A 219,873-nucleotide genomic window follows, 5' to 3' on the forward strand; every position below is an offset into this window, starting at 1 on the left:
TCCCTTATCCCTTGGGTTTTATATCAGCTTTCTTTTTCTTCTTTTTCTTTTCTCCTACCTGCAAGGTTGAGATTAACTAATTTTTTTTTTTCCTTCACTACTTTTACCAAAGAAGAATGGACCAAATAAATTGAATTGACAGATAAAGAAAGGAGTGCATGAATAAATTAGGAAGTGCTCCCTCTTGTCACCATTCCCTCTTGAAGTGACACATTTACTACTGATCTCAAATATGTCAAGTGAACTCTTTGAAACATCAGTGAAATAAAAACAAATGTGAAAGTCCTTGTGCACTGAAAACAGAAAGCAATGTTACATTTTCCAACAACATATTTTGAGCCCTGCCTTATGGGGGAACAATCAGATACCTTAGTTTTAGTGGTCTTTCTCCCCTCCTCTTCCCATCCCAAATTGCTAAAAATAAATTAAAATAATTTAGATTTTTTTATTGTTATAAGCTGTTCTAGGAAGTTCTTATAATGTATAAGTTCTCATAATTCAGAAAAAAAAAATTGGTCAAAGGAAATCCTTGTGATTAAGGCTTTGCCTATGCCATCCAGGTTATCAGAATAACTGTCCTATCCAATTATTCCAGACAATTGGCATTCAGGAAAAATTGACATCTCTAGCAAGAATGCTTGCTTAAGTGCTTTTTAGGGTTTCTTACTCACCTTTGCTCTCCACCTGTCACAACTCTCATTCATGGCTCCAAGAAACTGTAGCATGTCTACCAACCATAGACATGTCAACAGACTGACTAAACCATGTTGAGGGTAACTGACAGGCTTTAAACCCATTGGTAAGTTAGGAGGATGTCTGCTCCTAGCATGTGAAGGTTTCAATGAGCAGAATGGGAAGATGAGAACAGTTCTCACTTGTGGCTCCCAGTAGCTGCTAGCATATGGCAGCGGCCACACCCCAGGCAACAGCTTCAACAGGCCGGCTAAACCTTGTGAGGGTAGCCATTGGGTCGCCGACCCCTGGTGAACCAGGGCTTTGCTCACCCAGCATGTGAAGACTGCTTCGGCAGAACAGATGGAAGAAACCAACAAGAAGGTTCAGCGGCTGAGAGGGCGACGCAGCAAGGCACTGTGGAGTGCTTAGGGCGTGTTGGAGCACAAAAGACAACACGGCCATCCAATGCAGCTGAGGAAGTCTCCAGGTGTGGAGTGGCACCTTTCATGCCACTGGACCCAGGCTTCCAATGCCGAGAGAGTGGGACTGTCTCTGTGCATCGACTTTTCCACTTAAATCTCTTTCACGCACAAGTGTCTTTGTGCACACTCATCTATCTTGAACTTCAAAGTCACATGAGGGTACACCATAGATGAAAATGCACAAAGACAATCGTCATTCTCGGTTACCGAGAGACTACTACTAACTATCAAATATGTTAAGAATTATTGATGAAAGAGTTACAACGTTTCCCTGAATGATGACAGAAGATCCCTCCATACTAAAGAACTATATAGTGCTTTTTAGGAGAATAAGAGAGAAATTTAACCCTTATTGAGTTTTTTATTTTGTTTGTATTATTTTCCTTCTTTAGAATTGGGTTAAGTAGGGGAGATAGATGAACATAAACAAGAGGATGATTATTGAGATTAACATGACATGACTCTCAGAAGTAGTTCTACAACTAACAGATATTAGCCAAGCCCAAAACAAAAAAAAGTAAAAGGTCCAAATTAAAAAGAACATTAACAAGACACAATTGGAACAAGCTGATTTTGTGAAAGAACTCAGGTTCACAGTAATAACAAAGAAGAATTAAGTATAAAATATGCCATATTAAAGAATATTTGCATGTTATTGTTATGTGTATCTTTTAAAATAATATATTAATTTATACTTGTGAAAATCTGGCTAAGTTGATTTTGTACATCATTTTTCATTTTCCATTGCTACTCATTATAGTTTCATTTCAGATCAATAAATAGCTATTAAATGGTTAATATGCAGTATAGTACTATGCCAATCTGCTTAGAGACATGGATAAGACCAGTGTGCAGGTTTATCTTGAATTAGTTACCAGGAATAATCACCAAAATTATTGTCAAATGATAATCCTCTTCTTTACATGAGAGAACCCAGTATCCTCCTTCCATTTGAAATCTTGAGCTGATTCTACACTTCACACATAGTCAGGAAGCTGCTCTGTAGAGTAGTCAAGACTTCTCCTACTACTTGGATGAGTAAGGGTTCCTTAACCAAAATCCTGCTTTAAGAGTTAATTCCTCTGTATGTTATAATCTCCTTTGCCACTGTCCTCAAGTTCGACAGATCTTAACATCCACCTTGTTGTCATGTGTTTTAAGTCCTACAACCCAATCTGGCAATGGATCCTTAGACCTTCAAGACTTTTTGATATCGTTTGAAGCTAAACTTTCTTAGATGGGATATCTCTCTCAAATAGAGTGTGGGCTCCTTGAACACAAAGACTGGCTAGTTTTTTTGCCCCAGAGCAGAGCATGTAATACATTCTATTTTATTTTTTCCTATAGGAGAATATTGATCAGGACATTGAACCAAACAAAGATTTAGATGTCATCTTATTAGTAAAATGAAAACTAATGCTGCTTTTCATAATAATGAAGCAGATACAAATAAAACTCAAAGCACATTGATAATTATTTGGTTGAAAATGGTTCAAAGTAATTATCAGTAATATAAACAATTTATCAGTGCCCTCAAGACTGTCTATGGGCCATTAAAACCCACCATCACTCCCTTGCTATCCTCTGACGGTGACACTCTCATAAAAGATAAAAAAGGCATCAGCAACAGGTGGAAAGAACACTTCAGTCAGCTTCTCAACCTACCCTCTTCAGTCGACCAAAGTGCCCTTGACCTGATCCCCCAAAACCGCACCATTGAGCAACTTGACGTCCCTCCTTCAATAGAGGAAGTCCAAAAAGCCATTAAACAAATGAGTTCAGGCAAGGCACCCGGTAAAGATGGGATCCCAACCGAGGTGTACAAGGCCTTAAATGGAAAGGTGCTCCAGGCATTCCACATAGTGCTGACCAGCATATGGGAAGAGGAAGACATGCCCCCAGAACTCAGAGATGCCTCCATCGTAGCCCTATACAAGAACAAAGGGTCACGAGCAGCCTGTGACAACTACAGAGGCATCTCACTACTCTCCACTGCTGGAAAGATCCTCACCCGTGTTATACTCAACAGACTCGTGTCATTGTTTCAGAGCAGAACCTGCCTGAATCACAATGTGGCTTCCGACCAGATCGCAGCACCATCGACATGGTCTTCACAGTGAGGCAAATGTAGGAAAAATGCCTTGAGCAGAACCTGAGTCTCTACATTATCTTCATAGACCTGACAAAGGTGTTCGACACAGTGAACAGGGACACATTGTGGGTGATCCTCAGCAAGCTCGGTTGCCCAGCAAAATTCGTCAAACTGATCCAGCTCTTTCATGTCGACATGACAGGGGAAGTCCTATCTGGTGGAGAGACTTCTGATCTCTTCAACATCTCCAATGACGTGAATCAAGGCTGTGTCCTCGCTTCGGTACTATTCAACCAATGCTTCACCCAAGTATTACAACATGCTGTGATGGATCTAGACCTGGACGTCTACATCAAATACCGACTGGATGGCTCACTATTTGACCTTTGCCGCCTGACTGCAAAAACAAAGACAACAGAGAGACTCATCCTGGAAGCTCTCTTTGCAGATGACTGTGCTCTCATGGCCCACCAAGAAAATCATCTCCAAACCATTGTGGACAGGTTCTCCACCACAACAAAACTGTTTGGCCTGACTATCAGCCTCAGCAAAACAGAGGTGCTGTTCCAACCTGCACCAGGGAGGCCAACTAACCAGCCATGCATTACCATCTACAGCACGCTGCTTTCTAACGTCAACACTTTCAAGTACCTGGGCAGCACCATCGCCAACGACGGGTCCCTAGAACACGAGATCAATGCCAGGATCCAAAAGGCCAGCCAGGCACTCGGGCGGCTGCGCTGCAAAGTCCTCCAACACAGCAGTGTAAGCACTGCGACGAAGCTCAAAGTGTACAACACAGTGGTCCTCAGCTTGCTCCTGTACGGTTGTGAGACATGGACCCTGTACCGGAAGCACATGAAACAGCTGGAGCAATTCCACCAACGCTCTCTCAGGTCAATCATGAGGATCCGATGGCAGGACCGAATCACCAACCAGGAAGTCCTCGACAGAGCCAACTCCACCAGCATCGAAGTCCTGGTCCTCCAAACCCAGCTACGATGGTCTGGACACATCATCCGCATGGACCCACAGCGAATACCAAGACAGGCATTCTATGGTGAACTGTCAGCTGGACTCAGGAAACAAGGCCGACCAAAGAAAAGATTCAAGGATCAGCTAAAGTCCAACTTGGAGTGGGCTGGCATTACACCAAAGCAACTAGAACTCGCTGCCTCTGTCAGAAGCAGCTGGTGAACCCACATTCACCATGCCGCCGCCACCTTTGAAGATGAGCGACGTCGACGTCTTGCCGCTGCGCGTGAACGCCGACACCAGGCCACAACTGCACCTCCCGTAACAACTGGCGTCCCATGCCCCATGTGCCACAAACTGTGCGCCTCAGCCTTTGGACTCCAAAGCCACATGAGGGTACATCAATAGATGATAATGCACAAAGACAATTGTCATTCTCGGTCACCGAGAGACTACCATGATGATGATTTATAGGGATGAATATATAAGATAGAAATGTTGGAGAATACATACTGAAAAGCAGCACTTAAAGAAAAAAGTTTACTTTATTACACAGAAGGGATCATTTCTCTGACATACAAGATACAAAAAGTAAGGGGTATATAATATGTTATTATATGTTATAATTTAATATAACAAATGAAATCTAATAAAATGTAACATAACATAATATAATATAGTATAATACAATGCAATGGAATGTAATATGATATTATGTGATATGATTTGACAAATACAATATGCCATATGATATAACATAATATAATACAAATATCAAAACCTACATTTGTGAAGTTCTTTAGAGTTAATGAGTATTTGCATATGCATTATCTCAATTCATCTTCACAATAGCCCTGAGATAAGTATTATTTTTCCTCTTTTATTGATGAGGAAACTAAGGATCAAATAATTTAAATGGATTAATTACATAAGGTGAAATAACTATGAAATAACATCACTGAGACTTAAATTCATATCTTCTGCCTCATAATTCATTGAAATGAACTTTTGTTGAGTTTGGCCTGGTTTGTTGGTGTCTGCCATTTATCTATGCTTAATTTCCCTTAAAAGTTAGAGTGCAAAGGAAAGATTGTATTGGGTTGAAATCATCACCTTTGCTTCATGGAGAAACTCATATTTTTCTTCCTTTTGGCAGATGTTGAGTACAAGATTATTGATTGACATTCTTACTCTTTCTGTTCCCATAGTCAGGGAGAAACATTCTTTATTCTAGAAAAACGAATGACTACATATTATATGGGGTTGGTAAGGCAGCAGGGGAGGGGGACATATAGCTGGAAGGAAACAAAGTATTCAAACCTTTGAAAAGAAAGTCCACCAAATCTCGGAAGGTGAACAGAATATAAACAGCACTGACCCTCTAAACTTCAGTGTTGTACAATTGTACTTCATACCACTTATTTTTATTAGTCTTAAGAGGACAAAAAACCCATTCATCTTGGTCTTTAACCTTTCAAATATTTATACTTCAGATTCATCACACATTTTTTTTAACCTAAAGATAGTCCCTTTTATTTCCAAAGCGAAATCTGATAAGGCTAACAGCTACCAAATGCTAGGAGATGTTTCAGCAATTCTGCCATTCCATAAATAAGTAAATTTAGGTAGTCCAAGTTTCATGTAATGGAATCAGCACTGGTTGCTTAACCTTGCTGGCCTAATTGTTATGTGGCCATAAAGAAGCCCCTTCATTGGTAAAATGAGTACAATAATGCTTACATTTGCCTTCCTCATATGGTCTTTGACTATAAGGAACTATCTAAATGTCTATATCTTCTATATCTATTACACATATGTATATAGGTACATGAATGGAATTCTTATTTCTATCTCTAATTTGCAAGTTCATCTTTTATCTCCTGTCTTTGTATCTCTATTTCTCTCTATATTTATGTATATATGTGTCATATTATACATAGCATATATTATATATATATATGTTATGCATAACTTTTACATACTGCTTTCCTAATTAGAATGTAAATTTCTTCAAAGCAAGGACCATATTTTTTGCCTTTTTTTGGATGTCCCATGCTTACAACCATGCTGGTAAATTATAAGTGCTTAATAAATCTTTATTTATTAACTGAATAATTAAAAAAAATTTGGAATGAGAGATTGCATTTTACTGGAGCAACCAGAGAAGGCTACATAGAGGAGTAGCTCTTGAGTTTAACTTTAAAGGAAGGAAAGAAATTCAGTAGAATTGCATGATTAAGTAGGTATCAGGCATAGGGAATAGTGTGAGAAATTATATGGAAGTGGAAAATTTGGGATGATTGAGGAAAATCAGAAATTTAATTGAATTCAATTTGTCCTTATTTCATTTCCTTTTTCAACCCTTACTTTCTTAGAATCTATATTAAATATTGGTGCCAAGTCAGAAGAGTAGTAAGGGGTAAGCAAATGGAGTGAAGTGACTTGCCTGGGGCACACAGGCACTTATTACCTTTCCATTTACCAATCACTGAGTGATATAAAAGCAAAATCAAACATATTGCCCAATTTAAAGTACTTTTTAAATGTGTAGGGGCATATACATGCTAATATGCAGGCACAAAATATATACCAAGACAGTGTAAAATAATTAGCATTAATAACTTGTGAATCAGGAGTCCTTTGGTAGGAGGTAACAATTGGTAGGAAGCATGGAAGGAAGGCCGGGGAATCATTTATTAAGGGTCAGCAATGTACAGTGCTTTACAAATATTATCTTATCTGATGCTTATGACAGAATGCAGAAGTACTATCATTCCTGTTTTAGGGATGAGAACACTGAGACCTAGAAAAGTTAAATGACTTGTTCAGGATCATAAATATCAATAACATTTGAAAGAAGCTAAGGATTTCAAGAAGTAAAGTTGAGGAAGGAGACTATTTTAGGCATGGCAGAGGAAAAGAGAAAGGAGACAGTAAACTGTGAATGGGAAAAATCTGTACTCTGACTTAATAATTCACTAATCTTTTCATTTCCTATGTTTTATGCATTCATTCCAACTCATCCACATACAGGAATTGTCATACCTTTTATCTCAGTCTCTTATTTTCTTTTATATTTTTTTGAATCCTCAGCACTTAGCATAATACTTAGCACATATCATAAATGCTTAATTAATGCTTATTTACTGACTGCTGACTGAGACATTAATGTCCTATTTCCATTAGTGTTCAATTTCTTATATGACCATCATATTCTTACTCTTAGTTATACCTCTGAGTTATAATATACCTTCCACTATATCATACTTTTATCTTATTCTTCCTAATTAGTCTTTTTCCTGTAACCTTCATCCCTCCATCCACCAGTACTTTCCCAGGACACCCTCTCTACTTTGGCTTCCCTTTCCTTTATTCACAATCTTAACCTTCACTGAATGGCTCAGGAAGAGATTCACACTGACTGGATTCTCTATTTAGTTATATTATTTAATCTCTAGTTACCTGTCACTGCAGCAAGGTAATTCTTTTACTATTCTCTAATTTACTTTTATTCCTAACAGTAGTTGCCCCAAGCCATTTTCTTCTCTTGTTGGCCTTCCTTGTTAGGTTCCTCATCCTTCATAGCTGAGAATCTTGCCATATACATTACAGAAACAATAGATTTTGTAGTGAAGTACAGTGCATTTCCTATTCTTCCCTATTTTGTATCTCAAAACCTGTATCACGCCTTGTTCTCTCCAGTTTGCCCCACTCTCTGATATTTGGTCGCTCCTTTTAATTTCCAGATGCATTTAGGGGGCCCAGTGGATAGAAAGTTTGAATGGACTCAGACATTGCAGGTCAAATTTGGTCTCAAACATTGACCATATTAATCACAGGCAAGTTATTTTACTTCTGCCTGGCTCAATTGTCTAAAGTATAAAATGGGGATTACAATAGTTCCTACCATTCAGAGTTATTATGAGACCCAAATGAAATAATATTTGTAAAGTATTTAATGTAATGCCTAGAATGTATGAAGTAATTAATAAGGATTTCTTTCCTCCCTTCCCTCCCTTGTGGGATCTTTATTCATGTCTTATACACTGTGTGTCTATATGCCTCTAAATCTCTGTCCTATCTTTTCCCTCTACTTTTTCTCCCATAGATATGTGCTACCTACTTGTCCCAGGGGGAAGTTATCTTAGGACAGTCAGGAGCAAAAGGATGTGCCTAGGGTGGTGAGTAGAGGTGACAACTTTAGCTATGGTGATGGTCTGTGGGAAGATGCTAAACTAGATTGTTATTGAGGGAAAGATTAGAAGAGTCATGAAAGCTAAAAGATAGTTACATCTGTTCCCTTTTTTTTTTTCGGTTTGTTTTAGAGCTCCAAAACCTCATAAACATTGATTTTTCTTCCTGTTTATTCAACTTCCATAGAAACAATTTACGCTTTGTATAAAACAAAAGATAGAAAGCTGTCGCCATTAAAAGACTTTTGTAAAACTGAAGGAGAATACTTGTCACCAACATTATTTTCTTTTTCTTTCTACAAAACCCTTTTGTGCTGGCTCAATTGCAAGATTAGATATTAATTTGATTCTCCACATTACAGAATAGTCCTTAGCACAAAACAGAAGATATGCCCTTATCTGGAGGAAGTGTTTATGAAAGAAATACTGCCATTCAAAAAGAGATTGTCTTTTTTGTTTTTCTAAATTATTCAGAAAACGTAACTACTGATCTGCTGATATGGAGATAGATATCATATATTATTCAGCTAGCACCTTCATGCCTGAATATTGTCCAATACCTCTGGAATTAGTAAGCCAAAACAGAACAAAGCACTAAAAGAAAAATTGTATTTAATTAGACCAAATTTAAGATTTTAGATAATGTGCCTAAGAAATAAAAACATTAAATAAGTTCCAATTTCTTCAATAAGAGGTATTTGTCTTTTTAAAATATTAATTGATTTCTCAGTGAATTTTACAGATTTATCCATTTCAAAACTTAGGGAATGTAGAAAGAGAGGAAATGAATGGATTTAGGCTCAGAACACTTGGGTTTGAATATTGTTTTTACTACTTACTACTTGTGTGACCTTTGGGAAATTGTTTTCTGGACTTCAATTTCTTCAACTATATGAATCACCTCCTTTTTGATAGGATCACTGTCCCTGACTTGCTCTCACACTGGCAGGTTGGGTTCCTTAGGTGATAGCTGCAACAACTATTCTCAAAATTTAAGAAATAACTATTATGGGTGGCTAGACTTTAACAATATAACTCCTGAGCTCCTTTTAGTATAATTCCAACAAGCAAATGATCCAACATTGAACAAAATAATTTACTCAAGAGACAAGACAAATATAATAATTACTTATCATTTTACAGATATGTCTGATTTACATTCTTCTATCAATTGTCTTTGTGGAAGAATAGTCATAAACCAAAAGTACCATGGTAATGAGATTCATTTTAGGGAATGTATGGATAGGACAACTTACAAATCTGAAACTGTGAAACTAATATCTAAAGTTCACAGATAGTCAGTGTTGGACAGGAGATTCCACTGATAAGTAAAGCTACTCTGAATCTGAGTTCTACCCTCTAAAGTTAATTTGCTCCATTGCTTATTTTGCTCTTGGGCTGGAATGTTCAATGGAAGTTTGGACCATTTCAATGCTTGGTCATGCCATTTTGCTGCTAGTGTAGTGTTTGTTTTTTAATAGATGAGGTAAAAAGTTTATCTTGAGAATTGTAAAGATTACTCCAGTTTTGTTTCCTTGACTTGGCTTTTAGGAATTTCTACCACCTGAAAAAGCAGATGGAAGTGCAAAGAGCCTTTCTTTCACCAACTAAATCTTTCAGAGACCATATGAAAACACACAAAGTAATAGTTGCTCTTAAAATATATATATATGAATTTTATTTATATTCCTCTTTTTTAATAAATTTATTATTTGTTTATTTTTAACATTCATTTAAAAATGAGTTATGAATGCTTTCTCTCTCCAGTCCTACTGCCACTCATTGGGAAAGCAAGCAATATGATAAGAATTATGTATGTGGAATTATGTAAAACATTTCCATAGTAGTCATGTTGCAAAAAGCATAAAGTGAAAAATTGTGCTTCAATCTATACTCAGATTTCATTTGCTCTATCTCTGTAGGTTAATGGGATTTTTCATTATGATTCATTTGGAATTGATTTAGATCACTGTCTTGATCAGAAGAGCAAAGTCTTTTACAGTTGATAATCTCTATCTTATTGCTGTTACTGTACAATGTTTTCCTGGTTCTGCTCATTTCACTTTGAATCAACTCATATATGTCTTATTAGGTTTTTCTAAAAATTTCATGCTTAAAGTACAATAATATTCCATCACAATCATATACTAAAGCTTGTTCACCCATTCCTCGGGTTATGGACATCCCCTCAGGTTCAAATTCTTTGCCAATACAAAAAAGAGCAATTATAAATATTTTCAGGCGAATAGGTCATTTTCCCTTTTATTTGTTCTCTGAGAAACCTATTTAGGTGTGGTATTGTTGGGTGAAATGCTTTGACAGTTTTATAGTCCATTGGGAATGGTTCCAAATTGCTCTCCAAAATAATTCAACAAGTTCACAGCTCTAACAACAATATATTAGTGTCCCAATTTTTCCACATAACTTCCAGCATTTGTCATCTTCTTTTTCTATTATGTTAGTTAATCTGATAGATGAAAAATATTACCCCAGAATTGTTTTAATTGGCTTTTCTCTAATCAACAGAAATTTGAGGGTTCTCACAGGAAGCTTGAAAGTGCAATTTGGGCACTCAATCTCTAAAATGTTTGCCAATGCTGGCTTAGCTATATGGGTTTACTAAATATGAGATTACTACGATCATTTGCCACATTCTCTTCTGTACCTAATCTATTCTGCTGATCTATCACTGTTTCTTAGCTAGTACTTGTTTGTTTTGATGAATATTGCTTTATAATTTAACTTGGAAACTGGGATTTTTAGAATTCCTTCCTTCACATTTTTTCATTAATTCCCTTGAATTATTGACTTTTAGTTCTCTTGGGTGAATTTTGTTACTATTTTTTCTAACTCTATAAAATATTTTTGATAGTTTCATTGGTATGGCACTGAATAAGTAAATTAATTTAGGTAGAATTGTCATTTTTATTACATTGCCTTGGCCTACTCATGAGGAATTAATATTTTCCCCAGTTGTTTAGATCTAGCTTTATTTGTGTGAAATGTTTTGTAACTATGTTCATATAGTTCCTGGGTTTGCCTTGACAGGTAGGCTCCCCTGTATTTTATATTGTCTACAGTTATTTTATTTTATTTTGAAATTTTTATTTATTAATCAATTTAGAATATTTTTCATGGGTTATAAGAGTCATGTTCTTTCCCTCCCTTTCCCTTACCCCCTCCCACAGCAAAACGCACAATTCCACTGGGTTTTACATATGTCCTTGATCGAAACCTATTTCCATGTTGTTGATGTTTGCACTAGGGTGATCACTTAGAGTCTATATCCCCAATCATATCCTCATTAACCCATGTGATCAAGCAATTATTTTTCTTCTTTGTTTCTATTCCCACAGCTTTTCCTTTGAATGTGGATAGTGTTATTTCCCTCCAAACTATTCTGGATCATTGCATTGCTACTAATAGAGAAGTCCATTACATTCAATTGTACAACAGTGTATTAATCTCTGTGTATAATGTCTTCCTGGTTCTGTTCCTCTCACTCTGAATCAATTCCTAGAGATCGTTCTAGTTTACAAGGAATTCCTCCAGTTCATTATTCTTTTGAGCTTAATAGTATTCCATCACCATCATATACCACAATTTGTTCAGCCATTCCCCAATTGGAGGGCATTCCCTCATTTTTCAATTTTTTGCCACCACAAAGAGCACAGATATGAATTTTCTTGTACAAGTCTTTTTCCTTTTAATCTCTTTGGGTTATAAACGCAGCAGGGCTATGGCTGGATCAAAGGGCAGAAAGACTTTTAGCGCCTTTTGGGCATAGTTCCAAATTGCCCTCCAGAATGTTTGGATCAATTCGCAACTCCACCAGCAATGCATTAATGTCCCAATTTTGCCACATCCCCTCCAGCATTCATTAATTTCCTTTGCTGTCATGTTATCCAATCTGATTAGTGTAAGATGTTACCTTAGAGTTAATTTGATTTGCATTTCTCTGATTATAAGAGATTCAGAAAACTTTTTCATGTGCTTATTGATAGTTTTAACTTCTTTATCTAAAATTTGCCTATTCATGTCCTTTGCCCATTTATCAGTTGGAGAATGGCTTGATTTTTTGTACAATTGGTTTAGCTCTTTATAAATGTAAGTAATTAGACCTTTTTCAGAGGTTATTGTTATGAAGATTTTCCCCCAATTTCTTGCTTTTCTTCTTATTTTGGTTTCATTGGTTTTGTTTGTACAAAAATTTTTTAATTGAATGTAATCAAAATTATTTATTTTATATTTTGTAATTTTTTCTAACTCTTGCTTGGTCTTAAAATCTTTCCTTCCCCAGAGATCTGACAAGTGTACTATTATCTGTTCACCTAATTTACTTATATTTTCCTTCTGTTTATATACTGTTTATTATTTTGGGGAAAGGCTCTTCTATTCCTATACTTTCTAGCATTTTCAATAGGAATGAGTGTTGTATTTTGTCAAAGGCTTTTTTGGCATCTATTAAGATAATCATGTGATATTATTAGTTTGCTTGTTGATATGGTCAATTATGTGGATGGTTTTCCTAATATTGAACCATCCTTCTATTCCTGGTATAAATGCCAACTAATCCTAATGAATCACCCTCATGATCACTTGCTAGAGTCTTTTTGCTAGTATTCTATTTATGATTTTTACATCTATGTTCATTAAGGAGATAAGTCTATAGTTTTCTTCCTGTTTTTGAACTGCCTGGCTTTGGAATCAGTACCATATTTGTATCATAAAAGGAATTTAGTAGAACTTTTTCTTTGCTTATTCTATCAAATAGTTTGTATAATATTAGGATTAGTTGTTCTTTGATTCCCTTGTGAATCCATTAGGTCCTGGGGATTTTTTCTTAGGGAGTTCTTTGATGACTTGTTCAATTTCATTTTCTGATATGGGATTATTTATGTATTCTATTTCTTATTCTGTTAATCTAGGCAATTTATATTATTATAAATATTAATCCATATCACCTAGATTGTCATATTTGATGCCAAAATGTTTTTAATGATTCCCTTAATTTCCTCTTCATTAGAGGTAAGGTCTCCTTTTTCATCTAGGATATTATTAATATGTTTTTTCTTTTTTTTTAATTAGATTGACCAGTATTTTGTCTATTTTTGTCTATTTGTCCATTTTTCAAAATACCAGCTTCTATTCTCATTTATTAATTCAATAGTTCTTTCACTTTTAATTTTATTAATTTCTCCTTTAGTTTTTAGGATCTCTAATTTAGTTTTCCTCTGGTGATTTTTAATTTATTCACTTTAAAGTTTTTTGATGTGCATGTCCAATTCATTGGCCTCTGCCCTCATAATTTGTTAATATATGAAGTCAAGGACATAAATTCCCCACTGAGTGCTGCTTTGGCTGCATTCCATAGATTTTGAAAGGATATATCATCATTGTCATTTTCTTCAATGAAATTATAAATTGTTTCTATGATTTGTTCTTTAACTAACCAGTTTTGGAGATTCATATTATTTAATTTCCAATTAATTTTTGATTTGGCTCTCCATGTACCCTTTCTAATTATTATTTTTTTTGCATTATGATCTGGAAATATTGCATTTATTTTTTTTTTTGCTTTTTTACACGTTTGCCATGTTCTTATGCCCTAGTATATGGTCAGTCTTTGTGACTGTACCATGTACTGCTGAAAAGAAGATGTATTCCTTTTTGTCCTTATTTATTTTTCTCCACATATCTATTAATTAATTTTTCTAATATTTCATTCACATCTTTTACTTCTTTCTTATTTATTTTTGGTTTTGATTTATCTACATCTGATAAAAGAAGGTTCATGGTCTCCCACTGGTATAGTTTTGTTATTTTCTCCTTCAACTCCAGTAGTTTCTCCTTTAGATATTTGGATGCTATACCATTTGGTGCATACATGTTGATTACTGATATTTCCTCATTGCCTATGCTGACTTTTATCAGTATGTAATTACCTTCCCTATCTCTTTTAATCAGATCTATTTTTACTTTGGCTTTGTCAGATATCATGATTGTAAATCCTGCCTTTTTTTTCTCAATTGAAGCCCAATAGATTTTCATCCAACCTTTAATTCTAACCCTGTGAGTGTCTGCCCACCTCATGTGTGTTTCTTGTAGACAAAATATGGTAGGATTTTGGTTTCTAATCCACTCTGCTATTTGTTTTAGTTTTATGGGTAAGTTCATCCCATTCACATTCAATATTATGGTTGCCACTTCTGTATTCCCCAACATTTTGATATCCTTTCCTATTTCTGCCCTTTTTTCTTTGATTATATCCTTTTAAACCAATGGTTTGTTTTTAATCAGTCCCCTAATCTCCACCCTTTTTATGTTTCCCTTTCTGCCCCCTCCCTTTTTGTTCCCTTCTTCTTATTTTTTTAAGGTTCTGTTAAGTTCCCTCCCTTTTTGTACTCCCTGCCCCACTCACCCCCTTAATTTACCCTTCTTTCCCTGTAGGGTAAGATAGAATTTGACACCCCAATGGATCTAGATGCTCTTCCCTCTCAGAATTGATTTCACTTAGAATAAGGTTTAAGTATTACATATTAGCTCTCTCTTACTCTCCTTCTTATAATACTATTCTTCCCCTCCCCTTCCCATATGCCTCTTTACGTGATATAGATTATCCTATTTATCTTAGATTTTTCAAGTTTCTCTTGGTAACATCTTATCTTCCCCCTCCTTTTTTGTATATCATCTTATACACTTATTACCCCAATCTCTATCTGTGAATGATTCTTCTAACTACTATAATAGTGAATATAAATTTTGAGAGTTTCAAATAACATTTTCTATATATTAATATAAACAATTTCATCTTGTTGAAGCCCTTAAAGAAGAAAGTGTAAATTAAAAAAAAAAACAAAATTTACCCTTTCCCCCCTCTTTCTTATTTACCTTTTTCATGTCTCTCTTGATTTTAGCATTTGGATAGGAAGCTTTCTGCTTAGTTCTGTTCTTTTCTTTACAAATACTTTGAAATCTTCTATTTTGTTGAATGTCCACACTTTCCCCTGGACGTATATAGTCAGTTTTGATGGGTACTTGATCTTTGGTTGAATCCCCAATCCTCTTGTCTTTTTTAATATCATATTCCAAGCCTTTTAGTCCTTAATGTGGAAGCTTCCAGATCTTGTGTAACCCTGATTGGTGCTCCATGATATCTGAATTGTCTCTTTTTGCTCCTTGTAAAATTTCTCCTTAGCTTTGAAGATCTTGAATTTGACAATTACATTCCTCGGGGTTGTCTATTGAGGATTTAGTGTAGAGGGTAATCTATGAACTGTTTTAATGCCTATTTGCCCCCTTGTTCAAGAACATCAGGGCAGTTTTCTTGGATATTTTCTTGTAGTATGGTGTCAAGATTTCTGTTTATTTCTGGGTTTTTAGTTAGACCAATCATTCTTAAATTGTCTCTTCGAGTTCTGTTTTTCTCATCTGTCATATTGTCAGTGAGATATTTTATATTTTCTTCTATTTTGTCAGTCTTTTGACTTTGCTTTATTATTCTTGCTGTTTTGCAAGATCATTGGCTTCCAATTGCCCAATTCTGGTCTTTAAGGACTGGTTGTCTGCTATAATCTTTTGATTTTCCTTTTTGGTTTGGTGTATCCTGCTTTTTGTGGCTTCCAGCTGTTTCTCTAATTGGGAGTTCCTATCCTTTAAACTGTTATTTTCTTTTTGAACTATTTCCCATTTTTCTTGCCAGAATTCTTCCATCTTTTTTATAATATCTGATTTAAATTCTTCAAGAGCTTGTGGCCAATTTCCATTTTTGTTTGGGGGGGGGATGTTTGGATGCATTTATTTGTATGTTCTCTTCTGGTATTTCCTCTGTAGTCTGGACTTTTACTCCATATAAATTATTCAGGGTCAAAGCCTTCTTCTTGTTTTTCTTGGTGTTGGGAAGTTGTTTTCCCTGGGCATTGTTTGCCATCACGATGGTGCCTTTTCCTTCCCTTTCCAGTCAGAAATCTGAGTGAGGAGGGGAAACTCTCTGTGTATGGAGCTAAGGAGCATGGCTTTTGCCTGAGGCCACCTCTCAAGTCTCTTCAGCTTACTGTTTAATGCTCCTCTCTGTGCTATTTCAGTATGGGTGCTCAAGGTCTGTGCTCTTCAGCCTGCTGGCATCTCATGTCTAGCTGCTCTCAGAGGTAGGTCTTTGGTGGTCTTAGTCAGTTGCCAAGGACCTAAAGGTGCCCTTCACTCACTCTAGAGGTGCCCCTCACTCACTCATTGTATCTAGCGCACTGGCTCTGACTCTGGCTCCATAGGTGGGTTAGGGGAGCATTGATCAGCTCCCATTTTGGTGAAGGCTTCACCCCCTTATAGTGTGGAAATGCCCAAATCCCATGAACCTTCAATGCTGGGTCCTATTGTAGAGTCCCTTTGTTCATATGAATTTGTTTTTTGTTTGTTTGTTTGTTTTTTGTCTTTTTGATGTAGTTTATATCAGTATATATAAATATATATATCAAGTGGTGAGGAGAGCGAGAGTCCTGCATCTAGACTGCCACCATGTTTACCTGGAAGTTCTGCATTCTCTATAGTTATTTTAAAAGGCATTTCTCTATCTCTTGCTGTTGGACTTTGTTGGTTATATATAGAACTACTGATAATTTCTGAGGGTTTATTTTATATCCTGCAATTTTACTAAAATTGTTAAATATTTCAACTTGTTTTTAGTTAATTCTGATTCTCTAAGTCTACCATCATATCATGTGATATGATAAGATTCATAATTTAGTTTCCTAATTGTCTTATTCTAATTCTTTCAATTTCTTTTTTTATCTTATTGTTTTAGCTAGCATTTCTAGTAGAATACTGAATACTGAATAATAGTGGGCATTCTTACTTCATCTCTGATATTACTAGAACAGTTTCTAGCTTATCTGCATTACTTTTCATTTTCTAGAAAGCAATTCAGGCAATTTCTATTTTTTCAACTTTAGATTCTGCTCATTGTAAATACTGTTCAACAGTATCAATGTAAAAAACCATATAAAATGGATCACCATCTACATCTATTTCAAAGAATCCATGTTGAAATCAGAGCAAAAGATTTTCTTCATGTAGTACTACTAATAGAGCTAAGCTCTTCAATAACTGTTTGAGAAATGGCCTGGCACAGAAATTAGTGGGCAAGAATTATATCCAGGAAGATCCAAGTTCAAATATTGCTTTATAACCAAAGCATACTTTCTGTGTAACCAATACCAAATACCTTAAACTCACAATGCCCTGGACAACTTTCTTTAATTACAAATTTCAAAATGGGGCTCATCTTACATAAGTGGAAAATGGCTCTACATTAAAAAGTTCTCTCTCCAAAGGAATAACAATATGACTAATAATAATATATTTTTGAATTACTTTTTATCTTATTCCATTTGACCTTGACAAAATTATTTGAAGTAAGTAGAATAATAATAATTATTATTCCCAGTTAACAGATGCAGAAATGCAGCTTCAGGAAGAATAATTGATTCTCCACCGGTCACACAATTGTTAAGGGACAGAGTCGAGATTCAGAATTTCAGAATATAGTCACATAACAACAAATACACTGCCAGGATCAAAAAATGAAAAGGATGAAGTCCCAACTAATAAAAAAAGAAATTAAAGCAATTATTAGAAGAGTTTTTTTTGGCCTAATTATATGCCATAAATCTGACAATCTAAATGAAATAGATGATTTGTATGTATGTGTGTTTGTGTGTGAGTGTGTCCCAGATTAACAGAAGAAATGTAATACATAATCCCATCTCTAAAAGAAATTGAACAAGTTATCAGTGAATTCAGGAGGGAAAAAAATAACATCAGGGCCAGATGAATTCTTGCAAATGAATGCTACCAAACATTTAAAGAACAATTAATTCCAATTCTATATAAACTACTGGAAACTAGATGAAGAGGGAACAACAAATGCACTTCTTTTTGGAATATGCCATGGTTTATATATTCTGAAACTAATACCAATACTCATTTCAACCAATAAACATTTAATCAATAACTTATCTATATGACAAATATATGAAGTATAGGGAAAGATACAAAGAAAAATAGGAAAATAGCTTTGCCTTTAATAATCTTTAGACTATGAGAAATGACAAGATACATAATAATATTAGCTAACATTTCAATAGCAATTTTAGATCTGCAAATTGTTTTCCTCATGTATTCGTGTTTCTTTCTCATAACAACCATGTGAAATGAATATGACTCATCATCATTTTATAGCTGTGGAAACTTGTTAGTCTCTTGCAAGGGTCACATGGATAATAAATATTTAAGGCCAGATTTAAACTATGTATTTTCTACATTTATGTTTATTGCTTTATCCACTATGCAAACTGGCTATCTAAATACCTATGAAAAAATATATTTTGCAGTAAACATAGAAAAGAGGTATTAAGAGGACTGTCAATAAATGAACAAATTAAAGGAACAGAATATGAATACAAAACAAAACATACCATTCTTTATTTCTTTCAGAAATTTTTGTCTAGTGCAAGCATAATATATCTTTCAAAACATGACAAACATGGAAATATGTATGATATGATAATATATGTATAACCTATATCATATTACCAGCCTTCTTTGGAAGAGGGAAGAGGGAGAGAGAACATGGATCACAAAATATCAGAAAACATTTTAAGAAATTGTATTGATATACAAACTGAAAAAGATAAAATTTATAAAAATGAATGGACTAGTATTATATATTTTGGGATTTTTCTTTGATGATCTTATACATTCACAATGATAATTTCATAGAAGCACTAAGGGGAATAGAAAGGCCATTGGATCTTGAGTCAAGGGCAGAGCCATTACAACAAATATTTTTAAATAGAGAAAAAAAATTATTGGAGAAGACAAAGACAAAGCTGATGTATAGAATTTAATTCACAGGATATGAACATGCTACCTATGTGGGCCATATGCACCACACAACACTTCAAAATGTAATTGGGAAAATCTTATTAAAATAAATAAAAATGCAATAAAATACAGGCAATGTTGCATTTTAAATCCAAGTCATGTATATGACCAGAAGGTATATTTATTTACAAATTAGTTGATATTGTTGTAAATAAAATTTTATTTTGTAAATAAAAATTATTTACAAATTATTTGAATTGGATACCATTAGTTTAATCTTAGCTGGGAAGGCAATGGGACTAGAAGAATGGAAGACTTGTCCTTTATTCCATGGACTTCAGAGGAGGAAAGGTTGTCTTAGTAACAGGAGCCTGGGAGTATCTACAAATTCTCAGGACCCTCTTTTCCTCCCAGCCCATGGATGAGGAATGAAGTAGGGAGAGATGGAATACCCTTGCTCCTCATGGAACTATTTATCTGTTAAATGTGAGGGTATCTTTGAGATAGCAGAGGAGAGCAGAGTGAGGGCAGTTAATTTGGAGAGGAAGCACACTTCCTCAGAAGTAAGCACCTTTAGACTATGCCTATTTGACACTTGCTATTCATAGCTCTAGTCCCAGGGATTTACTTTGAAATCTTAGATCTGGTTTTACATACCCATCACCTTAGACAAGTAACTTAATTTTTGTTTGCCTCAGTTCTCTCATCTGTAAATGATGTGATTAGAATAGAGGACCACTGTTGTCACTGCTAGATCTAAATCCTACAATTATAATCAATGTCACTACAAATTTCATATCACAAAAGTAAAATGAAATTTACTTTACATCCCCATTCACTAATTTCATGAGATATTTTCAAGTTGAATTTCAATTTTGGACTAAAATTTTATTTAAATCAAAGTCAAAAGTATATAAGATTTCAGTTGAGAAGATAAATTATTTCTAAAAAGTTTGGTTTTCAGGGGAGCACAATGTGCCACATTAGAAGGTTGAAGTAATGCAATGTGCCACAGTAATGTTTTGTCTTTCCTAGATGAGTTTACTTTGTAGCGTTTCCTATAAATTTTACAAATTTTCCCTTATGTTAGCCCAGTCTAAGTTGCAAAACTGATTAATGCAAGGTTCTCATCTTTTGTTTTAAAATCATCTGTTTGAGTAAACACACATACCCATCCCCTGATCTTCCAATTCATTGCTGATGGGTTTAAGTGCCCACCAGGGGTGTCAAAGTAATTTCAAGAAAGGGTCAGAGCAAATGATATTTTGAATCCTTTACATTATGTTCCTAAAACTCTTGGAAAATATGGAGTAAGAGGAAGTGCATAAATGGCAAGTAGTAAAGAGTGTAAAAAGAGAGCAAACATCATGGTTTGGAAAATAGGGCCCTTGGGAATTATATAAAGGTCACAGAATATGAATAAATATTAATGCACTTATCATGCAGAATCTGAAACGTGTGCTGTTACTACTGAAATATTATTCAAAGACAAGTATTGTAATTAAGGTTTCCTTTTCCCTAGGCAATGATAAAAAAAAGTGCTAGGTTTGTCCTCTGTCTTTAGCCAGTTCACAATCTTTTTTTTTTTTAAATTAAAATGTGAGTTCTTACTGCAATAATGCCTTGAGATTGAATGAATAGCTAGTTAATTCCACAAAAGTGTGGCATTCTAGTTATAAACATTAATGTTTCTGTCTGTTCTGCATGTTCAATTGTGCTAAGGGACCAGTCAGCTATTTAACCCTTTGGTGCACTCAGGGAATTACTTAGTGATACTGTGTTCGCTTTCCTAACCTCTAAAATGATGGAAATTTATGGCTGACTTGTGAATGGCTGGAATTCTCTTAACCTTGAGTTTCTTTTCCCATACCCATCTCTATAACTTCAGTCTACCTCTGCTATCTTTAAGACTGATGTGGGCAAGTGCAATGGGATCGGCATGGTCCCGAAGGACCCACTCCAATGGACAATGACAATAGACAAGACCGGACAGTGCTCTGGAGGATAGGTTGACCCTGTGAATGGCTTCCCAGTAGATTCTCATCCTAAATAGCTTTGGGTGTTATTTGGATCAACTACAAACTTTCATGACCCTCTGGGCAAACTTAAGGCTCCCTGGACAAGATGTCATCCATTTTCAAAGAAAATTTTGGCTTATTTTATGAATTTCCAAAGACTAGTGCCATCCCAACATGAATCTTTGAGAAGATACTGCTGAGTTCAAATCAAGACCAATCTCAATATATAAATGAGCAATGTCAATGAAGATTAAAATAAAGGCTACAGAAAGTCCTGGATTCTAACAACAGAGAATACATTTGTATGGGACTTTTAATGTTGCAAAGTACAGATATCTTATCTAATTTGCACAATGACTCTGAGAGATAATTGCTATTATTATCAAAATGTTAAACTTGAAGAACTGGACTGATTAATTATCCAGGGTTACACAGTTAGTAAGAGTCTAAAGTAGAATTTGAATTCATAGTTTCTTTACTTCAGGTCCAGCACTCTTCCACTGTACCAGTTATGTACCTCCAGAAATTAAAATATCTAAGTTAATATGACATACATACTCAAAATAGAGTTGAATACCTAACAGTATATGATGAGTGTAAGGAAGAGAGAGATAAAATATTTTAAGAGACTGGAGGAAAGGGGACTTACATTCAGTTGAGGAACTGAAGAAAGCTGTTCTTAAAATATACTGGTTTTCTCTTACCATTCATGAATGAACTAGCATTATATTTTTGGGTTTTTTTTTCTTTGAGGATCTTATACATTCACAATGATAATTTCATAGAAGCACTAAGGGGAATAAGAAGGCCACTGGATCTTGAGTCAAGGGCAGAGCCATTACAACAAATATTTCTATATAGAGAAAAAATTGTTAGAGAAGACAAAGACAAAAGCAGGTGTATAGAGTTTAATTCACAGAATTTGAACATGCTACCTGTGTGGGTTATATGCACCACACAAAACTTCAAAATATAGCCAAATGAGATGTAAGTGTAATTGGGAAAATTTCACTATGAACACTTTTCCTCAGAAATCAGCATGTGCACAAATCAAGGCCTGATTTATTAACTTTGCTGATTATCTAGAATTATGAAAGTTATGAAGAAAATATTAATAGTACAGATAATTTGTGTGGGTGCATGCACAGTTTGTAAGTATGTATTTTGAGAATTGATTGTGAACCATTACCAGAACAGACTAATGGTAATTGAGTTAGCCCTTAATGGAAGAGAAGGCCTTCAATGAGTAGGTAATATGTCCAGCCAAACATGAAGTAAATGTTATTATAACAATGAATTTGGGACACCTGTAGCATCAAAGTTGTTTCCAACATGAGACCACCATTTTCTTTTCTTTCTCCAGAGTTCTCTGCAACCAAACTATAAAACTATAACTACCCCAGAATTCTGGTCTGATGTTTTAAAACCTTTTACTGAAAGTGTGATTGTGTTTTCAGGTATCAGAGTAAGCTAGCTAGCAAAGATCTCTTTGTGGAAGAGCAACATAGTTCTGATGAGTCTAATTACCAAGACAGCTTTCTCTGTTTTGTTGTTGCTGGATTTTTTTTGTATTTTTATTCATCTATGTTAGATGTGTGTCCCTTAGTGAGTTAAACTAAAAACTGCCTTGGATCTCAAGGTATTCCAAAGAGCCTGGAGATAGCTAGGTGGATTAGTGGATAGAGAGCTGGGCCTGGAGTTAGGAAAGGCTGAGTTCAAATCCAGGCTGACATCTAGTAACTATGGGGCCTTCAATAAGTCTCTTAAACCTGTTTGAGTAATCCACTGTAGAAGAAAATAATGAACCATTCCAGTATCTTTCCAAGAAAACCTCATGGACATCATTGGTGTGCTATGATCTATGGGGTCACCAAGAGTTGGACACAACCAAACAACTAAACAACAAATAATACTATGTCACTGGGTCAATGATAGCTATGCCTTTAATGATACTCTCTGAGCCCTTTAATAATACAATTAAAAATAGCTCTCCCACTTCTATGATGGGGCAGTTACTAGATGGCATATAGTGGATAGAGTGTCAGGCCTAGAGTCAGGAAGACCTAAGTTCAAATACAGCTTCAGACATTTGCTGTGTGACTCTGGACAGGTCACCTCAGATTTCCTCATCTATAAAATGACCTGGAGAAGGAAATGTCAAACCACTCCAGTTTCTTTGCCAAGAAAATCCTCCAAAATGTTTTGGTTTTATGAGATTACTCACTTACATAAAAGAACAATGTTAAAATATGTTTTGCATGATAATATGTATTGTGAAGATTGGATTTAGCTATGTCCTGATTTTAACAATGAAGATACTTAGTCTAACAAAATCAGGGGGGAATGTGAACATTAAATTACTCCACCCTACTTATACCATACTTTAGGGGAAGACAAAGTTGTAATTTCCTGATTGAACAATGAAGGTACTTAACTCTTACCTTATAGTGAAGCTGGAACTTTAAGTTAAGTTTATTTTATGATCTTAATACAAAAAGGTATTAAGTAACTATAAAGATTAAATTAATCACAAAAAAGGTTAAGTAACTCACAAAAGGTGAACTTAACAAGAAGTGTTAAGTAACTCTAAAGATATAATCTAATAAAAGAAGATGAGAACTCTAAAAGATATGGGCATTTAGAGGAGACACAAGAGTGAAAGGTCTATATATTTGGATCACTTCCTCTCTCCGGCACCTTTCTGGTGGCAGAGACTTGGCTGGTGGCAGCATACTGGGCCTTTTGTCATATTAGTGTGGCTATAAGCTATTGTCTGGTTCAGTGGTGAGTTTCTGGCTGAGTTTTCCTCCTTTACATTCCAATTTTATCCTCTTAGAAGCCTCTAATCTTCTTCATAGACCTAGAGGTGGGGATTTTAAACTCCCCTTGGCACAGGCAAGGCAGGAGAAATCCCATATCATCTTCCCTCCTTCTCCTTAAATTCCTTCCCTCTCTTTTAATTAAGTTACCATAAATTTCCAGACCAACTTGGGTATTTTATTTGAGATTTCCCTTGGCGACCAATTAAATCTAGATTTTAAGTCACAACCCTAAAATTATCTTTACAATGTATAACCCAGATCAAATAGCCTGCCAGCACCAGAAGGGGAAAGTGAAGGGAGGGAGGGGAGATAAGATTGATCATATAACTTAAGAAAATTTATGTGAAAATTTGTATTACATGTAATTGGTAAAAATAAATAAATAATACTACTAGTTATATGAGATGACTCTCTTGGAGAGGTAGGGCAGGGACACTGGGGCTAATAATGATTATGTCAAAAATAGGAAACAAATAAAAACTTATTTTTGAAACAATTAAAAAAGAAAATCACCAAAGGAGTCACAAATAGGGAGATACAATTGAAAAATGACTGACCAACAATAATACCATCCTTATAGTAGAAGGACTGATGAAAATAATACATAGTTTAGAAAAGGAGCTATAGGAGCTAGAACGGGTAGCCTCTTGGTTTTGGTGCAATAGAAGCATCCCACACACACAGAGCATTTTTGTATCTCCACCAGCATACTCAGTCATGCAACACTGATGTTGCCTGGACCTCCCATTGTTTACTGAACTGTATTCCAAGAGCAAACAAGGACCTTCTCAGGGCATATGGCAAGGGTTGTTTTTATTTGAACCAGATGGGGAAGTTTCTTTCATGAAGTTTACTGGATTCAATGAAGTAGTTCAATGAAGATTTCTAGACATTAAAGATATCCTTCTTTCTAATTGGTTGTAGCAATAACCTTGCAGTAACCATATGGGCAGGATTGGGAACATTCATATTTAGGTTATAGCAACAAATTCTTTCAGTTTTAAGGCATCTTGTACTACTAGAAGAATATAAAGACCTTCTTGACTAGAAAATCCAGGTTCTAGAAATTTTCTCGAGATGATTATGCAATTAAATGAAAAGGGATGTAGGCTCAAATTCAGAAGGGATGAATTCAAGCACAAGATTAATGACAATTTACTGAGCCCATATAGTTCATGATCAAGTTGAAATTGTGGTTGCAAATGAGATAACAATGCCACTATCACCATCTTTTGTGCTTCCAATGTATCGATTCTAAACATCCAACCTCCAAAATGACTAGTATAATGTATGACATGGCATAATATAATAAAGTATTATAAGATGATATGTAATATAATGATAAGTAGAGACTGTGGTCAATTAGCAAGAGAGTCAAATTTAGAGTCACAGAGTACAAGTTTGAATTCTGCTTCTGTTACTTGCCCTTGGGAAAATCATCTAACTTCTCTGGGATGTAGCTTCATCGCTTGTAAAATCAGTGGATTAGACGAAATCACCTCTAGGTTCCCTTCAAGTTCTAAATCCATTAGCCTATGACAGTGAAGGTCATAACAAAAGCTCTACTACTCCAAAGCCCAGTTTAAGTCAGTTTGTTCCAAATCCAAAAAAAGGAGTTGCCCCTCAAAGGACCAATGACCTCTGGCATGGACTCTTCCAAGGAAATAAAGAAAGGCTCAGAAGGGATTGTTAGGCTATGCTGTTATCACTGCCTATAAGTCCTCTAGTATGTTATAGCAGTAAGTTATAGCATGAAGACTTTTAGAGCATAAGAGACTGGGGAAAGATTAGGTTATATGGTTGAAAACAGAGTAAGTCTGGAAAGGTAGATTAGTATCAGATTTTTCAGGTTCTTGAATAGCATTCAAAAGAATTTATAATTATAGGTGATAGGATGTCACTTAAAATTAATTCAGAGATGTAATATAATGTTACTTTTAATAAAAATAGCTTTTTATTATTAGAAGATCATGTTGATATCTTTATCTTTTAGTAAAAAAAACAAAATTCAACTAAATACTTATGTTTATTTTATTTTTCCCATTTGTGTAGATTTATTCATATAAATAGATGTCCATTAGAAAACAATTAGGATTTTTTTAAATCATAGGATTTTTTTAAAGTCGTAGGATTTTTTTAAAAAAAATCTTTTCCTTTGAAAGCAAAAACCCACATTTTTCAACAGTGTAACTCCGCATCTTTGCCTTAAATATTATAGAAAATAACAATTTTCTCTGTTTTCATATTTTATGCTTAGTATATAATGAACATGTATATTGAAAAAATCAATTTTAGTCATGAGCAATTAGATGACAGAAAAAAAAAACATGAAAACTACAACTTGTATTTCTGTTATACTAAAATTATCAATGAAAATTCAAAGATTGCATTATTAGCTTCCTGGTCCCTAACCCTAAAGATAGAACAGGAGTAAAAGAAAAAAAAAGATTTGGAACTATTTGGTTATTTTTTTTTTATTCCATGAGTCTAGAACATTTTCTCTTCATCTCTGTCTCCTGCCTTACTTTAAGACTCAGCTTAAAGCCTAATTTTTGCAAGAATCCTTTCCTAGTTCACCCCACTGCTAGTGCTTTGCTCTGAGATTGCCTTCATATATATAGATATACACATACACATATGACCTACTATATACTGTATTTACACATGCATATATACATACATGTGAATTTATACATGTATCATATCTATGTGTACATAAGAATAGAAGAATATGAAAAATAAATGTATTTCTATATTATTAATTCAACAATGACACTTTTGAGAGTTCAAATTATTAACCATGTATATCTGTATCTGTATATATATCTATTGATGGGGCAGTTAGGCTGTACAGTGGATAGAGTGCTGGACCAGGAGTTAGAGAGATGTACATTTAAATCTGGCATCAGATATTTTTGAACCCTGCATTATTCACTTAATTTCTCTCTCTCAGTTTCCTCCTCTGTGAAATGGGAATAATAATAGTACAAGTCCCAGTGTTATTTTGGAGTTAACAGGATAATATTTTTAAAGCACATAGAAGAGAGCCTGGCACATAGTAAAAACTATGTAAAGGTTAGCTATCATCATCATCATCATCATTATAGATATCTTTATGAGTATCCATAGCTAGATGGAGCTGTAGATGTAAATACTAATATTGATTTATTTGTGGTTGTTGGCATATCATCTTCTCCATTAGAATGTGAATTTCTTTCAGGGAAGCAACCATGCTTTTCCCTTCCTTTGTATGTATGCAATGCTTGGCACACAGGAACCACAATAGAAGATTGTTGACTAATTGGCCACTGTGTTTTTACAGATGGCTTCTATCTCATGGTAATGTTAGGGTTCAGTGAAATCCTGGATGCAACAGAAGCATGACTCTTCAGGACACTACCTTTTAATAGGAAAGCAGTGCTGTATCTAGCAAGGTCATCAATCTCTAAGGATATTGCTATTGTCATCCAATAAACCATTTTGTTTAACAAGATCTTTTGAATGGTGTTAACTAGAAATTTTATCTGAAAATACAAATGCATCAGCATTTCTCCTTCAGACTTTTTTCCTGAAATCATTGAGGGAAAAAAAAAGCAAAAACTGAAGTTCCCCTACTCCTCATTCTCATGGCATTCCTGACTGATCACTGAATTAAGGTATGCAAGACAAAATCAGCACATTTTATTGCTGTAAAATCCCCTGCTCTGAAACGTCACTAAATTTGATTCTGTAATGCTTATAAGTTTTATGATTTCATTCCTGTGATCCTTCAGTTTTTCTACTGCTTTCCTCCCTGCCTAAAATAGTCACTTAAAATGTCTGCAAATGTCCCTTTTCCTGATCTGTCTTATGGCTGGAGAAACAAGTTTGGTCTACATATCTATTCTGGCACCTTAGGTTGAGATTCGAAGAAAGTATACATTAATATTTAACTTACAGCCATACACTATGCCACTCCCTCCATCTAACAAAGAGAGAGACAGAGAGGTACAGAGACACCCAGAGAGAGACAGACAGAGAAAGAGACTCTTTTGATTATTCAGAAAGCAAATGACAGAACACTCAAGTCAGCAAATCAGGGCATCATTTCAATTAGTCGATCCAAAGAAGTTGGGAGACAAGAATAGGTTGGTGCAATATTATTACAGAGAGGGCTGGGTGAGCCTGCCTCAATCTGGAAAGAACTGGATATGAATAAGGATGCACAAGTCACTATCAATTTCTGTCAAGCTGGTCCATGCCTGTTTATCCTTTGGCTGTATGTGATGACACGCATTGCAGTCTATGTGAAAATGTCCCATCCATCGGTTGGAAAAGCTTAATAATTTATTTGCAGTCCATCTTCCTCCAGTCAAGTGCATCCCACGTATCTGCTGAGCTGAGTAACCAGCTTGAGCAGCCACAGCATGGGACGCTGCAAATGGCTCTTCTTGACAGCCTCCCATTTTTCACAGAATTGATATTTAGCCACTGAACGGTTCTTTTACATTTTCAAAACAAAACAGAAGTGAGGGATCAATAGTGGACTGTTGGGGAGAAATGTCATGACCTTGGTTATCATTGACACTAGGAGGAGGAAGCCAAGGAGGCAAAAAGTGCTAAGGATCACACTGTCTCATTTAGTAGCACATCCTCTGCCATGTAGGGTCATCCTGGAGGAACTCAAACACATTCACAGTTTGGGTGTCTGTCTCCTAGAACTGACCCAATTCTTGTGTCCTTAAAAAGACCTAAGAGACAAAGGAGATATCTCTGAAGACTTTTTATCTTGGGTAAACTGGAAAATTTGTGGACATTTCATTAAGAATAGCTCATTTTTTAAAAATTTAGCATACAAAAGTAGATAAAAGAGAGAATTCATTAAAAAAATGTGGGGGAGAATCTGGTCTTGGGACTTCAGCAATGGTTCTCATTACTAATACAGATGGGCACTTATTTTCAACTTCCTGTCAAAGAGGTCTGCCTAAGACACCAATAAGTTGTCACTTGGACATTGCATGACCTGTATATGTCAGAGACCACTCACAAACCTAAGCTGTTCTAACTCTTGAGATTTGCTCTCTATTCTCTAAACCATACTACCTCTCATTTGGGTTGTTTGGGTGTATTGTAGTTCTGCAGGACTAGCACTTCTGATGAGACAGTTTGCTGAGCCCTTTTCAGAGCCATTTTTCAGGCTTTGGTGTCCTAGCAATCAACTCTCATCTGTGGCTCCAAAAAACTGTAGCATGCATCATGGCCACATCATGGTAAACTATCTTGGCATATGGGATAAACCAAAATGAAGGTAATTGATGAACCACAAACCCATTGGTGAGTTGGAGAGGTATCATGTGAAGACTTTGCCCACTGATATGGGCAGATGAGAGTAATTTGTCTCAACAATCATGAAGGCAACTGAAGGAGGCACTGTGTAATACTTGGAGTTTGGTCAGACCTCAAAGACACCAAATTCATCCACTGCTTTGTCTTGCAACTGGACTCAGATTTTTCTAGAAGAGAGTGAGGCTCCGGACTATACAACTCTGCCTCATTTAAATCTAATTCTTGCACAAGTCATTACCTCCCATGATGTCACTGAATGAACCACTATCTCTTAGTGTGGATATTATTGTCTCCATTTTACAGATGAGGAAACTAGTAAATGTCATAGCTGGAATACAGACCTAAAACTTTTTACTACTAGACCATAATTCTCTCCATTGTGCCACTTTGATACTTACCCTTTTTTAAATTCATCCAGACTTGAAAGTTGTACATTTTATACTTAAGAAAAATATTCCAAGATACAGTTGATAAAATACTGGGAATGAAGTCAGAAAGACTTGAATTCAAATCTGACCTCAAACCCTTTGCTATGTGAACCTGGGCAAGTCATTAAAATTCTGTCTGCATCAGTTTCCTCATCTATAAAGTGGTCATAATAATAGTTCCTATCTCCTACTGGTGTTATGAATAATATTTGGAAAGTATTTTGTAAAACTTAAAGGACTCTCTAAATGGGAACTATGAATGAATGCAGCATCTGTGATTTCATGTGTGGAGAATAGCTGATGTGGGTGCTCCTTCCATGGGTATCTATCATATGAGAATTGGGCTATGATATTATATAGCAGGGATTATAGGGATTTGGAGTTGGGAGAGAGTTTAAAGATAATCTATTTCAGCTCCTTTATTTTCTCAATAAGTCCTAGGATATTACTAAAACCAGACTCACATAGCTAGCGTCAGTGGTTAGATGTGAACTCAGACTTTACTGACTCCATGCTTAGCAATGTCCTTACCCTGCCCTGCTTTGTCCTTTAGAAGAATAGGAGTACACTTGCAGAAATCTGCCCATAATTCTTTATTTTTTTTAGCTTAAGAGATTTTATTCAAGTTTAAAAACTTTCATAGTAGGACACCAAAATTTCTTGGATAAGAGGAAGTCTTTTATATTACATTTTTTATTGTGCAAGAAAATAAATTATACAACTTAAAAAATAAAATTCAAAAATTAAGTAGTACCATCAAAATATTTCAGCCAACTGCCATACAGAAACTGCTACCATTCAAAGTTGTAAAGCATTATTATCTCAGTATGTAGTGGCACACATTCAATATTGTAAATACCATACATAGATAGATAACAACCTAGTAACTCAAGTTTTTTTTTTCAGTACTCTTCCCCTAATTTCTAATATAGATGAGTAAAACATCAAGGGCAACCATAGTGTTTTTTGTGGTTTTTTTTAGGCATGGAGCTATTTCTTCAATATTTTACCTTGATTGAGGAATTCTCAGAGCTCCTTATCTACTGCTTGACTTTATAGAGTACTGTAGGAGATTACTTTTCTTTGGAATAAGGCCCAGTGTAAATCTCTATCTAAAGGAGATCAAATATCAGTTGTTAAAGGAAATGATCCATCCCCTCTAAGTAAGAATTTGATGTAAAGCTTTTGACCTACCATTTCACTAGAAGTCACTCTCCTCCACATCTGCTTCTATAAAATATTTGCATTTTTTTCTTATATTAACCATCAAGTGAAAAAATGAGTCACACTAAGAAGCAGGTAGCCTATAGATAGGGAAACGACCAGTTCCTTCGTGTTTTCATAAGACAATTTCTTCCATCTGCTTTGATCTTTTGATCCTTGATGAGAGATAGAATCTATTTCAAGCTACAAATTTTGGGGACCATTTTGGCCCTATACACTTGATTACTTGACTAGGAGAGAATGAAATAGAGTGGTCCATTTGTCAAAAATGTAACTTAGTAAACGTTTTGTTAGTGTGAATGTTAAAATAAAATACTCCTTTATAAGTAAGAAATATGAGATGATTTAACTGAGTAAAAATGTCCACATAATAAACTGGGGGGCGGGGGGAGAGGAAGCAGATAATTTCAGTGTTTTACACCTAAATCAGATGATTGATTCCTACAATGAAAAATAATGTGAATATAGGTTTCTTCCAGATATGTTTCTTCCTTTCAAATGGTAAAAGATATTCTGGTTCTAGAAAGCACTAACTGTTTATATACTTAATCTTATCATATCCTGCCAAGTAAAGAGTTTAAAAAATAAAACAAAAAAATAAAGATTTTTTTAATGAAACCTTTAGGCAGCCTGTACATGTTGAAAAGGCTATATAATATAATATAATAATATTTTATTATTCTAAATTAAATTTAAAATTCAACCCAAGAAGGCATTGTCCTATAATGAAGTAGTGGTATATATTGTTATATTTCACAATTACATCTGACCAAATTTTCATTATGCCTTTAATGCTCATTAGTTTGAGGATTAAATTGATTCTTACTTTTGAAAATACAGTTCTTCTAAAAACAAACAAAAAATAAAGTAAAAAAATGATATGGTTCTTCTGTTTCTTATTGGATGAGAGATAATCCTTCAGTCAGTGTCCATTCATTTCTTTTTATGTTCTGGTCTAATGACCATACTAATTGGCACATTGGATCTTGTGTATTTAAACTCTTTTTAAAGAAGTTTTCCTGTTCTCCAACCAGGAAGAAAATTATCCTGTGTTAACTAAATAGGTTTATAAGTATGTACTTGACATGACCTTTTTTAAGAAATAAGAAACTACTTTCCATCCAAATCTTAGAAGTTGAGAAAATTTACATTTTCAGAAGATTGCTTTAGTAGATTGACCTGGGTAATTTCTTTTATTTCCCTCATTCACAGTCTTCTTATGATCTGACTTTTTGCTTCTCAACTCAAAAAGCAGCCTGAGTCTCCTTAACTTAAAAAATATCACTTCACTTGACTGATATTTATGCAAGCTTCTATCCTATTCGTATTTTCTGTTCTTTTTTTTTTAATAGTCAAACTCTTAGAGGGGAATGCTTAAACTTCTCAAATACACTGTCCACAATTCTTTACTGCATTGTCTCAACTGCCTATCACTCCTTAATTCCTCATGATATGACTTCCAATCCTGAAGTTCAGTTAAATGTATTTATATATATTTGTTTCATTAAAGTTCCCATGTATCTCTCTCCTTTCCCTCACAATACTGGTTCTCTTTTCAAGGATACCAATGTCTTAAATGTTACTTTCAGTGACATTTTTTTTCATTTTTAATGTTTTGGCAACATATGACACTACAAAAGATTCCCCTCTGGCTTCCATGGCACTGTTTTCTTTCTGTTCTCTTTCTTTCTTCATGACTACTCTGTCTCAGGCTCCTTTCCTTCATTATCTTCTTGTTCATGACCACTATGAACATTTTCCAAAGTTCTATTATAGTGCCTCATCTCTCATCTCTCTTCTAGTGATCTCATTTTATATATATATATGGGGGTTATATATGATCTGCATATTTTATCTGATGTGTGGGTATATTTGCATATAATAATAAGAGAAATATTTAATATGTTAATATATAAAAACATACACATTCAATTTTTCTCTTATCTCTAGGTACTATTAATAAATATCTTTTGGATGCCTCTGCCTAGATGTCTGCAGGCATTTCAAACACACTGTGTCCCAAACACAACTCCATATTTCTCTACAAGCACACCCCACTTTGAGTTCTTCGTATCTCTTGATGGCACCCTCATCCCTGTAGGCTCCAGCTTCATGACCTTGAAGTCATCTTTAACTCTTTCTTCTCCATTCCCCCTCAAATCCAATCAATTGACCATTTTTGTCAAATTATTAAAAGGGAATATTTATCTTTGATTCTGTTTTTATCTCCCATATACTTCTCAGTCTCTTGCAATGTTACTTTCATTCTGAAAACTCAGATGAATCTTCCCTCTTCAGTATTACCAGCAATATCATAGATGCTAAGCTCTATGTATTTTCTCATCCCTTTTAATTTTTTCCCATATCATCAATCTGCCAAACTGACCATTTCAAACTGGATGTATATATCTCAAACTCAATACATACAAAACAGCAGTCATTATTCCTCTAACCACACCCTTTAACAAACATCCTCATTGCTGTTAAATATGGCATCATCACTGGAAGTCATCTAAGTCCACAACTTTCTTGTTATCTTTGCTGCCTCTCTCTCACTCATCTGTCATTTCTTTCTTCTCAATATCTCTTAGATAGATAGATAGATAGATAGATAGATAGATAGGTAGATAGATAGGTAGATAGATATAGATATAGATATAGATATACATCCTTCTCTCCAATTCTACAACCACAATGTTAGTTCATCCCCTCATAAACCCTATCATCCATTATTATAGTAGCTTCTTAATAGAAGCTTCCCTGCATCCATTTTATTCTGCCTCCCATTCCTTCTTCACACATCTAAATGATTTTTTCTAAAACACAGATTTGACCACATTGTAACTCAACAATATCTTCCAGAATAATAAAAATCAGTAGACTTTCACTTAAAATCCTCTACAAAGTGCTTTTTACATAACTTTTCAATCTTCTTAACTAAAACTATCCTTCCTGATCTCTGCTCCAAACCAATTGTCCTGGGAGCTATTCCTGATACACATCCTTCAGTCTCCTGCCTCTATGCCTCTATATAGAATGTCCTCCACACTAGGAATAGACTCTCTCCTCATATCCAGCTCATAGGACTCCATGGATCTTTCAAAGTCTACCTGACAGATACCCCAACATACCTGCCTTTTCTTAATTTTCATAATTTTTGTGTGTGTCCTTGCCCTTTTGAAATCACTTGGTATTTGTTTTCTTACGTATATGTGGCATCCTCCCAGTAATCCACGTTTCCCAAAAACAGGAACTTTTTCCTTTTTGTGCTTATCATTCAACAAAAAGGCTTAAAAGTCTGTAATACATTATATATGTATGTAAATATATACATATAAATATATGGGTATATATACACATATGCATATGCATATGTATACATTTATACACATATTGTGTGTGAGTAAACATGTATATCTACAAATGTGCATGCATAAGCATAAATATATGGTATGTAACCATACATGCACATTGTGCACATGTATCTGTTCCAGGTATAGATACAGATATACATATATAATATCATGTATCAAATATATAATATCATGTATAAGTATACAAATATATGTACATATATGTAGATATAAAAGTAGTTCTTGTTCTATTTAAATGGATGGTTCCCAAATTCTTAAAGTAATTTTTCTGTAATGTACAATTCTGTAATTGCCCAAGGTTATGGGTAAGAGAGGGGGACAGGGAAGGAGTGAGTACATGGTTCAAAGACATGTGGGGGCCAGGGACAGAGAAGCAAGATATGTGTGGGGTGCTGCCAAGTCATAAAGGGTCCTAGCTGAAACCAAGAGTCAGAGCACATGGTGGGTGACAAATAGGAGGTCAGACATGGACACAGAAAGAAAACTACTTTCAGGCTCTGGTGGAATGATCAGAAGATGGATATGTGGTCAGTTGAGCAGAGGGTGCCAGAGGGCTCCTAATCCTGAGCTAGAAATCTCAAGCCAAGTCCCAGATCTGACCAATCTCCAGTTTTCTGCTTTTACTCAGAGGATTTTTTTTTTGAGGGGTGGAAGAGAGCTGTGTGGCTGAGGAGCAGGGATTGAGAGGAGGAATTGTGTAGCTGAGAGAATGGTACAGTACAGAAAAATTGAAATAGGTATTTTTGGAAGGAAATTTCTTTCAGAATTCTTTATTTAAAGCCAAATTTGCATAATGTAAATTTATATAAAGCAAGAACTGTCTTTATATATATATATATATATATATATGTTTGTTTAAAATTTCACTTGGTTTCCATTATAACTCTAATATAAGTACTCTAGTCTAAATATGATTGTCCCCATTTTATAGATAAGAAAAAGTCACATCCTGAGTTGTGTTACATGATGAGTCTAATCCATAGCTTAGGTGTTAAGAAATCAAATTCAGGTCTCCTTATGTGTTTGTTCAATGAACTAGCTAACTCTGATTCTTTTTATTCACCAATTTATTTTATAAATGGTTTCCCTTTGCCTCTTTGCTACAGTCAGAATGAAGTATTGAACAACAACATGGAATATGATCGATGTCAAGTGGCATAGAACAACCCTTACATAGTGGGTGCTCAATACTTTTATTCAATCAACAATTTGAGATATCGTTTATATATATATATATATATATGAATATATATGTGTGTGTTAACATTTATCAAATATGTGTGTATACATATAGATGTATATATAATTTATTTTGCTTCAAGAAATATTTCTTTAGACATTCATCCTTTGAGAATGTGCCAATTTGCATAGTTATTTATGGAGAACAGATTTCTCATTTGGTTGAAAGTAAGTCTTATTCACATACAATTAGGTATATTCAGTTAGTATCAAAGGTCTAATGTATTTCCTTCTCATCAAATGTTAATTTCATAGTTATTGTCACAATATAATTTATTAAGTGCCTACCTGTATAAGTGTATGTGTATCCCCTAAACAAAGCAAATAATGATTTTTATTAAATGACACTTTGAGGAGATAAAGTAACTATTGTAAAAAAAAATGAGAAAAAGAACAGCATCATACCCCATCTCAAGTTCTCAGTTCAAGGATTAATAAAAGTAAAAGAAGAGCCTCTTCTTCAATTCCTTTTTTAGTTCTATGGATTAACAAGAGCACTGTGGAGCTGGGCTTCCAGTTAGATCTGGTGGCTGTATCAACAGAGGGTGTTTAATAACTCTTCAGTGTTGAAGAATCCTCTTTGAAACCAGACTCCAACAACACATTTAGAAGGGAGATGCCAACGTCACATAAATAAATATTATGGAAATTGGATAAACAAGGTGCAAGGTACTCTTTCTCAGCATAGACTTTCCAAAGTAAAAAAAAAAATCCTGTATATCACTTAAAGAATCTATTTAGAGAAATACTCTTTATGAAGGATCACTTTACCATAATAAAATATGGAGACACATTGATCAGAGAGCTCTGAGCTCTATATTTCTAAAGAGAAGCAGAGGAAAATGACCAGATAGCTCAGGGCCATCAGAACTAGAATTTTTCTTTATCAGAAATAGAGATTTATTTTATTTCTGTGTTCAATGCAGGAAAACCTAAGGTTAACTATGGACTCATTTGCATGGGTGTCAAAAAAGTTTTGTTGCTCCTAAAGACTTGGATTTTCAGATGTTAATTTGAGAGAGAGAGGAAGAATGAAGTTAATGGAGTGAAGTTTTCTTATTGAGCATGAGGTGGGGGAGAGGAAGGGACAAGGAGATTCACTGGATTGAATCACTAAGTTTAAGTCAATGAAATGGTGCAAAATTAACTTTCCAGTAATATGGGAAGTAGTATGAGGGATATCAAGAGTGAATTTATTGAGTACTTTCTAATATTTCTCAGTGATAAAACAAAACAGAAAACTGAGGCAAACACATTAGCAGTTCTCTTGTCTAAAGAAATAGATCTGGGGATATTGAAAAGCAGATTCCCTCTTGCCTCATTGCAGATGAAATCAACTTGATTTTGAGTATAAGGAATTTTACTCGAGGATATCTTTGTTACTGTGAAATGTCATTAAAATTCCATTAATATAATATGTAATGTATTACTTTATAAGAATTTCCAATGTTTGTCCCTTCATCTCTGTTTTGTTCCTCTTCTGTTTCCCTTTCCTCTTTTCTCTTCCCTCTTCTCCCCTTTTTCCTCTTCCCTTTCATTCTCTGCCATTCACTGCCTTTTCATTTTCTTCCTATCCCTTCTCTTCTTCTGCTTTGCTCTGTGCAAATAGAAATTTGCTACAGGGCTCTTTTTGGAGCTTGGATTTTTTGGTAAAGCATGGCAGGTATGGGTCTCTCTGGCTCTGCTCACTTGACTGAATTAACCCCTTTCTTACTCACTTTATTATTATTATTATTATTATTATTATTATTAGATTCTATGTAATAAAAACTTTGAATATTTATTCATTTTTAATCTCACAGCTCTCTTCTTCTTTTATAGAATCTTGGAGACTATTATATGAGTTTTCTGTATTTCACTTTACCTAGAAAAGTACCTTCACAAAGATGGGGAAGATTATTTTTTTTTTCTTGAATTCACTTTCAGAGTCTTCTGTAATTAAAATATACCTGTGTGACTTTGATCAATGGAGACTCAGTTTACCTGTGGTAGAGGAAATGGGTTTGTTTTTTAGAAAAAGGGCAAAAAATTTTAAAAGGTGCATACACAGAGTGGTAGAACACCAGCATTAAAATGATTCCAAAATAGGAGCTTTGTGGTCTTTTCACTATAACATGACATCTTCTATGAAAGCAGGCTCATTCCTAGGGGCATCTTTCCAATAAGCCTCCTCATCCGGAACTTTGAATCTAGTTATCCAAATATATCAGCTCTACTTCCCTTTTTCAACTAGGTGTTTCCCCAAATGTATACTCTTTTAATTTGAATAGACTTATTCTTTGTAGTGTGTTTCATTGCAAACACACTGAAAGGATTATTATCTTACTAATAAGATGATACCTTTGGGGATTTCAGAAGAGCATTCCTTCTTTTTTTAATAATGCTAGTGATGTCATTCTTTCTCCATGCTAAATTGCTTCTATTTGTTCTAGATAAAAGGCAATCTGATACACTGAATTTTGAAATTTACATTTGAAATAATAATTTTGCTGATAAACATAATGTAAGATAACATTTGGCTAATTTCTGTTGATGGTTTATTACATTTCTAATAAAATAATGAGGTTCGTTTAATATCTAGATGGCACTAATTTAGCTAAGGACAGTTCTCATCGATCTCTACATGCTAGTGGAACAATCCAGTCTCAACATTAAGCTCTAACTGTTGACTCACAAGTGGGGCCAGGGACAAGTGTGGAGAGTAATGGAAGTTCTAACAGTTTTGATTTCTTGTATAGGTTCTTCTACATTAAATCCTTCCCTGATTCATACTCATTCTCCTAGTCCCTAGTGTGGTCTGTCATGGGCAATAACCAAGAGGTCCACCAGTAACTCACTACTTTTTTGAGGCATATAGTCCTTATAGGGGCAAGTATATTTTTGGGAAGGTTGCAGGTCTCAAAGTGTTAAGTATCAAAGGATCAGAAGCATGATGGGAATAATAAGGAACATGAGAGCAAGTTATGAAAATATTGAACACAAAGTACAAAACTGTTGGGTCCCTCAGTAAAGAAGGATCTCCATGGGCTATGAGAAACAAGGATAAAATACAATTTAATGTTAAGACAGTTTTCAAAGCTTTCAGATGTCCAAGAAGATCTGAACATGAATAAAGCATTAACACATAATTTGGATTTATCTTCATCCTTTTAAGCAAGAGTTTATGGCTCTTCCTCCATTCTCTCTTATGCCCTAAAATTTCAGTCATGGACAGACAGCTCCATCGAATCCATGGTTCCCACATGGGAAATAATTTGAGAGAGAAAATGTGATGTTAGCTTTCTTTATGAATAAAGTTATATCCATTTTGAGCACCATGGAAGCACTTTACCCTTCAGTTGGATTGGTGCCAAAGATTAATAGTAAGTGCTAATGCTGCTGCTGCTGAATGACTCTGTGGTTTGTATATGCTAACCTGACCCTCAACTGACTTTATAAATTCCATGGAGTATAGCAACATAGATCCCCAGGTTACATGGTCTCTGCATGAAGCAAGAAAGATAAGTGGTTTTTTAGGTCATGCTTATTCTCCTGCCACACCATCAACTTTTCAGAAATAACCCTATTTTTATGGAACATATATAGACTTCAAATCATAACAAACAAAACAGAAATTACGATAGGACTTACTATATTGTGGGTCACTGATTATGCATTAGCAATTAAGAACTAATGCTAGACTACCCTTCACTTCCCTTCAACTGCCCTTAAAAGGTAACCAAATAAAACGCAATATGATTTTTCTTCTCCAAATAATTTCTGCCATATCAACTCTTTCTACCAGTTTCTAACATCATACTCTCAGGAACCATAAAATTTCCTTCACTGCCTCCTACCTTTTTATCTGCTGGTCATAAGCAACAATTTTCATGTCAAAAATGAGAAAACTTTCATCTTTACCTCTTCTCTAGTTGTCTTCTTCTTGGCTATGGTAATATTCATCTTCATTCCTGACTGTGACAATATGAACCTTTTTTATTGGTTTCTTTATCTCCTTTACTTATTCTAAAAAACTAGAATGCAGATTGAATAGCAACAAAAAACTATTAATCACATTCTTCTGAAGAGTTCAAAGAATTCAAATTTATAATTGAATATGTTTTCATATCTCTGTGAGGGAGATATGGAGAAGATATTATATTATTTCCACTCAAAGAACAGAAAACTGAGGCATAGAGAGGCCAAATTCAAATTATAAAGTAGCAGGGAAAGTAAAAGCTAATGACAATAGAAAGAAAGAATCTCTCAGTTCAGACCATATAAAATGAACAATCAATATTCATCATGCAAAGTGGATACATGCAAATTTGTGCTAAGTATTTTTGTTAAGTAATATATTTAACTATGTATTTCGTGCTTTCTATCTTTGACTGTTTATTTACATTTTATTCATTTTCATCTACTAGTTGATATCTATATTGCTCATTACACTTATAAACTTCCTTAATTTCCAAAAGTTTGGAAATTGATGTATTAGGAGAGTTAATGGCATAGTAATAACTTTCTGCATAGGAAAAACACTATCTACTCATGTAGATCTTCTCAAATTATTGGAGAGCTCATTGGCATGGTTATGCCGTGTAACCTCAGGGTTATGGCTAGAAGGCATATTTGCAATCAAACAGCCATGCTCATTTCTGTAATCAATGTGAAGAACACTTTGTACAAAGGTCTTCACTGTCCCAGAATGATCTCCCACTGGTGTCACCAGTATAGAAGATTGGGCATTGGATGAAGAGAGAAAGGAGAAGGTTATCAGTTAAATGTGAATCACTTTAAGTTAAGTACATGCTCAGTTACCTCTCAAAAGGCCTCTGGCAAAAACTCTATGTGCAGAAAATCTAGATAATGACATTTCACTTCAAGATTGGGCTAGGACCATTCAAATTAAGAGTTATATCCTACAAATATGGCAGAGTACATGGGATCAGACTCAGTGTTTGGAACTTACGAAAATTGTTTTGATAATCATGTTAATCACTTTGGTACCTTACTTAGTGAAGGTTGTGCTGTGATCGCTCTTTTGTTCAGTTGTGGCTACTTTCCCATCCATGTCTTTGTTTCAGATTTGTGGACTATAATGACTATCAAAAATCTTGGGTTTGAAATATGCCATTTGGACAATTCATTGACATCTTTGGCTTTACATTTGAGTATTCACTCTTTTTAGCTAATGATAACTAATGAATTAAATAATACTTCTATAATATGACTTGATACATTGGAAGACTTTCTAGAAATTTGCCTATATTCTAAGTAGTAGAATCTATAGGTTCTTGAATAGCATTAAACACACATTCTCTGAACCTTCATGGTAGTCATTTCTTTGCCTCTGAAGTTCAATTTTAATATTGTATGATTTTCTAAAACCTTTTTCTTTATACACTCCTGCCATTCACAGGAGTTCATATTGAACAGTTTGAGCACATTCACTTTCATCACAGTTATCAGTAGATTGGCCAAGTATTCTATTCTCCATCTAGACCATTTCACAATTATGATATGGGATGGACATTACATATATGTTATGTAGTGTCTAAGCATGAAGCAAACACTCAAGTCATTTTTAAAACTTACCCATGCATTTCAAACCCTTATATTTTGGCCTTCAAAGTTCTGCCAACCGGAGTTAATTAGTGTAATATTTTCCTGATATGCCGTCATGAGACATCTTGGTGGCATTATTTTTTTCCTACAAGACTCTGATATTTACCTTCACTCGACAGGGTCAGCAGATACTTCCATTCTATCTGGATGATTGCTTGGCATCCTAGAACAGTTTTGTAATAGTCAGGACCAAGTAGATTTACTTGAAGAAGTAATATAAATGTTGAAATTTCTCTAAATTTCCAAGAGTCATTTCCAAGTGTTTGTGACCGACAAATGCTTAAGTTTATGGGCAGTCAGTGCTATTTTTTTCCTTGTAGCTCAAGGTAATATCTTTGGATTCAATATTCATCACTGTTCAGTTCTAGTCAAATACCTATCTTTACATAAGGTACAATCCTATGGCTCACTTTTACTTGTATTGCTCTTCTTCTCTGATCTTTTCTAACATTAAATGTCATTATAGTTGTGATTCAGAAACTTCCTCTTTTCTTGCCCTTTTGTCTCGGGGAGATTTCCAACCCCCCTGAGAGTTTCATATAAGCGACTGTCATTATTAATAATAGTCCACCAACTGTTAAGAACAAAAGAATAATTATTGGATACAACTTAAGAAAATTGATAATAATAGTTCGCATAGGACTTTAAGATTTGTGAAGTACTTTATATTTATGATATCATTCCATCCCTCCCAAAGCCAGTGAAGTGTATGAAATTGTTTATTCTCAATCTTATTCTATGATCTTCCTAAAAATTCATTTGATATGGAAACCTAGGTTCATGGAAATGAAGAGTTAAACAATTAATCAATTGTTTGAGATGTATCATGGGATAGTGAACAGAGGAATGGCTTTAGAGTGTGGAGGACTGGGCTCAAATTCCATCTCTAACACACTAGCTGGGTTACTCTGAACAGAACACAACACAATAGTGCCCCAGCAAATCTCTTTATCAGCATTGTCGCAGTGAGATCCATACTAAGAGCTGCCCACACCAATGAAATCATAGGTACAGACACCGCCCCCTCCAATATTCATGCACAAACTAGATCATGAAAAACAACCATTGTGCTGGTGTTTGTTTCTACGCTTTTGTATGAATCACCAGCAACAACTGAATAACCTTTGTGAATATTTTGTACTTTTTTCTCAAAACCCAAATCTATTTTCAAGGTTGGGAGAACACAAGAAGATTTCATTTTCTTTCTTTGCAAAACAACACTAAAATAAAGCCGTTTAATTGACTTTATGTTGTAAATATCTGCCCACCATTGTTTTGTATCCTTGACATTATATGCCCACTTGCATAAAATCATGTCAAATCATATCATGTCATTTTCTGTTATGTTAGGTATGCAATGCTTCAACAAGACATGATTTGATCAATGCAACATGCTGGATATTTAGAAATCTTCGTCCGTTTTCCATTCTCTGACAGAATGCAATATGACATGACCAATGTGTCAAGAAAGACATCTAAGGTTTGAGCAGAATGAGTTGAAAAAAATTGCTGATTGTTGGACTTTTTTATTCAATTTGTATGGCCTGCAGAAGTACAGAGTGTGAGGTGCTAACATTCTGTCACACTTCCAGGGACTAGCTAAGTCACTGGCCTTTACAATGAATAGAAGCAACAACAAAAAACAATACCAAAGCAGTCCCTGTGATGTGGCATCTAAGGGAAGCATAAAAAAATGTCATTTCCCACATGTTGTGGGAAAAAAGGATGTTACTTTAGTGGTGAGGTGGGTTTTTTAAAGGAAAAATACAATAAAATATGCTGTTGGCAAGGTGCTATGTTACTTCAGAAGTGTGGCTGCTACATTCTAGTCCCCCTCTGACTTACTGCATATTTAGCTCTTTTTTCCCCCACAAATGTTTTCAAAGAGAACTGTATATCCAAGGAGAATAGAGATAAGTGTTTGATCATAAATGTGTTTCCTGTCCTTAATCTTCTTCATCTGTTTTGAGAATTCTCTTCATTGGACTTTTTGTATCATAATATGTGGAAGGAAGGTATCTCCCACCTACAGATTTCCATATTTAAAAGGTCTAAAAAAGACTGCCCTCATCTCTTAGATTGGTGACCATAGAAAAATGGACTTGTGTATAGGAATAGCCTAAGTAGGGGGAGGTTGGAAGTTTCTTTTATTTAGACCAAAGGTTCTAAAGCTAAGGTTAGTAAACTTTTACAATATATTTTATAGTTGTATTTCAATAGAATTTATTTCCTTTGCAATTACATGTATTCTATGTACTCAAAATATTATTCTGGTGGGGCAAATCTGACTTTAGAAACTTCTCAGTTGTATGATCTTAGACAAGTCACTTAACCCCCATTGTCTGGTCCTTACCACACTTTTGCCTTAGAACCAGTACTTAGTATTGATTGTAAGATAGAAGATAAGAGTTTAAAAAGAACCACATTATCCTATGAATGGATCCTTCATCAGATTGCCAAATAAACTGATGACACAAAGGTTAATAACCCAGGAGCTAGGCTTTCTTTATATTCTTAAAGTCCGAGAAAGCCCTAGAGCACAGAAAATTGAAATGCATTAGGAGAGAATAAGAGGAGTGTTGATATGTAGTACCTCTGGCTTGGGGAAATGGTATTTAAAAGTAAGAGTTCAGTACCCAAAATTGGGATAGCAAATGTGCTTTCAAGAGCCAAAGGGAAGAAAAATAAAATTCAAATGGAATAAAATAAAGAGTTCCCCATAACAACAACAACTAAGAGCTTTGTTATTTTGGGCAAGTTTACTGAAACCTTGTCAGAGAGAGGTTTAAGAGAAATAAAAGACAGGCACCTATTATAATGCTGTTTAACCTTTTATTAAGATTGCCATTGTACAGCCCTGCATAAGACAGTGAAAACTGGGCTCATTACATCAATACTATCTTAGCACTTTCTGAGGTCACACCAGTAATCTTTTATTCATGCTGTCACTAGAATGGAAGTTATGCTAATAGACCCAGGTCAGGCACACCAAGGCAGAAGGAGAGGTTGAACATAAATCCCAGGGAGCAGGGAGACTGTGAGGCTCATCAACAATCAGGGCTGGGGAAATGAAGCTGCAGCAAACAGGGGCAGAAGGGCCCACTTTTAAATCTTTGTCCTCTGTCCTTTGGATGACCAAATGGCAGCCAAGTCCCATGTGACCTATTCATTCACCCTCTCATTCATTCATGTCCGTTAACACAACAGAAATGGAAATGGGGGCAGGCAGAAAGAGAGAGAGAGAGAGAGAGAGAGAGAGAGAGAGAGAGAGAGAGAGAGAGTCCTCACATTAACCCTCCCTAGAATAAGGTACGTCTATGATATTTGTGAAGTTTCATTGGCTATATTTCCAGTGTATTTGAAAACTGTGGCAACTGTGAAATATCTTCATTTTGTTCATATTTGCTTTAAAATGTTCAGAGATTGCTCGGGAAGCACTTGTCCTTTCAGTTGTCATGCATATATCAGCTCAAAAGTCTAGGAGTCTTTTTTTTTTCCTATGGTCCATTCGTTATTGTTTTATAATATGAAGAATGGATGAGGTATTTTCCAAAGGGGATACTTAGACAGCTTTCCTAAATATATTTTTCTCTATATTTTAATATCAACTGTTCTTAAAGATGTTATATGTTGTGTATGATAGATATCTCTTTCGTAAATGTCAGAATTATTTTAGCACACCATCTAAAAAGTGAAAGGAAAAGGTAAAAGAGAAGGCAAAAAAATTCTAAAATGATAACTTAAATTTTTAAATTTCCCCCTAATCTTAGCATAATTTTGTAAATTGCCTGGGCACATAATATGGGTTATGTTGTGATCCTATCTAACCAATGAGTTAAATGCATCCTCATCACAAGTTGCCACAAAATCAAATGAAATCTCTCTAGTAATTTACAAGCTGTTTTTTCTTATACTAGGAGAACAAGCAGATCTGTCTGTGAAGATTTGATAAGTCTATTATTAAAGATATTTAAAACCAAATAGCTAGTTTTTTTTTCCCTTTTATATTTGGCAGATTATTAGATATAAATGAATGGGATATGAACTGATGTTGGAGTTGATAAATTTCAATGTATCTGTGGCCCTTCTCATTTACAGTGAATCTAAACAAAATGTCAATAGGTATGGAATGTAAATGGAGGCAAATACTGATAATGACAAAGCCATGCATGTCAACAACAGTGTTAAAACCAATGTGCTTAATTAAAAAAGTGAAGTCAATTAAAATCAAAATAACAGTGCAGCATGTACAAATGCTGGAATAATCATTAGGCCTGGCTGAATAATGGAGGAGTATAGAATTTTTTTTTTAAATGGAACAGCAGGGGTGATACATTACACAAAGCGACAATCTACAACAATATGACAATTGAATTACTTCAGCCCCATTAGGCAGGTGCAGAGGAATAATTAACATGAATTTTTCCAATGAAAAGGAAAAAAAAACTTTTTTGTCTAATAACATTAACAGCTATTTCAAATCCTCCCCAAAAGATGAGAAACTATAGCAGAGAAGAGGGTGATTAAAAAGAGGTGGGGGTAGGGCAGGAAGGGAGCTTTCCATTTATCTCCTGTGGTAGTATGGCCAATAGGGGAAAAAATGCATAGAGAGATAAGATATATATATATATATATATATATATATATATATATATATATATATATATATATATATGTCTGGCTGCTGAAGAGTACTCATGGCATACTTTCAACTTCTTTCTCTTAAGTTGTCTGCCAATATATGTTGCTTTTGATTTTTTTAAGGTTAAAAACAAAATTATAAAGGATGTGCAATAGTTTTAGACTGCTTAATCTCATTCAGATATGAAAAAGGCATCCCACATAAAGCCCCAGGCAATATCTGATATCTGTTTTTCCATCTCAAATTCAAAACAAATTGTGACCTCCAGTTTGGGTCTGAGCGCATGGCTGCTCACTAAAATGCCAATAGGAATAAAAGAGCGACTTCAGATTTCTTCATGAAGGGCAAGCAGTTAGGTCTTTGCTTGCTGCACTCCCTACCAAAAGTACCATCCTATTTTAAAACAGACTTGTCAAAAATCTTCCTCTTTCATTTGCTTCCAGTGGGAATCATTTAATTTATATGGAGATAAATCCCTGTGTCCTACAAGGGAAAAGGCTGAAACTTTTGATTTCTTTCCTTACAATTAAGGAATTAGGAACACTGGCATCCTTTATCCTCAAATGACCTCTTCAATTTAGAAGGATCTGAATCACGTGGGATATGCAGGGTGCTTTCAAAGAATGGGTGCCTCATCTGGAAATAGTTGTTTGTTTTTACAGATCATTCAGCTTCAAGCTTAAAACCTTTTACTAATGTCATCTCATTACTGTCCATCAGACCCCTAAGCAATAAAAAACCCATTGCATTCTGAAAATGAAAAAGAAAAATCCAAAGAGTTGTAGCATAAAGAGTTCAAGGGGTTCACCTACTGGTCACGAAGAGGTTCAATGGTAGAACGATGACCTCTCCATGCCTCTCTCTACAGGGATTGTTTACTGTTCCAATAAACCAGAGGAGACATTGTTGGAACATTGAAAGTAGTTTTTGGAGGATTTATAGGATGGAAGAGATGTATAAACTACTAAGGCCCTGTCTCCTCATTTTGCATATGAGAAAATAGGGACCAAGAGAAAGGAAGTGACTTGCCAAAGTTACACAAATTACAGAGTCAGGTTGTATACTAAGGACCTTTGACTCAGAATACAGAGCTTTTTTTTTTAAGTGAGCTTCAACATTTGGCTTTTTATAAATGTGTGTATATATCTAAATATATATGTATAGATATGTATCTTTTTTTCCCTTGTGGACAACAAAGAGAAATCTAAAGTGCTACAAGCTCATTTTTAAAAGGCATTCATCTCTTTTTAAGAAAAGGAGAAACTAACAACTTCCAGAGAAAATTAACTCTATCACTATTGATTTTGTTATTTGAGCATTAATGACTGCCAGCATGATGTAGTATTGGAAAGAGCACTGGCTTTAGTGAACAGAAGGGCCTGCATTCAGGTTCTCCCTCTAATACATACTGACCTAGAGATGTGGCAGGAACCCCTTAAGAGTTTTAGGCAACTCTCCAAGAATGTGGGTTTCACAGCAGGTAGCTCTCTGCATCTCTTTCTGAGAGACCCTTAAACCTGTAAAATCAAATGTCCAGCCTCCAATCTTCATCTATGTCTGTATATCCTGCATATTTTTCCAGGTAAAATTTTAGCAACTGTTTGCCATTTTTTTATTGTTTTGTATCAGTTTAGTTTTGTTCATATTTCTGTTCTTTGGAAGAAGAAATATTGGTGTATCTAGCTATTAGGAGCTTAGTAAAAGATTTAATGGGGAAGGGATTAAATTTTTTTTCTAAAATGAGTCCAACAGAATTTCTAAGAGATTGCATTAATTATTCTTTGTAAGAAGTATGGATGTCTAATGATGTCTTCAGGTTCTCCCTTATGCCACCTGTATTTTATTTTCACTATCAAAGCATCCCTTTTCAGAAACTGACCACCTCCTCCTCACACATACATAGTTACACACATTGTTTCTGAATGTCCTTCAGGACCATCGACCTCCTTACTTGCTATTTCTCTCTCCCAAGGAACCTGAAAAAGAAGACAGACTTTAGAGAATATCAGGCTAAAGTGTTATATATACACCACATGAAACTTTAATATGGCATTTATCAGCACTTTTTCAAATTAATGACAAGATGGTATGGGTAAAGTTGATCAATAAACAAACATTTATTACAGACTATAGGCATTGTAGTTAATCACAGGATTTAAAGAAGAGAGAAACAGTGCTTGACTGCAAGTAGCTTACATGCTAATGCATAAGGCAACAGATACATATATAAGTATATACAGTGCATATGAACAACGAATATAAGGTAGTTTGGAAGGAATTACATTAGCAATTAAGGAGATGAAATCAGAAAAGCTTTCATGAAGAAGGTGGCAAGAAAGAAAGAAAGAAAGAAAGAAAGAAAGAAAGAAAGAAAGAAAGAAAGAAAGAAAGAAAGAAAGAAAGAAAGAAAGAAAGAAAGAAAGAAAGAAAGAAAGAAAGAAAGAAAGAAAGAAAGAAAGAAAGAAAGAAAGAAAGAAAGAAAGAAATGAAGAAAGGAAGGAAGGAAGGAAGGGAGAAAGAGAAAGTCAAGAGAGAGAGAGAGAGAGAGAGGAAGGGAAGAAGAAAATAAATCATGAAAGGGGACACCAATATATTCCCTTTTTATGAGCCAATCTTGTGGAAATGGCTTCACCACTTGCCTTTCTTTCAGGTTCCATTTGGAGGGACTTAAAAATCCTCTTTAAGGCATGAGTTATAATTGTATGAAATGTCCATGACTAAGAAAGATGACATATAAATGTACCAGTGGAAGGAGCAGCAAATGGAATTGTATCCTATGGAGGGAGAAAGAGACCTTAGGGCACTGCCATAAGGGATGAGCTCATTCCTTGCTACCAGCTGGTAACTTCTTACTTGACATAATCCAAATATATGCTAAATTCACTTGTCCCTTTGCTGCAGAAAAACTGCAAGTTCTAGTCATCCCACCCCAGTTATGGTTTTAAAGACACTCAATTCCTGCTTCCCTGTTCCTTTTACCATCTTTCCTCTGAGGTAGAGTCACACAGTATGTCCTGATATTTCCTTATTTGATTCAGGGTTAAAAAGAGTTCATTTGTACCACTTTGCTTCCACTAGCAAAGCTTTAGAAATTAGAACAATGTGATTGATTTGGAAGTGTGCCCCCCAAAGTTGACATCCAAATGTTTTCTTCTGGTGCTTCTGTCATTCACAGTAGTCTTCTGTTGAGTTTCTATATGACTGATTTTCTGACCTACTATTCTATTGTCATGAATATAAATAAAGAGTAAATTTTTTTGGTAATTGATTTCTCTCCATTTTATTTAATGCAAGCAAACATGAAACATAGAAACACTATATTAGAAAAATGCATGCAGAGATTATTTTTATCATCCTACTTAATACTATAGATATACATCCAGAGAGGACCTTAGAGATTATATGTTCAAGGAACTTCAAGAAGCCCACCAATCTATGATGGCTTGCTTGAAATTAATCAGTTAATCAACAAACATTTATTAAGTACTTACTTTGTGCCAGGAAGGTAAAACAGAACTAGTGGTTCCAAATCCAGTGTTCTTTCCATTATACTTCCTTATACACACTCATAATGAATAAGATTTTTAAAAATACTTTCATAATAATCCGCATTGAATTTCATATAGATATATCTGATTCCATACCAAGCACCAGATAAAACCTCAAAAATAGGCTCCCTATTTTGAGTATAGATACTTAAGATCCCATGACACATCACAAAGATTGGAGTTTGCCCAGATGTCCTTGACTGAAATTGAATGGAAAATCCTGAGCAAAAAAAAAGACTTGGAAATTTTAATTACCCTGTCATTGTAACACTTTAATGGATGTGAGGCACAGGCAAGGTTATTTTTAAACATCTGATTTAAGTTTTTTATCTAACAATTGGCTATTTTAAGCATGCACAACAGTTCAATAACTAGAAGATATATCCTGATATGACATAAGGTACTATAGAAAGTTCTTTGTAGAAGTAGTTTGAGGAGGTACACAAAGGCAACAGTCTAGCTGATCTTTTCCCATACCCCAAATTACTGTTATTATAGTTATTCATTAGTAGCATAGATAAATTAAGGAATTATCTGGGAAGAAACAAATACATTGAATAAATAATTCATTAACAAAAATTAAGGGTTTTTCTTTTTCTTATGTCCATCACCATCCACTTTCCCCTGGCATAAATAATATCCCTAAGGGAAAAGAATACATTCAGGTAAGTTTTGATAGAGAGGGAAAGGTCTATAAATAGTATATATGATATTTTATGGTGAATAGGGTAGGTAAGGCAGGTGAACATCTGAGGATCAAGAGATGAAGCTGAAGATGAAGGTTTCCCTCCTTTAAATTTTCCAATGGCTAGCCCTAACATCATCTCATTGACTTTGTTCTAAATAAACAGAATAAAAAAGGTGAAAATGAAGAGCCTGAATCATTTTTAAGGGGGAAAAACCTTGACTTCTCTTGGATTTAAGTCATTTCTTCTCAGTCAACTAAGATTTCCTATTTTATACTATTCCTTGTAGTGTTTTTTTTTTCTAATTCATTATGTCTTTCAATATGTACTTCCATAAAAACAAGTGGTTGAATGCTCTGTATCTTTGACCTCAGGGAACTAATGACTAAAACCATATCAAATGGTGTAGGGTTCAGCTTTTTTTCAGAGTGGGACCTGTCATACATAGCATATGCCCTTGAGGATAGAAAAGAATCCCAAGGAAATGAGCTGTCATATAACGTATGAGTTCTTAACTCTTTGAGGTGTTGTAGACATTATATAAAATTCAAAGGAATTCTCAGCAGGAGATGTTATCCTTTGAGATATGACTATGAGAGCCTCATAGGGAATACCAATCTTTCTTAAAGGTGAGGAATTGTAAACTTGGCATAATTTATAGTTACAAACAAATAAACTTAAAAAACACAAGGTAAAATGTTAACCAAAGAAGTTGGGCTTTTGTCCTTTTTGTAGTGGGGCAACTAGGTGGTTCAGTAAAAAAAGAATTAGACCTAGAGTCAGGAAGATCTGAGTTCAAATTCTATCTCAGACACTCACTAGCCATGTGACCCTAGGCAAGTCATTTAACCATTATTTCCCTTAATCCACTAGAAAAGGAAATGACAGACAATTATAGTATATTTGCCAAAAAAAAAAAAAAACATGAACAGTATGGTATCCAAGGTTAAAAAGAGTCAAATACAACTGAATAACAGCAACAAAACATCTTCACAGTACCTGAAATCATAAGCAGCATTTAGTAAATTCTTGGTCAATTACAGTTGTATCAAATTGAACTGAAGTGGCCCCAAGTTGATCCTTGAAGGAAGCTAAAGATTCTAATCAGTAAAGAAGAGAAAGATGGTCAAAAGAATAGCTGGCTTCCTCAAAAGGTTCACCATCACTGAGGAAGACAGAAACTGGATAACAACTTGTTGAGCGTGTTATAGGGAGGATTCTTTTTCATATGTGAGTTGAACTAGATAGTCACTGAGTTCTCTTGCAACTAATAAGTTTTGATATTTTTTAATTCCCAAGTCCCTTTCAGGTCGAACATCATTGTCATTCTGAGAAAAATGAGCTGGACTATAGAAGCAACATCTAGGATTGGCCATGAAGTGTAATTTCAAATAAAAATCAGCAAAGTAAATGAAATTCCCTAGGAAGATGGAACAGCTTTGGTAATTGCTGACTTTGAATGTGAAATCTAAGAATGCCTGACTGATGAAGTGAGCAGCTGTTCTGTTTAGTCCTCTAACACTTCTGGCTATGTCGGAAAGGTATACATTTTAGCCTTTCCCAGTTCCTCCAGAATTTGGTGCAATCTGTGATCAGACAGTTTTCATTTCAGCAAAATTAGGTGAACACTCATCTTTTACTTCTCTACATAAAATATGATGGATATTCTTATCCATGCCAGCATAGCTCAGAGGTAAGAGATGGAAAAAATTGAGATGAAGTAACTAGAGTTATATGATAACTCAATGCCAACTTTGTATGTACAAAATGAGTGTTCATTAAAGCCTGAGAGACTGGCAGTGCAACTTTTATTTTTTAAAGCTGTCCCTAATAAAATGCTTCAAAAGAGTATTCCAAAAATCATGAAGCGGTTCTTTGTGAATTGAAGTACCTTTGCAAATCAAAAGTCAAATGGTTAACCTCAAATAAAACTTCTCATATGCCTCAGAAAGCAAATGTTATACTATTCAACACATCAGAACGTGACATAAGAACTAAAGTAGCTGAAATTGTGTCACCCACATTTCTTGTCTTCTTTTATTTATTTACTCAGTTGTGTTCAACTCTTCAAGACACCCGTTTGGGATTTTCTTGGCAAAGATACTGGAGTGATCCTTCTTCACCTCATTTTACAGATGTGGAACCTGAGGCAAAAGGGGTAAGAGATTTGCCCAGGTTTGCACAGATATGAAGTGTCTGAGTTTGAAAAAGAACTCAAGTGTTTCTGACTCCAGACCCAGTACTCTATTCACTGCAGCACCTAGCTGCCCTTTCTCTAACATTATTAAAAGTAGTGGCTCTTTAATTCTTTGCTGTGGGATTTTAACCAAGTCATTTCATTTCTCTCTGGCCCAAATTTTTCATCAATAAAATATAAAAATAAGTACTATAATAATTTAAAGTTGAACTTGGCTCTGCTCCTTTGGCTGAGATGTCACTTTTCAAGAATGCATATCAACTTCTCCAATCCTTTTTATAATCTGCAGAATGAGGACAGTACCTGTACCATTCACCTCACAGGTAGTAACAGTTTAATGCTATGAAGTTTGCAAAAGTACATTGTAACTATAAAAGAAGCACCAAGACTATTCATATATTCCAAAACATTTTTGTTATGTGGCGAAAATGTTTGATGTAAAATTAAAACAATTTAAGCCATTATAGTTTTATCATTGATCTCTTCATTGAGCTTAATTCCCAAGTTATTAAAATATAGAAGGAAATATCCCAGTCAAAAATTTATTGTTTAAAATTATGGCTTTACCTATCCTTACAACATGGAATGATGGAAGAAAACCTAAATCTTCTCTCAGCTAAATGTCTTCATGGCACAAAAAGCCTTTATTTTGGAGCCTCTAATTCCTTACATGAATTTAAAAGTCAAGAAAATACTATGGAGGGATGGTTATATGTAAAATTGCCTCTGTCTTTGTCTTGGCCATTTGAGCCCACCCTATGAGCATTGCAGGTGCAAGACAGCCTGTTCCAACTCAAACAGGAGGCACTGACCAGGTGGAATTCCACCCACGCTCTGCTTGAACAACTCTTTCAGCAGTACAAATCCATTAATGACTTAGCAGAGGGGCAGAAGGGTGAGGGGAGGAGGAGCTCTCTATAGCTAACACCTGCTCTGTGGAGTACCAGGGAAAGACTATGTAAATCTCTCAAGCTCTCAATGTGAGCCCTTTGCATTGTGATTTTTTTTCTTTAAATCAGCAGCTCACTCTTCCTTGCTTTCTATTTTTCTTAGTTGATTTCCACCAAATACATCTTTAGAGCTATAAGTGCTGCCCTTGTGGCCTAATTCTTGTTTCCTCTAGTACTATTCTTCATTCAATAGAGTGTTGTTATAAAAAATGCAGAGGAAACAAAGATATCACTAATTTTTGAAGGGAGGCATAAGATTCTTCAGGTTTACATCAGATAGATTTGTTTCTTTTATCAGGAGAAGTTTCTATTTGATATGGATGTTCATATTCCCAAGAGTCAAAATAAACAGAATTACATAGAATTTTGTGTTTATGTCCACCAAAGTATATAAAATTGGCAAATCAGAGGCAATAATGAAGTTTGTCAAATCCCATCAAATCATTGCAACTTGATAGTTTTTCATAATTAAATTAAATCTATTTCACATTCATTTAGCAAACATTTATTAAGGGCCTACTATATGTCAAGAGGAGACTATGTCAGGATTTGCAATCCAACAAAATATGGAAAATAAAGAGTCTCCACATTTTTGGATGGGGCGCTTACTTATATTTATTTCCAAATCTGAGCTTGAATCTTTGTAGGAAACATACTTTGTAGCAAGTTAAGCCAAGTATTTAGCACTAAAAAAAGATTCAGTGAAAATATTATGTGTGATGAGGATGGGAAAAACCTTATCTTATATGATTTGATTGTTAGAATATAGTTTGTGATATGAATAGCAAAATGTTATACATATATTTATTCTATAAACTCCTCAATAACAAGAATTATTTTTTTTCTTTGTATCCTCAATGTCTAACATAGTGCCTGGCATGCAGTGAGTGGCTAAAAACCTTTTCTAGAATTAGTGATTCTGTATTTAGAAAAGCCCTTTAAAGTAGGCCTACTACTTTTACCAGGACTTAAACCCTGATCATTAGACTGAAAATTCACCACCCTATAAGGACTGCCTCCCAGTGAATGAAATCAGATAGTGAATTCAGATAGTAGAAAAAAGTTTTAAGAAAATAGGCTCTGCTGTGCTCAGTATCACGTGTGACAGAATGAATAGATCAGAGTCTCAAAAATATTCATCATGCCTCTTAAACCACACTGTGACTTTGCTGCTGTTCAAATCAGAGGGAAAATGCCCAGCCAGCCAACTTGTATTTTTAAATACTAGTACCTCTTCAGACTGAGAGAGGGGAAGGAATCTCTGCCTTCTGAAAATAATTGAATGAGAACTGAAAGGACTTCATTCCATTTGATTTCAAAAGGAGATGTAACTTTAGATTTTCTAATATGATTTTCAGTAAGATCCAGTCAAGAATAATACCTGGAGCTAGAATGCAAGAGCATTCCTCCTGTGGCTTATTTATCAGTTAGTTTTTTTCTTAATCTTGATATTATCAAGGTAATCACTTTTTTAAATGTTGTGCTTCCCATCTCAGAGAAGGGGGAGGGAAGGGGAAAAGGAGAGAGAATTTGAAACAAAAAAAGAGAATTTTAAAAGTTATTTTTACATGTAATTGAAGAAAAATAAATAAAAACCATTTATAAAGCTAACATAAAAACATAATTATATTTTTATACCACAGGTGTTTTTCTTTCTTTTCTTTTTTAAGAACCTTACCTTCCATTTTAGAATCAATACTGCATTTGGTTCCGAGGCAGAAAAGCAGTAAGAGCTAGGTAATGTGGGTTAAGTAATTTGTCCAGGACCACAAAGCTAGGAAATTTCTGAGGCCAAAGTTGAACCCAGAACCTCCTGCCTCACTTTCCAACAGCTGAACCAATTTACTCTCCCCCTCCATACATATTTTTCAATTTTATTTCTTTTTGTGCAATCTCTTTTTGGTCAGTTTACTTTCTGGAATTTTCTCATTGTCAACTGTGCATTATTTTCCCCAAAAATTCTTATATTATCAGGATCAACCAAAAGAGGTTTGATTCTCTCTGCCATACAGAGCTTTGATTACTAAAATGCAGAAATTTAAAATCATATGAGAGGAGTTTTAATATCTCTTCATTATTTCAGATTTATTTTTATATATAAAGTCAAATTTTATCCTAAAACAAAGAACTATTTTTCTATCATCAATATTCTTCTAGTTGAATGGTAGCAAAAAATGAATACCAATGTCAAAGAATCTTCATTGTGGATAAACAAAAAGAATAAGCACATGGTGGGTTTAAATAAATCTGTAACGTCTTACCAATGAAGAATTATTCAGGAGAAAAGTATAAATGATTTTACCAGAGAAATGTATGATAGAAAGAAGAGGTGGTGCGGGTATTTAGGAAAGATAAAGGATAATTGAGGGACCAGCCACATTTTCTGCTAGCATTTCGAACAATTTCAAAATATCTAGAGGAATTTTTCAACATGTTTGGTGGAATCCTTCTTCTTTCACCCTTCCATAGATGATATAGAGAGATATATGGAGAAGTGTAAGTAAACATGAGATCTGGATAGTTGGTAACCTGTTGCTTTAAGTTGTTGTTGAGTTATCGAGTCATGTCCAACTCTCCATCAGCTTGTGGATCACAAAATACCTATACTGTCCCTGAAGTTTTCTTGGCAAAGATAATAAAATAATTAGTCGTTTCCTTCTCTAGTGGATTAAAGACAAAAAGGTTAAGACTAACTATCTACATCTAGATCATTCATCTGTAGAAGTATGGATGTAATCAATTGGTTTATCCGTTCCTCTCACAAAAGTTACAAAATTTACTTTTTGTGGAAATTATACAACCTGGAGTATGTTACAGACTTGGGAATAAAGTAAAATGCAGTTAATTTTCAGTTTTCTCTTTTTTGGCGGGTCTTCTGCACTGATGCAAGATAGGGCTTTGAGGATGAGCAGTGAAGTGAAAATCATTCCTCCTTCTCTTGTGAAGTTAGCCAACCTTCCCTGAGGGCAAAGAACATTTTTGTTCATAACTGAAAAAGGAAGAGTTTGGCACTTTAGCAATAGGTGCGAAATTTATAATTAACCCTTGGAAATGAGCTTTAGTTTCTGCTCAGTTATATTCAATATATTATACAATATTTACTACAATATAGCTTTATGTAGCAAGGCACTGATCCTGTCTGAACTCAAGATTTTAATCAGAGAAAAATTGACAAATATGCAAACCATGATTGCATAGTGCTATAAATGTGTGTGATTCAGGGATGATAGAAAAACATTTTACTTCTTGACATGACCTAAAAGTAAAATTTTTTTATAACTTCAAAAGTAAAGAATATATAGAATGAATTCTCATGAATTTCCTCAAAAGCTCTAAAGAGCATGTGGAAAAAGGGCAAATAAAGGTATAAAAGAATTCTACCTACAGATTAAGTGACAGAGGTCTTTAGCCACTGTATATTTGGTTCTGTTAACATCACCATCTGAATCTCTGTACTCAAGAAACTGTAATGAACAAAGAGGTACAACCTACAGAACATTTTTATCGTGATCTTTATATGATATTTATAAAACTAGAACCCCAAATTCTATTTGAAAATCTAAAAATTAAAGCTAAATACTATGTCTACATATTTTTAAAAACCTATCCCATTTTTGCAGAGACTACATTCTCAAACCTTACTTCAGATTCAACTCCATTCATTCATTTACTCATTGAATAGACATTTATAAGAGTCTACTGTTTAAACAGAATTCCACAAGGAAGTGATAATGTTGTTGATGATGATAATGACAATGATACTAAGGAAGAAGAAGAAGAAAGAAGAAGAAGAAGAAGAAGAAGAAGAAGAAGAAGAAGAAGAAGAAGAAGAAGAAGAAGAAGAAGAAGAAGAAGAAGAAGAAGAAGAAGAAGAAGAAGAAGAAGAAGAAGAAGAAGGAAGAGGATAAAAAGATGATGATGATGATGATGATGATGATGATGATGATTTCATAGTACTTAAAGTATTCTGAATCAGAGTCTCTCAGAAATCTCTTCAGAAACAATGCCATGTTTCCTGGCTGCTTACATTATTATAAACTAAAAAGTTACTTTACTGTGGTCAAAAGCAATGCTGAATTTGAAGGAACATTAACCCTTGGAAATGAGCTTTAGTTTCTGCCCAGTTATATTCAATATATTATACAATATTTACTACAACATAGCTTTATGTAGCAAGGCACTGATCCTGTCTGAACTCAAGATTTTAATCAGAGAAAAATTGACAAATATGTAAACCATGATTACATAGTGCTATAAATGCGTGTGATTCAGGGATGATAGAAAATAATTTTATTTCTTGACATATATACTGAGTCCAAAGATTTCCTCTAAAGATATCATGACTACAGTGCACAATATATATTCAGTCTCCACTTGAAGACCTTCAGAGAATGGAAAAACACTATTTTGGAAGATAATACTAATATTGTCCATAATAATTTATGGACAATTCTATTTGTAAATGTAGTGGATACACAAAACATGCTTAGAAGGAATTGAGCAAGCCTTTTTCCCATTAGATATCTCCTCAATAAGTTGTGAATTTTTAGTTTTCATAGGTCTGTTGCTTTTGGAACTAACTCAAGTTCACAGCTAGTTTACAAAACATGTGAGCTAAGTCCTATGGATACAGTGGGAGGGTAAATGAAACCCTCACATGCCTTTCAGTAATATTAGTAGTGAAGATGGCAGTGATTAGGTATTTCGGGGCCAAGAATTGGGTATGATTAGGAGGCTGGCATGATCTTGGCAGATGGTAATGGTAAGTAGTCTTCTGTCTCCTCAAAGGCATATGAGAAATCAAAAACATCCGAATTAGCAAAGAAGGCAACATGGAAGGATATCCATTTAGTGGTAACCCTTCCTGATACTTGGCCTCCTGCAAGGGTTTTAGGAACTAGGAAATGGTAGTAGAGTTCTATAGATAACTATAATATAATTAGAAGAATAACAGTGGAGATACCTAGAAATGTATGACAAATACATTTTTTAGAAAGAGCCAGCAATTTGAAAAATCTATCCAGAAATGTCCAATGTATAAATAAACAACTAAAATAATTTGAAACCTAAAATAAGAGATAAATATTACTATGTATGTATTTGTGATATATATACACATATGTATACATTGTATGCATATATACATACAGAGAGACATACATCTATATGCATATATATATATATATATTCTTAATGTTGAGAAACCACAATAGAATTCTAGAAGGCTATACACAGCATAGGTAGATAAGTAGAGAATGAAAACAGCACAGTATATGAAGAAAATATATTTATATGAGGAAATCCAGAAACCATAAGGAGGAAACAGAGTTGAGAGGGTTTAGATGAAGATGAACAGAACTAGAAACAAGCAATATTGTCAGTATATACTACAAAACACCAGGACAGAATAAGAAAATAGGTGAAGAATTGTAATTTGTCAGGTACTTATCAGTGGTACAAAAATGATTAATGCATAATTAATGCCCTGAAGGAGCTACAATATAGCAAGAGAGACAAAATAGTGACAAAATTAACTATATTTTCAAAGCTATGGGGACAAAGATGTGAATTTGACTTCAAGTCACATAAGATACACACAAAAAAACAAGTTACAAGGTTAATTGAAAGGGTTCAAGAAATAAGTGGCTAGAGAAATGGAAGCAATGGATGTAGACAACTTTTCCTAGGAATGTTTCCGTATAAGGAATGACAGATATAGAATAATAGCTTGAAGGGATGGGTAGATTAAGTAAAAGTTTTTCGCATTTGGAGAAAATGATGAATAATTAATTGTTGGTAACAGGGAAGAAGCCAGTAGTTAGGAAGAGATTAAAGATTTGGGAAAGAGAAGACTGAAGGGGCAAAATCCAAAAAGAGACAGGACTGTATGAGTTGAAGGTCATAAATAAAAAGATGACCTTGTTAAGGAATACTGAGAATTCTTCATCAGAGGTTGGAAGTGAAAGAGATAATAGAGGATGATGTCATGTTATCTTACAACATGTAATAGGGGAAAGAAGTGATGTTCTTCATTTTCTTAGGAAAATATGGGATTAAATTCTTTGCTAAACTGGAGGAAGAAGTTATAGGAAGCTTACAGGAAAAAAAATAATGTTCCAGATAACTACAATATGGCATTAGATTAAAATTCAACTATTGAAGGAGGAGGGAAAGACTCCATTGATTTTCCTATCCCCTTAAAAGTAATGACTTTTGTTGGTTAGGAACACTTTTGATTAAATCATTTAGGAATGAGTGAGAACAAAGTTGACATATCTTGTTGAATCTAAGCCATTTTGAGAGTCATTTATTGGTTATAATCAAAGAACTTTTATAAAAAGGGAAGAATGACCTCAGAAGCAAATGGATATTTTGAGCTTTTGGAAGAGGACAAAAAAAAAAAGAACAAAACCTTTTATCTCAGCAATCAGATAAAAGGGAAATGTAGGACAGAGCTATAACAGAAAAATAAAAACAAACAAACAAGGAAGACAATGGATAAAGGCCCAAGGTGTATCTTGGGGAAGATTCAGTTTGACAGTCCCAGGTTAAGTCCTCAGAAAAGATGGCTTTCCACAACTTTTTCCAGTGCTTGTCTATCCAAAGACATTACACTATACTGTATTATTTCATCACCCTAAAATTTCTGGTACCCTTAGCTTTGCCTCAATTACAAAAACAAAATGGGATAACTGATAAATTATTTTTATTGGTTGTTCTGAAGAGGTCATCATTATTGATAAGAATCTCTTCTTTCCAAGAGAGTTAGTTGGTCTTGAGATTTTTCCATTTTTCAGGAACTCTTCTTATCCAATCAATCAATGAGTATTTGTTTAACACCAATAATGTCAAATACTATATTAGACACTGGGGATAGAAAGGGAAAGATGAAGTTCTCCCATTTCTCAAAAAGCTCATCACTGATTCTCATTCTTATCACTTCTACTTTCTGAAGAATTAAGGTTTCCCTTCCAGGGAACTGAGTTTGAATTTGCTTCTTTAGTATCATTCAATTCTCATTCTCTCAATTCCCCCAACCTCATTTTTTCACTTTATTTTAAAGGCCAAATTCAAGGGTGTATCTCAATGTAAGAAGCAATCAGCTTTCCTTAAATGTGAGCATTCAAACATTTTCAATGTGATGCCACTGTGGGCCCATGCAGCTTTTGGGCCATGGTATCTGTTCACATCCCATCAAAGAACATCTCATCACTGCCAGAACTATATATATGTGTGTGTGTGTGTGTGTGTGTGTGTGTGTGTGTGCGTGTGTGTGTGTGTAATTTCTATATGGAAACACCATTGATGCCAAAATAAATACCTCATCCTTTCACCTTGTTGACCCTGAATCAGGATCCTTTACATAGACTTGTTTCAAACCATTTCTCTTTTTGCCAAAACTTGATTCTTCTTATTTCTCTATATCTTTGTGTTATCTTTTATCTCTCCCTATCTATCACCTCTTATATCCAATCAGTTACCAAACTCTAACAATTCCATTTTCATGAGTTTTTATATCTGTTCCCCTTTTCTCCATTCCTCTTGGTATCTTCCTAGTAGTCTCCCAATACCTTCTCTCCCTGAGCTATTTTCATTAAATCATTAAAAAAGGCATATTTGGTTATTTTTTGATTATTCAATCCATCCTTCATAATGCTAATATAATTATCTTTCTTTGGTTCTGTCCATATCATTTCCATGCCTTAAAACATTCAGTGGCTTCCTATTATCTTCTGAGTGAAATTTAAAATATCTTATTTAGGATTCAAGGTCTGTTGTGACCTGGAACCATTATTACTTTCTAGTTTCATTTCCTACATGCATTTTGTTAGACTCCTACCTTCTCTGTATCTGAAGTATCTAAGGCTTGTTTTGAATCTATCAAATATCAAATCAAATCTGGCTATCAATCCATTGAGGCACTTAGTTGCCCCCTCTTGCAGGTATTCTCCATTCTGGCCACACTGATCTACTCTATCACTTTAATATATTAAGTACTTTCTTGCCCTAGTGCTTTTGGTCAGGCTATGCCAAACACTTGAAATACTTTCCCTCCCTCCAATTCTTATCTCTTTAATCTCTAACCATCTTTTTCATTCACCTTCTTTCCTGAGTTCTCCAATACCTCTAGGAGCTTTTGTAAACACGTGCTTTCACATTCCCAATATACTGATGTACACTTTTTAATATTATTGTTATCTATACTCATGCAATATACCCAGCACTGGGCTATAAACTCCTAAGTTCGGGAGCTTTTCAACACCTCGGTGCTGCATCTTTCCTAGTGCCTAGAATAATGCTCTTCACACAGCAGGCACTTGATCCCATTTTTATTGAATGAATGATTCCTATCACAAGGAAATAATCTCATTATTTTGCAGTCATTTCCTACAGATGCTGTAAGGTGCTATAGTACAATGCCAGGCAAAAGCTGAGAGCGCTGACAACATTTTAAAACAGCTTTTGTCTTTCTTGTAATGTGTATTCCATTCTGAGAGTTTTACATTGCTTGAATCAAACTCAGATAACTGCAGGAGGATGACCAGAATAATAAATATAATGGATCCCATTAATATAGTGCATTTTGGTACACAAAGCACTTTCTCTTCAAGAGCTTATTTGATTTGAAGCCAAAGCACCTTTTAGGGAAAAGGTCCTTTGGCTCCATATCAGTCCTCCTTTCCACTCTACCCTACTGTCGCTGCTGCATAATCAGGTGAATACAACTTGAACTAAGGAACCAAGAGGATGAACCGCATGAAAATTCAGGTGCTCTCCCATTCTCAAAAGTCATGTCATCAATATGGCTGAGGGAACTGTCTGACATTTTCAAGGTTCCCCTAGAAGGCCCCACTGTGATCAACTGCTGAACTGTGCACACAACAAGGACTCTATATCCTGTTAACATCAATATCGAGCTGTATAAATAGGAACTCATGGCCCACAAATTTCCCTGCAGGTAACTCTTAAGATATTCAGACACAGTTGACCATAATATCAGCAAAAGGCAGAAAGGACTAAGATGGCTGTGTGAACTCTTAGAGAATTTTGAATAGTGCTTTTAAATTGCTTTGCCACTGGCTTTGAACAAAACATCCTGCAAAATCATGGAGTGAATGGTAGGATGGTGGTGTGGATGAACTTGATATTAATAGAGAATTGAAGATTCTGGAAAGGTAGCTTATGTTCACTATGGGGAAAAAAATCTCCCCCTAAAATATGTTTTGTTAGATTATGTTTAACAGTATTAGAGGTTAACATGGAACTACTAAAATATTGTTTCATTTGTTTGTTTCCCCCCTAAAAGGATGGCTTAAAGAAGAAAGTATTTGTAAATAGGATCATGTAGAGAAATATTAGTGATTATGGGAATGCCAGGGGAAGAAAAAAACAGAATTCCCTTCAGGACTTAGATGAAAAAAATGAATGTATTCATTGACTGAATCAGTATATCAATAGAATACTCATAAATATAACAAGGTCTGCTTTTAGCTTTAATTATAGCTACAATGACTTGGTTACCTATCCAGTGAAATATCACTAATTCTGAATAATTAGGAGAAAGGAAAATGTTTAGTTGGGAGCAGTTTTGAAAAAATCTAAGTTTTGAGATTTCTTAAAGATATTCATCTATCTTTCCTTAAAAATGCTATTATTTGAAAATAAAAACTCATGGCTCCCCAACAGAGCATTTTTTGATGATTATTTTAAGTAATTCTAGGAGCAAAATTTATCATTTTGTAACCACTCAGATGATGAGAGTGTATGACTTTAACCATTGAACTTAGATAAAAAAAAAAGACTGGTTCAAAATTTGATGCTGATACTGACTCTTTCTAAGCCCTTAAATAGCATTACATTCACTAAGATAAGTAGCTGAATTTTTATCTCTAATCATTAAAGAATGTGTATCAATAAAAATATCAAGTAAATATATTAAGTAAAAAGAAAAAAACCTACTTTTTATGATGGCTTCACTACTTACATCTTATATCTATAATCCCTACTCCTAGAGAAGCTAAAACTGTGGGATAATTTTAATTTAGAAAATCAGATCTGAAATTAATCCATATCTAATCAGGTGTCCCCATTAAATACTCAAATACAAATACAAATACAATGATCCTTCCATGAGTGGGCAGCCAAAGGGCTACCTAAGGGGGGGGGGGGGGAGGGGAATCAATCTAGGCCAGATAAATGACACAGGTTAAAGTTTCCATGATGATCAGTATCGGAATTAGGTCCATGAGTAATGACTGCTACTCTTAAAACTTGGATAAGATGAAAGAAAGAAATACAGAGAGACAGAGACTAAAACATAAAGAGGGAAAGAGCAGGAGAGAAGAAATGGAAAGAGGAAGAAAGAGAGGGAGGGATTGAGAGGGAAGGAGGAAGGAAGATTTATTCTATTAAAATAACATTGTATATATCAAAACATAGAGTTATAGACATAGGGGTGATTATATATATATATATATGTGTGTTTATATATATATATATATATATATATATATATGTCCTTGTAGGTATGTATGAGTTGCCTGTAATACCCCATAACATTTTTTCTAGAGTAAGAAAAAATGATATAAAAATTTTCATTGAATCATTGTGAAAGTGGGATTTATAATATGGATGCCTGCTTGCTTAAAATAGGAATGAGCATAAATTTATTCAGCTTCTAAATAACCACCCCAGAGCTCTTGATAAATAACAATCTGGTCTAGACCTTCACTGACCATATGAACTACCCAAGCTCTCAGCATGGCAGTTTATTAATCCTGGCAGTAATTAATTATTGAGGAAGAAAAAAAATCCAAGTAGCCTGTGGTATAAAGAAAGTTATTGTAACTGGAAAATGAAGACCTTTCAAAAGCTATATTTAATAAATGAGAAAATACAAAATTGAGTATTATTTAAGCAATAGATTCTACTCACACATCTAATAGTACTTTGGTTTTTGAGATTGTCTATTTCTACAGTAACATCTTCTTGAAACGTGCTTCATAGTCTCATTAATGTTTGTTGAATTTGTGGAGCTAACAGTTCATCCCCTCTTTATAGAGCTTGAATAATCAGGAGGTATTGAAATAGGCTCTAAATTCGCCTGTTCCTGCTACCATTTTCATTTGAGACTTTCAAAAAATATAACAACGATAATAAAACAGCCACTGTTTGCAATGCCCTGGGCCCTGTGGAGAGTCCTAGAACCAGAGCTCACTATGACATCTGTAACCAATGTAGGTCAAGAATTATAAACCCTAATTTTGCAGGAGAAGGGGGCGTGAGGAGACGTAGATGTGCTTGGGATGAAACCAAGACTTGTACCACCTTCAGGAAGATATTGAGAATGTGCTCTTTAACTTGTAAGGGTCATCTTTCATCTTTTTTTTTTTTTAACTTTCTGAATGCATGTGAGGCTTCTGTTTGGTGGGGGTAGTTTGACCCTGTTGAGTCAGACAATAATCAAATTCACCTCCTTTAATTGTTATTCACTATATTGCCTTGTGTCAAGGGATAAAGAGTATGATCATTCTTGATTTTGAAATGTGACTGAAAAGAAACAACCTAATTATCTACCAATAATTACATATTGAATGCCTATTTTGAAGTAAGATTTGAGAATGGCATATCTTGAGATAATTAAAAAGAATTAAAGTATGCAATAAATTCTTTATCTGAGACATAAATCAGGAATACTATATTTTGTCTTCCTAATTATGTCCTCTTAGGACCCTATGTACTCTATCTTCGATACAATTTTGAGCTTATCTAATTGTGATCATAGAGGAAGGGAGAAAGAAGATGCATAGTATGTAAGAGAATATTGGGGACAAATTAGAGATAGAGGAGATTGTGAAGTAGAATTACTCCTTACACATTTTGTTTTAGAACATAAAAAATTCATATACCCTCAAATGTAATAACCCGCCATTTGCAGACATTATCCATGTTTCTCCTGTAATGTTTTGTTCTCTCACCCTCTTTAAGATAATTCATTCATTATGAAGTGCTCCACTTTACCAAAAGAATTGGCAGCTGTCACACCTGCATCTATATCAATGTTATTTATACATTTGTGAAGAGCAAAAGAAGTTATGAAGAGGGGTGATCTGGAGAAGGCACTTTGTGTCATAATCATCAAAATATTGAAGAGAATAGTATCTACACACTAACGCCTAGTGAACTCAATCTTATCTCCTAGCAAAATTCTAGATATATATATATATATATATATATATATATATATATATATATATATATATATATAAACCTAGAAAAGGAAACAGTGATCACAGAAAATCCAATATAGCTTTATCAAAGTTACTTCATTACAGATTTACCTTATTTCTTTTACTTGGGGAGAAGATAGAGCTTCTGAACCTCTAACTGTGGGAAATTCTACAACTATGATTTAACCTATATTTTAGCAAATCATTTGATAAACTGTCACACTATTCTTGTCAAAGTTATAGATAGATGACAAATAGATCATAGTACAATTAGGTGGATTCAGTCATTTGAATGTCAAGATCCAAAGAGTTATTCAAAATGATTCAATGTCAGTTTGCAAGGATGTCTCCAATGGAGTGCGTAAGGGATCAGTGATTGCTTTCATGTTGTTAGACACTTCTGTGAAAGATTGTGGTGAATGTGTAGGTGGCATGCATATGACATTTGAAAATCAACGAACACTGGACAAGGTGGCTAACAGTGGGGAATAGAATATGAATCCTAAAAGTTCTTGAATGGCTAGAACATTAGAACACATCAAATAAGATAACATTCAATAAACATACATGAAATTTCAAACAAAGAATTTAAAAATCAACTTTTGGGCATTTCTGGCCACTCCTAGAGGTAGAGCCAAGATAGTGGAGTAGGAAATACTCAGTCATATTCTCCTTGAAATCATATTTTGGAGTATCAGAACTAAAAACAAAACAAAACAAAAAGAGAATTTTTTCTAGTCTAAGACAACTTAGGAGGCAAGAAAGAGAAATCTATAACAAGGGGTTAGGGGCCATCCTGGAGTCCAATATGTTGAAACACCAGTAGTGGAATTAGGTGGTCATGACAGAAACAGCAGCAGCTTCAGTGGATCTCGAAGCAGAGTGATCAGATATCAAACTATACTATAAAGGAGCAGTCATAAAAATAATCTGGAACTGGCTAAGAAATAGCATGGTAGATCAATGGAATAGAATAGATACACAATATAAAGGGGCAAATGGCCTTAGCCACCTAGTGTTTGACAAACCCAAAGATCCTAGCTTTTGGAATAAGAACTCATTATTTAATAAAAACTGCTGGGAAAAATGGAAAACATAATGGCAGAAGCTAGGTAGAAACCAATATATTATACCCCATACCAAGATAAGGTCAAAATGGACATATGATTTTTACATAAACAGTGATACCATAACTAAATCAGGGGAACACCAAATGGTTCACCTGGCAGATCTTTCAAGAAGGGAAACATTTATGACCAGACAAGAGACAGAGAGTATTATCAGATGTAAAATGAATAATTTTGATTATGTTAAATAAAAAATATCTTTTGTAGAAACAAAACTAATGTAACCAAGACTAGAAGAGAAACAACAAACTGGGGGAAATTTTCTGTAACAAATTTCTTAGATAAAGGTCTCATTTCTCAAATTTATAGAGAACTATGTCAAATTTATAATACAAGCCATTCCTTAATTGACAAATGGTCAGAGAATTTGAACAAGCAATGTTCAGATAAAGAAATCAAAGCCATAGATAATCACATGAAAAAATGTTCTAAATCACTCTTTATTAGAGAAATGCAAGTTAAAACAATGCTGAGCTACCACCTTGCCTATCACATTGGGCAATATGTTAGAAAAGACAAGTGGTAAATGTTAGATTTTGCAAAATTGGTACACTTATTGGTGTAGTGTAAACTGATTGAACCACTCTGAAGGGCAATAATAATGTGTACACCCTTTGATCTGGTAATGCCACTACTGGATTTGCATCCCAAAGGGATAATAAAAAAATGGGGAAAGACCTGCTTGTATAAAAAGTATTGATAGCTGTACTCTTTGTGGTGACAAAGAATTGGAAAATAAAGGGATGTCCTTCAATTAGGGAATGGCTGAACAAATCGTGGTATATGATGATGATGGAATGCTTTGTGCTATAAGGAATGATGAGCAGAATGATTTCAGGAAGAGTTGGAGAGACCTATGTGAATTGGTACAGAGCAGAATAAACAAAACTGGGAGCACATGGTACAAAATAACAGTAATATTGGGCAATGATTATCTGTGAAAACTTGAGAACTGTCAGAGTCAGAAATGAAATGATTGCGGACAACCCTGAAAGTCTTATGATGGAGAATGATATCCACCTCCAGAGAAAAAACTGTTGGAGTCATCTTTCACATCAGGGTATTTATGGTTATCTTTTGGGATTTTGGTTATGTATTACTTTTCTCTTACAACAATGACCAATATGGACGTGTGTTTTGCATGACAATAAAAATTAAATTTAAAAAGAGAGAACAGTAAATAGAATACATAAGTAACCCTATCTTAGAAAATAAATTAAACAAGCTATAAATGAGCTCCCTAAGAAAAAATTCCCAGATCAATACAAGTGAATTCTACCAAACATGTAACAAAATATTAACCTTCATACTATATAAACTATTTGAAAAAAATAGTTAAAGAAGAGTCCTATCGAATTATTTTTGTAATACTAATATGATTTTGATACCTAAACTAGGGACAGTAAAAACAGAGAAAAAACTTTAGACCAATTTCTCTAATGATTATAAATGCCAAGATTTTATATAAAATATTAGCAAGGAGTTTACAGAAATATATTACAATGATGAACACTATAACCAGGTGGGATTTACACTAGGAATGTAGTACCAGTTCAAAATTAAGAAGACTTGACCACTAGCAGTGATAAAAACAATACAAATCATATGGTTATATTAATAGATATAGAAAAAGCCTTTGACAAAAATCAATGTACATTCCTATTAAAAATACTACAAGTGCAGGAACCAACAGGGCCTTTCTTAAAATAATAAATGCTATTAATCTAAAACTAAGCAAGTACAACTGTAATGAGGATAAATTGAAGCCTCCTCAATAAAATCAAAAGTAAATCAAGGAAGTCCATTATCACCACTATTATTCAATATTACACTAGAAATACTATTTATAGGGAAAATATGAGAAAAAATGGAAGGAATAAAAACAAGCAACCAGAAAACAAAACTATTACTGTTTGCAGGTAATATGATGGTATATTTAGAGAATAAATCAAAATATTAGTTGAAACAATTAACACATTTTTTTAATTTTTTCTTTTTTTTCTTTCTTTCTTTTAATTTTATTTGGTCATTTCCAAACATTATTCATTGGAAACAAAGATCATTTTCTTTTCCTCCCACACCCCTCCCACCACCTCTCCCATAGCCGACGCATGATTCCACTGGGTATCACATGTGTTCTTGATTCAAACCCATTTCCATGTTGTTGGTATTTGCATTAGAGTGTTCATTTAGAGTCTCTCCTCAGTTATATCCCCTCCACCCCTGTAGTCAAGCAGTTGCTTTTCATCGGTATTTTTACTCCCACAGTTTATCTTCTGCTTGTGGATAGTGTTTTTTAGATCCCTGCAGATTGTTCAGGGACATTGCATTGCCACTAATGGAGAAGTCCATTACCTTCGATTGTACCACAATGTATCAGTCTCTGTGTATAATGTTTTCCTGGTTCTGCTCCTTTCGCTCTGCATCACTTCCTGGAGGTTGTTCCAGTCTCCATGGAATTCCTCCACTTTATTATTCCTTTTAGCATAATAGTATTCCATCACCAACATATATCACAATTTGTTCAGCCATTCCCCAATTGAAGGGCATCCCCTCATTTTTCAATTTTTGGCCACCACAAAGAGTGCAGCTATGAATATTCTTGTACAAGTCTTTTTCCTTATTATCTCTTTGGGGTACAAGCCCAGCAGTGCTATGGCTGGATCAAAGGGCAGACAGTCTTTTATCGCCCTTTGGGCATAGTTCCAAATTGGCCTCCAGAATGGTTGGATTAATTCACAACTCCACCAGCATTGAATTAATGTCCCCACTTTGACACATCCCCTCCAGCATTCATTACTTTCCATAGCTGTTATGTTAGCCAATCTGCTAGGTGTGAGGTGATACCTCAGAGTTGTTTTGATTTGCATCTCTCTGATTGTAAGAGATGTAGAACACTTTTTCATGTGCTTATTAATAGTTTTAATTTCTTTATCTGAGAACTGCCTGTTCATGTCCCTTGCCCATTTATCAATTGGAGAATGGCTTGATTTTTTGTACAATTGATTTAGCTCTTTGTAAATTTGAGTAATTAAACCTTTGTCAGAGGTTTTTATGAAGATTGTTTCCCAATTTGTTGCTACCCTTCTGATTTTAGTTACATTGGTTTTATTTGTACAAAAACTTTTTAATTTGATGTAGTCAAAATTATTTATTTTACATTTTGTGACTCTTTCTAAGTCTTGCTTGGTTTTAAAATCTTTCCCTTCCCAAAGGTCTAACAGGTATACTATTCTGTGTTCACCTAATTTTCTTATAGTTTCCTTCTTCATGTTCAAGTCATTCACCCATTTTGAATTTATCTTGGTGTAGGGTGTGAGGTGTTGATCCAAACCTAATCTCTCCCACACGGTCTTCCAATTCTCCCAGCAGTTTTTATCAAATAATGGATTTTTGTCCCAAAAGCTGGGGTCTTTGTGTTTGTCATAAACTGTCTTGCTGAGATCATTTACGCCAAGTCTATTCCACTGATCCACCTTTCTGTCTCTTAGCCAGTACCAAATTGTTTTGATAACCACTGCTTTATAGTATAGTTTGAGATCTGCGACTTCAAGTCCTCCTTCCTTTGCATTTTTTTCATAATTTCCCTGGATATCCTTGATCTTTTGTTCTTCCAAATGAACTTTGTTATGGTTTTTTCTAATTCAGTAAAGAAGTTTTTTGGTAGTTCAATGGGTATGGCACTAAATAAGTAAATTAATTTGAGTAGGATTGTCATTTTTATTATGTTAGCTCATCCCACCCATGAGCGATCAATGTTTTTCCAATTGTTTAGATCTAGTTTTAGCTGTGTGGAAAGTGTTTTGTAGTTGTGTTCATATAGTTCCTGTTTTTGTCTCGGCAGATAGATTCCCAAGTATTTTATATTGTCTAGGGTGATTTTGAATGGCATTTCACTTTCTAATTCTTGCTGCTGAAATTGGTTAGAGATATATAGAAATGCTGATTACTTATGCGGGTTTATTTTGTATCCTGCAACTTTGCTAAAGTTGTTGATTATTTCGAGTAACTTTTTGGTTGATTCTCTAGGATTCCTTAAGTAAACCATCATATCTGCAAAGAGTGATAGCTTGGTCTCCTCGTTGCCAATTTTAATACCTTCAATTTCTTTTTCTTCTCTAATTGCTACTGCTAGTGTTTCTAGTACAATGTTAAATAATAGAGGTGATACTGGGCATCCTTGTTTTACTCCTGATATTATTGGAAATGCTTCTAGTTTATCCCCATTGCAGATGATATTTGCTGATGATTTTAGATATATACTTTTTATTATTTTTAGGAAAGGCCCTTCTATTCCTATACATTCTAGTGTTTTCAATAGGAATGGGTGTTGCATTTTATCAAAGGCTTTTTCTGCATCTATTGAGATAATCATGTGTTTTTTGTCAGTTTGCTTGTTAATATGGTCAATTATGTGGATGGTTTTCCTAATATTGAACCATCCTTCCATTCCTGGTATGAATCCTGCCTGGTCATAGTGGATGACCCTTGTGATGACTTGCTGGAGTCTTTTTGCTAGTATCCTATTTAGGATTTTTGCATCTATATTCATTAGGGAGATTGGTCTATAGTTTCCTTTCTCTGTTTTTGACCTGCCTTGCTTTGGGATCAGTACCATGTTTATGTCGTAGAATGAATTTGGTAGAACTCCTTCTTGGCCTATTCTGTCAAATAGTTTGTTTAATATTGGGATTAATTGTTCTTTGAATGTTTGATAGAATTTATTTGTGAATCCATCTGGACCTGTGGATTTTTTCTTAGGGAATTCTTTGATGACTTGTTCAATTTCTTTTTCTGAAATGGGGTTGTTAAGGTAATTTATTTCTTCCTCTTTTAGTCTAGGCAATTTATATTTTTGTAAGTATTCATCCATATCACCTAGATTGCCATATTTGTTGCCATATAATTGGGCATAGTAATTTTTAATGATTGCCTTAATTACCTCTTCATTAGAGGTGAAGTCTCCTTTTTCATCTTGGATACTGTCAATTTGGTTTATTTCTTTCCTTTTTTTAATTAGACTGACTAGTACTTTGTCTATTTTATTTGTTTTTTCAATGTACCAGCTTCTAGTCTTATTTATTAAATCAATAGTTCTTTGACTTTCAATTTTATGAATTTCTCCTTTGAGTTTTAGGATCTCTAATTTAGTCTTGATCTGAGGTTTTTTAATTTGTTCACTTTCTAATTTTTTAATTTGCATGCCCAATTCATTGACCTCTGCCCTTCTTAATTTGTTAATATATGAACTCAAGGATATAAATTTCCCCCTGAGTACTGCTTTGGCTGCATCCCATAGGTTTTGAAAGGTTGTCTCATCATTCTCATTTTCTACAATGAAGTTATTAATTGTTTTATGATTTGTTCTCTAACTAACTGGTTTTGTAGAATCGTATTGTTTAATTTCCAATTAATTTTTGATTTACCTCTCCATGTTCCCTTACTGATTATTATTTTCATTGCATTGTGATCTGAGAAAGTTGCATTTATTATTTCTTATCTTTTGCACTTGTTTGCAATGTTTTTATGCCCTAATACATGGTCAATTTTTGTAAATGTTCCATGTGCTGAAGAAAAGAAGGTATATTCCCTATTTATTTTTCTCCACATGTCTACTAACTCTAATTTTTCTAAGATTTCATTCACTTCTCTTACCTCTTTCTTATTTATTTTTTGGTTTGATTTATCTAGTTTGGACAGAGGAAGGTTCAGATCTCCCAGTAGTATATTTTCTATCTATTTCGTCCTTGAGTTCCTCTAGTTTCTCCTTTAGAAATTTGGATGCTCTGCCATTTGGTGCATACATGTTGAGTACAGATATTTCCTCACTGTCTATACTGCCTTTTATCAGGATGTAATTACCTTCCCTATCTCTTTTAACTAGATTTGTTTTTAATTGGCTTTGTTGGATATCATGATTGCGACTCCTGCCTTCTTTTTGTCAGTTGATGCCCAATAGATTTGGCTCCACCCTCTTACTTTCACCCTATGTGTATCTACCTTTCTCATATGTATTTCTTGTAGACAGCATATGGTAGGGCTTTGGACTCTAATCCACTCTGCTATTTGCTTGTGTTTTATGGGTGAGTTCTTTCCATTCACATTCAGAGTTATGATTACTAGCTGTGTAATTCCCAGCATTTTGATTTCTACTCCTTTACCTGCCTTTTCTTCTTTAACTATTTGCTTCTACACCAATGTTTGCTTTTGAACAGTCCCCCTTGTTCCCACCCTTATTTTACTTCCCTTTCTACCTCCCTCCCTATTTATCCCCCCCTTATTTTCCCTGTAGTCTTTCTAAAATTAACCCCCCGCTCCCTCGCTCTCTTGTCCTGCTTCCCTCCCCACCAGACTGTTTGTTACCCTTCTACTCCCCTATAGGGTACAAATCTATTCTCTGCCCCCAATGGATTGGATTGTTTTTCCCTCTTTGAGTCACTTTCAAAGCACGTAAAAGTTGAGTATTTCCTGTCTCTGACCTCTTTACCCTTCCAGTGTATTGATGTTCTCCCCCCTCCCACCATGAGCTTCTTTATGACATATAAATCTACCCCAATTTGTTTCTTTTCCCATTTCTTTTAATATTAATCTATTTTTAAGCTCTAGTTATATATATATATATATATATATGCATACTCATGTGTATGTATTTTTGCATGCATATATCTATATACCTATTTATGTCTTGTCCTTTCATCCTATACAGTTTGTTGCTGTTCCCTCTAAGTATACTTCTTTTTGCTTCCCAGCTAATAACAACAGTTTTTAAGAGTTACCAATGACCTCTTTTCTTATAGGGATACATATCATTTTAACTTATTGAGTCTCTTAAAAATTTTTTTTTGTTTTTCTTTTTTCCCCTCTTTTTTAATTACCTTTTGATGATTCTCTTGAGTTCTGTGCTTGGACATCAAATTTTCTGTTCAGGTCTGGTCTTTTTTTTACGAATTCTTGAAATTCTTCTATTTTGTTGAATGACCATACTTTCCCCTGTAAGAATATAGTCAGTTTTGCTGGGTAGTTGATTCTTGGTTGTAGACCTAGTTCCCTTGCTTTCCGGAATATCGTATTCCATGCCTTTCTTTTTTTCAGTGTGGATGCAGCCAGATCCTGAGTTATCCTCACTGTGGTTCCTTGGTATCTGAATGACTTCTTCTTGGCTGCTTGTAATATCTTTTCTTTGGTTTGATAGTTCTTGAATTTGGCTATAACATTCCTGGGTGTTGTCAGTTGGGGATTAAGTACAGGAAGTGATCTGTGGATTCTATCAATCTCCATTTTTCCCTCTTGTTCAAGGATTTCGGGGCAGTTTTCTTTAATAATTTCCTGTAATATAATGTCCAGGCTTTTTCTTTTGTCATAGTCTTCTGGTAGGTCAATAATTCTTAAATTGTCTCTCCTTCAACGATTTTCTAAATCCTCTGTTTTGTGAATGAGATGCTTCATATTTTCCTCAATTTTTTCATTCTTTTGGTTTTGTTTTATAGTGTCTTGCTGCCTTGTGAGGTCGCTCGATTCAAGTTGTTGTATTCTGGTTCTTAAAGACTGGATTTCATCCTTAGTTTTTTGGTCATCCTTTTCCTTTTGGTCGGATTTTCTTTGGAGGTCATCTTTCATCTTCTTCACCTCATCTTTCATCTGATTTGCCTCATCTTTCATCTCCTTTGCCTCATTTTCCAGCTGGTTGATTTTGTCTTTCAGGACACTATTTTCTGTTTCCAGATGTCTTATCTTAGTTTTTAAGTTCTTTTCCCAATTGTCTTCAGCCTCTCTTAATTGTGTTTTGAATTGCATTTTGAGTTCTTCCAAAGCCTGTATCCAATTCGCTGGGATTTCTGATTTTTCCTTTGCTGGGTCCTCCCCCTCTGTTTCATTCACTCTTTGCTCATTACCTTTTACTTCATTACCTGTGCAGAAGCTGTCTATTGTAATTTCTTTCTTCTTTTTCTGTTGTTTGCTCGAGTTTATCCCTTCTTTGTTCCCCGTATTTGGCTGTGCTCTTGCTCCTCTCATTTTGTTTTGGTTTTGGGGCTGTCAGTCTCCCCTCTTGGAGCTTTGTCAGATCTCTTGGTACAGTCTCTAGGAGAGGAATGTTAGCTTCCCTATCCACTGGAGGCTTTTGATTGGATTGAGTTCACTTGGGTTGGGCTGTATGTGGTATGAAGCACTGAGGCTCTGAAGACTCCTGGAAGGCTGGGCTGCCCAGGCTCTCTCCAGTTCTCTCCAGCTGCTTCCCCCCTGTCCACAAGTGCCTTTACCCGCCTCCCTAAACTCTGAGGAGTTCTGATGGGATTAGTTCAACTGGATTGGTCTGGATGTGCCTGAGGCAAGGGTGAGACTGGAGCCCAATGGAGGTACCCAGCCATGGCCCGTTTCTCCCTGGCTTCCTCCCCGCTGTCCAAGCTGGATGCTCTGAGCCGCTGCTCACAAGGTAGACCCTGCAAACCAGCACCTTTGCCTGCTCAGAGCTTCCCGCTACTGCTGGGGGCTCAGCCCTCTGGGTTGTGGGGGAGGGGTCCTGGGACCTTCACTCTGCCTTCCCCTTAGCCCTAAGTATTCTCAGATTCCAGCTTTTGGGGGGGCGTACCTTTTGATTTGAGTCCAAAAGGAGGGTTCCCCGCTTCTGTCCTGTTGTTCAGATTGAATTTAGGTGCCCTAGGAGCATTCAGTATGTATCGGTAAGGAAGGGTCTTCCACGAGGTCTGAAATTTTGCTGCTTGCTAAGCTGCCATCTTGACTCCACCCTCCCAATTAACACATTTGACAAAATTAAGGAATATAAAAATATATCCACTTCCAGAGGAACTGGTGTAATTCACTCCTCTACACTCTCCATTCTCCACCCTCTGTTACTGTTCAGTTTTTTTATGTTGTCTTCCCCCATTAGATTCTAAGCTTCTTGATGGCAAGGACTGTCTATTTGTTTTTTTTTTCTTCCTTGTATTCCTTCTGTTTAGGCCAGAGTCTGACACATAGAAGATGCTTATAAATGTTTATTGAATTTTTGTCATTATTGTGATTATTTTACAACTTAGGTTCCCTCTTTCTTTATCTGTCAAAAGGAGATAACAGTGCCTACTCTTTTCCTATTTACAGCCAGAAATTGACCCCAAAGATCATCTTATTGAAAAGTCAGGCCATTGAGAATGAAAAAGATAACACTGTTAGTAAGCAGTTGAACCAGGATTCAAATCCTGATCTCATAGTTTCAAGGACAGTTAGGCAGTAGAGTAGATAGAGTAATGAGATTGACATCATGAAGACTTGAATTCAAATCCAGTCTCAGAAACTTAGTTGCTGTGTGATCATGGGCAAGTCACAAGTCACTTTAACCCTATTTGTCTCAGTTTCTTCATCTACAAAATGATCTAGAGAAGGAAATGGTAAACCTCTCCAATATCTTTGCTAAGAAAATCCCAAATTGGGTCATGAAGACTCCTACACAACTGAAACAAAGAAAGAATATAGTTCTAAAATCTATGATCATTCCATTACACTTGGCTAACCATACATAGTCATCATATTAACTGAATAACATAATAGATATGGAAATGCTTTGTAAAATTGCAACACTATACAAATGTAATGGATTATTCACCTTGATAATCTCATGTTTGTTTCAATTCCTTATCATTACTCTTTTCAAATCTGCCTCAAATCATCCTAAGGTAGTTGTAGGATATCTTACACCTGTGTTGGTGAAGACATGGTACAGATACCAGGGAGGCACTGCTCATTCCCCCTCTTCAAAGAGCCCAAGAATATTTTTGCATGCCCTCCCCCTCTGGCCAGTAGCCCAATGTGAGCACTTCCTCCCTCTGCTTTCTGGGTTAATGGTAGAGGAGGTTCCCAGGCAGCTTGAATTGGGCACACAATCTCTAAAAGGTTGTCTATTTAAAAAGTCTATGTAAAATCATCAAGAAAAAAATAGTACCTTCAAGTTTTTCCTTCTTTTGCAATAGTAGTAGCTAATGATGCATAATTTAAAAGAAAAAATACTAACTTCTATAAAGTCCTATTTATGTAATACTTCTTAAAGGAGACATATCATGGTGTTAGGACATGAATCTCTGCTCCTATAGTGTAGCATAATAGTACCATATTCTCTTTCATACAATTTACTTTTTTTAAAAAATCATGCTAAACTATTTACCTGAATGACAGCCTGCAGAGAGGAATTCTTATGCTAATTATGCATAATTTGAAAGTATGGTTAAATATTATTTCATAGTGGTCTTTTTGAAGAGCAAAATGTGCTTTGCTTTGTCTTAGTATTTAAGAAGAAACTTTTAGAACTATGTAATACCATAGTTTAAAAAGACCTATAACTTTTGTTTAACTTCTGATCTTCAAAAATGGTAAATTCTCACCTTTTAAATATATATTTGATTCTTAAGTACTTTGTGCCTCCTTCCTTGATCCTTTAATAATGGTGGCTGCTGTTCATCCAACATTTTCATTTCCATGATATCTTATTCCATGATATCTTATTGATAATTTTGCTAGAAAAACTTAGTTTTTAAATGCAAGTAAGTACATAATAGTCATTTTTGTAATATGATTGCTTTATCTTTTTTGGTCTATCTTTATTTCTGCCTTCATCACTATTGTTTGTCTGACATCCTTCTGTGTCTGACTCTGCCTCTCTTTCATTCTCAATCTCCTCTCCTCTCTTTTCCTCTCCTCTTCTCTTCTCTTCTCTTCTCTTCTCTTCTCTTCTCTTCTCTTCTCTTCTCTTCTCTTCTCTTCTCTTCTCTTCTCTTCTCTTCTCTTCTCTTCTCTTCCCTTCTCTTCCCTTCCCTTCCCTTCCCTTCCCTTCCCTTCCCTTCCCTTCCCTTCCCTTCCCTTCCCTTCCCTTCCCTTCCCTTCCCTTCCCTTCCCTTCCCTTCCCTTCCCTTCCCTTCCCTTCCCTTCCCTTCCCTTCTCTTCTCTTCACTTCTCTTTTCTCTTTTTTTTTCTGCTCTTTCTATAGTCAGGTTCTTTTTTGTTGTTTTCTCATGTATCTCAGCTATTTATTGACTTTTACCTTAATATTAAAGTTGGGATCTGCTCCTGAGGTGGATGGGGCACTGCCCCATGGTTTAGATTATTTGGATAGCTGTTTTTAGAACTAGTTGTAGGAATCCATGAATTTTCATTTCTTCCAAGGTGGCATGATCTAAGGAACAATGTGTTTATTACTTTCCTTTGCACTGGTCTATGAGCAACCACAATTCCACTCAGCAACTTAGATCAGGGTCCCCCCTTCCTTAACTCTGGGGTGCTTGTCCTATTCCTGATCATAAGACTATAAACCAGAACTTTAAAATGGATGCATTTATGGGCAGTACAACAGTCTTGCATCTAGTGCCAACAAAGGGACCCTCATAATCTCTCTCTGAGAAGTTGTTCAATACTGTCTGTGGGACGAGAGTTCCAGAAGTAGCTACTAAGAAGTACCTTGCTAGGGAATTGCCTGCAATGGATTGCACTCTGTTCTTACCAGCTATGCAATAGATCTTTCCTGACAACCTTCAAGATTGTCTTGAAACAAAAAGTTGTTTCATGTCATCTTTGGGGGAGCTCTGCTGCTGCAGAATTCATTTTAGATGTCTCTTTAACATTATTTTGGAATGGAATTTGTGAGTTCTTAGGCAAGATTCTGCCTTTTCTCTGCCATTTTAGTGCTGCCCAACATTGATGGATTTTAAGCAAAATAATGATATTATTAGGGACATATATTATGAAGAATTCTTGAGAAATCATTGTAATTTGATTGATGAATTGATTTGGTTAATGAACTAAGAGAGAGAGAGAGCCAAGAAGATAAATTAGAAGGTTATTGTTATAGTCCAGAAGTTAAAGAGTTTATGAACTTGAATTGTTTCAGAAGAAATAGAAAATATGGTCTTCAATGGATTCTAGAGATATTGGATAGGTCTAATTTATTATATACAATGTGTTTGAGCTAGGGTAAGAAGATGGAGGACAGTACCAATAGAAATGGTATCAATAGAAAAAGAAGAGTTAGGAGAAAGGGCAGGTTTTTTTTAGGGGGTGGGATTTGGAACATGTTAATTTTTATAAGCCTGATGAACATCCAGCTGGAAAAGTGTAGCAATCAGTTATGAATTATGTAGTCAAACTCAGGATAAGATATACAGATTTAGTAGTTTTCTACATGTAAATGATGGTTAAAACATCAAAGCAGAGAAATTCATAAGGGAGAAAGCATTGAGACAAGAAAAGAGCTAAAAACTAGGACTTTTGGGATACCTTCATTTAGGAAGTAGATGGAGCAAAAGCTCCCAACACATGAAACAAAGAGAAGTGTGAGTGAATAGTAAAGAAGACAGTGCTTGGAAGAAGTCAAGGAAGATAAGGACTGAAAAAATTTATTTGGATTTTGTGACAATATATCAGTGACCCTGGATAGAATAGTTTCATTTGAATGGTGAGGATAGAAATAAATTTGTAAATACTTAAAGAATAACAGGTTGATTAGAAGCTATAAGCAGTCATAACAAACTCTTTCTGGAAATTTTAAAGTGAAGGGAAAGTGAGAAATTGTACCAAAAGTTTGAAGCTGATGAAATAATCAGGGTAATGATTTTACATTTTAATCTAATAAAGTAAACAAGATTAAATATGAAAGAAGGTTGTTAACTGTCCACAATAAAAATGTATAGAATGTATGTTAATCAAATACTATCACTTTCAGAGGAGGAGAGATTATTGAGGTAATACTTTAGCTGAAAAAGATCCACAAGGTCTCAAGTTCAATAAGTCAATGGTGTGATGTGTCAATCAGATACACTAATGCTACCTAAGGAATGTCATGAATAAGGATGTAGTACATAGTTCTTTTGTGCCCTGACAGAGTCAGGTCACATCTCAGTTTGGGAATATTTAGCCCACAAGATTTATTTCAGTTTTGAAATTATATCATTCTGAAGGGTATTGGCAGAGTAAAAGTCTGGAAAGGCTAAGTGAGGAGCAAGGAGGATGCTGTCCAATGAGTCACTGGAGTGGAAAAAGATACCACTGGCACAGGAAATGGTTACCAGAGATGTAGTTTCTGTAAGAAATATCAAGTGTTTGTCCATTTGTGAGAGTAGAAGAATTAGATCAAGAGATTAAATATGATATCTATTCTTGTTGCCAGTTGCCATTAGTAGGTTAGAGTATCCCATTCCCACTTTTAAATTTTGAATTCCATTTCTTGTTTTAATTCTACATCTCATTCTCTGTATGATACATATCGATTTGACCAAGATATCTTACTGGTGGATCTACACATGAAGAATTTGTGTGCTTTGTGTTGATGTTAAAACTAGCAGTTTCTCAACTAACAATTTGTAAGGTGTTTTTGCATATATTCATTTATCGACAAATCATGTCATTGTGGATCATAGACTATTACTATCCTTTTTTTGAATACCATGACATATTCATCTGATAAGTAGGTAAATAATGATATGTGTTCATTATTTAAGGACAAATATAGAAGGAATGGCATGAAGAAATGTAGAATCAAGTTGGAGAGAGAGCCCTGATCCTGGAGCCAGAAAAACCTCAGTTTAAGTCCCATCTTTGACATGATTATAAGCAATTCATTTTGATCCTCAGTTTCCTTAAGCAAACAAATAAAGAATATTTTCTTGTAATTGTTATTCAGTTATTTTCATTTTTTGTGACTCTATTTGGGATTTTCTTGGCAAAGATACTGGAATGGTTTGTCATCTCCTTTTCTAGAGTATTTAACAGATGGAGAAACTGTGGCAAACCAGATTAAGGGACTTAACTAAGTCACACAAAAAGTATCTGAAGTCACATTTGAACTCAGGAAGATGAGTCTTCCTGATCCCACCATTCCACCTAGCTGCCCCTTATTTGTATAACCTATATCAAAGGGTTATTTCTAAAAAAACAAAACCCTTTGTAAGACTGAACACCACTTCATCAAAGTGAGTTTTTGAAATCTGAGACTACAGATGATATTAAAGCTTTAAGATGTACTATTTAATGAAACTATAGAATGAAATCTCCGGACATTGGTAGAAATATAGTACACACCTTCTCCTGTTGGAATCAACCTTTAATTTTTTCTTCTTGGCCCCCATATCCAATCTCTCACCAAGTTCTGCCAATTCTTTCTCTAATTCCACCTCTTCCTTTCTATTTCCATAGCAACGAAACCTTTCCTCATCTCTTCATGCCTAGACTTTTATGACAGTTTTCTGGCAGGTCGGTTTGCCTTCAGTTTTGCCCTCCTCAAATTCATCCTACACACAGCTGCTAGAACACTTTTTTCCCAAACATCATTCAGTATTTTTACTCCCCTACTCAAGAACCCAACAATTGCTCTCTGCCACCTACTCTATTATACCCATATCCTTTTAGATTAGCCTTTAAAGACCTCCGAAAAATTGTTTCTTCTTTCTCACCAACATTATTAATTTTATGCTATTCCCCAAAACTTATACTGCTCCAGGCAAGGAAATCTGCTTGCTGTTTTAACCACACAGAACTCGATAATTTGTTCTTGTGAGATAACCAAGGATGGGAAAAAGAGTGTTAGACCTGGAATCAGGAAAGACAAGGATCTAAATTCCATTTTTGAGACCTATAACTGTGTAACTATGGACATATCATTTAATATCTCTGAGCCTCAGTTTTCTCATCTATAAAAACAATGATAGTAATAAATGTAGTACCTATTTTGAAGGATTGCTTCATTTAATTCAGTTCATGAAGCTTTTATTAAGAGCCTATCCTAAACTAGTCACTGACACAAATGCTAAGGATAAAAGACCAATTAAGATTCCCTTGTCCTTAGAGAGTATCCATTCCACTGATTGGAACAAAGTAGGTCCACAGATAAATAAAAGGATGATGTATTCAAAGTAAATACAAGGTAACTGCAGGAAGGGATTGATAACTTTGCTGGATCAGGACAGGTTTCTTTTAGGAAGTCAGCAATAACAATAGCATTTTATAAATTTATGAATGTATCTATTTCACACATAGCATATTTAATAATAACTTAAACAGATTTTCTGTTCCAAGCACTGTGCTAAGCTCTAATATAGATAAAAAGACAATAACAAAATTTAAAACAAATAATCCTTGTTTTCAAGGGAGTTCACAGACTCACAGTCTAATGGGGCATGCTATTATGTGCCTTGAAGGGAAGCTGGATAGACATTTCTAGACTCGTCTCTTTCTACCTTTTTCCAAGTAAGACTTTAAATCGTATCAGGGAGAGGAGACAGAGAGTGAGGCCAGTCACTTGGCCACTTTGCTCTTTTCAGGGAGAGGGTGTACTGGGTTGGAATTTTATCTATATGATCCCTTAAATATTAATCGTTTACAGGATGTGGTTTTTAGGTTGAAGTTAAACATCAAATTACTAATTATCAATGAGGAAAGGTAAAATCCCAAACTGTATAAAGTTTGACTCCTTTCCCATAAAATGTCTGGTTAACAATGAATACACATGTGGCAAATAACAATTTATCCAAGTTAGCAGCAAAACGAAATCAAAGAAAGTATACATAAAAAACTTATTTTGTGTATTTAAAATATTATTCTGAGGAATCTTCACCATATTGCCAAAAGAATCCATGGCAGTATAACATTTCAAAACCCTACATTGTAAATTAATTTTATCACATTTTCCCCTGGCAGTTATTGTAAATATTATAATTATCATTTTAGAGCTGAGAAAATTGAAGGTGAAATAACTTGACCCAAAGCCACGTAAGTAGTGTCAGGGTTATACGTAGTAGTCTGATAATGCTAAGAACAATGATTTACCTCAATCAGACTCATAGTCAACCAAATCAATCCTTCAAAAAAGTGTTGTCTGCACAGATTTCAAAGCCTCCTTTGCTTCATCCCACTCGCACTCCATTCATTTTGTACTTGTTTACCACACAATGTATATTAATTTGTGCTTATGCATATGTTGCTTTGTAAATATTCTTTTTAAAGTTTTCTTAGGATAGGTAAGTTATTTTCTCAGCTTGAGTGTAAGCTGCCTGAGGTTTTCTATTTCATTAGAATCCCACTCAGTACACTGCATATTCTGGATACTTAAATGTGGTTGAATTTTGTAACACAATCCTGATAAACAACGAGAGGATGGCCTCAGAGCAAGTGTCTGAGCCCATAAAAAGAGCAGGGCTCTTTTGTTTGAAATGATCCCCAGTGGACAATGGTCCCCTGATGAGAGGAAATAGCTCTGGAAAAAAATGAGTTCATAATAGTGAGGTAATTGCCTCCCTAAAAACCATCCTCAGTTTTGTAATGTCTGGCTGTCCTTTTGCTCATATCCATTGGGAAGTCCAGCTAATAGTAGGGCATCTCCAAGGTTGTTTCAAAACTAACTTGATGAGCTTTTTCATTTTGCTGTAGTCAGGGCTCTCACATAATTGGATAATGTGGACTGAAAGCACCCTCCTCTCCTAGCCTTCAATTAAGGACAGAGATCCATTGGTGACCAAGGTATGGGTCTATATGGCCCAATTTTATCTGATAATTACTTGGACTTCACTTGGATTGCAGAGATAAGGTGCCTGAATCAATGAAACCAAGTTTATTTTGCCCCAGTGAGAGAAGAGTTTAAATAATGGGGAAGTATTAATTACTTTGACACAAAGTCCAAAAGAGTAATATAGCTGCCATAAGAAAAATCACACATTACTCTCTCATCTTCACCAGAGCAGTTCTGATCCATCAAAGTCTGTCAGGATCCTGCAGCTCACAAAGTGGTTCATGTCTGTCCCCCTGCCTCCCCCGCCCCCACCCTGGACCACACGAGCAATTAATCTAAATGAAAAGTTGATCATTTTACTCAGAATTGTTTACTGATTAATGTAAAGCCTGTTAAAATGTTGTTTTCCAGGAAATTCATCTGATAAATAAAGCTGGCTTGTATCTGCTCATATTTTAAGCTTCAGCCATTGTGACTGTCTGCATTTAATTAAATGCAGTGAATCCAAGTAAGTAAATTCCAAATGGAACTGAATGATCTCTTAATGTTAACTGTGGTTTTTATTGACTCATTTCCCTGTATGTTCTTTAAATATTTTATCATTTTGTTTTACTATTGCTTTTTATGCATATTTTTAAAACAATAGTTGTCTTGCCCCACAGTCTTATAAATTAGATCAACATGTTAGTGCTCCTATAAATATTGCAAGTAAACACTATTATCCCTGTTAATATAAATTGATCAGCATTTCATTTACGGAATGAAATTCTATTACTGTCCGTTAAATTCCCTGGGAAGAGAGACCTAAATCTAGGAAACATTTTTTTTTTTACTCCTTACACATGTAACCAGAGAACTTCTGAATATCCCCGCAGTGCTTCAGCAGGGAGTTTAAAACAAGGAAATGTTTATAGAGGGGACATCAAGCTGACAGGGTTTGTCATGTCGATTACTAAATATTTCCATTATGAACCATAAAATGGGGTATGTTTCTATTTTCACCAAAAATATAGGGTGCTTCACAAAGAACTTGAATGATGCTAATGAATCATTAAAATATTGGGTGATGATAGTTCATGGGCTCACACTGTGTCCTCTTCCCATCTTCCTGCTATGCTCAAATGAAAGACTGGGAATATTTTTTACTCTAAGTAGGCATTAGCTACAACTGGTATAGGCTTGAAAATGAAGTCCTTTGAATCATCTTTCAATCAATCTGCCTACATCAATAAGTACTGTTGACACAGGTTTTGCTAATAAATATATAATGTATCGATGTATGTGTGTCTATGTGCATATGTATAAATATAGATTTAGATTGAACACGGAACATGGAATTGTTGTTAAAGTTTGTTGTTTGGTTTGTTTCATGTAGCTACCATAGAATTAGAAGATGCCCTGACCACTCCGGGAATGTATCAGAGATAGCAGGACACAGACTTTTGTAGCGGTCAGGGTTGTTAGGTCTCAGGCTCCATGTTTGTTTTCTGGATCCAGTGGATAATTTGGTTTCTAATCATGCTTTTGACCCCATTTGCAGACGGTCTGCAGTGGTGGGTAAGGGACAGACCCTGCAGTAGGTAATTAAGTCTGCAGGCGCAAGGCTGCTTACTTTTCATTGCAGCAGATAATCAGAATGCCGTTGCTCAAGTGTAAAATGCAGAAATTAATGATCCTATATAATACAGATTAGAGCTTTCATTTTAAAAACTATCAGTGCAGAAGAACAAAGGTAGGGAGAACAGCATGAGATTTGGAATTCCAGTGTATAATGTAGCTTGCAGATTTTTATAGTGGGATCTGAATTTTGGGCTGATAAAAATTCATTATGAATTCTAAAACCATTGGTTATATTAGAACTCTAAATATATGACTACCCGACTGCTTCTTTGAAAGAGACATAATTTTGTGCATTCTCTGGGATCTTTTTTTTTCCTCACAAACACCACTTATTGTTTATAAGGAGAGAAGAGCTTACAAGAATGGAATATAAATAGATATCGAAATAGTATGGGTCTGTAAAATGTATTTCCACACAACTTAACAGTAATACATTTATTTTTGATCACCTACTACATGCCAACAACTGTCTTTGGTATGATGGGGGAAACAAAGATGAGTTCTTATCTTTGAGGAGTTGACAAGTAAGATGTTGACACACACAGAAAGATGAGCATAATAGAATATAGAATATAATAAAATGGCATTTTATAGATGAAGAAACTGAGGTTTAGGGATTATGAATGAATTGACCAAAGTCACATATTGAGTAACTGGTTGACATGATATTCTAAACAAGAGAGTCAGAGTTCAAATAAATCTCTATATATTACATGCTTCTTGAAAAGAGAAGATATGAAAAAGTGCTTCAGAGGCATAATTGGCCAGGCTTGTAACTCACTGGATGTGGGAGAAGATAGACAGGGACAAAAGATGACTTCAAATTTTCAAGCCTGGGTGATTAGGAAAATGGTGGTGCCTTCAAGGAACTGGAGAAGTCAAGATACTCTTTTTGAGGCTACATAATGAGTTTGGTTTGGAATAACTTTTAAGTGCCCTCAAAACAGACAAATAGAGATGCTTGGCAAACTACTGGAAAGAGGAGACAAGCTCTAAGGAGAGAAGTTATAGCTGGAAATATAAATTTGGAAGCCTTTTCTCTATGCAGATGACACTAGCAAATCTAACAATCAGTAAACTTTTGTTAAATATTTTCTATTTGCTAATTACTGTGTTAGGCACTGGGATTGGGTGGGAGGGTTGGGGATACAGAGAAATAAGAGAATTCGTCCCTACTTTCAGGGAGCCTACATTCCATCAGAGGACATCCACCTATATATATATATATATATATATATATATATATATATATATATATATATATATATATATATATATATATATATATATAATCTATTCCTACTCCTTAGTTCTAGCCCTTCAACACCAGTTACCTGGGCATTGCAAAATGGATGGCCTCTAGGTCTTTCAAATAAATCGTGTTGAAAACAGAACTATGTGAACTGATCCAACCATTTTGGAGAGCAATTTGGAATTATATCAAGAGAGTTGTAACCTTGTATGTAACCTTAGACCCAGTAATATCACTGCTGAGTCTGTTTCCCCAGATCAGGGGAAAAGGAAAAGAACCATTATGTTCCAAAATATTCATAGCAGCTCTTTTTATGATGACAAAGAATTGGAAATGGAAGGAATGCCTACCAATAGGGGAATGGCTAAATAAATATGATTGTGATGGAATATTACTACAACATAAGAAATGATGAGCAGGCTGATTTAATTAAAAAAAAACATGGATGGAACTATACCAGATAATCAACAGTGAAATGAGCAGAACCAAGAGAACATCATACACAGCTACAGAATAATAGTGGAAGAGTAAATTATGAATGTTACTTCCACAGAGTCAACTGAAAGGTGGAACCATAAGACTTAATTTGTATGAGCATGTCTATCAGTGCCTTCTGTAATCCTGACAGACTGGGGAGGGGAAGGGGACACTTGTAGATAAGTTCTATCAATAATTAAATTTTGAATTAAAAACAAAATAAATCATTATCTTTCTCCCCAAATCTATCCCTCTTCCTTACTGCCCAACTTATATCAAAGGTACCAATATCCTTTCAGTAACCCAAGTTTACAGTCCCAGAGTCTGCTTTAACTTTCCACTCTCCCTAATCCTCATGTATCTATTCAGTTGCTTAACTTATTCTATTTCCACCATATTTCTCATATCTAACATCTTCTCTGTGCTCACATGTTCACATTCAGGCCCCTTTTCCTCTGGGACTATCCTATAGCCCCCTAACTTGTCTCCCCTGAACTGTCTTTATGCTTCACAATCCTTACTTCACAAACTATCAAAAAATTATTCATAAAATACAGATATGACTGTCTCTTCTATGGTCAAAAAGTTATAGTTGTCCCCTGTTGTCTCTTGAACCAAATAAAAATGCCTCTGTTTCATAATATGGCCCTGTTTTGTCTTTATAGATTTACTATGTTCCTTCCTTTAATGCATTTTATACTTTCGACAAAGTAGACTTTTTGCTGTTCTCACATGATGCATTTTTTCTCCCATCATACATGACGCATGATCTTTGCTTATTACAATCCTTATCAAAGTGTTGCTCAGGAATTACCTCTGATGTGAGACATTTGTTTATTTCCTCACCTTAAAAACCCCCTCACCAAAATGCCTATATATTTCTGTCATATAAATATATATATAACATATATATGTACATATATATATATTGCATCAAATTATATGTGTACTAAATAGTTCTCTGCTAGTAAATTTGCAAACAATGAAACAAGGTGACAACTTGCATTGGCAAAGAGAGTTTCTTCACTAGGAATTCCCTATACCAATAAAATCATAGGCTCGGTCCCATCCCATCCCATACTATGACATTCTATCATCTCATCCCATGTTGTTGTGTTCCAATTACATTCATACATATCATTTCCTTCAACTAAATGTAAGTTTCTTGTGGTAGAAGCTGTTTTATTTCTGTATTCTTAATTCTGACCCAAGTATAATAACAGCTAAATAAACACTCATAAATTTATTCATTTTCTTAGTAATAAAAGACAAATTTGTGAGAGAAGAAAGGCTCATTGAGGTAAATTATAGGAAAATAACTCAGGACAGAACCTCAGCAGACATTACAGAGAGGGAAGGGTAAGGCAGCCAACAAAGTAGATGCAGAGGAGTAATCAAAGGGGTAGGAGGGACACTGAGCCTGGATCTCATGTCTTTCTCCCTTGATTGTGACTATCTATATTTCTCTCCTTTATTCGAATTTAAATTCCATAAGAGCAAGATCTTTCTAATATATACCAATCAACAAGCATTTATCATGTCTGCTATGAGTTAGTCACCACAAATTTCTATCTTTGTATCTCTAGCACCTAACACAGTGCAGAGCATATAACAGGCATTTGTTTAATCAAGTTGTTCAATTCAAGAAGGATTTGCTATTCCATGGAGAAGCCAGGGAGTACAGTGACACAGAAGCCAAAGGAGATTAGATTTCAAGAAATATTGAAGCAGGGAATGGTTAACAGTGTGAAATACTGCAGAAAGGTCAAGGAGGGTGAGGACAAAGAAAAGGCTAATGAGTTTGGTGTTTAGGAGGTCACAGGATAGAGCATTTTCAGTAGAGTTGTGGAAACAAAAATCAGATTACAAGAACTTAATGAGTGCCTGAGTGGAGAAATGAGAAAGGGAAGCAGTTTATAAATATAGATATTTCTTATCAGAAATTTGGTGTTCAAAGGAAGAAGACTGTATGGTATTTTGAGGGGGAATCTCAGGGTTGTTTGAAAATATTTAAATTGATCTATGTTCATGTTTCACCCTGATGTCAAAATCATTATGTGCCATCACTACATAATGATATTGATATCATCCCTATCCTCCCAAGGAGACCATGGGACCTTGAGGTTAGGCACTGTGTTGTTTTGGTTTTGGTTTTAGCTCTATAACTCTAGACTGTAATGTCCAGCCTTACAAAGAGGAGCTGCTTAATCAAATTTCATTAAAGTTGTTGAAGTTAGGAAAGGTCTATCTTTAGTGGGCAGTGGGGAAGATGCTAAAAAATAGATTCACAGATTTAAGATGCAAGAGCATTAGAGGATAACTGATCAAGGAAGGCTCACCAGGAAAATGGAATCAGCAAGCACTGTGCAGAGGGAGAGGAAGGGTGAAAAAAGAGTGATACTGAAGTTTGGAGAACAGAAAGTGAGGGAATTCAACTTCAGTTGACATTGGTCTCAAGTAAGATGGGACATAAATTAATTAGCTGATGATGACAGAAGTAGAGGGAATTGAGAGGAGAAAAACATGGACTGTCAATTAGGTCAATTAAAGTATTACAAAGTAACAATGCAATTCATTTGAGGTTAAATTTCATAACTGTAATCTCTGTGGAACTTAGTAAACATTTTTTTCCCAATGTTCCATAGTCTGACACTAAGAGAATAGAAACTGAATAGTGAAGTTTGCCTAGAGTTAGAGATGAGAAAGAAGGTTTGGCAGAAGCCATCTAGTACAATTTCTTCATTTTACACAAGAGAAAACAGCTCAAGAATGTTTAAGAGGTTTGACCAAAATGACATACAGGAAAAAGTCAGACATTGGTGGTGAAGCAGTTCCCAATGATAGTGTAGTTTAAGATGGGCTTTTTATACGAAGTAGCTGAAACAGAGTGGAAATCAAAGAATCATAGAGCATGAGAGATGGTGCAAACTTTGGATACCAAGATCAAGCTCTAATTTCATGAATAAAAAGCTCTAGGTCAGAGGGATAACTTCAGACCTACATTATGGTAGAACCAAGGCTTGACCATTGACCTCATCACTTTCAATTTCAAATGCTCTTTCTACTACCCTATAGTAATGGTTAAGAAGCCCTGGTGTGTTCAAAGTTTTTAAAGTTTTTAAAATTATTATTAAATGAATCTCAGAAAAATTGTACATATGGCAATATTTTGATCAAGACTCTTGATTGCTGGGATTCAACCTACAAAATTATCTTTGTGGCAATGACATATCTTCTTTTGTACTTTTTATTGTAAAAAATGTAACTAAAAAACCTTTTTTTTTCCTTTAGTCAAAAATATACAGCTGAGTTTTCATATCTTGTTATATTTTGCCAATTTTATTGTATCTTGAACTACAAAGAGCCCCTCCATATCGAGTACCATATGCTTTCCATCATTCATTTATTCATTCAGCCAGCATGCATTAAGTGCCTGTTATGCACCAAGCACTCTGCTAGGCACTTGAGATACAGAAAAGAAAACACGAAGCTGCTTCTGCCTTCGAGGGCCTTCATTTTATTGAGCAAAACAAAAAAAAATATTATTAAATAGGCAACCTTTGGAAAGTAAAGAAATGACATGGATGGTCATTTTAGGCAGAGAGCACTTATAATTGGCAGCACAAGGAAGGGCCTCATTTGCAGGTGACACTAGAACTGAGCTTTAAAGAAAGCTAAAGATCATAAGAAATGAGGGTGAGAATGGAGTATATACCAGAAATGGGGACTAATCTATGTAAATACTCATAGGGAAAACCTTTTCAAATTAGTCAGGGTTACTGTTGTGGACTTTCATCAACCTTAAACAGCTCTGATTACAGATATTTTCCTATTACTTATTTTCCTTGGCATTTTCTTAATATTTATTTTTTTCCTTTTCTGTCTTTTTTATCAAAATTTAATTGGATATTTTCACCACTCACCATCTCCTTCCTTCTTGCTTATAAGTGCTATTGTAGGAATCTGGAGGATATCACAAAAATATTCTGACTGAGTCCTCTATAAGTCTATAAATTTGAAATTTCATCCCAACTAAGACTTCACTACAGCAAGGCAATCCTGATCAGCTCCCTATCCCACTCATAACAGTAATTGTTCTAGAAGTTTTCTATTCTCTTCAAGCCTCCCACTTTGCTCAGGGCTTTGAGGCTTTTCTCCCCTTGGCATTGTCCTGTACTACTTTCCTCCTTGACTCCAAGTTCTGATGATGAGATGAGCCTATAGCTTGCCAAAGGCAATCTCTCTATTGTGTACTGTTGATCTACCATTTCCTCTCTTCTACAGGCCATAATCCCAACCCTTCTCTTGTCTTCAATTTCTTCCTACAAAATTGCTCTTTCCCTGATGCCTGCAATCATATTTATGTTTCCTCAATCTTTAAGAAAAATCTTTACTACGTACCATTCCTAACCACCCCAAAGATTATCATGCTTTATCTATACTCTTTTTCTCAGAAAAACTCACTGAAAAAGCTATCTTCATTTGGTGCTATTATTTCCTTTTTTCTTACTCATTTAAAATATTTGCAGTTGGACTTACTTTTATAGCTCTTATACCTAATTATATACATGATGTCACTTCCATTATAATATAATCTTTTTGAGGACAGGGCCAATGATTTTCTTTCTATCTCTAGACCTTAGCACAGTGATTGATTCATAATAAATGCTTAATAAATGCTTCTTGATGGAATAACCACATTATATAACTGAACAGGTTCTCTCAGAATTTACCAATGATCTTTTTAAAATTATTTTTATATTTTCAGATTGTATGTCAATACAATTTTTAATATTCCTTTTCTGAAAATTTGCAGTCCATATTTTCTCTCTCTTATCCCATCTAAACTCTCTTCTCAAGAAGGTAGATTATATGATATAAGCTACATATATTATAATATAAAACATATTTCCTATTTTGCCATATTGTAAAACAAGATCCATATTTCTCACAGTGGAGAAAAATTCATGGAGAAAATAAAGTGAAGAATGGAATGCTTCAATCTGCTTTTGGTTGGGGTCTGTTCTTTCTATGGTGGTGGATAGATAACCTTTTTGTATTGTGAGTCCCTTAGAGTCATCCTAGATCCTTGCCTTGTTGATAATAATCAAATCATTCACTGTATGATCATCATGCATTATTTTTGTTACGGTGTACAACATTCCCCTGATTTCCTTGTCACATTCTGCTTACTTCACTTTGTATCACCTCTTATAAATCTTCCTAAATTTTGTTTTTGTGGTCATCATATTTGCCATTTCTTATGGCAATTCCATTACAATCAGATACCACAACTCATTCATCTATTCCTCAATTGATAGACATCCCTTCAGGTTCCAGACCAATAGACTTCTATTGAATGAAATTATTGGCCTCTTCTCAATTATCATTTTCTTGACCTTTATAAAGTGTGACATTGTTATTACATTCTCCTGGATATTTTCTTCTCTCTGGGATTTCAAGACTCTCTTTTTTCTTGGAGGTTCTTCTATTTGTTTGACCATTCCTTCTTTTGCTATGTATCTAATCATATCATGCCCACTAACTGTAGGTATCATCTTGGGCTTTGTACTGGGATTCTTCTCTTTTCTCTCTACACTATCTTACTTGGTGACCTCAACAAGCTGTCATCTCTATTCAGATTATTCCCAGGTTTATATGCTCAGTCCTAATATTTCCCCTGGACTCCACATTCCTCACTTCCTGTTAGCCTATCTTTCACATAGGCATCTCAAATTCAATGTATCAAAATTTCTAAATCCAGTTTCATTATGGTTCCTCAAAACCCTCCTCTGTTGTGAAATTCTCTATTATTGCCAATATCGCCACCCTCTTTCCAGGTTCCTTCTTAGTATCTTTAATCCTTTCTCTCACATACATCATATATCCAACCAGTTGCCAAATCTTGTTATTGCTTTCTCTATAGCATCTATTGCAGATGTCTCCTTTCTTAAATTATACACCCATTACCCTAGTTCAAATTCAATTTCTTTTTCCTGGACTACTGATGCAGCCTTCTAAATGGCTTCCCTATCTCACACCTCTCACTCACTCTAATCTGTCCTCTACCCAACTGGCAATGCGATGTTCCTAAAGCAAAGATTGGATCATGTTATCCTCTTCTCAATGAACTCCCACAGCTCTCTCATATTTCCTGGATCCTTTGTTTGATAGCAAGTTCTTTTCTGGAAGGCAATTTGGAATTATGCTCAAAGGGCTTTACAAGAATAAATACCCTTTGATCCAAACATACCACTGCTGGGTTTGTACCTCAGAGAAATAATAAGGAAAAATACTTGTACAAAAATATTCATAGTTGCACTCTTTGTGGTGGTAAAAAAAAAGTGGAAAGTCCATTGATTGGGGATAGGCTGAATAAATTGTGGTGTATGATGGTGACAGAATATTATTGTGTTGTAAAGATTGATGATCTGGAGGATTTCCATATGAATTGGGAGAACCTCAATGATCTGATGCAGAGTGAAATGAGCAGAACCAGAAGAACATTGTACACAGAAAGTAAAATATTGTGGAAAAATTCAATGTAATGGACTTTGCTCCTCATAGCAATGCAACAAGTCAGCACACTCCTGAAGGACTTATGTAAAAAAAAATGCTATCCACATTGAGAGAAAGAACTATGAGAGTAGAAAAGCAAAAGCAAAACATATGATATCACTTATTACATGTATATATGGATATATAAAATTTGGGGTTTAGGCCTTAAAATTGCTCTATAGCAAAAATGAATAATATGGAAACTGGTATCAAGTGACAACATTTGTACAACACAGTGGAATTTCTTGTCTGCTCTGACTGGGGGAGGGATGAAAGAAGGGGAGAGAAAGAAAATGAATCAGGTAAGCATGGGAAAATATTTTTAAAAATAAATAAATATTTTTTTAAAGTTCTTCTGGCCTCTTTCCAATCTTCTTATCTTACATTTTACTTGTCTTCACAAAATCTATTACCCAGCCATTCTTATCTAATTGCCGTTACATATACACCTTACTCTATTTTTTTCTCTTTCTGCCTTTGCAATGACAGCACTCCATGCCTGGAATGTTTTCCATTTTAACTTCCAATACTCATAACTGCTAGCTTCCCCTAAGACTCAGCTCAGGTGCTATATCAATGAGGGATCCTTTTCTGGTTCCCTCAGAACACAGTACCAATCCCGTGTCGATTACCATCCATTTCCATTATATTACTTTTCATGAATGGTCCAATCTATATGTATAAATCATTTCTTTCATTAAAATGTAAGCTCCTTGAGGGCAGGGAATATTTTTGTTGTCATTTCGTTGAGCCCTGTTGATGACAAAGAGAGGTACTTAATCAATGCTATTCAATTGATCAATGGCATAATTCACAGGGACTTTAGGAAACTATGCTTAGACCCATAATCCCCAAAGAGTAGAAGAGGAACAGAGAATTAATCCCTTGCAGAACACCTTGGAGAACCCTAAAAGTAGAACCCTGAAATCCTAACTTATTGAGCTTGTACCAGACAGAATCTCCCTCCATCAAAAGCAGTTGGTGAAGCATTTGGTGGGTTGATCCAGCAGGGCTTTCAGCCTGTATTAGACAAATTTAACACATGAAGAGCAGCATTTGTTACACATTGGTACTGATTCTAATCTATTTAGAACTTATTTATAAAATATGCTTCAGCAGAACTGTTTTCTAAACAGAGCCATGTGGAGCATTGGCCATGTCTTTTCCATCACAACAGTTGAAATTTATTTTTAAAGGACTTGGTCTGAGGAGAGCACACAAGTTATAACAATAAATTCTTGTGCTAATCCTTGTGATGTCCATGTTGATTTCCCCTTTCCCAGAGATATTCTTTTTTGAAAATTTTTGTAGGATATATTCAATTCAGTGGATTAAGTTGGAAGGTCTTCCAAGTCATTTTAGATTGCCAAATTTCTGGAATTTGAGTAAAAAAAAGTCAAGCTATCTAAATGTTGGACTTATATACAGCCTGAACAGTCATCTATTCCTGTAACATGACTTTACAAGCACTTAATTCTTCCTAATACTATCCTGGAATTCAGCCCAACTGCTACTCAGTATTTTCTCTGTCATATAACCTAGGATTATATATAGAATCATAGATATAGGAAATATAGAATTCTCCTATAGAATTCTCTCTCACTCCTATAGGTAAATGTCCTGGAGATGTTAGTCAAAGTTAACATCAGTCCTAGAAGGAGCAAATCATGAAAAATTATCATTCTAGATGAAGTGATTATTCCCAATTTGTTGGTCATTCACCTCACATGAATTTAAAAGAACTAAAGTCCTGAAACCAGGAAATTTTAATATATGAAGCAAGTAAGCTCCAGAGCCAGAGGAAGTCAGGTTGAGAGGAGGCTGGTGGCTGGTTAGTCATAGCCTTTATAAAGGCAAGTCAATGAAGATTCAAGCTTGCAAATTCTCTTTTAAAAGAAGAAATGGGGGCAGCTGGGGTGTCTCAGTGGATTGAGAGTCAGGCATAGAGATGGGAGGTCCTAGGTTCAAATCTGGCCTCAGACACTTGCTAGCTATGTGATCCTAGGCAAGTCACTTGACCCCCATTGCCTAGCCCTTACCACTCTTCTGCCTTGGAACCCAATACACAATATTGATTCCAAGAGAGAAGGTAAGAGTTTAAAAAATAAAAAGAACAAATGCTTTTGTTGAATTATTTTTAAGTTCAATACTTGGCTTATTTTGAGGTAATCACAGATGTGTAATAGGCAAGTTCTGTTTATTTTGTGAATGCAGATATTGATTTTAATTACACTTGGTGTCAAATTTTCAAAAGCAATATAGATATATTTGAGATTTTCCAGTAAAGGAGACTTGGTTTTACAAAAATATATATCTGATGTCACTGGTATTTCTAACCCTTAGAATGTGACATCAGTGAGACTTTTTCCCCCAGAATATGCTGAGAATGAGTTCAGGAGGCAGAGGCAATATGGTAGATTAATGGGAGCATCCTAGCTAAGTGCTCCCAACAAAACACTAAAGTAACACATCAACTAGGATTCTTAAGCAGCATAACAAACAGAAAATGCAGGTGAGATATTTTTCCAGTCCAGGGTAACTTAGAAGGACAGAAAGAGAAGTCTATGGCCCTGGGGTAGGAGTTGGCTGGGACTGCAGTGAGGTGCTAACACCAGCTGTGGGCCTTAGAGGAATAAGTGGTCAGGAAGGGGCATTGACATCAGTGGCAAGAGTAATTTAGGGAACACTTAAAGCCTGAATACCAGAGATGGTAAAAGGATTAAAAACTTGGTCATAAAGAGATTAGAATGTACCACTGGGCTACAACTGGGCAAAGTACTTGGTGCAATTTGTCAACTCCATTGTCCATTACCAATTCTAGGATTCAATTCCAGAGAAGAAAGGAGTATGTGCATCCTACAGGAGCAACGGCCCTAGTTCCAGATTGCAATTTCAAGAAAAAAAGAGGAGTTTTATTCTTTAGACTTCTCACTGGATCATACTTCCTTTGAACTATCAAAAACTTATAGACCTCCATAACTAGCTATGAAAATAGAAGTACAAAAGAAAAAAAGGTTGAAGCATAAGATAGTGACACTTCACCTTCCTCGGAGATAATCAAGTCTAACTCTAAAGATGAAGTCCAAATTCAAGAAATATGATGAATGAAAAGACTGGATTTTGCAAAGTTATCTCAAGAAAAGATGAGATGGAACTCTGCTGCCATGGGGGATGGGAATGGAACATTCCAGCTAAGTAAAAGGAGGAGCAATTGGGGACTGCTGGGTTCTTCTTCTCTCCTTGGCTTGAAGAGGGAAGGAACAAAATCCTCACTGAGAATTCAAAGCTATCTCCACTAAATATTTTGCTGAGCAGTAGAAGATCCAGACCCTTCATCTGTTACCAGTATTGGGGTAGAGACTTTTTCCCTTCAGGGAAAGAAATAGACTACCCTTAAGAAGATTCATTTCAACCACATCTCTGAGACAAGAAGTACCAAAATTTTGAGCCCATAACACATTAACATAGTCTGGGATTTAGTCCCAGATTTGTGCTTCAAACTCCCTGAAACCAGTTATAGAGGAGAATAGTCAGGGACTTCCTATTTCCTCTGTCCTCTTTTATATCCTAACCCTTTACCCAATAAATAGTTATTTTTGTTTTACTGAAGACTCAGCTATCTCAAATGTACCAGAAAGGGGGGGGGGGGGCGGGGTACAAATACATCAACTAAAGAAGAAAGAGCCTGAATGGGATTTCCACTTACCCTCCACTCTAGTTAGACCTGACTCCATAGTCAAACAGTTCTGCCTGGGGGAAGGGAAAATTGGTGTTACCTTCTATCAGTTCCCTCTCTCTCAAGTATCTGTCCAAACTTTGGTTCCTTTTTGATTTCCCCAATAGTACACAGACTACCAGAATTTTATGAGGATAGGGATGCCCAGGAAAGAAACTCTGAAGAAAAAAACTATGAAAACATCTACAAGTAAAGCCTCAAAGAAAAACATAAATTGGAAACATTTTGACAAAAATTCCAAAAAGAGCCAAAGGAAAAGAATTTTTAAAAGCACAAAAAATATTTTAAAACTAAAATTAAAATGGCAGAAGAAAAAAACTGGGAGAAAAAATAAGGGCAATGCAGGAAAAAGAATATGTTGAACTTATTGATCCTGAGAAGAAAAGAGAAATTCTTTGCCAAACATAAATAATACTGCCAAAAACATAAATAATGCCCAAAAAATACTAAATCTAAGAACCTAGAATTTTCCCAAATGATTTGTACTTTTATTGGTGAGGGTATCTGTACAGTGACTTATTGGATTATCATGGTCAAAAATGTGTCCCCTTTCAATTAGCATTCAGATGATGAACTTTAAGAAACATAATGGGGCTTCTTTTCAAATGATTAATTTGAAGGTTAGACCTTCATCTTTTTCCAATAGTACTTTAAAATAAATAAAAAGACTTCCTCTCCTGATAGTAAAGGCAATTTGTTGACTACAAAGATGGAAAATCCTGGAGTGAAGAAATACTGTCACATTTGAAATGATCATGTAGCTTAATAACAGAACATAGTAAAATAACAAAAACAACTTGATTATTGGAAGAAAGAGGATGACATTTGTCATGAATTTAACTTTAGCTAAGTCAAACTGGAGAACAAACCCTTTCTGAAATAAGAAATAGAATCTGGGGAATTTGAAAATACCCCCCCACCCATTTATTTTTAATCACAATTATACAGAGTCCTTATCTAACATTGGGCTTATTGTGTAACTGAATTTATACATGTTTAAACAATAAAAATATTTTAATTTTAATATTTGATGAATGCTTTTAATTAAATTTTATGAATAAATTCCTCATTTGGTAAAAACAAAGCCTACAAAAATTCTATGGAATAACTATGTGGTACAACTCTGTCCCAGTGTCAGGAAGATGAAAGTTCAAATCCAGTTCTCACATACTAGCTGTGTAATTCTGGACAAGACAAATAACCTCTGTCTGCCTCAGTTTTTGCCTCTGTAAAATTGAGATAACAACAGAATCTGCCTTTCTGGATTATAAACTTTAAATTACATAAATACTTATATAAAAATATTTACTTCATAGCATTACTTCATAAAAATATGATCACTGCACTGTGCTATATAAGAAGCTATTTAAAATGGGCATCAATTGCTTCTGTGCTAAATGGCCCAAAATAGTCATTTTTTTAGTTCTTTTTTTCTTTTTTTTATTTATTTAGAATATTTTTCATGGTTACCTGTTTCATGATCCCTCCCACCCCCTTTCCTCCCATCTCTCAAATTCAACAAGCAGTTCCACTGGCTTATACATGTATAATTGTTCAAAACTTATTTCCGTGTTATTCATATCTGCAGTAGTGTAATCCTTTAACATCAAAATCCCAATTTTATCCCTATCACATTACATGATCGATTACATATTCTTCTAATACATTTCCGTTTCCACAGTTCTTTCTCTGGATGTGGACAGTGTTCTTTCTCATAAGTTCCTCTGGATTGTGCTGAGTCATTGCATAGAGCTAGTAGGAAAGTCCATTACATTTGATTGTGCTACAGTATATCAGTTTCTGTGTATAACATTCTCCTGGTTCTTCTCCTTTTACTCTGCATCAATTCTTGATAGACTTTCCAGTTCACATGTAATTCCTCCAGTTCATTATTCCTTTTAGCACAATAGTATTCCATCATCATCAGATACCACAATTTGTTCAGCCATTCTCCAACTGAAGGGCATCCCCTAATTTTCCAGTATTTTTTACCACCACAAAGAGCTTGGCTATAAATATTTTTGTATAAGTCTTTTTTTTTTTATTATCTCTTTGAGGTAAAAACCCAGTGGTGGTATGGCTGGATCAAAGGGCATGCATTATTTTAAATCCTTTTAGGCATAGTTCCAAATTGCCTTCCAGAATGGTTGGATCAATTCACAACTCCATCAACGGTGTATTAGTGTCCCAATTTTGCCATATCCCCTCCAACATTTATAATTTTCTTTTGCTGCCATATTGGCCAGTTGATAGGTGTGAGGGGGTACCTCAGAGTTCTTTTAATTTGCATTTTTCTAATCAGAAGGAATTTAGAACACTTTTTCAAGTCCTTATTGATAGTTTTGATTTCATCATGTGAAAATTGCCTATTCAAGTCCCTTGACCATTTGTCAATTGGGGAATGGCTTGATTTTTTGTAAATTTGACTTAGTTTCTTATATATTTGGGAAACTAAACCTTTGTCAGAAAGTTTTTTAAATATAAATTTTCTCATAGTTTGTTGCTTTCCTTCTAATTTTGGTGGCATTGGTTTTGTTTGTGGTAAAAATTATAATTAAATCTTAATAAAAATATTATTGTTTTGGAGCTTTATTAAATGATCATTAGAAATCAAGGAATAAAGAGAATACAAAATAAAAACCATGTGCCCATGGCTAATTAGCCAGTTCAAACACCCACCTTACCACCACCAAGCTCAGGACAGTAAGTAAAGAGATAGGAACCTTCATGTCCTTGCCTAATATCCTCTGTCTTGAGGAAATATGTAAGGACAGGAAGTCAGTGGGCTCCTTGGAAATGTAGCTCTTTTTTTAGGGTAACAGATTTTCAATTATTCAACCCTCCTCCCCGCCCCGAGATCCATGGAAGACTAGTCTCTGCAATGGATCTTGTAAACATAACCAACTTTGAAATTACAATAATTTGAGGATAAGAGGACAAGAGAACAAAATCAATGATTGCTAGGTGCATTGTCAAAAAAACAGTTAAGGGGCAGTCCCCTTCGGCATAAGAGTATACATACAAAACAAATGCATTCAACCTCACTTAGTTCAAATCACCACATCCCAAAGTTCACTTTGGATCTTCTGGTGCAGGTTGTGGTCTGTGGAGGCATCTTCATGGTGCCTTCTCCAAATACCTCACTTTCTGGATTCAGAGAAGTAGCATGTTTCTTAACCTAAAATTATGCTCAAAAAGATTTAAACTTTGCAATTTAGAATAATTATACATTTCCTCCTGAAGAGGGTGTTGAAAAACATAGGAATCACTTAGGAATGCATGGCTAAGTTATGAGATGTATAAATCAATTGGCAAGAGAAATAAAAAAACATAAAAAAATCCAAATAAAAAACATAATTTCTGGATGAAATATAGACTATCAAAGTCTTATGTGAAAAAATTCTAAGTAATGGAAAAATAAATCTACAACAGATCCTTGAATAAGGGCCTAATTAAGATGATTTAAGCAATTATGCATTTACCCAATCACTAGCCAGGACTATAGAAAGTTTGCCACACCATGAAAGACAGAAAAGGGACTAGATTATAGGAGACAAATTTGAGATACTTGGTAGAATGTGGGACAAGGAAGACCTATTTTTAACACATGTTAAACAGCTCCAACCTCAAACGCTAAACATGTTCAAGTCATCTTCTCTTGGCTTGAAATTTTCATTAATCTCATCAGGATTGTTTGATCTCTTTGACCTTGTGCTCAATTGGCACTATGCAGTTTAGCTTTGTGCTTCTTAGGCACTGTGCAATGGCTCTTTTTGAATTCTATTGTCCTGGAATCAGACAGAATCAGTAAGCAAAGTCCCATATTTTTAAAACAATCAGTGGCATTATTTTTATAGTCTCAAGTTTTTTGGGTATGCATTGACATTATAGCAAATATATTTTAAACTTATATTACTGCAAAATCAAAAAGGTTAAAGAAAATCTCAATACTGATGACCTGTGCTTCAAATACAAAAAGGAAAGAAAAAATAAAACTTAAATAGCATATTCCACATGCAAGGAAAAACAATAATAAAAAGTTTGAAAAATCAAAAATATATAGCTCACAATCATTGACACTCTGTGTCAGCTAAGGAAAGGTAGAATACAAAGGTTTCTCACCAAAAATAAGATCCATTTCCTCTTCAAACCTGGCCATGATTCACTATGAGTACAAGCAAATGATTTACACAAAGTAACATTTTTTTATAAAGAACAGTAATACAGCATGTGATGCACATTCAAAAAGTATCAAAGTCCCCAAAATTCACAATAGCAAACAAACCCATTTTCATATTTCATATAAGTTGCTGTATGACATAAAAAAAAAAAACTTATGAACTGCTGGATATTTCTCACAATTTTCACAGGCATGGCAAATCTTTCAATCTTGGCAAATATATTTTTAAACAAAGTAAAACTTATTTGCATCTAGAACATCACCAAGTAATCTAGATTGCTCTGGTGGAAGTAAATTAAAATGAAGAGCTTTTTAGGGAGCTGTTTTTTCAGCTTCCTAATTCATTTAAACCCCTTGGTAGGAACATTTCTTTGTTTTTCTACCTTTTTATACAACATTCTTTAAAATATAAATATCAAAAAAAGCTCAGCCATTCAGAAAACAGTAGTTAATTAAAATTATTTCTGAAGACCTCTTAGAATCACCATTAAATTCTTAGCTTATTAAATTCCCTAAATGTTGTTAGCCAGGTTGAGTCAATCCATCATCTATGTGACAATTAGCAAATGAAAAATGGGGAAAAAACTGTTTATGGGCTTTTACAATATTTTACAATATTTTGTTCAGTAGCCATAGGGGAAAGGGAACAGAATATATCTAACAGCTAAAGCACAGTAGATTAAAATGACTCAGTGTAACAGAACAGTATGGAATACATTAACATATTGACTTAAAACAATAAAAATAAATCTTAAAACAATTAGCAAAATACAATGAAATACAGAGACTTTCATAAAAATAATGGAGTCTGAAAAAGGCTTAAAATCTTCATCTCCAGGCTCTTAAAATTCCTTTCTCTATCCATTTACATTCCTTTTGTCAGTACTGTGGGATCTCCCATAGCAAGGGAGAACATGGGTTTGAGGAATCTTAAACTGGGCAGGCCCAAATGGCAAAGAGTTGTAGGGAGATGAATTTCTCCCCTGAATTTCAGGTAAGATAAGGAAAAGGATCAGTGCACTCATGAATGGTAGAAGCTGTTTAAAATATGCAATGCACTGCTATTTCATAGAATATGCCATGCTTGTAATTAACTTCCTGTTTGGAAGAGACTCCACCCCCTAAGGTGGAGGCTAATTGTTGCCTAAGGAAAGACCCCAGTTTTTTTTTTTTTTTACCATCTACCCTGACTCCTAGCTACTTGGGGGCAGCAATGAGCAGCAGCAGTAGGCGGTCAGGGTCCACTCAGAGGCTGATTTTAGGAGCAGAGCTTCTGGAGATCAGGAGGAGGATTTCTGGAGGCTGGGGGCTGGTGAACAATGTGAGTCAAGAAGGTCAGGAGGAAGCAGTATCAGCAATGCAAGATTCAGCAGCAAGGAATGAGGAAGGAGGAATGAAGTAGGATCGAGGAACGAAGGACTCAAGCAGTTGGGCAAGAGAAGCAGTTTATCTCTTCTTTGCCAAGAGCCCCCCAGCTAAAAATAGCCCAGCCAGAAGGGAGAGCAAGCAACCAGGCAAAAAGTAGGAAAAGAAAAACACAGCAGCTCCAAAGAGAGTTGGTGTTTAAGGGGGTGGGTGGGGTGGGCAAAAAGCCTTAGCAGGAGAAATGTGGCTTAAAAAAATTATCAAGATATCTTTAAAAATTGAGAGAGTTTCTGATTCCTTTTTGTCACCAACTTTAAAAATTATAATTATATCTTTTTTTTTAAACCCTTACCTTCCATCTTGGAGTCAATACTGTGTATTGGCTCCAAGGCAGAAGAGTGGTAAGGGTTAGGCAATGGGGGTCAAGTGACTTGCCCAGGGTCACACAACTGGGAAGTGTCTGAGGTCATATTTGAACCTAGGACCTCCAGTCTCTAGGCCTAGCTCTCAACACACTGAGCTACCCAGCTGCCCCCTATAATTATATCTTAATAATAAAAATTATTATTTATTAGTTTTATTATTATTATATTTTATATTATAGTTTTGGAGGTTTATTAAAAGATAATTAGAAATCAAAGAATAAAGAGGATACAAAATAAAAACCACATGCCCAAGGCTGATCAGCCAGTTCAAACACCTGTCTTAAAACCACCAAGTTTGGGACCAGAAATAAAGAGATGGGACCCTTTACATCCTTGACTAATATCCCCTGTCTTCAGGAAGTATATAAGGACAGGATGTCAATGGGCTCCTTGGAAATGTAGTTCTATTTTTTAGGGTAACAGATTTTCAATTATACATTGTACAAATTTTTTTTTAATTTGATATAATCAAAGCAATTCATTTTACATTTTACAATATTCTCCTTCTATTGCTTGCTCTTAAATACCTTCCTTTCCCACAGATCTGAGAGGTATACTATTATATGTTCACCTAATTTATTTATTATTTCACTCTTTATATTTAAGTCATATATGCATTTTGAATTTATCTTGGTATAGGGTGTAAGATGTTGATCAAAACCTAAACTCTCCCATACCGTTTTCCAATTTCTGCAGCAGTTAATATTTTATATTGTCTAGATTAATTTTAAATGGAGTTACTCTTTCTTACTCCTGCTGAGTTATTTGGAAATATATAGAAATGCTGATGATTTATGTGGGTTTATCTTGTACCTTGCAACTTTGCTAAAGCTGCTGATTATATCCACCAACCTTTTAGTTGATTTTCTGGGGTTCTTTAAGTATAACATCATATCATCTGCAACGAGTGATAGTTTAGTTTCCTCATTGCCTGTTTTGATCCCTTCAATTTCTTTTTCTTCTCTAATTGCTATCGCTAGCATTTCTAGAACAATATTAAATAATAGAGGCAATAACGGGCATCCTTGCTTCACTCCTGATCTTATTGGAAAGGCTTCTAACTTGTCCCCATTGCAAATGATATTTGCTGGTAGTTTTAAACATATACTGTTTATTATTTTGAGGAATGGCACTTCTATTCCTATACTTTCTAGTGTTTTCAGTAAGAATGTGTGTTATATTTTGTCAAAAGCTTTTTCTGCATCTATTGAGATAATAATGATATCTGTAGGTTTGGTAATTAATATAGTCAATTACATGGATGGTTTTCCTAATATTAAACCATCCTTGCATTCCTGGTATAAATCCCACCTGTCCTTAATGGATAATTCTCTTGATTATTTGCTGTAGTCTTTTTGCTAGTATTCTATTTGAGATTTTTGCATCTATGTTCATTAAGGAGATTGGTCTTTAGTTTTTGTTCTCTGTTTTTCGTCTGCCTGACTATGTAATCACTACTATATTTGTCCATAAAAGGAATTTGGAAAAACTCCTTCATTGCTTATTTTGTCAAATATTTTATATAGATTGGGATTAGTTGTTCTTTAAATGTTTGATAGAATTCACTTGTGAATCCAACTAGCCCAGGGGATTTTTTCTTAGGAAGTTCCTTGATGGCTTGTTCAATTTCTTTTTCTGAGATGGGATTGTTTAAGTATTCTATTTCCTCTTTTGTTAATCTAGGCAATTTATATTTTTGTAAATATTCATCCATTTCATCTAAATTGTCATATTTGTTGCCATATAACCAAACAAAGTAATTCTTTTTTTTTCTCCTAAGCCTCATAACTTTTTTTTGACTTTTTAAACATTATTTTATTTAGTTATTTACAAACATTATTCATTGGAAACAATGATCATTATCTTTTCCTCCCTCCTCCCCCTTCTTACCACTTCTCCCATAGCCTGCTCACAATTCCACTGGGTTTCACATGTATTCTTGGTTCGAATACATTTCCATGTGTAAACCTTTAAATTTCTTAGACTTAGGAATGTTGGAAATTTCCCCATTGGGAAATTTCATACTTGAAAAATTTTCTACTGATAGTAAGAACTCTATTGGAATGTGAAACCCCTTGGCATGGGAGGATTGTTCTCCTCCCTACTTAAGACTACTTTACGACAGAAACCTTTTGCTAAACAATGGAAAGGGCTTTGACCTATGCTTAAGCATAGAACAGGAAGTTCTTTGAGTCATGATTGATTTTAGAATTGATACAATAGAGATACTTGGAATGACAGAACCAGGTTTTGAAACTTAAAATCTCTACCTACTCAGAGTAACAGGATTTAGGAAGGGCTGCAGCAAAGATCAAGATTTAATTATTTGAGAATATGACCTTCAACAGACATGTGCAAAGGAAACAGACCTCTGGGCGGTCCTGGGTCAAGCTAGAGCCACCATTGGCACAGGAGAGACATCGACAATGATTGGTAGATGTAAGATCTGAGGGGAGGGGACTTAGATGGTTTCCTTACAGATAGCAGGGTCTGAGGACAGAAGGAGGAGGTTTTGCTCGAGGAGGTTTTGCTCTGAGGGAGTTGGAGAAGAGAGAGGTCCTGGAGGGAGAGCTCCTGGAGAGATCTGAGAGGAGGGCTTGCTCTGAAGGAGACTGGAGGTGGAGGCCCCTGAGACTGTTTCTCCATTTTGGTCACATGAGTGATAGGGACTGATCTCTTTTCTTTGCCTCAGCTATCTAAGGGCTTGGGCCTTGGGCCCAGTCTAAGCAGAGGGGATATTAAGCCCTATTCCCTTCTCTCCCCTTTCTCTCTCTCTCTCTCTTTCTCTCTCTCTCTCTCTCTCTCTCTCTCTCTCTCTCTCTCTCTCTCTCTCTCTCTCTCTCTCTGTCTCTCTCTAATACCTTTCTTCCTCCTGTTTGTAATTAAAAACTCCATAAAAGGTTGACTGCTGACTTGAGTTTTTATTTAGGAATTACATAGCCAAATTCCTTGGCGACCTTAAATTAATATATATCAGTCTTTTAAAGTGATTTTCATATCACACATGTTGCTGGTATTTGCACTAGAGTGTTCATATAGAGTATCTCCTCAGTCATTTCCTATCAGCCCCGGTAGTCAAGCAGTTGCTTTTCATCGGTGTTTTTACTCCCACAGTTTATCCTCTGCTTGTGGATAGTGTTGGATAGTGTTTCTTAGATCCCTTCAGATTGTTCAGAGACAATGCATTGTCCCTAGTGGAGGAGTCCACTACCTTCGATTGTACCACACTGTATCAGTCTCTGTGTACAATGTTTTCCTGGTTCTGCTCCTTTGCTCTGCATCACTTCCTGGAGGTCGTTCCAGTTTCCATGGAATTTCTAAACTTTATTATTCCTTTGAGCACAATAGTATTCCATCACCAACATATACCACAAATTATTCAGCCATTCCCCAATTGAAGGGCATCCCCTCATTTTCCAATTTTTGGCCACCACAAAGAGCGCAGCTATGAATATTTTTGTACAAGTCTTTTTGTCCATTATCTCTTTGGGGTACAAGCCCAGCAGTGCTATGGCTGGATCAAAGGGTAGACATTCTTTTATCGCCCTTTGGGCATAGTTCCAAATTGCCCTCCAGAATGGTTGGATCAATTCACAACTCCACCAGCAATGAATTAATGTACCCACTTTGCCGCATCCCCTCCAGCATTCATTACTTTCCATAGCTGTAATGTTAGCCAATCTGCTAGGTGTGAGGTGATGCCTCAGAGTTGTTTTGATTTGCATCTCTCTGATTATAAGAGATGTAGAGCACTTTTTCATGTGCTTATTAATAGTTTTGATTTCTTTGGCTGAGAACTGCCTGTTCATGTCCCTTGCCCATTTATCAATTGGAGAATGGCTTGATTTTTTGTACAATTGATTTAGCTCTTTGTAAATTTGAGTAATTAAACCTTTGTCAGAGGTTTTTATGAAGATTGCTTCCTAATTTGTTGCTTTCCTTCTGATTTTAGTTATATTGGTTTTATTTGTACAAAAGCTTTTTAATTTGATGTAGTCAAAATTATTTATTTTACATTTTGTGACTCTATGTCTTGTTTGGTTTTAAAGTCTTTCCCTTCCCAGAGGTCTGACATGTATACTATTCTGTGTTTACCTAATTTACTTCTGGTTTCCTTATTTATGTTCATGTCAGTCACCCATTTTAAATTTATCTTGGTGGAGGGTGTGACGTGTTGATCTAATCCTAATCTCTCTCACACTGTCTTCCAGTTTTCCCAGCAGTTTTTATCGAATAGTGGATTTTTGTCCCAAAAGCTGGGATCTTTGGGTTTATCATATATTGTCTTGCTGAGGTGACTTGCCCCAATTCTATTCCACTGATCCTCCTTTCTGTCTCTTAGCCAGTACCAAATTGTTTTGATGACTGCTGCTTTGTAATGTAGTTTGATATCTGGGACTGCAAGGCCCCCTTCCTTTGTATTTTTTTTTCATTATTTCCCTGGATATCCTTGATCCTTTGTTATTCCAAATGAACTTTGTTATGGTTTTTTTCTAAATCAGTAAAGAAATTCTTTGGAAGTTCTATGGGTATGGCACTAAATAGATAGATAAGTTTGGGTAGTATGGTCATTTTTACTATATTGGCTAGTCCTACCCATGAGCAGTTAATATTTTTCCAATTGCTCAAGTCTAGTTTTAATTGTGTGGAGAGTGTTTTGTAGTTGTGTTCATATAGTTCCTATGTTTGTCTCAGGAGATAGATTCCTAGTTATTTTATTTTGTCTAAGGTGATTTTGAATGGGATTTCTCTTTCTAGTTTTTGCTGCTGAACTATGTTGGAGATGTATAGAAATGCTGATGACTTATGTGGGTTTATTTTGTATCCTGCAACTTTGCTTAAGTTGTTGATTATTTCAATTAGCTTTTTGGTTGAATCTCTAGGATTCTATAAGTAGACCATCATGTCATCTGCAAAGAGTGATAACTTGGTCTCCTCCTTGCCTATTTTGATGCCTTTAATTTCTTTTTCTTCTCTAATTGCTACTGCTAGTGTTTCTATTACAATGTTAAATAATAGAGGTGATAATGGGCATCCTTGTTTCACTCCTGATCTTATTGGGAATGCATTTAGTTTATCCCCATTGCAGATGATATTGGTTGATGGTTTTAGATATATACTGTTTATTATTTTTAGGAAAGACCCTTCTATTCCTATGCTTTCTAGTGTTTTCAATAGGAATGGATGTTGTATTTTATCAAAGGCTTTTTCTGCGTCTATTGAAATAATCATGTGATTTTTGTTGGTTTGCTTGTTGATATGGTCGATTATGTGGATAGTTTTCCTAATATTGAACCAGCCCTGCATCCCTGGTATAAATCCTACTTGATCATGGTGGATGACCCTTCTGATCACTTGCTGCAGTCTTTATGCTAGTATCCTATTTAAGATTTTTGCATCTATATTCATTAGGGAGATTGGTCTATAATTTTCTTTCTCTGTTTTTGTTCTGCCTGATTTTGGAATCAATACCATGTTTGTATCATAAAAGGAGTTTGGTAGAATTCCCTCTTTGCTTATTATGTCAAATAGTTTGTATAGTATTGGGGTTAGTTTTCCTTTGAATGTTTGATAGAATTCACTGGTGAATCCGTTGGGCCCTGGGGATTTTTTCTTAGGAAGTTCTTTGATGGCCTGTTGGATTCCATTTTCTGATATGGGAATATTTAAGAATTCTATTTCTTCTTCTGTTAGTCTAGGCAGTTGGTATTTTTGTATATATTCATCCATATTGCCTAGATTGCTGTATTTATTGCCATATAATTGGGCAAAGTAATTTTTAATGATTGTCTTGATTTCCTCTTCATTGGAGGGGATGTCCCCCTTTTCATCTTTGATGCTATTAATTTGCTTTTCTTCTTTTCTTTTTTTTAATTAGATTGACTAGTACTTTGTCTATTTTATTTGTTTTTTCAAAGTACCAGCTTCTAGTCTTATTTATTAAATCAATAGTTCTATTTCTCCCTTAATTTTTAGGATTTCTAGTTTGGTTTTCTGATGGGGGTTTTAACATGATCCCTTTTGAGTTTTTTATTTGTATTTCCATTTGATTGATATCTGCTCTCCCTAGTTTGTTAATATATGCACTCAGGGATATGAATTTACCTCTGATTACTGCTTTGGCTGCATCCCAAAAGGTTTGAAAGGATGTCTCGCCATTGTCATTTTTCTTGATGAAATTATTAATTGTTTCTGTGATTTCTTCTCTAACTAAACGATTTTGGACTATCATATTGTTTAATTTCCAATTAATTTTTGATTTGGTTTTCCACATACCATTATTGATCATTATTTTTATTGCCTTGTGATCTGAAAAGGCTGCATTTATTATTTCTGCTTTTCTGTATTTGTATGCCAGGTTTCTGTGACCTAGTGTATGGTCAATATTTGTGAATGTGCAATGTGGTGCTGAGAAGAAGGTATATTCCTTTTTGTCCCTATTTATTTTTCTCCATATGTCTATTAACTCTAATTTTTCTAAGATTTCATTCACTTCTTTTACCACTTGTTTATTTTTTGATTTGATTTATCTAAATTTGATAATGGTTGGTTCAAATCTCCCACTAATATTGTTTTACTGTCTATTTCTTCCTTCAATTCTCCTAGTTTCTCCATTAGAAATTTGGGTGCTATATTATTTGGTGCGTACATGTTGATTAGGGATATTTCCTCATTATCTAAAGTCCCTTTTAACAAAATATAATTACCTTCCCTATCCCTTTTGATCAGGTCTATTTTTGCTTTGGCTTTATCAGTATCATGATTGCCACTCCTGCCTTCTTTCTGTCAGTTGAGGCCCAGAAGGTCTTACTCCATCCTTTAATTCTGACCTTGTGGTTGTCAACCCACCTCATGTGTGTTTCTTGAAGACAACACATGGTAGGGTTTTGGATTCTAACCCATTCTGCGATTCATCTACGTTTTATGGGTGAGTTCATCCCATTCACGTTCAAAGTTATGATTGTGACTTGTGAATTCTATGGCATTTTGATATCCTTCCCTAATTCTAACCTTTCTTCTTTAACTCTAACCTTTTAGTCCAGTGATTTACTTTAAATCAGTCCCCCTTGTCCCCTCCCTTGATATGTTTCCCTTTCTAGCCCCTCCCTTTTTGTTTCCTCCCCCTCCCCCCTCTCCTTTCCTCCCCTTTTGTTTTCCCTCCCCCTCTCCTCCCCTTGGTTTTCCCTTCTCCCTACCTTTGTTGGGTAAGATAGAATTCAAGATCCCAATGGATCTGGATGTTTTTCCCACTCAGACTTGATTTCCCTGAGAGTAAGGTTTAAGTAAAAATGCTCTTCCTCTCCTTCTTATAGTTTTCTTCCCCTCCCCTTCCCATGTGAATCTTTGTGTGAGAAAGATTATTCTATTTGATTTTTCTTTTCCCCCTATTTACACATTATATTTTCCATATATTAATATATATATAGATTGATATAAATGTAGTCCTTATAGAAGAGAGTTTGAATAAATGAAAAGATAACAATTTCCTCCTTTTCCCTTTCCATCATATTTACCTTTTCAGGTATTCCATGCTCTTTGTTTTTCGATATTGAACTTTCCACAGAGCTCTGGTCTTTTCTTTGCAAAAAGTTGGAAATCTTCTATTTTGTTGAATGTCCATACTTTCCCTTGGAAATATATAGTCAGTTTTGCTGGATAGCTGATTCTTGGTTGAAGACCCAGCTCTCTTTCCTTTCTGAAAATCATGTTCAATGTCTTATGATCATTCAGAGTGGAACTTGCAAGGTCTTGTGTGACCCTGATTGGCATTCCTTTATATTTAAATTGTCTTTTTCTGGCTTCTTGTAGGAATTTTTCTTTTGCTTGGAAGCTTTGGAATTTGGCAATTACATTCCTGGGAGTTGTCTTTTGGGAATTTAGTGTAGAGGGTGTTCTGTGAGCTCTTTCAGTGGCTGTATTGCCCCCTTGTTCTAGAATCTCTGGGCAATTTTCTTTTATTATATCTTGTATTATGATGTCGAGTTTGCTGTTTATTTCTGGCTTTTCTGGGAGTCCAATTATTCTTAAATTATCTCTTCTTCCTCTATTTTCCGAGTCTGTCACCTTGTCCATTAGATATTTTATGTTCTCTTCTAATTTCTTGATATTTTTGCTTTGCTTTTTTTGTCTTCCAGTTGTCTAATTCTGACCTTTAAAACATGGTTTTCCTTTTCAGTTTGGTCAAACCGGTTTTGTAGTTGCGTGAAATTCTTTTGCATTAATTCTCACTTTTCCTGCCAGAAGGCTTCCATCTTTTTGATCATTTTCGATTCTAATTCTTCAAAAGTTTGTGGAGATTTTCCATTTCCTTTGGAATGTTTCAGCGCATTTGCTTGTGTTTCCTCTTCTAACTCCTCTTTATTTTGTATTTTTGCTCCATAAAATATGTCCAAAGTTGCCCCCTTCTAGTTTTTCCTGTTGTTTTGAGGCTTTTTTGCTTCAGTGCTGTTTGCCATCTTCATCTGAGTGAGGGAGGCTGGCTCTTCTGTTATCTGTCTGGTGTTCAGTGGCTTTAGCTCCAGGCAAATTGTCTGTCTTCCCCAGGAAGCCTGGAATTGCTGGTGTTTTGGTGTTACTACCCTCCTCAGTTCCCTCCCAATGCTTCTCTGTTGCCTTACTTCTATGCTCTGCACCTGGCTTGACACTCTCAGATGTATTTCATTGCCTTTGATGGCCAGAGGAGCCTGCACTCTGAGGGGGGAGGGGCCGTGGCTTCTTGGAGCTCCAAGGGCTGCTGATAGGATTCACCTCAGACTGAGTATGCCCTGAGGCAGGGACCTTTGGTGAGACTCAGATGGAAGGATCTGGTCAGGGGGCTACAGGTTCCCCTGTCTCTCTCTGTTTCTCTGCTGTCTGGGTGTCCCCTTGACTGGATCAGGTTGTTTTCAGGGTGCAGCCTTCAGAATAGCCAGCTCCTGAGGCTCTTTTGCCTGCCCTGAGGTTCCTGCTGTTGCCTCGGATTCAGCGCTCTGGGTTGGGGGGGATGGGTCCTGGAACCTTCCTTCTGCCTACCCCTTAGATCAGAATGATCTAGGGTTCTGACTTTTGGGGGGCCGTACCTTTTGATCCAGGTCCAGGAGGAGTGTTCCCAGGGTCTATTCTGTTGTTTGTTTTGAATTCTGGTGCCCTAGGAGCATTCAGTTTGAGATCGGTAAGGAAGGGTTTCTGGAGCTCCGAACTTTAGCTTTCTCTAAGCTGCCATCTTGACCGGAAGTCCCAAAGTAATTCTTAATAATTTATTTTCTGAATTCTGATGCTTAGGTTTTATTTTTCTTTCTCTCACTACCTTATTGTCAACTAAAACTATGGAGGACTATTCCAAACTGTGAGTTTATGGCTTTTAAAGACCATAGAGATGAAAAAAGAACTAAGTAGGAACTGGACTGAGTTTCAACCATAGATAGGTTTTCACAATTTCCTTTTACTTATGTACCTCCTTCTGGACATCTATCTGATCACATAAATGAATTCAAATTAAATATTCCAGGCAATCATTTGTTTTAATGCAATGTCTCAATGAACTCACAATACATTTCTCTACTGCAATAACACATTATCTAGAAAAAAGAAAGTTTAAGGACTTTTCTTTGAGCCAAACTGTGCCTATGTTTAAATTCAGAGTAAGCAAAAAACTGATTCTGCTGAAGTAATTGATCTATTTGTGTATGTGTTAATCACTAGTTTTTTTTTTGTTGTGGAACTAAAAGTCATCTGAAAGGAGAGGGAAAAGAATTGAGAAGTATTTTGGAATATAATGTTTCTTTTTTCTTTTCACCCTTATATTTTTGTTGTTTGATATGTTTTGGTTTAAAACATTTATAGTTTAATTAGTGTCAAGTATTTATTCCACCTAATACAAATCATCACCCCTCTATACTTTAGTAAACATCAGAGACATAATCTTTTGGCCTAGTTCAGGTAATTTCAAATGAATCCAATTAAGAATTACAATGTAATCAGATACTTGTGATCATAAAAGCCAATTTAAAAAACCTTACAATAAGATTTAAAAAAGATTCAATTAATATAAAATGGTACCTCATTCAGTCTCCATATTCACCACAACAAGGAACATACTAAATGAGAAAGCCATCTCTGCAGGAAAGTGGGAGGTCATTCTCAGGACTCTCATTGTTTAGCTTCTTTAGAGGCATACAAGGTCCAGCCTGTGAGGAGTTAGTACTAGAGACATTAGTGCTCATCTGACTAATCCAGTGGGTTAATTTGTGGCCCCTTCTGTATCCAGAATCAGAGTCATAGAATCTGAGAGTTAGAAGAGGTCTTAGGGGCTATCTAGTCTCATCTAATTAAAATATGAAGGAATCCCTAAGGTAGCATACACATGAAAACTGAGCTTCTTCTTGACAACCAAGGAGAAAGAACTCATCACCTTGTGAGGCAGCCTATTTCAATTTTATATCACTCTAATTATTAGAAGTATTATCTGTAAATATTCTTCTTTGCCATGGAATGGCTTTTACATATATACTTGAAATCAATACAACTATAGCATACTAAGCTCTTTGGTCTACACATTCAATAATCTGAGAATCTCTTTATTCTATATCTCCTTTTCTCCATGAAATTAGCCATGGAGTCATTGAAACCAGCCCTTGTTTGTTTATGGCACTATTTTTAAATGGATTTTATTTTTTCTAGTCATGTGTAAAAACCATTTTTCAATTCCAAATTATTTCCTTCCCTCCTTCTCTTTCTCCTCCATCCTTTAGAAGGCAAGCAATTTGATACAGATTGTACATGTGCAGTCATGCAAAGCATATTTCCATATTAGCCACATTGTGAAAGAAAACAGAGACCAAAATAAAAAAGAAGGGAAAGTTTTTAAAAGCATATATTCATTATACAATATTGCTTTTACTGTGTACAATGTTCTCCTGGTTCTGTTCATTTCACTTTGTATCAATTGTAAGTCTTTTCAGGTTTTTCTGAAAGCATATGATAATATGGTCCAGGCTTACCTCATCTTCTTGAATTGAAACAGAAGACTGAAGAAGAAAATGAAAACTTTACTTGGGATGAAGTTTAAAAAATACAATGCTAGTAACTCTTCCCTTTACATTTACCAAAATATCCTCCTAGAGAAGGAAGAGATTTCTGCAAATCAGTGGGAACCCTGCTAACTCCTTTGGCACCAATATCCCATCACCTGGACTTTTTATGCCTCAAGTAGCAAGGAATCAAGAACAGTGATTATCCTACATAGTTTTATTGCCCTCTTAAAAGAAACTAGTCCAGAAATCAATAAAATAATTATTCTGTCTAGTTCACATAATTGATAATATTTGTGCCAGGGTCAAGAAGCCAAAAACCAAAACAAAAAACTAAATACAAATCTCTCTAATATGGCAGAGCAGGGAGACAAAAATCTACTATTATGAGTGGCTACCCCAGCAGAAAACTACATGGTAGTTTTCCAGGTTCAGGCTAATTGAGTTAGATATAGTTTAGATAAAGGCCATAGAAGTGGAAGATGAAGTCTATCACCTTTCTATACTTTCAACTTCCACCTCTCCCCCACAACAACTTCCAATTTTCCTCTCACAAGAGCATCTATTTTCCCTTCTTCAAGCTGATAATTAATGAGGCTGGTTCCAGGTAGAGGATGGACAAAGTATAGGTCCTTCCAAAGAGATGAAGACACATAGGGAGAGCTGACAAGTTAAGGAACTCTGCCCAGGTGTTATGGCTACCCTCTGTTCAGGGAAAAGGTGGAAGAAGGGATCCCAAAGCCATTCAGAGATTATAGAATATAGGAGAAAAGGCCCCTTTCCTCATCCATCTTCCCCTTTCAGTCTTTGCTAAGGCTTGTCTGCAGGGTGAAGGAACCAGAGAAACCTCAACTGAGATAGTAGGGGAAATGCTCATAGGAGTAGTTTATCTGGATGTTGACCGAATTACTCCTTCCTACCTATTCTACCATGAAGAGATCTCAACAAGCTGGGTTATATATTTCTGAAGCTGGGCTACCCCAGCATTATGTGGAAAAACTGTAATTTCCCTTAGACTTAAAACCAGGTATCAAGTGAATTCAAGAACAGAAGTTTCAGTGATTCAGGCACTACTTGATCAGAATCCCATCCCCTTCTTTCTTCAGCTTAGATGGGAGGCACCAAGTTTTGGGGTTGCAGTGGCCAAACCATACATTTTAAAATTAACTCAATATCTATCATTTGGGGATCAGACTTGTGAAAAGATGAGACACCTGACTCTGACTTCCCCATATCCTGGAGTAGATAGCATTCCAAGGTCCAATTCCATGGCAGGTCAATTTGTAAGCCAGAGGATCATGAAATTGTTAGTCAAGTCATGGGTGTCAGTGTAAGAGGAGTTACAAAATCATACATGCAGAGGAGTAGTGTTGGGGGTTCTTCCCCTTCCATTTGGGGACTCATTAATCATTCCATCTATTCTATACCCACTATCATACTTGTCAGAGAAATTGCTTTTGATCATCCAAATTCTAAGTTCAGCACACTTTGGAAATAAAGAACTGATCATTCCAATATGGCTATACCTTTGATAGATGAAAACTTGATCAGTTTCTATATTCAGATTTGTATATTCAAAAATATAATCATATTTTGATTGATCAATTGAAGAACCTCTTTGAAAATAGCTATTCCAATCCTCAAATAGTAAGTCTATTGCAAGATCTGTTCTCTAAAACCTTTCAGTTTTCCTCAGACCTGCCAGAATTTGCACACTCCTGATATAAACACCTGGTGAATTAAAATAGAATGCTATTTGCACCTGGAATCATTCCAAATTCAAAGAGAAGAAGGACCATTAGGAATATTAAGAGAAAGGCTTGGAAGGAACACTCTTTAGACCCACAATTTTGAGGCAGTTGATCCCTGAGAGATCATCATATTGTTGAGCCAAATTAGAAACCAACAAGGGGACAAAATGAAGGAAATCTCTTTTCCAATGAAAGGCATTTTGGATAAGGACAATTGTATTTGTGGAAGGGGGCAGGAATAGAAAGAGTTTTGAGAGGATCTAAGGGGAGGAAAGCAAAGTTACTAAAGAAAATGTTGGCTCCACCTAAAAATGCAAGAGAGAAAAAGGAGATAGGTAGAGTGTATTGTTTCCCATCTAATTGATTAAAATGACTGCTGTGTAGTCTTTGAAGTGGCAGTTGGAAAACTCAAATAACTAAAACTTTTCGGTAATTATAAAATAGTTGGCACATTATCCATCTGTGGCACATTGGACAAAACTAGGCATTTTTGTTTCACCCTCTACAACAGAAGGGAGTAACTTTATACCAAAAGTCTTTGCTTTGAGGCAGCAGTAAATTAGTGGCCAGAGACAAGATGGAGCAGATAAGACAGAATACAAGGAACAGTTACTGGAGTAGAAAGTAGAGTGGATAAGGAAAAAGAGAAAAGCAGCTGAGATAATCTAAAACTAACCAGTTCAGATAAGAAAGCAGCCTTTGGAATTGCTACTGGAAGTTAATCTACTGGGAGGGCAGCTCTACTGATCCAAAATGCTCTTTAGAGGAAAGGAGAATCCTCTGCTGATGGAAGAGCCTGTTGGGGGAAAAAAAAGGCAAAGTTCTTTTGACTTTTTACTACCACCTTAGAGCCAGCAGGGTGGGAAAATAACTGAGTTTTGTATGTCTAACTTTCCTCTTTCACCTTGAGAAGGTCAAAACCTCTTCAGAGATAAATAAAAAGAACTGAATAACTTGTGAATTCCAGATTTCAGGAAATTCTTTAACTTGGCTAAAATTTTCTCATAGTCCACCTAAGGGAACAGACCTAAAGAGTTCTTCATATTTTAGGACTAGGGTCTCTGTTTTTATTGAAAGAAAAGCTGTTAGAAAATAGCAGCCCACAAGAGAATGGCTCCATGTACCTAGAGAATGGTCCACAGGGAGAGTAGCTTTTCACTAAGGAGGTGATGCAGTGTTCCGAGTTAAGAAGTTAATTTCTGCAAGCACTTGGGTTACTCTATTCTTATATTTCCTTACTATTTATTCTGAAAGTGTAAGCCCATCTTCCTCATAGACAATGTATTGGATTGGTGGAAGAGTTTTCAGGTTATTTTGTGATTAGTTTTACTTTTGCTATCCTACATTCTTTGATTAACAACTAATGGTGTCATCTTGGGTAATTATTTAATACATGCAGCTAAAAAATACTTTCAAAAGTATTTGGTCCTCAAATATTACTCCTAGGATTCTAAGGGGGAAATTTAGCAATGTGACCATATTCTATCCAGATGGCACTAGAAATAACTGGATTTATTTTCCTTACTCCTTTCAACTTCTACTTCTTTCTTTGGGAAATATTGATTTAATACCATTTACATGACAATTAGGCTACACAGCAATCAACACTACAGTTGCTCATAGAAAAGAATGTGTCAAATTATTGTCATTGTTCCATTCACTGCCCCCAATGTACTGGTAGGGAAATTCAAGATGAGATATCTGAGAAGGATGCTAGAGCTTCTTACCTGGAGCTTCCAGTAGATAGCAAGATATGTATAAATTAAAATTAATGTTGCCTAGTCCCAGTTTTTGTTCATCTTTTGTTTCTCAATTCATGATCAAATTCTTGGCTCCATTTTGGCTGCTGAATAGATTTTTCAGCTAAAACTTCAAAGTCTAAGATGTTAGAAATGCTTTCAGAGGTATGTCATAGCAGCACATTGCCCCTGGCTTTCTCATAATAAAAATGTATTCTATCCCTACTATATCTTTATCTAATTGTTCAATTCCTCCAAAGATCTCAATTTTAGGGAAAGTGCCCTTTACTTCTTACCATGCTCCAACAAAGAAAAGAAAAAAACAATAATGAAAATAGTGTGGAACTGCACATTTAAACAAAACTGAATGTGCATGAGATGAACTATACCCCACTTTTCAAATACAGAAGATAGTACAATGGATTAGAAAGTAGAAGGCAACAACATATCCTTTACCAGGAACACACTTACTTTTAAAGATGCATATAGAATTAAAATAAAAAGCTACAGAAAAATCTATTTTGTTTCAGTTAACATAACAATTAAGGGGTAGCAACTATATTCTTAAACAAAGCAACAGAAAAAAAAGAGCAATAAGAGTGAAAAACAAGAATTTCAATAGTGGGTGAGCTCACTGTGCCCTTCTCAGTTACAGATACATCTGCTAAAAATAAACAAAAATATATGTGAAGATCTGTATAAAGTTTTTAAAAGTTAGACATGATCTAACTGTCATCTAACTAGATCTCTGGAGGTTATTTAATGGCAATAGAAAGAAACATGCATATTTTAAATGTTCATAGCATCTTTACTCAAAAATATCATATATTTGGACATAAAAATTCATTAACAAATGCAGAAAATCAGAAATATTAAATGTAATAGTTTTATAGACTAATGTGTAATAAAAATTTATAATGGATCACTGAAGTAAGGACTGAAATTTAATTAGAGATTAAATAACTTCATCTTAAAGAATGGATGAATTAAAGAGTACATTATAGAAAAAATCCATATTTTCATTAAAGATAGCAATAATTCTATTAGAAATTGGACAAACACAAAAATTAATCAAAACTATGAATGTGAATGAGATGAACTGTACTCCACTTCCCAAATAAAGAAGATGGTACTATGGATCAGAAAGTACAATCCAAAAATATATCTTTTCAAACGGGCACACTTAATTAGAAAGATGCATTCAGAATTAATATAAAGTTACAGTAAAATCTATTCTGTTTCAGTTGGACCACATACCCTAAATTATAATATGTAATCAAAGCAATCTTTAATGGAACTTTTATGTTTTAAGCATTTTATCATTAAAAAGTAAAAGCAAATAAAAATTATACGTACAGCTAAAAATACTTTTAAAAACCAATAAATTAAAAATCCTAAAGTTAAACATTAAAATAAAAATTCTAAGAGCCAAAGAAGAAATTAATCAAGCTAAAAGCAAAAAATACCCATTGAATTAATATACAAAAACTAGTAGCCTTTTGAAAAATAATATTATATACAAACCATTTGGTAAACTGATTTTTAAAATAAAGCCAAATTATTAATATCATAAATGAAAAATGAATTCTCAACTAATGAAGGTGAAATAGAATAAAATAATTGGAATTTTTGTCCTATTATATATCAATAAAATTGATGATCTAAGTGTAAAGGGATGAATATTTTTAGAACACTTAAAATATTCCACTTCACACAATAAGAAAAAGAAAACCAAAATATTCAGCCTTACAAAAAATAAGTTTAATAAGACATAACTGAATTCCCAAAGGGAAAAAAAAAACCTACAAGACCAGATGGATTTAAAAATAAATTTCATCAGACATTTTAAAGAATAATTCTAATATCTTAGCTATCTGAACAAAAAGAAATAATAAGGTTTTAACATGTCCCTTTTATGGTATAAATTTGATTCGGACACCTAAATCAGAGAAAGTAAAAGCAGAATGAGAAAATTTTATAACAATATCTTCAAATAATTCAAATAAAAATAAAATTTTAAGTGAAATACTAATTTTATTAAAATAGTATTAACATTTAAAAAATTAACAAAATAGAGAATATAGTAATTTATCACAGTTTATATAGCCTGTGGTAAACTTGGATTTATAACAGAAATGAATCATAAGCTTTTCTATAATGGTAACAAAATCCAGAAAAGATAAAGAGAAATTTTATCTAAACATAGAAAATACAAAGTACTTGAGAGGTTACCTGCCAGATTAAAGAAGCAACTATTATACACAATTGCACAATACCCTTTATACAAATGAAGATAACTAAACAAGTGGAGAAATAGTATTTGTTAATTGGTAGATTCAATCAATCTAATGAAAATGATATTGCTTAGATTAATTTACTTCAAAACCTCAAAAACTCTAAACAATAGATCAAGAACATCAAGGGAACTAATGAAACAATTAGGAAGGAATGGTATCAATCAGTAGATTCTCAACCATACTGAAAAGTAATTATTATAAAAATTTGGTACTGATTAATAAATAGAAAGGTTTATAAATCAAGTATAATAAATAAATAATATACAGAAGCAAATAAGCACAGTAGTCTAGACTTTGATAAGTTAAAAGATTCTCATTATTGGACAAGAATAAAACTTAAAAAAAAAAACTAGTAAGCAATCTGGCAGAAAGCAGAGATAAGTAAATATTTCACCCTGTACATGAAGATCAGCTTTAAAGGATTAGTTAACTTGGTCATGAAAAGCAATATCACAAACAAATTAAGGAAGAAAATAGGAATTAAATATCAGATATACAGAAAGGTAGGTGTGAATGAAGGACAAATAGAGATGATTACAGGAGGGAAAATAGACAATTTTAATTACATAAAAAAAAAAAAACTTTTTGCAGAAACCAAAGTAATGCAGCTAAAATTAGAAGAGAAGCACTGAATTGGGGGAGATATCTTTGTACCATATCTCTCAGATAAATATTTCATTTAGAAAACTAATTAAAAGTTTTCCATAAGATCTATTACCCAATTGAAAAGTGGTTAAAGGATATAAACAAAGAGTTTTCAAGGGAATAAACCACACAATCATTAGTCATTTAGAAATGCTCCAAATCACTAATAATTAGAGAAATTAAAAGAACTCTGATATTATACTTCATATCAGTCATGTTGGCAAAGTTGAAGAAAGGAAAATGACAAATATTAGAGAGGCTTTCAAAAAACAAGTGCATGTTGTTAAAACTCTGAACTTGTTCAGCCATTCCTTAGAAAGCAATTTGAAATTATTCACAAGTGACTATTAATTTGTTCATACCCTTTGCTTCAGTGATACCACTATATATCAATACCTACAGATCAAAGAATAAGAGGAATAAGGGGGAAAGACCCATTAGTTCCAAACCATTTTGATCAACCTTTGTAGTAGCAAAGAATGAGAAACTCAGGGAGTACCATCAACTGGCAAATGGCAGGGTAAGTTAAGGTATATGAATGTGATGGATTAGTATTGCTCTCTAAGAAACTTATTGTTTGATGATTTAAATGAAAACATGAATGAAATTGCTTTAGAGTGAAGTAAGCAGAATTAAAAAAAATATTGCAGTAGCAACAATATTGTAAAGACAAACCACTTTGAAATAGGAATCTTGGCCAAGTTTCCTAAGGAAGTCAACAAGGATGAAGAAGGGTCTTGAGCCCATGCCATATGAGGATCAGTTGAAGGGATGGGACATGTTCAGTCTGACAAAAGGAAACTCAGGGTGAACCAGATAGTAAAGTTCAAGTGTCTGAAAGACAGGCATGTGGAAGACTGATTAGACTTCTTTTTTTTTTTTTTTTAGTCATGTAGTGTAGAAGAACCAAGAGCAATGGAAAGAAATGTCAAAAAATCAGATTTAGGCTTGCTTGAACTCAGGAAATACTTCCTAATGATTAATGCTATCCAAAAATGGAATTAAATTTAAGTGATTAAAGTAGGCATTGAGGAAACTAAACTATCACTCTTTTCAGATGATATGATGGTATAATAAAAAATGGAATGCTTGGCCATGACTTTGGTGATTGCCTTTCCATAGAGGTCTTCAAGCAGATGCTGGACAACTGCTGGTTATGTATATTATGATGAGAATTCCTTCGTGTATGGGTTGGACGATATGGTCACTGTGCTTCCTTCTAACTTTCATAATCTGTAATGCTTAACTGTGAAGGTGATCTTTTTCTATATATTGCATGTAATATGATCATAGATTTAGAGCTAGATAGCAGTACAGAGTTCATCTCAGTCAAGAAAGATCAGAAATAGGCCCATAAAGTTTTAGTGGTCTGCTTGAGGTAACTCAGTTAATAGGTAGAGATAGAGATAATTATCAAGTTACTGCGTAGTTAACTTTTAGTCATTTGGATTGAGGTGATTATGCTCTGTATTATTCCCCCTAAACTTCAAACCAGAACAATACATTACAGACAATACTGACAATGATGGGGCAAGTGACTATATTAAGTAGATAGCTATCTTTTCCTAGGAGGGCTGAATAACTGATTCAAAATTTGCCTGCATTTTAAAAAGGATCACACCCCACAAATTACCATCAGATTTAACAAATATCTCAATGTAAAAAGCTTTAATTGTATTGCAAATGTTAGCATGATAAGGAATAGGCCAAGGTGATGCTAGGAATGGAGAGTTCAATTTTTGTCAAATTTTCTTATTTGTGATAAGTAATTTTATAGTAGTAGAAATGATTTAGAGATACTACAAGTAAGATCATAGATCCCTTTTATTTCTGATTCATCTTGTGATAAATCTGCATTTTTTTCTTATTTGCTGTCTTTTACTCACACCAGATGAGGCCAGGCCCTAGCTTGATTTTTCTTTTTTTTTTTTCTCTGTCAGAAAGGAGCAGATTATATCTATCCTTTTAATTTTTCTTTTTTATTATTTCTTTTTGTTTCTATTATAGACACTTCCCCTTAACATCACCTCTTTCCTTGAAACAAAGCAAAACCATTACACTAACTCAATCACCCTAACTCAGTGACCCTAACAATAGATACTATATTGCACATCTGTAATTCCTCAGCCTATGGGGAGATGGAAGGCATGCTTCCTTCTCATTTCTTCAGAACACATATTGTTCATAACAGTTTGTCAGAGTTCAATTACTCTTCACAGTTGTGATCATTCATATTATTGTAGCTATTAGGTAGATGGTTTTCAGCTTTTTTTAATTCTCTATCCTTTCATACAAACCTTCCCTGAAGTTCTCCTAATCATTGTTTCTAACTGTACCATGGCTTGTAAGCCATTCCAGAAACAAAGACCCAATTTGTTTCCACTGTTACTTCCAAAAACAGTGTTATGAATATGTTGGCAAATATGAAAACTGTTTATTTTTCAATTATGGCTATTGGTCTCCTTGGGCTGCATACTCAATTCTGTGATCATGAGATCAAATGATAAGGAAGAGTTTTATTACCTTTTTTCACATAATACTTTTTCAGAATGATTGGACCAATTCATAGCTTCATCAATAATGAAATAATGAGGTCATATATTTTTCTTAATTCCCTACTTCCTTCTTAACAACCAGTGATTCAGCTTATCTTTCCCTTCTGCCTTCCTCCTTCTGTTTCTTTTTCTCTTTGTTTTCATGAGTTTGACTGGGACAAAAGATCTTGTCAAGCACGTCAATGGCGTTTGGGGGAATATACTGATTTGTAGCCTAAATGTATCCTTTTAACAGAAATATGTACGTGACTATAATATTAGGATTAAAACCATATTCAACACTATATTCTCATCTACAGAAAACATTTGGATAAATATATTCATTTGAGTTCAGATAGAAATTTCCCTAAATGTTTATGTTTGTCTATCCTTATCCATGTCACCTTCCCTGTCAGAAAAAAAGTTACACCTGTTTGATGGAATAAGATTCAGGGTATAATGATGCCCTAATGCTCACATGCCTGAGAACCTCTGAATGGCTGGTAAGGAAGCAGAACTGAATTGTGCCCCTAAAACCCATCCCAGAGCAACATGGTCCAAAAAGAGATATAAGCAGAAAAGTATATCACTTTGGGGTAATATTTAACCATGAAAGTAAAACCAAAACTAAAACCAAAAACTATTTTTAAACTTCTCTACCTTCAGTGTTTTCCTTCAATAATTCTTTCTTATTGGCAGAACAATATTATTCAGACATGGCTTTCATAAATTCATTCTCCTATTCAGAAACTAGTAGTGACTCCCTAGATCCTATCTAAAAACAAACAAAAAAAAGTACCTTCTTTAGCATAGGATCATAGATTTAAATTTTCAAGGGATCTTAGAGAAAAATAAGTGAATTTTACAGATGAAGAACCTGTTCATGTCTTTTGGAGAGCAGTCATGTGGAAGGGGACAAGACTTGTTTTTCTTGATCATGGAGAGTAGGACTGGGGGAATGGGGAGAAGTTAGAAAATGTGGCATAGTGGTTTGCACTCAATGGCCATGATAAGTATTTGTGGACTTGGATTGTGACATACTTTTAATGTAAATCCTGTTTAAGCATTGGTGAGAAGCTGGAATAATAATAATGTGGCATTATGTCATACAAAAGGAAAAGCCTAGAGCCTTAATACCATATTGACAGTCACCCCAAGGTGGAGCTCTTAAGGCTAAACCAAACTCTTGTGGAAAACCAAATAATCAAGACTGCATAACTAGTAATAATTGATTCATTAGCCTTCAACTTTATAGGCTAATTAAAAAAAAAAACTAACAAAACTTGTTGCAACTTTAGTATTGATAAGAACGAATTTAAAACTCATCTTCCAAATTCTAAACTTGGGGAAAAAAGTGTAGGAGGTGTTTTCGGGTTCCCTTACTCCTTCCTCCCTAATACATTTGCCCTGGCCCATTTTCTTTGGGTGAACAGGGGAAACATAAAGAACTTGAAAACTTTCCCAAAGCTTCTAACTTGCTTTTCAAAGAAATTTTAAATAGGAAAAGCCATCTCTTCCAGTAGGACAAAAACAACAACTCCATAATAGTCTTTATAGCCTCATAAACCACAGTACCACCCAAGATGTTAACAAGCTGGCATGTTTTGAGCATCAAAGATAGAGAGGAAACTGTGTTTACATGTTTGGCACAAAAACTAATGAGGAAAGTCAATTGGCCCTTTGTCTTGAGGGTCTGAAGCACTGCGCTCTAATGTTTGGTTTCTTCGTTGGCACTTGTTCAAGTAATCACTCGTGGCCTGACAAAGCAGCACTTGTGTTTTATTAGTGGCCATGCTGAACTCTCCTGCCTGGGCTGTGTTGTCTCTCAATAGAGTGCTACAGCAGAGGGCACACTTATTTGAAAACACTAAATCAGAGCATGATGATCTTTGCCCGATAAATGAAACCCAGAGAACAACAACAACAGAAAAATGTTTAGAATGACTCTCCATGTGAAGGGGGGAGCCACGCTACAGGAGAGGAAGAGAAGGGGCGAGACTCCAACCTACATATAAGCCTAAACACTTTGGACTTTGAAAATGCCCAGAACAAAAAGGAATCGAGTAAAATAATTTCCTCTTCTAATCATATAGGCTGCTTTGACATCTAAACCTGCTGCAGTCTTATCGCACAGTACAATCAGAGGCCAGAAAACATGCCTGCAGTGCTGAAGGATGGGCAAGGTGACCTTAGAGTTCTTTTCTATTTGAGATTTCTGTGTTGATATGAAAGACTAATCATAGCCCTCATAGAGGAACTTTCTTTCGTCATTAGACTTTAGTCTGGTGTAGAGGGAATAGTTGGAAGTGGGTCAGACACAGTATTTGGGTCTCTCTCATCCTTTTATTTGCTTTAGTTTCTTGATGGGGACACACAGGACAATCCTAGCATTTATATTTATATTCTTAAATAGTAATTCACCACAGCTCTCCAAAAAATTGACTGACTTTTTCCTTGTTTTGGACTGGAAAACTAGACTCAGGGATTTGGCTGCTAGCAAAATTATGGGGCTAAATTGTCTGGCAATTCACTACCAGATCCAGCAAAAAAAAAAAAAAAACCACCTAGTATAGTTTGTACTCAAGTTTTTCCTAGATCCAATTCTATAAAAGAAATGCCAACATATGCAAAATAAATAACATTTTAGAATAAAGGGGGGGGGTTAAATATTTATCATGTTTGAAATGGGATTTTAAGAGAGGTTAAGATATGTCCTATCACCAAGCTTTCAAACCCATTTCCACATTGAATGCCTTTTTGGTAGATCTTCATTACAGGCAGGAATGAGCACCTTGCACATTCAATGTTATTAATTTATGACAAATGCCATGTATAATGAGGTGGGGCAGGTGGGAAATAATGCCTAAATCATTTTATTTTTCCAGAGAGGGAAATTTAAATTTCAGAGTTCATAGAATAAAATTTGGCAAGATTATTTACAAAAAAATTCAAAAGCAACCACAGTGTTAAAGAAGAAAGGAATGTTTTTACAAGTTTTCTCCTTACTTGTACTTTACATATGGAAGATGCTAATAAACATATACACTAATTTTAATGGCTTTTTATTATGTATTATATAGCTAGATCTCAGAATATCATTGTTGGCTATTACTTTCCCTTAAGTAGAAAATAAAAGTGTTCATTTTGAAGATAGGCCAATTTATTATTATTGCAAAATAATTCTACATTAGTTCCCACAGTGTGCTAGAAGCATACAAATGATAAGACTTGGGTCAAAGAATGAGTCACCAAAGTCAACGAAAGAAAAAATGCCAAATGAACACGTATATTAGATAGGGTGCTCAAAATGGGAGTGAAGGGAGGAGAAAGTATTATCTCTTATTGTTTAAGTAGAAAAGACAACTCAATTGGTTCAAAATATATATTTCAGTTCATGCCTGTCTTGGTATTAATTTAGAAATATAGAGGTGTTCTTAGAGATAAAGTCTATGGTTATAAAAGATAAAGTTGCTAGGATCCTGGTCTTTAAAAGGAAGGTCTAGTCATATGCAGGTCTTCCAGTGACGAGGGAGTCACAAGCATAATGATAAAATAGTGGCATGCAATGCTTTGGAATCTATTCCAGTTTTAATCATACTCAGCTCTTTTCCTGCCTTAGGTCCAGGAGGGTGTATAAGGGAAAGACTAGCTGTCCTCCCCTTTTCCCCACTTCACAATCCCCTCAGGTATTTTTCCTTTGAGCAGGTTTATATTGGAGAATGTCAGGCATTCTTGCAAGCGCAGCAGCCTGCACATTTGCAGTGAATGCTGCTGGGACTGTGATGAGGAAGGAAGGGAGGCTCAGAAGTGGGAGAAAGAGTGATAATCACCTATTCTCCTACTGAGCAGCTGTCCAAAGTGTAGCTGCTGCTTGGTAGAGCTGTTGCCACTCTCCTGCCGGGGTTTCTCCCCATTCTGCACCTACTTTTGGAAGGCTGATTGATCTAGAAATGGAAGAATGTTTGAAGCTCAGAAAGGCCTGCATTCTAACATGCTCTCATAATAGCCCATTTTTACTTCTTCCTTAACCTATGGAGAACAACAGTTCTGAATGTATAAAAAGGAAAAACGACTATTACATTACTATAATCTCTTAAGGAATCTTCAATGTGATCCTTTTTTTTTTCATGTTGAATTTATAACATGTATATAAAACATTTATGGCATGGGTTCACACAGTGAATCTTTCTAAATTCCCAAAACAAAGTATTTATTTGCTACCTGGAGTGGTAGAAAATATATCAATCTCTCTGTAAACACGTCTTACTTATGAAATACCTTTGAAGTTGAATAAACTCTAGAGATTCATCAAATGTGATGTCACAGTGGGCATGAATGATCATCTATAACCAGACTCTATGCCAACCAAATAAGAATAATGAAACATGTTAGTGGAAACATATTTTGTAGAGAAGTACTACATTCTAAATAATAGAGTAGATTAGACTACATGGAATATTATCTATGCATTTTATTCTTCTCCTTTTGTTAGAGTCTTTACATTATCAGTCCACAGAGTCCCGAGGGATTGTAAATTTTAAGGATGATTTGTTAGAATTCTTATTTAAGGGTAACTTCTTTATACCATGAGACAAGTGCTGAAGTATTCAACTATTGGAAAAACAACTAGAACTGGAGGAGAAGGGGAAGAAGAATGATAATGGTACTGTAGCTTAAAGAATATAGAGTCTGAGTTCATTACAGAGTCATCATCTTAGCCAAGTACCCTTGTAAAGGTAATTTTTTTTTCACAAACTTTTCCTGAACACTCAATTAAGTTTGATTAAAGTTGAATACTAAACGATGAGTGGAAAGAATTATGAGCACCATCTCTGAATGCTAATTAATAATAATAATAACAAAATAACCTTATAATTTTTAAAACAAAATTTTAAAACATTGCTCATAGCTACAGATACTGACAAATAAAGAATTTGATAGTTTGAATTCATTAATTGACTTCTGAAATGTATCCTATTTGCAAAGAAAACAAAGACACTATTAATTCTGCAACTGGAGCAATTGAAATAGGAAACAGACTGTGCATTTTCCTGATTTTAAAAGATTTAACCAAGCAGGTTTAGAATAGGCTTATATATGAAGTGAATGCTACCTTAATTGTTGGTCATTTTTAAATGTCCAGCTGGTAAAAGAACGTGGTATTAGAGTACCAGAGAATCTTGATTCAAGTCTAGGATTGTAGAGTTCCCAATTCTGTCACTGTAGTGGTCACTTTTCTTTCCTTTCATTTTTTCATCTGTAAGAAAAAATGAAGATAATATTTCAATTTACTACATTACAGGGTTTGGTGAAGAAGATCATTTGTAAATCTTGAAGCAATATTAAAATATTAATAAATGATATAGTGATGATAAAAATAATAAAAAATGAAAACAGAAAGATATTTAAATGTATCTTATAAAATATTAAACTGAAGAATGCCATATAACACTAGCAATAATGCTAAACATATAAACAGTCTCTATTAGTCAAAATTTTAAATATACATTAGATAGTCTTATATATATATTTACAAAATACATAGTATATATATATATATGTATATATATATATATATTCTAAGACATGGTAGTATATCTGTGTCTATTCTGTAACTCTATCCATATCAATACTTATGTCTACATTTATATCTACTAAAATAATCTATGTATATAAATTTCTTCAAAAATGTCAAAAAATTAAAAAATGATATATAGGACTATGGTAATCCAGTTATGTGAGTTTATCTTTATTGAACCATATTTTAGAAAAATGCAAAGATTTATAAATCTAAACTCCAACAACTGACTATGAAAATCCTTATTTAAAAATTAAAAATAATTTTAAAATTCATATTTTAATGGGACTATAATATGATTAATTAATTCATGAAATGTTTGAAATATAATATGTTCTAATAACAAAATTAATGCATTTATTAACTATGAGAGTTCTGAAAAGTAGTTCTAGAACTATTACTAAAGATATTAATTGAAATGTAAACTATCCAAATAATTATACATAAATATATGATGTATATAGACACATACATGTATACATGTATCTGTGTATATCTGTCTATGGCTATCTATATGGGTCACAAAATTTGGGTGAAGAAAATAGTTCATAACATTTACAATTATAATGTAATACATGTCATATCTTTACAAAATTGTATCTAAATTATATATTTACATATACATATAATCTTTTAGGGCCATTTGATTCTTGATCATGCTTCTTATGATGACTCTGGAAGAATTTTGTCCCAAATCATCAATATGATTTTATTATTTTAAACACCAAAGTGTAGCAGCAAATTATACTAAGTTTTCTTTTTACTTTTTCTATTCTTACATATTTCTAACAGTGTTTGGGAGAACCCTTTATCTTTTTTTACACTATTTGAGAATGAAGTATATTTCTATGTATCCCTTTAACAAAGAACTCAGAAATTGGTATTTTAGTTAGGGGACATGTTGTATTTGTTAGCAGAGGTTCTGTAATTTTCAAATGAACATGTCTATTATGTCAGGTGGGCATGCAATAGAAAAATTGCCTGTTAAGGGGGAAGCCCATTTAGATATTTAAGCATGGTGTTATAAACCCGAACAGATCCATACATCTTGACCTAACAAAGAGTATAAAAGCCTAAATATTCTCAAGTTTTTTAACAGAGCAGTCCCTCACTGGCTGTGTCTTTTAGAAAATGAAAATGCAGCTTTGAAGTCTATGGAATCCCTTCAATTCACTTGATAATTACTATACATACGTATATATATATATGTATATATATATATACACGTATATATATGTATATATATATACGTGTATATATATATATACATATATATATATACGTATATATACACTCATACACATCAATATGGCCTAAAGCTTTTATCACTTTAGGTCTCGATGTTATAACCTTTAAAATTATTAATAAGCATTGGATATGGTCCTGTTTTCCAAAATGCATTGAAGTATATAGCTAAGTTTGGTGATTGTACAACGAAGCTCTCTCCGTGAACTGAGCCATGTTTTGGACTGTATGATGCCTTCAAACTCAAGCAAAATGTGCATCTCCATCACTAAAAGGTTTTCCTATGGATGGAGCAATTTGGTTGTTCTCTTCACTCCTTAATGGAGAAAATAATTCACCATCTTCTCTTGCCTTTAGACGTAGTTATAATTTAACCAAGAGGTTCTAGGGCAGCAAAATAAAAAGTGTCTAATATAATGAGTGCTTTTTTCTGAAAAAAAAATTAAGAACAAACTAGGACTTCAAAACAGCTATTTTGTCACTTAAACCATAGATTCCCACCCAACCCCCAACTCTTGAATTTCCAAATGTTCCACTGAGCTGTAAGATAATGCAAATGGACAAAAGCTCCAAGCCAGGCTTCTGCAGAGAAAATCTGGGTCCTGCAAGTTCGATTAAGCTAGCTAATTTTCAGTCAAACAAGCTAATTTCCAGACAGATTCTTCTGATGTTTTCCCTCTGTTTGTAATTTGCATCATTAAATAGCTCGGTGTTTCAAAGCAGCAATGGGAGTAAGGTCACAGGGCTTTATGTTAAGTAGCAACAACCTTTTTTTTTTTTTTAAAGAAGAAACAGCAGCTGATCCTGATGTAGGATGGCTTTCTTTCTTCTTTGTGGGAAGAAGGCTGGAGTGTCTTAGGGATCAGAGATGTTTCATTTTGGGAGGGAGAACAGCTTTACTGAGTGTCTTTGTGCTCTAGAAGGCTGTAGAGGATCACAGGTGTCCTTGATTATCAAGAATTTTTTTAATGGTGTCTCTGCCCCTACCCTAGAACAGCAGGATATCTATCTGACATGAATATCTATTTTAAGTGGTACAAATTCAAAAGTCTTAAGGCATAGAGTCTTAAAGCTAAGTTTTTTTAAAAAAAAAAACAACATAAACTTCAAACATTAAAATAATAAATGCTACGCACTCTACAAAACAGTGTAATAGGATTTCAGGATCTCTTATTTTCTTGTGAGTTTGCAAAATCCAGAGAGCATGCAGAAAACATTCCAAATATAGTGCATATGGTGGGAAAAACAAACAAAAACCCTCTGCCCCTTCACCTATACCTTTCCATTGTCATGACATTTCTCTTTGTCTATCTGGCCACAGCAAATAAATTCTGAGAAACTGGTACCCTGAAGCACTGCTTCCTATCCTATAAAATGACATTGTCGTTGGGATTGAAAAATCCTCAATCATATTACTCCAAGACTTCAAACTAATGTAGCTGAGTCAAATTATCCTTTCAATTCTGCAGGATGGAGAGAGATCATAAAATGCTTTCACTACATAGGAACTCCCCCCATTGACATGGCTGAGTTCAGTTGTGGATTGAAGACTCTATATGGTCCTGAAACATGACCCAATTTCTGAAAAAGGTCTTATTAGACACACCATATTTTGCAACTACATGAGCTTCGCTGAATCACACATTCTGGAACCAATGCACATGTATTTTTGTTGGAAGTTGAATACGTTCAAGAGGAAATCTGACTTCTATCACAAAGGAATATAGCCGATACATTTGGTCAAAGTATACACAAATCTGGTAGAACTGACTGAGGTTCTAGTGCTGCCTATTTTTTTTTCGTTTGGAGCATTACAAGTTATCAAAACCTGAGAAAGCAAATCTTTTGAAATTCATACTACCCTATCCCAGATGCAATGGAAACTATATATATTCACAATCATTCTGCCATCAAAATATAGAAGCCATAGCCTTTAAAATAACAGAGATGTGAGACAATTCTGCCCAGAACAAAAGAGGCATTTATTTATAGTGCATCACTTATATGAGGAAGTGCATTGGTCAATAAAGCCTCTTAGTCAAGAACAAATAGGTTACTGATCAAAAACAGAAACATTTCCCTGACAGACTGCAATGAATGAATGAAAAAAAAATGAATGAATGAATGAAAAAGCATTTATGAAGTGCTTATACATGCTACACTCTGCAGTATGTGCTGGATGTTGTAGAGTATATGAATAAAATATATTAAGCACAAGATCTATTTTTAGAGATATATGTTTTATACTCAATGTTTAAAAAATATTGTGCCCTTTTAGTTGGTCTTTTCATCTCCCTCATTAATCTTTACTAATTTCTTTTAAGATACATGATTTTAAGAAGTATCGCTGAAATACGATGTTTTATTTTTTATTTGCTCTGCTTTTCAAGGCTGACCCTATATAATACATGGCACACCATCCCATTGTCTTAATCCCTTCTTCCACTATGTACAAATCTAATGGGCTTTTGGAAAAGCTTGTTTTTTAGAAAACAAACTGCCCTGTATCTCTCCCATAGAGACCTAACTCCAATAAGATCCATTAGAAGCAGTGAATGCAGAAAGCTGATTGAGTCTCAACACTTTGATGTAGGTAGTATGGACAAACACTTGGGTGTGAACAGCCCTATGCAATTCTAATGGATGGATATTCTCCAATGAATTTACCATTCATCTTCCTGCAGAGATGCTGGAAAAAATGGACTTAAGATTTAGTTATCTGTCTTCACTTGCCTATTTAGATCCAGTTAAAGAATGTGAAAGTAGTTCAATAAGGTAAGTGGTGTGGGAAGGGATCTTTTGAGTGCTTTCTGATGTATGCAAACATGACATATTTAATTAGTATTATATTCCATATTTTAAAAGACACCCAAGATTTAAAATATGATAATTATCTTTTAACAACTTACAGCTGCTAAACTTCTTAGATTTAACCATAACTGGCACTCGTTCTTAGAGCAGATCACAAGTGAATACTTTTCATAGATGCTAGTTTGAAAATGTCAAGTCTTGGGTTCACAAAACTAGAACAAGAGACTTTCCTTTTTTTAATCCTTCTCGTCAAAACAAGGCTGTGTAGGATTGCACCTATGTAGTGATCCCAAGTGATTAAAGGCCAACCAAACAAGTAAAAACGGGGCAGGGGGAGGAGGGGGAAAGAGGGAGTTGATGAAATAGATGGTGAGATTACTGGTGAGTCTGTAACAGATGTGTTACCGAAGATATTTTGTTGATCCACTTGAAATTTGGATGAAAAGAACAATGGAGCCTTTAATTTTGCCCAAGCAAACTTGTTAGCTTATAAAAAGCAATTTTTTGGCCCCTACTCTATCTGGCTGCACAGAATTTTCAAAGCAGCACAATGTTATAAAAAAAATGCCCTTTTAATCAGATTACCCTTGGCGATCGTCCCAAACTCAGGCTGAAGTGCAGTGCTTGTGGTTTCTCAACAGCTTACACTAAGCCTGCACCATGGAAATAATCTACTTTTAAAACCCAGGAAACAAATCGACTGCACTAAGGACATAAGTCGCTGTCATTAGGGAGTGATTAGGCTAAACATTTTTATACACTCTACTAGCCCAGTTTCAGATTGTACATCTCTCTGTTGATAGGAAGAATGGCACCTCAGGTGATTGTTTAGATCAAGCACAGAAAAAAAATGTTAATAAATTCAAATTAACCTAATAATAGTAACAGACAGAAATAAAATGTAAAGGTTTGTTTTCAGCTTTAAGCTTACTGATACTAGAACCTTCATGATTACCTGGACCAGAAGCCAAGCAGGCTGATCACACAGGATAGGTAGTATTTTTTTTAATTTTGTGGTGTTTTGTTTTTTTAACATACTCTACCTTCTCCTTAAAATCTCATCACCTTTTAATAAATTACCATTATTTAACTTTGCTAGCAGACTTCCTAGGCTACATCATCTCTATAGTTAATTCTGTGAGATGTCAGCACATGCATCTATTTCTCTTCTCTTATAATTTGTCACTAGAATCCCACATTTATAACGTCCTTTGATATTGAAGTTAGCTTTAGGATCTAGAGGCAGCCTGGAATAGTCTTAGGCTAAAGGGGTATGACAGGGTGTTAGGGCTGAGTCCAGAACACCTTCTGATCCTTTCCATCTCTCAACATCCCCACTGTCCAAAGTGAGGAAGGAAGGCTCATGGTCACCTATTCTATATACCAAGCACTCTCTTCAGGGAAGAGCAAGTCCTGTAGCCTTCCCAGACACAGAGGCAGGTTCTATCTTCAAAGATCTTGCCTTTTAGGGGTCCATTTTTTCTCCATAAATATATATATACAAAACAATCATGCTTTGTTTTAAATGTGGACACACAATGGAGGGCGGCTTTATGCTTTTGCTTTGATAAAATAACCAGCCTAGCCTGGGGATCAGGTCACGGGGAGGACTCAGAGGTGCATTTTTCACCCAGGAGATGGAAGGCAGAGTGGACGTAAAGAGGGGCTATTCCACTGCCCACAGCCTCTTGCGTGGGCCTCTGCTGATCCCCACTTTGGACATTCTGCTGATAGTTTCATTTCTAAATTATGAAACATTTCATTAATCCTCAATCTGTCCTCTCCGTCTTGACAATAACCCTGCCTGACAGTCAAAGATTAATATTTATTAAATACCTCAGACTTCAGTCGGAACCTGAAATGCTTCATTTTCCCAGGAACAAAACAATCCTTTAATTCTCAACTAAACCTCTCACAACATCCCTCAGTAAAGTAGGGAAGCAGACAATATAACAATTAAAGGACAGAAGAGGGAATGGGAGGTGGGGAGCGGAGGAGGGGATGACCAGACCCCAAGGCCTGAACATGCAGGAAGGGTCACAGTGGATCCACCCTTGAGCCAAACTGCGTGTGTTCATTCACATTCTAGACATCCATTCCCCTTTCCAAGCATACTCAGCATACATGGACTTTTTTTTTTAATACTCTTCTTCCTCATACTCTCCCCCACCTTTCCAGTTTCATAAATAATTCATAAGCTGATAAATATGCAATTTCAAAAAGTGCAGACCCGGCAGCACTGCATTTAAAAAAAAAAGCTCCTGCTTTTTTTTTTTATCCACACAGAAGTCCTGAGCTGCACTTAACAGATGACAAATTTCCAGTATTCAAAAGCTTTATTTTATGTGTATCTATGAATGTAACTGTGTATGTGTATATCTATATCTATATATGTATATATATTATATAGTAGAAGTGTAACTGTATTTCTGTTCTGGCTCCTTGCTAGGCATAGTAAGAATTGGCTAAGGAACACCAGAATAAGCCTTTTTTTTTTTTAAATGAAGTTAGCAATGTTTAAAAATTGGTATCCTGAATGCTGGCCATTCTGTTGGGCATAAATGTTTTACAAGTAGGCCTTTTGTTTTTATTTTTATTTTCTTTTCAGGAGAAAGGGTGTAGAAGGCCAGGCTCTTTTACAGATGTGCAAGTGAGGCATGCATTGTAATTCTCTAGTGCTAACTCCAGAAAGGTCTCAATCTTCTAAGGTTTCCCCTAAGCAAGAGCCACTTAATAACATCCCCAGGACATTGGTCAGAGGCCAGTGTAACCAGATCAATGTGCTTCCAAACAGGTAAAGCCACCCATCTCACACATGCTGTGGGAGACAGAGCTGAGCAGAGCTGAGCTCCGCAGAGCACCTCCATTTTGTGGACTAATTGCTTGATTACTAGACTGAAACAAAATGGAGGAGAGATTCTTTCCCCCCCCTTAAAGCAGCTCAGGGCCTAATGTGACAAAAAGAGAAAAATGATTAGGAAAAAAAATGGGGCTCCAAGAACAGTAGGCATACAATTACATGAATATTAAAAGGAATGTAATAAATAGTGATTACATGTGTATTTATATACTGTACACAGAGATAATAGATAGGTGGACAGTCCACAAGGGAATAGAGCTGTTGTAGTTGGGTAATAGCGGGTTTTTTCCGTTTCTTTTAAAAGAGGTCTAGGCCTGTGAAGAGTAACCTTTTGGATGAACATTTAAATTGGAAAACACCATGGGTAAGAAATAGAGCACAGTATTTAATTTGGACTGGCTAGTTGGAAGCCCATATTTACTGTACAATAATTTCAAATTTAATTAAGTCACACTGCTGACGCTAGTAGCATCAACACAGTAAAGATGATTAATTGCCTGTTTAAATGAAATATAAACAGCCCTAAAAGTAACATTAATGCAGAACCCCGCAAACAGACACGGGATGATAGATTTCAGCGTAAGCACCTACCTACATCTTGGAGGAGCACACCCGAGTTGGAAAGTGGGCCCTGCATATGAATGTGATCATTGTACCAAAAATATAACCTTTTACGAGTCATTATTTTTCCAAGACAAGTTACCATTTTCTCCCCCCGCCCCCACCTCCTCGGCATGATTTGTTATCTTATAGAAGAATTTTCACACAATTTGCATTGTCATCTTATGGATTGGCTACTGGTCTACAAACATGAGCTGACACACTGTAATAGTGGGACTGCGCTGTCACAACAAGGCAGCTGGACTGTTATATATTCCACTTTGCTTCCATTGTATTTTCGATTCACAGCAGTAGCGGGACAAAGGGCCTGACAGAGCTAACCATGGATTGTCACCTTGATTTGTCCAGTCTAGCAGATATGCAGAAATGAATTATATTCTCCTGCTTATAAACATAACACAGAAGCAAATAAGCTTGCAAACAACATTTTCTAAACCATGCTATCTGAGAAACATCAAGCTCTTCCTAGATGCTACATGCTGCCTCTCTCAGGAGGGAGAAAAAAAGGCAGAAAGAACCATCAGATTAGTAAAGATACCCTAAGACTCGCCTTCAATAATATATTCTAGACATTAGAAACAAAACTCTCTCTGATTGAGAGATACGTAATTTGTATTCTGCTTAGCTTTTATTTTTGATGAATGCTATCACAATGCCTCAAAATGCAAAATTATATCATATTTTTACAAGAAATGTGCTGTATGAAACCTAGTAAATAAAGCTGTTGTTTTCATGAAAATTAGGTTGAATTTTAACATTTTTTCTTAAAATGATCAAAATGAATGACTTCACTCAGTCGATTATAATATACTATAGCATTAAATATAAAGGATGTCCTATTTAAAATTTACCAAATGTTAAAGCTCTAATCTTTGAACAATCCAAAAATAGTTGACTGCTAATGAGGAAATTCACTGAGAGATGCCAGTTGTTTAATTTACTACGTTATTGACAAGGTGTTTGAATGTCTTTTGAGATGCGTGCAGTTTTAATAGACATACATGCATAAATGAAGCAGAAGGGGCTTTGGAAGTTTAAGAAGAAATACAATCCAAAAGGAAAAAAAAAAGTGGTGGTGGGAGCTGTTTCCTGCCATCTTTCTAAGAGTAAAAGAAAATATGATTTTTTTTTCCCCCTGGCTAGCATAGAAGAGCAATTAATTATCTTAAAAAAAGGTACGGTAAGGGGGCAGGATCACAAAGATAATTCTGAAAGATCTTATAATTTTTATTGAAAATTCATCATATTTTCTTTTTAAAACAGTCTTGTTCATGTCGAAATTATAAGACATATAATAAACCCCTGATATTTTTGCTGAGGCTATACCTATAATCAAAATGATGGTTTTTCCTCTCTAGAGAAAAGCTTTTTTTGTGGAGGAGATATCATTTCTATAATTCTTTTTAAAACATTTATTTATGAGACTAGGCATACTGTTACATATCAAAATATTGCCTTTTTCTGAGCATGCACTATTTTTTTAAAGACCCACTTAAAGCATTTACCATTTCTAAAATTTCATTAATTTTTACTTCAAAATCGTGTATGATTACTGTCTAGTTTTATATTTTACATATATGTATATACATTATATATTTGTGTGTACATATGTGTGTATATATATTCACATGGTAACTGTATGTGCTGTGTTTTAAATGGGGACTAAACACAAACCAACATGATACATGCATTTCTAAAGTTCTATACCATATGTAGTGAATAAGTGAAAATAAAATAAAATCTTACCCATTTACAGAAATGTAAATATGCCTCCATCAAAAAGCTACACATTCATAGTAAAGATTTCAGCCAAAATAAGCACTTTGCATGTTAGTAAGGGTGGGAAAGGGAGGGGGAACATGGGAATACAACTCCTATTTTTTTTTTCTGGATTGCTTAGGAAAAATCTAAATGTGCCCAAAAAGAACCATTTATTGTCTGAGGAAAAAAAAAAACTGTACAGATTTGTCTTCCTTCAGAATTCTATGCAGCCAACCGTAATAGGTCTTTGACAGTTCACCTGACTGCAGCAGAAATGGGAGTGTGATGGTTACAGTGGATGACAGAAAGGGGCCATTTGAAGTGCTATTATGCAGTCTACATGAGAAGATTTCAGCAGATTTCAGCTCTACCTAGTTATTCTATGTACATTTTTTTGCCTGGTACTAGTTGTGCATGGCTTACAATAAGAAATTCATATTCTTTTTTGTGACCACCAAATAGTGTCCTCCACATTGAGAATAAGCATCTTCTAGAAAGATTTCCAACTTCCTTTGGCATGCCATTCTGTTTAATGGTTATAAATAAAACACCTATATTAGTACTTTCTTGCATGTGCAGTTCATTTTGAAAACATTAATGCTTCTTTATTCATCTTGGTTTATCATAATTTCAGGGAACATAACACAGGACAGTAAAATTTTTCAACTAATGCACCATGGAAGGCTATGCCCATTTTCAAGCTTTTGTGAAAATAGTATTACTGAGGTAAAAATGATTTCTTCAAAGCTTACATTTAGTGCTTAAGAAAAAAAAAGGTATCTTTGCATTCTTCTTTAAAATGGAAAGTGCTGTGCTAAGTATGGCTCTGGGATTGGATATCTTTTGTAGTAATTATTTTATACATGCTGTATATTTGCATTATATATGGGGAAACTTTCAAGATCCTTCTAAAAGGAGAGAGATGAAAATGAGAAACTTAAATATGGTCCCAGTAAGTCAAAGGTTCTTAATAATAAAATAAACTAATTTTATGACCAATCATTTTAAAATTAATAACTTCAGTTCAGAAATAATCTAAATTATTTTCATAGAGCATACACAAATGATTAGGTGAAAACACGTGGATCAGGCACATTTCTTCCTAAGAAAAAAATAACTTCATGAAAAAAGAGGGAAATTACCTCTTCGGCAACATAAATAAAAAAGGAATTAAATGCTACAATTACTACCCTGCACTACCCTAAACTTACATTATACTTAAGAGCAAGGGGAATAAACAAGTTTGTCCCTTGATATATTGTTTTGTAGGCCTTCTCCTTTCTATTTCCCACTTAGGGTCAAGACTGCTGACATGGGATTAATCAGCTACTCCTCCTAAACCATGAATCAGAACAATTGCTGTCAGTTTCATATGGTACAACCGCCTGAAAATGGAAAAGTTGGAAAGTCAGAGCACAAATCAAAAGTGTGGAAATTAAAAGTGAGCAGCTGTATTTCCAATTTAATGGATAGTTTTGGCTATTTGTGGTTAGCTACCATAGTCAAATTAAAATGGTAACTGCATCCAAAGTTGGCTTATATTCCACTTCTTTGAAAAGAAAGAAAGAAAGAAGGAAAGAAGGAAAGAAAGAAAGAAGGAAGGAAGGAAAGAAAGAAAGAAAGAAAGAAAGAAAGAAAGAAAGAAAGAAAGAAAGAAAGAAAGAAAGAAAGAAAGAAAGAAAGAAAGAAAGAAAGAAAGAAAGAAAGAAAGAAAGAAAGAAAGAAAGAAAGAAAGAAAGAAAGAAAGAAAGAAAGAAAGAAAAAGAAAGAAAGAAAGAAAGAAAGAAAGGAAGGAAGAAAGAAAGAAAGAGAAGGAAGGAGAAAAAGAAAGGATGGAAGGAAGGGAAGAAGAGAGGGAGGAATGAAGGAAATAAAGAGAAATATGAAAAAGCAATGTTCTTTTAGCCTTTGGTTATATTGCATTTGTATCCATGTGTATATTTAGACCTATATGCTGACTCAAAGTTTAAACTGAATAGTTTCTGGGTTACATTTGTGAATCTTTTCTCCATTCATATTACAAAGCTTATGTTGATATTAATCTCTTGGTGAATGTATGCATTACATGTTTGGAAATATTAGGTGCAAGTGTCTTCTATAAAGGTGAGCTGAAATAATTTGCTATTATAAATGAATATAATAAGCTTCTTTTTATACTAGGATACACTTTGTATTAAACAGAAAGGCAGGGTGCCTAAGTTAAATTGCTTCTATTACTAATGATGACATGAAAATGGACATTTATTAATCACATTTGGAAAAAGAAATCGGTATCTTTTAAAAATGAAATTCAGCTTAAACTTAAATCATTTTGTTTTAGGGACAAATAATAAAATTTAAAAGCCTTGTCGAGCAAGAGGTTTTCAAAATTTATATTTCCAGCAAGGCAAGTGTTAAGATTATGTGATGTAACATAGGATGAAAAAATACATGCAAAGGTTATGAATAAATGTATACTGACAATGAAATTGATGCTATATTATTGGAATGCAAAGAAAGTACAAGAGATTTTTCAATATCTTAATTTGAATGATTAAATTATTATTCAGTAACTTTTTTTATTTTAGAGTATAAAATTCTACAATAATTTATACTTTTATTATTAAGAAGAAAATAGCTTATATTTATGTAAAGAGAATTTATTGAAGCTAAAAAAGCATTTCCTTCTTAAAGTGGCATGAATAAATATATTTCATTCTTTCTTTAAAATAGAATGACCAAAATGAGAATTGATAAATTTAATTTTATCTCATGTCCACTGTTACTTGTTTTTATCCCAATGATATGATAAATAAACATTCTTTAGGTATGATTGCAAGGAATTTTAAGAACATTTTTAGGGCACAATAGAAAATAGAATGTTTACTTTTACTATATGTAATCCATATACTCTTAATATCTAAACCAGGTATTATAAGAGTATTTTTAGGACATAGTGTAAAATATAATATTGCCTTTTACCATATATAATCCATAAACACCCAATACCTAAGCCAATTCTATTTTGCATCAACCAAATTGTTTTATTTCATTTTTGTACACAATGGAAACATAAACATAATGGAAACTAATTTTAGCTCGAAATACATTGTTTCAATTATAAGGCAAGAAGAGTATTAAAGAAAATAGGTCTCCATTAAAAAGTTATATAATATAAATGTATAGTTATATTTAATATTTTATAATATCTACAAAACAATAATTTTACAATACATCTTTTAAATTAATTGATTCATGTATCTATATAGAAATTCTCTAGAGTTCAGAATCACTGATGGAAAGAAACACATATTATTAGCTTTCTGTGATACTACATTATTTGTCTTCAAAATGAGTCAGTCCTTAATTTCCAGGAAATATTTGGAAAATAGTATAGATGTAGTCATCTTTGTTCTTTCAAGTATGAAAGTAATATTTAATTTTTTTAGTTATACAAATATTTTTTAATTTTATAAAATGTTCTAGGGAGGCAAGTTAAAATTAATAAATTCTATATAAATAAAATATTATTTTTAAAGAAAATGTGAAGGATTAAGTTAATGTAGTCTGGTTAAACAAGATGTTTACAATGAGTTTGTGATTGGAAATAGCTGCCTTTTTATCTAAATGAGATGTGAAAAAAGATTAATGTATTTTATAATCGATGAAATATTTGATTATAAAAATAATTGGTTATAGTTTAACTCTAAATGAATGTTGTACAATACTCTGACAATGATTTATAAGTATGTTTAACAAAACTACTGCATAGTTTCCTAATTCTAGAAGGCAGTGTAAACACTTTGTAAAAAGAAATCTAGGACAATTTTTCCTTCCTGTTTTTATTAGTGGTGATTTTTATTACTAATGGGTTTTGGTTTTGTTTATTTTACAATAAAATAAGCAATAAAAAAAACCCTTCCCTTAGGTTTATAGGAAGGTAAGTGCTCAAACTCTGTTCTTATAAAATACCCGTTTCAAGATTTCTTGTCTTTTGAATTATTGGATGCTATTCTCGTTAAGAAACAACCTCAGAGTAAGTGTAATCACACTAATGCTTCAAAGAAAGAATTCGAGGAAATGATTTGTATAACATATAAGATTGTGGTCCTTTTTGTGTAATGAGAATGTGCTGTTTGTTCAAAATCCAATCGTCTGATATATATCTTTAAATGATTTGATAAGAACAGTCAGAGATGAAAAGGCATGCAATAAATGAGCTGTAGAATAAAACCAGAGTAACCTCAAACATATAAATAAAGAGAAGCTCAAGGTTTGGTATCATACCTGAACACTATCCCTGCAAGACCAAATCACACTAATATAGAAAGAGAGAGAAAAGCTCAGAAATGGATGGGGGAGGGGAAGAAGTGAGAAATGGAAAAGAAGAAGAGGCTGACTTGATAACCTTTAGTAAGGGAACCAATCCATTGATGTATCTCCCTCCATTCACATCAGAAAATTTTTTTACTTAGACAAGCTCTTCGCCTACACAAAAATCACATATACACTGGATCTTTATTAATTTATCCCTGATATTTGTCCTTTATTCAGGTCCTCAAATGTTCTAATAGTTTTTTTTTTTAAATACCACTTAAAAACTGTCAAGCACTCATGTAAAACTGGACTTCAGGATTTTTTTTTCCTACATCTCTATTTTTATCTGTTTTTGCCTAGGGTGATGATGTGCAGTGATGGTATTTTATTAAAGTGGGGAATTTTAAAGTACAGAGACAAATATTCAGTCTGAATTTCACTAGGAAAATATTTCCCTTTCTATTTCTGCAGACATTGTTATTAGAAACCATTGATGGGTCAAGAAAGAACCCAGCTCACTTGCCAAAAAAAAAAAGAAGAAAAGAAACGAATTTCTGTTTACTAAGGTATACTTAGATTACTAGACATCTTTCCAAGGTTCCCTAGGTATCACCAATATCATTACTTCCATTTCAGAAAAAAAATTAGCATAGACAACTTACTTTTTTCTTTGACAAATTTGAAGAATAATGTTGTAATACAAAGAAAACCTATGTAAAATATTTTCTACATACAACAGACCTCTGCCAGTAAACTTGGAGACCTTCCTTTAAATGCCAGATATGAACAATAATACATTCTAAAGAAAGGCTTTTTTACTTAATTTTAAAATGAAATGTTTAACACATTGCGCCATTAACTACAGATATAGTCCTTAGAAACAATTTAAAAAAATAAAATAGAATAAATGAGAGGATAAGAATAAAGATACAATGTTGTTATAAAATAATTAATATAAGTTTATAATATAATAAATACAAAATAATATAATAAATACAAAATTATTATAAAATAAGATTGGAAGGACTCTGAGAAATACTAAATCCATTTTTCTGCCTCCAGGTAAGATTTTCCTAGGAAAAATCTGTAACTGCAAAGTATATACACATACACATTCACTCATATACAAAGATGAATCTTCCTGCCTTATCCAATTCCTGTATTTCTAGAAAAGTATTCAATACATACACATATACACATGTATTTGGCCTGAACAGGACAATAGTTCAAATCACTAAAGAAACACATTTTTTAGAACTCTTCTCCTTAATATTTTCATAAAGTGCACAATATGATTCTAATCTACCAACTTTAGTTACAAAATCTAAGCTAGTATGAAGGATATCAATATAAGCTTTTGATGAAGAAATTTATTATTCTTAAACGCATAGGTTAATTCAGTCAAAGGTATGACATATCAAGAAACCATTTTGAGGGGAGAATCTTTCATTTTGAGTTAGGTAGCTGTATTCAAAATAGCTAAAGTTTTGCATGGGGTAGGAAAAACCTAAGATCTGGAAGAAGCATTAGTGATCTTGGAGATAGAACATGTTTAAAATAATCATTAAGTGTGGGAATTTCTATACCAAATGATATATGGAGCTAAAATATTTTAATTGTATAATAATTATTTTCCACTTTCTTTTATCTTTCTTAACACTGGAAATCTTAATATAGTCCTGATCATGTCATCTTTCAAATTTGAACTTTCTAGATGGAAGCTACACACAATACAGCTTAAAACAAGTAATACATATACATGCTTGCAAAAGAAACGTGTGTGTGTAAATGTGCATGTGTGTGTTTTAAAGGATTTTGTAAAAATGAATATGGCCTAAGTTGTGCCCTCTCAGTTGTCCTGCTGATTTATTTTAATATGAAAAAATCTAATCGCTGCTTGTAAAGCAGATTATGCATGTATTAAATTCTTTAAAATTAGAATATACTTAATACCACATTAGTTCCAGACATGCAAAGTAGGGAAAGAATTATGCACCTAAACAACAAGGCAGGATTTAAGCTTAGATTTCTACTTACTACAATTCTCATTTGGTGAAATAACAAAGATGTACAATCTACCAGTTAATGAAAAGTTGTAATGATTTTCATTTTCTCCAGCAAATCATCAAACAGAAGAATTAAAACACCTCTTTCCCCCTCCTTTTTTTTTTAAAGAAAGAAAAAAATAAAACTGACACATTGTTCTTTCTGACTTCTAGGGTAAATGGTTCATCCATTTCTTTTTCTTATTCCAGAAAGTTAAGCTTTATTTTTGACTGTCCCAATTATAATTTTTTTAAAAATCTGTGGGGAAAGAATGGCTGAGAAAGGTTTCATGATGGCAGGAATTATTTCCTTTTCTTTCCAGCTCTCATATGGGCAACCTAATCTTGGCAGACACCTTTTCTGAGAAGGTAAGAATACCTGTGGATGTTATTTCTTTGGAAAATATTGTAATACTATGTTCCTCTATGGAAAATTTGATATTAAGACTATACAACTTAATCTATTATGTATTACCATCTCACTGTTTTGTTCAAAAGCATGGTTTTTGCCCATTCTCTCTTCTCTAAGACAACAAATAAACAAAGAAATAGATGAATGAGTGGATAACTGAATGAATAAATAAATAAATCTATTGTTAGGAAGTGAATGTTTTTTGTCCTCAGCTTACAGATGGAAAAGCAGTGGGGGAGAGAGGTCAAATGGCTTGTCCACCAAGGTCACAGAGTGAATTGATGGACCAGTTCTTAGGACACTGCACACAATCTATTTTCAAGACACAAATATATTCAGGCCTAAGGTATGTAAATGGTTTTCTAAAAATTCAATTTAATTTAATAAACATATATTAGATGACTGTTGTGTGCAAGGTAGCATTTTTTCTTTAACAAACAAACCAAGACTTAGATATGCAGATGAAAGGTTTCCTTCAAAGAAGTCTCCTCAAGAGAAGTTATATATGCACTTCACAGATACTGCCTTTGCTCAAAACATTTCTGTATCTCTGAAAAAAAACCAAAACTGCCTTTTGGGCCAGGTTACTATCCACACAAGCTAATCAGCCACATTGCTTCAGCATGTAACTTTTTTTTTACCCTAAATAGTTTCAACCAGTTTAATCAGTTTTTTGCTGTTTTCAAGACCCAGTTATATAATGAAGTAATGTGACCCCCAAGACTTTTAGACCTCATCCAGTATAATTTGTACTTAAACAAGCATCCTCTGTATAACATCCCTTTTGTGTGCTCATCCAGACTCCTCTTGAAGATCTTCAGTGACTGTGAAACAATATTTCCCATTTTAGATAGCTCTACTTTTTAACACTTTTTTCACCTATATGGAACTTAAATATCCCTCTCTCCTTTGCCCATTTTGCCTATTTCTGTCCATTCTAGGCACCTTCCATGTCAGAATACAAAATACTGACTTCTTTTTTACCTTTTAACTTATGAATGATTTGATTTTCAAGTATGTCAAGAGTTAAAATATTCCCAAAGTATTATAAACAATAGTGAAAAGTGTCTCAAACACAAACCAAAAACAATAACAAAGTAAAATAATTCAAAAGAATAAAAGAACAGTTATCCTTTTATGTTCTAGGATACATAAAGAATCCTTTCTGGTAGTATTTATAAGTGATGGTAGTAGTAGTAATAGTATTAGTGGTTGTGGTGATAATGGTAATAGCCTTTTTTTAACATGGCATTAGAGCAAGAATAGAGATCTTTTAAAAATATTTCGAAGGCAAAAAGGGTACTAAAAATGTTGCATTCCAATACAATTACATTCCATCTTCATTTAAGTAATATCTATCTATTTGTTTCATTGTACCAGTTGAGGAAGAAGATTCACAACATCCCTCCATCCCAAAAAAGCAAACCAATAAACAACAACAAAAAAGGTCACTACTAAAGTTTATGATGTGAAATGGCAAGAAATATAAGAACACAAATACCTAAAATGCAAAACAAACTAGAAGTGCATAAGAGGAATACAAAGTTCTATGGGAGTCAATGATGTTTTCTTACATGAACAATGCAAAGAAAGAGAAAAAAATAGAATGGGAAAGTTCTTGACAACTCATTCTATCACTTCCTAGAAAAGAAAGGAAAGGAAATAGCAACAGTGTCAGATTTTATATTCTTGAGATCAAAGACCACAATAGATGATAACTGCTGTCATGAAACTAAAAGATGCTTGCTCCTCAGAAGGAAAGCTTTGGTAGTCTGATAAGCATATTAAAAAACAGATACATCATCTTGCTAATAAATGTCCATAGAGTTAAAGTCATGTTTTTTTTTGTTTTTGTTTTTTTTAGGAGCAATATGTGGCTGTGAAAATTGGATTATAAGGAAAGTTGAGTACTGCAGAACCAATGCTTTCAAATTGTGCTATTGGAGAAGACTTTTGAGAGTCATTTGTTCAGCAAAGATGTTGAATAAGTTGATACTTAAAGAAATTAATTCAGAGTATTCATTGGAAGATGAAATTCTGAAGCTTTTAGCTTAAATACTTTCACCATAAAAAGTCAACATACATGACCCACTGGAAAAATAAAACAAAACAAAACAGCCTGTCGTTGGGAAATATTGAAGGCAAAAAGAAAAGGAGATGGGTAGATAGTGTTATGGAAGCAACAAATATGAGCTTAGATTCCAGAATATAGTGGAGGTAAAAATGCTTGGGATCCAGTGGTCCTTGGGGCCATAAATAATTAGATATGACTGAATGACTGAACAACAATAGCAAAAATAATATATAAAGGATTAATTTGAAATAATTATAATTAATTTGAAACAATTAATTTTGAAATTCTTGATTTTAAAATGTCTTTGGGATATCCAGTTGGAAATGTCTAATGGGCAGTTGGGGATGTGAATCAAAATTTTAGGAGAGAGGTTAGACCTAGTATTCAAGATAGAGATGATTATTGAATAATGGGACCTGATGAGATTACAAGGAAAATAGTATAGAAATAGAAGAGGTGAGTATCCAAGACAGAACCTTGAGGAACAATTACAGCTAGTGGTTATGACAGCTCTAGCTAACAACAACAACAAAAACAGACTGATAAGAAATTGTTTGACAGGGAGGAGAATAAAGAAAGAGCTGGTAATAAAAAAACTAGAAGAGGTTATCAAAGAAAATAAGATGATCCACATAGTAAAGATGGCAGAGGGATCATGAAAGAAAAGAGAATTAAAAAAAAACTGGCAGTTAAATGATCACTGAGAATTTTGGACTCAACAATTTCATTTGAATGATGAAGTAGGAAATCAGACTATAGAAAATCAAGGAGAAAAAGAGAAGAAAGGAAGTGGAGGCACCTCCTGCAAATAGCCCTCTCAAGAAGTTTCATTACTAAAGTTAGAGCAACTCTAACTAAACTAAACTAAAATAAAATAAAATAAAATAGTTGGTGAGCATGGACAGAATAAGGAAGGGGTTTTTGTTCTAGGGGGTGAGATATAGGATGCTTGGAGACAAAAGAGAAATATGGTGGGAGATTAAAGATTGATGAAAAGAATAAAGTTGATAGAGGAAGTAATCTACTGCATAAAATGGTATGGAATGGGATGGCTTATTCATATGTTTTTCCTTAGTAAGGAAAAGGATCACCTTTACATGTAAAATAGGGATGAAGAAGAAGATTGTAACAGAAGAAATTTGAATGATGTGAGATAAGAAGAAAGAGAGAAGATAGAGCTTTTTATTAGATCACTGTATTTTAAAAATGAAATATAAGGAACGTTTTTTAGCTGAAATAATGGGGAGATGTGTGGCTAAAAGGGGTTTGAAAAAAGATGAAAAGGTTTGTTGTGAGAGGTGGGGTAGCAAATTGATTAGGGAAAGGTAAACAATATTGTTTTGCTGCAGTGTAGACCCAGTTACGATTATTTGGTGTAATTTTGAAGTACCCTCCAGTCAGAATGCTTTCATAGTGCACTTTTACTTAATTTATCAGACTATGGATAGTAATAAAGGCCCAGAAGGTAGAAGTAACACAGGGTTGGTTTTGGTAGAATGAACTGGTCAGTAGGATAGAGGGGCAAGGGATGAAGAAAGTAAGGCTGTGAAGAGTTGAACTGGCTTACCAAACTAGCAAAGATGTCAAAAGATGAGACTAGTCAGTGTTAGAGGGTTTGTGGGAAAACAGAAGAGGTAGTGTATATCATTCAGGGAGCTGTGAATCTACATAACCATTTTGAAGGGCAATGCACATAAAGTAACCATATACACCAAGTCACTCATAAGAAGAAAAACACCTACATGATAAAATGTTTATAGCAGTATTTTGTTGTAGTAAAGAAATGGGGAAACAGTAGATATGGCTAAGCCAATTGTGGTACAATAATTTAATAAAATATTACTGTATTATAAGAAATAATGACTATGACAATCACATAAAGGCATGGAAAGATTCACTAGATGCAGAGTAAAATAAACAATAAAAGAATGTATACAATGGATATGTGAATATAAATGTTAAAAATGGCCAATACAAAATAATCAAAATTGAATGCTACAAAATTACAAAGAACAAGCAAATTTCTAATAAGCATATATGAGAAGACAACCCTCCCCCCAACATGAACACAAACACCTCTCTCTCCTTCACAGAGATGGGAAGCCCACAGGTGTGCTACATTTCACACATTTCTCTACTTTGTCAATCTATTGGTCAGTTAGTCAACAAACATTTAGTACATGACCACTATGTGCTAGGCACTACATTAAGAGATTAATCAGTTTTGCTACTTTATGTTTATTCATTTTCTTTTCTCTATAAAAATAATATTTGTTATATAAGCCAATTCTTTAGAAAGGATATGGAGAGGATTACTGGAAGAAATTTTGATGATGTCAAGCATAAGAAAATGAATAACATTTAATTTTAAAAAGAAAAGAGGAAGAGAATTACTGAAGTAAACAGATAAAGGAGTTAGTTTTTGGGCAAGAGTGCCATCTCATTCCCAAAGGCAAAAAGGAAAGAGTAATGTGACTGAAGATACCAAGAAATTAAATACTCCATAGTTAATACAAGTTCCCCCAAAAGCCTTTGTGCTGTTTTAAATTATTAAAGCTTAAAACTGCATAAAACTTTGTGGATACGCTATATTTATAGTTGCATCCAATTCCAAAATGTTTGTAATTTAATGCTTATATGACTGCCTATGTTCCTTAAGGCATCAGATCCATTGTGATATTTCTCTTTTAAAACCAACATATTAGAAAAAATATTTGGAAGTTTTCAAGGGCAAAAAAGATAGAAACATTTTTATCCTCTTTTTAAAAACTCTCTTAATTAAAGGATTCTATGGAATTTTATTTGGAGGGGGAAAAGTCTATACATTTGCCTTGTTTACATAATCTTTTAATACATTGTTTAGAAAAGTTTTCCCCAGGAGGTATAGGAGTCAATTTCATGCAGAATAACTTAGGCTCACTTTAAAATGTCTGGGATTCAAGAAAGCCTTTGGTAGATCTAGCTATGCATGCTTCCTTTAATTTTTTGTCAATTTGCTGTGGCTATTAACCATGGGATTTAGGGAGATCAAATCAAAGGACACATTTTTTTCACCTAGGAATAATCATGGAGATCACTCAGTCTGAGTGCCTCATTTTATAGTTGAGGACATTGAGGTCCATGCTGTTCTCTGAACATTTATTTTTTTGTTGTTGTGCTCTGAACATTTCAAGAGAAAAGAAATCGTAAGTCCTCAACAAAATGTTGGTTATACGAGGAATCAGAGAATCAATACCAATAGAAATGGAACCAGTATTTCCTTTAAACCTGTGAATTCCATGGGCAAGCTTTGTGAGAGCTAAATATCCAAGGTGGGGAAATGGTAAAAGCGTATTTCATTCTTTTGTTTAACGAAGGAAGTTCTATTCTATTATGAGAAGGAAATAGCAACTAAACACAGAAGTTATTAAAATAAAATGATAGCAAAAGCAAGAACAAGAATAATCAGGACTCATGCTAAAAATGGGTCACACTGCCTTTGAAAGAAAAATTAGAACAGACTTTAAACTGTTCAGAGTCTGCTTCCTATTTCCATAAGGGAGGTGAGTGAGAAGTAAAGTTTTTATCTTATCATCTGTCAATAATCTATTGATACAAGAATAAAGCTGTATATGGCAGACTGGCAGGTATTGGAAGAAAATTAGTATAAGTGGTAATTTTGAAGTGGATTCTTGAAGAGAATGCTAGGGGATTTGTCTGTTTTGCAATATTCATTGTATTGTTTGTTATTTGGAATTCTGTTTAGCCTGCTTACATTAACATAGTTTTCTCTTAATGTATACTATCCAGCTGAAAAATATGCATGGTGAAATCTTTTAATATAACTTTATCAAATTAAAATAATTATGATTTATAATAAGGTCTTTCCCTTCTGATGGTATCTAAGATTTCCAGGCAGCACATGTGACAGAATGTTTCTGTGTTCAACAAAGATGATATTTGAAAAATCAAAAACTTTTAGTTAAATATAATTACTAAGCTACCCTTGTATTATAATGTATAAAACCTTTTTGTTGGGTGTTAGAAAAGTTAAAATCTAAACTTTGGTGTCTTAAAAATGTAATCATTGCTTGCTTCCATCACCAGGTTCCCCCCCCCCTAAAGTCAGGGGACCCACTGAATAAAAATATATTTTCTTCTTAAAATTTTTTTACAAACTAAGTAATACTTTTAGCTTATTTTCCCATTTCTATATAAATGGCTGGAAATAATCACCATTATACAATTGCTCTACTGAAAATTAGGGCTGAAGTTTTACCACATTATGATGATTGTATTTACTAAAGCATGCCCAAATTAGAAGCTTCAGAAACAACATGCTATACAAGTAGTAAATATTCCATTCCAACCCTACATTGCCTGAAGGCTTTGGACTGTATTACTCTACATGTCCATCATTGGAACAATAGAATAAAACGTTACTGCAAGGTTAGAAACATCAAACTCACTCAGACACTTTTCATAAGGAATATTTGGATAACCAAGACTTGATGCAAATATTTGTTTCTAGCCATTATGACAAGGCAGGAACAGCCCATGATCTTATTAGTACTTAGTCATTTATAGTTTTTTCCCCTATCAAAACATGCACATAGATAATAGGAATAAATTGTTTATTTCCCACTTTACCAGGCAATTATAAATATTTCAACAAGAGGGTTACAACATGCCAAGGTAAGAATCTAACAGAATAATTCAGGATGCAAATGCCATTGTAGTCCACTGCTGATGTTCTTAAATACTTTTCATCTCCCTAGCTTCTACAGGAAAAACCTCAAAGCACCATGAAACAGGGAGCAACATTTAAACAGCTGCTAGCCCATCACTTTGGGTAAGATCTTTTCTTCTCTTCCCAGGACCACAACACTAAGCAAAGAGTGTCACACAGCTATAATCAGTTCAGAACAACATATTCTAAATGCATGTAATTCCATCACCATAAATATGTATATATCTGTATAGCCTATATGTAGGGATTGTGCTTTCTGGACATATATGTACACATATGGAAATATACATCAATATATGCAGATATACATATATGTGTAAAAGAAAAATTACTAAAAATTCTTTATAAATAATATTATTACTTTATAGTTTCACTCGAGGTAGATTTCATTTTAATTTTTAATGGAAGCATTATTTTTGTGTTACATATTATTTCTTTAATCCTTATTTTTCAGACATATATTTGCATCTTGTATTGTTTTTCATAAAATGTAATGCATTGAAACTGAATTAATTTTAATGAAAATTTTAGAGCTAGAATTGAACTTATAGAAAATTTTTATTTTTTTTATCATTCTGTAGTTGAAGAAACTGGGAAATGGGAAAGGTACATAGACACAATATTTTTTTTTGAAAATTTAGAGATTTATCTGGGCAACAAGCTATATATGACTTAGTTATGTGATATGGTAGTCATCTTGCTCGTTAGATCACATATGAAATATTGTATTCACATATAGGCATCTTTCAGAAATTACTTTGAAAAACTGAATTTTCTCGAGAGAAAGGCTACTAAAGTGATGAGGGGACTGGAAGCCATGGTATAAGAGGATTAATGGAAGGAATACAAGATATTCAATTGTTAGAAGAGAAATCTTAGAGAAGATGCAGTTTTTGTTGCAATTATTGAAGACCTGTCATGAGAATAAGGAACTGGATTTGTTCTGCTGGGCCCCAGAGGACAGAGACAAGATCAATGGGTGAATATTGCAGCTAAGATTAGAGCTGTTCTAAAAAATGGGTTAACTGGAGATCAGAGGCTCCCTTTCCTAGAAAGAAGTCTTTAAGTGAAATAGAGTCAACTGTTTTTTGGAGCTACTATAAACCACTTTTCAATGAGAGATTAAAGCAGATGATGTTCAAGTTTTCTTCCAAATGAAATTCAATGGTTCTGATGCTATCCTTTGGCTAAACCTATGAGCAAAAACCTGGATTAAAGGGAATCTTATATAATTCCAGTTGCTTTGATGGTTATAATATAATTAGTCAATTTGGCCACATTAGTTACAATTATTTTGCCCCTAGGCTGATGGAAAACTCTATCCATTTTGAAAGGTCAGGACCTGGAAGAATGAGTTAGAAATTGGACTCTCCTCCTGGCCAGTATATTGAGAAAAATGAAAGGGCAAGAAACTAAAGACCTTTCTGATATTGCTGCTGACATTTTTTTTCATGCAAAGTTATCTTGTGATAAATAGATAGATAGATAGATAGATAGATAGATAGATAGATAGATAGATAGATAGAAAGATAGATGGATAGATAGATAGATGAATGGATTGTAACCGTGAAAATATGGGTATCAAGACTGTGAATTGCCCAAACTATAAAGGTAATCTTTAGCGTCTTGAGTTTATATCAAAAATAAGTGGTCACCATGGGAAAATTTCCCAAATATGAAATACCCAAGTCAGCTGGGTTTTATGGAGATTTTAATTAATATAAATGAAGGAATTAAGGAAAGGGAAAGAGACAGAGTAAGAGGAAATAGGAAAAGTCTAAGGTCCCTTTCTCTTTAAGAGAGAAACTAAGTCAGTCTTTAATCACTCACCACAAGATCTTTCTAAGCAAAACTCTAGTGTTCAGAGAGACCCTCCAATTCAGCTTTCAGAGCTTTCAGAGGTCCAGCTACTCCAACTAGTCCGAGATCGAATTAGCTCAAACTTTCACTAGTCTGAACTCCCCCTAAGTTGAGAGAGTCAGCTCCTTTTAAAGAGAAATTTCTCTTATGTCACCTCCCCCAAATTTTCACATCTACCAATCACAGTAGATGCCTTTCCTAGGACAGCCCATTCTTAGTTTTTAGTTCTCACCTTCTCTGGGTAGATTCTAACTTCTGAGTACTTCACACCTCTTTGCTAAGCTTGCCCCTTGCATGTTGCCTGACCTTTTAGTGATTAATTTGACCTTCATAGGTACTTAGCACCCTTTTGTATTAGATCTAAAAATAGACCTAGCTTAAGGGCTTGGCCTCACTATAAGTATGGGTTGGGGACTTTTTCATTGTTCAGTAAGGAGTTTTACAACTTTATCTTCCCCTAAAGTATGCCTAAGTATGGGTGGAGTAATGTTAAAGTTCCCAATACATTCCTGATGAAGTACCTTCATTGTTTAAAATGGGGAATAGCCTTAACCAAATGTTCTAAGGTAGAGTCTGAGAAATTTTATGATTCACAGGATAGATGAATAGATGGATGGATGGATGGATGGATAGATATCTAGATAGATACATAGATAGATAAATAGATAGTTGTATAATATATAGATAGACAGACAGATATGATGATAGATAAATGATAAAGAGATAGATTATAGATAGACAATATAGATATATACATATACACATTTTTGTATATATATGTATATATGTTTTGTATGCAGACAAGTACTCATTAAACACTTATTATAAGGTAGGCACTGTGTTAAGTGCTTTTCAAATGTCATCTCATTTGATCCTCATAAACACCCTGAGAAATTCCCCAACTGAAAAATGGTCAAAGGATAAGAAAAAGCAGTTTTCAGATGGAGAAATCAAAGCTATCAATAATAAGATTTTCAAAAAGTTACAAATCCCTCTCGATTAGAAAAATACAAATTAAAATAACTGAATTACCACCTTACGCCTATCATATTGGCCAATGTGATAGTAAAGGAAACTGATAAATTTTGGAGAGGTTGTGGCAAAATCAGGACACTAAGGCATTGCTAGTGAAGCTGTGAATTAATCGAACCATTGTGGAAGACAATGTGGAACTATGCCCAAAGTGCTATAAAACAAGGCATACCATTTGATCCAGTAATATCACTACTGACTCTATATTCCAAAGAGATTTTTTAAAAAGGGAAAAGGACCTACTCATACAAAAATATTTATAGCTGTTCTTTTTGTGGAGGTAAAGAATTAGAAATTAAGGCAATGCCCATCACATGGGGCATGGCTAAACAAATTATGTTCTAAGGAATGATGAAGGGAATGATTTCAGAAAGAACTGGAAAGATCTCCATGAAGTGATGCAGAGTGAAATAAGCAGAACCAGGAAAACAATGTACACAGTAACAGCAATATTGTGGAATGATCAAATGTGACAGATTTAGCTATTATCAGCAATAATAAGGATCCAGGAAAATTCTGAGGGACTTCTGACAAAGAATGCTATCCCCCTCCAGAGAAAGAACTGATGAAGTCAGACTGCAGATGAAAGTATGCAATCTCACAATTGTTTATTTGAGTTTATGTTTTGGGATTTGGGTTTTGTAAGATTATTCATTCACAAAAAATGAACATGATGGAATTATTTTTTGTGTTATCATCCATATATTACCCAGGTCAGAACTCCTGCCAGAACTGGGATGGGGAGTGAATAGATGGAGAGACCTAAGTATGGTCATATAACTTAGGAAAACTTGTGTGGAAACTTGTTAGTACTTGTAACTGATAAAAAAAAATTTAATATACAAAAGTAAAAAATAAACACTGAAAAGTATGTGCTATTGTAATCTCCATTTAAGTTGAAGAAACTGAGGCAGATAGAGTTTGTGGCTTGTTGAGGGTAAATAGCTCATGTCTTAGGCTAGCTATCTCACTGTGTGTGTAATTGTGTCTATATGATGTGTGAGTATTGGGGACGGAAGGAGTTATAAAACTTTTATAAAATGATGATAGAATCTTGATATTTGAGTCTATCCTAAGATTTCTTCTATCTTAATATTTGGAATGACAGATCTTTGATGTTAGTTAGGACCAAAACTCAGTCATGCCTATTCATTGATTCTCTCTGTGAGAAGGCAAAAGGAGAAAAGTAAGACATTTTAATAAATAAGTTTAATGGATAGGCATTTGAAAAGATTTAGGAAGTGTATTGAAAACACTTTTAAAAGACTATTAATTATAGTGTAGAATGAAACTAATAACATCTCCCTCAAGATTGTTGTGAGGAACAAATGAGAATATATATTTGTAAAGTTAATTTGCATAGTCCTTTGCACATAGTAGGTGTTTAGTAATTGCTCTTTTCCTTCTTCCTTGTACTCTACAATAAAATTATCTTGAATACTTTATGTTTCACAGCTAAGAAAGTAAAACCCTTCATCCCCTATCTGTACCTTTGCACTAGATCTCCCCCTATATTTGAAATGTACTGTCCTCAACTCTGCTTCTTGCAATTTCTGGTTTTCCTCAAGACAACCAAAGATCAATCTTCTAAATGAATATTGAATGAAGTTAAATGAAAATGAAGATCTTTCCTGGTTACCCTAGCTACAGATATGCATTCTTTCAAAATTACATGGTATTCATTTTGTATATATTCGATAAATATTTGTCTAAGTTCATGTCATTGGAGTGTAATCTCCTTTTGGGTAGGCATTGCATCATTTTTGTCTTTGATATCCCCAGCTACCTAGTGCAGTGCCTATAGCTTGCACCTAGAATATTAATTTACTAATTATTTTGTTCTGGTGACAGGAATCTTTTTTCTTGAGGTCAACCTTTCCCAAATTTCTCTTAAAATTCCCTCCTGAGGATACAAAATAAACCCGCATAAGTCATCAGGATTTCTGTATATTTCTAACGCATTTCAGCAGCAAGAATTAGAAAGAGAAATACCATTTAAAATCACCCTAAACAATATAAAATACTTAGGAATCTATCTGCCAAGACAAACACAGGAATTATATGAACACAACTACAAAACACTCTCCACACAGTTAAAACTAGATCTAAACAATTGGAAAAACACTGATTGCTCATGGATGGGACAAGCTAACATAATAAAAATGACAATCCTATCCAAATTAATTTACTTATTTAGTGCCATACCCATTGAACTACCAAAAAACTTCTTTACTGAATTAGAAAAAAAACATAACTAAGTTCATTTGGAAGAACAAAAGATCAAGGATATCCAGGGAAATTATTTTAAAAAATGCAAAGGAAGGAGGACTTGAAGTCCCAGATCTCAAACTATACTGTAAAGCAGTGATTATCAAAACAATTTGGTACTGGCTAAGAGACAGAAAGGAGGATCAGTGGAATAGACTTGTGGTAAATGACCTCAGCAATACAGTCTATGACAAACCCAAAGACCCTGGCTTTTGGGACAAAAATCCACTATTTGATAAAAACTGCTGGGAAAACTGGAAGACAGTGTGGGAGCAATTAATTAGGTTTGGATCAACACCTCACACCCTACACCAAGATAAATTCAGAATGGGTGAATGACTTGAACATAAAGAAGGAAACTATAAGTAAATTAGGTGAACACAGAATAGTATACATATCAGACCTTTGGGAAGGGAAAGATTTTAAAACCAAGCAAGACTTAGAGTCACAAAATGTAAAATAAATAATTTTGACTACATCAAATTAAGAAGGTTTTGTACAAACAAAACCAATGTAACTAAAATCAGAAGGGAAGCAACAAACTGGGAAACAATCTTCATAGTAAAAACTTCTGACAAAGGTCTAATTACTCAAAGTTATAAAGAATTAAACCAGTTGTACAAAAAAAATTAAGTCATTCTCCAATTGATAAATGGGCAAGGGACATGAACAGGCAGTTCTCAGATAAAGAAATCAAAACTATTAATAAGCACATGAAAAAGTGCTCTAAATCTCTTATAATCAGAGAGATGCAAATCAAAACAACTCTGAGGTATCACCTCACACCTAGCAGATTGGCTAACATGACAGCTATGGAAAGTAATGAATGCTGGAGGGGATGTGGCAAAGTCGGGACATTAATGCATTGTTGGTGGAGTTGTGAAGTGATCCAACCATTCTGGAGGGCAATTTGGAACTATGCCCAAAGGGCAATAAAAGACTGTCTGCCCTTTGATCCAGCTATAGCACTGCTGGGTCTGTACCCCAAAGAGATAATAAGGAAAAAGACTTGTACAAGAATATTCATAGCTGCACTCTTTGTAGTGGCCAAAAATTGGAAAACAAGGGGATGCCCATCAATTGGGGAATGGCTGAGCAAATTGTGGTATATGTTGGTGATGGAATACTATTGTGCTAAAAGGAATAATGAAATAGAGGAATTCCATGGAGACTGGAGCAACCTCCAAGAAGTGATGCAGAGCGAAAGGAGCAGAACCAGGAGAACATTATACACAGAGACTGATACATTGTGGTACAATTGAAGGTAATGGACTTTTCCATTAGTGGCAATGCAATGTCCCTGAACAATCTGCAGGGATCTAAAAAATACTATCCACAAGCAGAGGATAAACTGTGGGAGTAAAAACACCGATGAAAAGCAACTGCTTAACTACTGGGGTTGAGCGGACATGTCTGGGGAGAGACTCTAAATGAACTCTCTAATGCAAATACCAACAACATGGAAATTGGTTCAAATCAAGGACACATGTGATACCCAGTGGAATCTCGCATCGGCTATGGGGGTGGGGGGAGAAAATGATCTTTGTTTCCAATGAACAATGTTTGAAAATGACCAAATAAAATAATGTTTAAAAGGAAAAAAAATTCCCTCCTGAAAAGGAGACTATTCCTTTTTATTCTTTCAATTGCAGTTTCTAACACTGGGTAATAAGTGATGTAATATGATGCCTAAGTAGGAATTTATTCCCAGGCTCCAGATACAAATATGCCTAAACATTCTCTGTAACTAAGAAGCCCAAGGGATTGCCCTCAGCTTTCCTTAGCACTTGCCCTACTGCTAAAAATCTCTTGGAGCCCTGGACTACTTAAAAGAATCAGTGTACCCCTCAAAATGCCCATGCAAGAATCAGGGGACAGCTTGTTGATCAACAATATCTGACCTTTAAAGGCATCTGCTGAATCTAGCATCAACAAAACACAACACATAGTTTCCATTTGAAAAATTAAACTAAAGAACAATGCCTATTCTAGATTTACTGGAGAATAGAAATGTCTCAGGCTTTATTTGCCTTCTGAGTCTCTGAAACACTTCAAAGTGCAGATCAGGTTGCTGAAATTTAACTGAGTATTATTTTGTCATTTAAGTACTATTTGTAGAATTATTTTTTCCAAAGGCATCAAAACACTCTTTCTGTTCTCTCCTTGATTACTCTGATGTCTGACATCTCTGAAATGAGCTTAATCTACTAGGTATGCCCCTTAGCACCTTTCAGTAACTCTCCCTCAACCAAAGACCTTGTGTCTGCAGCTTCAAATAGTTGTCAATAGACAGGGTTCTTTTCAGCAGAGGTGGTTAGAGTTTAACAATAAGAATCACTCCAGAGATGGTTCAAATTTTGCCTCTGTTCCTCAGTACTTCTGTCACTTCATTTATCTGGACAACAGTATCCTTATTGATAAAATAAGATTGGACTGGCTTGACTTCCAAGATGCCTTCCATTGCTAAGAGTAAGCTTCTATGATTCCGTCACCTGCTTCATTTTTTTGGTTGTAGAATGCTTGACTCTTATGCCTCTTTCCTTAGGTGACCAGTCTGAACTTGGAGTCTTGGACTCAGGCTATTTTCCTCTCCTTCCTATCTTTGCTGATATCTGCATGTGAACACTACCCTGTTTACTAAATGTTCAATTCTAGATTCTGTTAAGATCCAGCCACTAATGTGACAAGTTGCTAGCCTGAACTTCTTTTCCTTATGTTTCTCTCCTCCCAGAGGTGTCCACACATCTGAAGGGACATGGCTAGTTTCTGCTCTTTGTCTATGGGATATGCCTGCGTTAAAGTTTTAAGCTTTAAAAAATGTCATGACACTACTTAATTATTGAAAACTTGAAATTAGCTGCTCCCATTTGAACTTACTTCCTTAAAGAGTGGTGATTCTAATTAAGGCAAAAGCCATAATTTTCTACTCTTCCATGAAATTCTTGATTTAAATTGCAACCTAATAGCAATTTATTTCTCAATGTGGCACCTATCATATAGAATGGAGTTGATCTCGTGACTACATGACTACATATTGTACACTTATCAAGGAAAATGGGGAAGAAAGAAGAGGGAGAGAGAGAGAGAGAGAGAGAGAGAGAGAGAGAGAGAGAGAGAGAGAGAGAGAGAGAGAGAGAGAGAGAGAGAGAGAGAGAGAGAGAGTTGACTGAGGATTGAACTTTAGAAGCACATGTGGGTCCTATCATTTCCAAAGCAAGTTTCCCATGGGACTCCTGGCTCTGGGTTTCCAGATTTTCTTTGTGACAGGAGTCACCTAGCCCTCCCCCAATTCCACTGTCTTTTTTGAAGTCGGTCAATTTAGCACACAATGAATGGGAACTGGGTGTCAGTCAAACTGGGAGCACTGGCTGTCAGTCAAACTGGCTGCTATTGACAACAATGCTTTAAAAAAGGTCTAACTTCTTTAGATGAATTTTCATGTTAACCAAAACATAATATGCTATTTTTAAATGGTTAAACAGTTGTGTTCTCTATACCTTACAAAGGTGGAGTTAATAGCTCCTGGCATTGTGTTTACATTTTATATAGGCAGTTATAATCCCTGGACCCCATGAGAGAAAACAATGATACTTCTTCATTTGGTTTCATATTCCCACCTACGGACAGATCATTTAGATACATACAAATAAAAATCCACAAAAATGAATCTATCATTCACGTCCTGTTTGAGGAACTTAGGGTATATTCTTTGAATTCCATAAAAATTAAAATTTACTTATAATTTGATGAACATATTGTAGAATTAAAAGAAAAGAAGATGCCTAAGGGGGTCATCTAGTGTATCTTCAAATCTTGATTAATATCTTGTATAAACATCTATTTAACTGAATTGAATCTACCCATTTCCTCAATAATTTCACAAAACTTTTATATGCCTTTTTGACAACACTTATAGTAAAAATTTCTTCATTTAAATAAAGGTATATTCACCAATTCAGGGGGAAATTCATTAGGGATCAGAAAGAAATTTTAATGAAGAAAATTAAATATTTGTGTTCCTTTAAATTATGTACAGTTGAGATGCTTTTAGTAATGAAAGACTCTTTTCACAATAGAACATTTATTATTTTTATCCAGTGGGAGAGAGACAGGGAGAGTGAGAGAGAATTTTGTTTGGTTATTAATTTCCTTGGCAAATATTTTTCCCCAAAGCTAATGCAGAGTTTAGATCATACCTGTTGAAATTGTGATTTGAATTATTGAAGTGTAAATTAATAAACTCATAACACATTATACTTCCCATATTCCATAGCTTTTTACAATGATCTTTGATTTTCAGCAGAAATGAGTGAACAGCTGGTCAGCATCCTTTTAGATTTCTTTTCTAATTATTTTTACTATTTTTAATATATTTTAATTTTTCTTTCAGTCATATTATGTGCAGGCTATAACTTCTATATAAAATGCATACAGATATCCCCTGATCTCAGCATTTTATATAAATTTAATATTTTATAATGGGCATTATTTGAACCCTATACCCAAGTCTTTGGACAATAATATTTTGGAATTCTAACATATCTTTTTTCCCATTTGCTTCAGGATGTTGAGCTTTTTAATCTCATTAATCTTCACTCAGCGATGCATGTTAGGAACCAGGTTTCCTTCTATTTTAAAATAATTTATTCTTGGGAAAATATTTTTCTTTATGTTGCAACATTTGGAAAAATGACTTTTTGTGAAATTTAGTGAGCAGAGCTTGAAAGTCAATATTTAAAATGAAAAAAATTTCTGATTCACATCTTTTTCCATAAACCAATTAAAAACTTTTTAATTGGGGGCAGCTGGGTAGCTCAGTGGATTGAGAGCCAGGCTTAGAGATGGGAGGTCCTAGGTTCAAATCTGGCCTCCGACACTTTCCAGCTGTGTGACCCTGGGCAAGTCACTTGACCCACATTGCCTAGCCCTTACTACTCTTCTGCCTTGGAGCCAATACACAGTATTGACTCCAAGACGGAAGGTAAGGGTTTAAAAAAAAAAACAAACTTTTTAATCTATAACCCAGAATTTAGGCCACTGTGGTACCTTAACTAGAAGAGATAATTACAAAGTACACATGGCACTGAGACATATAATATTGTTTTCACAATATGTAATTATCGTTAAACACACTTTGATTAAGAAATTCAATTCTAATGACCATTTTTAAATTGGAACATGCCAATTAATACCTTGAAAGAAAATGTGGTTCAATAAAAAGTCAATGTTAAGAGTTCTAGGTCTGATGTAAACAGCTTTCTTTCTTCATTTACCATTCTCTATATTGGGCTTAATGAAATACATTACTTAATTACTTAATATACTATAATATACATTATCATATTACATGGTGTGATGCATAATTATATTACTTAATATATTATACCATTCATTATTATATTATATAGTGTGATACAATATTGTATTACTTAACACAAAGAATGTTATGGAGGAAAATAGAAAAATTTCCTTAAAAAATAATAAGTACAACTAACTCACTTCCTTGGATATTCACAAGACTCAAAGAAACCTTCTCCTGAGAAATTCTGTTTGAGTAAAGAAAGTAAGAGGTCTCAGCATTGTCTTTTAAAGTCATTAGACTTCACTTTCTATATAACTTATTTTAACAGTGCATTGAAGGAGTTGGTAGACTTGCTGAACTAAATGGCAGCATGTTGGCATATTTATAGTATGGAAAGGCAGGTACAATTCCTGCTACTAACACTTGTAATCTTTGCAACCTTGGCAAGTCACTATACTTCTATGTGAGGCAATTTCCTTATCTGTAACATGAAGATAATGTCTGTTGTACCTGCCTCCCAGGGCTGTTTGGAAGGTCTAAGCACTTTTTATACTCCTTTTTTTTTTTTTTTGCATGCTGTAGTTCCATTAGAATGTAACCTCTTTGTAGGAGGGATTATGTTTTGCCTCCTGTCATATCCCCAGAGTTTAGCACAATGTCTGGCAATTACTACGGGCTTAATAAAAATTGTGTTGACTAATTGATTAATGAATTCAAATAAGAGAAATAAAATTTTGTGAAATGCTTTGGAACCATTAAATACTATGTAATTATAAGTAATGATGATGATGATGATGATGCTTCGACAGGCCGGCCAAACCTTGTGAGGGTAGCCATCGGTTTGTCTTCGACCCCTGGTGAACCAGGGCTTTGCTCACCCAGCATGTGAAGACTGCTTCGGCTGAACAGACGGAAGAAACCAATAAGAAGGTTCAACGGCTGAGAGGGCGACGCAGCAAAGCACTGTGGAGTGCTCAGGGCATGTTGGAGCACAAAGGACAACACGGCCATCCAATGCAGCTGAAGAAGTCTCCAGATGTAATGACTTTTCATGCCACTGGACCCAGGCTTCCAATGCCGAGAGAGTGGGACTGTCTCTGTGCATTGACTTTTCCACTTAAATCTCCTTCACGCACAAGTATCTTTGTGCACACTCATTTATAATAGATGAAAACGCACAAAGACAATTGTCATCCTCGGTTACGGAGAGACTACTACTATATATTGGTCTGTCTGTCTGTCTGTCTGTTTGTTTTTCTATCTCTCTCTCAGAAACTACAACTTTATGGAAATTTGCAGCTTCATCAAACTAAGGTTTTGTTTAAACCATAGAAAAAACTCAGCAATAGAACTCCAAACCTAAGGTCCCTTTAGGGAGCTGGATCAGAAACTCTACTTGGACCTTGGGGTCCTATATAAGGGCTTGTTAGTACTTTTTATGGTTGCATGAAATGCTGGCTATCTCATAATCCATAAGCCCATGTGCCTACTTATTTTGAAGAACATTAACAATTTAATAAAGTTATTGCCTGCTTTGCTTCCATCAGCAGCCACTGTATCGGCCTTCATTCAGGCATGACTGCAGTAACCTGGCCCATCGTTTACACTGCTATGTAAATTCCTATGTAGGCCTGACATATAGCTTTTTTTCACAGTACTGTTTCATATACAATTCTGGCCACAGGATTTTTTAAAAAATCCTTTCATTTCCATATAACTTGTCTTTATAACTACCTAAAATTTTAATTTACTTAATATTAAAATTCTCTTGATTTAATAATAAATAGGAAAGTTGATGGGACTCATCTCTCATATGCTTCTAGCAATTTAAGGGACCAATGGATTATTTACCTTTTTTATACCCACAGTTTTTCCCTTACACTACCCTTGTCATATTATAACAAGAATACTGTGTTTAGCTGTATATGCTACAGTTTAAGAATGAGACTAATAAACTAGAGTCTCACAAGGAAAGCTTATCAGAGTGATAAAGGGCCTTGAGTTAATGTTGACATGTTTTGTCTAGAGTAAATATATAAGAAGGACAAAGTAGCTGCCTTTAATTATATTAATATTTATTAGATGAAAGAGAAATTTACCTTCTGTTTGTACCCAGAGTGTAGTAGGATCAATTGGTTCAAACTACAGAGAAGCAGATTCAATATAAGGGAAAAAATAAACAATCCTTCCCCAAAATAAAATCTGAATCTATTCCCAAAAATAAATGTCCTGCCTTATGAGGTAGAGGATTCCCCTTAATTTCTGGTTTTCAAAAGAAGCAACAGATCCATTCATGTTAGGTATGTGATAAAGTAAATGGGATTGTTGTTCACGTGTGAATTGGATTCAATTGCTGCTGAGATCCTGTTAAAATCTAAAATTGTATGATTCTGAATGCCACCCTGCCAAGATTATTTCTATAACATAATATTTCACCCAATTGTCTGTCTCACTTTTATCACGCCTAAAATGTCATTCTGTACTCCTTTAAATATATGTTCACAGCCAAGATGTTGGAGGCAGGAACTCACTTAAAGTCTCTCAAATTTCCCTCCAAGTAACTTTAAAATAAAGCCTCAAATCAAGTTCTGAAGAGGTCCAGCCAAAAAAAAGTTAGACTGAAACATTTTTCCATCTCAAGACAATTTAGGAAGTCAGCAGAAAAGTTTCATCCTAACATAATGGTGGTCAGCTTTGGAACATAGCACAGGCTCTACTTTAAGACCAGCAATAGGTTTTGGAGGCAGCAACAGCAGTGGCAGGAGCAACAGCTTCAAGAACTCTCACCCACAGACTGTAAGGGGGTTGGACAATTGATTAGAAAGAGATTAGATGTGATTTTGTGTTGTCACCGAGTGTAGGACAACATTAAATCAATTAGACATAGTTCCAGGACAAGGAGGAGCAGTTGTCACTTGTGTCCATAAGAAAGCATGAGCCTGGTCACAGTTCTGTGGGGGCAGAAGAGGGTTCGAGGCCACTCTTAAAGGACTAAAGGCCTCTGTCTGTTCCAGGTAGAAAGAAGCATAGAATATGGGGCACATTAGGAGCAGGGGCTCTAGGCATAGTTCCAGGGCCAAAAGGAGCACTAGTACTTGAGCCTAGAGGGGAATAAGTTCCCTTCCTGCATAAAGAATAGAATAGAATATAGAGCAGGAGAGCAGTGACCATACCACACCTTATATCATTCCACTTTGGAAGCATCAAAACTTATGGACCCTCAGAACCAGTTCTGAAAATAATAGCACAAAAAGCCTGAAGCTTGGGGCAGAGTCCTCTCCAAACTAGGGACAGGGCCCAATTTTAATATAAAGTTAAAAATAAATAAATACATGGGCAAAATGAGCAAACAGAAACAACAAAAAGAAACTGACCATATTAACTTATAATGGTGTCTGGGTAGATCAAAACACAAATTCAGAAGAAAGCAATGGAGTCAAAAAAGCTATAAGTAAAGTCTCAAAAAAAGTGGATTGCATAAAAACCCACTAAGAATACCTGGAAGATCTCAAAAAAGATTTCAAAAATAAAATAAGAGAGAAAGAGGAAAATTAGAAAAAGAAATCAGCGATGCAAGAAAAAGTATCAAAAATAAATCAATACTTTTTAAAAAGAGGAATGAAAATACTGAAGAAAAGAAAACTTTAAAAAACCAGAACCAGCAAAATGGCAATAGAATCACAAAACTTCACTGAAGAAAAGAACTTCATAAAAAGTAGTATTGGTCAAATGGAAAAGAAGGTACACAAGTTCAATGAAGAAAATGATTCATTAAAAATCTGAATTGGGCAAATAGAAGCTACTGACAACATGAAATATCAAGAAACAAAAAGACAAAGTTAAAAGAAGAAAATGTAAGATATGTTAATTTTTTTAATTATGGGATTGACTACACGTAAGTCACAATCAAAAAAAGAATGTCAATATTATATTGCAAGAAATGATCATGAAAACTGTTCTGATATCCTAAAACAGAGGATAAGATAAAAATTAAAAGAATCTGCTATTCAAAGGCCAAAATAAACTTGGTGGTCAATGGTAAAATAAACTTTTGAGGAAGGATAGCAAAAAAGACATTCAATCAAATTAAATTAAAACTTATAATTAAAAGAGATAAACAGGAATCTAGATTCAACTAAAAGGTACCATAGACAATGAAGTAATATCAATACTAAACATATGTGTATACCAAATGACATATAATCCAAATACTTAGAGAAAAAAACTAAATATGTTATCAGAGGAAAAAGCTAATAAAGCTATGTTAGTGGTGGATCTCAACTTTTCCTCCTTCTAATTAAATATGATCATAAAATAAGCAAGAAAGAAATTGAGATGAATGGAATTTTAATAAAAATTAGATATGATAAACCTTTGGAGAAAACTGAATGGGAATAGAAAGGAGTATACTATTTTCTCACCTGTATATAGCACCTTTATAAAATATGATCGTGTATTAAGGCATAAAAACATTATAAACAAATGCACAAAAGCAGAAATGTATCCTTTTCAAACAAATTATGTAATGAAAACTACATTCACAAAGTACCATGGAAACATATGCTAAAAATTAAATAGAAACTAAATTATCTGATCCTAAAGAATGAGTGTGTGAAAGAACAAAACAGAATCAATAATTTCATTAAACAGAATGACAAAGATGAGATTAATATACCAGAATGTATGGCATGCAACCAAAGCAGCACAAAAGGAAAAATTTATGTGTCTAAATGCTTACATCAATAACATATAGAAAGGACAGATCAATAAATTGGGTATGTAATTAAAAAAACAAATGAGAAATAGAACAAATTAAAGCTCCCTAATTAAATACTCGTTTTGAGATTCTGAAAATCAAAAGAGAAATTAATAAAACAAATAAGATTAAGTGACTTGCTGAAAGTATTATAACTATTAAATGTCTAAGGCTGTATTTAAACTCAGATCTTCTTTGTTGTGAGCCTGATGCTCAATTCACCTGGCTATCTCTACTCATGGGCTACTAGCTAAGAAATAAATGGTGGATTAGTGAAATATATTAGGTACACAATTCACAATAGTAAATGTTCATAATAATCTAGTGTTAACTAAAGACAAAGATTCTAGTTTGGGGCATAAGTATTCACCATTTGACAAAAATTGCTGGGAGAACTAAAATGCAGTTTGGTAAAAGCAGTAACAAACCAAAATTACACTTTATACCAACCTAAGGTCAAAATAAATATATGAATTAGATATAAAGAGTGGTATCTTGAGCAAATTAAAGGACCAGGAAATTTTTACCAGTCAGATCTATAGATTAGGGAAGAATTAATTATCAAACAAGAGAGAGTGTTAACAAGATATAAAATGGATCATTTTGATTATATAACATTAAAAAAATTATATGTGGAAAAATACCCCATAGGTGAATTTGTGAACTGATCCAAACATTCTAAAGAATTGTAAAGATACTCAAAGAGCTATAAAATTGTGCATATAACAGCAATAACACTATTAGGTCTATAAACCAATATATACTAAAGAGAGCAAAGAAAAAGGGAAATATTCTATTTTTAAAAAATATTTATATCAAGTTGCTCTTTTTATGATGGCCAAGAACAGAAAATTAAGGGACTACTCATCAACTGGAAAATGGCTGAACAAGTTATGGTATATGATAGTGATAGAATATTATTATGCTGTGAGAAATGAAAAGAAGGATGGTTTCTGAAAATCTGGAAAGACCAACATGAATTGATGAAAAAAAAAATGAACATAATCAGGAAAACATCATACCTACAATTTTGTAAAATGATGATCAAATGTGAATGACTTAGATATTCCTGTAATATATTACCCAAGACAATTCCAAAGGATTTATAAGAAATATGCTAGAGAAAGAACTCCTTCAGAGAAAGAACTTATGGAGACTGAAGGTAGATTGAAGCATATATTTTTTTTTCTTAAAACCCTTACCTTTTGTCTTAGAACCAAGGCAGAAGAGAAATAAGGGCTAGAAAATTACGGTTAAGTGATTTGCCCAGGGTCATACAGCTAGGAAGTGTCTGAGGCCAGATTTGAAGCCAGGCATTCCCATCTGTAAGCCTGGCTCACAATCCACTGAGCCGCCTTAGCTGTCCCCCCAAAGCATACCTTTAATACTTTCTCTTTTTTATAATTGGCCTGTGTTTTCTTTTACAACATGACTAATATGGAAATACGTTTTGTATTTATTCATGTGTATAATCCATATCTTGCTAGCCTTCTCAAGGACATGTGGGCAGGAAGGCATTTGCAACTCAAAGTTTTTAAAAAATGTTAAAAAAATTATATGTAACTGAGAAATATTTAATGAAATAAATACAAATATAATGAGAAAAATAATAAATTCTCATACTCCTGGGCCTTATTAAAGCTTTACAAATATTTTTAAAAGACTGAACAACTTTCTTTTTAATTATCTTATTTCACTTCATCAAAGGAAGAAAAGGAATGATATTAAGTCTGGAGAAAAGAAACCACTGGGTATTACTTAATGCCTTTCTTTATTCAAACTCACCCTCAACCCCTCCAAAAAGAAAAAAGCTCCCAGAGGATCCCAAACTATGACTTGATCTCTAGCAAAGGTGAATTTTTAAAATGAGGTAGAAATATACAGAACAAAAATGGGAGTTGATATGCAAGATAAAACACTCAAAAACAATTAATTACCCAAATGAGTTCAAGTCATCTGACCCAGATAAACTATATATTCACCCAGCCTCCTGAAAAACCTGCCAATATGTTGCCTAGCTTTATAGGAATTTTATACTTTAATCTCCTGCAGCTTCTATCTGCTCAAGCCAAACTGGTCTCCATGATGTTCCTCACACATAATATATAATCTCCCACCTCCATGGCTTCATGTTGTTTTTCTCCTGTGCTGAAATATTCTTCCTCTTCATCTCTACTTTGTGTGTCACTCAATTCCCTCAAGACTAAGGTTAAGTACAGTATTTCTTTCTATAGGAGATCTTTTTCCTGCCCTACATCCACCACTTTGACCTGAGCTGACCCAACCTTTCTTTGGATCTTCTAGTGCTTAGCACTTTTAGGCATGGCCCTAAATTCTTGATTATTGATTGATAATGCAACAGCAGAGATACTTTAAAGGTTTAATGAAACAGGTTTAAAGGAAAAATATCACAGGACTGAAAGAGTAGGAAAAAAAGATTTTCAAAAATGGAAGAAAAATGAATCTGTAAAATACAGGTTTTTGGAAAGATTGTAGAATACATTATTTAAGAGATAGCTAGTAAAATTCTAGAAAAGGAAGCTTTGATCACAGATAATGCTAGAATAACCTTATCTCTTATACTTACAAACTGAGCTAGGTTTCACTGATTTAGGTGGAGAACTAATCATTCATATTCAAAAAGGCTTATATATATAATATATGCATATTATATATATATATATATATATATATATATATATATATATATATATATGTTGTCTATCATGGATATCTCACAATAAGACACTTGGTGGTACTGGTTCTGGAGAAAGCAAGATCCAGAAATGCAAATCTCTCCACACCTCAAAGAAAAATGAATTTCCTGCAAATAATCTGAGTAGAGCTGGAACAATCAACAAAAGAGATAGGGCAAACTACCTTCAATTTGGCAGCCTATTTAAAAGATAGCTTTTATATGAGACTACTGTCTTTTACACCTAGCTTCTGGTACCAACCTCAAGGTTATTTTGTGTTTTGTGTAATCTATATGTGAGTCTGTTTTCTCCTACCCTCATGCTGCTCCCCATTAAAGCACAATCTTCTTGACATTGGGGCCTGTTTGCTTTTATCTTTGTTTCCTCAGTGCTTAGAATAGTGGAATGGGGAAAGTGTTTAATAAATGCTTTTTAAATTAATTTATTTATTAACTACATTTGTTCTGCTAATTTAACCTATCAGAGTAGTAGAGTAAGAATATATTGTTTTGGAAAATTAAAAAGGAGAGGGATACAGGCTATAGTCAACTGTATATGATGACAGTAGTAGAAAGCAAAAACTGCACAGAATCTAGGATGTCATTTTTAGCAAGTATGGAAACTGAATAAATAGTTCCAGTTACCTGGAGGAAGAGAGAAATGTCTGAGTTTCTTCCAGAGACAATAAAAAAACATGTCTTGAGTAAATGTAAACTGGTGTTTCTATTAGCAGGGAAAATGAATGGAGGACTTTCCCTCTCCTACCTGTAAGAAAAAATGAGGAATTCCACAAAAGGTGGAATAAATGATCTAGGGATGATGATAAAAAACATTCTGAGAAGGCAATGGGTAATGCAAACCACATTTAAAAGTTTAGAGGATAGAAAAAAACGACATGAAGGAAAAATGATCTCTGACCTACTGAAGGTAGGTAATAGGTCAAAGACTCCTTTTTAAGTAAAAGATGAATCTGGACTTCTAAAAGGAAACATTTTTAAGATTCCATGGAAAGACAAGAAGGATCCACAGGTATCTGAAGTCCCAAGGAAATGTATTTCTGGCCCAAGGAATAAGAGATACTTAGTGACTTCTATCTGAGAGGAATACGAGTATAATAACTTGACAATTTTATTATTTATTTTTACACATAAATAATATGTAACAAAATAGGAATAGAATATGATGTTATTAATAATATGTAATATATTATTGTAGTATGTAATGATATGTAATAGATATAATAATTAATATATAATAGTAAAATAGTATTTGTAATAAATATGTAATATGTTATAATAAATATGCTTATCCAAGAGAAACATATATTTACTTATATCTGCTGAGAAAATAGTATTTAGGTGGCTCAGTGGAGAGAGAGAGCTAGACCTGGAGATGAGAGGTCATGGGTTCAAATCTAGTCATGGATACGTCTTAGCCATGTGAGATCATAGTCAAGTGACTTAACCCCAATTGCCTAACCCTTACCATTTTTTCTGCCCTGAAATAATTTTCTTCAATTCTAAGATAGAAGGTAAGAATTAAAAAAAATATTTACATGAGAATAAATAATAAGGGCAGAACAGAAGACCTTGAGAAGCTGCTTAGGGATGATGAAGGACTGGGTACAAAAAAAATTAGAGACACAGGTGGCATTTACTCCACTAAAAACCAAAAACTAAGAGGGTATAGGATATGGAACAATGGTCATAGAGATCTCATTGGGAAATGGGACTAGATTTTCCATCTCCTAGCTTGAGATATAAGAATAAGGGGTTAGCAAACTAGTAAATTTAATGTAGGTCTGGAATAATATACTTATCTGATGGCTCACTGAGCTAAATAGAACTTTAAAATAAAATAAAACAAGATGAAGAGAATATCCATATACAACCACTAAAAGAGATGAGTTGGAGAACAAAAAGTAAGAGTAGCAGTGGATTTGTTCAATAATTCATAGAAGAAAATATTTGGAACATTTACAATTATGGTCTAAAATGTCTTCATTCATGAATGTCTTAAACCAAATTCACTGAGAGTTCTTATGTCATTAAAGTAATTATGACTTTATAGATATTATGGATGCATGGTATTCAGATTGTAAGGAAGTACAGAAATGGAGAGGCAGAGATTGTTCAAGGAAACAGATCAAAAAGGCTAAGCATTGAAATACACTTAGTGGGCAAAATTATACATCTGTGTAGGTGTGTGTTTATACATACGCACATATGCTTGTGTGACCTTGTGAAGATTGGATTTAGCTATTTCCTGATTGTAACAATGAAGATACTTAGTTTAACAAAATCAGAAATGTCTTGGGAACTCTAAATTACTCCACCCTACTTATATCATTCTTTAGGGGAAGATAAAGTTGTAATCTCCTGATTGAACAATGAAGGTACTTAACTCTTATCTTATAGTGAAGCTAGGTAAGTCTATTTTAAGATCTTAATACAAAAATGTGCTAAGTAACTATAAAGGTTAAATTAATCTCAAAAAGGTTAAGTAACTCACAAAAGGTGAACTTAACAAAGAAGTGTTAAGTAACTCTAAAAATATAATCTAATCAAAGAAGATGAGAACTCTAAAAGAATGGGCATTTAGAGGAGGGGACACAAGGGTGAAAGGTCTATATATTGGCTCATTTCCTCTCTCCAGTACCTTTTATGGCAGAGAGTTGGCTGATAGCAATGTGCTGGGCCTTTCGGCATCTTAGCATGCCTACAAGCTATTGTCCAGTTCGGTGGAGAGTTTCTGGCTGAGTTTCCCTCCTTTACTTTTCCAACTTTATCCTCTTAGAAGCCTCTAATCTTCTTCATAGACCTAGAGGCGAGAATTTTAAACTCCCCCTGGCACAGGCCAGGCAGGAGAAATCCTATATCCTCTTCCCTCCTTCTCTTTAAATTCCTTCCCTCTATATTAATTAAATTACTAGAAATTTCCAGACTGACTTGGGTATTTTATTTGGGATTTCCCCTGGTGGCCAATTAAATCTAGATTTTAAGTCACAGCCCTAAAATTATCTTTACAACCTTCTCTTTCTTTCTCTGTCTCTCTCAATCTCTGTTTTGGTCTCCATCTCTCTCTCTATTTCTGTGTCTACATCTGTACCTCTTCCTGCCTGCCTGCCTATCTGTCTGTCTCTCCTTCTAAAATTGAATAAAATGGATAGAAGCATCGACTTAGAATTGGAAGGGAGCTCAGAGACCATTTAGTCCAATAGACTACTTCTATGGAAAAGGAAAACAAGACCCAACAAAGTTCAATGATTTGCCTTAAATCTAAAAGTATTAAGTATTAGAGACATAGTACAAAGGCCCAGGTCCTCTGGTTGAAACTAAGTATTATGGCCTCCTATCCAATAATAATTTATTGAGCTATGCACAAAATACTGGAAATATAAAGAGGGGAAACACACAGGAAAAGTCACTATCCTCAAAGAGCCTGCATTATAAAAACACAATATTTTATGAAATATTTGTTTTCTTTGCTTGATAACTTTAACTGAAGGGAGCTGGGAAAACTGTTATTCTGAGCCTAATTCTGATCAGCAGAGAGGATTCAAATGAAGTGGTATCAAGAGGAATCTTAGGATAAAATCATCATATCAACTTCAAGATCATTATAGATAAATAGTAAGTACTAAGCATGATCTTACATAGGTCCTGTACTGAAAAAAGGGCCAGATTTCAAAAAGTTTAGAAAAAAAGATAAGTGAACTTTAATTAATAGGATAAAATCCTCAAAAGCAAGTCGGCTAAAGAAGGCGTGAAAGCTATCAAGAAAGGAACACTGACAATACAATTGCAAGTGATTCTGAGGAGGAAAAGAGAGAAGTGTCTGCAGAGACAGATGTGGCTGTACAAGGAAGTCTTTGATGAGCTCAGATTTTTAAAGGTGTTTTCAAAAGGACTGAGGCTAGGGAAAGCAACTGAGGGCAGATTCAAACAGGCCTATGAGGAATGCATCAGAACTGGAAAAAGGCATCAGAACTGGAAAAAGCCCAGCATGAACCGCAACTTATAAAAATGTGGGCATCAACAAAAAAGCCCTATGTTGAGGGCAAGGGCATTCTCAACTGAAAAATAAGGCCAGGGTGGGGTTCGGGGGGAGGTTATTTAATGAAACTAGAGAAAAAAGATTGAAGAGAGAATAGAAACATGAGTTAAGAGACTTTAAGAGAGCTCCTAGCTGGCCTCAAAGATTCCAAGTCATGTGATGAAGTCCTGACATCTCTTGCTGATGTGATCACTGTATCATCAGCAATGATCTTTGAAAAATGAAGAGAATGGGAAAAGAGCATGTCAGCATCATAAGAGTTTAATATGCACTTGTCAGGTGCCTAGTTTAAGAAAACTTTTTAAGGCTGAATGTTCTTCTACGAGGTCAAATTCTTCTTTGAAACATGTGAAATATAGACATAGTTCTCAGTAAAAATTTAATGCTTTTTCTACTACACAGGCTGTCTTTTAGCTTACTGAGTTTTCAACAAGGAGTTTTAACAAAGACTCTCAGGTACCTATGGTCAAAGTGGGAGGATGTCTGGACTCACAGATGATTAAGAAGAGATATAGCTAATTAAGGAGGGAGCTATGGCTAGCATGCTGCCACTCTAAGAGGATAAAGGAGTAACAAAAGTCTCTATTTCTGTCCCATTCTGTATAGTTTTGCTTTCTTCTGTGTGTTAAAATGTTTTTATTTGTACCTCTTTTTTGGTAAATCTCTCATTTCTTTTCACCTGCCATTCCTCCTCCTTCATTAGAAGCTTTTGCTTTATACATAAACACAGAAGTGGCTAGGAAAACCAATGGACATACTGGCAATGTAGAAGAATGCATATTTCATGCTATTCACTTAGCACATTACCTCTGTGTCAAATGGTGGAAAGCATGGTCGATAAAGTTTTTTAAGTCACTCTTCTTCATTGTCATATAATAAGTAGGTAGCAGAGCTGAAATATGAACCGGCAAGAACCATTACCACCTGCTGTCCAATTTTCTGTTGACTAGCTATTCCAAATAAAAACTATAAACACTGTATATGCAAAGCACTGAACAAGGGATATGTGTGTGTATTATATACATACACACACCATAAACCCCCAACATTCAAGTAATTTGCAATTTTATACCTTACAAACAATTATAAAATATTTTAATTGATAAGTACATTAGATAATTACAAAGATAAATCTATGTGTTTCAGAGGAGAGACTTTCTGGATGAGATAGCATTTTTCATGGGGCTTATAAATGAATATAGATTCAGTGGATATGGACATTCTAATGATGGGCAGTAGCATGATCAAAGGTACAAAAAAGCAAGATAGTGTGGGGTATATTTAGGGAGTTTAGAGTTATCTAGGTTGGCTAGAGTAAATAATGTGTGCAAAATGTTATGCTTTAAACTAGAAAGTCATGGTGCTATTGTTGAAGAAAAGTGTGAATGCCAGGCAGAGAAGACTGATTTTTATTTAGTAGGCAATATGTATCCCACTGAAGATTATTGAGCAGAAGAGTCATGTGATTGAATCAATGCATAAGAAGATTATTCTGGCAGCAGCACAAATAATGGATTGTCTGGGAATGAGAGTGAAAATTGGAAGATTTAGAAGAAAGTAATTGCAGGAGGCAGATGGGTAATAATGGGGCCCTGTATAAGGAGGATGGCAATGTAAGTTGGAAGAAGAGATAAATGGATTTTGGCAAACATTTGGTGACTTTGGCATGGGAGAGCCAAACATCAAAGATTATTCCCAGATCTGGTGTCTAAGTGACTCAGTAGTTGGTGATATTATCAAAAAAGAATCCAAAGAAAGATCCTGGAGAGATTTAGAGGTGGAGAGATATGATGAGTTCTATGAGTTTAAAATGGTACTGGTAGGTCTAAATGGAGATGGCATCTAGAAATCATAGAGTGGAGTTCAAGAAAAAATTGAGCTGGTGGTACCTACACGGATGTAAGAATGGTTATTATTTCTAAAGGAAAGAGCATGGTAAGAGAAAAGAACCAAGGGCTCAACATTGAGTAGAAAGAGTGAGGAGAATCTTAGGGAAATCTGAAAAATAATAGCCATTGAAGTAGATCCAAGGCTGAGCAATGCCCTAGAATTGGTGAGTAAAGTATGTGAAATACAAAAGAAAGTCCAACAAAAATGAGGAGTAGGAAATGGGTATGAAATTCTATCTTTAGGAAGTCATTAGTTACATTGGAAAAAAATTATTTCAATGGAATTTAGGGAAGGCTTTGGAAAGTGAATGGATAGTAAAATATGGAGGCATTAAGTAAATATTGGACTTTGTAAAGTAGTGTTAAATGGAAAAGGAAAATAAACAGGAAAATAGACTAGGTGCAAAGAAAGTTCAAGGAAAATTTCTTCACGGGATAAGCATGAGAGCAAAGGGTCAATACAGGAGATGAGGTTGAGGATGTAAGAATGAAGGAATAATCAATTTAGGATCTCAAAAGAGATAAATACTATAGGAAATAGAGTCATTTAGAAAAATAGTCATTAAGTCTCCAAGGAGCTCATGTGAGGAGAGGAAAAAGGGAAGAGTAATTGTCTTCAAGTATATAGAAGTCTATTTTAGGGGAAAGGAAACATTTGTTTTCTTTATTAAGAATTAAGAACAATGGGTAGAGGGTACAAAGAGGTAAATTTAGGATTGATTGGAAGTTTTATAGTATATTAGAAGACCATTTAGGTAGATTTTAGGGGAAGAATTCTTATTCAGTTGTATTTTTTACTAGATGGATTTAAAGGTCATATCCAAATATGAAATTATATGATTCTCTGATGTGCAGAATGTTGATGAATCAATAGCAATGAGTTCAGGAATGTCACATTGGATGGCATGCATTCTATCCAGTAAGGTAGAAGATGAGATCATCTACTGTAAGAGTAGAGATAGTATAGAAGACTTGAGGAGAGAGGGGTGTATTTTGATCATCAGCTGTAAGGAGTATAATAGGAAGGCAATTAAAGAATTGGCATGTAGGAGTAGAGGCCCAGTTGGCATAAGTTTACATGAATATGTCATGGACCCAGTTGATGTAGCTTTGTGACTTCTTTTTTTATATAAGCTTTCTTTTATGCACCTATCACCTTCAGATTCAGAATTTTTCAGAGATATGAACAAATATTATAGACAACGTGTCATATGATTATAAATCTTAATTAATTATATTATGAATTATTGGCAGCAATAAATCATTATGGTCAGCTTCTTCCTCTTAGTACTTTCCTGGTTTGTTAAATAATGATACTGGGATTACTCCATCACTGATAGAAAGCAGAAAGATTCTTTCCTGTTTTCAATCTTCCATTAGCAAAAGTGGAGTACAAATTCCAACTAAAGTAATGATGATAAACAATGCCCTACAAAGTGAGTTAAGAAGGTGATAAAAACGAGGACAAGGAACCTAACATTTCCTTCATGAATATATTATTAAAACACAGAATGTCTGCTGCATTCTTTATATTGGCTTTGAAATGGCTCCTTGAGGCCACAGTACATCTCATCCTCTCAATGTTGATACCCAGAAATGTTTGTTTTTTTTTTTTACCAAGAGAATGATTTCATTTTGGAAAAGTAGGTCTATAACTAGTAAAATGTTTACTTTTTAAGAAAATGGCTCTTTAAACTATAATGCTGACTGATATTTGAAGCTCAAAAAAAATAACAAAGACTCGGAGACCTCATTTTGTCTTTCAGATTTGCACAATTGGGCTTAATATGCATATTAGAAACTGGCTGCTCTGGATAATAGCTTTACAGAGATTGGGATTAGTAGAGCTAAATCTTTTAGATATAAACATCATGTGGACATTGTAATATTAAATATTTAAAGTATGTTCTGAACAGCTATGACTAAAATTAAAAACGAAGCTAAATATGTCAGAATTTCAGAATAAATGCTAAATTACTAAAATTAACTTTCCTTATGTCACTCCTAAAATGTATCACACTTCTTGTTGCAAATTGTTATTTCTTTATGTCAGCGGCAGAGCTAGGTGAATATTGCTTGGTAATAAAACCAGAGTTGACTTGTATTTTTAACTCCTTTGTTATCATATTCTTGGGTTATAGCTTCTTTTTTTAGAAAAAAGCCCAGATTTTTATTTGATGTATGAAAAATAAGCCAGCCTAAGTAATTATGCATTTATATTTCAAAAAAAACAGAAGATTTAAATATAGTGTCTTTTATGTTGAAATGTTATTAAATGTGGAACTACTTGATCATTTTTCCTTGACATTTAACAAAAAAGTAAACTTCTAATGTGCCAAGTTAACATGATAGAATATCATATGAACATTTTTGTTACAATTCAATTAATTGGGTTTATTTTGAAGAACAGAGAAAACAATATGCCCTAGTGTACATAAATTATGCAAAAACTGCATAAAAGGGATTTTAACATGCATAAAGTGAAAGAATGCCATACTGATTGTTTCTACGTTCAATATTTAGGTATTATTATATACTAATTATTATGACACCATATGCGGACATCTTACATACAGACACATTTATTTGTGTGTATTTGATTAATAAAAATTGAGTTTACATTGTAAATATTTAACATCTGAGGGACAGTGAGGTGGCTCAGTGGATAGAGAACTATGCTTGGAGAAAGGAGGGTGTGAGTTCAAATATGGCCTCAGGCACTTCCTAACTCTGTGACTTTAGGCAAATTGCTTAATCCTAATTTCTAGCCCTTTCCACTCTTCTGCCTTGGAACCAATGATTTAGTATATCCATTCTAAGATAGAGTGTATGGATTTTAATTTTTTAAAATAATATATGCTATAGAATGGGTATCACTCACGATCTTATATATGAGATATTATTAATGAGAAAAATCTATGATTTTCATGTTTCTGCAAAGTAATTTTAAAGTAGAACTTTATAAAACCTTACAAACTTTCTATTTGCTCATTTTTGGCTTGTTCTTAGTCAACAATTGATATTTACCCAAGGCATTTTACAGAAGACTAAAACCATCATATTATTCCTTTCTTCAAAATATAACTGCCACATTGCATATATCCAAACTTTAAAACTGTACAATTGCTCATTTTTGTAATTCATCATTCTATATAAACTTTGGAAAAATTGTAATTTATAAACTAGAAAATATACTTGCAAGAAGTACTTTACTTCATCAGATACCACCAAGAATGCTCTGGTAAGTGTTTAACTGATAACTTTCTGGGAAAAAATGTATACATTATACAATTTTATATTTAAAATGTATTATTAAATTTTCTTTGTCACCCTAAGATCTAGACAAATAAAAAGAACAATAAATCAAGTCCTGACATATAGAGTTTGCTGATTTGCAAAGTGTAAATTCTCACACTGAAAATTTAACAATTAGCTTTTGAGAGTTGGTTCCTATTGGCACCAGCACCCCACTGTTTATCACCCTTTGGAAAAGAGAAAGAGAGACAGACAGACAGACAGACAGACAGACAGACAGACAGACAGACAGAGATAGAGAAAGATAGAGACAGAGAGAGAGAAAGAAAGAGAGATAAATAGACAAAACAGGAAGAAAATTGTTATGAATATGAGTTTTGTGATATAATTTCATGTTTATTTTTAATATATTCCATCTTAACCTGTAAGAAGGTTATGAAAAGTCATTGGAGAATGGCAAGATATCAATGTTCTGTAGACTAGTTATAAATGGAAAATCTTATATAATTTGATGAAGGAAAAGCCTTTTAGGAAAGAAAAATATATAAGAATATGCAACTCTTTCTTTTCCTCCACTGTTTTCATTCTCAGTAATCTAGAAAATAAGATAACATAGATGAACAGTAAACTGCTTCATTTCAGGACAAATAATAGAGGCTGTTGTTCTGTTTATGCAGAGAGGTATCCCATTTACATAGATCAGGAATTCTCAGCTTGTGGTAACTGAAAATAGATTCCAATGATTCCATTTCATTAATACATAATGCTATTTATAAAGTTAATTATTTGATCAACTATTATTCAGTTTTATTAGGCATATACAGAAACATTGATTAAGCCAACTTTCCATAATCTAAATACCATAATATCTCATCTAATTAGCAGCTCCGGGTCAAAATTCTAGGGTTAATATAATGTATGTTTGAACTGGGGTGTGGAGGGGGCTAGTGAGGATGATGCATTTTTATAAATCATTCTGCCTCATTTGCTTCTAGCAAAGTTCTTTCCTTGGAATAACAGAATTTGACCTATACCCAGTACATTAAACAAAGGGTAAATGGGGCTTCTCTCACATACAAGCATTCAGAAAAATGATATATTGTCTATAGAACAGGATTTCTTTACCTGAAAGAAAACACAAATGAAACAAGAAAAACTCCCATTTGATCATCTGAATAGTCAAGACCACTTTCTTTCTCTCCTTTGTAAGCCCACCTCCCCAAAGATCTATAAACTAGTTAGTACTTACAGTACCTCCACAAGAATCTATTTCTCTTTATCCTAGCCCCAACCCAAATATCTATAATAAAATATTCAACTAGTAGTTTTCCAGGGTATCTTTGAAGGCTTTCAATAAAGTGGAACCCACTATATCTTAATTTTAAACTTTCATATATCTCTAAATTTTAGGAAGTTGTTCTCTGCCCAGAATATCAAAGAACATTTTGCCTCTTTGGACCTTCCTGGAGAACTAGAAAAGAAGTGTTAAAAAAACAAACAAACAACTAAGAATATCTAAGTATTGGGGGTCAAGAGTAGGGTAGTCAAGAGAGTTGAACACTACAAAAAAGGCCAATAAGGAAAAAACAATGAAAGAAACAGAATATGATGAACAGGTCACCGGCCTACTCCAACAATACATATCTTGGACAGAAACATTTCATTGATAATGTGATGGGCTTAGAATTGTATGACCAGAAAAGACTGGCCTGTATTGCTTTTGAAAAATTGTGAAATGTTTTTAATGCCCTCAAATGTTTCTGTGAAATTAAGGTTCATATTTTAACATCAACATTTTTCCATCAATGCCATAGAATACAACAGTCTCTATAGAATAAATGTGTTGCCAAAAGGCAAAAGGGAAGCCTACGATCTCATTAGTAAGACGTACCATATTGCTAAAGAGCGGTGCATACTTGACAAAAATACATATGACTGAAAAAGAAGGAAGTTTGGTCATATATTGAGAGCAAAGGACAGCTGCATTACCCTGGTACCCACTCAGAGCCAAGAAACTTAAAATGGCCACAAACACATTGGGTAACATTCCTATGAAGGATTTAAAGAAGAACATAAATAAGATTTGTAATCAATGAGAAATGATGGCTCGCTAGTTTGATTTCCATGGATGGAAGTACTCATATGAATAGCATTATTAATCTTTCAAAGAGTTGAAGTAATTATGAATTGTTTAATGAAATCATGGAAATTTCTAAATTTTTATAATTTCAGTGTTTTACTCTATGTACACAATAACTTATGACTTTGGATTTTTTGCCTCTTGTTTGGCATACTTGACATGTTCTGGTTAAATGTCATTCATTCCATATGCACTTATAGTCTTGAATATTTGTGGCCTAAATTATACTTAATTCATTATTGCCTTTATGCTTCCATTTCTAATCCAAATAGAATTGTATATGCAGAAAAGTCATTTTTTGTCATCTTTGGGCAATTTAGTTAGTACATTAGTTGAATGTTTAATGTTTCATATTATGGAAAAATAATTATGATAAAAAATAATTTAAAAATTTTCCTTATCAATCATAAGGTTATCATTTAATATATAAACAAAAATGTTTTGTTCATTTTTTTGTTAACATTTGGGTTACTAATACCTGGCTTTTTATTTTATGTCCAGTTAAGAAAGTTTTACATTTGAGACCAAAATTTAAAAACTGCAAATTCAAGTCATGTAAAGGATGAATAATAATTCAATAATTCAATAAGAAACTGGTTAGGATTAATTAGGTGAATGCTTTTTAATGGCATATATATACAAAGATATGGATAGATATAGATATGTCTACACCCATGCTATGACCTAATATTATATGTAAAATGTATGTAATATTTATTTACTTATATGAAGTAGGACATAAGTTCCTTAAAGCAAAGGACTGTTAAATTTTTGTCTTTGTAGTCTGAATCTCTTGTAAATATTAAATTCCTAGTAAAGGTATGTTGAATTGACCTAGATTTTTAATACCTGTTTGGACATTTAGCCAGAGTTCTTTCAAATGATTCTGACTCTCACTCAGAAGCAGCACAATGCCATCCAAAAAAAGGATCCATCACTGACTGGTGTCAAACACCTTCAGCAAGCTTATAATTCTATTTTTTGGGTTTTACTTGCTCTTATTCATCACATTGTTACTGAATGAAATTCTATTGTGAGTTCTGTCAAGTAATTGAATGACTTTTACTTATCCATAGGAAATATCTCCCAGAGAGAGACATTTTTCTCTATTGAATCATCTTTTTTAGTTCAATCAAAATTTTGTTTTCTTCACATCTTTCATTCTATTACAATTGCCTTCTGTTGGGTGGCATTTTTGTCTAAGTTTGATTGTTATCTTCTCATACCTTCAGCAAGAATATACTTGGTTTTCAAGAAGATTACTTTCATGAAAATTAGGTAGAAATTTGAGAGTTGGCTTAGAATCAACAGTTGTGGATATAGTTTTATTTCTTTTCATTGAGAATACAAGATGCAATTTTTCTGTTTTTAGTAATCTATTATTTTTACATATCTTAAAAATCAGTCCCTCCATTCCCTCAGAATTGTGCTGCCTCAAAAATGGACTTTCTTTGTATATATTTAGTTTCATCTAGTTGTCCCATGTTTTCCTCAGTACTTTTTATACTTCTGCATGTAGTGTAGAAAGGATTCTGCAGTTTCATATCAAATATAGTGGCTCTGCTGTTACTGATTAAAAAGTAAAGAAATAATCAAAACCATTTTGGGACATAAAACTCTTTAGATCTTTTCAAATATTCCCTCCTGTACTTCTTCCTAATATGTCCCCAAGTGCAATTGGTATGACTTACCTTATTTGATTTTTGCACCAAGTTTTTTGTAAATTTTATTTTTCCTTCTACTGGTTTTTCACTGTTTTATAAACTAAATTCATCTTATAATCTTCAATCATCATCTCTTGAAAGATTTTAAAAATGCATGTTTATGTCAAGCCAGTGCATCCAGTGGCTGTCATACCTCTCTATTTGGGGGGAAAAAGATAAAGAGTTTGCTACTTGAAATTATGTCAATAGGCCCTTTTGACTTCCTCAACATGGTAATGAATTAGCATCAGTTAAATTTCCTTGATAAATAGTCATGTTCTATTCTGATATCTACCTTTATGTCTGTTTTACATTTTTTAAAGGACAGCATATTAGTGCCCCAATTTTTCCACATCCCCTCCAACATTTAACATTTTCCATTTTTTTCATCATATTACCCAGTCTAATAAGTAAGAGGTGGTATCTCAGTTTTAATTTTTATTTCTCTAATTAATAGTGATTTGGAGTATTTTTCATATCTCTAAATATAGTTTTGATTTCTTTATCTGAGAAATGCCAGTTCATATTCTTTTATAGAGGAATGTTTTATATCTTATAAATTTGACTAGGTTCTCTATATATTTGAGAAATGATGTCTTTGTCAGAGACAGTTGCTATAAAAATTTTTCCCAACTTCTTGTTTCCTTTTTAATCTTGGTTTCATTGGTTTTGTTTGCATGAAACCTTTTAAGTTTTATGTAGTCAGTCATCTATAATGTTCTTTATGCTTTGTTTGGACATAAATTCTTCTTTTATTCATCCATATGACTGGTAAACTAATATATACTCCTCTAATTTGTTTATGATTTCATTCTTTATTTCTAAATCATGTATCCATTTTGACTTTACTTTGATATATGGTTTAAGGTGGTGGTCTGTGCCTAGTTTCAGCCATACTGTTTTCCAGTTTTCCCAGTAGTTTTTGTCAGTTAGTTAGTTCTTCTTCCAAAAGCTTGGATCTTTGGGTTTGTCAAACACTGTGTTACTATGATTATTTGCCACTGTAATTCAAGTACCTAATCTACTTTATTTCTTAACAAGTCTGGAACTGACTGTTGATAGTTGCTATTTTATAATCCAGTTTGAAATTTGGTAAAGTTAGGCTACCTCATTCAAATGTTTTTTCATTAATTCCCTTAAAATTCTTGTCCTTTTGTCCTTCCAGCTGAATTTTATTATTTTTTATCTCTATAAAATAAATCTTGGGTAATTTAATTGGTATGACTTTGAATAGGTAGATTAGCTTAAATAAAATTGTCATTTTTTATTATATTGGCTTAGCCTATGTGCAAGCAATGAATGTTTTCCCAATTGTTTAGATCTGACTTGATTGTGTGAAAAGTGTTTTATAGTTGTGATAATATAGTACCTGGGTTTGTCATGGGAAGTAGATTTCCAGATATTTTATATTGTCTATATTTTTAATGGGGTTTCTCTTACCACCTCTTGCTGTTGGGCTTTATTGGTAGTATAGAAAAATTCTGATGACTTATGTGAGTTTATGTTATATCCTTCAACTTTGCTGGGTTTTAATTGTTTTTTAATAATTTTTGGTGGATTATCTACATATACCATTATATCTTCTGTGAAGAGTGATAGCTTTATTTTCTCATTGCCTATCTGAATTCTTTTCATTTCTTCTCTTATCACTATAGCTAGCATTTCTAGTATAATATTAAAGAGCAGTTGTGACAATGGGCATCCTTGCTTGAACCCTTTTCTTACTGGGAAGACTTCTAGTTTATCTCCTAATATTGCAGATGATTGCTAATAGTTTTAGATAGATGCTATTTATCATTAAGAGTAAGTTCTTTTTATTCTGACATTTCTAATGTTTTATGCATGTTGCATTTTGTCAAAAGCTTTTTCTGCATCTACTGACATAATCATAGGGTTTATGTTGGTTTTGTTACTATTGTGGTCAGTTATGCTGATGGTATTTCTTATGTTGAGCCATTTCTGCATTCCTGGTATAAAACTTACCTAGCCACGCTGTATGGTTCTTGTGATTGTAGTAATCTCTGCAGTACTTTAAAATTTTTGCATTACTATTCATTAGGGAGATTGGTCTATGTTTTTTCTCTTCCTGGTTTATATATCAGCACTATATTTGTGTCATGAAAGTAATTGGGTAGAGTTCCTTCCTCAGCTCTTTTTCTTCAAGTAGTTCATATAGTATTGGAATCAATTGCTATTAATATGTGGTAGAAATCACCTGTAAATCTGTCTCACCCTGGGACTTTTATCTTAAGGAATTTATTGCATAGCTTGTTTGATTTCTCTTCTGAGATGGGATTCTTTAAGTTCTTTTTACTCTTCTATTAAACTGGGCAATTAAAGAATTACCTATTTCACTTAGATTGTCATATTTGCTGGCATATAATTGGGCAGCATAATCACTAAAATTGTTTTTTATTGTGAATTTATCCTTTTGATTTGTGATTCTGATAATTTGGTTTACTTCTCTTTTTTATCAAGTTAACCAATATTTTATCTATTTTGTTGTTGGTTTTTTATAATAATAAATAATATTTTATTTTTTTATTTTATATATATTTATATAAAATATAAATATAAGTATAAGTATAAATAATAATTTAATAAAACCAGCTCCTTGTTTTATTTGTTAGGTCAACGGTTTTACTTTCAATTTTACTAACCACTCCTTTGATTTTCAGGATTTGTTTGGCACAATACCTTCTTTAAGTAGGAAAATATCATTATAAGGGCATAGATTTGGAAATGAAATTATTCTCTGAAACTATATAATTCAATTGACTCATTTTGTACTTGAGTCAACTGAAGCCCAGAGAAATTAAGTCACATACTTGCCCAGAGTCACAAAGATATTAAGTAGTAGTCCTGAAATGTGAACTGTGATCCTGATTCCAATTCTAATGGGGTTTTTGTAATACCAAGATATCTGACAAAAGGTAAGATTATCTCGTCTGCACATCACATTTTCATTTCATTTTTATTTTTCTAGTTCAGTATTGATTTTTGTCTTCATTTTAGCAAGTCAGTGAAGGATGTGAATATACTCATATCTGGAAATAATTACCATAGTAGTAGCCACTTCTTGTCTTTTACAATATAACTGGGGGCAGCTGTGGCTCAGTGGATTGAGAGCCAGGCCTAGAGATAGGAGGTCCTGGGTTCAAATGTGACCTCAGACACATCCCCAGCTCTGTGACACTGGGCAAACCAGTTAATCCCCATTGTGTAGCCCTTACCACTCTTCTGCTGTAGAGCCAATACACAGTATTGACTCCAAGATGGAAGGTAAGGATTTAAAAAAATAAAATATAACCAACATCATTTTTGTCATTTTTATGTACCTGACATGTTTTTCCCCTCATATATTATTCATCATATATAACTGTGAAGTTCCTGTCTGATCTGCAAGTTTTTGGTGTCTTCTGTTTTTCAGTCTTGACCCATATAATTTTCATCCTCCACCACTATGCCCACTTTGCAATGAAGTCACTGTGTATTAACATTTATGGTGATTTAATTTTGAAGGCTTTATCAACTTTTTTATAAAATCTGTTTATCCTATCATCCTCTGTAATAGCTGTTGGTACTGTGAAGATTGGATTTAGCTATTTCCTGTTTGTAAACAATGAAGATACTTAGTTTAACAAAATCAGGAATGTCTTGGGAACTGTAAATTATTCCACCCTACTTAGACCCTACTTTAGGGGAAGATAAAGTTATAATTTCCTGATTGAACAATGAAGGTACTTAGTTCTCACCTTATAGTGAAGTTGGAACATTAAGCTAAGTCTATTTTTAGGTCTTAATACAAAAAGGTGTTAAGCAACTATAAAGGTTAAATTAATCACAAAAAGATCAAGTATTTTAATACAAAAAGATGTTCAGTAACTATAGAGGTTAAATTAATCACAAAAAGGTCAAGAAACTAACAAAAGGTGAATTTAACAAAGAAGTGTTAAGTAACTCAAAAGATAAAATCAAAGAAGGTGAGAACTAAAAGTATGAGCAGTCCTGGAGAAAGCCTTTGATGTGATTGGTAGATGTGAAAATTTAGAGGAGTAGACACAAGGGTGAAAAGTCTATATATTTCTTATTTTTCATCTCTCAGAAGACTCTCTTTCCCTGATTGGTGATGGAGAGTTAGCTGAGAGTAGCGTGTTGGCCTGCATCTTAGCTTGGCTACAAGCTATTGTCGGGTTCAGTGGTGAGTTTCTGGCTGAATTTCCCTCCTTTACTTTTCCAACTTTATCCCCTTAGAAGCCTCTAATCTTCTTCAGTGACCTAGAGGTGGGGATTTTAAAACTTCCCCTGGCACAGGCCAGGCAGGAGAATCCTATATCCTCTTCCCTCCTTCTCCTTAAATTCCCTTCCTCTATATTAATTAAATTACCATAAATTTCCAGACTGACTTCAGTATTTTATTTGGGATTTTCCCTGGTGACCAATTAACTCTAGATATTTAAGTCACAATGCTAAAATTATCTTTACAGTACACAAACTATTTTTGCATCAGGCTTTTTTGTTTTGTTTTGTTTTTGTTTTTGTAAAGGCATAGATTAGGCACTGTAGTACAAAAAAAGACAAGAGATTCCATGAAAAGGTAGTTCTGATTGTTTCTGGACACTTGATAAAACAAAATCTACCAAATCCCCTCTTAGAGAACCTGTGGACTGACATTCACTTAACTGCAATATGTTTTCATTTCATCAATAGCAAGTTTATATGCATATGATTTGGGACCTTTTCTAGTATGTGTGGGTATAGTAACAGATTTAGAGATAGAAGAGAACTTACAGGACATCTATCCAATTTCTCTCTCTTAATTTTAAAGATGGGGAAGCTGAGACTTGGCAATAGAAAACCACTGGTCAAGGTCACACTGCTAGCTAATGGCAAAGTTCTTAGTCTTAGTATACTTTCCTCTGTGCCCTTTAGGTCACTGGTCTAGGATTTTTTTTTTAGGTACTAACAGCTATTTTTGCTTTTAACTGACCGAAAAATGTCCTCACAGAAGCATAGGCCATTTCCCATTTTCTTTAATTCAATGGAATGCCATGGTCAAAGAATTCTGTAAAAGGCAAACATTTTGGTGAAAAACCTCGAAATACTCAGGTAACTTGATCCTCAGAAGGCAGACCTAAATTTTTCACTGAAAGCGTTCTTTCAGCCTCTTCCTCAACAGAATTTTTGGCCCACTGGAATGGCCTTCAAGACCCTAGAGGGTCTCTTCTAGGTTGCTATGACGTACGACTTCTTGGAGGCTTACTGTTGACCCTGCCCCCACTTCCCTCCCTTTCCTGCTTATCCCTCCCCTCCCCCAGACTCCAACCCACGTTCTGTGGCCGTTGTGCCCCTTTCTGATTGGCTGAGGGCCAATTTCCCCGCGGAGCCCTGTGGGTACCCCATCCTACCTGCAGAGAACTATTGTCCAGAGCAGTAGCTCCCTGGTCCAGCTAGTTCCTTCTCTTGGCTCCATCTTCTGCTGTCTGGCTCACGTCTATTTGCCGGAGAAGTCTTGGAGCTGGACCTGAGCGACACCCAGGGTCTCAGACCCTTCTAAGGACTGGGGGCTTTTGGATAATCCTTCGCAATCATGTCTGCTGAAGGAGAGCTGCAAGCCAAGACCCTAGAGAACAGCGCTGTTATTAACACGGGGGACACAGACCCTTTGTTGCCCAGTAATAGTTGGAAGCTTCCGTCGTCTGATCCAGAGGAGAAAAAGGCCAAAAATAAAATCCTCTCCATGTTCTCGGGCACAGAGAAAGGAAGCATGAAGAAAGGAAAGGAGAGGCCAATAATTTCTTCCCCGTCCGCTTTCGAGCACACTGTCCATGTTGGCTTGGATGCTGTCACCGGCCAGTTCACCGGGATGCCTAAACAGTGGGCTGGGGCCCTGAAGAATTCCGATCCAGCCAAACTGGAGCCCAAGAAGGGTCCTCCGAGGCTGTGCTGGATATTCTGAAGGTCGGGGACTCTTCAGATGGGAACCCGAGTTATAGGAGCTTTACTACTCATAAAAAAAGAGAGTTCCTTCCTCTTCTCCTGAAAAGCACCATCCCTGAATGCAAAAGACTATTCGAAATTATTCCATATAATATCGACATTCAGGAGTCATTGCTTTTATTCCACTCAAAAATCTGTTTGCTCTTCTAAGTAAAGATCTTTTCTTTGTTCAAATTCGTACCACTTCAGCCTGCTGACTTGTTTGCTAATTCCATAGAGAAGATATAGTTGCATTTAATGCGAATGGAACCTCAATTAATATAAAAGTGGTTGATTAGAGCTCATTTTAATATCTCAACTTTAAACTCAATATAATGCTTTATAGTTCTAAGATGGTAGAAGCCATTTTTAATTTCTTTAAAACTGATAAGCTTTTCAGCCCTTCCCCAATCGAAATCTAATTAAATCCACTGCTCTACAGCATTGGAGGGATAAGGGCAGTTTTATTTACATAATGTAGCAACAGCAGTAAGGAAGAACGAATCCAAGTAAACCATCAATCTTAACCACAAAGTATACTTGACCTCTTCTTTTTTCTAAAAATCCAATCAGAAATAACATTCCATTTTAGCTGATAATAACCACCAGATTAGAGCTGACACAGCTAAAAAATATATTTGTGGATGTAAGTTGGGATGGTTGCCAAATAGTGCCATCGCTATTAAGAACTAGACCTTATAACCAAGGTTACCATCCACCTTGACTTCAATTAGATTTCTACCTATGTGATGTTTATATCTTTCAGGTATTTCAAAATCATTATCACTGAATCCCACAGAACTGCAGTCAGGAAATGATGATCCAATTAACAAGAAACTGGGATACCAAGCAGTTAAATTTCTAGGATCACAAAATGAGTAAGTGGCAGAGCTGGGGATTGAAAATAATTCTTAATTCCCTAGTCTATGTTCAGACCTGGGGGTAGCCTTAAGCATAGACATGGTAGGTGTTTGCCTAGGGCAACTCGTCTACAGGGAGAAAGCCACTGATGGGTTGGTTTTTTTTCCCTTAAACCAAGGATTCCTAACCTTGTTTGTTTTTGTTGTTGTTGTTATTGTTGTTGTTGTTTCACAAACCCTTTTGACAGTCTAGTCAGGCCTATTTTCCCCTTCTCAGGATATAGTTTTTAAAATGAATAAAATAAAAAACATAGAATTACCAAAAAAAAAAACAACCCAATTATGTTGAAATAGTTATCAAAAAAAATTTAAGATCACAAATCACAGTTAAGAATACCTGTTCTAAACTATAGCCTTACTGTACCATCAAATAGGTTTGAAGAGTCCTTCACTTCTACTATGACCCTTTTACCCAGATTTCTTAATGCCCTGGAATCCTTACAGAAGCAGCTGGTGGCACAGACTGCTGGGGCTGGAGTCAGGAAGATCTGAGTTCAGATTCAGCCTCAGCTTTGGACCCTGGACAAGTCATTTAATCTCTATTTGCTCTGTATCTTCAATTGTAAAATTGGAGTGATAATAACATCTCCCTCAAGAGTTGTTTTCAGGATCAAATGAGATAATACTTGGAAAAGGTGATTATTAGCACACCACATTACACATAGTAGGAATTCGGTCTCCAGGCAGGCAATGTTGTCACTCAGGCTTGTTTCAGGCCCATCCCACCCCCCAGCTAATTGGGGAATGAAGGTTCTTGCCTCTGTTAAGTGGACCAGACTATGCTACTAGGGTCAATTCTGTTGGGGTACCAATGGAATGAGGGGGTGTTCATGCTGTACCCCTTTGAGTGAGATGGTCAGCCAACCCTGACCCCTTGCCCCTTCCTCTGCCTTCCTCCCAGAAATGTAGGAAAGGCTCAAGTTGTAAAGTGCTTTAAATAACTAAAACAGTTTTTTTTTAATTAAATACCAGCAGTAATAGTGCACTGCTAGTTTAGTGAGAAGAGTTAACAAAATTAGGAAAAACTGAATATATACATAAATATGTACATGTTCATGTGTATACGCATGCTTTTCTTTTTTTAAACTGTCTCTATTGTCTTTTTTAAGTAATATTTTCTGTGTCTATCCTTAAACAGGAAAGCTTCCCTAATGAGCCAGTTACATTTAAGGCTCTATTTTCTTACCCAATATGATGTCCTTCATGTTCTGCAATAGAACTTTTTAAAAAAAACTTTACAGTCATTGATTCAATTTTGCATATTGGTTCCAAGGCAGAAGAGCATTAAGGTCTAAGTTACTTGTCCAAGGTCACATAGCTAGGAAGTATTTGAGACCAAATCTGAACCCAGGACCTTTGGTCTCTAAGCTCGATTCTCAATCCATTGAGCCACCTAGCTGACCCCCAGTAAAACTTCTAGATCTATTACTTCCCTGTAATTCCAATTCAATACTCTAATGCTCCTTATATTCTCTACTGCTTTGGACATGGAAATTATCTTTATCTTTTAGCTTCTCCTGTTTTACCTATATGACTTCCCTAATTTTTTGGCCTTTATCTTTTTCCTAAAGTTTTGTATTTGGCAATGTCTATGTTTTGACTGCTATCATTTTGGTTGTCCACATAAAGATGTTTTCCATTTTAAGAGTTGTTATCTGGAAGAAGGACGGTATGCCTTCTGGGTAATTTTTAAGAACAGAACTAGAACTAAGAGGCAGACCTTACAAGGAAGCCTATTTCCAATCAATCAATATAAAGAAGGATTTTCTAAAAATAGTTATCTCAAAATGGAATGGTTCATATAATAATACGGTTCCCATTACTTGAAATATTAAGCCAGAACTTTAGTAATGATTGTGACAAATACTATGAATGGTATCTATGAATCATGTAGCTATTTGGACTATATAGCTTCAATTTCTAGAAGGTACTTTCTATACAATAGTTCACTAAGTACATCTATGCAATATTACCTCCATTTTACATAAAAAGAAACTACAATTCAAAGAGATGAATTGATTACAGGAGGTCACAGAGATAGTAGATCACAGAAGACCTTTTTTACTCCAAAATTGTTTTTAAAACTGTAAATCAGATATTTCCCTAATTTTATGAGTGCCTTATATTTCAAGATAGATTGCAAATTCCTACCAAAAAATAAGAGTAACATTCTGATTTTGTATCCTCAATGACATATAATAGAGTGATATTGTGCATTTGATATTTAATATGTGATTGGTGGAGGCATGAACGAATCGGTAAAGTGTGAATTCTATGTCCTATAAAAGTTAATATGGTAGCAAGGTATATCTCCCACTGCCATTAACTGATATTTGATTTTTATATAACTATAGAGTGCAGCATCTCAAGTTGGGTTAAAAGTTTCTCCACTTGTTTATCAATTTAACCATTTCATTAAATGTTCTTAAAAACATTTTCTAAATTAAAAAAAAAAACCTATAGTCTCTAATTTGGGAGTGAGAGTTCCTATTTATGTGGTTGTATTGATACAAATCAGTGTCAAATTAACTGAATAGAATTCCTGTCAAATTTTAAGTCCCTGCTACACAATATAGACCTCTAAAACTTCTAATTAGTTTCCAAAATGGAGCAAATTTGGCTAGAACTTCCAGGTCATCGGCATTAAGGACATTTCTGTTTATGTATTCATATATACTTCCCATAGAATTGAGTTATAAGCACAAAGATGTATAACTATTAAATTTAAATAGTGACAAATATATTTTGGATCAATAGGATATAATTATGTTGGTTAATCAACAAGAATTAATTATGTTTAATATGAACCAGGAACTCTGCTAAGTGCGGAAAAGGGAGGCTAAGGCTGGCAAGGGAGTCAAGTGCCAGACTGTAAAGAGTTTACATTTCAAACAAAGAACATAATGTTTGATACTGGAAGCACAGGGAGCCATTAGAGCTTACTAAGCAGGAGACTTAAATGGTCAGAACCAGACTTAAGAAAAATCACTGATAGCTAAGTGGAGAATGGAAAGGAATAGGAAAAGGCTTGAAGCAGCTAGGATAATTAGAAATCTATTGCAGTAGTCCAGGTATGAGGTGATGATGGTTTAACTAGAGTTGTGGTTATACTGGTGAAGAGAAGGAATTCATATAAGAAATGTGAAGGAAGAAATGACAGGATCTGAACTGTGTATCTGGAGTAGTCTCTTCGTAAGCAAAAAGGCAGCCACACATTATTCCACAGAGAAATAACTGATTTTGTGTGTTCTACCAACAGATGCTGTACAGCTGCGTTGTACTAACTGTGTAATTTCCCCTTTACAATTTTATAATCACAAATACATCAACTTCACATGTGTATGCTATGTCATTTGACCCTTACAACTCTGTTAAGTTGTAGATAGCTCTCTCGCTCTCTCTCTCTCTCTCTCTCTCTCTCTCTCTCTCTCTCTCTCTCTCTCTCTCTCTGTCTCCCTCAGACTGTCTAAGTATATCTTCCTCTCTATCTAGATTTATAGTTCTACCTCTTTATTGGCTTTTTCTTTTCTCTTTAAAGCATTCAGATGGAAAGATATATGGGTGGGTAGGTAGGTAGATAGACAGACAGACAGACAGACAGAGACAGAGAGACAGAGAGAGAGAGAGACAACATCTAAATACAATTTTAACAATTATAACTCTTCAAAAATGAAATGAGTGGAGGGCAGCTAGATGGCTCAGTGAATTGAGAACCAGGTCTTGAAATGGGAGATTTTGGGTTCAAATCTGGTCTCAGACACTTCTTAGCTGTATGACTCTGGGCAAGACACTTAACCCCAATTGCCTAGCCCTTACTACATCTGTGTTAAAACCAATACATAGTATTGATTCTAAGATGGAAGGTCAGGGTTTCAAAAAAAAAAGAGAAATGGGTGCTGCTATTGATGGTCAAAATTATGTGTTCAGATTTTTTTGACATTTCAGAGTTTTCAAATGATTAGATAGTTATATTTTTTGGGGGTAGTGGTTAGACTAAAAGATCTTAAGATAATTTCCAATACTAGAATCCATTTTGCAGTTGAGAAAACTCAGTCTCAGGTTACATGAGGGAGACACAAGGCAAACATCAGCATTGGTAAGCATGATGAACAGACCCTTCACTTTTGTAGTTTCCTGTAGGTAAGTCATTTTTTCCCTTCATAGTAAAGTATATTTTGACAGTCACAAATAAATGAAATCTACCACCCTACAGTCATGGAAAAGGAAAACTCTGAGCTTTAATAATAATCATTTTCAAAGCACATTCAATTTTGCAAAGCACTTTACAATTATTATCTCATTTGATCTTCACGATAACTCTGGGAAGTAGATGTTATTATTATCCTTATTTTACAATAAAGGAGACAGAGAGGGTTGTGACTTGCTTAGGGTCCTACAGCTACTAAGTGCCAGAGGCCAAACTTGATCTCAGGTCTTCTTGACTCCAGGTACAGAGTTCTATGCCATCCAACTGCTCCTGAACTAAGGAATATACCCCACACTCCATGACTGGGAATTGCCAGGACCAATAATCAATTGCACAAAGAAAACAACTCTTAAAATTGGAAAATAAATTCCTAACAGTGAAGAAATTCTTAATTTGGCCACTATTTTAAGAACGTGGCTACTTTAGTCTATTCTAAATTCTACACTGCTTTCAGTCAAAAGGAAAAAAAAATTTCCTTTGATTCTAAAGAATTGTAGTCATTTATGAAGGAGAAAACAAGCATCAGAAGAGTAAAGACTGTACAATTCCAATAGTCCTCTTGGCACCAATGCCCACACAGATCAATAAACTTTTTGTTGGTTTTTTTTGTAGAATCAAAACTCAATGAAAAAAATCATTTGTCACTGCTGTTACTTTAAGTGAGCAGAACTGGTGAAGAGTTGGACACTAATGCATTCTAAAAAGATTTCAAGATTATATTTTATCTGATGATTTTGTAGTGAGAGAAGAATAGACACTGCTACTCTGGTGACTTTTATTCCTTGTGTTTCTGTATACTTCTTAGATAATATTTACTGTACCTTTTATTATTGATCGCATTGCCTTTTTGAGGAATATAATATAATAAAAATAATCAGAGGTCTGTTTACAGAGAACTTGCAGGTTTGACTTTAGAACAATCTTAGTTATTGCTGCTTCTTTGCTTTTATATGGAGCCATTTTAATCAACCTAGAATAGGATAGACCCTGAACTTGTAATTTCACTGGTACAGAGAATGCCTTAATTAGGAAATCCCTTGACCACTGTGGTTTGGTATGTTTCCTACAAACTAAAGTCTTAGAAAATTGCTAAAAGTGTTGAGATTTTAAGGTATTTGCCCAGGGACTCACAGCCAGGATCTGTCAGAGGTAGAGACTTTAATCTAGGTCTTCCTGGCTTCTCTCTAATGCCTCTTTTTCTAAGGATATATTACAGTTTTGGAGGATCTATTCTATTTGGATGCGTAAATGCTTAAAATGTTAAGATTCAGGTTTATTAAATATAAAATCATGGTGGGGACAGCTAGGTGGCTCTGTGGTTTGAGAGCTAGACCTAGAGATGGGAGGTTCTAGGTTCAAATTTGGCCTCAGATACTTCCTAGCTGTTTGACCATGGGCTTTATCCCCCATTGCCTAGCCCTTACTGCTCTCCTGTCTTAGAACATAGTAACATAGTAAGAAGTCATAGAACTTAGTAACATCGTTACTTTCTGTCTTAGAATTAATAGTGGGTATTGGTTCTAAGAAAGAAGAGCTTGTGCTCCTACAAAAGTTGTTTTTTTAACATCTGGAATTGTTTTCAGCAATTTAAGGTTTCAAGTCCTTAAAGAAGCCTCAGACCTAGTATTTCCCAATTTATAAAAGTGGTTTCTAGCTAAAACCACTTTTTCTTCAGACTCGAGTATCAGTAAGTAGATATAGATATATAGATATGTGCATACATAGGCACATACACAAAATACCTTTAACTCATTATTTTATTTCTCTTCCTCTTTCTATATAAGTACCTTTTAGCTCTAAATCTACAAACCTCTCTTTCCATTCTTCACTATCTTCTTGTCTCCAATATACAGAAGCTTTGGGTAAAATGAGTAAATTGGATATCAATAATTTTTAAAATATGTTACCATTCTGCATGGTAAATTTATTTGAGGAAATACTGATATAGGCTTGGAGGGGGCATAAACCTCAGTGGAACTCTAGGAGTGGTCATTTATCTCAACTACCAGCCATGCCATCTCTCCGCCCTTCTCTAGGAAAGGGATTCATTGTATGAAGGCATGTTTCACTAAGACCTCAGTTGCATTATAAAACATTAAAAATTAATGTTTTACCAATAGGGCCCATTTACGCCAAATGGAGCACCAGGTAGAGTCAAGAGTCATTGGCAGCACTAAAAAGAGAAGACATTTAGGCTTATGTGACCAGAGCTCAAGGTACTGTCATTCCCTTACAGCATAATGACTTCCTTTTGTACTTTTGAAAGGGATTTTGTTTTCTGTCCTTTCCAGAACCAAAAAATAGATATCCTGAAGTATTTCTTAAAATAAAAACACAATGTTCTAAGAAAAAAAAAAGAAAGTCCCCAGTCTCCCTGAACACAACTGAAAGCAATTGAGTCAGGTCCTAGCAGTGAAAAATTTACTACTTGGGGATAAGCTTCTTGATTTAGAAAGTGAAATGAATCATTGCTGCAATGGTCTTAAAGTAGCCTTGTATTTGAAAAGTTAATGCACCTTCCAAAGTGCAGGACAACTCCAGGGAGTTCTTTACCCTCAGGAAGGGGTAGCTGATTAAATGATAAAGAACAGATAGTAAGCATCCTAACTTGTGAAAATAATAATGGTATATGTCACAAGGAATTGTTCTTCCAAAGAACTAAAACAAAGTCTACACTACATCAGGCACAACAGAAGCACTGTCCAAACTAGGCAAATTGAATGAAGGAATTACTAAACAAATGCAGGCTGGCTTCAAAGAGGAAGATAGAACAAACCAAGGGATCTAGATAGCCCAGAGCTGCCTTTAAAACAGAAGAGAAGAATCTTGACACAAAAGGCTTTGGAGAAAGAATTTCTGAAAGACTATGAAGTCTTTCCCAGTTAAGTTTACCCAATTTTTATGGATTTCGCTTTTTAAATGTTTGCATTTTATATTTTTATCTTCTTTTCCCTGGATTTAAATAAAGTGACTATATCTTCAGTTACTTTGGCAAATCTTCACTCCTCCTTCCCACAGAGCTAAGTGTAGTGATCTACAAAGAATACCCAATAGGCATGTTTTCTCAGACACTTCCTCATGACCCTGACCAAGTCACTTCTGTTTGCCTCAATTTTATTAACAATAAAATTGAGATAATAAAAGTACATGACTTCCCAAGGTATGTGAGGCCAAAATAATATTTATAAAGCATTTTGAATACTTTAAAGCACTATAAAATGCTAGCTACTATTATTGCTGTTGTTATTCACAGAAGAATAACATGATTTATGTAACAGGAGAAGATGAGGTTGTTGTATTGTGGAGTCAATATTGGCAGGAGATTCCTGAGTTAAGTAGTAAATAGGAACTGGAGCTATGATTTCAAATCTATGATGTATTTCCAGTTGAGGAAGCTCTTTCTACCAATGCAGGTTGGCACCTTTTCTGCACTTAATAAGTACCATCTCAGAAAGTTGACTAGATCAGCTGAGATTAAAGTGCCTTGAAGGACAAAGCAAGTGTCTGTCAGGGACAGGACTTCAGATATTCCTAGCTTCAGAGCCAGTTGTGTATACATTCCATCATCCTACTTCTCTTAGATTAATACAAACAGATTACAGGGAATGTAATTGTTGCTATGGAAAATAGGAAGTCAATTCAAATAACAGTTTGCAAAAAAAGATTTTAGGACCATAGATTTAGAGCTGAAAATGACCTCAGTGGCCATTAGGTCCAACATCACCATTTTATGAATATAGAAACTAAGGCATAGTGATATTGGAACTTGTCTATGATCACACGGTATTTGTCTAAGGTTGCATTTGAACTTGGGTCTTTCTTATTCCCATTACCTTAGCATTCTGTTTACTATTCCACCAAAATGGAATAAAATGGAATGGAATGGAAGTGCCTAATAGGACTGGGCAAAAATCTGAATATTAAGAAGATTAAAACCTGCCATATTGGGCCATATCTATGATGTTTCAAGGGAAGACATGGTCCTTCTTATCCACAATGTCAAGAATACTTCCTCCCAAATTTCCTTAGATTCCTTTAATTAGTTTTATGTATCTTTCACTCACCAATTTATTAGAAACTAAAAACTCCTTGGTGGCTATTTATAATTTTATCTTACTCCATAGCTTTCCTGTATAATATAGGCTTAGAATTAGAAAGCATCCTCAGTGATCATCTGGTTGAACTCTTGCCTGGACAGGAGTCTACTCTGTAACTTAAATGAATACCTTCAGAAATATGGAGATCCATATTCCCCTAGAGTACTAAAATAAAATTTGGTATTGTAATTTACAAATAAATATCAAAGACTTTGCCCATGAATCAAGCACATTGCTATGTGAATTTAAAAGATTACTAATTTAGTCTAAAATATTTCAAAAAACAAAACAATGTTTATTTCCTTAAAAAGACATTATGATTCCTTCATTAAAAGGCTAGCATATCATTTATCATATGCTATTCCACACAAATTAATGTTAAGAAAGAAAAAAATCACTCCAATGACAGCCTATTAACCAATAGGATAGAATATATAATCTATTTGGTGTTCAAAAACTTTCTTCATTAGCTCATAAGGAGCTAATGGGAAGCATCTTTCCAGTCTTCTTACACATTATGTCCTCCTTCATATTATATTATTTTGCTCTGACCTTCTTGATGTTTCTGGCACAAAACTTTCCATCTTCTGATTCTCATGAATAGTGTCCTTCATGTCTGAAATATTTTGCCTCCTCAACTACACATTATGACTTCAATGCTTCAAGTCTGAGCTGAAATCCCTTCTTTTGGAAGAAGTCTTTCTTTATCTTCATTAATGCTAGTGTCTTCCTTACACTGATTATCTAAAATTGATCCTTTAAATATCTTGTTTGTATATAGATAGTGATTTGCATGCTATTTAACGTATTTGATTGTGAAAATCTTGAAGGCAGGGACTATATTAGACTTTCTTTGTGTCTCCAACACTTAAGCACAATGCCTAATGCATATCAAGCACATAAATGCTTGATTGCTTGAATTGACTTTAGAAAATGAAAGGTCCTAAGACTGTGTTGGGTTAAAAATACAAAACACAACAACCAACCAGTGTTTGAACTTCAGAAGAAGGACAACTAGAAAAAGGAGAAAAGGGCCAAGCATATACGGAATTGTACAGTAAGGCCAACTCACATATAGCTGCTAATTGTAGTTACATAAAGACATTAATGGAAGAGTCCTAAAGGGTACTCTTTTGCACATAGACAGGATAGCAAAGATGAATAGGGAAACACAAAACGCACCTTATAAATTTTTTTCTTCAAGAAATCCATAGTGATTAGGTCCATTATATAGGCAGAGCAGGATAGCAGAGAGTGGTAGGAATTAAAAGAATGAGTCACAAAGAACTCAGAATTCCATTTCTCATAAGATAATGAAGATCAGAGAAGTTATTCCAGTGGTCTGCTGAAATTGATCTGTTCCATTTTTAAGAATATAATTAACAATTATTATATTTATAATTTATATATCTCTATCTCTAAATGATGTAAATAAGTTTCCCTTCTGGGGGAGATAAAAGGAATGGCTACTTTTGTGCTCTGTAGTTTGTTAAGTGAGTCATATTATGCAATACTTTAAAGATGAAATACTCAATGAGTAAATTAAAGGATAAAAAGATAACATGGAGGCAGAAAGTGATACTCAAAGCATTGACTAGATATTGGAAAGTAGATAGTCAAAAAAGGGAAGAAGATGCAACAAACAGTTAAAACTCAGGGTAAGAAACACATTGACCTAATATGAACAACCGAGAAGTGTGCTATCTTCCAAAGGGCATGAGAGCTTACCAAGAATTGTCAAATGTGATTACTACCCAAATTCAATTTCATGTATTTTTAGATTATTAAGATCTCTAAGGAACCTTAGAGGCCATCTAATACAATTTCCTTATTTTAAAGATCAGGAAACTGAGGAAAAGAAATACAAAATGAATTATGGCAGTCATCCAGTCAACCAGTTAGTTAGTGTCTGAACCTGAATCCAGATTTTATGAGTCCTGAAAGGCTCTTTCTTGTGCAAAACTGGTGCTTTCCATGAGACTTGTGGAATTGAATTGTAGTAACTCCAACTCATATTGATGATTTAATGTCTAGAGGGTGGCTAGTTGTGTGTTGACTCATAAAGGCTTTGGAGTAGTTCTTTTTTGTTAGTTGTATTAATTGAGGATTATACTAATAGAATAACCCTAGAAGAAACTGAAAATAATTCAGAATTTATGGGGCCTTAAGGTTATTGGTAAACTTAAATGACCAAGAATGGTAAATTTAAATCAGATAATCATTACTTATACTACTGTTGGCAAGAATATTTAAGAAGAAATGAAGTAGACTTCAAATCCAACAAAGGGGTGAGAAATGTAATACTCAAATATGTCAAATATGACAGAATGATCTCTGTTTGAATCCAAGGCAAACTGTTCAACATCACAGTAATATAAATCTATGTTCCAACCACTAATGTCAAAGAGATCAAAGTTTATCACTTCTATAAAGATATATAATGTCATCTGAAAATAACACCAAAAAAGATGTCACATTCACGATAAGGGATTGGAATGCCAAAGTAAGAATCAAAATATAATTGGAATAACATAAAAGTTTGGCTTTGGAGTACAAAATTAAGCAGGGCATATCTAATAGAGTTTTGTAAAGATAACTTTAGCAAACACTTTTTTTCAGTAACTTAAAAGGTATTACATTGACATCACCTAATGGTCAATATTGAAATCAGAATGATTATATACTTTATAGTCAAAAATGGAGAAGCTCTCAAAGTTAAAACAACTCCTGGACCTGACTGTGGTTCAGATCATGAGTTTCTTATTTTAAAATCCAGACTTAAGTTGAAGAAAGTAGGGAAAACCATCAGACCATATAAGTATGACTTAAAAAAAATTCCTTGTGAATATGGAAATGGAAGTGTTGAATACATTTAAGGGATTTGATCTGGTAGATAGTATATCTAAAGATCGAAAGTAAAAGAAGAGCAATAAAGCAAAATGGCTGTCTGGTGAGGCTTTATAAATAGCTGAAGAAGGAAGAAAAGTGAAATAGAAAGGATGAAGGTAAAGATAAACCCAACTGAATGCAGAATTGCAAAGAATTGTAAGGAGAGAAAAAATTTTCTTATTTGAGCAAGGCATAAAAATAGAAGAAAAGAAAAGAAGATAAAGTGGTACCTCTAAAAGAAAATTAGCTTAATATAAAAAAACAAACAAACAAACAAACAAAGTTCTTGACCACTGGTCCTATCACTTCCTGGCAAGTAGAATGAAAATAAATGGAGCAGTGTTAGATTTTATTTTCTTGGGCTCAAAGATCACTGTAGATAGTGACTGCAGCTGTAAAATTAGAAGACATTTCTTGGAAAGAAAGCTATGGTAAATCTGGACAGCATGCTAGAAAGCAGAGACATCACCTTGTCCACAAAGGCCTGAATAGTAAAAGCCATAGTTTTTCGAATAGTAATGTATGAGTATTAGAGTTGGACCTTATGGAAAGCTGAGTGCTTCAGAATCAGTGCTCTTGACTTATGGTACTGGAGAAGATTTTTATGACTCCCTTAGACAGAAAAGAAATAAAATTGGTCAACACATGAAGAAATTAATTCAGACTCTATATTGAAAGCTGAAATACTGAGGCTGAAGCTTAAAAATTGTGGCCACACAATAAAGATAGGACTTATTAGAAAAGATCCTTATTCTAGGGAAGATTAACAGTAAAAGGAAAAGGGGATGACAGAGGGTGAGATGATGGATGGTTAGTGTTGTGAAAGCAATGAATATGAGTATGAATAGACTTTGGGTATAGTCGAAGAGAGAAGAGCCTGCTGTGCTGTGGTCAATGGAATCATGAAGAGTCTGATTCTACTGAACAATCGAATAAAACATCAATGAATGAAGCATTAGCGATACTTTATTAAATTACAGAGGATTTAGATACTGGTCTTCAGAAAAACATTGGTACTATAACCATTGATAAAAGACAGTGAGATAGGTGGAGTTTGGACCAGTGAGATGAGCTAGAAACTTCTGCAACTCTAAGAATTGAGGTAATGGAAACCGAATATAATTTGTTTCCCCCATAAAACACTTTTTTCCCTATCACCAGATGTCTGACAACCAGTTGATGAGATTTTTTAACTAGAGAGATTAGTGAAACTTTTAACTTTTGAAGGCTTGGGATTTTTCAACAGTTGACGGGATTGCCCACACTGATGAAAATACGGGTCTACGGAAGTACAAAGAAAATAATATTTTGGACATCCATGTAACTTAACATGCATACACTTTATTTAAAATTCTTCATTTTAAAGTTTGTCTAGTCATACCTTTTCTGTCTACCATATGAGCTTATTATGAAGCCCAAATGAGGAAATACAATTACTGACATTTATATTGTACTTTGAAGTTTGCAAATCACTTTGAATATATTATCTCCATTAAGTCTCAAAAACCAACATAAGGGTATATATAATAGAGGCATTTTCTCCTTTTTTTTGAAAATGCATGGAAAATAAGGTTCAAACGTTAAGTGTCAGAGGTGGGAATCAATCTCCCTGATTTCAAATCCAGCTATAAAATAAACTAGCCCCTTTTTGAATCACAGAATCTTAGAGAGATGGGTAGGCTTTACAACTCTCTCTAGGGATTCTTAACATAAAGTCCCTGGATGTATTTTTACATAAAAATTGATATTTATATTTCAATATAACTTGTTTCTTTTTTGATCCAATGCATACTATTTTTAAAACATTATTCAGAGAAGGTGTCCACAGGTTTCACTAGATTGCCAAAGGGTCTGTGACACATGCATACCAAATATACTACATGAATGGAAAAAAGATTCACTGCAGCACAAGGAGAAATGATCTTTTGGTGTCTATTTAAGGACCTCCAATGAAAGGAAATTCATTACCTTATAAGGCAGCCCATTCCATGTTTCAACAATTCTTATCTTCTAATTAAGAAATTCTTCTCCAGACAATCTAATACTTTCACATAACTACCTTTAAAGTACCTGAAGACATGTCTTTCCTCTGTCCATTCTTTAAATCTTTTAAATTCACGGTCCTGAGCTGAACCCCATATGACATGAACTGAAACCCCTTGTTCATTCTAATTGTCCTCTTCAGGATGCTCTCCAGGATATTTCTACATGGGTAATCCTGACAAAATATTAATTAAATTCTAAACTGATTTGATTTTGCTCTACCTCCCAATACATTTCTTGGTCTCTGTTCTGCCATAACTAGTATTTGAATTACATGGTCCAATTATTCTGGAAAAGATTCAGGAACTAAACTAGAAAAAGTCACCAAACTCTATATATTTAGTTGGTTGTTGTCCTTCATACTTGAAGAGGGCAAAATGATATTACTATGTCAAGGTCAGTGTACAGTGTGTCTGTCTATGATCACATTAATATGAGCATAGAAGGTTGTACCACACGTTAGGCACAAATAGTACATATGGACACTTGGGATGTTGAATTATTTGATTTAGAAAGACCACCAATAGAAATAGATCCCAAGAAGATCAAAACAAAGGACAAAGTTTTGGTGGTATCAAACATACAAACTTAAAACAGAGTATATAAGATATACCACTAATAATGCTATTATTATTATTAGCACCTAAGAGCAAACAAGGTAGACTTGAAGGGAAATTGAAGGTAACAAAGACTTAAAAAAAAAGTTATTTTCCCAAATCCCATCCATAAGGTCAATCAAACTATTATGAATTGCGTTTTTAAAATAAGAAGGGTCAGCATTGCTTTTTTTTCCTTTTTGTTCCATGATGAGTTTTTCATGATTTCTGACAATATCATTTTTCTTGTTGATATTTTTTCTAGTCTTCCTTGTCTTCAAGTTCAGCAACATGCTTGATTTTTAATTTAAACTTATTTGGACAATAGTTTTCATCCTCCACAGAGGAATATTGCTGTTACCAGTGACAATGAATGATTTTCTGCCTATAAGGGCACTTACAGCTGGCAGCCTTATTACAAACGTTTAAGTTATATGTAGTTGAGCAAACAGTCAAGAGGAAGTTTTAAGTGAAGGTCACCTTGTTTCTAAGTCATTCCTTCTGCTTTGATTTTTTTATTTTTGCTCTTGTTAATTATCAGACTCTTCCTAGAAGCCATTTTAAACCTTTGTCTTCATATATATCCAGCACTACCCTCTGTCTTTTCAAAGATTCTCCAACTCTGCTTTCCTAACCAATTTCTTCATGCTACTTTCAGAACGTTTCTCCTTAAAATACCACTTCATTTCTTTAACATTTTTAATTACTCTAACCATACTACTTTTTCTTTACCTTCACATACATATAGGTTTTTCTAATCCTGTGGGAGAGGGTGGGAGAAGAACTTTCACTTGGCCCTGATGCCACCTCAGGTTACAAGCCTTTTGTCCCCCAATTAATTTTTTTAGCAAATTCTGTATATTGGGTTTCTTGATTTCCTCAGCACCCACCCCTTCTTAATTTTTTACAATCAGCTTTCTGTCACATCTCCATATTGAAATTTCATTCATGAAGGTCACTAGTAATATTTTTAGAGCAGAAAATGGCGTTACTCCAATATATTTGCCAAGAAACCCCCAAATAGGGTAAAAAAGAGTCAGACAGAACTGAACCTAAAAAAACAGCAGTGATATCTCGAACTTCTTAAGAAAAAATCAAGTCGTCTTGTTTAAACTCTGATTTTCTTTGGCTTTTCTGACATATCTGACTCTGTTGAATCTTATTTTTTTAAATATCTCTTCCCTTAGAATCTTTAACATATTATCCTACTCTTACTCCAGACTCTTTAAATGCTTATCTGGATGCTTTATTGGCCCTGTTCCTCACCTCCCTTCAGCACAGTCCTTAATCTTCTGCTTCTGCTCTCTTTCTCCCCCCTCTCCCTAGTAGACTTTATTCTCAGTTGCTTCAACTTCCATCTACATATGACTTACTGCCAGCTCATCATTCTAGTCTTGACCACTCAAGCTCAAGTTCCAAAACAGCAAAAAAGTCCTGGATTCTTATCCATTCCACAACTAACGTAAACATTTTTGTGATGCTGAAACATTGTTCCTTATATAGGACATTCCATCTTCCAACTTCCTGACCTCTGCTCCCTAGAATGATGTTCCCTTTAAGATTAATTTCAAATATCACTCTCTACCTAATTATACCTAGATTGCATTCCATATAAAGGCAAACATATATGTCTGTGTACATCTCTATATATTTGCAAGGGTACATATAAAATACATACATATAAATATACATGTATTTATAGAGATAATATATGTATATATGCTATATATGTTTGTGTTGAGTATTTTATGTGTTTTGCTTAGCTATAAAATGAGACCTTTAATCAGCAAGGATATAATAGTGATTAGGTAGTAGTAAGAGTCTTCTTTATCTCCATAGAGAAATAATTTTTGTCATTATGGAGTTATAGATGTGGTGATTCACGCAGCAGTGGTACATCTACCAAATCTGAAAGTCATTGAATTCTGAAGGGTAAATAAAATCTTTATTCCTTAAGCCATGTCAGTGGTTCAATCCTCAATACTCTAGAAAAATTAAATTTCAGGGACAGATTCTCTGATTTTTAGAGAAGAAAAAAAATGTCCCATCCTACATAGCAGATATTATATGACATCAGTCAACTGATATATATGTATATATATATATATATATGTCATGTTTTATGAATTAACTTTTCCTGTGCTCAGCTGCTCTTACAAGATTATAAATTTTTGAGAGTAGGAGCAATATGTGTTTGTATCCTTTATAGTGCCCTGTATATAGGTAGCTATAAGATGCTTGATACTTTTTTGTTGTTTCTATTCATTTTCTCTACTTATTAGAAATATGGCAGGTCCTGTGTATTACATAGAGTTAAATAGCATTCCTGTTTTGTCAAAGGTAAGTTAATGTTTTCTCCTTATATCTATATGCAGGGGTCATATTATGTCTTAGAAGTGATCTGGGGTTCTCAAAGGCTACAACAATGAAGTGTCAGAGTATGTGGGTCCTAACAAGTTTGAAAGGCTTTGAATACTAGTCCAGAGATACAGCTGCTACAAGGACTAGGCTAGATAAATTTAGAGGTTTGTCACTCAGCCATCAGATGATATTTTTCAGTTATAGAAACCTATAAATATTGTCTGCTAGAGGTATAGAGTAATTAAGATCTGTATCTGTGGAGTGTGCATCTACATCAAGGAAAACCCTTAATGGAATCCAAATATTTGGCAGTAATGCTATGCTTCATTTACTTCCAGTTTTATTTAAGACCTTTTGGAACTAAATATGTAACTTTAGAAACTTCAGATAATTTCAAAGAGACCTTTATGCCTAGCTAAATATTGTTTTTATACACATAATGCACACATACATACATATGCATATAAATATGATATATATGTCACAATTGGCTACATACTCAAGTCCTAAAAACTTATACCTTAAATATATAAGGTCCCTTTTGTAGTGTGAGTCATATGCCAGCCATAGAACACTACTGGCAGTATGCCTATCTCCGTGTCTTTCTATCCATAATCATGTCAAAAAAGATCAAGAGCTCTTGACTTTTCTAAATCTTTACCCCATCTCCTCAGTAAGAGCAAACCATTGACTTTCTTAGGGGTTTTGTAATAATTAAAATGGTTGGAGGCCATAAACTGTAGTGATTAAAATAGTGGAAGACATAAATTGTTGTAGATAAAAGAGTGGGTGAGTAAATTTTGACCGCAGAAAATATGTTTTCACTACAGTGTCTTGTTTCAAATCAAATATATGGTGGTCACCAGGGAAATATTCCCAATTATTAAAATATACCCAAGTCAACTGGGTTTTATAGAGAATTTAATTAATAATACAATGAGGAATTAAAGAAAGAGAGAAAGAGTAAGAAAGGAATAAGTATGAAAGGCCTTAAGCCAACATGGCCTAGACCTGAGTCTTAAGAGAGAGATCAGTCAGTCCTTAATCACTCACCACAAGATCTGTCCAAGCAAGAATATAGACACCAGTTCAGCCAGCCATCCTTCTCAACTGACTTCACCAGCTCAATCCTGAATCTGAATGTGAATGTGAATCCGAATGTCCCTGAGAGAGTACCAAGAGAGACCCTTCAAGACAGCCTTTCCCAGCTGACTGTCCTGAGGGAGACCTGAGAGAGACAGAGTCTTGCCTCAGAGGGAGTTCCAGCCAGAGACTGTCCAAAGAGCCTGCTTCCAGAGCTCTCTCCCAACAGCCTCCTTAGAGACTGTTTTTTTCTTTTTTAAGAGCCTGTCATCTCCTTATATAGGGAATTTTCTCCTATGTCACCTCCCCTAAGTTCTTCCATCTACCATCACAGTAGACGATTTTCAAAGGACAGACCATTCTTAGTTCACACCTAAGAAGGTGTAAATTTTTGAGTAATTCACACCAGGAAAGCTCTGAGTAAGTTTCTCAGCTCTTTGTTGCTTGTAAATTCACAAGTTGCTTGACCTTTATAGGTACTTATCTTAAGAACTTTTTGCCTTATTATAATTATGGGTTTAAGTACTTTTTATTGTTCAGAAAAGAGTTTACAACTTTATCTTCCCCTAGGGCAGACTTAAGTAGGTGAAGTAGAGTTCTCACATTCCTGATCTAAGTAGAGTTCACTGCCCAAATGGGGAATAGTCTTAATCCAATCTTATGAAGTAGGGTCTGGGAATTTTTAAGGTTCACAGTTTCAATTGGGGTGGATGCACAAAGGGGGGAAGGTGGGCCAAGGTTATTAGAACAGCCAAGGTAATATCAGGAGAAGTACAGAGGTTATAAAGCAAATGGTGGAAGGAGATGTAGGACTCTTGGTTCTGTGATGTCCCCTTTCTGGTCAACACAGGAAAGTGATCTCTTATTACCCAATAATATTTTTTTTCAGTTTTCAGGTAAAGATATATAGCAGCCCATCTCATAATTTCAATAGAAACTTTTTCAGTTTCTAGAAAAATTAGAAGAAAAATTAGAAGAGGTAGATTTAAAAAGGAGGAAAATTCAGGAAGGTAGAGAGAGGAAGAATTGTGGAGAAAGCACGTCCTTGAAGTATTGCAAAATATGTTTCCAAATCACAAGATTTCATTTGTGGGACTATGTCTAAAGTAAATCAATACCACAGTTGTAAATTGTTGTTTTTTCAGAGTAATTGACAAATGGGGAAATTGCTAAATTGTAGTTCTAGATAGTCAGTTTTTTTTTTCTCCATTACAGCATACAGAATAATGAACTATGCTTGTGCTATTAAAGTCTGAGATTAAGAAGAAGGAGGGACTGAGCAAATAGAAATTTCAAATACATAGGAGGAGAAAGCTCAAGAAAAGGAAAGAAAATGGCATCAGATTAATTCAAGCCAAACCTCTTAATAGTTATTTTTACTTCCAATTTGCCATGTCCATCTTTTTCTTTGGATGGGGGAAGATTTATTTTAATTGTCTGAAGTAAAAATAGTCATATCTATCTATCTATCTATCTATCTATCTATCTATCTATCTATCATCTATCTATTTATCTATCTATCTATCTGTATAAAGATAGTAATAAAAGTTTGAAGGGATGTGACTTTTATGTGGAAAGAGAGAGACAGAGAGGATGGGAATAGAAAAAAGGCTCACAGAGACAGAGATAGAGGACAGAGACAGAAAGGGTGGGAGACAGAAAAGAAAGAGAGAGACAGACAGACAGAGAGAGAGAGAGAGAGACAGAGACAGACACAGACAGACACAGACACAGAGAGAGAGACAGAGAGAGACAGACAGACAGAGAATTTCTATTGTCTTGGTTTTGAATCCAGAGCTACAAAGATAGGGCCTTAGATTCTGTCTTCATTTTTTTAACCAGGTGTATCATGCTTACAAACATCTTTTCTCCATATGGATTTTTGCCTCTTGTTAACTAGTTATGAAATCACAATGGTTATGAAATTATAACTCAATGTACATAGATATTTTTGTTTTCCTAAATGAAAAGCAGTTTTGCATATGTCCTTGTATGATGGCCTTGGATTCAGGAAGCCTTAGGTGCATATCCTTCTTCTTACACCTTCTACCTTTGTGTCCAGATATTCAGTTTCTTCCTCTGTGAAATGAAGATAATAAGGTCTTTAGAATTTACCTCACATGTGAGGACCAAGTGAGAGGTCAATAAAGGCCAAGGGGAATTTTAAAGTGTCATATAAATGGCTGCTGTTGTTAAAAAAGAAGCATGTGAAAACAATTTTAGGGCTTCCATTCAGACTTTACAAACTAGAAAAGACAAAAAAATACTGGGGACAATCAGACTCTCTGTGTTGTGATTCTCTACTCTCCATTTTAATCTGCACTCCAGTTACTGTCCTGGGTCCTTCATGGCTGTCTTTCTGTTCTCTGGAATTGTATGTATTTTTTCCTCACCAATCTTAGTTTCTTCTTCTACCTCTGAGGATTACAGTCAAATAAGCACAACCCTTCCTGGACAAGACAACTCTCAGTCAAATCTTCTATAATTTATTTCTGAATCTTCCCTGATCAAATCACTGCTGCTCAGCCATCACATCATCATACCTATTTACTCCTCTTAGAATGTAATCTCGTTGAAGGGTATAGACTGTCTTTTTGAATTTGTGTCTCAGTGATTAACTCTATACCTCTTATTAAAAAACTTAATAAAATGAGTTTTAGTTTAAGGCAGCTGGTTTCAAATGAATTAGAGAGCTGGACCTAGAGTCAGGAATACCTGAATAAAAGTTCAGCCTCTGACCCTTGGGCAAGTGACAACTTCTCTTCAACTCAACTTATTCGCCTGTAAAATGAGGATAATAGTAGCACCTGCCACAAAGGATTCTTATGAGAAATAAGTAAGAAAATTATTATAAAAACATTAGGTATAATGCCTGGCACATAATGCATGCTACTTAAATACTTATTCCTTTCCCTTTCTCCTCCATCATTCATTCATGATAGGCACATTAATATACTATTAATGGAACTATGAAATTGTCCAACTATTCCAGTTGTCAATTTGAAAATATGCAAGAAAAGTGACTAAACTCTGCATGCCTTTTTATTCAGGAGTCCCACTACTAGGAATAAATCACTAAGGCTGGCAAAGGCAAAATTCTGTTATATATAAAAACATTCAGGGTAGCACCCCTTGTAATAGTAAGGGCCAGAAATGAAGTGCAAATTCGTTGATTGGGAAATAATTGAAAATACATGAATGTATCAATGTGTTGGAATATTTCTGTAAAAATAAGAAATGAAAAAAATTAGAGGAATTCAGAAAAATGTGGGAAAATCTGTCTGAACTGATGCAGAATAAAATGAATAGAACTGAAATAATTGTATACATTATGACTACAATAGGATAAGTGAAAAGAAAGATGGCTATACACTTAGCAAATGAAGAATCAGTGAAGGTCTTGAAGAAGAGATAATGAAATAGAACTCCCTCCCACTGGCGGAAAAGTTCATTGTGATAGTGTAGAATATTGAAGACCACAGTTAAATGTGGTTATTGTATTAGGCATTTGTGCTTCATTATTTATCTTTGGTAGAATAAAAGGGTTTAATCTGATAAGAGATATTTCCCCCAGAAATGGTGGTGATAAAATACAAAAGGTATTAATAAAAATGTATTTAAAAAAATAAAAGTACTAGTCAATTCATAACAATATGTCTAGGCTTACATTTTCTGCATGAAGTGTTATGGAATAGGCTAGTCCTGATGTAATACAGGTCAAATCCTTCAACAATCAACTTCAAGGAGCTATACAAATTAATTTGCTGCACTGGAATTGTGTGTACTGCGTATTGCTTGGAATAAGTAGGCTGTCAGTCACAGGTTGGAAATCCAGTTTCTACATAGTCTTTTTAAAAATATTATGGTATGGGTTGTAAAAGAGCCTAATCTGTCAAAGCCTAAGAAACAAATGCTGTCATAATATGTATTTGATGTTATTACCCATTAGCACCCATTGAACATGTCACTGTACAAAGGAAAAACTGTCCCTTTCTTTTAGAATTCTAGAAACCACAATGGTATTTGATTGGACCAACTTCTAACAGCAGATTGAAAAGCTCCTTTCTGATCTTCAGTTCAGTTTTCCCACCTCAACAAATAAGGATATAAATTTATATCAGTTCATTGATAACTAAATCATTAGTTTTTTTGCTACTGTGAAAGTTAGGCTTGAGAAGAAACAAAGCAAGTAATATTCAGATTTACCCACCAGACTGTTAAATTATTTGTTCTTAGTCTTTCTTCCAAATGTATGAGAATTGTCTTTGGGGAAGAAAACTAATTTTCTTTTTGCCTGTCCTATTTTCACATGACACATCTTTATATGCAGAATGAGAGTATTGTCCTATTAAGGAAAACAGAACAGTGGACTACAATCTTATCTTTATATCAAGCACAGTATATAAAATCTACTTCAATAAATACCCTAAAACAAACTAGTTAATACAAATGATTAATTCTAAGTAATTAATTCAACTTATAAATAATTTGGATTGACATTTTCCCAAGAAATTAGCTCTTTTCTAACACTTTAATTTCTACATCTAATTCTAGACTTTATGTCCCATAGGGGTTTTTAGGTTAATTTTTTTCTTATTTTCTATACTAAAACACTCAAAATTTTTCTTTTAAAAAATGCTTACCCTGATAAAATCTTGCATTCTATTAGCAACATTTACCCTTTAAAGATATCACTGCTTCAGGAGAGAGATTATTAGGATGTAGTTTATGGATGCGAGATCCATTAAAGTTAAAACTAGCTTGCTCAAATTGCATTTCTTAAAGATGCATGAAACCTTTGTCTGAGCAGAGACTCTTAAGTTTTGAAAAAAATCTACTTCACAAGGTTTACATCAATGTCCCTAAAATTATGGAGAATCTTCTCTCACATCTACAGTTCACTTAAAAACATTAAATTCAAAATGGAGGAAACTGAAAAAAATCTATTTTTATCAATACAAATCTTCCTTAAATTTCTTACAAGCTTAAAGAACCACATCAGTCTCAAATATATGGCAGACTACTGAGGCAAAAGAATCAGGACGATATTTTCCAAGTCTGACTTCATGAACATTTATAATCTCTGCAATATCGAAGAAAGCATTTATTGCAAAGCCCATTCTATTTGTTGAACTATTTCTATGAAGCACCATCGAATTTCTCTAGCTTCGTTTATCACACATTTAACTTAACAATCAGTTTGCTGTCAGCCCCAGAAATGGACATACAATAGTCCTTGTACAAGAAAGGAAAATCCAATACTCTTCAACCAGTTAATGTTGGGTAGGATGTTGATGGTAACCTACTATCTACTTCTTGCATTAGTAGGATCGAGTTGTTTTCTGTTACCACGTTTCCAAAATGACTGCCTTTTGTCAGAATAATTCTAGGCAGAGTGCCATCTATTCCCAACAACATTTCTAAAGCATTGTTTTTACTTATTATATACAAGATAATCAAAAATAGACACACTTTTAAGCAATGGGAGCTGTGTTAGACTAGCAGTTATTGTTTATTAAATCCTTAAAAGTTTAATGTCTGACTAATCTTGAATGATAGTCCTAATCCAACTTTCTGTTGTCTCTCTCTCAAAGCATCTTAACACTGCTTCTGAGTAAATAGCAATGATGGAAAGGGAATCCCTGTGGCAGAAATTAAGAAATAAAGTATGGGGGATTAACCTCCAGCCTTATGTGCTTTTATCTCTAGTCTGCCTGGAAACCAAAGAGAGACTATTTAACCATTAAAAAAGATTAAAGGTATTAATTAGTCTAAGAGATAGAAACCTATCACCCTTATGTCAGACAAACCAGAATAAGCCTTCTAACAGATTAAAAATAAAACACAATTTGTTCAGAATTACAGTTGATGAGTGTGTCATGCTCATATTTTTGACTGAAAGCAAATGAGTCTGAAATGGAATAAACATTTTGAAAATACATTTTTTGGAGGGAGTAGAGGAGAGGAACTGCTAAAGAAGTGGCAATTCCTTTAATCCAAGTTGTTTCTGAGGCTCAATCAAGTATTCTTAGGCATGTATTATATATACATATATATATATATATGTATATATAATTAAGTCAGGGCTCTAAACAACTACTAAACAGGACAAAGAAAAATCAACAAAATATTAGAAACATGGAAATAATGGAATACAGAACTGCTTTGCCTGACCTGCAGTTCCCTGTTCCTCCCACCCCAAATGGTCCCACTATAAAGTAAATTTAAATGATGTAGGAATTATTTTAAGTGCTTCTTTCAGCAGAAACAGATATAATGTTCACAATAGTTATAAGCTATATAGTGTCTCAGGACAGACTAGAAATCTTTCAGTGTCAGTTGTCAGAGATGAAAAAATACTGTTCAAGATAGAAGACTTTAGGGAAAATGGGTTATATTTATATCCTACAGTAACCCATTTTTGTATTTCATTTTTATTACTTAACTGTTTATAGATTTCTTCTATAAAAATGTAAGACTGCAGTCTTTCTAATTCTGATTCCAAATAAGACATCCCTATTAAAAATTGGTGCTAATAAAATATCTTCATCTGCTCATGTGCTAAAGGTGACCCTCTTAGAAAAATAGATTATGATGAGTTTAGCAAATTGTAATGGGTTATATTAAATAGCTGCATTTGAAATATGTTTAAAGCAGCTGCTAAACAGAAAATTGAAAAAAATGATACAAAAGGTCATAATCAAAGAGAAACTTTGAGCGCACACTAAGAGCTGATAAAAGACACAAGTAACAATTTTGCACAAAGGTTACATACATGCATAATGTATGTCTAGTACGTACTCTATACTATACTATATTATCCTAACCTTTATTTATTTGCAAGCCAATTAGATGAAATTTTTACCATATTCTCTGAAGTATGGATAATGAAAAGCTAGAAGAGCTTTTATTCAGTGTGGCATTACTACTTTCTATGTCAATGAAATACACGTTTTAAGTCTGACATCGAATTTATTACTGAAGGTTTTTTTTTTTTTCCAAAATGAGAGTTGGGATTATAAAAAAATTAAGCTGATTTTAAGTATTTGCTTGAATCTTGAGTTTTGAGTTAAAGGAATTTTTAAAGCATTTTACCCATTAAAGGAGTGCCATTTCTGCTTCTGAATCTTATGTTTTTAAATACACTGAAAGGACAGTGTATTCATCATCAATTACCTTTATCAAGGAACATATGTGTTGAACACCCACTGTGTGCAAAATGCACTGTCCTGGCTAGCAAATTAAAGCTGCCACTATGTAGCATTTAGGCCACTGAGTAATATGAAATCAATTCAATTCAACTTAATGAACATTTCTGAAACAGCTACAATGTGCCAGAAATTGTGGTAAAAAATGAGTCACAAGCCATGAACCTCAGTCACATGTTTTCATCAATATGAGTGCTCCAAAACTTATATTACTTAATTTTTTCAATATTAAGTTATTGTGTTTTTTTCTTTTATTCTTGCCTCCATCCTCCTTCCCTTTTTGCTTCCTTCTTTCCTTTCTTGCTTCCTTCTTTTTTCTGTCTTTTTTCTTTCATCCTTTCTTTTCTTTCCTTCATTCTTCCTTTCTTATGAAAAATTTCTAAAGATTACTTAAAGTAATACAATTACCATGACATTTGAATCTACTAATTCACTGCACAACATAAGGAAAGAAATAACCTCCTTGTCTGTAGAGCAGCCATCCTTCATGACAGACCTAAGAGACAAATTACTATTGAAATAAATATACTATTAATTGTTCTGCACATACACATATGGATTGACCAGACTGCTGTGTAGAGAGAGACAAAAAAAAATATACCTGAAAATGTAAAAGTATAATAGGCATATTTAAATAGATTTTTAGTGAAAATAATCTAAGGATAAATTGAATGCCATGAATCCAAAACAAATTAAATAGATGCATGATAAACATTTCAAAATGAAGTCTTAAAAGAAATTAACAGACCTTCAAATGAAGTAGTGATGCTGAACATCATTATAGTAATCTATGTTAAATAATTTAGCAAAATAATGCTTCAGAGAACATAAGAGCATCCAAAAATGTCACTTAAAGTCCTCATTCAGTTAAGATTCTTGAGAATATCTAGTTTTGAAAATGATTTATATTACTTTACTCATCAAAACAAAGGTTATTAATTGATTTGAATATATATATATATGTGTGTTTGTGTGTGTGTGCGCTTGTGTGTTTTCCTACAATATTCATCCTTTTTATAACTAGTCTATAGAGTGCTTTGCCACACTAATGAATTGGAAGGAGTAAACATTTAGGGAAAGTTATCTTTATGTTGATCTATTCATGCCTTCTCTTTTTAGGTTTTTATAATATCAAACCAGGATTGGACTCAGAAGACAATGCTTTATTTAAATAATAGATTTTGCAGAGGCCTTATTAATCAGAATCTTTGTGTTGGATAATTGCAGCATGCATTATCTCTGAGCACTTAACTAATGGTTGGCACTGCAGAAATACATATGTAGACAAACCCCACTGACCTTTCTAGTGGGCATCTTCTCCAACTGAACACCGAATATCCCAGGAACCCTGGTGCAAGAGGTCAATTTCCACCCACTTGGGTTCACTCTCACACCCTAATCCTATTGTTTCTTTTAAGGATTCGAAGCTGGTTGGCCAGACCTCCAGACTAGCAAAGTGATCCTTTGAAATAATAATAAATGAATGGAATGGTTGTTGTAATATGTTGTAACATGCCTTCCTGGTTTCCTGATGAAGAGTTTCAAGGGATCAAATATATCCTTAATGTAACTCATTTAGAGTTACATTGCTCAATAACTAGAAAATATTTTCTCTATCCCATAGATAATCTTTATTTAGCACATTAAAATACAGATGTAAGAAGCAGCATACAAAATGATCATAAACTTTGTGTTCTTGAGAATAACATACATGAGCTCATAAGTAAAAGTTCCATACTTTACTCACAATTCTGAAGAGTATGCATGACTGATAAAGGCTAATATTAATTATGTCTAAAGCAAAAATGCTTTATATGATGAGTATTCAAAATAGACATTCAATGCATGGCCTTAGATACTTCCTACTGTGTGACTCTGGGCAAGTCATTTAACTCTCATTGCCTCACTCTTAAAACTTTTCTTCCTTGGAATCAATACACAATTCTAAGATGGAAAGTAAGGGACTGGGTTGTTTGTTCAAAGAAATTCAATGCAGATTTTACTTCAACTACTGTAATTTCTGGTTGGGAAAAATATAGGTGTAAAGGAGACACATTAGGTTTTAAGCAACAAGTATATATTTAAACATAATCATAGGTCAAACAATGTGTCAATGTGAATATTATAATTTTAATTGGAATTATTGTCTATGAAATACATATTAATAATGATTCAAGATGAATGAGGTTTATGCATTCCAAGCATCATCATGGTGACATTAAAATAAGAAATGATGGTGTATTTTTTCAAAGGAAGGACAGAAGATATTCTGTACTATTCATTTGGCAATCCTGCATTTATTTTTCCTGGTTATTTTATGTGTTTGTGTTTTTTTGTTATTGTGGCTGCTGCTGAGTATTTAAATTTAAACATTGACACAACTCTTCAAATTGCAGAACCCAGGTAGTCACATGATCTGGTTCAGAGGAGACATGCTATTCATGTGAACAGCACTAATGACTTAAAATCACTTATAAGAATATTTTAATGATGTAACCCTTTTTACATATGCATATGTTGTCACAAATAGAAGAAATGAACTTTCTTTTTGGAGTTTTCTCTGACAATTATTCTAGTTCCTTAGATAAAAGTAGTGGTAGTCTCTTGGAAGCCGAGCATGACAATTGTCTTTGTGCATTATCATCTATTGATGTACCCTCATGTGGCTTTGGAGTCCAAAGGCTGAGGCGCACAGTCTGTGGCACATGGGGCATGGGACGCCAGTTCTTACGGGAGGTGCGGTTGTGGCCTGGTGTCGGCGTTCACGCGCAGCGGCAAGACATCGACGTCGTTCATCTTCAAAGGTGGTGGCGGCACAGTGGGTGAATGTGGGTTCACCAGCTGCTTCTGTCAGAGGCAGCGAGTTCTAGCTGCTTTGGTGTAATGTCAGCCCACTCCAAGTTGGACTTTAGCTGATCCTTGAATATTTTCTTTGGTCGGCCTTGTTTCCTGAGTCCAGCTGGCAGTTCACCATAGAATGCCTGTCTTGGTATTCGCTGTGGGTCCATGCGGATGACGTGTCCAGACCATCGTAGCTGGGTTTTGAGGACCAGGACTTCGATGCTGGTGGAGTTGGCTCTGTCGAGGACTTCCTGGTTGGTGATTCGGTCCTGCCATCGGATCCTCATGATGGACTGGAGGGAGCGTTGGTGGAATTGCTCCAGCTGTTTCATGTGCTTCCGGTACAGTGTCCATGTCTCACAACCATACAGGAGCGAGCTGAGGACCACTGCGTTGTACACCTTGAGCTTCGTCGCAGTGCTTACACCGCTGTGTTGGAGGACTTTGCAGCACAGCCGCCCAAGTGCCTGACTGGCCTTTTGGATCCTGGCATTAATCTCGTGGTCTAGGGACCCGTCGTTGGCGATGGTGCTGCCCAGGTACTTGAAAGTGTTGATGTTAGAAAGCTGCGTGCTGTCGATTGTAATGCACGGCTGGTTCGTTGGCCTCCCTGGTGCAGGTTGGAACAGCACCTCTGTTTTGCTGAGGCTGATAGGCCAAACAGTTTTGTTTTGGTGGAGAACCTGTCCACAATGGTTTGGAGATGATTTTCTTGGTGGGCCATGAGAGCACAGTCATCTGCGAAGAGAGCTTGCAGGATGAGTCTCTCTGTTGTCTTTGTTTTTGCAGTCAGGTGGCGAAGGTCAAATAGTGAACCATCCAGTTGGTATTTGATGTAGACGCCCAGGTCTAGATCCATCACAGCATGTCGTAATACTTGGGTGAAGTATAGGTTGAATAGTACCGGAGGGAGGACACAGCCTTGTTCCACGCCATTGGAGATGTTGAAGCAGTCGGAAGTTTCTCCACCAGATAGGACTTCCCCTGTCATGTCAACATGAAAGAACTGGATCAGTTTGACAAATTTTGCTGGGCAACCGAGCTTGCTGAGGATCACCCACAATGCGTCCCTGCTCACTGTGTCAAACGCCTTCATCAGGTCTATGAAGACAATGTAGAGACTCAGGTTCTGCTCAAGGCATTTTTCCTGCATTTGCCTCACCATGAAGACCATGTCGATGGTGCTGCGATCTGGTCGGAAGCCACATTGTGATTCCAGCAGGTTCTGCTCTGAGACAGATGACAAGAGTCTCAGACGCTAGCCGGCTGACCACAGGCAAGTCACTTAACCCTGTTTGCCTCAGTTTCTTAGTCTGAACAATGAAGGGGTTGGAATAAAAAGCCTTTGAGGTTCTTTCCAGTTCCCGAGCTCTGATCCCATGAGTCTAAACATAATGACTTTTAGATAAAAGTAGTAAAGAAGAATCTAGTAAAGAACCCTGTAAAGGATTGTCTTAAAATCTAATTTGATTTTGCCCCATAAAAGGAAAAGGCACATTCTAGGCCAATAGGCCATGTTATTCCCAATGACTATAAACTGAGATTAAGTGCCTTGGTATTGGTAGCCTTTTATTTTTGAACATATGCTCCATCCAAACCTCCTATAAACAAGGTCAGCAATTGCAGTTGTCACCAGAATCCAGTACCTCCTCTTACTTTAATGATCTTAAAGAGAAGGGCCGGGAAATGTTCAGGATACACAAAGTTGTAAATATCTCCATATCACTCACACTCATCCCCTTCTCTATATGTACAGAGCTACAAGACATGTCCCTTCTGGCTTAGGCTATAACAGTGTACTCCTAATTGCCCTTGATGACCTAAATTTTTCTCCTCTTCAATCCCTTCTACCCACAGCTGCCAAAATGATTTTCCTTTAGTGCAGATGTAACCATGCCATTCCCCTACTTAATGGATTCCAGTGGCTCCTTACTGACTCCAATAAAATGTATACTCCTCCATTTACTTGATAAAGCCCTTCGTAATCTATCCTCTTCTCTTTCTAGCTTCATTATACATTCCACTTCTTCTTGACTTCTACATCCTAGTCAAACTGGCTTTCCCTCTGTTCCCCACATAAAGTACTCAGTCTCCTAAATCCATGACTTTGCACTCTTTGGCTTCTGGTTCTGGATTGCACTCATTCCTTTTTTGCCTCATAGAATCTATCACTTTTTTTTCAAGATAGAATTCAAGCATTACCTTCAAGAAAAAATATTTTCTGATTTCCCCAAGGTTAGTTCTCTCCTTCCCTAGGTGTTTTTTGTCTTTTACTAACTTGTGCTTTTAAGGGGGAATAGGGATATTCAGGAAGGGGAGACAGCTAGTGGTACAGTTAAAAGAGTGGTGGAACTGGAGTCAGGAAGACAATTTCAAATTCTGACAGACACTTGCCAACAATGTGATGCTGAGCAGGTCTTTAATATCTGTTTGATTAACAAAGCTAAAATACAATTCAAATTCAATAAGCTTTTAGATCTTGGGAGTGAGGAAAGAGAAGTGAAAAAGGTGAGTGAATGAAACATTTATGAAGAATATACTATCTATCTAATGTCAAGCACTATGCTAAGTATTCAGACAAAATACTCAAAACAAGGGCATTCCATGTTCTCAAGAGATATAGGGAGAAAACAAGTACATCATTAAATGTCTCAGATCTAAATACATGAAGAACTTTGTCATTTATAATATGAGTCATTCCCCAAGTGATAAGTGCCCAAAAGATATGAATAGACAGTTTTTGGATGAAGAAATCAAAGCCAGATATAGTCAGCAGAAAAAATGCTGTAAATCATTACTGATTAGAGAAATGCAAGTCAAAATGATTCTGAGATATCTCACATCTTTCAGATTGGTTAAAATGATAAAAAGGCAAAATGATAAATGTTGGTGGGGATATGGAAAAATGGGAACACTAGTATATACTGTTGATGGAACTTTGGACTAATCCAACCATTTTAGAGAACAATCTGTTATGTCCAGAGAGTTATAAAACTTACATTCTTAGGCACAGCAATATCCATGAAATTAGCATAGCTGTCACTGGTAATTCTTTTATTTGAGATTCATTTTGAGAAAGAATTTACTGATGATTTGGATAAAGAGGCTAAAGAGGAAGAGGAATTTCTAACACAATGATGTCTGAGGGGAAGAAGTAGTCCAGAAACTCATGAAATAAGCCACATTTGAAGTTTGAACTTTGAAAAGTTATGAGAGAGAAAAAAAAACAATTTCATGGAATCTATCATTAAAAAATGAGGTGGTGGTTGTGCAAGTTTTATAAGACATATATGGCTTAGCAGATAAGGTACTGAATTTGGAGTCATGAAGACCTAAGTCCAAAATCTATCCAAGACACTTATTAACTGTTTGTCCCTGGCCAAGCCAATTAATCTCTATGAGATTCCATCTTTTATCTTTAAAATAAAACATCAGCTTCTAATTGGCCTCTAAATTCTCTTCTGGTATGTACACTATGATATG

At 34.6% G+C, this 219,873-nt stretch overlaps 1 long non-coding RNA gene across 1 annotated transcript; it reads right to left on the reverse strand.

Moving 5' to 3' along the window:
• Positions 1-46,134: 46,134 nt before the first annotated feature.
• On the reverse strand, positions 46,135-209,540 carry LOC103098306 (uncharacterized). Its single transcript, XR_464363.3, has 3 exons — positions 208,283-209,540; positions 127,891-128,034; positions 46,135-47,950 (listed from the first exon to the last, which is right to left on the reverse strand). It is a non-coding gene; the product is annotated as an uncharacterized LOC103098306 (long non-coding RNA).
• Between the last annotated feature and the right edge of the window lie 10,333 nt (positions 209,541-219,873).

The sequence above is a fragment of the Monodelphis domestica genome, chromosome 3, assembly GCF_027887165.1.
Source record: "Monodelphis domestica isolate mMonDom1 chromosome 3, mMonDom1.pri, whole genome shotgun sequence".
NCBI classification, from domain to species: Eukaryota; Metazoa; Chordata; class Mammalia; order Didelphimorphia; family Didelphidae; genus Monodelphis; species Monodelphis domestica.